At 40.0% G+C, this 214,874-nt stretch overlaps 2 protein-coding genes across 5 annotated transcripts; one reads left to right on the plus strand and one right to left on the minus strand.

Moving 5' to 3' along the window:
- Positions 1–242: 242 nt before the first annotated feature.
- Positions 243–46,038, plus strand: pcp4b (Purkinje cell protein 4b). The gene is made up of 3 exons (XM_061720265.1): positions 243–397; positions 30,158–30,209; positions 45,347–46,038. Exons 1-3 carry the CDS (start codon positions 389–391, stop codon positions 45,478–45,480), a joined length of 195 nt encoding a protein of 64 aa, XP_061576249.1. The 5' UTR covers positions 243–388; the 3' UTR covers positions 45,481–46,038.
- A 13,924-nt stretch (positions 46,039–59,962) lies between these two features.
- On the minus strand, positions 59,963–198,704 carry dscamb (Down syndrome cell adhesion molecule b). Of its 4 annotated transcripts, none has more exons than XM_061719102.1 (33): positions 197,973–198,704; positions 170,811–171,128; positions 169,444–169,590; positions 110,397–110,543; positions 109,378–109,656; positions 108,770–109,045; positions 107,673–107,969; positions 106,466–106,738; positions 102,476–102,754; positions 102,151–102,270; positions 99,456–99,635; positions 86,771–86,967; positions 86,326–86,422; positions 86,072–86,200; positions 85,734–85,901; positions 84,671–84,741; positions 84,097–84,340; positions 82,864–83,010; positions 81,496–81,651; positions 81,270–81,403; positions 80,944–81,097; positions 79,826–79,943; positions 79,578–79,744; positions 78,959–79,057; positions 77,174–77,362; positions 76,070–76,360; positions 73,462–73,638; positions 73,096–73,126; positions 72,776–72,891; positions 72,543–72,692; positions 70,246–70,446; positions 69,458–69,760; positions 59,963–62,583 (listed from the first exon to the last, which is right to left on the minus strand). In XM_061719102.1, exons 1-33 carry the CDS (start codon positions 198,013–198,015, stop codon positions 62,051–62,053), a joined length of 6,231 nt encoding a protein of 2,076 aa, XP_061575086.1. In that variant the 5' UTR covers positions 198,016–198,704; the 3' UTR covers positions 59,963–62,050. The 4 variants fall into 4 exon arrangements, with proteins under 4 accessions (XP_061575086.1, XP_061575084.1, XP_061575085.1 ...); XM_061719100.1 differs by having other exon boundaries at positions 72,528–72,692; XM_061719101.1 differs by having other exon boundaries at positions 81,264–81,403.
- Between the last annotated feature and the right edge of the window lie 16,170 nt (positions 198,705–214,874).

Here is a 214,874-nt window from a genome sequence, read left to right on the forward strand (position 1 = left end):
TGACGCCACTGATTAAACGTAGTTCTGATTCTGATCCTGATGACTTCTATTGATGCCACGAGGAGTGGCGCGTTCAATCCCCCCAGCTGTCATATTAGTGAGTGGGTGTTCATCAGCTGGAGAGCTGCTCTGCTTGGCTCGTCATCTTGAAAAAAAAAAAGCTTACACAGCAGCGTATGAACGCTTGAAGAAGTTGGGTGGCGACTTTGGAGACACATTTGCCCACGGCGTTCCTATTGGTTTACGAGTGACGTGATGGCACGGAGGAGTTGGGCTTAACACGTTATAAAGCTCCTCTGTCCGCGGCGAGCCACTCTTTTAAAGACGGCTGTGGCTGAAACTTCTCCTCCTGGAAGCAAACTAGAAAACCTCAACATTGCTGTGCACCATGAGCGAGGTAGGATTATTTTTATGTTTTAAAAACAAAGACGCGTCGGATTCAACCCAATTACGCGCGTTCCCAAATGCGCGCAGAGAGAAGCATCACTTATGAGAGGGTCGAGGGCAGCGAGAGCCGCCCTTTATGTCGGATAGCTGTTAAATTGCGATGCTTCTGCTCATTTCGTGTTGCATCGCGGATATAATTCGTTGCTGAGAGTCAGCACAGCTGCACACTGTCAAATGCTGGCGAGCAGCAGCGCTGGAGGGAGCAGCAGGGCGCACCACTGTTGGTGACCCCCCTGAAGAGGCAGTGGAAGGACCACAGATAATTGGCTCTCACTTGTCTTGTGTACTTTACAGTGTACTGTGACTACAATTAATGGGGATGTGGCAAAAACTGATCTTAGTTTTGACTTTGACATTATTTGATCACATATTGGGATGCAGTGAGCCACATAAAATCTAATTTAGTTTAAAGCTATGTTAATGCAAGTGGACTTTGATTGTACCAGGTATACCGTAGGTTTGTGTCTCAGTGCAGCAGCAGTCCTGAGTAGAGAGGTCACACATCACAGGGGGGATTCATCTGCTGGCAGCAGAAACCCGCTGCTGGGTTTTTGCACAAGGCGCTCTCCAAATCCAGTAGGCTATGAAATATTTCAGCCCATTTGAAAGTGGGAACGAGGAAGAGAAACCCTCAGTGGGTTTTTATTCTCCACAAGGTGTTACTGATGACTTAGCTTTATTCTCATTTAAAGGGATTTTGACATTATATTTTACATAAATATTTGTGTAGTAAAAAGAGCGGACATTTTCACCCGAGTGACACTATCGAAAGAAACTACTCCTGTTCTTTAAGATCCTCCAACACATTGGCAGATTGAGGTAAAATCAACACCACTCAGCTGACACCTCAGATCCTTAGGGAAAAGGCAGAGGTGACTCATAGCTTTTTTGCCAGTCAGTAAAAGCAATGTAGTACCATTAATAAAAATCTCTGACTTACTGCATATTAACAAGAAATCTTGTTGCTGTAATTGTCTATATGTTGGAAGGGAGACTGAGCGTGAAGTCTGTTCTGGTCCGAAGTTCTGAAACATTAATTGAAATACTTTTAAGATGGCATGTTTTATTGTGTATTATTTGATTCCCATTGTATTTATTAGTATCTTAAAAGCCAAATTAGAAATTTGTGTTTTACCCTGAAATGTGTTGAAATTCGGGAAAACGCAAATGCAGATACTTCAATAAAGGATAGGTTGGATCTGTGAGTTGTTCTGCCTCACACTGCAAGAGTGTGTGGGTTTAAACAAAAAGTAAAAGTCCAAACACACCGACACATGCCTTCAAGTCTAGAAGCCAGTTGTTCCTTTTCCAGCTCGGTTTTGCAGTCTAGTGGGTACGCAGTTTGTCGTTCCCTCAAATGGCTCAGTGACGGGCATCGCTTTACTTCTCTGCAAACTGCTTACAACAAGTCATTCACTGGCTGCCTCAATAAAAGATGAAATCGGTGCGCACACACACGCACACACACACACAGCAAACACAATGCCAGCTTTCGCCGCTTTTGAATAATTGTATCTGTCACTGGCAGCAAAATCACTGCAGTTTTTTGTTTGGTAATAATGTGCAGAATAAAGAATAGCTGTTGACTAAAAGATGAAAACAAACAGATATTTGTCCTTAGTTTGTGTTTTTGTGAAGTCTTGAGCAAAAAGGGAAGTTGCTGTCAGTAAAATGAAAGGTGTGCTGAGTCTCTTAAGTTGATTTAACCAAAGCACAGCAGTCCAGCGTGTTCTGGATGGATGAATCTCACAGCGGTCGGAACTGCAGTGCTCCCCCCCTCAACCCCATCTCCAACTCCGCCTTTCTTCCCCCATCTGCACGCACATGCCCAGAGGTATACTATTTAGAAACAACTTAATGGTTTTCCCCATCTTACTTGTACCTATTGCCACTTTACTCCTTTTTTTCTTTGTGAATGAACCAAACATTGTAGAGGAGGAAAGAACAAGCACATATGAGAGACTGAGGCAATAATACTCATCTTTAGGATACTCCTGAAATTATGAACTATATGTCGATTTGTCCTCAGGTTTTCTTTTTTGAGTGTTCAGTGCTTTAATTGAAGCAGTTTGTTGTGACAAGAAATCTAAATGCATCACTCATACCTGAAGTAATTGTACTCTGTGAAAGATGCACATCTGATATTTAGTAGACACGTTGTAGAGTAATTTCAATCAATTCAGTGACATTTGAAAAAAACAAAAAACAACAACTTTTATCGACCCTTTCAAACGATTTTAATCGGTGATATTTAAGCCTTGGCACTGGAACAAATAAATTATGCATTTATTAACACCAATTCACTTTCTTTCTCTGAAGCAATAAACATCTTCATTGTCATTATGGGTAACTGGAGTGACATCACACAAACTACATTTGAATAATATACTGTGTAATACAAAAGCTATTGCTGGGTCATAAGAGCTAATGATTATACACTGCATTTAAAATTATTAAGTCATCGTTACACGTATCACTGAGTGAATAAACAATCATCATGGTAATTGTTCAACAACTCATGTGACAACAACTACTGAACTAATTTAGAAAGTGTATTGCACCTTACCATGATGAAATTTGGTATTTACTGTTAATTTCAAGAGCTACTGATATCAGTTATGTTAACTGGCCTGGCAAACGCTTATGTGCTACAGTGTTCCTCCAGAAAGTGTTGCACTTTGAATATTGTCCTCCAGTTTCAGAATTACAAATGAATAAAATGAACTATTTTAGGGTACGGCATAGCGTAGTGTGGAGTTTCAGGATCAGATTGATATGGACGGCCCGGGGACCTCTGTTAGTGCAGCAGTACAGACAACCTGTCCAGGGTGTACCCCGCTTCACGCCCGGTGAAGCGGGGATAGGCTACAGCCCTGACCCCGACTGGGATGGAAGCAGGTATGGAAAATGTAATAAATGAACACGTTTTTACTCAAGTATAGCAAGGTGACATTACTTGCAATCAAAGAAGGTTAAAGAAGCAAATAAATTAAGTAAGCAAATATTTTGGGGGCCAATTCGGTTATGTTTAAAGGAGCTTGAGGCTCCTTTTAAGAAATGAGACTCTCTAGCGCCACCCTTCACCACGACGGCCGTCGGGGGTACTGCAGCCAAAAGTGAAGCCGGCACGGGAGAACGGGGAGAACGTGCATGCAGCGTCATGTGACGTCACATCCGCAGCCCGGCGCGGGAAATTTGGGCCCGAATTGCAGCACATTTTGCAGCACACAGCCTGTTCAAGGCAAAGGAGAGATACGCTAGAGGGCTCATTCTTTTGGGTTTGGAACGCTTCATCTGACATTATTACTAGAAAACTTAAAACGTATACAAATTTTTTTCATAAATTCTGCCTCAATCCGGCCTCAAGCTCCTTTAACTACAGAGATCAAGTCACCCACACACACAAACACACAAAAAAGTCTACATCATCTGTGTATTTATCGTCTCAGAAAAATTCTTTAGCTAGCAAAGTAGAAATAGCCTCGACGTTTATGGTTATCCTCCTCCTTCTGGTTTTACCTGTTATGAGTGCACTGTACTGTCACTCCATGGTGGTACTTCTCAGTGTGGGATTACATGGATGGAGAGTAACTGTTGGTCTTCACAACCACATGCCACCTACTGCATATACAGTAGTGTGCAGTAAGTGCTGCATACTGATAAAGTAGTCATCGTTACTACGTAGCATACCACTGTTAAAATGTCAGAACCGGAAGACAGCCATGTGACTGCTGTGAACAGCGCGCTGTAGTGGCTCATTGATTTATAGGATACAGATCAAGGTAAATTGGTCAGATGCATACTGGGAATTTTTCTGGTGGTAGCACACCATGCAGGTATTTCTCACATATTTAAAGGGGACCTATTATGGCATCTAATACCTATTTTAAACAGGCCTTGAATGTCTTAAAAACAAGCTTTTGATTGTTTTTGCTAAATAAATTAGAAATTCAGCCTCTGAGCCATGTCTTTATCTTCCCATTCTCTAACCTCATTATCTATGAGGGATTCTGAGTGGGCGGGGCTATGATAATGAGGCTCTGTGCTGATTGGCTGCCTGACGCAATGACGCGATACACCGCTACGAAAAAATGGCGGAAACTCCGGCCGGCGGAGTTAGTTGTGGCCGTGGTTTCACGCATCGGAGGCCAACCGATGTAAATCGCTCCTGTCATTACATAACGACAGGAGCAGAATCTGAATGGCTCGTAGAAGCCACATCACACTGGATGGCTCATCCGGGCGGCTGTACAGACACTGCAGAATTTGGTTGCTTTCCTCCTTCTCTGAGTTGGCAGGCTGAGGGGAGACCACTTTATATACAGTATGTTAAAGCAAGAGAAAACATGTTTTTCATAATAGGTCCCCTTTAAGGTTGTACAGTTCTTATAATGTGTACCACATTTGACCATACTTGTTGTATGATGTCCGTTTCCATTAGCAGACTTCTGGGGTGGTTTTACCAAACTTAAATCATTGAAATACACCTGGATTATCAGGATTGGCCCTGGTTTAAAAATTTTGGTGAACACTTTTGGAGCCAAATCATCATCTGTCGTGGATTAGATACTCAGAGTGGCCCTGAAGAACTGCCGGATGGGGGTGGTTGTGCTGAATGGATGCTGACTGGACATGCCACAGGCAGGAGATGTTCAGCTGTCTCATTGCTCTCTTTAAGCTTGAGTCGTCGCGTCTCATCCATAGCCACCACTGCAGCGTATGCAGACAGCCAACACTAACGCAGCAACTTTTTTTTTTTTTTTTTGCCATCGTCTTTTTCAAATTTTTCTGGTTGGTCGGCAAACAGTAAAAGGGTGCACTTCCCCCACCAGGTGACATGTAGACAGTTTGCTAAGACAGTGGATCTTGTCGGCTCCGTCATTGTAAACAGAGACAAGATGGTGGAAAGGAGCTGCGGAGGAGAACAAATATAGCCTCTTGGTTTTAATCAGGATCCCCTGCTGATGGAAACGCTGCTGTAGTGTACTATATCAAATACAGCTACAGGCAGCACCTGTGCAGTCATATACTGTAAATCAAACTGTATATCAGAAGAATAAACATTACTTTTGGTACCCTGTATACACATTACATGATGATATTTCCTATCTGCGCTGCAGCATTTTAATAACCATGGAAAATGTAACACATGGGTCCAGATGAAATTGTTCCTCAAAGATGGATTAGTGTCTGGCTGAATTGTAGACTGGGCGATGCGAGCATTTCAGAATAAAATTGCAAACCTAACAAAACGCCATCAAATGTTTTCTTTCAAGTGATTATTCTGTGGTATAACTGGGAACTGGCCATATACACTCCCTGGTCACATCAGGTATATTGGGTATTACATAATGAAGTAGCTGATGAGTTTATAAATGAAATGACATTTTGAACTTTAATTCATGACATCCGTAAAAGAGAATAACATCTCTTCCTCTGTTGATATCTGAGCAGCTGTGTTCTGTGTTGTAGCTGTTGATAAGGCTGGATGTGCTTGTTAGTGGATGTCAGTTCAACTCATGCAATCTGGAGCAGGTGAACTTCTAGTTTTTCATCCCCAAATAAACCGTAGTCTGGCGTTAAAAAGGATTTTCTGAAGGGAGTGGTAAAAACCAGGGTCAAGCTGCAGAGTTGGTTTCAGTTTTTGTTTTTTGTGCTTTAGTGTGAATCTTGAGTGCAACAGCGTGAGGTTTCTTAAATCTGTATATTTCATTATTTAAACCAGATAGTTGAAGGAATAGCAGATAGTAGAATTCTTAATTAAAAAAATGATGCATTCAAGGTTAAATTGTATTGTGTACAATCTAAATGATGATTATCGTCACAGAGGGCTGAAACACAAACATGTTAGGAACAACTTCAGCTTGTCTAAAACATTGTCTAAAACCTTCAAAAACTTTAAAAAACCATTAATATTATAAATATTACTGCATTCACTAGGTTAATTTAAGAGCCAAACAACAAGAAAGGCATAAACTTATTATGTTGCTGCCACCAATACATATATGCTGTCTTCAAACAGAAATTCTTGGAAGGATATAAAGAAAGCGACAATACTGTACTGATGGTAATAGGAGGGCTTCATGAGTATTTGGAGGATAGAGTATAAGCAGTAAAAAATGTTAACCAACATCATTCAGAACAGACTTGTCCATGTGTTTGCTTTCATCAGAAAAATACTTCTTTTAAGATGTGTCAAAGGAAAAGATGTGTTTATTTCTTGCCCCTTTCATATTTTCTTATCTCCTCCCAACTTGTCATGTTCAAGATGCACGAACCCTTTGATCGCGCCCGTGCCTCTTCTGTCATGTCAACTGTTCCTGCTTTCAAATTCACATTTTATCCAGCCATATCATATGTTGTTTAAAACAGTAAAGACCAATGTTCAGGTGTTCAAAAATTATTATGTTCTCTTACATGGTTGTCTGTGGGGTGGTGTTTTTTGTTGAAAGCTTCACCGTTCATGTCAGTGTATGCTTAAACGCATGCGCAGTCTCACAGGTATTTTTCACTAAATGGTCCTGTACTGTTGCATTCTTGATCTGACTCACAGCTAAGCAATCTTCAAGCTGAAGCTTTTCATCCAGCGGTAGGTCATGTAGGTCCCTCAGCTTCCTATAAAAGTAAAAATTTCTGTCATACTAGCTCTGTCAGTGTTGCTGAGGGCAGAAGAAGCTGCGCTCAGTTTTGACTTTGAAGATTCTTTCTGAACTAAATCAAAGATCTTCTAATATTAGATTATATTGATCTCACTTTGACTCCACCTATTCTTATTCTCTTGAGTTTAACATCAAAGATGCACTGCTACATACTCTTGCACAGATGTGGTGGGTGCGATCATAAGAATGCACTGAATATATGTAAGTATGTGTTATGGGACTGCTAAGCATTTGCTCATATGCACAATACATTTTTGTTGCTTGGTTAATTTTTGAAAAAGTTGTTTGCTCGAGTAGATATTTGCATAAACCTACCCTAGGTTGACTGCCAGATCATTACCCTAAGTACTTCTTTGGAGGTTTTGAGTTTGAGCTGCTTATGTGAATGATTGTGGGGAGAAATTGCCCTCGGTATTTGGGCTATGCTGAATTAGCACTGCCTTACTTTGGACTTGGACGGGAAACATAAATGTGACAGAGAAAGCTGTTTAATCCACTTTAAGCAGAGATTGAAATTTCTTTCATACTTAGGCTGGGATAACCCAGACCAGGGATGCAACAATGATGTCATCATGTTAATAACCAGCACAAATCCGGGGTTTCTCAATAGCTGCATAATTTCAGGGGATGTCAGACTCGCAGCATATTTCCCTGAAGCTTTGCTGCTCGTGATCTGAATTTCTCCCAACATAATACTGTTTCATTTTCAGCGTTGAAGGTAACTGTAATTGTATTGGACAATCAGATGATAATCTGCAATGTTTTATTGAGGCGGCAAACCTGGATCTTGCATCTATTGTACTTCAGTCATTGATGATGTCTTCAGATTGGATTGTTTTATTTTATTCAAAAAGGTACAGTACGAAGCTTAATGCAATTAATCAATTATTTTAATGTCATCAGACAAAATGTAATACATTTTGCAGAGCAGTGTGATGTTTAATGTTTATTAAAACAGTGGCAGTAATCCACTGGTTTTCAATTTTGGTCATTACCAGGGATAGGTGTGAGGAATCAATCTGGATCTGAATTTCCCCTCTCCCCATTTATTATCTTTTAACATTACATCATCACCTCAAAGTTAAACAATTGCTTTCCATCCAATAAAAAAAAAAAGAAAATCAGGGAGGTGGGTTTACCATGTGGTGGCTTGAAATGCACTGTAACTGAGGATGGAAGTATCCACCATGCTGGTCGACCAGCAACTGGGACTGGGATGTCCCTGTATTCAAATATTAAGCAGCTTTAGAGCATGTACTGCTGGATTAGGAGACTTTGGGGGATTGTGTAGATCTATTGTCTCGCTGCCTTCAGACAATATTTTCGTATGATGTTCAGTTGTGAAATTGACATTGAAATATATTGGAAATAACTGACATTGTGGTATTTTATTTTTCTGGTATATGTTGTATTTTGCAGTACAAATAAATACACGTTATAAAAGATCTGTATTGAAAGAAATAATTATCTGTGTTACATGGGGCATGTGGAAGACCCAAATGCAAGAGACAATGGAGGAAGGAGTAACCCATACAAGTTCTTTCTACTAAAAAAGACAAACAAAACCACTGTCTGGGCAGGATAACCAAAAATCAACAACAAACACCAAAATCCCTGAATCACAACAACTGGAGTGAGCTTTGCTGCATATCGTTTCACTGAGTTTGTTCACGAAAAGCTATATCGCTCACCAAACTAGTTGTTTCCAGGTGAGTCCACAAGATTCTCATCATGAGACTTGTGGCCCGTGTGCTCTTATGTATTTCCCATTTAAATAACTTCATAATAACTTCTCTCTTCATCACTGAAATGCAAGTCATTAAATTCTCATTTATTCTGGAAGAGCAAACTATATGAATCCGTATCACTCAGTCAGTCATCTGCAAGTATGTGTTCATATTTTTATACTATCATTCTTCTTAAGCTTTATTTAAAACACCTTGTAATGCTTGTATATATCAAGTTGGCTACACTCATAAATTTGCTGTGAATTTGCAGTAGCTCGAAGAAAAAGCTTTAAAAGCATCATCTTGTTTTTGTTCAGTATGTAATTATTTATTTCCATTGTCATGTAAACACGCTAATCGTCTGTTTGTTATCCATGTGTTGATTGATATGAGGTGCAGTTTGCCTCATGAGTGTAATCAGCAAACAGTTTATCAACAAACACAATCATTGTCAACAGCAAAGAAGATATGAATAGCAATTTACTCAACAGCAACATCATAAATCACTGGGATCGGTGCAATGTGCAGTGAGGCTATTACACACTGGGAGCGACTGGGATAAAAAACTGTTTCTGCGATGCAGATATAGCTGTAGTAAGATAAGTATGTGGCCGTAAATTCACCAGCCGAGTGCACAGGGCTGATGGGCGTTTGTTCCTCACTTCCATCGACTTCATTTTGCGCGGCTGATACAAAGTAAAGTGAGTCGATAAAATAAATTGACATCTTTATTAAGCCTGTTGCTGTGGAAAGTGTTTACAGATGCTATTTTATCCCGTGGCTGATGGATAACTTACTGTTAGACTAAACTGCGTGCATGCAAAATAAAAATAACATTAATAAAAAAAATGCTTTTGGCCTGAAAATGTCATAAAAAAACTCTGGTGTATTATTTAACAAAGGTTGTGAAAGTTTAACAGTTTTCAGTATTTAAATGGTAGAATAATAGACTGTAATGTGATTTTGACAACCTTGAATAGTATTTCTGTACTCCAACTGAAATGATTGCTGTGTAAAAAAGGCTGAAGACATCGTTGCATCTAAGTTGTGTAAACCATAGATTTCGGCATTCTCAGCAGCATTGCAGCATGTGTGTATATATTTTAGACATTTATGAGCTCAGCGGGTGGGAAAAGCTAAATTAGCAGAGCGCAATTACTGCTGCAAACTGCAAATTTACCTCCCACAAAATCATTAAGGTATTGCACTCCAAAGATTTTAGGCTGAGGGACAGACTGCAGGGACCAAAGGGGTCTGAAAGCCAATCTAATAAGTATGCCTAAAAAATAGATTTGTAACAGCAGGGCCTTAACTTAGATACCTGGACAAATACTGACTGTGTTTATGTTCAGCTCCAACTGTTAGCCACACATTTTACTTTATTGTCCCCAAGGAGAAAAGGAAAAATAAAATAAGAAAGGAAAAAAAAACAGACTTCCCACTATAGTCTGTAACAGATGTGCCAGTCCACATTAAGGGACTTTATTCACAACAGCAGAGGGTTCATTTGGCTTCTGATCAGCTGTTCAGAAGAATCCAACAGATTGCTTTGTTTAATTGATAAACAATAGTGATGTTCAAACTTTCTCCTACTGCGCAATGATAATAAGCGGTGACGCCAAGAAGTTTTTCTCTGAATGAACAAGAGTTTAAGTTTCTTCTGACCATCTGAACATTTGTAAATATCGTATAGCCCTCATCCACCAGTATTTGTGTAGCGCAATGGTCTCTGCTTGATATGTTGATACTGATATTTATAGCAAAGCTGTAACTCTTCATCTAACTTACTGGGCCACTTACACTTTTGGATTTTGTGTGGCTAACTTTGCTTAATTTAACATAAAACAATCTAAATTGCAGAAGTTTGAGTTTAACCCACAGCTGCACCTGAAGTTGAGTATCTTTGCTGTGTCAAAACTGCAAACACAACCTGGCTGGAAACCAGGAGTGCTCCACGATGTCAACATTAACACAGCAGTCAGTACAGCATACATGAAATCAGTTGTTTTATGTATAAATTTGATTCAACATACACCAAAATATTTGTTTACTATAACACTTCAAGCACATCTACTGAATTAAATAGTAGAAAATAAATAAATAAGGGATATCGACTGAATTAGATGCTGAGTACAGAACTCCTCTGTTGAGGAGAGTCCAGGAAGCATCCTAGCCAGATGCTCAAACCACCTCGGCTTGCTCTTATCGATGTGGAGGAGCAGCGACTCTGCTCATGTCAGCTGTTGCTATCAGAGTACTCATTCATTATCGCAGATCAGATCTTTGGCCACAGTTTGTGACCACAGGTGAGGATAGAAAGCTAGGTCAGCTGGTATTGGCAGAGTGTGCAGAATCTGCATCACTGCAGCTGCTGCACTGGTCCATCTTCCGCTCCATTCTTCCCTCACTGGTGGGCAAAACCCCAGGATACTTTATCTTCTCCACTTGAGGCAGAAACTTCTAACCAGGAGAAGGTATCCCACCTTTTTACCATTGGAAAGCATGGTTTGAGATTTGGAGGTGCTGGTTCTCACACTCAGCACACTCAGCGTTTGCTCGGGCCTTAATAAGGGTAAACACAAGTGGTGCCCCGGTTTAAAAGTGCCATGGAAATCCCTTTTAGCTGAGGTATTACCATATTACCATTACAAGACTCAACTCCAAGCAAAATAGAACCCACTTTCCTCGTTATTTGTTGTTGGCGAGAGTCCACACATTTCTGCTATGTCAGCAAAAGAGGAACGAATCAATGCGTGCGTGAAGTATATATCGTTCAACTGTCAATTTTCTGACCACTTTGAGTGCACCATCTGGGTACTCACAGCGTACTTCGCAAACATAGATCGTCAAACTGAATGCATTTACCCACTTAAGTGTAAGTGCACAAAATCACGATTTAGAACATAGCCATAGAAACCTGTCCCTGCTGGTCTCATCCTTATCTAGTAAACGTTGCAAAACCCCTGTACACTTATCATGCGGTGATAAATTGTCATGAAGAAAAACAATGACGTGAGAAGACTTTGTTATTAAACCTCACTTGATTTACCATCCAAATTTCTAGCAAATTGCACCGTGGCTCTATCCCTCACTTACATAGGCATCTCTGATTGAAACAGAGTGGTACATTACAGGAAGAGTGATGAATTTCTGAATGATGGAACATCGTTGCGTTAACAGCTTCATTGAGCCATCAATGTTACGCATCTCATATCTGAAAAGGGTTTATATGAGGGTTTCTAGAAACGGCAGGAACAGTCTGCATTACTTTGCATCAGATAGTTTGGTGCTTTTCTGCAGCTTTTTGTTGTGTATGTTCTTCCCTCTTCCCTCTCAAACTGAAGAAGTTTTTAATCTTCTCTGATCTCTCAGGCCTACAGCTAACTCGTCTGAAAGAAGTAGCAGTTTGACTGCTTGAGCTGTATGTGGCCTACTTTTACTTTTTTAAATTCTTAATGTCCGCTGCGTGTGGAAGGGAACACTTGCACAGAACAAATTGCCAAGTCTCAAAATACCATCAGAGACAAAAAGCAGTCTATTTTCATTATGTTGGCAATTTCCCACCCCTCACTTTTATCCACCAGTTTGCTCTGGCTGTAATAACTAAGATACACACTTCAGAATGTGCAAAGCTAAGTTAAATCATTTGAGCCCATTCCTCACACTATTATCACATCAAATTATTTCCTTGGGAGATTATCCGGGGGATGTTTCTATCCAATGGCGTCTGGTGGGATAGCAAAAGCAGAGGACAGATTCATCATTTGACATAATTAGAGGTTTAATTTTAATTTGAACACCTTGCTCTTTTGAGTTCATTTGGAAAGCTACTCTCCTGCTGCCTGGCCCACAAAGGCCCGCTGGAGCGCTATCTGGGTCGCCTGGCTACATGGCGTTGCCACGTGGACCCCTCCCCTTCCAGCTGATTGACTCTTGGCTCTGATCGGAACGACGGAGTTGCCTGCCAACACATTGGTCCGCCTCTAAACAAGCCATTCTCTTAAGGTCTTAGATCCTCATCCCGGAAGGGTGATTGTTGTCAAGCCAGACGAAGTAGCTGAAGCCAAAACCTCAATTATACGCATGCCATGCTTATCATCCGTTAAAGAGCAAAGAAGCTTCTGGGATTCACACAGACTTTTTTTCTCATTGTCAATTAATCTGCCACAAATATAGAGATGCTTCATCTTCTACAAAACAAACAAGAGTGTGACGTGTGATTAAAATTTGTTAGAATTTCTTTTTCTTTTTCTATAGTGTCAACATTGATGATACACAACAAAGATCAAGGAGTAGTACTTAGTTCAGGGTGCCATAATATAATCTTGAAGAAAATTCATGATTCAGTTGGTGTATGATTTAGAAAAAGCAAATATAGCCTTGATATGAATCAATAAATATAATGGTGGTGCAGCAATTTAAACATCACATTACGTGGAGACGGAAAGTCAAGAAAAATGAATTACTTATATGCAGAGAAAAGTTTGGAGACTATGAAAACAACTCAGGCATGGTGAGCTACAAAGAACAAATCCCTGCAAACCGCCACCAAACATACCTTTAATGCCAGCGTTCACAGGTGCAGTGAGTCGAGAAAATGAAAACACTGACGCCAGAGCACTACATGAAGAATGTCACTGAAAGACCGTTGGGGACACGGAAGAGCTGAATGCCTCTGCCCACTTCACAAACAACGATCTCAAACAAACAAACACACACAAGAGTCTCCTCCAAAACTCCAGTTCCCTTCGTGCTTCAGATATTATTCTCTGAATTTCTGAAGTCATGTTTAGCTTCCATTTTCTGAGGAACTAAATCCTCTCACCACATACTTGACAAGGACTTTCACACTGAGGGATATATGTAATTGTGGATACCTCAAAGTTTCTATGTGGAACACACAGAATACACATATGATCATCTCAAAATATAAAACAACACGTTACACGAGCTGCTGGAAATTCAGACTTGCCAAGCACAGGTCCCAGACGCCCCACTGTCAATATACAGCATAATACTGTAACATAAGTATATCACTGATTTAACTTAGTAAGCAGCTTTCAACTTTTCATACTCTGTTTAAATGCATAATATTCCAACTAATCCTGACTACACTTAAGGGGTAAACCTGACTAGAGGCTGTTTTAAATGATAAATTCATAAGCGGGCAACGAGGGAAACAGTCCACAGCTCCCGCCAATGGCAATCCCGACGATATGATCAAAGCAGAAATGTTACACACATGATTTAGTGGAAAAGCAGCAGCACCCAAACTAAGAGCTAACAGAGTTTGCTCAGTGACCGCTTTAGGCTGACCACAACCCTCCTCTACGAGGGGAAAAAATCAACAAAAAGAAATGGTCTCAAAGAGTCACGCTGGTGTCTCTGTAGCGACAACTATTCTAACCTGCCTTTGTTCACGGTCACTGTTTCACTAGTCATTTGACATTTTTCAGGTGGGGGTCGGGACCCAGGCCATCTGGTACATTGAGAGAATGGTTAAATGGGTCAGCTCTGTCTTCACTGTTAGGGCACTAATGGCCCTTTTTGACTAGTACCTACTCAGCGCGCCCTGACTCGGGACAGCTCGTCATGCCTCGTACCGCCTCCGCCTGTTACGTTCCCATGGGCATAAGGAAATGAGGGGAGTAACACAGGTGGGAACCGAAGGATAAAATAGGAGGAGACCAATGTTTCACAAAGCCGTGGCGTATTTATTATGAACTAACAAACAAACAAAACGAAAACAACATAAAGCGGGCTCCCCCCCACGCAGGGAGCCGATCAGCCGGTCTGCGACCACGGCAGCCTGGAGAAACCTGCCACACATTAGGCTTCGTCACACACAAAGGCCCACACAGAGCCGGGAAATGCAGCTCTCCCCAGGTTTTTGTAGCTGGCCACGCCCAATCATGGCTGCTTGGCTGCAGGTGTGATCAATGAGTGGCAAGGCAGGGGGCAGGACCTGGGAAGAGGCAGAGCAGAGCAGAGCAACACAAACAGACACAGAGGCCACAGGGCCGTAACACACCCGCTTTGTCCTCGTTTGTTTTTCCACACCCAGGTGAGAAGTGGGCGAGTTGGGGTGAAGCTGCTGTGACGTACTCGATTGCGCAACGCTTTTGTTTGTGTCGGCGCTGATGAGAAAATCAGCTGGAGCCATGAGCGGCTGAGAGTAAAACAGAGCGCCTGGTAAATCTGTTCGTTCCTTATCGCCCGTTTACATCCTGTGGCAGGGTGGAGGAGCTGCAGCCACTCAGGCTGATTAGGGCACAGGTGGGCCCAATCAGCCTCTCCACTCTGCCAGCCTTCATAAGGCAGAGCTAGACTGGAGCTGCTGGTCGGAGGAGCTGCTGGTATGCTGCTGAGGAGCTGGGTGCTGCACGTGTGTTCTGTGTGTTGGGTGTTTGGCGAATAAAAGGGTCTGCACAAAACTCTGTGTCTCTCCATCCTGTCGGTCGGGCCCCCGTAGCACTCGCACTGCTACACTGGCGCCCAACGTGGGGCCTGACGGGCGGAGAGGCATGGAGCGGGCCCTGGACGCGCTCGCCCAGGCCATAGCGGACCTGGCCGCCCTGCGCCGGGACCAGGGCGGGCATCAGCTTGCGAGGCTGGAAGCGCTTGTGGCCGCGGAGCCGCGACCGACACCTGCGCCACGCCTGAGGCTCGCCCCAGCAGCGCGGGAGGGGCTGGCGGCGCCGCAGCTGAAAGGCCGGGAGGCAGAAGCTGCGGGCCGCCAAGCGACGGCTCCCGAGACGGTGGGACCCGCGGAGCAACCCACCCCGGCACCACGCCTGAGGTTCACCGCGGCAGCGCTGGCGGGGCTGCAGTCGACCGGCCGGGAGGCAGTGGCTGCAGGTCGCCAGGCGACGGCTCCTGGGACAGAGTCCGAGGTGGAGTCCGAGGTGGAGTCCGAGGTGGAGTCCGAGGTGGAGTCCGAGGTGGAGCAGGGCTGCGTCAAGGAGGAGGCGGTCCTGGACGCACCAGTTTCGGAGCGGGGCCGCGTCACGGAGGACGCCGTCCTGGAGGCGGACCAGCGGCCGGGGCGGGGCCACATCACGGAGGAGGGGGTGGTCCTGGACGCACCGTCTGGCCATGGGCCACCATCGGCCCGGTCCCGAGAGCGGCGTTCTCGGCGGTCGGCCCGGCGCCGAGGACGACCCCCCGACCGTTCCCGCTGGTCGGCCGGACGCCGAGGTCGGCCTCCCGAAGGGTCCGGGCCTGGAAGGCCCGGGGCGCAGTCGGCGGTTCCGGGCTTCCTCTCCCGCTCCGAGGGGGCGGGGGGGGGGAGTAGGCTCGGCCGGACGGACCCCGGCTCGAGTTTGGCGTTGGGGGTGTGTGGCAGGGTGGAGGAGCTGCAGCCACTCAGGCTGATTAGGGCACAGGTGGGCCCAATCAGCCTCTCCACTCTGCCAGCCTTCATAAGGCAGAGCTAGACTGGAGCTGCTGGTCGGAGGAGCTGCTGGTATGCTGCTGAGGAGCTGGGTGCTGCACGTGTGTTCTGTGTGTTGGGTGTTTGGCGAATAAAAGGGTCTGCACAAAACTCTGTGTCTCTCCATCCTGTCGGTCGGGCCCCCGTAGCACTCGCACTGCTACACATCCCTTTTTAATTCTCTCGTCAGCCACCAGGTTTATGAACATCTGCACCTCAGAGTTGGATCACCAAACAGACGTTTGTGCTGTATAATAAAATCGCCGCGAGTCGTTCTCGCTCTGACTCCCGCTTCCTGATTCAAACGTCTGACGGCCCCGCCCCCCGACCAATCGGTGGCGTGGAGGGTGATGACGTCAGATCCAGGGCCGACTCAGCACGCTCAGAACCTCGGCAGAATACTTACAGAAAAAGTATCTACTCTGCACGCCTCTACCCGTCTCGGCCCGTAGTGAAAAAGCGCAAGACGGGGGCGTGGCGATTGGAAGCGCGCAGAGTAGGTACTAGTGGAAAAGGGCCATTTGAGGCCGTTTTCCCTGTCAGCTGTAAATAAGATACTAACATATTTGACCTCTTCAGGAGTGTCTGTTTAAGCTTATTCCTGCAGAGTAAGAGTTTTGAAAGGATGTCAAACCAAAGCTGTGAATTGATAAAAATCATATGCTCATTTAGACCTTCAAATCACACGGCTTTCATGCGAACACAAGCGTTACTTTTATTATTGTTTAAGTGGAAAATAGATAATGAAAATTAGCATGTTCCATTAAAGTTTTGGGACATAATATAATATAACACAAACCTGTTATTGAACTCAGGGATCTCCTTTTCGGCTTAGCTTAGTCCTGCTTTAATCATTGCAAAGCACATGTCTCAGGAAATCTTTTAATGGATCATTAAATTGTACAGCAGATAGGATCATGAAAATATAATTTAAGGGCTATGTTGTAATGTCTATTATGTCCTTATCCTTAGTGGAGTTACAATGCAGCTGCTGCATTAAGGCATAAAATGTCTTCAACATAAAACGCCTACTTTAACCTACCGGACTATTAGCTATTGCTGCTACTCTCTAAGGAGGTCACTTTGGAAAGAGTGCAGTTTATATTTCTTTCTTTGTACTAAAAAGCAGCCAACCTTCTGATTATATGGCCAATGCAGGTAAAGAATGGTTTTATTAAAACCACATTAGTATGAATGTAACCCTAAAGAACAACACTTTCTACCCATGAGTGAGTCTCTCTATACTGTATATCCTGAAGGCCTCACTAGAACGGGGCCCTCCGGATTTACTGTCATTCCAACACCCAATATTGGTGCAAGAGATATTGTACTGAAAACTAATTTCCTTAAACTAACAGTAGGTAATAACACAATTGACTGGGGAAAATACATGATTTTAATATTCTAAATGTCATTGAATAGACTCACGAGGAAAATCCAACTAGACGATTGGTTCCACCACAAAATAATTGCTGTGATCATTCAGTGTCAGACGCTAGTTTTTAATGTAAATGTCAAGTGCATCTCTGGGCTGGTAGATGGAACACAATTCAAGCCTAATAGATTCTTCTTTGTTACTCACAAATGTTTTTCTTTATGTTGTAATTTCTATGGTCAAACTTCTGTATTTCCAGCCAAAATGAGTCCTTTGGAAACTAAAATTTTCATGGTTATGACTGTACTGATCCCAGCGCTGCACAGCACGAGTTAGAACCCACCCACTACCTCTTCACTCTCAACTAGAGATCCGCTGGCTGCCCAACAAAGGAAAGAAAATCTAAAAAATCCGCAGTGGGGAGTTATTGACCCTGCACTGATCTGGCGCTGCTTCAGTATGCCCTATAGCCCTTATGACAGTACGGTTTATGTAACTGCCAGTGGAGTTTATACAGATGAGTGGTCTGCAACATACAACCCTGCAAACTCACTCTCACACATGATATTCATAGTAAAGAGTACACGCAGACTCCCACTCCCACTGCCTGCAGAGTGAGGATGAAGATAGGCAGAAGGAGAGGAGGGGAAACAGCAGAGCAGCATCCTCCGTATACTTAAAATACTCTTCAAGATGCGCTTCACACGTAACATGACTGTTTCACTGTCCTGAAAAATAGGCATCACTGCATGCTGCTCCAAACCAGTGCGCTAAGTCAGTGTTGATATGTTTACATGCAAACAGATATTTGATTAGCATAGTTACTTTGTACTTTGTACATATGTGTCTAAATACAAAATTAACTGTATTTAAAGAGAAAATGTTAAAAAAAAGACAATAAAACAACATCCATTGACACTGTTCAATATGGTCCATCCAGACACCAGACTGTTTTGATTTACAGATAATGGATACAGATAATGGATTTGTATGACTATTTTTATCAAATTAAATTTTTGTCCGTAAGATTTCTTAAAATAGTTGCATATTGCTTAAAGGAAATTAAATTGTTACGTATTTCAAGTGTAGTTGTCTAAGTGTTTAGAGAGGGTGTTTGTTTCTTTTGGTTTTGTGCTTTTGTTTGTCTGCATCTGGCCCTGCAGTGACGGTCAGGCAACCTGTCCAGGATGTACTCCTGCCTTTTGCCTGAAGAGACCTGGCTCTAGGCTCTAGTGGACCCGTGTGACCCTGAACAGGAAGAAGCAGGCATAGATAATAGCTAGATGGGTGAATGGATGGTTTGAAGCTATTGTGATCACCCTCTTCCATCGTCACTATGTTCCAAGTGGACCTATCTGTGAGGAAACCCAAACACAGTTTTCTTAAATCTGCAGTGTGCAAATGAGTGCTGACCCAATTTAAAACTGCTGTTTTGCTCTTATGGGAAATTAACAAACTTTCCTCTTTGGCTGTTTCACCTTGGTTACCACCAAGATTTGACTTTTTGTTGATCATAAATTTCAAACAAAATTAACCCAATTTCCCTTACCATGTGTCTAATCTCTCCCCTTTTTATGAGATGAAAATTGTGCCATTAGTATCATTGACTGACCACCTTCCTTATTTGACGGAAAACGTAAAAGTGTCCCACTTCTGCTACATTAACAAGATGAAGGCAGCTGAGGGTGTGAAGTTTTCAGCATTCCACTCTCCATTTTCTGATGTTTTAAGTGTTTAATCTGGCTACTTGTAGTATACTGTGCAACGGCTTTTCACTGTGAATCCACTTTGGTCTCAAAATATGAAGCATAAGAGCACAGGTGTGCAATGTGGTTTTGGCTTATGACACAATTAAAGTAAAGAGTCATAACGTTGTTACACAGACCTTTGTTACCGTTGAATTGAGCCAGACTGGTTTCCAGTACCTACGTTAATGAAAAATGAAGATTTATTCGCACCTTTAAATGTCAAACTCCCACGTATGAACGCAAACTGTAGTATAAACTCATTGACTTACATCTACTTTCCTTCAAATGTGGCACAGTTTCAGCTTGAAAAATTATTCTTATTTTGTTCTTTAATGAATATGAAGTGGGTGGTGGGATGGTTAGCACGGTTGCCTTGACAGCCAAAAGTTTCCCCGTTCAAATCTCAGCTGGGGTCTTTTTGTGGTTAGTTTCCATGTACCCCCCTGGCTGTGAGGGCTTTCCTTTGGTTGACTATTCTGGTTGACAGAATAGTTGGAATGGCGATACATCCAGGAAGTACCCCGCCTCTTGCCTGAAACTCTCAGCAAATATGGAAGATGAATGGATGAGTGAACAGGAAGTTTGACATCCAAAAAATCGGAAGTTTAAGTAGTTTTCTTTCAGAAGATTGCAAAAAAAGTCGGGTGCTAGTGTCTGATTGCCTGCAGGGCACATAGACTCTGGCCCAGAATGAAGAAAGTAAAGACTAAGTCTCAGCAGAAAGAAAAAAGGGGATGGTGTTTGTTGGATTCTCTCTGAAAACCTTGCTTTCTTCAGTCTGTACGCCGATGAACGCTTCATCACAGATGGAACATATTTGCATTTCTCTGATGTGTAATGTCTTTTCAGTGAAGTGCACACTGGATCTTCTGTTACTCCGGTTGACTCAGCCTGTGTTTGAAAGGACTGTGTGTCTTTATTCTCATCTGTGCCGTTTTCCCCTTATCGTACAGCTAATTGAAAGCCTAGATGAAAAAAGAAAAAATCTGTTGCAGTCACTGTGGAGTTTTTTCTGTACTCTTCACTTAGGAGTGCGTTGTTAACCCAAAGGCAAAAAACTCATCAAAACAATGTTTGCTGACCTTGTGTATATCTGGCCCTGCTAACGATTAATGAGAAGCTCTACATGTATTTATCTGCTCTTCATCTCTCTCTTCAGCATCACACAATTAAATGGCTTTTTTTCTCGGCTTGATTGATTGAGTCTACTTGTTTGTCTTCCTCGCAGTCTGGGACCCGGTGTGTCTGTGCATATGATGTGATGTGTCTACAGGTGCTCGCTAGAGTGACCATAGGTAGGTTGATCTGCAGAGTGAGGATAGCCCCTCACCCCCTTAGTAATCTCACTCATCAAGCCACTGTTATTGCAACTTGGCTCCGATCCAGAGCTGCTCAGCCGGAACGGTTCGTCTGCTCTCCTCTGCCCTCGGGAGGGTGATAGCTCCTCATCACCTCCGTGCTGAGCTGAGCTCACTCGCCATGAACCAAAGGACCTCAAGGCCCATCTTGACTCTTAGCCAAGTTGTATCCTGTTTAACCCACATTGAGAGCATAACATAGTTATTTTTGGGGGCATCTGTGCTCCAGAGGCTAAAGAGACAGCTGGAACCCAAAGGTTGTTAGTTTGTAGGCCAGTGCAGTCAAAACCTTGTGACAGGAAATTTGACCGTCTTTGGCTATGCCTAAAAGAGTGAATATGCGACTGTTTTATAAACCAGTTCAAATATATGTTACTGAGCAACTTGTGGACATTGGATTCTTTAATAATGAACAGAGTTCTGACTTATTGATCATAATGACTGACTCAGTGAGACCAGATGACTGACAATACCTCAGCTGTAAAATCCACTATGACGCCTGTCTGAAAGCTTACTGGCAGACTGCAAAGATCAAACAGACAGATTTGAACAAGATGTTAGGAGCGGTGGAGGAAGCAGAGTGGCTACACCCTAAGAGAAGATGAACGGGCAGGGAGAGTGGAGAGGAGGGAGTCTGAGGAAGATCTGAGTGTGCGAGATGGCGCGTAAGATAGCAAAAGGTATGAACGAAGGAGCTAGATAGTGGAGGCCTTTGAAGGCAAGTAGCGGAATTTTGAAATCCAACCAGAAGCCAATGAAACTGCTTGAGGATGAGTGTGATGCGTTCGGAAGCAGAAGTTCTGGAGCGATACAAGCAGCTCAAATCTGAGAGAGCTATAACTTATGTAGGGACTTGTGTGGTAAACCAACAGGAAGAGAAATACAGCAATCAATGCAGGATGAGACTTGGGCACTCTTTCACTCTTTCTGGTGGGACACCCTTTGGTTTTAAGAAAATCTGCCCCCCCTCACAAAAAAAAGAAAAACAACAAAAAACAGACACACATATTTTGTTTTCAAACTCCATTACAGTTTATTTCACATCTCACCAACTTCTTTTAAACAATTGAACAATTGAAATTAAAATCCTCTAAACCACAGGTTGCAATAAAATAAACTACAACTTATTTTAAACAACAAAACATACCATACTTACCATGTAATTATAGCAAGTGTAAATGTTTTATTTACTGTGAAACAGTACTCTTTGCTGTCAGTGTAAATATGTTCAGTGTAACAGGTTTCTTCTTTTTTTTTTTTTTTTTACTGTGTAACAATGTTTCATTCCTATCATACATTGTTCAAAAAATGTGTCTTTGCAAAATGTGCTTAAAAACAAGAACGACTCTCCGTCAAACAAGCCTCGTCAAAAACCTGTCCTTTATGCTCAGAAAGGGATTCGAGCGTCTCTTGGGGCCCTGAGCAAAAATTCACAGGGGGCCCCTCCAACTAATTAATCAACCTCATACAGTAAATAATCTCACACTAATGAAAAATATGAAAAATGTAACATTTCCTAAAAATAGTGTACATGTGTATTATTTCAAAATAAGATATAACCACCACTGGCACACAACGCTCATTATTTCCATCCATGCACCAAAATCTCTTGCCAATTACTTCTATAACTTAGCTTCTTAGCTTGACAGTTCAGTTTAATTGGACACATACAGTATTTGATTTGATAGCTGTAGAATGAGATTTGTCCAAGATAGTTATTTCATTTTCAGCCTGCTAGATGAGTAAACAAGTTGATTGCACTGATCTTTAATGTGACACTCAACATTAGCAGGACAGGCTCTGAGCTAAATTAGCTTATGTATTATCTGCACCACTCACTACTCTTGACGCTTTTTTGATCCTCCTGTTTTTTTACTTTTATTTCTCAATACCAGATGGATAGCTTCTCTTCATTTTGATAAACCCGCTCTCACCAGGTTTGTTTACATGAGACGCAGCAGGAGCCGAGGTACAAGAAGGGCCTCTTTAGGGAGTTTTCTGCAGGTCATTAAAAATTCTCCTCAGTGTCACTGCCCTGTTGCGATTCAATGGTGGTTAGCCCTTAAAGACCCCCTTCTGACTCATGGTCCCAAGCATTTGCCTGGTATACCTGAAGACCGGTTTTGAAGCCCGTTTTCCTACGTACGGAACGCAGCCATCTTCATTGGGAACCTCACCCACTGCATGTCAATCAAAGTTAGCTTATCTCCCAAATCCTTTAGCCAAACCCTGGCGACATATCGGCAGAGCTGCCATCAGTCATGTACAGCAGGATATACTATTTAACATTTTGACTTTAAATCAAATATGACCATTGCGTGAACAAGTGATCATTATGGACCAGGAAGTGATAGCTGCTAGCAATTTGCTGAGGCCACTGCCAATCAATCATCTTAGAAATACATTTATTGCTTGATATAAACTCTCTTCGTGTGGTTCACCCCTCTCTGATTTTTCATGGGTGTGAAATCAAATGACTGAGACCAAAACGGTTTGATTGAACCAGGCTGTAAATATGTTTATTTGTGCTCTAATTTTAATAAAACTCAATGTGGAAGTAGGATGGGGAGCACTTCACCCCCCCGCAGTGGCTCTGCACCCTCCACTTTGGGAACCACTGGACTAGGGCATGAACAAGAACTGCAGTGCTGTTGGGTGTGAGTGATGAACGGAGGCGGCTGATGTTTCGTAGGTGGAAGTATTCAGATCGTGTAACATTATTAATGTGAGAAGTGAAAGACAGAGTGCTGTCAAGGATGTCTCCTAGACTGTTAACATGAGGGGAGGGAAGGATTAAAGAGAGTGGATTTTAGAAGAATTTCTGTCTCAACACTGTTCAATTTGAAAAAGTTGATTGATAAAGTTGATTATTGATGTATGTAGATCATTTCCATATATGTGCAGAGAACCCAAGGTCTCCTTCTCAGAGGAAATACATTGTTTTCATGCTTGTTCTTATCATGTTAGCCTGCTTGCAAGTGCAGACATTTGCGAATGGTTGGGGGGCAAAAGAGAAAGAAGAAGCTCAACTTGCATATAAAATAGTTTTATTTTTATCAAGCACTTTCAAATTAAAGTGGAAGCTAACGATGCTTGCTGCTAGACTTTTGAGATCTGATATTCTCTTTTAATTTTTTTGAATTTTTTGGTTAAGCTGACGTTGTCATGCATTTTAACTTTTTCATGCCAGTTAATCAAATTATAGGCTGAGAGGAAATGTTTCACTGATATAAAAGCAATTGCAATTGGTCATGTTTGAACAAATCTGCAACATTACATCAACATTAAAGCTCCAGAAGCATACACCAATGCAAATGAGGTGGATGCAGTTTCATCATGCAGAAAGTTACTGTTGTGCATTACGCACTGTAGAGGTGTGACGGCAAACTTTTAGGAGTCACGATGTGAAGGAGCAGCTAGAGATAGTCTGTCATGGCAAAATGCTGCTGGAAAGACTTGGATACTGTCTTTGAACTGGGATTAGTGGCAGGGAAAAACAAAGCAATGCACTTATCTGGTTGTGATATTCCATTGGAGCTGCAGGCAGGCTGGAGGAGAACTCAACTCTGCGACTATAATGTGAAATAACACACAGCAAAGTGATAAGTTGTCTCCTTTCATGGTTTTCCTAACAGACAAATGAAGAGATTGAACAAGTATTGTTCTGATGACATGACATGTAAACATCACCTACTGTGTCTCATGTATCTCAAACACTTCAAGTAAGGAGTTTTCTTAACTCCTTTTTTTTTCTGTCAGAGATTTTTTCCCCCCAAAAGGCACAGTTGTCGTGTTCTGAGTTAGCGGGGATGCTTCAAGCCCCTCTCCTCACACATGCCTCTCCGCAGCATCAAAGCGCCGCTCACACTGTTTGAAATTCATTGAAAGCATCAGATTAATAATGCAGAGAAGAGCTCAGAAAAGAGGACACATAACATGATGCCTGCTCGACTCCTCAGCTATTAAAAGCATGGAAACCTTTTCTGACATGACCAAATGGGAAACCTTTGAACAGGCGAGGGAATAGCTGTGAAAAGGCTGCAATGAAAGTAACTGGAGCTAAATCCCCCAGGTAGTAGACAAATATACAGTACCTAAATGAAAGAATTTCCTCACACTCGTGTTCCCTTTGAGAAGTAGCTGGAACAAGCAATATGTAATAGTTGTTGAAAAACAGTGCTGTAATAAGTCAATACAACGTTAGTATTTGCATCGTTCTCTTTGCTGACATTTTTTTCAGCTGTTGCGGTGTGTACCAAACCACAAATGGACACTTTATCAGCACATGATGCAGATCTAGTAATTAGGCAGGTTTAGTAATTAGGGCCTGAGCACTGACAATGCGAAGGCCCTATTGTATCTGTAGAAATCTTTCTCATTTTCCTTGTTTTTTTTTGTTGTTTTTTTTTCTCTCGACGAAATGAGGGTCTTTTTGCCCCCCTAAACGTGTCCCAAAAGTCACCAAATTTTGCACGCAAGCCAGGCCTGGCGAAAAATTTGATATTTAATGGTTTGCATTAATGAGCGTGGCCTAATGGCTCAACAGCGCCCCCTAGAAAACTTTGTGCCTCAAGCCCCACAATACGGTTTGACGTACATGCACGGAAATCGGTACACACCTGTATCATGTCGCAACTTAAAGAAAAGTCTCTTGGCACCATGGCCGAAACCAAACAGGAAGGATGGGTGGTGTCATCGGACTTCGTTTTGAGTCCTTGACCTTTATTGGTGGAAATTGCACGCGCGAGGGCCCATTCATCGCTGCTTGCAGCTTTAATTAGGACCCAAGCACTTACAGTGCGAAGGCCCTATTGTATCTTTAGGAATTTTTTTTTCCTCGTTTTTATTTATTTTTTTCTCGTTTTTATTTTTCAGACGAAATGAGGGCCTTTTTGCCCCCTTAAACGTGCCCCAAAAGTCACCAAATTTTGCACGCAAGCCAAGCCTGGCGAAAAATTTGATATTTAATGGTTTGCATTAATGAGCGTGGCCTAATGGCTCAACAGCGCCCCCTAGAAAACTTTGTGCCTCAAGCCCCACAATACGGTTTAATGTGCACAAAAATCGGTACACACCTGTATCATGTCGCAACTTAAAGAAAAGTCTCTTGGCGCCACGGCCAAAACAAAATAAGAAGTCGGCCATTTTCAATTAATCGTGTAATTTTGCTGCAATTTATGCCATTTCTTCGGTCGCTTCTTCGCACGAACCGTAACTTGCACCCAGGTGTGTTATACATCAAAATGTGCGTCTCGATCCTGCGACAACGTGCATTACTTTTCTCAGTTAAAAGCGTTACCGTGGCGATGATAGACGCCAAAAAGCGCGCCCCCCCCTTCATCTGATTGGTCCATATTTGATAGTTCCTACTTTCTGCCATAACCTTTGAATGGTTTGACATAAAGACTCGTGGGTGGTGTCATCCACTAAATGTCCAGGCCTGAAGACATCTACATGCAAGTCATACAAGCGCTTCCACTGCAGCACGCCTGAACATGCACAAGAGTGCGGGGGCCCGTTCATCGCACAATTAATTTTGTAATTTTAAGGAAATGGCCAGTTAAGTAAATTATGTAACTATTTCTTTACAGCCTAAAGGCATTTTAAGGTCTGATGATGTATGGCTCCTGTTGTTACAAATCCAACAGAAGAAATGCAAGTCTGGAAATATTCCTGCTTTTTAATCATGGTAGTAGTCGTGTTGTTGATCTGATCACATGTCACGACATGAAAACTTGCTCAGGGTTCTTGTCCAGAACGTCACAAAAGCTACCCTTTATCCCTTTTACATCCCTTTTCAACACACAGTGTTGACATTCTGACATTATTTTAATACTAACTAAACAGTTTCTAGCATTCAAACCTAACGCAGTGACAAGTGAGATGGAGTCCTACAGCAAAAAATAAAAAATCTCTTCCCACAATGCAGACATTCAATCTTGTTACCACAGTGTTTGCTCTGGTGGCAAAACTTTGAAGAAGAAAAAACTAAATCCTAACTGCAACAGAGAAACATTTTTGTATATTATCGACAGAAAATTTGTTTCATTACCCTGGTGTTATAGAAAATCAGACACAAGCTTCACTACAAGCCCCATCTGAGACATAATGGTCTCTGACTTTGCATTTACTGTTTGCCATTTTCCATGTTGATTTCATTGTATCTCCTCCACCAGCTACTACGAACAATATATTTCCAGCAGCAGCCGTGACTCTTGACATCGTTGGTTTTTATTGGTTTGGTCTATGAGGCTGCAGCATACATTAGAAGGCAGCCACACTGACCAGATGTACAGTATTTGCAGCCTAAACCTCCCACCCAGCACTGTTCTCCCTCCCCCACCAGCCCAGAAGAGGCGGTCAAACACTTGCTTCTGGTCGTTCATCTTCCTTGTGCCAATATAACACATCTTCACTGCAGAGGGTATATATTGATCCTGCTCTGCTGTCTTCATCCTCCTCCTCCCCCTCCTCTTCCTCCTCCTCCTCCTCATTTTCCTTACTACACAGGGAAAAACCAACATCATAGCTTCTCCCCAGACTATATGGAGACATTAGCAGAGATGTTATCCGCCCGCATGTTCACGATAAGGTTGCTTGTAATTCATGCATTCATTTTAAAGGAGATTGGTTTGGCCAAGCTCAAACTGACTCATTCTGATCGCACCGGGTATCTGAGGTTTCAGATGGAAATTACATAGGAAATCACACAGCAATATTCATTTTTAATTAAAGCATTTGGCCAGTTTCTGGGGGTTTTTGGTTGGGGGCATTTCCTCCACAGTTTGTACTTTATAAAATAAATGGGTATTTTTTGGAGCAGTGAATGTTATAACTTCAAAGGTCTCTGCACTAATTTGATTGTGATTGTGCAGATAAATGGGCCACCGAAGCACTCCCAAACAGTGGCTTAGGATAGGAACTGAAATAGATAATATTGAATTAATTAGCTTGGGCTGATATGGATGAACAGCAACAAGAGGATCATTTGATACCATCGCTGCATTGATTTTATAGACAATGGTGAATGTTGTCCATGCTAAATATTGTATTTTCTTCAATACTCAAATTGGTCTAGTGTTTCTGCTCTAGATTGGTTGAGATGTTCTACCCTTAAAGTGCCATATACTATATATACTACAGGATTTTTAAAAATCGATCCGGATAGCCTAAAAAGCTCTCAAAAGTATCCTCATTCAACAGCCTTTCATTAAAAATCTTCACACTTTTGTTCACGAGGAATGTTTGTCATGAAATCGACTTAATCTAACCAGCGTGATGTTGGTTCTAGAGGAAATAACTACTGCACACAAGCAGACCTCAAGTACAAACCTTGGTTACTGCCTGCTGTGTGGAGTTGGCATGTTTGGTTGTTTGGTGAGTCCTAAAATGCTCTGTGCCCTTGTCTGTTTGCCCTCCATTGGGGAACTTCTGTGGGCTAGAAACCTGTCCAGTGTGTGCCCTGTGTCTTGCTTGACTGGGCTCCGTTGTCCTGCAGCACTGAATGGGGGCAAAGCAGATTTAGCGATAGGTGAATGGATAAATCGATACTGGGGCTCTAAAGAGAGATTGTGCAGTTTGGCATTTTGGTGAATATACTTGTTCTTATACTCTTATACACAAAGCCTGAGTGGATGAAACTATCTCTTTCAACTCAAACATAAACAGAATGTTAAATAACTCTTCATGACAACTCTCCCCAGTGCTTCTTAGATACTGTGGTTTCAAAGATAATTGTGTAACTCATCAAGTCAATACTTTCACTTTACTTTTTTTCCTCAGTCATTTTATATTCCTCCCTCCTTTTGGCTCTGCTGCATATTTAAAGTTGTACTGTAGTATTGTGCGTTTCTGTACTCCCTCTTCATGCCCGTACGGCTCTGGGCACCTGTCTAAATACTAACAACTTTACCAAACAGATGTATAATAGTTTTCTTTTCTCCTCAAACAAACTTTTATATTTATGCATCAAAAGTATCACTGGAAAATTATTTTTTCCAGTAGAGGTAAGAAAGTAATTTAAACCATAAATTCAGCTTATTCATATTTCACCAGAAATGTAAGCTTACACATACACCAAATTGTATGTCACAACAAACGATATTGGGAACAACCTACATTAAAACAATAAAACAGCCAGCCCAGGTTTTTATTTCTCTGGAGATCAGCTTCCCATTTGCAGTTTAATAAGAGGAAAGCGAGTGTGGTTGGAATGCAGCAATAATAAATGGCTGTGGGACAACCAGAGCTGACATTTAGATAAATGTTGCTGCATTAAAATGCAAAGGTACAATGATTATGTTTGAGTCTGTTAAGAGTGGCCGTATACCATTATGCAGCACCACACCTGCAAAGTCATTTGTTGTACAGCAGAGTAAACACACCACCTGCCTGGGTCCTCCAGACAGCAGAGCCAACAAGTTTGTTCCTTTTGTACAGTCATGCAGTTTTCTTGATTACAACCTTCCGTCCATCCATTTTAACACCTCATTATCTTGTAATGGGAAGGGAATTGAAACGAGTGTAATTAATATTATCTGACAAGGTAAAAACAGCATTTATATTCATTTATATTCAGTACAAGTGCACATACGGTTTTAAATGCGCCTCCTCATGCATTAGAAATGAGTAAGAATGATGTATGTCTGCAATAAATGGTTTTAATAGCATAAAATGTTATGCCACAGTGAATTGTCAATTAAATATCATAAATGAAAAAAGGTGTTTTCATGGGACCTCAGTAACTGCTTTAATTTGCTTAATATTTATTTAGAAAAATCGGAAACATACAAACATACAACCGTGAATAATGTTTGAAAACATTTAACTTTTTTTATAAATACTCAGTTACTCTATGCAAACGTCAGTTAAATCTATGCAAACGTCAGTTACTCTATGCAAACATCAGCTACGTCTATGCAGCGCCCACAGCGTCCCCGGCAGGAATTGAACCCAGGACCTTCCAACTGTGAGACTTCTTGCTGTGAGACGGGTGTACTACACTTTTTTATTATGTAACATCTTAACCATTTTATAAGAATAAAAAAATATCTGTACATACAGTAGAAGAAGAAACAGATCATTTGCTCTGGTTCATGTCAGTCCTGGCGTGTCTGGAAACAGCGATACCTCAGGTACTGTGTCACTCCAGATCATGCTTTATGTTTATGGAGACATTTTTACTGTCATGGGACCTTCAGCCTGCAGCCTGAGTGGTATGTGGAGGCTAAAGTGACCATGCTAGCGCAGACTCCTGTAGATGTCAGGGCATTATTACTGAAGCGCACAAAAGCAGTGGCATTTGAATTACTGATGACAAACTCCTGAGTTGTTGTACAAAAATCATGTGATTTTAGTAGTTATTTGAACAAGAAAATATGCAAATTCTTCTGTTTTGTTTTTGCATTGTAGAGACAAGGATCTGGAGCAACTGCTGGCAACAACAAGACCTCTGCGGAACAAGGTAAAAACGGTAGTCACGTGTAACATTTATTTCTAATATTTTCATTTTCTCCCTCTTCTACAACACTGAGAAAGATTTTTATGGGTAATCTTTGGGGGGACAGAGTGAAGAGAATGAATGAAACAAGGGTTAAGTATATCAGTTTACCATACACAACATCTGATGTGTGTGTGTGAAGAGTTTTAAGAAACAAGTTAAATTAGTAGGTTTGAAGTACACATATCCAAGCCCCAAGTCACAACCTTCAAGAGTCTGAAGTCGTATCTTTGTCTAAGGCCCCATTCTCCCGGGATTAAAATGATCTGGGGACCTGCGATAATTTGTAATAATCACGAGGAGATATGGGATTTTAATCCTGTCTGAATGTGCCATGTCTGTGATTTGTAATGTATAAATTACGATCCAGATCACCTACCCTATTTCAGCAAACACAGAGATCATTTTAATCTCGTCCAAATGCACATGTCAGTTATTTCCCGCCATAATTTTGGCAATTGCGATCCATAGAGTGATAGTATATTACAACTTCAACCTGTATCAGTCTATATTGTGTGATGATCTGATATTTTTAGATGATAAACCAAATCAACAATGTAAGCTTCACACAGAGACTTTTGAAAAAAGGGCAGTTTTTCAAAACGCGTGTACTTGTGTTCCTGGGAACGGAGAAACGACGATGAGATGAAGATGCGTGAAGACACGCTGCATCACTCAGTAAAAATGTCTTATCTTTCATCAATCTCAAGGCCTCCTTGACAGCTCAAAACCTTTAGGGCTTTTCGAAAGCTCTGGTAATGCTTACCGTTAATACTGTTCCCATGGCAGCTTGAAATATAGGCCAATACACCATTCTCCAATTTTGTCACTTCTCAAAATTTGACATGTAGTCACTGAAATCTAATTATTGACTGTCTGAATATGCTTTAAAATCAACATTCAAATAACAGCAGGACATCACAGGTAGGGTCTTTATTTGCAAGATGAGTAACTGGGGAGACAAGGAGATCCACAAGCTCCTCAGTCTTGGAGCTGAGGATGCCATAAACCGCAACCACCAAAGACACTCATCCCGATGTTCATCCATCTTCATTTTCAAAATTACACCTGTCTGACGGCGCATTTCATCCTGCAGATGTTGGGATAATACATCATTCTACACGCCTGCACAGGTGATGTTTTGTTCTGCGGATATAAAGCTTTATTGTGAGAGAAAAAATCTTTTTATCTTTTTTATCTCGTGGAAAATGCTTCCAGACTCACCTTCCCTCCCCTCAACTTACCTTCAGACCTGAGGTGACAAATAACACACCTTGCGTGTTAAACACGCACTCATCATCCAGCGATCCCGGGATTCAATCTAAAAACGCCTTATGTCTGTAAATTATGGTAAAACAGAGTGTTATGTGCAACAAAGGGAGTTATTGTTCAGTTATTAAAGAGTTATTAATAATTGTCTTATGATAGATAATGCCCGACGAGGTGTACATTATCAGAAATATATGGACGACGCGGGGGTGTGCCTCTGCGAAGAGCATTATCCCGCTTATACCACGGTCACTTACCAAAAAACATAAATATTAAATCAGTTATTCATGCTTTAATGTGTTTTCAGTTGAAATCATTAGTTTTATAACAAGCCACAGTGGAGCGGCTGAGCGGACTATTTTATCTCTCGTCCGCAGCCGTTGGAACCTTGTATTTTTTAACAGTAGCACCTGAGGGTCTGACTAATACCTGGAACAATCACTACCATCCCATAAGGTCCTTATGCAATGGACACAGTGTTGACTTCTCCAGTAACTAGGACGGACCAGAGATACGACTTAGCAACAGGAGATCAGTAACAAACAGTAAATAGCCTATATTTGTTTCAAAGAATCAAAGTCCACAGATAGTTTCCTAAATCGTTTTATTAAGCTACAAATATTATCAATCATTCAAATAAATAAACGTAACAAGACGGTCGGCTATCCCAAAGTAGAAACTACTTAAAATTAAATGCTACATTTCCATTAATTGTGAAATTGGAAAGAGATACTGGCATGTCCATCATCGTTGCATTTGATGGAGGAATATTTAATGTCTGTGGGTGGCGATCCTCGCCGCAGCTTCCCGGAGCATTGTACTGTCCTGTACTGATGGAGCCCAGTAAGCCTGCAGGCTGCTCTCACAGCGATGACCCGTCACCGACATGATCTAGCCAGTTTACAGTTTACAAAATCACTCATGTCGCCGTCCTGTGGTTGCCACCTGGCAGTTGATCCAGCGCAATGATATTAAAGTTATCAGGCAATTTGACCGAACTTATTTTCTAGGTGTCGGTTATAACTTATAACCTCCACCTGCCAGCCAATCAGGTTCGAGTATTCACACAGACCGTGGTATAATAATAATGAATGAGTTGAAAACACCTTCTCTAAGGTATATTCCGTCAGTTTAAGAAAAAGACCTGAAGTAATGTCATCATCATTACCTGCTGCATCATGTCTCAAAGTTTCTGCAGTCATGGAGCCCCAACTACTTTACATAGAGCAACCTTATAGCACTACCAATACTCCTGCGACAGTAACGTTTTTTTTTCAAGTTGTGCTTCATCAACCCAACATTGAATCGACAGTCCACAGTGATTGCGGAATTATTCTATTCGGATTTAAAATCTGAATAAACCAGCCACTTACTTCGGAATTAAGTCTAATTCAGAATGGCCCTTTTCATTCAGAAATAGGTGTTTACATGGTAATTTTAACTCATTTTAAATCGGATTTAATTTTAATTCTGAATTAAAGCTGCAAGCAGCGATGAACGGGCCCTCGCACCCTTGTGCACGTTCAGGCGTGCTGCAGTGGAAGCGCTTGTATGACTTGCATGTAGATGTCTTCAGACCTGGACATTTAGCGGATGACACCACCCAGGATTCTCTATGTCAAACCATTCAAAAGTTATGGCAGAAAGTAGGAACTATCAGATATCGAGCAATCAGATGAAGGGGCGGGGCTAATTTTCACCAATTAAGGTGAAGGAGTCAAAACCGAGTCCGATGACACCACCCACGACTCTTTATGTCATACCATTCAAAAGTTATGCCAGAAAATAGGGACTATCAAATATGGACCAATCAGAAGAAGGGGGGGCGCGCTTTTTGGCGCCTATCGTCGCCACGGTAACGCTTTTGACTGAGAAAACTAATGCCCGTCATCGCAGGATCGAGACGCACATTTTCATTCAAGATTCAAGACAACTTTATTTATCCCTTGAAGGGCAATTTGATTAGGCAGCTCGCGCCCAAACACACACATAACAAACACATAACACATTCAATAGAAACACAGAGAAAGTTGGCAGCTGTGTGCAAAATCTGCAATTTGTTGCATTAAAAAGTACTGATACCAATAAATTAAAAACAGTCTATACAAACACCGGATGATATAATTCCTAGAAGGTACACAGTATCTAAATGCACATACCAAACAAATTCATAAGGTTAAATTTGATAGCCGGACAGCAGAGGGGATAAAAGACTTGGAAAAGCGATTACCCTATCCTGATGTATAACACACCTGGCTGCACGTTTATGGTTTGGGCGAAGAAGCGGCCGAAGAAATGGCATAAATTGCGCCAAAATTACACAATTAATTCAAAATGGCCAACTTCCTGTTCGGTTTCGGCCATGGCGCCAAGAGACTTTTCTTTAAGTTGCGACATGATACAGGTGTGTACCGATTTTCGTGCATGTACGTCAAACCGTATTGTGGGGCTTGAGGCACAAAGTTTTCTAGGGGGCGCTGTTGAGCCATTAGGCCATGCCCATTAATGCAAACCATTAAATATCACATTTTTCGCCAGGCCTGGCTTGCGTGCAAAATTTGGTGACTTTTGGGGCACGTTTAGGGGGGCAAAAAGGACCTCATTTCGTCGGGAGAAAAATAAAAAAGAGAAAAAAAAAATTCCTACAGATACAATAGGGCCTTCGCACTGTCAGTGCTCGAGCCCTAATTAAAGAGGAATTAAACTTGCCATGTAAACGCAGTCACTGACTGGATGTTTACCTCGAGGGAGGGGGAATGGAGGATGTCGGCTGAGTGCTGTGTGAGCCTGCACACAAACAAAGAAGAGATGAAGCCCATCATCTCAATTCTGCCTTTTACATCAGATTGTTTTAGCTACTGTTGTAAATCTTGTCTATATTCAGGTTGTAGGTTATCTGTTATTCTCTTTCTCAACTTCTAAAAGCTTGATTTAAGGTTGCATTGCCCCCTCTCTTCCCAGTGTACAGCCGGCCAATTTGCCATCAGTATAATTGTTTGTCAGTTGTTTTGGTGTGTGATGTAACAAGTATTGGTCCAACAACTAATAGTCCAGCACTAACAGTCATGGAGGGGGATATTGCCACCTCTAGGAGCAATTTGCCCTGTAACCTCTAGCAGTCTGACAGTTTTTGCTCAATAAATCAATTCTCCTCCTGTGCTTGTGTGCTGGGACAACGGCAGCAACTTCATGGCCCGGTTGAGCTTTTGGTAGCTTGACTTCACTGCACATTAATGCAGTGAGTAAATTTAATTTATAACATTTTTAAAAATCGAGTTAACTCAACTAAATAATATGGCTTAGTGAGTTTTAGTCTTCTAAAAAAAGTTCTCTTTTAAATCACTTGATGAAGCTGGACTCGGCTCTGCCTCAGCTGGATGAAACGATACACCTGGAGAGAAAACTGACAGGACCACCAGGTTCTGTGAAGGCATCTCTCTGATGATTGCATCCCTCAGCAGACAGACTACCTGTATCTATTCAGTCTTGGGGGAAATAAAGATCAGCTCCATGTGCCAAGTGCGTTACAAATCACTTTTATTGTTGAGTTTCTGTCATTAAACCGATCACAGCAAAGCAAATAAAGACTTCAACAAGAAAACTAATATCCTCCCTGGTTCCACCTCCTCTAAATCATGGCAGTGATTTGATGTGTCACGCTGACTCAGCACCAGATTACTGTTATAGATTGAAGCAAGAAGTTATTTTTAGATTTTAAAACAGATCTCAGTGTTGTAGTTGGTAAATTAGTGGATGATTACCAGTACAGAGAAAGGACAACTTGGCAGTGGTGATAGCCAAAATCATTTCAGACCTCTAGAGATGTACAACATTTTACTTAAATTATATTAATTTGAAAAGATCAGGGGGAAATAGAGTGATTAGTAGTTTAAAGTGCCACAAATAGTATACCTTAGTTGGAAAATAACTGTTTGCTTTATTTTTTTTGCTTCATTTGACTGTATAATAGCAACACTACATCCGTTGAACTCAACAGTGAACTAGCCCTTTCATCTGGGACTGAAAATAATATTATAACTTAATGAATTAGTTGTCAATAAAGTGAAATACAAAAGAAAGTTCTATTCAAGAGATTTTCCTTTTTATTCAGTGTGTTACATCATTATTTTGTGCCTGTAAAATGCCTGCAATTTTATAAAACCTACAGTCCCACGCAGGTCATTACTCCACGTGCCTCACTTGTGTCTGACATTTAAAAATAAGAATGCATTTTGGCATTTGCAAGCAGAAAAACTGGAGTGTTTATTTGCATATAGAGCTGGAAGGTCAGAGCCAATCACTCAAGATGCATTTGGATGCATTTAAGTTATATACACTGAGGTCTTGCAATAACTGAAAATGCCAGGAGTAGTTTGGTGATTTTAGTTAAACATCTAACATATAATGTTAAAAGTAATTTATAACCTCAGATAAACACCTGAAGAACCTGCTTGCCTTAGAATAATGTTGCTAAGAAATCTCCTTTAAACTTAAAACATGTAGACTCTTTTTAGATCAGGGATGACATTGCAAATTTAGAAACACATTAATGGTTTTAAGAGATCAAAAATACTAACAATGAAAGCTGTGGTGACATTTAAAATAAAGACAAGGAAGATGAAAAATAGCAATAACAGAGTCATAGGGTTGCAAAAGAGTTAAAGCAACGTAGACCAACCTTAAAAACTAGCAGCAGTTCTGGAGTAGATGTACATATGAGTTAAATGGAAATCTGGCATGAAAAACTGTTGGAAATGAAATAAAATGAAATAACAAGACCCCGCAGAAACTGAACCCGTCAGAATCAAGGTCATTCAGCAACAATATGTGCCAACTGCAATTAATGGGATTCAGATTGTGTCAAGTAGACATTAGGATTTTTGTCATTTCATAAAGTTTATGCTTATTTTTTTCTAATTTATTAAAAGAGAAACTACATAGATTGTAATATACAGACACAAAGTACTGCTTGGTTGTTTGACCTTGAAAATCAATTTTGGAGCCTGTAAAAACTGCTTTCTCTGAATCTCTTTTAATACAATGTGTCATAACCAGTGTGTGCTCTGAAAGTGGGAGAAATGGAGAAACGTGGCCGTTGACTGTCATCCACTCTGCAAAAGCGACCTCTCGCACCCTCAAGGGCAGCCATGATCAGATTATTTCACAGCCATAAGAAATCCTTGTGAACTTGTGACATATAAGCACATGAAACTGTGACCTTCAGTGATGCAGCAAAGCCTGTTTACCTGATGACAGGCTGTTGTAAATATAATAAAATTATTTTTTTTAGTATTAAACAAGTGGATCTGATTAAAACAGGTGATTTAAACAGGAAATGCTTAGCGTTACGGGAACAAAGTCAGGTCTGGATGAAAAGATGACAGCACACTAAAACATCTAAAAAAATAAGTGAATTGAGAAATAATACATTTAATAAATACTATGCATAAAAACTAAAATCAGATTGCAATAATTAACTATCCAAATGTCCCACATTCAGATATACTGTTTAGAAAAGTGAACACATCGTTAACTTGTGTGTAGACAAAATGCATTCAGTGGAAACCAAAATAATCTTTCAATGACCTTCGTCTGATTGATATGTAGTGTACCTTTACATTTCCTGAGGGGTCATCATAAACATTTTCTTAAAATATTATCTTTTCAAATGTTCCAAATATCATGGAAGAAAATATGGGATATATTTGGAATATATTTGACCACCTTATGGATATATACCATATTATAGCTTGTCTTTGTGCTCATTTTCACCTCAGAGGACCGTCACTTGAGGATGGAGTTGATGATGCCAGGAAGATTTACAGTACAAGAATGTAATGAATTTTGAAAGTATTCCCAAAAAAACCCCCCAAAAAACAACAAACAGACAAATAAAAAACTCATAACATATAATACACACTTGGATAGCCAGAAAACACACAAAATAACCAAAAATAAGTATGAAGGTGATGATATTGTTAAACTGTAGCTAATAAACACCACCAGACTCAGTGGCAGATAATGCAGATTATTCAATTCATGAATAAAATGCAGCACACCATACACATGAAAAAACAAACAACAAAAAAAACCCAAAACCGTTCATTTTTAACTATAGAAACATTATTTCCACCTAAACATAAGACACCAACACAATGAAACTCACAAGAGTTACATTTAAAATTGATGAACACATTTATTGACATATTTGTCAAATAAAACCAGTTACATCATTTGTAACAAAAAAGGATCCCCCCAAAACCTCTCTAATAGCTCTGCACAGAAACATTCCTGCACTTGGATCCCACGTGGTCTCTGCCCTCCTCCCATGAAATCACTACTTGGCGAGACCCACTCACCGAAGAAAGAGAAAGACTGTATGGCAATATGTTGGAGCGTATTGTTTTTGTCTGTATGTACAATTGATTAATTTCTGTATTTGTTTCCAAAAGAAGACATATGCCTTTGAGTTGACAAAAGAATAACACTAAATTAGATGAAAAAAGTGTTTCAGCGGCATGTGCAGGATATACACACATGAAATACTCAGCTCTTTATTCAGACAGTTGTGCTTTGTCGTTACCTGTCGTTTCTGTTTTTCTAGCAAACCATTTATTTGTCATTGTTTTACATTCACTGCTCTGCTTAATGTGAATGTTTTTTTTTAAGTAAGCAAAAATTGTTTCTGAATCCAAGATGATTGTTAAGCAAAGATTGTTACCTGCTAATTGCTCACACTGTTAGCAGCTAATTTGTCCCTATTTCAATCATGGATGTATTATAAAACTGGATCGGACGTCAAAAATGGCCGCCCATTCATTTCAATGCATTCTGCTCAGCCAGCGCATAAGCCGAAAAAATCTCTGACTTCCGGGTTTACTTCCGCATACAGCGGCCCATGGAGCATGCGCAGTTGAGTCACCTCCCATGATGCTCTGGGGCCTCCCATCATGCCCCGGGGCAATGAGAACGAGTATTAATATAATATGTATTAAAATAATATATTAATTCATGTATATTATTACATGTATAGCATCACATATATGATTAATGTATTCATATAATATAATTACATAATATATATTAATATAAAACATCTGTGGAGTGCACGGACACGGCTGTGACGTCAGCCGTGACGTCACGCCCAGAAAGAGACTTTTCTTTGACTTTTCTGGCCGTTATAAAACATTTTTGACAGATATAAAGTCCATGACTTAAAAATATAGAATACAAAGGTTAGTAATAGCCGGTGATTACAGCTGGAGGTGTCCTGTGAACAGTTTTAGAGGCTTCTCTTTTACTATTGCGGTCTATGGGAAAAAAGCTTTCTGGGCCGCATGGGATTTTTGGTTGCAGTACCGCGGCTGGCCACTGGAAAAAATCGGCGCGCCTTCTGAGTGGGAGACCCGGGGGCTGATTTCAATGCTCATCATACTGAAGCATCATGCTGAGCTGTTACTGTGGAAGTTCTGAAGGCGGACCAACATCACTTTCCAGATCACATTTGGCGTCCAAAACGTACGGCTCTATAACTGTAAAATCAAACTGGAGCATTGCGACACTTGACGGTGGGTGTATCGCATGTCACTTTGTCTTACCAATAAACAGGGAATCAAATTTCATGCCACCAGGTATACAACAAAGCTGTGTGCTTTGACATAGTCCCACCCCCATGTATGATTTACCTGCCTACCACTAGGCATTGTGTATCTGCAATTGGATTGGCATGCACTTCCTGTAAAGTTTCCTCAACTTCTGATTAGGCTGACAATTCCGGTGCGGACCTACAGTCAGTTCAGCAACACTTGATGCCAGCTTATTCAAAGTCAATGCTGTTGATGTCTCCAACAGGTACACGACAGTGACGAGTATCCATCTTTCTGAACAACTATGCGTCCCAGGCAGTCCTGCTGTATTTTACATTTAACTGGTTCAGACAATGAGACCAATAACAGGAGATTCAGTGGTGAGGCAGTAAAAGTAAAGAAAAGACACCCTGACCTATAACACCATAGCTTGTTTGACTCATGGTTTGCGTTCAAAGAGTTAAATAAAGCACTTCATTAGTTGACTTCAAAATAACATCAAATGGGACCTTAGAATATTTTGTGTTGATGTTTTTTCATAAATCCACGCTCCAGCTGGTTCAAATACAGGTTTATAATTTGATGAATCAAAAAGAAAATTGAAAAGAATCAGTACAACTGTTGAAAACTATGTTGAAAATGGAAACTCACTGCAAGATGCCAGTGTACAGTCAGTTAAATCTGAAGAGTGAAACCTGTGAGCATGTTTTTCTCCTGTAGTTCAGGAGTTTAGTACCCTTATGTACTTAAATACTCCATTAAACCATGCATTTTGTCATGTAAGATGATAATTTTACTCAATAAGAACTCTAAGCTGACATATCTTAGCTACAGAAGAAGAAATATTTCCCTTTGAACTGAAGTGTTGAAGATTGAATTATTTTATGTTAGTAAAAACCTTTAAGTCGTCTTCCGTGATATTGGCTGACATGGTCAGGGTCCAGATGTTGTGTATTTGTGCCATTTCACCACAGACCATGGTAGGATACAGATATTTCCTCTTAGCAACAGCTCTTATAACAGCTTTCAATCATACTGGATGTCTTACTGGATGTTCTGTGAATGAGTGTTTCCTAATCTGGGATGTCACAGATGAAAACTTTTCAGTTTATTTGTGTAATATTGAACTTTCTCGCCATCTTTGAAGAACAACATGATGGAGGCAAAATCAACAGAAACTTCCCCTTAATTTCAAACAGGCAAAATTCAAAGGGGCTTACCTTTGAGATCAGAGTCATCCTCTTTTAATTAGCTTTGGACAAGCAATCAAAGTGAGGGTGACCCATTTTACACACAGGTTTTAATTAGCTTTGCCGTACTAAATCCTTGCAGTGATGAATTCTTCTTAATCTGTCTGAACTTCTTCATAAATACACACCTCATCGCTGTGTCACTGAATAGCTGGAAAGAGCTGAAACCAAATCTTTCATCTTCACGTCTTTGAAGATCCCACATTTTTCCTTTTTGTCAAGTCTGCTGTATCTGCTTCATCAAATTAGGCAATGCATGTGCTTTTTTATCAAAGCAAAATAAAAGTTGACCCACAATTAAAAAAACAAACTCTCAATACACTACCAGCCCCTCGTGTGTTTTTCTGTGTTGATTTTTGTGGTCTCGCTCACACTTCGCTACACCTGTGGCGTTTCAAGGCCTCAGGGTTGTTGAAATTTACTTTCAACTACAGTATCAGCACAAAAATACTCCCACATACATTCCTATTTGCTTATAGATATACACATACCACACGCTCAGATTATTAACAGTAGCATTAGCTTGCATAGTCTCAGGCTGTCTGATTTGTTATTCCATCTTCCAGATAGTCAATGTATTGCATGTCATTACATGTTAACATTGAAAATGTATATTCATAGTAAAAACAGTTTTGTAAAAATATTCTTTGGATGCAACTCAGCTTTCTTTCTCCTCCAAACACAACAAAGTTGTGTTTCCACCAAAAAGTTCTATTTTGGTTTCATCTGACCATATAACATTCTCCCAGTCCTCTTCTGGGATTTTTACTCACCGTTCTTGTGATCATTTTTACCCCATGGGTAAGTCAAGAATTTGATAGCAGGAAGACACTAAAAAACGAGAGAGAAGGAGAGAAAAGTTTCGAGAGACGCATGATTGCCTTTGACTACCGACAGCCTTTAATTAAACCTTTTAAGAGACTGTGAAAGGTCAATTAATAAGCTGAATAACAGTGCAGGGTTATCATCATCTCACTCTCTTCTTCATACCCATTTTCAACGGGAGACAGATTTGGACTCCTGGATGGCAGCCAAGAACACACACACACCGTGTTCATGATACACCATGTCTTTCAGATTAAGCCCTCCGATTGTCCTGCTGACGTCAAATATAAACCTCTGGAAAAGACACGGCCTTATATACCATGTACTCCTCTGCATGAGTTTTACCTTGAGACATGTGGAAGTTATCAATGAAGATGACCCAGTGTTCATCATCATCTCTGTTGAAAATGTGCAGCACATGAAGTAGAAGTTTCAAATCCAACACACTGCAACATTTCAGTCTGAAAAAAAGAAATTCCTTATTGCATAAAGCCCTGAAACATGTAATTACTCTCTCTTGTCTCAATTTATCTCAGTCCTGTCCTCTGCTCACACAATTCCCTCTCATTGATCAGCAGATAAAACCAATAAGACATCCCAGCTTTCACTGGGCTTCAGAGCTATTAGACAGCCCACCAAGGGTGGTCTTATCATGGAATCCTTTCCATCTTAAATATGGCACAAACAACATGACATTAAGTCATATTAGGAATAAACCTGAATCGCCTGAGGAGCAGAGTAGCAGCAGCCAGTACACACCACAATGCATTTTTCTTCTTCGGTCAAGATGATCCACACTGCAGCAGACATGACACACTCATTTGGTGAAGACAGGGACACTAAAAGCGCTGCCAGAGGTAATATCCTTGATAATCCATCGTGCGTGTGTACATGTGTGTTTAGGGGACAAATCCTCCGACTGAGGACCATCCATCATTGTCCCATTTGGCCATTGCCCTCAATCCCGTGAAATTTGATGACAATCTAACTCAGCGAGACAATGGTATGGCTATTTGATGCCTAACTCCTCAGAAAAGGGACTTTTTATAGTCTGTAGTGGCAACAGAAATACATGACTGAGTAAATTTTCATTCATTGTAAAATAGCTACATTTTAAAAGAATAGACATGTGCATGTGGACGGAGCAGATCATTAGGAAAGTAAGGAAGCTCCAGGGGAGTCTGGTGGATAGATGGGCAAAATCAGTGACTACTCATCCAGATTCACAAGCCAAAGGACTATTAACTGGCTGCTGATAGCGATAGTCTGGCATAGGGCTGTTTGATTAATCGATTTTAAATCGTAATCACGATTATGTAATTAGAACGATGTTAAAATGTGAAAATCGTAAAATCGATTTTTCACTTTTTTTTTTTTTTATTCTTTTTTTTTTTTTAACCTTGTCTGCACACATATTAATGATTGATACCATATTAATGATTGATGGAAATACCTCTCAATACCTGCGACAAGTGCCCCATGGGAGAGGCTCTTTAGTGTAGGAGGGGGCGTTGTAACATGCCACCGGGCATCCCTCAAGCCAGATGCGGTAGACCGGCTCGTGTTCCTTGCAAAAAACTTGCAAATGTGAATAGCAAATGTAATGACTGACATTACACACCTCTACCTCCTTCATGGGTTGCATTATTATTTAGCATGCAAAGACCCAGTTTAGTTTAATTAGAAAATGTCTTGTTTTATTTAATTGGAAATATAACTTACTGTATGTTTGCAAGTGCTGATTTGCTGATTTTATTTTCAGAGATAAAACTTTATATTTTATTATATTTTTTAAAACTTTTTTTCAACTTATTTTACAGAGTTTTGCACTTTATTCATTCATTTTTGGTTTAATAAGAGCAAATTTTGCACTTAAAGCCCAATGGGGCAAATGTTCAATAAAAAAACAGAAGTTATTTAGTTAGTTAAAATTATTTCTTTGCCTTTTGTCAATTCACAAAATAATCGTAATCGAAAATCGGATTTTGAGAGAAAAAAATTGAGATTTTATTTTTGGGCAAAATCGAACAGCCCTAGTCTGGCATTAGTTAAGACAGCATAAATATAATAACCTGAGCCATCCACTCATCCCTTAATTTCCAGATTTCCCTCTTAAATTGCTTGAGCAGCAGCCTGAGCGGAGAGGCTCTCTTCAGCAGCTTCCACTGGCTTGTACAGCGAAACACCAAGGCGTTCCCAAGCCAGCGGAGAGACAGCTCCAGCATGTCCTGGGTTTGCCCTGGGGTACTCCACCTGGGGAGACACTGTCACTGAGACAGCAGTTCCTTAGGAAGCGTCCAGAAGGCATTCTAACCAGATGAACCAGTTCAGCTGGCTGCTCTTGATGTGGAGGAGCAGCGACTTGGAGTCCCTCCCAAACGGTTGTACTTGTTATCTCTAAGGGACAGTTAAGGCACAACCGCAGAGGAAGATCATTTCAGCTGCTTTGTGACTTTGGGTGAGCGTAGGGATGCAGAACGACAAGTAAACAAAGAGCCCCCAAAGAGCTCGGCTCTCTTTCCACCACCACGCGCTGGATTACCGCAATGGCACACCAATCCACCTGTTGATCTCCATTCTTTGCTCCCTTGTGAACAAGTCCTCAAGATGCTTAAAAACTTCTATGAGGCAGTGTTTACTGGCAACACAAAGAGGACAGCCCACACGCTTCAGGCTGAGAAAAACGCTCTCAGATTCAGAGTTGCCGACTCTCAACCCACTTTTTGTCAGTTCTTTAGTGTTGTTGAAGGTGACATCGGCAACATTTAATGTTTATGCATCCTAATATGAAATGAATTGCTTCTGAAATAATTTGTACCTGGGGCAGCACTTTGTAGTTAGCGCTGTTGCCTCACGGCTGAGGATCCTGGTTTGACTCCCAGCAGGAGTCTTTGTGGAGTGTGCATGTTCTTCCTGTGCTTGTGTGGGTTTTCTCCAGGTATTCTGGCTTCCTCGCACATTTTAAAAACATGTATGTCAAGTTAATTTGTGACTCTAAATTTGCTGTAGGGGTGTGTCTAGTTGTTTGTCTCTATGTGGCCCTGTGATGGCCTGGCTTGTGATGGCCTGGCTTGGACCGAGAGACTTCTGTGTTTATAACACTTTTTACAAACAAAAATGTGTATACTGCTGAGCATTTTAACAGTCGCATGGTTACCACTTCACCGTATTACCATTCCCTGTAAAGACTCCTCGACGCACACAGTTGTCTCTGTCTCTGAGAACCTTGCCTCTTGTATTATTTTATTATTTTGCTGAACTTTACATTTTTTAATATTCCTTCGACGCTTCCTTCCTCTGCATTCGCTCTCAACTCTGACAAGCTTGACAGTTTAAAAAAAAAAACAAATAAAAACTCCAGCCTAACCCTGCTTGTAGAGCATAGATTATGAACACGTCTTGGTTTGACACAGCAGACAGCAGAGGGCACGGCTCAGTAGCTGATGCTGCTGGGATGGAAACAGCAGGAATTAGAGGGATGGAAAATCCAATATCAACAAATGCAGGACTCAAAGCTCTGCTCTGCTTGACACAGCAGTTAGTGTTTCCTCCTTGAGCAGCCAGAGAGAGGTACTCAAGCTCAGCCCCAAGGGAATCCGAGGATTATCAGCACAGTCAATACATGAGTCGCCCCTCTGCTTCTCTGCAGATCAAACGCACTTCATCCTGGGAAACAACTACCCTCTAGGACCTCTCTGCTGCGTCAAGGAGGAATGTGACTTATGAGGAACAAAAGTGAACAATTTACAGTATAACAATACATTATGCAACCTTTTTACCAGGCACAAGTTGCGTCCGGTACAAAAAGTTCGACACCGAACTAACTATCGCTTATGATGTTCAGAAATTTGATAGCATATGTGTGCCGTTCCCTTTCAAAAATTTCAAGAGTCATAAATTATCATATTTATTTGAATAGAGTATATCCATAAATACAAGACAAATCAATCATTAACAATAAAAGCAGAAGGGTTGGCTCAGATTTTTCTTTTTTTCATTCCTAGTGTTTTCAGATGTTGAGAAATAAAAGGTTTACTTTGGTATTTATCTCCGGTCTTATTCCCACACAAACATGCCTCAAACATGTGAAGATAATCAAAAGTGTGACTTTACTTTGCTGTTGTTGCTGGAGGTATTGTGACTCATACCTGCCTTTTGCTTTTGTCCCAAGATGCTTCCAAGACGGACGTCCCGGAGGATTTTGACATCGACATGGATGCCCCAGAGACCGAGAAGGCAGCGGTCACCATCCAGTCCCAGTTCAGGAAGTTCCAGAAGAAGAAGCGAGATGATGACAAGTCCTAGTGAGCGCTTCGTTGCTCCGTCACTGTGCGCAGGGATGGCAGGTGGAAGCGAAGGCACAGTGGCAACGGTGTGAAATTTGCATGTAAACAAATTCATACCTGTGGAAACTCCCGGGGGTTGTGACATGGTTTTGGGGGAGGGGGTGCTGTTAGTCACATGATATGTCTGCGAATTCTCATTATCCTGTTATTATAATGACAGTTATTTATTATTTTGACTGATGTATTAATACCTAATAGAGGGAGTAACAAATATCTGGTTTATATCCTGCCATATATGTTTCATATATCATAAAGTCTAGCTTGTGTTTGTGTTAGAATATGTTTTTGTACTTGTCCTCATACCTTCACAATCCCTTTCTGTACGGCTTAGGACAATGTTTCCTGAAAAGCACTTGTACTTTGCGAGTTAATGGAGCGAGAGCTGATGTTAGAGTTAAGGTGTTTTTTTAGAAGACTTAGCCTGGACCATTTCATTGACCCAGAGGCATTTTTCTTACCTGCATGGTACTATCAAAACTGTCTATCATTGTACATTGAATAAATAAAAACTATGTGTGGAAAACTGTGTACAGTGCATGAAAATACCCACATCTGGCAAAGATCTCGAGGCGCATGTCCCTGCTGAATAGGTGCAGTATGCATGCAGAGGGACTCACTATACTCTAGTGGCAAAACTATTAATAGAAATTGAAAGAGCTTGGCTGAATCTATTCCCTTCTCAGCTTGATGACCTTCTCCATGTGGAGCCAGGCTGACTGAGTGACTGATTCCCACTGAGCACTGAGCTTTAGACACCCAGCATCATACAGCCAATTAAATATTTTATTCAGTTCAGGACTGTTCAGTGATATTTAGCTATAGAGAGCAGTGTAATTGAAAAAAACAACAACAATTTTTACTTCTGGTAAGCCTGAAATAGAAGTTTGTCTAAATGAGAGGGGGAAAAAAGACTGTGAGACTGTGAAAGAGCCATCCATCTGCTGCTCCATACTTCATTTAACTCTTTTTTTTAGTTCTGTGCAAGTGATTAAGCAGCTAAGATTTCAGCCGCAGGCTTCTTCTACAAACAAGCCTGCCCTTTTTGTGTGACATAGCTATGTGGTCTCACTTTATCAGAGTAATAAAAAAAACAACATAAACCTGAACTGGCAAAGAAAAACAATGGGAATATGTATGAAGTGAAGTGTATGAAGTTGCTTCAAAAGAAAAAAGGAAAAAAAAGGCAGACTATAATGCACAAAGGCCACATTTCGAGCCAGTAAGCTTTAATTTCACATTAAGATTTAACATCCTGAACCTCAGGCACACATTATACTGCCGCTGCATGAGCAGCAATACCATCAAGTTTGTTCCCCACTTTGTCACTTTGTTCCAATCTGAACACTCGAACAAGCACCAAAGAGTTCAACGATTTTTAACAGACTTTCATGGCAATATTTACATGGTGGACACTGCAAAATGTTAGTATGTTAGATTTCTATTATTACATACTATGATGTTGATATGTTAGAGGCCTACAGTAATTAGTCTTTTATATATATTTTTTGACTTATTTGCAGTGTTATGATGAATTATTATTTCAGATGTGACCAAAGCCTAATAAATAAAGGAGATAAATGTATGTTTTAGTATCCCCAAGTTCAAAATACTGTTTATAATATCTCCAAAGAATTGTGTTTGGCTGGGAGGGATAATTGGCTACCCATGACTCAGATGCAACTTTTTTTATTTGTTTGTTTGGGCCAGCAAATGGTATTAAGGCATTTTCTTTTTTCTTTTTTTTTATGCAACACATGCCTGAGGACTGTTTAATTAAAAAAGGCTCTGTATCCTGCTGGCTGTGCAGAAAGACTAAAGCTGAGAGTTAATGCTGTTCCAGAGCTAGAAGCTGGTGAGTTGGAACTGCAAGTCGCAACTAACCTGTCCATGCTGTGTTGACAACCAGCGTATGTGTCATGTGTTCAGTGGAGAGCACCCAAATGCAGCAGATGTGGCGGCAGGACTTTTTAAATTAAAAAACAACTTTATTTAACAAAAAGCACTGCTCAGGAAGGAATGCAAAAAATGAGCACAAAAAAACAACCTCTTAACAAGAAACAGAGGAAATCTAAAAGATCACCCAAACAAATGTAAAGTGGCCAGACAGATGGGAATGAAAAACAAAAGGACAAGCAGGGAAGACTGGAAAGACAAAGCAAGACATTAGTTCGATTTTGCATTACCACAGGATTTGTGCAAAACCTAAATATGAAAAAAAAATTATAATTTGAAAAAACTCCCAAATATCACAAAAACCTTTTTACGCCTTCACAAAGTGGCTTTTCAGGCGATTCCATAATCCAGTTCGTCGCAAAAGTGCAATGGAAACACTTTTTGCACATTTCCATGTCTCTGACATGCAGATGTGACATAGCTGGTCAATCAGGAAACAAAATCTAGTTTCCAGTGGTTTGTGGCCTCATTAATACGATGTAGTTGTACTATAACACTACTTAATTATTATGTATTACATAAGGGCTTTGTCTCTGAATAATCATTTATTTTTGTCCATCTTCTTCAAAGTCAAGATTTTCTTATTCGTTGTTTTGACGAACGACAGGATGACGGAGAGTTATGTCACGCTTATTTGAAAAAAACTCACTCGGGCTAACAAGACACAGGTGCAAACAATCAGGACAGATGGGAACAAAGGAAGTCAAACACATAACACAAGGACACAGACTTTCAAAATAAAACAGGAAACATGTCACAAACAAGATCAAAACTAAAGAACCAAGAAAACACAACAAATGAAAGTCCCTACCCTACAGAACACCCAAACCATGACAGTATGTGCATACTAACACAAACAGTGTTGCTACGGTAACCATAGATGCTGAGTCTGACACTTTTGGGCCCTGTTGCTTGCTAGCAATAAAAACAAAATCAAGAACTATGAGTTTCACTGACTGTCAAGACTCAAAAGTAGCATATTGGCAACACTATAAATAACTCTTCTGTTTCTTGGCTGCAGACATTTTCTGATTAATTCTGCATTTAATCAAATTTTTCACCAAACGGGCATATGCAGAAACACACAAATAAACATGGTAACTGAAACATGATTTTAGTTGCTACAGAACAGAAGGTAAGAGGTGCATGGTTTGCCAAATAGAGACATCGTCATGTACTCTTTGTCGGTATGGTTTGTACAGTTGTCAACTTTAACATTCAGAAGCTGATCCCAGCTCAGATGTGTGTGGAGGGATTAGAGGGGCTGAAGTCATCTACAGGAAATGTTAAAAAGGTTGTGTGTATCATGTGGTCTTATGTTCAAAATGTGTGTCTGACCAACAACAGGAAATGTGTATGTTCATCCATCCATCCATCCATCCATCCATCCATGTTCTATACCCGTTTAATCCTATGCAGGGGTCTACCCTACCGCAGCCTATCCCAGCTCATTAAAGGCGAGAGGCAGGGCCCGGGGTCCACCCTGGACAGGTCGCCAGTCCATCACAGGGAAATGTACATGTTCATGAGAACATTAGCTCTGCCCATTGATGAGCCTAAACCAGACAAAACTGGCGATCGTTGGTCTTTATCGTTTTGAATTAAGCTTTTGAGTTATGCTGGGTGCACGGCCGCTCTAGAGGTATATTCTAGAGGTATATTGAAATTAGACAACTGAATATGAAAGTAATAGTCAGTTTAAGCACCATTTTGCCTCTAATGTCTATTTCATCTCAGTGTTACAACAAATGTGTGATAGCTATGTTGACCCACAACACAAATTATACTGTAGCTGTTTGCAACCTTTTTTTACAGGCTAATCTTCCCACCCTGGCAGCCTAGAATGTTTGGAAAATTTACCTATCATGTGGCTAATGCTGTGAAAGTATTTGAACCCAACACATGATTATTTCCTAAACCAGTCTAAAAGGTCTAAAGGCCAAGGTCAGGCATGAAAGGGATTACTCCTACAATAAGCCTTATGACTTATGACAGTGGAGGGAGACTGAGCTGTGTTATATAAAGGTAGGGGTGACCTTTGTGCCTAAGGGAATTGATCTTGCAGATAAGCTTAATAAGCCTGAGAAGACTAAACTGCTGACACCGTGCACTCAGTTTCTTGATATCAGCAGCCAGATGATTTGCTGTGAAAGAGGAATAGTATAAAAAAGTCAAACCATTATATTTATACATCTAACTTTCCATTAAAAAAGCTGTCAAATGTCTCAGTGACATTAACAGGTCTTATCACATGGTGTTTGCTCCCATAAAAGCGACAGACCAGTGACATTTGGATTTTTACTGAAGGTCTTGTGGAAGTGGCACCCTCACTGCAGTATCTTGCTTGTTTGCTTACTTCTTTTATTTTCCACCCTGATGATTATTGAGTAAGGTTTCTGCCAAGTGTAAAAGGTCCACAGAGAAGAGCGGCGCTCCTCAGGGCATGCCAGACTGCTTTTGTGTTTCTACGTGAGCGCCCTCTGACAGACTTTAAATACATTTAACATATTCACATTCTGTTGTAGTTGTACATCATGATGAGCTCCCTCTCCTCTCCAGTCTCTCCTCTCCTCTCCTCTCCCAGCAGGAAGAGAGGATGACAGTGAAGTTTATCTTTATTTCTGGAGTACGGATGGAGGGCGTGTTTCTTTCGCCAAGAAACTGAAGACAGATTAAAGCCCAGCTGTCCCTTCATATAGTCTCTTGACTGTTGTGAACTGGGTAGAGCCTACCTTAGTTGTCATCAGGGGAAAGGGAGGATATGCTGTGGAAATAATTCCAGTCCACCGCAATAATACACCCAGACAAACAACCACTGAGGTTGTGAGGCAACACAGTTGAAATTTGCACGATTGGGGTTTTGGAAACTCCAACTACTTAGAGTCCCTTTCCAAGAGGAATACACACAACAGATAGAGCAAGGTTTGTTTTTAAAGGAACAATCAGTGTTGTTGCAGCAGCAGCCGTAGCATCTGGTGTCCCCCTGGTCTCAGCGTGCTACGGCACAAATAAAAAGACAGACGACTGATCTAGCTGGTTCAGTCTTTACTGCCACTGTTCCTTGAACCATACCCCACCACTACATGGGGTTTCTGCTTGTAAAACACATCAGAAATACACTGTAGGGGTTTTGTGCGGAATAGTAGCAATAATGATATGGCGATACGTTCACTGTAACTGTCCACACTATACTATAACGTTCCACTTGCATTCATAACAAGACTGAAATTCACTGTAAGCCATCTGTGCTCCCTGTAGGGACAAATATCCCTCCTGCAGATGGCAGAATGAATCTTTAATATTCTGAGGTACTGGGTGGAGCAATATATATGATGGAGATTAATTTTAGCTATACTGTACAGTCCAGCAAATCATTTTGCTTTCCTTATCTGATTACTGTTTGGAGCAGAAGCGGATTTAGACTATTTTACATGGGGAGGCAAAGGGATGGCAGGAGGTCTAGACAGGGTCTCAGTGCAGTATGAGGAAATTCCAATGTGCATTTAAACTTGTTTTTGCTGCTCCTTGGAGGGTTATGGGGAACGTCTTTGAATTAGGTGGCACTGGTGCGTCCCTACGGAAGAGTATCGGGGCTGCTGAAGAAAAAAAAATACAATTCTGAGAAAAAACGTCAGAATTCAGACTTTTTCTCAGAATTTTATTTTTTTTTTCAGTGGCCTGATACTCTTCCATACACCCCCTTTGGCTTTTGAGGTCTTAAAAAAAGAGGGAAAAAAGTGATAAATAAAACGCTGCTGACACCATTTTGCTAACACAGGATGTGGTTAATTGCAATTAGAAATAAAAGATGAATAAAAAATAAGGCTTTACACATCTAACATTAAAAGGGGATTTTGCTTAAAGCAGGTTATTTTATTGAGTATCATCTTATGTTGCTACACTGGAATTTTGAATGGATTATAGAATAAAAAAAAAGAAATCTCATGCATCTGCCACTTGTGTACAGTAAGCCCATGTAAAAATAAAGTACAAAAATATACAAAGAAGTACATTACTCAGCCACAGCATTATGTAGTATTATTATAACTTTTCAACCGACATATTTCAACTCGTTGAAATATGTGTGTGAACCCTGCGATACACCAACAATTCAGACATAACAACCCGTTTTGACAAGCGATTAACAGACGGACTGAAAAGTCGCCTTTGGCAGTTGGTTCCTGGTTGAAATTTAACTTGGTTGATAAATGTAACTTGACTTGAACTTAAAAAAATAAATGAAAGTATCACCTGTGGGCTGTGGAAGCTTATTTCACTCAGCTCGCTCTCTCCACTGCTGCCACGTCGTCTCATCCACACAGCAGGGCCGTCATGAGGTCCGTCACACAGACTCACAGCACGTGCCGGGGCATAACTCATTTGAGGGGGCAAATCTTTTTAAAAACATTTAAATTAGGGGGGCAACAGGGTCTTAAATGGGGGGAAGCTGCCCCCCCCTTATCCCCCTGTAGCTCCACCCCTGGTTTGGAGGGAGAAGGTGATTTTGAGCGATTATGACACATTACTGCTTTATTTGCTTGTGTTTTGACAGCTGCAGAAATCAATTTCACACTACATGGTTACAGATAATAATTAATCATCCATGCTCATGTAAAACCTGACATTTTGATGATTGGGTGTCACACTGCTGCACACACTATGGTGTACATGCATGTTCTTGAAAATAAAGCACTCATCCATTCTTATTGGTTCCTTTAACTTCTATGAGGTGCATGTCTTTTTCAATCTACCTGCATAATTTGATGCGTATCTATGGTGCTGAAGTCCAACGGTCCCAGCAGATCCTGGGGTGGATGTTTCATTCATTAATCTTACATTAGTCTTTCGTACTCTGTCAAACTGCTAAGTAACATGATTTTCTTTTTTAATCACAAGTGTGTGTGCCTGTGAGGGTGGTGTGAAGGATTTCACTGTCACAAGTAGCAGGCTACTGTGTGTCCATGACTGATGCTATGACTGGAATCGGTGTAATTTGAACTATCGCTCTTATACAGCACATGATGGGATTCATCAGTGCACCGTATCAGGATACTTCTGCCCCTCTGTTGAGAATGTTTCTTTCTTTTGAGTGTCCACCAACATATTTGTAGTGGTGAGCGGACAGGTACATCAGCGTTGATGGACAAAAAAAAAAAAAATACTGCCATAATGCAACAAGCCTGTTAAAATTTTTATTTTTTTAATTTAAATCTGTATATTTGCAGTCTGGAGGACTCTTGAGTGATTTAACAAGAAATACACTTATGTGCTGTTCTACAGTATCCGTTTTAATCAGTCTTGCTATGTTTAGATCTAAAGCTTGAAAAAAAGAATAAGGGAAGTCTGATCTTTGCAGCATTTTTCATTTTCAAATGCTGTTTATAACAGCAATGACAAATTCCTTTTCTGAAATACATAGTGGATTTATGACATTTTGCTCAGTTTCTTTTAAATGTAAAAAATAAACAATTTGTTTTTGTCTCCATATCTGTCTTACATCTCTTAAACGCACAGTTAAACGTAAACATACTTCTCCAGACCAAATCATCTGCATGATCAAGTCATCAGCGTTAATCATTTTTACTGATGAGGTCAAACCAAACCCAGTATTCCACCTGGACAGGTTTTGTTGAGGTAGGTTTTTTTTTTTTTCTGGATTAGCAGGATATATGTCAACCAGTTGTTCATCTGCTTTAGTCCCGTTCCGTCCAGCCGTAAACAATATGGGCTCAGAAATCAAAGTCCCCAAAAAGAAACCACAGGCTGTGTTGTTTATTCATCTTGAATATAGAAAAATTAATAGGTTAAAAAGATCAAAGAGAAGTTTATGAAACCTCTGTTGGAGCACATGGTTATTATGTTTTATTCATCTCATCTAAATGTACAGCAAAACAGTGACAACAGCGTCAACGGTTCCACACGTGACGGCTGAGCAGTGCGAGATCTCTGACACCAGGACACCTGACACAGAGGAGAATATAAAACTCTTTACCAGTTTGAACACCCTGAATTGACCTATCAGATGTGTCATATCAACCCCTATCAACACTTGATTTACAATAAAATAATCTAAGTTCCCATGCTGAGAACACATCAGGGATGATTTGAACCATTTTGCTTGCTTTCTGCCATCTCACGTTCTGTCTCCACGCATGCACAAGTGGGTTTTTTTTCATCTCATTCTCAAATTTGAGCAATGTCCTAGAAAGCTTCTCCCCCGGCAGAACTCTTGCTCCACTGACCTTGTGATTGTGAAGCAACCCCAGAAACTAGGTGCTAATTATACCTGAATTTCTTTTTCACTAATAAGACTTCCAGAGGAAGGTTTGTATAGTAGAAGAGTGCTCACGAGGATAGAGGACACGGTCGAAGTGAGAAAAAGTATTCACTATGTGCTGTACTTTGTCCAACACTATAATCTCAACCCTCAGATTTCCAGTTTGCTGTTACTTTGGGCTTCGTAATGCCTAAAAACGGTGAAAAGATTTCCCATCATCCATTGTTACAATATTTCACAAGAAAGCGTTTAACTTAACCTCACAGTAGTATCTAACCATAGTCATGTATCTTTTTTTTTTACAACAAACATTATAGAGAGCGAGCAACATGTAGCTACTCTCTATCAAACAAGTAGCTGCCCACATGTGGATTTCCCAAGAATGCAATGCGACCTGATGATATAATTGCAAACTCCACTCATGGAAACCAAAATAACATAATTTGCACGTTTCAGTGTTTGTGAACACTGCTGATGAGTGGACTCATCTCTTCACGGCCCTGATCTGTCTTTTTATACCCATGGAGTCTAAGCATACCCCAAATAAAGTCCTTGTGCAAAAACATTGCAAAAAATGTGTGACACTGTGAGTCACTATGGACTTAATTACCAATAGAGTACATTCCTGCACATTACTGAAAAACATATGTCGTCAAGGATGATACGCTTTCCACACGAATGTATTCACCATAACATAACGACTAACAGATGATTGATGATTAATGTCAAGCACAATCACTGTTACAGTATGTTAAAAAATTCTAACCTTAATTGAAATTCCATCTTAAATGAGGAAGTCAGCAGACATGTGACATGAATAACACTAATAATATAACTGTGATCTCACAGTTTGTACATTGATTAGTGATTACAATCGTTTTGATATCGTTTTATATGGTTCCAGTCAGTCTTTGGTTGTTTATTTTGATTGTTGCTTTTTGTTTTCATAGTTATTCTGTCACGTTTTTATGAATACTGAGACAAATCTTTCTTTTAAAGAACAGCCAACTGGTGTCATCTTCCTTCATACTGATCCCTGACTTCAGCAGATTAGGCTCCCTCCAGAGACCCAAACAGCAGATCACTGAGCAGGCTGCCTGCTTCTCTTGCAATCCAGCAATGTTGAATGATGAAATATGAAGCAATACTATAGGAAATGTATCGTTATTTGGTTTGTCAGGGTTACAATCTTGCAGAGAAGGCCAATAATACTACCTTTGAGATGCAAGCAGCGGAGAATTAATCGCTGATGAGTCCATATGTTGACAGCTGGAGTTCAAATTGGATCCGGGATGTGACTGCCATATAAATTAAGGAATTTGGTGGAAGCATATTTGAGGGAAATTACCATCATATGAGCAAACATGGCAGCTGCAGTAGGAATTATGCCACTGACAGAGTGTTTTAGAGTTAACTCATTATCACCATACTCTAATAGATCATCTGTTTGTGGTACAATGTATTCAAACAGACGCCTGGCCTGTCTCCAGTCGATTATGACCAATTAAGGCTATAATCGAATTTTACACAGTTTCTGACCCTTCTTAATCTGATTATGGACATTTAATAACAGTCAATAATACAAGTTCTCCATAGTGATTAATATTGCCCAAACACACGAGCATGAGGCTCCTTTTAAATAATGATACTCTCTAGCGCCACCCTTCGCCACGACGGCCGTTGGGGGTACTGCAGCCAACAGTGAAGCCGGCACGGGAGAACGGGAGAGACGTGCATGCAGCTTCATGTGACGTCACGTCCGCAGGACAGCGCGGGAAATTCCGGGCACAATTGCAGCACATTTTGCAGCACACAGCCTGTTCAAGGCAATGGAGAGATACGCTAGAGGGCTCATTCTTTTGGGTTTGGAACGCTTCATCTGACATTATTACTAGAAAAGTTAAAACGTATACAAATTTTTTTCATAAATCCTGCCTCAAGCTCCTTTAACATGTAATTTGTAATGTTTCAGGGTTAAGTAACTGTGATTCAGTTGAACCTATCCAAGTCCTCAGTGTTCATCCTTGACAAAGTAAGGTGTGGTGTTGTAGACTTCTCGCGGCTGCAAGCACACCAGTTTGTTTGGTCTGGCAAAGGAAGCTCATGGGAAACCATCTTCCTGTCACAAAGATGCAATCTTGTCAGGTGTCTTCTCTGACGGTAAGGGCGGACAAGCTACATGAGTGATCTGAGACAGAGAGTGAGTGAGTTCGGAACAGAGAAGACAAATAATAGGCCTGAAAGGGAGCTGAGCATGGCGAGGGTGATGTCAGGGAAACAAAGTAGAAGAGTTCTCAGGAGACCCACAGATTGAAGTGAGGGTGTGATTGATTCAGGAAGTGCTGTGCGAACTCAGGGGGAAAGTCCTTCCTTTTCATGCTCTGCAAATTGCCCCCCTGCCTCCTACCTACTCTTCAGGCACCTCATTACGAAAGCCAGTCGGGAGGGCAGTTGGTCTATTGCTCACCACGCTATCATATCCTCAGCAGACGGTTAGAAGAAAAATCTGAGGGGCCTTCTCCTAGAGATTAGCAATAATATACGTCAGGAATACCCCAAGGCAGACCTCGGCAGTACTCGGAAATATGGACAGATAGAGAAGTTAATGAAATAGTTCAACTATCTAGAGCCACACAAAAATAAAAACCATCTTTCTGGAGACTATATCATATCAGTCGTAGCACATAGCACAGCTAAAGAAAACTGCATAAAGTTATGATAAATAGCTAAATGTAAACAGACTACTAACAATATTGTAATGAATTTTGGACAAAACATCATGCCAGAACTTATAATACATCTGTCATCAGTCATTTTGCTATAAAGGCTATGAAAATGCAAGCTGGTGGCACTTTAAATAGTGTTGTGTAGCTTTTATTTGTTGTGAGGGGAATGCTCAATCAGGGATATTTAAGTCTCTAAACATTTTAATAGCTTCATAGAATCCACTACAAGTGACAGCAAAATTAAAAAGTGGAAGAAGCTTCAGAAATCTTTTTTCTGTGATAGTTGAGCTCCTTTGCGTGACTATTCAGATTAATGCCCCTAGCAATGCTGCTGGAAGATAATAGCATTACTTAAGGCAGTTAGAAATAGAAATAAACACTACAAAGGCTGAATTCAGGACATTTAAAGATAGAAAATAAATAGTTTATAATATAATATCATATAATTCTTTATAAATAGCTTTAAAATGATTAAAATAAGTATAGTATTGGGCCATACGGTAATTAATGCCCAAATACTTTGAGTAGTCGAATGCTCTCTTTGAAGCCATCATATGATATTGATTTTAGGATGACTTGATCTAACAGACTGGGCGTGCATTTATTATTAAAAAAAACAATAATAGAAGAGACAAAGATTGCGGAACATTGCTGTAGACGTTTAGCCGGGATCTCAGTTCCTCTCTCTGGCTGCCGAGCGCGCTGGGTGGTATGATAATGGCCTGCAGTCTGGAGGCAAGTCACACATTAACGCTCCAATCCGGCCTCTTCCTGATGTATAAGGCCAAGTGAACAGCCATAAAATATTCTTAATGTGCAGGTAAGCAATCTATCATCATTATACCACCACCACTCATAGGAGAGGAGAGTCCACAGGCTTCAAAATAAACTGTGTTCATTGTTGTCTATGGTACATATCAGTTTTACTGCCACCATGTTTCTTGGAATCATTTATAATAAATGCATTAAGTTTTCCTGGTGGATTAGCACACTGACAACTATATTTATTTCTTTTTTTTTGTCTTGTGTTGCTGTGCATGCAAACCTATTCCAGAGCTGAATAAAACACGTGATTTGTAATCATGAGTTTCTGCCAAGGATGAGAAAACTTAATGCATCATCAATGTTAGTGATTTCCCTAAGGATGGGCCATAGTCGTAGTTTAGTTTTTTGTGCATCTGCCTTTATGTGCACGCAATATTTTCCCGGTCTCTGCTGTCTCATTCAAACTCTCTGGTACTGTGTGGATCAGCGTGACAGTGTAAACCTGATCTCGGTCCCAGTGTCAACTCTGGCATGAATAATTCACTGTGCCCAGGGTGATGCGCGACTGCAAATGGCAGGCACATGCCGGAGTAGACTGCTGGGTTTGCCCTTGATGTTTCTCTGTCGGTTGTCACAAATAATTTTAGCGTTGAACCATTTCTTTCCAACTCCTAAAAAGTCCATGCGTTCTTGGCTGGACCTGATTCAGTGACTGCACAGTGCCATCTGTTGATCAAAACCAAGACACACCATCAAAAGTGAAGTGAGGTCCGTATTATGCGAAAGTTGCCCTTCACCTTTACAGTGACCTGCTGATGTGTGAAAGGAGAGAACTGCCTTTTTTTGCCTCCAATCTTCCATCCGTACAGTTTCTACACCGGCTTCATCCTATTTAGGGTCATCACAGCAGTCTCTGGGTGAAAGGTAGCTGTGCACCTGGATGGCTCGATGTTCTGTTTCTGTCACCCTCTTGACATTTAGAGAACGACTGGAGCAGATACTTCAAAGATAATAGATTCAAACATCCCATCATAAAAGATACTTTTTTCAAGTCACTTTTGTTACTATAAAATAGAACTTCAATGAAAGTTCATGTTAAAATTATACTGCATATTTGGACTAAATCCTACCTTAAATTCTGCCCAATGTGCTCTAAACATAATGTCCATATCTAGCTTGACAGCACGTGTATTATGGTTGTAATGTCTGGACTGAAATGCTTTGCAACAACAGTGGAGGTGGGTGGGCGACATCGACTACATTTCTTCTCAATTTTTCTTTTACTCTATAAGGAGGTTTTATATACCGTTTTAGTGGTTTCAAAGTATCCAACAATGCAGAGTAAAAGGGAGTTTGAAATCAATTACCTTCATTCCAGCAATATACCATCAGTGATCTTCAATCCAGGTCCTCAGAAGCTACTTCCCTGCTTTTTATAGACTTTTTCCCTGCTCCAACAAACCTGGCTCAAATGAGTGGGTCCCTAATGACCAGCTGATTGTGATCCATTCATCTTAGAGTTGTGCCCAAGCCAGATTCAAAACATGCAGGACGGCTGGTCTCGAGGACCTGAATTGAAGAACACTATAATGTGCTGCACTAAATGAAAGATGATTCATGATCAAGTAGATCCACCCTAGAACCAAAGAAAAAAATGATATGAATGCAAGTTATGCTCAAGGATATTTTTAAGTTTGTGGTTGCCATTCTATTGCTGTTAGTTATGTGGTTGTCAGTGTTTTTAGGAGGCCTAAAACTATTTGAATTTGATGATAACAGGAGTGAGAGTCCTGTGGCCCTCAGTCAGGAAATCAGGAAAATGATCATACATTCATTTATTAATTTTGACTAAATTGCTAATTTTAGTGTTCTTAGGATGACACTTATATGTTTTTTTACCTGACAGAAAGAAATATTTAAAACATTTTTTTTTTTTACTTCAATTCGATCTTGTTGAAACTAGTTGTATTAATTCCCTATGTAAAAAACAAACTTGAATTATCATGTTACGAAACACTGAATGATGCAATTCTGATACTGTCACTTATATTTCAAGGCCTGTTTTAGAAACCAGACTGTTTTAAATTTTCAGGCTAAAATCCAGGCTGGACAGGAAGTCCAGTCTGGATTTGTTGGTACTCTGTGACTACAGTCACAAATCTGGAACACAAAGGACGGTACTGCTGAAAGCAACTCAGAAAAAGCCAAATTGCAGTTTGTCAAAATGTATATTGATGAACCACAAATGTTCTGGGAGCGTTTTTTTTGGACAAATGAAACAAAAATGGAGATTTTAGCAAGTCACATTAGCTCCATGTTCACAGACACTAAACTAAAGCATTCAAAGTGAAGAGGACTGTGGATAGCTATGAAGCCTGGAGGAGGCTCAGTTATGTTCTGGAGCTGCATCTGGTACAGGCCGTCTTAAATCTGTGCACATACGAGATCTCAGGACTATCAAGACATTCTGGAGAAGAAACCCTTTAACTTGAGACAGCTTGAGCAGTTTGGCTCATGAGGAGTGGAGCAGGATACCAGTCCACAGGAGAAGTCTCACGAAGAGCCACACAAATCACTTAAATCCATCGATTGCCGCAAAAGGCTGTGCAACAAAATATTATTTTTTCCAGATCATTTTTTTAATTTTATTTTTTTCAAATGATTCTATTGAACCATAATTCACAAGCAATGTCCGTTTTCAGGAAATTATTTTCTATCTTTGTGTGTGTCAAGTTATTTCAGTGACCGTTGTGACTTTTTCTTTTATACTTGAAGGGCACCAACACATTTTATCCATGTGTAACCATTATTTGTATGCAGACTGAATCCCACAGATGCTCAGGAAAGGCACACCTGAGGTCGCAGGTGATGGTGTAAGTCTGAGAATCACTAAGAGGTCAAAAGTATTTTTCTGTAGCTGTGAAATGGGGGTTGTTGAAAGGAGAAGACTTCCAATGGAGAGGTGTGCAAGGCTTTAAGATCTGCTGCCATATTTAAACACAATATCCTTCTTTTTATTTCCAATAAATGAACAAAACAAAACTGAACTAAAACTGACTTGTCATTGTTGAGCTTCGTATATTCAAATTATGAAAAAACTTTGACTTGAATATTCAATATTAAAGGAAAAGTGTAACTACCAAATACTGAAGAAGCGAGAATAGAAATTAATTGTGAGTCTAACTTACATAATTTGGTAAGATTCAAAAAGTTTCTGACTTTGTCCAGAAGACTGCTGTCCCAAAATAAGGCAAGATACTACCTGAATCCCTCAAAGTCCCAGGACTTAACAAATGGGCCGGAGTCTGACGAAGATGCACAGTGTATACATTTGTTGCATTGGTACCTTTCTTTCTTGCCTTTTTAAGGGACATGAGCCAAAAAAACAGACACATTACATAGTAGAATAAGATTTACAATTATTAGATTGTAGTTCTGAGATCTTCCTTCCTGGCAAATAACTCAGATAATTATCAGGACCCCTTGAAATACTGGAAATCACACCTACTGCTTTTCAGTGAATGTCAGGTCTCAACAGAAAGCGAAGGATAAAATACACACTCCATGAAATGTTGAGCACAGTGCACGGGCATAGATTTTCTGTAAAACAGAAGTCAAGGAGGCTCCTTCCCTCTTCATAAAGCACTTCCTACTGTGATTGGTCACCTCTGGTAACCTGATAAGGCAAACCATTTCCTCAAATTTGAGATTAAAAAATTGGCATTCATTGGATACCAAGGTGCAGGATTCTTGTAATTGCTGGACCTTATATCGATGTTTAAGAGACAAATAGTGCAGGACAGGTGATCAAATGATACACAAACATTAAATCTTCAAATACTTAAAGGAAAAGCTGATAAAAGATGATAGAAAAGAAAGAACAGGACATGAAAAAACGACAATAAAAGAGAGGGATGTTGGTCTCTGTGAAACTATAAAAGTCAAAACTCAGATGTGTGCAAACATGACTAAGGACTTTATTAACCAAATCAATTTCCCCATAATATCCACAAATAAAAGTGATCTCTTTATATATATTCACATTGTATAATTTCTTAGTGTGACAAAAAAATTCTCTTTTTTTTTTTTTTTTGGATTTCCAGCCATTTCTATTGTCATCTGATCAGTCGCCATGCAGTTGTCAGAAAGGTTGAACAACATTACGATTGGTCAGCACTGGCGGTTGCGTCCGGCGTCAGTCTTCATTTCACTCTTCTGTTGGCCCTTCGTTGTGTTAAAATCTCCCTCTGTTTCCCAATCACAGATTTCATCACACGGCGACAACAAAATCAAAATAAATTAAGAAAGCAATATTCTCCCTCAGAGTGGTCCAGAGTCCTCCCCACTCGCCCGTCTTATTTTTTAGATATTTTCTGTTTTTATACAATAATAATAGTAATTATAATGACTATAATTGTCCTTGATATAAATTCAATAGTATTTTGTCTCTTTCTCTAATTTTAAATAAATCATTTTGGCAATCCTCATAGTTGTCACTTTAGAATAAAAGAATACTCAAGTAGAAAATAAAAACTGTGAGAGAAAATTCATCAGAAGAGGAGCGAGGTGTGAGAGAATGAAAAGCAACAGAGAAGAGCGAGAGAGAAAAGAAAGAAAAGACTAAAAGAAAGAAAGACAGACTCAAAGAAAAGCATCCACTTCAGACGCATGTCAGAAACGGCTCTATATACAACAATTTCTGTTGTGGAAAACTATCCATCCTGTGCCTGTTGTCTGTCTCCTGTCCCGCCTCTTCCCTTGTGTCTGCAGTAGTCCTGTAGTCTGAAACAGTCCGGTGTGTCCCAGTGTTATACCAGAGTGTAAGACTTGGCATAAGGGTTGTTGCTCTGTTTCAGGTGTCCTCTGGAGTCCAGCAGGGACTCCTGGGAGGTGCTGAGCTTGGCAGCCTGTGCTTGGGCTAGATCTCCCGAGGCCTCTCCCCGGACCTCTCCCCGGGCCTCCCCCCGGGCCTCTCCCCTCTCCCGGACATCTCTGTGAGGGAGGGTGGAGGCAGTTCCTGGCTGCCACTGCTGCACCTCCCTGGGAGAGGGCACTTCCATGGGGGTGGGCTCCATGGGAGGTGGCCTCTTCAGCGTACGGCTTCTCTGGGGTTCAAGGCAGGCCTGGCCCATGGCTCCTCCACCTCCTCTTGTTTCTCCTGTAGCACCTCCACCTCCTCCTCCACCTCCACCACCTCCACCTGCTGCTGCAGCTCCTGCACCTCCGCTGCTGCTGCTGCCACTACTACTGCTGACCCCGCCTGATCGGGCTGGCAGAGGCACGCCGCGGTTCAAGAGGAAGTCCATACGGAGGTAGGGTGGCAGGTGGACCAACTCTCCTCCTGGGTTAGGAAGAAGGACAGAACCGGATGGAAAGTTAGAAACCAGTTCATTTACAATTAGGGGTGTGCAAACAAGGGTACCTCACGATTCGATTTTGATTATTGGAGCTTCGATTCTTCGATTATAACGATTGTCGATTCGATTATTGGTGCCACGATTCTTCGATTATTGTGATTTTTAATGCTTTTTTCCATACAAGATTGATTTTGTCTTCATCTGTGGCTACATTTGTAAATAAATAGCCAATCAATTAACTCAGTTCCTCTAACAACACTCATTAAGTAAATAACAAGGTTTTTTGAACATTTGACATGTATTTTTCAAAGACACAAAATAATTTATTTTATGACTATGTAAACATTTTCTCTTTGACTTATTTAACTTTGACCAGGGAAAGCTGCACTTGCATGAGAGCGCCCTCTATTGGCAGAAAACACTGAAAACGGTCAAGCCCTGGATTTAATGAGTTCATTAATTCAAGTAAACTAGATATGTACTTCCATCAAATGTATTTAGTGTAAACATATCTGCCATATTTCAAGTGAACAATAAGAAATGTGCATTCTTGAAAATGAATTGATTCCGCTGCTTATTCAGTCTGGAATCTGGATAGAATAACTACATTTTTTTTTTTTTACTGGACCATAATCGATTACAAATCGTCACGTGACGCATCGCGATGCATCGACACATCGATGAATTGCACCCACCTCTATTTACAATGTGTTTCCAGTCAAACTGATGCGACATGTTGAACAACGACGACAAAACGTTGACTCAAGATTAATCAGTTTTCTTTTTTTTTGTTCTTTGGGAGACAGCTTAAACGCCAAACCGATTCTTTTTGTTGACTTTTAAGGAGTTAGGGCATTAACTTGATGTACTTTGATACAGTATGGATGAGAAATGACAGTTTATTTCCGTCTAAGTCAGTAAGAGGCAGCTTTTGTTACTGCAAGGCAAAAAAGAAGTCAATTTGTATAGAAGTCATCTGGAAAACATCTCATGTAATTTGCGACCTCAGTAAACTCTTTTTAATGAGTTCATGTTCTTAACTGGTTGTTTCGCATCTTATTAAATAGTAGATGATGTTCATTTTGTGAATGATAGTCTCATTAAGAATATAATAGATGTCAGTTTGGGGCATACTTTAGGGCAGAGCCATGCAGAAAATTAGTTTCTACAGCTCTCACTCGGCTCCACAGCTCTCTCCTAACCTCTGATAACGACAGACAAAGAGAGCAAAAGACAGAATGATGAACTTGAGGCTTATGGTCACGTGGGTTATATATATATATTCTTTTAGTGTTTATGCATTTATTTAACATGCAAAAATAGCTGACAGCAAAGAGACAAAACACCAGCAGTTAAGAAACATGTCATAAACTAAATGAATGAGGCAAAAGACATTTGAAAAGCTCTGTAGAGCTGCAGAAACAGTTAGGTCCTTGGGCTTATTACTATAAGTGCCATTTCTGATATGAGTATACTGACTGAGCAACTTTGATTTTAACTGAGTCTGCATAAACACATCTTAAATTACCGGTACCTTCTTCAATCTTAAGCATCAGAACCTGTGAAAACTGCAATGTTATCCATCTAATCCCAGAATATTGAACGTATTCCTTTCAGACAGTCTTTTTTTTTTAATGCATCCCATTTAGTATCGATTTTAACTTCATGAGATACTAAGACTGATAGCAAACATGATCTGGTCAGTGTTGATGTTCAGGAGACTTCCTGCTTATTCACCGACAGAGTTGCAGATCTTTGTGATCCTCACCGCGTGAACATAATCTGCTCTCAATGAATCCTGATTTATCTCCACATCATTTTCAATATCCCTTTCTCTGAGTTTAAATGAATTGCAAAGAAAGCTGTAAATCCATTTTTAATTCATATTTCTGCAGTGACACTCCCCCCAGGCCTTTGTTTGAGAATGATTGACCTGATCTTTCTCAGTTCTTTCTAACCTCAATCTATCTACAGAGGACAAATATGCAGAGCTTAATGTAATAGGAAGCAAAAAAAATGATAATGCTGTCTTTCTTATTCTTTTCTTATTCTATTCTTATTCTTATTTCTTATTATTGCCTGAGACTGATGCAGTGGTTAGAATTACAGTATATGTTTATTTATCTGATGAAACCGCATATAGACTCTTTCTCAGCCACTCGCCAGCACGTACGCGTGACTCAGACGCTGGGTTACTGCTCTTTGACGACCCCCGTTGCTCAGAGACATGTCGGCAGTGAATCACCGTTGACCTCCTGGATGCCTTTGCGGTTTACATACAAACAGCTCACCAGACTGTACTGAAGGCACACGAGTCGCACCGTAAATGCCCAGTGTGAAAAGAGCTTGATTCTGCTTCGTCTTTGTTAAAACTCGTGTCTGACACTTTGCTGACGGTGTAGTTGTACTTTCATACACAGAGAGAAAGAAAGCACATTAAAAACGGTCTTGGACTGCAGCAAAATAACCCAGGTTTGTCTGAGTGATACAGCATGGCTTAATGTGGTTTCTACAGCTGCTCAGTAATTATCTGTCCGATGTCAGATGAGCAGGAGGGAATGAACTGCAGAGCTGCTCTCACCCCAGAGATTGTGCTCCTACTACATCCCCCCCCATTGAGTGGATTACTTTTCCTGCAGTGAAAATGAGCTTATCACTGGGTTTCCAGATCGGGTGGACTGAACGCTACTCCACACCTGGTAACAGATCTGTATTGTAATGAAAAGTCCATCTTTCTCAAGTGCGGAGATCAACACGTCTTTACACTAAAATCCACCTTTAACGCTCGCCCACACATGCTGACACACTCATATATGCAGCCCACACATGCACAAATACAAACACGGTATACTATATCTGCACAGCTGCATTCATGACCAGACGAGGTTGCCTCTTCAGATTCGGTCCAATATACGACCTCAGGTAATGGATTTCAGGGTGCAAAGGAAGAATGAGTAATCTATTGTGTTGTATAGATCGTTCTGTTAGTACCAGCAAACATGATGAATGGCTAGGAGTGTTGATTGAATTGAATATAGATTTAAGTGTTTCCATGGGAGCTCATTAAAAATGCACTTTGGAAATTCATCAGATAGTAAATTGCAGATGCTCTGGTAAAAATAAACTGCGTGTATCCTAAATATAAATCATAAATGATGCCATCAGCTCAGTCCTCTGTGTTTATATATCTGTACATGTCGTATCACATAAGAGGACTGCTGCCACTGTTGTGACGTGTTTAAAGAACTGGAATGAAGCGGAGGGTTTGTGAATTTTCCACTGAATCTGCTGCACGTCCGTCTTTGACCTTTCAGGAGCCAAGTGGAGTTGGCTCAGGTCACTCAGATGTAACAGAGACGAAGACGGAGCTGAAGATTCATTCACTCACTGTCAGGAACACCAGCCTCCCCGCTGGGTCTGAGTTTCAGCACTGTAATACAGCTGACTTGGAATTTACACGTGTGGAGAGAATATCTTTAAATGAACAGTTGAAGATTTTTTGACAAAAGGTTGGTGAAAATCTTCTCTTCCATGTGCCACCTTATTCTATGACATTTTTTTAATAAAAACCCAGAGTAGGGCAGATATTTTCTATAGCAGACACATTGGCTAATATCACACGTGTAATTCATTACTACTATAAATACAGCTGGACTGGGCTACTTGAAGGATTTGTACTGTGAAGTGTTGCTGCAGTGTCACGGCTCACTGGGACTCTTAACAGAATTCATTAACCACTAGCAAAATTCTCTTCACATCTGCATTTCCTGTAATGAGTCAAAACATCTGCCGGAAAGGTGTATTGAGAGACAGAGAGGGAGTGCGTTTGACAAATGATGAAACAGGGCAATCTCCAAAGATTCCAGATAGGCTCTATATTACTGGAAATGATGGATTTTCAACAACAGATTTGCCTGGATGGATTGGACCAAAACAGAACGCTTGGTTTCAATGAATAGTGTTGTGTTTTTAGACAAGACAAAATCTAAATCATTTTAACGTGTCTGTGAAAGCGGTAGTATCGTAGTTAGGGCTTGTTTTGCTGCAACTAAACCACGTTCGCTGGTTGACCAGACATTTATCTCTGAACTACAAAACAACAGAAAAAGAGTTATGTCGGAGGACAGTGAGTACACAAGCTGCTCTACCAACAATTACTTGAAGAGGAAAAAAATGTCTGTTTCGTAATAGCCTCATCAAAGTAATGACGTTAATCCTACGGAAGTGATGCAGGAAGATTTAAAGCAGTTGGTGTTACGAAGCCACTAACATCCCAAAGGAAGAGCTGTTCTGTTACCTAATGTCTAATGATGTACAGGATTTATCAGCCAGACAAATGTAGTTCCAGTTTTCGCTGTGTAACAAGGTTACATTCATACGCAAAAGCAAAAGTCACATTACTTAATACTGTAGATAGATGGCCATAGATCTATAGGGGTAATAGTTGACTTGACTTGTTAGGAAATCTGCTGATGTTTATGATCATATACATGTGTACATTTACAAAAATGAATTATTGTAAAGTTTGTTTCCTACCTATAAACACTTTCTTTCTTTGTTTTCTAATTAAAAAAGTCTAAATCTGTCTGCCATGTTTTACCGTCCAGTAACTGCAGAGTGAGCTGACACGCATACGGCTGGACAGAGCTTTATATAGCTGACGATTTAAGAAATCAACAAATCCTGCACCTTCCTCATCACACATAATCGACAACCCGCAATAAAACTGTGCAGACGACCCCACCTGAGTTTTTTTGCCCAGATTGTGTAAGCAAGGTAACTGACACCAAGGTATTTGCCCGCGGCGCTGCCACACACGCCCGTCTAAGAGTCTGAGTGGCTGACATTACGCTCAAAGGCCTCTACAGTGGCAGTAAAGTGCTATATTGTACTGAGTGACAAAGCCTTCAGATCGGGTTGTCAGATAGCCCTTAGGTGCCCTCTTTCCCTGACAGATGGGTGATACAAGTCTGCAAAACATAATGAGTGTGAAACTTAAGAAGCAGATCTGATGGCCTCAATTCCTGTCTGGTGAAACCGGGGTGGTGTGCACTCATGGACCCACGTTCCTGCTCCTCAGACAGGACACCTCCAACATTGCTAATTATCAGTGGCCCCAGACACTGGATAACATGACAGCAGAAGGGTTGATGGATTGGGTTGGTACATGTGTCAGGGAGAAAGTTGACTGTCTGTTTGAATGTCTCTACATTGTGTGTGGTCGGCAGCCGGTCGGCTTGCTCCGCCAGATCTGGTAACTGATCTGCTGTTAGCCGGAGGAGCAGAGGGTCAAGTAAGGTAAGACTACGGCATGAAAACAGGGTTACAGTAAATAGGAATAAAGGAGAAATGACTTCATCTATTTCTTACAATAAAGCATGTCCCTGAGGCGCAGTAGGAAAAGTGTACCCCATAACCCCTAATTCATAGTGTGTCAAAGGCTTATTCTGTTAAAGTCTGAAATTGCAAATCAACATGGAGCTACTCTGGAAGAAGCTTAGTAAACACGTGAGATTAGGGCTGGGCGATATATCGAGATTTTAATATGTATCGATATATTTTCAAATGTGATATGGTATGAGACAATATCGTTTTTATCGATTTAAAAAAAAAAAAAAAAAAAAATTTGATTTTGATATAGCTTATTTTGTGACAAATTGACTTGAATGTTTTATTTGAGATTTGCACAAATGTTTTGTTATTTGCACAACTTTCAACCTCAGTGGAAAAGTCTGCCTGTTACTGTCTACATTGTATTAATTGCACAGTGTATTTTAATGTAATTGTTATGCAGGAAAGGGATATTTGTTTTATTTTATTCAAGAAGCATTTTTTATTCTATATATGCAGGCAGTTTATTTTTATTTAATTTGTTTTATACATTTTGGTATTGTGCAGACCTCTGTTAATAAAGGTACCTGTGTGACATTTGGCACGAGGCTTTGTATTAAAACTGACTCAGAAAGAAATGAAGCTAACAGAGGTGCTATGCTATAATGCTTTGGGGGAAACCCCAATTATGGCACAGAAAAAATATCGATATATATAGAGTATCGCCATTCAGCTAGAAAATATCGAGATATGACTTTTGGTCCATATCGCCCAGCCCTACGTGAGATCCACCTGAAAATACTTCATGTTTGATAAGTTTGAAGAATAATGGGATGCACCGCAGGATAGGAAGTTTAACATGGTTACATTTAAATCTTGGACCTCCACTACTCTACTGTGCCATGAAAAATAAAAAGGTTTTGGAGGAATCAGCTCCAATAGATCTGATATCAAGTCTGAGTCAGGTGTCTAGTGTCTTAAAAAAAAGACAATTACACGTGATAATTGAATACTGTTCTGCCAAGAGATATGTGGCCTAAAATAAACCAGCGGTAAATAGTTTAAATCAAAGACTGCGTCAAAAATTAGAAAACAGGTTAAGGAAGTCTCTTCTAGTTCAAGTCCTCCATTGTCAGTTTAAATCTTTTATTTTTCCATGTGACTTGCGACCTTTTGGATTTAAAACTCAGCTGTTGGCCAAAGCAATCACAAAAGAATGGTCATCTGTGTAAAGACCGCCACTGGTCACCGTCTGTTAAAATATGCACATTTAACTCCTCGAGTCATGACGACATGTGGTATGAAGCCTTATCGTTGTTAAACCGTACAATAAAATATTCTGGTTTACTAAGAAAATGCATCTCATCACCTGAAAGCCTTAACTGAATGAAATCTTTTCAAGTGGAAAATGAATGGACGGTTTTAATGCTCCAGCGTTTGAAGAAAGGGCCGGGACTGACCCCGTCGTGGGTGAAGCTAGTAAGTGAGTCGGGTGTGTGCTTCATGTGGCAGATTCCACTCGCTCACCAGGTCTGTGCGCCTTGGGCGCGGCCATGTTCATGACCCTGCTGACATCCTGAGGTTTGGGAGGGGAAGCAGTGAAGCGGCAGATGCCCGACTCGGACGGCGTGCTGGAGGTCAGGCTGTCGGTGTAGTCGTTGGTCCCTGCGGTCATCTGTTCAGACGAGGTGTCGGAGATGAAGCACTCTGTGATGGTGAACTTGGCGTGGCGAAGCTGCTCCTCCATCTTGGCGTGCTCGTACGCTCGGGCCAGCTCCTCGTAGGTGGAAGATGCGCTCTCTGTAGACACCATGCTGCTCCGCGCACGATCTGATCATTTCAAAGCACACATTACACGGGTTTTGTTAATAAAGTTTGACATACAGTACTTTTCTTCTTGGTTTTTTTTTTGCATTTGTTGTAGGATGTTGTATCATTTCCTGTAGCGCAGCTCCATCAGGTAGATACGTAACTCAACCCCAGCCACTATAGTACGGTATTTTACCATATATATTTAGGGTGCCTTATAATGCGGTGCGCCTTATATATGGAAATAGTTTTAAAATGCGTCATTCGTTGAAGGTGCGCCTTAAAATGCGGTGCGCCTTATAGTGCGGAAAATACGGTATGAGAAATTTAAAAGAAATAAAGTAAAGGTGTAGGTTAAATCTATATTCAATCACTGGAAAACTCACAACATAACATTTTTTCGGTCTCTTTCCCCCAGATATTAAAAAGTATAAACAAAATGTAAATCCATGTTGTTGGTGGATAGCCCAGGTCGTCGTAGTCACCTCCACCTCGCTCTGCTCTACCTGTATCCTGTGAGGGGCTGACGCTGTAGCTGTCGCTCTCTTTGTCCACAGATCCCGTGGCGCGGGGGGTGGGGAGTCTCCAGTCGGTGGTGAGGGTGTGTGAGGAGCTGGTGGGATGCGGCCGGTTCAGAGTCCACTGGCTGGCGTAGCGGCTCCGTGCTGCGGCAGGACCAGCTTTGGCAGTGCGTCTGGCAGTGGGATCTAATAAGTTCAGAGGAGGGAAAATGCTCTCATTTTTTTCTGTTAAGGCAAGTTCATATTTTCTCAGCGAGTGATAATTACTATATTATTACTATTTTTTCAAGGTCTGTTATTAGGTCCTTGAGTTTCCTAACTCAGAGATATTTAACAATTTCGTACAAGTTCAGCACTTATACAGGACATGTTACGCTTAGCAAAACACCACAAAGACAGAAAATACTTTGACACGTTGCAGCTGAAAATTGAACGAGAACCTCAGTATTAGTGGACGGCCTACTTACTACCCGAGCCACCGTTGTTTCAGATATACCACACATACATGATTTGCTTCCTCCTGAGCTGTGGTGCTTATGTGCCTCCTGCGTGGGCATCACTACTAATGACAAAACTTAAACATAGATCATTGATATCACATTTAGCCTGAACCAGACAGGCTAATGTTGCTCTGTGCACTGCTGAACCAAACCACAACAAGACCTTTCAGAAAAGGCCTGGTCGGGATCTGAGCACGCAAGATTGGCGCTGGTTATTATAGTAGGTCATTCAGTCATTCAACCAGTCATTCAAAAATTGGAGGATAAAATGAGGAACATCGTTGACCAATGACAGGAGATGAAAAGGGCTGAATCAGCAAACTGAGCTCACACACGGGCGATCAGGTTAAACGAATCAGCCAATGATCCATTACTTGTGTGCTAATGCACTTGTGTCAGCCTATGATGAATGTGTTAGTATAATTCAAAAGTATTTAATAATAATAATAATACAATTTTTTATTTAAATGCGCCTTACAGGGCACTCAGGGTCACCTTATGTAGGACAAAATATAGAAAAAATGTCAAGATATTAAAAGAACAGTAAAACATAATAGTAAAAATAGTAAAAGCAAATAAGCACACGATTTAAGTCATTCCAGTCCCAGAATGAAATAGAAAGATGCGTTTTAAGGTGGAATTTAAACGAGGCGACAGTGTCAGAATGATATGAAATCAAGACAGGATAAAACCAGGGAGAGGACCAAAACAGCTGAGTAGAGAGTGAGAGATGGGTTCAGACATGAGGTATTAGGTAGATGGAAGTAGGCTGAGTGAGTGCAATCGTTAATGTGGGACTGGAATGACAGAGTGCTGCCGAGGACGACGCCTAGACTCTCAACCTGAGGAGATGGAGAATTTAAACAGTTAGGACAGATATATATATCTGTCCTAACTGTTTATATATATATATATATATATATATATATATATATATATATATATATATACACACATACATATATACACACACACATATATATATATATATATATATATATATATATATATATATATATATATATATATATATATATATATACATACATACACATACATATATACACACATATATATGTATGTATATGTTTGGAGACACGTTGTCATTCAAACAAATGGGGAAGGTTGTCCAAACCTTTGGTCTGTACTGTATATATATATACAGTATATATACAGAATTTAGCAATTTAAATGTAACATGAAGCCAAAAAAGTTATAATTTCAGCTATTTAAGTCATACTAATTGAGACTGAGTCTTTCAGAGCTAAATATATTCTAAAATGTTCAATAAATACTACTATCTGAATGTATATTAATGAGGTGTGTGTGTGTCCAAGTCCATCAGTTGTTATCAGATGAGAGCATGACAAGCAGAGGCAGGGAGATCAGTACTCTTCATCAGTTCAGCTTCAGTGGAGCTTAAACAGCAGAAAGCCTGCAGCAGCGCTGCAGCTCGTCTGCTCCGTCTTTGTAATCTCACCCCTGAAAGGCGGTTCGCATACCGCCGTTTATAGTTAAAAGACAGCAGAGTCAAAAAGCTCTTCGCCTCGATTCAGATGAATGAAATATCATCACCAGCGTGTGTGCTTTTTGCTGCCGAGGCAAGTTTGTCTTAAAGAAAAATCTACGTAACAGTAAATATGTTGAATTCACAGCTGCACCAAAAGAAACATAATCATCCACATGTTGGTTATGTTGTTGTTAGTAACACAGATTTGTCAATATCATCATTGTTAGTAGTAAAGGAAATAAATATTGAGCACTGACGGTGGTGGGACTCACTGGTTCCGGGTCTGGCGTCAGACACGTCCACCAGTGGGCCCGTGGCCTGGGACAGAGACTGGTAGTGGACTGTGTGCGTCACTGTGGAAGACTTCTGCTTATTGGTCTCTCCAAAGTCATTGTCTGTCAACAGCACAGTGGATCTGTCATCTAAGAAAGGGGGAGCATGAAGAAAGCTGTTAAGTATCACGTGTATGAGCTCCGAAAAACACAACCCACTCTGCACGTCTTACCGATTGTCTCCATGGTGTCCCTCTCCTCGATCAGGAGCTGCGCTCTGGGGATGTCGATGTGCATTCTTAACGTCTGCTGCTGCTTGTTCACTGTGTCTGGCGTCCGTGTGTTCTTACTGGGAAGATAAATGAGAAAAAAAAGTCTTTTCAACTGCGTTACCTTGCATTTTATCTCAGAAATGGTAATTCAGCCCCACATAAATGGGTAGGTAGCTGTATGGAGGCAAAAAGGGATGGTTGTGTAACTCTAAGCCACTTTCTGATTTATGTTCTGACTAAAGGGAAATGACCATACACAAATTTAAATAAAGAGTACATACCTCATCAGCATTTCTGCCAGGCTTTTGGCATCTGTAAAGTCAGCAAAGAGTAGGTAGTTAATACCATAATGTTCCCATCCCAGTTCATAAGCCACAGCAGTGGAAATACTCCACAAGCAGTGACAATTTCACTTAAAAAAGCAACTTATCTGTGTCAGAGTTATAGAACATGAAGAGAAAACTATGAATTGTATGTATTTTCATGGGTCTGTTCAAGCAATTTTGTACACTGAATATTTCTTTCAACAAAATACAAATATTCCTAAGAGATGAAGAAAAACATGGTCCTCTTTTTAGTTGTGAGCAACTGATTTCACACCAAACATTACAATGATGATAATAATAATAGTTTCGTTTGAAGCCCACCTCTGAGTCTTTTGAGCCTCTGCTCTCTCCGTCTCCTCTTAAGCACCATTAGCATAATGAAAACCAGCACAGCTACCACGAGAATGGAGGTGATGGTCACCACCATCTTCAGACCGCTGCTGCCGATCTTGTCGTCCGTGATGGGATCACCGGTTTTCAGCAAGGGAGGGATGGTACCTGAGAAGAAAACAGAACTTTAGCCGTCGTCTGAGCAATTAATGCTCAAGCAACACCCTCATCTGAAAATTCAACTGGGAAGTTGTTACTTCTCTTCAGGTTATTTATTAGATGCTTATCGGCATCCCGTTTTTTTAATGGTAATTTTTGTTGCTGCTTATGCAAATAATTTTCAAACCGCACCAACATTTTGTTGTGACACCAAATAGTATAATCCTGAATGCTGAAATGCTAGTTGTGGATGTTTTCCTGCAAGCAAAGGCTAGAAGAGGATTATATTTTACGCTACAATCAAAAGCCCCTTTCACACAGCGGTTCCACCTTATCAGCGCAAAAAAAGGCATCCACGTTAAGCCACCGCTGTCCCCGTTTGGTAATTCAGGAGACAAAACAGAGGGAGCCCAGCGCCCAATTGGTGTGTGCCTACACACAACAATCCAGTGACAGCAGCGCCACATGTAACAGTGGTGAGTTCTGCTCCGTGTGAAAGCATACGTGTCCTGCACTAAACTGTATGGGATTTGTGGAAAAGCCTGAGGATTATTAGGATGAAAAGAGATCAAATAACAAAACTTGGGCAACTTATTGTCCATATGCATTCTTTCTATAAGTGCTACAAAGACAAGCGTCCCCAGAATTTTAACTAACATACTTCCATTATTTAGCTCTAATTTGTGCTCTGTACACACACTATCATTTTCATTGATTTGTAATATTAACCACAGATCCAAATATTCCTCTAAACAGGGTTGCAGTAGATCCTATTAGACAACACAGTGGGTTGATCAATGGAAGTTGCCAACAAGCAGCAAATGAAGTGAAACACTTCCACCTTTATAAACAGCTTTAAACTCACAAGTTTCCAGCTCTTGATGAACTGTGACTTTTTGGAGGATAACTGAAATAAACCCTTTACATTGACAGTGTTTTGTTGTTATTCACAGTAGAGGTATGTCTAAATGCCCTAAAACTGGTGAAGGATTCTTAATGCCTGCTCACTTTTTAATTTGAGCGTTTAACTAGAAAAGCTAAAAAAAAGTCTGTTGTTCATATAGGTAAAAGTATGGGCACCAGGTTTGCAGCACCAGGTATCTCTTCTCACAGATTACCTGTGTGTGGCCCACAGACACCGCCGTCCTTAAGGCAAGTGATGGAACAGAGAAACTGAAAGTCCCTTTCTTGGGGGGACTCAGCTGAGCCTGAATCAGCTAAATATCTGTCAGTGAGTTAAAGGACTGCTCTTGGCAGGAGTGCTGAATGGGGTGCCACGCACCAACACTAATGTCGTTAGTAGCACCAGAGTGAACAGCACAACCTCTCACACTTTACCAAACAGACCACTCCAGTCAGCTCCTTTGAATATTATCTTCCAAAGTCAGGGTTAAAAATGATTGGCTGCTGGAGAGCCTTACACTTGATGTCCTTGTTGACACTCTAAACACCATTTCAAATCTCACTTTTAGTGAATAACTGTTTGTACCAAAAAATATCATTCATCATGAACTGTTTCAATCAAGGATCTTTTTTGTTTATAATTGATGTAGTGCTTATAGTGCAACAAAACTAATCATAGAACCCCATATATATATATATATATATATATATATATATATATATATATATATATATATATATATATATATATAAACTAGACCTATAACCAATATATAACTTGAAAAATGTGTATTTTGATAAGCGATGTTATGACTTGAAAGTAGGCAGAACAACTGAAATGTACAAAAACAATATTACATTTCGTATCACACTGGCAAAGGGACCATTGTAACTACTAATGTCAGCAGGTGGTAAAGTTGTATCAACTTTATGGATTTATTACAAACATCAGTTATGAAACCCTTTCCTACCTTTGCCATAGTGAAGCTGATTATATTACCGCTGCAATTCTTCCATCCTTCCGATTAATTTTTTTTTTGTAGCCTTCCACCTGCCATCTGCTCTCATCTAATTATGCTCTGATTAGTGTCACAACCTCAGGGATCCTGTCATTATGGCCTACCTTTATCTCAGACTGCTAACAATGTGAAGAGGCTTTTCATGCCTACATTTTGTATTGGGAAAAAAAACTCTCCTTATTGAATTATTCTTTATTCTGTTTATGTGTACATTTCCAGATACTTTTCCTTTTGCTTAAAAAAAGCTGCTGCCAAAGACATAGTTCTTATAACTTGGTTGAATAAAATCTCTTGTAATTATACTACGCAGGTTTCATAAGAGCATAAACTTGACTAGTTCAGATATTAAGGAACAAAAGGAGAAGACTCCACCAAATCCTGTCATCTGCTACACTATAATAACATCAGCTGCACCTGTTTGCCACATTTTTATGTTTAAAAGTATTTAACTGATGACTTGTATTGCGTCTCCCTCCCAGGATACTTGGTATCAGGACAGCTTTTTACTCCCTACTCACTTCCGTCTCCGTTGAGCGTAGCAAAGGTGACCTTCTTTTCTGCTGATCCGGCGCTGTTTGTGACCTTCATCTGCAGTTCGTACCAGGTTGCCTCTTGCAAATCATACAGGATGTAGCTCTTGGTAAGAGACGTGCGCTGGGCTGTGGTCCAGGTGGCTGAGTCCACCGCCCGGTACTCCAGTATGAAGGAGGTGATGGGGCAGCCGCCGTTGTTCCAGCCAGCCAGGTTGAGCCGGGCTCTCGTGGAGTTGATGCTGGTGAAGAGTTCATGTTCTTTGGCAAATTGGGGTTCTGAGAAGAGGATAGATTATTATCAGACACAGACCAAGATTAAATCTGGCATCAACAAGATAAATCAAATGTTATTATTCAATGACTTTGATTCAGAATGCTTCACTTTTAATTAGATGTATTCATCATTTTGGGTTAAGAGTTTTTTTCTTTAAATTCTCTTTTTATTTAGAACAGCAGGATTCCATCTTACATGTTTTTACATTCAATCTTTACCTTAAATGATTTTGTCCCTACTGTCCTCCAGGCGTTTTTCATGAACAGTAATTAGAAACAATAACAGAAAAATAAAAAAACGAACCAGGGAGCGCACCCATGTTTACAATCATTACATCACATGAAATCAGATGTGATTGGTTTCACATACTCAGTCCATTTGGACCAGATCTTATAAAAGTTTTCTTTCTAAACCTTGAGGGAGGAAGAGATCTTCTCCATAACATACAGTAGATCTCGTAGATGATCCCAATCAAATCGTCGACAGTGGGGGGTTTTACTTTTAACCATTTCCTTTTAACACATTTCTTACTGGCTGCCAACATTATAGTCAGCAGTTTTTTGTCTTTTACCTTTTTCCATGTTACGAACATTACGTCTCCCAAAAATAACGTTTCACAATTCAATGGCATGGTCACAATAAATATATTTTCAACATGCTTCTGTATCTCTTTCCAAAGGGTTATGAGGTTTTTAAAAAAAAAAAATCTGAATAAAGTATCCTTTGATATAAGTTCATGCATCCACCACAATCAGTCATAACCACATGAGGATTGTGAGGCTGGAGACTGATGCCTCCAGTGATCTACGCCATACCTTTCCCATGAGTCTTGGCTTCGATGATCTCACTGATGCGTCCTGGTCCCACTGCATTTTGGGCCGTCAGGGTGAACTTGTACCATGTGCCACACTTGAGATTCTCCAGGCGGTATGAACGCTCACTGGGGCTGATGGGAAAACTGCCCCACTGCTCACTGTTGTCCTCGGAGTACTGCAGGATGTAACCTGTGAGCAGGCAGATCAGTGAGGTGAGAATGAAGCAGGAAATTACGGAGGATGGTAAAAGTTGAAGATAAGTCAGGTAATCATAAATCACAAAACTTCTCTGATACAAGCGGGTACCTCTGCAGAAATATGTGGAAAGACTGAGGGGAGAAAAGCACGACTAAATATCTATGGATAGGTAGGAGTCTTTAGTTTATTGGTACAAATAACAAAAAATAGGGGATGCCTTTAGTTTTGAGACAAAGAATAAGAAGAAATTATCTTGAATGATTGTAAAATATAATTCCATTTATAATACTGTAACTCCATATAATGTAATATCAAAACTCTGAGGAGCCAGGATTGAAAAACAAAACAAAATAGAAGCATAAACATGAATGTTTATTTTCTCCTGCACCAACTTTGTTAGTCAAACAACTGAGATTAAAGCATAAATAATTCATTTAGAAGTGTTTCCTAGCAAGTCTGAGGACCAGCATACCAGCCAAGATTACTTGCCTTCCCTTAAACTGGCTGCAAATAAAGCTACTAACACTGCGGAGCAAAGGTGTGTGCACTTTAGTGATGGATGATGGTGTGAGCCAAGAAGCAAAAACAAATATCACTGGGAAGGCGTCTCCGACAGCCACTGTAGTGAGTGCAGCGCTGAAGACGGGAGCCGCTTGATTAGGAGCAATGATAAATCACCACAAACAGCCTCACTGTGATTGTGCGCTCTTTAAGATGGAACACTTTAATCTTACACTTAAACAGACCTAATCTTCCCTGCTGGTTTTCTAATCTAGCCTTTAGGACTCGAGTATTGTGCTGTGCCAGCAGATAACGAGTCACAAGCACAACAAAGGCAGCATGAGACCAGAGTGAGGGAGAAAATGACATTCGTTTTCACAAAACACAGACATGAGAAGATTTTTTTTTAAAATAGTGACATAGATGTCGCTTATGTTTAATTGTGTGCATCGCTTTCTTGTATTTCCAACAGAAATCAACAAAATGCCTAATTGATTTTATCGTTCACTTACATTTATGTCCGTGTCAGCTGTTGTGAGGCTCCTTGTTCACTCTGCTACACACCCGACACACTGCAGTCAGGTCGTCATCTGCCACATCTAATTAGCTGCTGCTAAATTGACGCATGGTCCAGTTGTGGTCTTTCTAGCAATGCACTGAATCAAAGCCTCTTCTCCGTACACGATACTCAAAGCAGATGGGGAGCAACGTCCGAAAAAGCTGGCTAAGTGCAGTAGCATAACCCTACAAAAGTGCTCCCTGCAACTCTTTTTGTTTTCTGTGCATTAACATGTAAAGTAATTGTGTTTTGCATGTGTGTGAGCAAAAGAGATTGGGAGGGAGGCGTGAAGGGCTGAATCAAAGCTCTACATGTATTAGTAGATGTCACTGCTCTGTTGAGTAGACAAAGTAAAAATATGTGAAAGGGTTTTCACATATATCTGGGGGCCGTTAACACACCAGGACGGCCCATCCGAGTTTAAACGCTGCGTGGGAAGCAGTGCATGTGAACAAACTGTCCATTTTGATGTGAAATTTCTTCTGTGCTGAGTTTGTGCAGTCGGTGTAAAAGTGTGACTCCCTCACCTCTGATGGAGCTCCCTCCGTTATCTCCAGGTATCCATGACAATGTGATTGATGTGGTGGTAGTCTTGGTAACTGTGAGTCGTGGCTGGTCAGGCGGGACTGTGGAGGACAGATACACAAAAAGGTCTTTACAAAATAACACTTGTGTTATACTGTTCCACGTTTTCTTGCTTTTTTTAATTAACAAATTAATTTTTAATATTTGTCATCGGTAAAACACAGGGAGCAGAAACTTCCAAACCCAAGTGTGGAGTCCATATTACTGTAACCATGATTTTCATATGCTGTGACAACACTTTCATCAATAATCTGAACTTTGTGGAAGAACTCCCAACGTAAACGTAACACGCATGCAAGATACATCTAAAGAGTGGCGTCCTTTGGTTTGGCAAGGTTATTGATCCCAAGCAGTTTCTGAAAAAACGGCTGCTTAGCACTGGCATTTAGCTTCTCCGGGTTAAGCCCCTTTGGTCAGGTCGTCTCATTCTCCATGGAGCCCCTTCCTGCTCTCTGACACGTCTCACCTGCCAAACCTCTCTTGTAGTTGTGGATTCAGGAAACAACCCCCCCCCCCAAACACACACACACAATCTCCGTATCTTGCCGTACGACTACTTGCCTTGGACCTGCAGGTTGAGTGTGATCTCATCTGCCCCCCAGTTGTTGCTTGCCACACAGCTGTAATTCCCAGAATCCTCTGCTTTCACTGTACGTATGATGAAGCTGCCGTTACCATGGACACTACGACGACCATCCACTGCAACTGGTGTAGGTGTTCCATTGGTGCTGAAGACCGAGAGGAAAACTCATGTTCCTGGAGTTTTCATTAATTACTGCAAATGTACCACACAACTGTACGTGACTTACTTTCCCTTGAGCCACTTGATGGTGGGAGGAGGGTCGCCAACAGCTTTGCATGGTAAAACAATGTCCTTCATCCAAGGAGTGGTGACGGTCCCATTGAATGTCAGGATCCTAGCTGGTGCTGCACAAACACACAAACAAGCAATTTGTAGGGGATCTAAAAGTATTCATCACAAGCCATCAGAGATAATGTTCAAAACCAAGAAATAATACACTGCCTGAAAACATTCAAAAAATGTTTCAAGCTAAAGAAGGACAATATAGTCTAAGAGGAAAATTACATTTTAAACAACCATGTGTACGCACTACTCTTAAAACCATGTGCATATCAGTCTGTGGGGTAACTTTGTGGAATGGTCTAGATGATGAAATCAAACATAGCACTAACTCTATACAGTTTAAAAACACATACAAGAAAGCAATTCTTGACAAGTATAAAAATGGGGACCTCTAAAGAAAGTAATTTACTTTACATATGTATTTCTTTTATTATGATTTTGTTCATTGTGGATGGATTATATACGATACAAATATAACTGCCGGCATTCAAGGCTGTTCGTGGATCATTGTAGAGGTGACTGATTGAGATTGGACTCTTGAATTTAGGATATTGTAGGAGACCAGTTCAATTATGATTATAATTACTGATATTGCGTATTGGTTGTTTGTGTTGTATTTATTTATTTTTTGTTATTTTGTCTTTTTCCTTTTTTTTCTTTTCTTTCTTTTCTTTAATTTTATTTAATTTTTATAGGTTATATATGATATGATATTGTGAGGAAGGGACAGGACTAAATAAGCGTTCTGCTTCCTCCGGTTCCCTCTCGAACACATTGTTTTGCTGTGTTTTATTTTTGAATGAGACTGTTAAATTGTTTTTGCTTTTTTTTAATATTTTGATGCTTTTAATTTGATTGGGTTTTGTTGTGTTCGAGACAAAGCCAATAAAACAAAAAAGATCACCACCAACGTTCATAACATCCTGAAATTGATGCCCTTCAAGATACATATTTATGTGATTTTTAAGCATTAGGATTAATGCATTCAAGCCCACTGAAAACAACCCAGCAACACCAAAGGTTCGAGGAGTTTATCAAGCCAACTTGGTTTGGATGTTGTACCTTTGGCCAGAGGCTCCACCGTGATCTTTTCGCTGTTGTTGCCGTGACCTGCAGCCGTCACAGCCACCACCCAGATACTGTACTGTCTGTTTCGAGCCAGGTTTGGGATCCTGTAGAAATATGCATCTGGAGACGCCTCGAACTCGCTCATCACCTGTAAACGCGAGAGACAGAAAAGATCAATGTACCACGGGGCAGCAGCGGTGTCAACTAGTGCAGAAATGTGGCCGCATTACTTTTTGAGTAATATAGTTACGATAGCTGAAATGGCTTTGGGAGGAAAGGATAGAGATGATGGAAATCTTGTGGTATACAAATACTATTACCATGGGGTGCAGGTTAGAGCAGAAGACGATGTATTTCCTGATGATGCCATTGAGCTTCAGTGGAGGGAGCCAGGAGACGAACACAGCAGAGCTGCTGGAGGCCGCGGCCTTCACTCCTGCTGGGGGACCAGGGACTGTGGAAGAGATAGCGCCACACATGTCTAACACATCTTCTAGTGGTGACTGAACTGTGGGGATTTGTGTTACGTGAGAATGTTTCTCATACCATCCTCTTTAGTGCGAACGTAGATCTGTTCGCTGCGGACGCCATCTCCAGCATTTGTGAAGGCTAAGACCTGAATGCTGTAGTTGGTGTACTTCTCCAAACCATCCAGCTCCAGAGATGGCTGGATGGTTGTCACATTTCTAATTTCACCCAGTTCTGAAACAGAGGATAAGATATGCCAATGAAGTCTGGGTATCACTTTAGTTCATACTTTGCCACTAACTCTCAAATTCATTCCTACTCAACTCGGCAGGCCCTAGCCCTACATCCGCCTAAATGTCTGTAATCAAGAAGCCAATTTTTGTTTAGATTTAGAGGAGTCAAAGTCTGGAATAGTTGGTACCATATTGCAAAACATTGTAGGTCCCTATCCATGTTCAAAAGTCGCTCAAGAGAGCATTTAATTCAAAAATGTAGTCAAGAAAGCTCTTAATGTTCTTTTGCACTTCATATTCTGTGTTGCCATTTGTTCAGCTTAATAAGCTTGCTCGCTCCTCCCTGCACAGTTTCTTTTAACTGAACTTACTTGTGTAATGTTCTTTTTTATGTTATGTGCTAAATAAACTAAAAAAACTAAATCAAAACATGCAGTGGTGTGATTCCTCTTTGTGAGTATTAACAGTGAGTCTACAGAGGGAACTGAAAGACAATGTGTAGATAACACAGTGGGAGAAATTCTGAATGATTAAGTATTTTAACCCCACAATCAAATAGTAGTTTATGGCATTTTACATTCCTCTTTTGTTCCTCTGATCCTGTATGTCCACTGGCTGGAGCCATGGGAGTGGCAGAATTTATTGCATTTTGAATTATTGATGAAGACGAGCTACACTGCAGTACTGGATACCAGCTGTGCTGCTATTCAAAGAAAGAAAAAGACCAAAAATATATGCCTCTATTTCCACTGTTGATCAGCTATAGAGAGCAGTCATCTCATAATACATGATGGCAAACACTGCTTAAAAAACTTATTTTAATGATCAAATTCATGGATATATTACCTAAATTATTATTGCATATGCAAGTAAGTGCTAGAAAGTATATTTAAATGGTGCCTCATTCTGTACACAGACAAGCCATGCATATGGTGCACTGAGTCGTGAATGAGCCATAAATGGAAATAACTGTGTCATAATTCCCTCCCTTTCCAAGAAAAACAATCACACAAACAAGGCTGTGCTTCTCAGTGCACACCAGTGTATAACAATATGATACATCTACAGCTTCCCCTAGTGGACGGATGAGAAAGCAACAGTAACTCAGCTAGGATTATAATCAGGGAACTACACGCATTGACAGAAATGGCTTCCTGACAATCACATCACATTCATCGACATATTATATATGTTTGTGTGCACATATTTATACCTCCATCAGGTAGGTTGGCCCAGTAGATGACTCTGTAGCCCTGTAAGTTTCCATTGAGAGCCTCTCTGGGCAGGGGCATCCAAGACAGTGAAATGACCTCTGGTGATTTGGCCACTGCCAGGACATTTTCAGGGGGCCGAGATGGCACTACAGGAAACAAGGGAGTGGGAAAAGCTTTCTGAGAAGCGGTTTCAGCCACTGACATGACAAATACTGTTATGTAGGCAATTCACAGAGTAATGTCTAAAATGAAGAAATGAAAACAAAGAAAAGGCAGGAGTCTTAGTTTGAACATGGCTTATACGATTGTCTGAGACTGACGGCCTCGTCTCAGACATGTCACTCACCACCACCTGCTTAGCTTTGCTGAAATCCTGGATGGCCGTTTGAATATGGATGTTATTTGATCTACTAGGGCATTTATCAATCATCAGTGGGAAAGGGTAAAGACCAGTACAACTCCCTAGCAGGGTCAGAAACCATCCATTGAATCATCCTGCAAACATCAAGGCTTTTTATCGCGATCTACTCTTGTTGTGTGGTGATATCATAACGCATATACTCTGGATGTCTTCAATTCAATGAACCCAACATCCTCTGGAGCTGTCTGGAGTCCCTTGGGAAGGCCAGCCACAACTTTGAAAGACAACGTTTCTGTAAAAACCTTATTCATTAATACAAGAAACCTTTTTTGACTGCAAAGATCTTAAAAACAAGTTATATCCATTTCCTTAATTGCAAGATTACAAAAACAGTTTGCTCTTAAGCAAATGTTTTACTGTAAAAATAAAGGAACACCTTGTTTACTTATTATTTGTATTTATCACTGGTGAGAATCCTTCATAAGCCCACCTTGGGTTTCTTTTTTCTCACCTGCACTGCACTAATTATTGTATTGTCACTATTTTTGTATTGTTTTTAATATGTGCGAACAAATAAACTAAACTAAAGGAACAAAGAAAAAAAGAAAGGAAAAAGAGGGAAGCAAAGCCTTACTCTATATCAAATCTGTGTGGTGATCCATCTTAAGCAGGATACTATCATTTAAAGTATACATGGAGCTGTAGTTACAAAAATATCCAGTAGATGGAGTCCTGTACACAAGAATATATTTGAGCTTTGCTGAACCTCTCAGCATTTGGGAGGACTGAACTGAAGTGGGTTGGATTCATCCAGTTTTTTTATTTTACCACATTTATTTATTCTAACCTGCCACCCACGTGGCCAGCTTACCATCCTCCAGGGTCTTGGTGACCACCTGCTGTGACGAAGGCCCAGTTCCAGCTCTGTTTGCAGCCTGAACCACCACGCTGTACTGGGTGAACTTCTTCAGGTTGTCCAAAACGATGCTCTCCGTGGTGTCTCCCGTTGTATCCACGCTGATGATGGTGAACTGATGGCTTCCACCAGGGCTGTACTCCCTGAAGCCCACCTGGTAACCACGGATTACGCCGTTCTGCAGGTGCTTCAGGGGAGGCTGCAGAATGAGGATGACGGGAGGAAACATGCTCAGTGGACTTTCACTTATGAGTTGCAGGATGGTTTAATTTAACTATAAGGTGTAAAACTTTATAGTTGCTTGACAACCTATCATTAATATTTGCATTTAAAATACTATGAGTCTTTAACTTTTATCAGTTTCGTGCATTTGCATAAGACTACAATTACATAACTGACTGTCCAACTGACATATGTTAAAAAAAAAAAAAAAAAAATATATATATATATATATATATATATATATATATATATATATATATATCAGTTCCTCTGCTGATAGTATGAGATATGAAACTTTTGATTCCACCTTCCAGGAAACTTTGATGCTTTGTGGGGAAGTGGGCTCCAGAAGGACATCTTGTGGAGGGCCGTCGGGAGCTGTAAATGAGACATCATCCATCATCACTTCATGTCTGGTTTTTATGTTTACAATCAGGATTTTATTTTCTACTTTCGCTAGATGGCGCCGGTGAGCTGAGAACGTCTCTTCCTGATTGGTCTACCTCATTCATGCGTCTCAAGAGCCCTCACCTCAACTTACTATTAATTAAAAAGAAACTCTGAACATCATCAAATTTCAGCTTAAATAATGTGAGAAATGATACAAGTTTATGACCGTACTTTAGCAATAAATTTGATAGAACGTGCAATTTCAATTTGCTAAAATGCCTCAGGGGGATCATTATAGGCATCAGAGGAAAATTGAACGCTGATGGAGATAACTTAAAGCAATAGTAATCTGATTTGTTTTCCGATTTTTAATAGATGATAGCCTCACTTTACGACAACTATAAAATGATTATGTGCAAGATAATCCAATATTCTTTTTTAATGCTTTTCTCCAGCCATTTGAAAAGTGTCAACTTCTTGATGAGAAAAGTTCAGCTATTTAGACATCTTATGATGGTAATTAGAAGTTAATAAGGACCACATCAAAACCTCTAAAAGCTTTGAAATGGATTCAGTGGGGATTAATTTATGTCCACCAAATATAATTTCTTCCACTAGAATTTCATTTTCTTCAGTATTAAAATCAATATGAGTCAATGCTGTTGTTAGTTTTGCGTTGTGAATAGAAAGAAACCTGAATATTAAAAGGTCTTTAAATAACTTGGAGAATTATTAAGAGACTATGTTTAAAGGATAGAAGGTGAAGCCAGGGAGTAATATTAAACAAACCTGACTGGATTTTTTTGGGCTTAATAACTACTTAATTATATTTTTCTACCAACACACTGATATGATGGGGTAAAATGCAAAAACGTTATCGTGACTAATGCAAAGAAATTCCCTCCTGAGTAGATTACTGGTTTATATTGTGTTTTAGAGCGCGTCTATGGGAGTATCATTCCCACAGGACGCTCACTCACCTGCTTCATCAGTAGTGATAGTGAGCTCATTGCTGGGATTGCTGTTGCCAATAATGTTCTTGGCAACCATGCGAATGTTGTAGGTGGAGGAAGGGTGGAGGTCAATAATAGTGGCCTGGTTCAGTTGTGGTGACACATCTTTGGTTACCTGGGCTGATAACCATGAAGCTGGAGGAAACATCATGGCAAAAGGTGAACAGACAGCTCACATTGGATACATTGTCTTTTTTTCCATTCCAACATTTCTGAATTTCTTGTTTCTTGTGTAAGATTTAAACACTTTGTCTCATATATAGCGTAGTTAGTATAAACTGCAACTCCTTCTCTACGGTTTCTACCTGATTTGTTCTTGCACTCTATATCATAGCCTGTGATGGGACTGTTTCCATCAAAACCCATGGTCCAGCGGAGAGCTATGGTTCGATCTTTCACCTCACGGATCTCCACCTCTGGAGGATCGGGCGGTTCTGAGGAGATGTGAACAGAACAGTAAATTCGACTGGGACCTGTGTGTTTGTTAAAAACAACTGAAACTTTTATTCAATATCTACTAAAACTATTGATTTTGAGAGAGAGAGGAGGCGTAGCTAACCTTGCACTGTCAGCTGTATGATGCCCCTGTCCTCCCCAAAGGAGTTGATGGCGTGACAGGAGAAGAATCCTGAATCCTCACGAACAGTTGGCATAATCTACAGAGAAATACACCACACTCTGTGATTTCTGGTTGGCAAATGTAAAAAAATGGTTTCATCCCATGTGATTTTTCAAAATAGAGGATGTAATAGCTGAGCAACGACAAATCCTTCCTAAATCACTTAATCCCCTCAATCATTGCCGGACACATATTCCTTGAATAGACATTATTACATTTCATAGTTTTACACGGGTTAAATGTGAGGACCTTCAGGACCACCTGGCCTGCCTGCCTTTATTTTTACATCTTTGAGTTTCAACTGTCAAAGCAGATAAAAAAGATGGATGGCAAACTGTCCACAGATTCATTGTGTGTTTGATTTCCAGTGAAACTAAATACTCACCACAAGGGTGGAGATGACTTCATCAGCCACCTCTTTGACAGTGACCACATATCGGCTGGTCTCAGGGTTGATTATGCGCTCCTCTTTCTCCCAGCGCACCATGATGGGCTTCTCCCCATGAGCTATGCAGCTCATCCTCTTTTCCTCGCCCTGCGTGGCCAGAGTGGTGTTTGGGTATGAGGTGATCATGGCCGGGACTGCAGGGGCACGGAGGGTGAGAGAAAAGGAAAACCATCTTAGTTGATAGACTATCACAAGGGCTGTGTACCATTGAAAAATGTAGAATCACTCAGGAAATTGCTTATTTTATTCTGAGAAAACAGTTATTTTATTATTCTTCTGTGACCATCTTCCCAGATTATGACGAGGAACGGAGAAACAAAATCAGTGACTCCGGTATGAACCCCCATCAGTGTGAGGTTGGGGCCGTCTGGCTCCACGTCGTACCCGAGCTTCAGGCTCATTAGGCAGTACATTTAGCTCTTTTACAAGTGTTTCATTCAGGAGAATGTTGTGAACACCTCTCAAAATCACACTATGCTCATCTACACCACGCCCTACATTTACTTTGTTTTTCTTTACTCTTGACTTGTATAAAACTTGTTCCATGATGGTAACACTCTGGGACTTTCAGCTGTTCGTCACAGTAAAATGACGTCTTAAATGAGAAGGTCCTGAACTGGATTACATTACATTACCTCAACACGCTTCAGCAAACCGAATGAATATGAGATTCCTCAACAATGTTTACCCCAGTTCAGTTATTAATCAGTTATTATAAGATACCTGCCACGAATGTCAAACAACTGAAATTATGTGTTGCCAGTTGAAGCACGCTGGCATTTATCAGACAAATGGATCGTGGGAATCTTTCACAGATCCACAGAGAGAGAAAGAAAAAAGTTATTCACTCACTCATTGAATATCGGTAAATTCAGACTGTCAGAAAGACAGAACAGAACTGACTTCTATCATCTATTTTTCAGGATGGACGAATTACAATTTAATTTTGGGCAGGTTAGTGAAAAGAAAGAGAAAAAGAAACTAAATACATGTAATCCAACTGCTCGTCTCTGTCACATTTGTGTTGAGGAACCTCACTCAGATAAACTTTCTGTAAGTCGGATGAATGGAGGAGCCCACTGTTCTTCTTAAAAACTAAATTATTTTGAATCGGAGTGATTTGTTTTCGTGACTGGTCAACTAATAACACTGCTTTATTTTGTCCACTTCTTTGCATTGGCACATTCTGGGACCAGTTATGTTGTTCAAAGTTCTAACAAAAGAGATGATAAATGCGTAATTTTAATAATGTCCGACTCGATCAAATGTTACTGTGAACAGAACAATGTTTGCCTCATTAAATTCACTGATCTATGAGGAACACATTTACTTCTTCAGTTGTGAAAGTGGCGTCCATAAAAATGTTTATAGAGTTAGTAGTAAAATCAGTCAGACAATGTTCTGCGGCAACACTCAGCCTGGTCAGTCTCATGATTTTAAATGTTAAATTGACCGGAGTGGAAGAAATATTCAGATGCTTCACTGATGTATAAATACTACACCAGCATTGTAGGAATAGTCCTTCAAATGTTCTATAATCAAATTGGTCCCCATAACGCTGTACATTTACATCATTACATTGCACATGTACTGATGTAAATGCATGCGCACCAAGGCATTCTCTAAAATCCTTAATAATTATCGTCATAATCTACTTTTAGCCTTGCATTTGAATATCTACTGTTGGGGGAGCATGTACCTGAACTAGGGCTGTTCGATTTTGCCCAAAAATAAAATCTCGATTTTTTTCTCTCAAAATCCGATTTTCGATTACGATTACGATTGTTTTGTGAATTGACAAAAGGCAAAGAAATTATTTCAAATATGCTGTTTTTTTATTGAACATTTGCCCCATTGGGCTTTAAGTGCAAACTTTGCTCTTATTAAACCAAAAATGAATGAATAAAGTGCAAAACTCTGTAAAATAAGTTGAAAAAAAGTTTTAAAAAATATAATAAAATATAAATGTGTCCCAATTAAATAAAACAAGACATTTTCTAATTAAACTAAACTGGGTCTTTGCATGCTAAATAATAATGCAACCCATGAAGGAGGTAGAGGTGTGTAATGTCAGTCATTACATTTGCTGTTCACATTTGCACGTTTTTTGCAAGGAACACGAGCCGGTCTACCGCATCTGGCTTGAGGGATGCCCGGTGTTACAACGCCCCCTCCTACACTAAAGAGCCTCTCCCATGGGGCACTTGTCGCAGGTATTGAGAGGTATTTCCATCAATCATTAATATGGTATCAATCATTAATATGTGTGCAGACAAGGTAAAAAAAAAAAAAAAATTTAAAAAGGTGAAAAATCGATTTTACGATTTTCACGTTTTAACATCGTTCTAATTACATAATCGCGATTACGATTTAAAATCGATTAATTGAACAGCCCTAACCTGAACACCTCTAGGTTTTAAGATTCATAATTTTACATGTCATATTCTTCTCCATCCAAGGCTATAACGACAGACTAGTCACAAAGGACAGTTACTAGTTTTATCTAATTCATCATGATCAGATGTGTATGATGCTGTTCAAAGTGGATACTGACCCACCAAAGTGTCTGAACTACTGTATTATTAGCACTAAAAGAAGCTTCTCTGCATTTCTTGCTGAAGGCCCTGACATGCATAGATTATAACAGTAAAAACAAACAAAACAAAACAAACAAAACAAAAAAATATGTCAAACAGTTTGGTGTTTGGTGGCTCTGATGAAGAGCAGATACAGATTTTTTGGTGCTATGTTGACCTTTTTGTTGCTCTGACTGGTCGCAGGCCTATACTTTGATCTGCACCTGTTGATAAGGCCCTTTGGAAAATGAAAATATACTAAAGTGGTCTAAAATTATTCATGTTTTCAAATTTTTCTGGCAATTTACCTTTCTTTTGTTTTGTCCTATGATTTCTCGCAGATTATGGGATAAAAGTTCCACCATTAGGCTGATGTGCTCTGTATGTTGCCAATGAATTTGTCTTCCTGGTGTTTAATAGGCCCCAATAGTGCATTTTTAATTAAAACCACGAGCTGAAACATGGTATTCAGCTCAAGAAATCATAACTGTGTTTGATTCTTCTCTGTAGATGTGCCACTGTTGAAGGACTGACTTCCATCATGTTATAGATATTTGGGCCATTGTTATTTAAAATAATTGACTAGAGCTCAGACAGTTAATCATCTTATTGTTGTCTTTCAAAAGTCAAACTAATAAATCAGATTTACACCGTACAAATGATGTTATTTTGGACACAGTATTGATCATGAGGTTTCTGTCATCTGGAGGAGAAGTATGCTGCAGAAAACACTGTGTCTCTGAACAGAAGAGTAATGGCAGCTACATGTGGTAGTGGTTCAGGATGTACTCCTGAGAAGGTAGGCAGTATGTGTCTGAGTCAGTGTCTGAGTGTCCGTACTCTCCTGAATAACATATCAGGAGACTTTTACTGCGTATGCTTATGTATGAGTGTGTGCGTGCGTTGTCTGGGGGAGCTAAGTGGGCGAGCAAAGAAAGCAGAAAAGACTTGTGCTCATGACACATCTCCGCCACAGTACATGGTGGAGGAGGGGGGGGGTACCATGTACCCCTGCAGCGCTAACTATGATCCCTCTCTCTCTCCTCTATCTCACTCCTCAGGCTCCCACCCGGACACCCATGATTTAATGATGAGAGAGACCACTTTGATTATTCACGCACAGCAGACAAGTCCGCTGGCCGTATTGTTGTCTCACACGGGCAAACGCGTTTTCAAACATGCAGTATACGGACAGGCTAGTATAACAGACCCAGACATCCATCGTCATTCAGAAACACACAAATATAGATAAATACAGAGACGCCTTATAATATCCATCTGTACACACTGATTAAAATATGTTAGGAATGCATGCACAGCAAATAAAAGCTAGAACAGGAAACACAGCTTAGACACAGACACACTTCTCCGCACATGGACACTATTCCAGTGAGTTGTCTTTGGCTTTGCACTGGTTTGTTACTATTTGATTATACGAGGAGCGTCAGAATGGTAGATAATCGCAAGTCAATCACAGTACTTTTGATTGTAATTGTAATTAAACAATTATTATCCTGTACTTGTGTGAACAGGAACTTCCTTGATGGTGTTTGATTTGACGTTATGAAAGAGCCTGCAGATTATATCAGTTGTGAATGTGGATGGAACATTCTTCAGTGTATATTTCAACAGAAATATAAGTCTGCTAATGATATTGATTGTATTCATTTGTGCTGTTATGCCTGGGTGTTTGGGCCTGAAGCTGCAACAGATTTCTGAACAGCCTCCAAACTCAACATAGACTATATTTTTTTTTCAAACACCAATATCTACAGCAATCAGTCTTTGACTCACCAGAATGAAGAATATGATAATACAACAAGTTAGCTGGAAAATGGAAAAAGACTATATATTTTTTATTTTGTTGTTTATTGCAGAAGTATCTGAGTATCTGAGAAGTATTTAAGATTAGCATGCACACCAACAGAGAGACAACGAGTGCCTACCAGACTGGCAATTGCTGATATAAATGGGAGCTCATATTATAAATAACTGAGATCTTTTAACAGGTACAATGGATAAATACGTGAGAAAAAGAAAGAATTCAGGAAGTCAGTAGAAATGTGGGGAATTAAAACCCATAATTGGATTCATATAACCTCTGGGCCAGCCAGTAGCAAGAAACCGTCCTTCCACAGTTATCAATATCGACCTCAGAGACACACATGGAAATTCAACCTGTAACTCTATTAAGCAAGAAGGAATCCATGTATCAACTTGAAATTGATACATGGATTCTGAAATAGAGAGGGAGAAAGTTCCCTGATATCCTGTGGTCAGATGAACCCCCAAAAATGTTTCAAACTACTCTTGAATATTAGGGATGGGGAGCTCTAAACACGGAAGGTGTCAAAAATCAGCCAGGCTGTTATCCTGGAAAGATACGAACGCCGGCGTCTGATATAGAGGTGCAACATTTCCTATCACGTGATTGAGTTCATTTGTGTAAAGGTTGGAGAGGTGTATATTGGAATTTTGAAGGGCCATTCGCTACCAACAAGGTGACATATTTTCCCTGTAGATCTGCCTTTATTTGAGTGTTTGAGCAGGATAACACCAGAGGTCACAACAGCACGTTTTTAAATGCACAAAGACTGTGTACTCGACTGCTCTGCTTACGGTGCAGATCTGTCTCCAACTAAGAAATGTTCAGCGCATCATGAAGAAGTAGATCACATGATATTTAGCAGCTGACATTGAGCAGCTGGAATCATGTGTTCAACCGGGATGAGAAAGATTCTTCTGTCAAAACTACTTCAAGTATTATCGTCAGTCGTAACAATTTGCAGCTTTAAATTTCGGGTTAGGCTTTCTACTTCAGGCCTGCAGACTATGGTTGATCAGCTCTGCGATATTCCTGCGTTGTTTTATTGGGCTACAGCATTTCTTGGCCATTGGTGTGAGTTTCTGCTCTCTACAACCCTCTACAGGATGAAGCACGGTCAGTACAGACTAAGGCCCTTGGCATCTGTGATCAGGTAAAAAAAAGGTAAAAAGATTGTCAGCCAGGACACCGTATGAGTTGCTCTCCACTTCATGTGCTATAAATTAAAATCAAAAGCATGAAGCAGCTCTGATTTTTACAACTGAAAATTATTATAACTCTTAATTTTTGCATGCTAAGAGGACATAGCTTATCTAATACAGTTGTAAAAATGTAAAATATCATACCACAATATCAAAAAATATGAATAAAACATACATATTATATTTTCATGAATCAAAATGATATAATATGACCAGATCCTGATTGATAACTATTATTGACAATATCACCCCTGTGTTATAATTTGTACAAATAGAGACAGTTTTAGGATTTTTCCATACTGATGGACACAAACAAGTGGCTTTTGTCTGATGCACAATAATCCTTGATAGAAAATTATTCACACTGACTCCTTCAACATGTTTCTTTGTCTTCTTTCCTCCACACAGAATATATTTCTGTAAATCAGTCAAAAATCAAGATTTTTGCTGCTTGTGTGGCTTAAAGTGTGCACGTGTGGTTTTGTGTCTGACAGACTAAGGAAAGGAAATGTTTAAACATCATCTCTTATTCACTCGGAGCCCCGCCCTCACCCTCGCTCCCAGAACGTTCATCCCCCTAACCCACGGCCGCCCCGCAGGAAACCGCTGATTTATTTTGCATAGCAACTATGAATTTTAATTGAGTCCTATTAAGGGAATCTCCTCAGCTCCTTCCTTAAATGTTATTGCTACGTCTGAGGGGCAATTTCTCCCATCTAAATCTGAGGCCTTGGTCATTTCAGATAACACCAAGGCAGATTGCATTTGGGAAGTTAAAGAACTGAAGATAATTATTTGGGGCTAATTTTTAAACAAGATAATATTTTCTTTTTAATTGAGAGCAAGATACCAGTCTTAGATTATTTTCATTTAAAACTGTGCTCTCAAATTCATGTTTGTATAAAATGTTATGCTCTGCTGGATCTCACAACTGTGTCTCTGCAGTCTGCACTCAAATACGCCGCTGCTTGTGACGTATTGTATGAACTTTGTTCAATATAATACTGGCGTTACTTCCTACAGGTGGGTGAGCTTGTTTTACTTCACAGCATCGCTTCCAGAGGAGTAATGGTCAATCACTTGGATTAATGATATATTTTGGCAGATCACTTGCCAACATGGATCTCAAATGAACACAAGTGTGACCGTAGTTGTGCTGCTTGGAGGCAAAACTGTAGGCTTTTTTATTTTTCTTGGGGCGGTGGTTAATGGCTGCTCTCTTTAATTAACACTGTCTTCAGGATTAGCCTGAACAGGATCTGAACCAATTCTGTAGGAATTATAGTAATTAAATATCAGTTCATAATTTATGTCTTAAAAACATCTTGCAAATGAAAAATGCAACAAGGTCAGAAAAAAAATCTTAAATTTTCAAATTTCAATGGCTGTATTTTCATTTAACCTGTTTCTGTTCCAGACTTGTAGATTTGTAGTACTACAGATTTGTAGTATTCGTATTTGATTTGAGCTTCATTTGTGAGCTCCACAGAGATATTTTTTTTCTACTATTATTCAAGCAGACTTATATTACTATTTTACTGCCTGGGATTTTTGGATGGGGCTATTTCACAGAAGAAAAAAAAAAGACCAAGAATTTAAAAAGACTAAATAAAAGGAGTACACAGAACAATATTCACCCTTTATTTTTGTACTTACGAATATATGCCAAACTGCTTAGATGTGTGTACTGTATATTCTGGCACATACAGTATACATACACTATGTGTCCACTAAGTGACTGATTGCAGTGTTTATAAGCACATGTGAATGATATATGTGAAGAAGAATGCAGTGCTTCAATTTATGTCAATCTTCACCGATTTTGGTTGTTTTTAAGCACATCATGCAAAGGTGAGGCTTCCTCATATCCTCATCTCATCTCATTCCTTGCATCCGACATGCAGCACTTGCAGGGCCTCAGGCTAAACCTATTCTTTTTGATAGCCTGTAATTGCTCAGTTGATGTATATTTTTTAATATCAAGCAATATTACAGGAGCCTGGCAATAAAACACAGATGGGTAGAGGGAGTGTGAGTGGGAGATCAGGGGAGAAGAAGCCAAAGGGGTGTAAATATGAAGGAAAGAAAGGGAACAAAGGCAGCAGGAAGCAGAGACTAAAAGAGAGACATGGGGGGGGGGGGGGGGGGGGCACAAGAAGCTAAGTAAAAAGAGGTGGGGCCTTTGATATCGTGTGACCACATAGTCATGCTGCCCTCGTAGTCCTGACCCTCCTTCATGCTGGATGATAAAATTCAGGTGTACAGGGTGATCAAAGCCTGGGCATCAAATATGTAAGACTGGAGCACCTCTTCACTTAGACTTTGTGATGAATGTACAGTATCTGTGACTGGCTACAAATAGGAAATTTGAAACAATAAATTAGACATAACAAGAAGAATAAACTATAAAGTAAAAGATATTTGGTAATTGTATTATCGTCAATAATTCGAGTGATGTTACAGAACAAATACCAGGATTCTTGGTGCTTAGTATATACTTGTCAAGCCTTTATAATGTTGCAATTTTTAATTACTTAGGAAAATATATGAGAAAGAAATAAAGTCACATGAAATGAAGATAAACACCAGCTGATAGGGTATTGGATAGTAGGAAGTGCAGCAGAGATATACTGGAAGTGTGGTTGAACTCTCGTCAGATCATAATGAATACTAGCTTTTTGAATACTGAAGTGTGTTGTTTGAATATTGGCAGGAACTGAGCTAAGGATGTCGAAAGCAGCATCAGCAGATAACAGCTGAACTCTCAGACAGCATGACGGAAACTTACAGGCAACAGTTCAACGTCTGGGGTGCAGGAACGCTCCTTCAAAGTGACCTGTCCAGAATTATACGATCTGCTGCTAACAAATACCTAACACCTAATTCTGTCTGCATGTATCTTTCTAAATCTGTGTAGAAACATGCTGGAGTCCAGAACATGCTCCTGCCGCCATTAAGACAATATCCCTGCACTATCATCGTCACTCCTGCGAGCTCATTAACTTTACCTTCCTGGGATCTCACAATCCCCACAATATTAGAGGGTTAAAATGGTTAAATCCCTCATACTACCCCAACATGTAAACAACTTTTCATTGTCATGGCTACTCAGATATGATATGAAAAAGATATGAAAAAGTGGCAGAATTACCAGCAGACAAACTTTATTAATCTGGAATAAATGACAAATGTATCATACAAAAAGCTCTATGGTAAAGATGCCTGCAGATTCAATGTTCTGTCATGCAAATATATGAAGCTTTTTGCAGAAAAAATATGCTGTTGTGCCTTTTGAAGAGGGAAAAAAACAGATATAAAGAGGGAATAAATAATCCATTAATTTAAAAATCAACTGTTTTGAAAATGTTGTATACACCATGGGGTTTAGACCCCGGCTGTCAATTATTTAAAACTTTAATCGAACTTCATGGTTTTTTATTTAAACCTATAATTTTAGTGTTGCATAAACACTGATAATTGACATTGTCAGACTACCTCACTGTCAACCTGAACCCTACTTGAGTTAATAAATTGTTTGTACACCAGTTAGAATGAGAAACCACTGAAAAAAGAGCTTGCAAACAAAACTAAATTCTTGAGCTTTCTAATGTGCACAACTGAAACTTCATACTGTTCAGTAAGCTGACGTGGTTTAGACACAGAGGGGTTTTTTTGCTAATAATTTTGAACCATGATGAAGATATCAAATCTTACACAGATTCGTAATATTATTAGCGGCGTGATGCAGAAAAGGTAAATAAATGTGTGCTTTGCAATAGGAGATTCATACATTTGGATGATGCAAACAGCTGCTATCACATGAACAAGTCTTTAAATCAAAAGAAATTATATGTGATTTTATCTTCCTCTTTTTGTTTTATGTGTAAGAAACAAAGAGACTGAAAGTGCAAATAAAGCAGAAAACATGCAGACTGTTCTTCCCTTGATCCCAGCGTTGGCTCCTAATTGAGGTATTGACTGATTTAAATGAGGCAGAAAAACTCTTAAGAGTTTTAACGTCTCATAACACACATGTGAGATCGTATAATTGCACACACTGCATGCAGGCAGAATGCACATCATGCACCATGCATGGCTACAAAAACGTATGCTCGTATTTTTAAAAAAATGTGTCAAGAATAAGCTAATCTATGCTTACAATTTGCCCAAATGTGCAATTACACACGCAAACAGACAAACACAGTCAATGAACCCTAGTAACCCGAGTAATGGAATCTATTTTTTTAAACTACTCATGCAGGTAACTACTCTTCATTGAAAGCATCTTGAATGCATGAGTACTTTTGTGAAATGTGATCTGCTCATGGGTAAACAGCATCTGGCTGAGCCAGCATGTCATCACTAAGCAACCAACAGCAGCTGGGGGAGAAACAGCAAAATAACCATTTATTACAGTCCCACCAACAAAACAGTTAACTCGTATACTCCATTACCTGATTTTAACTGACAGCCATATATGATAAGTATGATAAATGACAAGGGACAGTAGTGCAGGAATGTGGTTAAAATGATTTGTCTCTGTTAAATAGTTTCAGTATTTAAGCATGGGTACTAGACGCTGTTGTAATTAGTATAAATCAAACACACAGTAGATACAAAACACTTAAATAAATATTATGTTACCAAGTGTAAAAAAATAAATATACAGAAATAGCGAGAATACTATATGTTGATATAATAATCACTGGAGTAAATTACTACCGTAAAAACACACCTCAGTAATTGAAAACCAGACGCTAAATGAATATGTTAACATACGGCAATCAGCACCAAGTCAAAGCAACTAAAAGCAGGTACCTACATTGAAATATATGACTAAAACGTTGCTCATGTTGAGGAACGAGTCAAAATGACGAGCCACCATTGGCTAACAAAGATTTAAGTTGTGTTCCTGCAGACTTCATGTTGGGACTCTGCAGGTCAGAGGAGGAGGCTGTGTGGAGGATTAACGGATCAAGAGTTTCAGAGCAAAAGTTAATTCATGATGCTTTTTCCAGCTGCAAAAATGACAAATAAATAAAACTATTGAAACCATATGTTAAAAGATATAATTGAATATCAATAACTTACTTAATGACTATTTATGCCACTTTCTATGTGTTCATAATCATGTTCCACTTAAGGCATGAACAAAAGCCAATTTTAATGAAAAGTGACGGCTTATAAATCATTTCGATAAAATTCCACAAAGGAACTGCACAATAATACACAGCAGTGTTTTTATATGAGCTATGAAAAGTCCAAGCCTAAATGACTTAAATTAACATTAATATAAGGGTGCAGGAGTCAGTGACGTCGTCAATACTCCCGTTAATGGAGCTCAGTACAACATAAAGCTGGAGCCCGGAGCAACGGCACAATGCATTTGATGGGTCAATTGCCTTGTTCACGCATCCACACTGCTGTGGTAGATGATAAAAGTGACTATACAGATCAGTGAAACTGAACCATTTTGAATGCAACATTTGTTTACCCCTCTTACCCTCTCATTTCTTACATCACTTCACAATGCATAACAATAAAAGGCGGGGAAAAATCTGCCATATCTTAATGGCATTTATTGTTTAGCGTTTATTTTGTCAAAACACGCATGCACGCACACACACACACACACACACACACACACCCCGTGTTCAATGGTAAAGGGGTCTCAGCGCAGAGTTGATTTCAGAGCAATGGAGCAGGGTGACAAATCTAAACTTCTATACGCAGCTCCTCTGCAGGAGAGTAAGCTGCATCTGCACCATCTGAAAGCCAAAAAAAACACACCACTGGCTGGATAAGCTCCTGTGTCATCCATGTAAAAATATATAGCTGATGAGGGAACATGCTGTATTAAGTCTGTTATGTTCTTAAGAGTATTATAGACACAGCATGAGAAAATTATGAAAAAATGTAAATCCAATATTTTATCTGCATTTTTAATCAGGTAAATGTTCAATTTCGTTTATGTTCTCTTAAGCTGTGTTCGGGGTTTGACAGGATATCAAATACTATAGGATATCGAGTTCACTGTAGCCAAAGCTGCAGTGTTTGCTCTCTCCGCGGTAGGGAAAGGAAGAAAAAACAAGGTTAGTACAGCCACAGGTCAACTTGCTGCATAGCAACTGGGTGCCACAGTCAGAAAACGGACCTATGAAAACACAGTATATTTGTCTCGGAGCGTGCTGCACCCATACTGACAGCTTCTCAGCCTTATATGCTGCAAGGCTCAATTACAGTGACACTTAAATACCTATGGCATGCCAACAAATAGGAATTATTTTTTTTAATACTTATTTACCCAAAAGAAGAGCTCTACACAAATGATGTTCTTTCCCAGGATGGTCATAGGTCAGACAGAGAGCATATTGAGCACATGAAGCCACTCCCACCATGCTTTTTTTTTTAAGTTCTTATGAAAATATATGTACATTTTCCATATATCAGACTCTGAGCTCATGATGCGAGATAGACGAAGAGACAGAGAGCAGGAGGAGACAGATACAGAGAGAGGGCTGCCCATCAGTGGGGAGCCTCGTGCTCCAGTTTGATAACTGAAGGGAAAAATAAGCCCCACTCACATCTGAGCGCCATGAAAATAAGGAGTCATTCCTAACGCTGCAGGGGAGCTACATGCTAATGCTTAGTGGATGCAGAAGACCAGCAGTCTGTGACATTAACATACCAACTGCCATGAAGAGCAGTGAGATGCACATGAAGAAAAACTGGAACACACTCAGGATGGGTCAAGTTTGAAGGAGCAATGCCATTACATGGGCACATATAGATTCATAGAGAAAAATATCTGTATGGCTCCTGGTGCTTTACTGTTTGTGTTTAGTTTATCCACTAATATGTTTGAAATTAATAGTTACTATCACTGCATGTCCGAATGGACATGCTGTGTCAAACCTGCAGCATCTTAAGTGTTTATCTCAGAGGAGCTAGCAGAAATGTGATGTTCATTGGTTATCAGCCGCTACTTATCTGTGCTTTAATCAATCTCAGGCTCTTACTTTTGACGGTGAGGTACATGGACTTGCTGACGTCCGCTCCAACGTCGTTGCTGACCTTACACAGGTAGAAGCCGTTGTCGTCCTCCAACACGTGCTTGATAAGCAGCGAGCCGTTGCTCAGCAGCTGGACGCGAGAGCCGCTGTTCAGAGGGATGGGCTGAAACTGGGGGACGCCCGCACCTGATGCAAGCACACGAAGAGATGTTGTTGAAGGTTGGAGAAACAAAAAATACACTTAGATCTACATAGGTCATGAAAACAACATGCAGTGCCTATAATGAATATGTGAGTGAGTGTGTGTGTGTGTGTGTGTGTGTGTGTGTGTGTGTGTGTGTGTGTGTGTGTGTGTGTGTGTGTGTGTGTGTGTGTGTGTGTGTGTGTGCGCGTGTGTGTGTGTTAATTTGACCGTGCCACTGTGTTTACAGATTTGATGACAACGCCTGTCAGATTTAGGCAGGATTGTAAGCATGTTTCTCAACACAAGGCCTAAATCCTTAAATCGCCAAACAGCTGCTGAGCAGAATAACACCGAGCACAGAGCTGGTGGGGTGATGCAATCAGAGCAGACATAATTCTCATGTATAACATGACAGCAGATTGGTCCAGGGGGAAACGGCAGGCTGAAGGGGAGCAGAGAGGCCTGACTCTGAGGCCGTCCTGAAACAATACGCCCGACTGGTGAAGTTCTGAGATGTCTACCGACGTTAACTCGTGGGATTTCTCTTGGCTTTTCATCCATCTGTGTCAAACTCTGGATGCATAATTTGTATGAATGGTTGCTAAATAGACACAATACCTGTTATTCAACTCACTTGTGTGCAATTTGATGAGTTTAGTCCTTGACTGAATGTAATTAATCTCTGCTCTAACACAAACAATTAAAATTGTACTTCTACAAATATTGAAGCCTAGTTTCACATTTGCATTGGATCTTAACACTCAAATAGGTGGAGCTTCACTGAAGCTTTTTTTAATTTCAGTAAATCCTATTGAGAAGAGTGCATTTACATTCACATCCAGCATCCTCGAAAACAAATCCTGCTACCAGGGTCTTTCTTCTGATTGCATAGCATTTGTTCTTTTATTGTATCTTTTTCTTGAATTTCTCATAACTATTAAAGAAGGTGGGTGCCTGAAAAAAAAGAAAATCAAGGAAAAGGCACTTAATCTATGACAATGTATATGAGCTGTACTTAAAATATGCCATCAAATACATAAATCCTGTTTGTGACTGTCAATGTTGTTGGTGATTGTCGCGCTTTTATCACCATACTAGCTGCAAGCCTCTTACGAGTTCATGTCACGGGAGTGAGTGCAGTTTCATATCGTCATCCTGTAGTGACGTGCACGTCTGCCAAAAAAAAAAAAAAAAACAATAAAATCAAATAGTTTGGTTTACAGCAAAGTGGTGTGGGCTCTTTAGTATTAAACATGCGTGAACTTTGCCCGATGTTGCGTTAGCTTTTGTTACAGTAAGCATGTTCATACGCTTCGTAGGGAGCTGTAAGTTTCTGCTTCTGAATTAAAATGGACTCAAAGGTCAATTGTTGACTTATTTCTAGACCCCCTGTCTCTTACAAAAGCGTATGTAGATGTGTTCCTCCTTGAATTTGGTTCTTCCGTGAATTATGGATGCTGCATATCCAAATAGTGCTGGATGTTATGCTAATAACAGTTGACCTTTACTAACTGCTTCATATCTCCCAGAGACATCCACATGCCTCTGAGCTACCGCTGCTGCAAGAGAAATACAAGATAGACATCTACTAACAGGAAAAATGGAGCTATGGCTAAAAACAAATGAGATATTAGCGTCCAAAGCAGCAGCATTTTTCATTTCTCCTTTTTCCTGACTTATTGTTGCACCAGTAAAGTACCGAACAACTTAATGGGTGGAAATCTGAGTAAAAAGGATAAGAAAAACATCAAACATCCGTAAACTAACTTGAACAGCAGTCTGGTTAACTAAACCTTTGAGGAGTTGCAGGCTCAGTAAGGCTTGTTTCAAAGATTACCAGTGAACACACACACACACACACACACACACACTGATTTCTCCATACATACTGATCAGGACTGGTCAGACAAAGAGAATCAGGCATGAGGCCTGCTTGTCTGACATGCACATTCACAGAGACACGCTCGCACACAAATCCCATCAAAGGGTGGAAAACACATCTGATTCTCTCATTGCTTTGATCATGGGGCCTAGGACACACACACACACGCACACACACACACACACACGCACGCGTGCAAACACACCCAACTGTGCATTGGTTGTTGTCTTTCTGTGGGTGAAAGCTTTCATCCCTGGTTATATGGATGATGAAGCAGCACCCAGGGCTCCTCTTCATCTGTCCTGCTCAAGTGATTGAACTCACCTGCCACCCTCCTTGTCTGTCTGTCTGTCTGTCTGTCTCTCTATCCGCCTGTCCGTCTGTCAGCGTCAGTCACTATCTGTGCCTCCTAGATGACTTTCTAACAATGCAGGTGGAGACCTTGCAAGCCCACAGCCCAAAAATGTGTTTGCAACACATTTTAGCTCTCTGTGAAGCAAACGGCACCCTCCGCAAATTAAATCTCCTTGTTCACAGAACATTTTCAGATTATATTCCATATAGACTTTCCATAAACAGATTATCAATAGATATATATGGAAAGTTTTTTTTATTTTTTTGGTAAATAAACGTACCTTTGGAGTGTTCCCAGACAATGGTGGGTGGTGGATAACCTTCAGCAGAGCAGTTGAGAGTCACAGTTTTGCCATAAATCCCATCTTGATCCTCGGGCTGAACCACAAACTGAGGAGGAACTGTATGTGGATGCAAACACAAGTAGACAACAGTTGACTGGGATGCATAACGTTTTGGAGTTTATTAAAACTGATTGCACGTCTTCTCACAACATTAGATTACTTTACTGCAGACAAAAGCACTGTCCAGTATGATAAATATGAAAACCGGCGCCGATATTACTGCAGACCACAAGGTGCCATCAGCATGTTTGTGCTTTCCCACCTCTAACAATGAGCTGACTCTGGTGCTCCACAGCAGCAGCTTCATTACGGGCAATGCAGGTGTAGTTGCCGTTGTGGTCAGGTGTCAGGTTGTTGATTCTCAGTGAGCTGGTGAAGTCAATGTTGTCAACAGTCACACCCAGGCTGGCAGGGATAGGCCGTCCATCTTTCTGCCATGTGATGTCCAGCGGCCGGTCTCCTGACATCACCACGCAGGGTATGAAGACCCTCTGACCGATGGTGAAACGCTGAAACTCAAAGGGCTGAATGTAGGGCGGGACTGCAGACAGAAGAAAGCAATAAAAACAAATGTAATTTCAGCCTTAAGCAGTAAAGACCACCCATATTATCTGGATTCTGAGGCAAATACTGATTTTAAGTAGAATCCCACAATCACTGAGCTATCTTTCTTTACAGAGGTCCGTGGAAGAGTATAAAAGACCTAAACAGCAAAACCAAAAACTATGATTCACCATCACTCTTAAACTAGAACATTTTGTCCGTTCTGCATAGAAAGCTGATTCAGCACACAGACACAGGACTAAAAAAAATTTAAATAAATAAAAAACTTTGAAGTGACTCATTCAGGTTGTTGCACAACCTGGGAACCTGAACTCTTTCTATTCAGTGCTCTCTCTCTCTATACATATAGACATACATACACACATATATATATATATATATATATATATATATATATATATATATATATATATATATATATATATATATATATATATATATATATATATATATATATATATATATAGACACACACACACACACACACACACATATACTTACACTTATTTAATCTTATATTTATATGAAATTGAATTAAGAGGATACATTTTTTCCTCAGCTATTTATCATTTAAATTATTTTAAAATCAGTATACTTTGTTTATTTGTCTTTCAGTGTTCAATTCATATTATTTAAGTTCAAAAAGTGATTTTCAGCAGACCTTTGGTTTTAACCTCAGCCTCAGACATTGTTTCAGTATCTTATTAAATATGCAATTATGTCTTTAAACGTGGTTGAAATGTGGGCCATGTAAAGCCAAGAAAAAGCCTGTTGTACTGTATGTCAGAGCTACGGTATAGATGTGATAAACTGAATAAAATGACTCTCTTGTCCAGTGGTTTAACTCCAGAAACAATCTGGAGTGAATCTGGCGGCACACTGTTATCACTGAGCTACAAATTAATATCTATTCAAATCACTTGTGCTATACTCTCTGGGAACGCTCCAGCCATCACACAAATCATCTGTGCAAGTGTCCAGTGAGTTCAAACAACACTGAAATAAGCAGCACTTTAGCAGCTTATCTAATTCAAAACAAAGTGGAGATAATGGACTCCAGGGATCCCCTAAAACATCACGCATTTTAAGCATGAGCAGAGTAAATTAACAAATGCACTCACTCGCTACGGCACCACTGGGAAGTGTTACTTTATATCACCACCCCCTCCTTCACTATCACTCTCTCTTGCCCTCTGTTTCCCTCGCTCCATGGGAAAGTGTATCACTGTGACAAAAGGCTAACACTCTGATCAGAGGGAAGGAAATGGAGATATAATGGGGAAGCCCGTTTTAGTATTACCTCTTACAGTTGTAAGATCTCTGTGGAGATGAGCCACTCAGCCCTGTAATATCATACAGCAATCATACAGTCTTAATAACCCACACTTATGCCCTTGGGAATACTATCTAGCAGATTAATTTACAAGTCTTATGCCATCTATTTACTGTATATTGCTTTTTTATGTGTGGATAGGATTAAAAGAAAACTATGTAGTTACTGAACCACCCTTATTTTCCTAAATATGCAATGCTCAGGTGACTTTAAGATCAAGAATAACTGCTAATAAAGTTAAGTATTTTCAAAGAAATTATAAAAAATATTAAAAGAAAACAAATTGAGTGAGAGACACTGAAATTTATATTTCTCCAACAAAGCCCAACAAGCCAAAAAGGGTTCATAACACCAATCATAAATAGTTGGAAAAAAGGTGTTATTATTAAACATGAGTCCTATTTTATATCTTTTAGAGTCTAGTTCCTATTACTAGCTCAGCTCTTAAGGAGCAAGTTGTATATACATACACACACACACACACACATATTATATATATATATATATATATATATATATATATATATATATATATATATATATATATATATATATATATATATATATATATATATATATATATATACATATATATACACTGTATATATACATACTGTATATATATATATATGTGTGTGTGTGTAATATATACATATACATAATACATGGATGGATGTTTCCTTTAAAATGAAATGGAGACATTTTTTTAAGAAAAAAAAGAATTTCAAAATGAATTCCTACAGAAAGAAATCAATATGATAATGTGGGTGTTATGAAAAAGACGATGCAACATTGGCAGCGCATGGTGAGATGGTGGGGGGAGATATTACATGGTAGTCTTCAGGCTCTGGATAGATGGATGGATGAGATTCGATGAGTTAAAGACATATTTGAGCATTCAAGGAAGAAAAAAAAAGTACTTTCTTGACAATTTGTTAAAGCAGCACAATGTACCTTTTCCACCTTAATATCATATTTCCAGAGTCATTGTGATGGTACATTAACTTCCAATAGGTTTAATGACACCTCTGTCATGGTCTGAGGGGGTCTGTATCGCCTTCACTGGCACTATGTAACTTTGAGGAGCATGGTAGGAATCCTTACACACTAAAAAAACTACACATTTTTACGGCTTTGACAGCTTTACGACATACGTCACTTCTCCCTCCTTCCCGATTCGTAGTCGAGACGAAAATGGGCGGGGCTTGGAGCGCAGAGCTCAGCAGAAGCTGGTGTTGAGCTAAACGCGGAGCTGGTATCATGGCCGAAGCAGCGAAAAATCAGAAGAAAATAAGGCCGCGTTCAGACTGCAGGCAAATATCCGATTTTTAGCCCATCCAGATTGAAACTGGATGACTCTTTTGAAGTCTGAACAGTCCCAAACCGCATGATATCCGATTTTTGCAAACCAGATCGAAACCACCTCCAGGAGGTAGTTTCATATCCGATCCATATCTCATTTGGGCAGATGCTTCGCAGTCTGAACAGCTCCTAAAAGTTTTATCGGAGGAGGCGGTAGAAACAACCTTTCATTAACTGTATTTGGCCTTCAATCAATTTTTAGGAGGTAAAAAGGCCCATTTTCAGAAGAGAAACAGATTCTGGCAGGCAATCACTTTTTGGAACAAGACCGGCATTCACTCGCTGGCATGAGCTGAAAGATGAGGAGGGATGTCCGACCGATGGAGATTTATGGGGATAAAACAAGACAAAGAATTGTTATGATACAAATGTAAATGTAGAGTTCTATGTTCAATAAGAATAATAATTAGAATGTTTTCACATTCGTCTTTGGTTTTGGTAATTCTAAAATTACTGACAATATCAACAACAGACACAGAATAATAATAGTGATCATAAAATCGTGTAATTGGCAATGAGGAAGCTTTATAAAATAATAATACAATTGAATAGAATTACAGCACTAGAGGAAAGAATGCAATGCAAAGAAAATGTATACAACATTTCTAGTATTTTTCCTGAGAACTGTAAAATTGTGCAGGGCTGATCTGCAAAACATTCAGTTATTCACAGGTTATAAAGTATTTTTTTTATTTTGTTAGTAAGTATGTTGGACTACTAATTTATGACGAAGTCCCTCTAAAAAACGTGACAGGAAAAAGGTGCCGTAGAGCAAAACCAGAGCGTATTATCAAATGCACGCGACGGGGACGGGAGTTTTCCAGCAGTACGCGCTGGTGCTCATGGGAAATGTAGTGTTCTTTCTGGTAAAGCACTACCGCTTTTGTCCAAAGGAGCCGCCAAACTCAACAAAAGCTGAAAGTTACATTGTGCTGCTTTAACGTCTCATGGTTTTGCATCGCATTCATCTTAACCAACCTTTTTTGGACTCACCTCTTACACGAACGTGGACACTCTGAGAGTCCATCTTGTTGGGCTGCACCATCACCTTGCAGTTGTACTCGCCGGCATCCACCTGCTGCACGTTGCTCAGCTTCAGTGTACCATTGTTCTCAAACGCTCGCTGCCTGTGGTTGAACGGTAGCAGCGCCGAGTTCTTGTACCACTTTATGGAGTAGTAGGGGTAGCCAATCACACGACAGTGAACGAAGGCATCTCTTCCAGCAATGGCCGTGATGTTTTTCATTGGACGGATGCTGGCGCGGCCTGAAAACGGACCAAGCTTGAGGACAAATTCTTTGCAAAGTCACTGGAATTATAACAGTAGTGACAGCAAATCATGAGAGTTGTGTAGTTTGCTACGTTGGGTGTATTTGTGGATAAATTCACTATTTTCTAACTATGCTTAGGATTTGGTGGCGCCTACCGCCAAATATGCAAGAAATGTGCTTCTTAAAGCTTTTGCATGCCGTAGCACACATCCTTGTGTGCAACTCTAAGTAAACGGCTGTGAAATGACAAGCACATTAAAGTGTGCTAACCATCTGAAGGAAAACATAACATTTAAACGAGACTGTACTAGCGCTACTTATAACTCGGCTGTAATGCCTTCTGCATCTCATAACACATTCAGAGCCTTGCTCTGTGTCTATAGAATTGAAACAGAGTAATCACTTTAACATCTGATTGTGAAGAGTGGAATTGGCTGCTTGAGTAAATACATGCAGACGCAGACACACATGGATAGGCACTCGCACACACAACCACAGTGCAGATGAATGTGTTCAGACAGAGGAAATATATTTTTCTTCTGGCTATTTACAAAACACATCCTGATATGCTTTTGAGCAGGAATGCAGGATAATTAATTTTGACCTAAAAATACAGGCTTGATTGTAAAGGAACAGTATTAATTTGGGGCCGGTTGGGGGGGCTATAACAGAAATACATAAAAAGGAACAATCAAAACAAGGTAACATCAATCACTGGAGGAAAGCCTAATCTCAGAAGCAAGCAAATCTTCTGAAGAGCCCGCTTGAAAGTAAAGGACTGCGACAAAATCCAGAGGAAAATTCAATGCAACTGACAATTCGGTCCCAAACAACACCTGTCACTCAATTACTGTAAAGACACAGCGACAGACAGAAAGACAGACGGGTATGTGTATTGTTGTTCTTGGAGGAGCTGATTTGACAAGCACCTCTTACGTTTATTCGAGCCTGGTGGTACACGACCCCGGCCGAGTTGCTGCACGTGCACCGATACACCCCGCCGTCCTGCACCTGGGTGTGTGTGACGTTGAGCTGGCTGACCACGTGGCCCTCGTGGGTCTCGTAGTGGCCCAGGTGGTGGTGGCTGTCCTTGATGACGGGGTCGTCGTCCAGCGACCAGGTGCACCTGGGAGGCGGCGTGCCCTTGACGTTACACACCAGGAAGACGGGCTCGTTGGGGTTCACCACTTTCTCGCTGAAGGAGGACAGGATCTTCGGAGTACCATCTGCATGTGGGCACAAGGTGGAACACGGTGGTTAATGAAACATGAGCTAAAACTGGGGGGACTTTTAGATGCGTTATCAATCTAACACACTGACAAAGTGCAGGTGGGCACGGCGAGAAAATAAGAATCTAAATGAGGGCCGTCCTGTAAATGTGAAGTGGCAGCTTGGTATCAGTGAGATGATTGCAGTAGCTTCCTGTCTGTTCCTGCCGGTATCAAACAGCAGCTTAAAGAAACTTCTCTTGCCTGTTCCTTTTCCCCTTTTCTTTTTCTCTCTCTTTTCTCTTTCTGTTTCATTTTATATAAATGTTTATTTAAATGTATTTCAACATATTTTTTTTAAACCAAAGCAGAAGGAAAGGAGAGCAATCCTGACTTATTTTAATCATGACTTCACCATTCGATGCGTTTCATCTTGAGCAATCTTCTAGGAGCTTTCCTTCCAGACACAAAGAGTGTGGACGGCTTTTGAAGTGTCTCCAACTGCCTGCTGCTTCTCTCTGATAATCTAGGTCTATTCCACATAATTATAGATTATCAATATCTTTTCCTTTCTGGTTCCCTGTCAACAGGAGACAGTTTCCTCAGCAACCCTGCCAAGGTAAGGTATTGGAAATAAAGGGCATATGTATATGGTGTTTTTGTGTTTGTCAGGTCTAAGATAATCATACCAGCGGCGGTAGTAGTCACAGCTGCTCAAAGCCTGTATTGATCCGCTGAGGCACTGATTATGCTCAGGATAGATGCTAGACTGTGGGGTTAGGTCAGTAGCTGTCTGCACAGATAATGTGGTATTTTACCTTCAAGGATAACCTGCACAAAGTCCTGTGCAGACATCTTGCCCTTCCTGGCGAAGCACTGGTAGGCTCCACCGTCGCTTTTGGACATTCCCTCCATGATGAGGTTCTCCCGGTTAAGCCCAGTGAAGCGGACATTGTTGCCAGGATAGATGATCTCTCCGTTGCGATACCACGAGAGCTCGTACTCATCGGAGCCGCTCACGCTACACGACAGGGACACCTTGCTACCCACGCTGCCCTTCACCTTTCGAGGGCTGACCACCACTTTTAAGGGCTCTATAGACACAGAAAACACAGAAATACTCTTTTACAAATATAGTCGTGAAAAATATAGCATGACAAATTTTGGAAGATTAGAGAAAGTTCATATGAGATTTACATAAAATTTCAGAGGAAGAGGTTATAATCACTTCCTCTGGGCTCGAGCTGAAATTATTAAAGGTTTAGTCATGTTCTCTTTATCCATATAAAATTGTTTCATCCAATTACTGCTTAACGCTGTCACTAGTAATAAAGGACTGTTAGGACGTTCAGCTGTTGCCTCCTGGAGAACAGCAGCTTTCTGCTGCAGATAAAAGTGGAGCTCCTCCTTCCAATGAAAGACTTACGTTTGACATACAGGCGTCCCATGACCTCGGCATTGCCATAATTGTTCCACACTTCGCAGACATACGTTCCCGAGTCGATGGGCTGTGCAGTCTCTATCAGCAAGCCCGAGATGGTCTGGCGGAAGCGACTGTCCGGCTCCAGAGGGCTGTTGTCCTTCAGCCAGCGGTATTTGGGCGTTGGGTAGCCCGATGCCTTGCAGGGCAGCTCCACCCGGTGATTAATCATCACCTCCCTGCGGTCGAAGCCATCTAAGATGGCTGGCTCAGCATTGGTGGGGTCTGGGTGGAGCAAAGAATTTAGTGTTAATTAGCACCTGACAATACACTGCATCGATTCTTTGGGTCAACATTCAGTATCATGAACTGAACAATTTATTAGGTGAGGGAGACGAGAGACCTTTATTGGGCATATTATGAGAAAAATTCTGTGTCTGGACCATATTCTCGATGACCATCAGTGAGATAAATCTTACATAACCCAAATTTGTCCTCAAATTCTCAAAAACCCCAAATTCTGTCGAAATGTCCGATATTCCAGATGCAGATGAGTGTAAAGTTATCAAGCTTCTTCAACCGTTTCTCATTCTAAAGTCACGTCTTGCCACATTCGGCGTATGTTGCAAACGTTAAAACCTATTCACAAATAAAAGATGGAATGAAAAGAAGTTGAGATGTTGACTTTTGTCAACAGAAGTGTCAAGACCTGGTTTAAAAAAGGGACTTTAGTGTTTCTATTCCTCTGGTATCTTGACCAAAACATGTCACAGACATTCCACTGAGCTATCAAAAAAATCGTGCTGAGTTTTGGAAAAAAAAAAGGACATAATATTTCTCTTTTGTATCAGGAACTGCTTCTTTTTAACATATTTTTCTGCTGCATGCTAAATTCCTTTTTATCAACTTACAATCACTATGACAGATTATACACAACACAAAATGTACATGTGTATTTGTAAATCTTGATCCAAATCAGTCAAGTATTTGCAGTTAAACTGATGCCTTGTGAGAGCAGAACTGACCTGACACGATGAGACGTGCACTGTTACTCTGGCGAGTCTCCCCGGTGTAGCGATGACGAGTTGTGCAGCGATAGTTATTCAGGCCATCCTCAGGAAGGACGTCCAAAATATACAAGGCTCCCGTGGATGTGATGAGATATCTTTGTCCTGGAGCAGATAAGAAGAACAAATGGAAACACAGAGAGGGCAGAAGTTGAGAGCATGTTGTCAAGAATCAAAACAAGATAAAACATTAATGCACGCTGGCATAACTGAAAGACTGCTCTTCCTTCAGGGTGATGATGAATCAAATATTTGAAAAAAGAAAAAAAAAAATGTTAGAAGGGAAAAAGTTATTGCCTGTAAATAAACCACCACATGCAATAGTGTATTTGTTGTTAAGTGAAACTTTTGTGGCAGTAGAAAAACAAAAAGACAAACTGCATCGCGGTGACTTCAGACCTGAATACCCTATCAAGCTCTGACCTTTAACATTATTCATTGTCTTTATGCTGTTGCTACAACCTCTTTGGCAAAAGCATTTCATGCATATAACCAATTCCTCCTTTGCTGTCATGGCCTGTTCTGTAAATGTGGTAAAATGATGTTAATTCTGCAAATCAAACCAGCTGAGTTGAATTGTCAACATTCATAAAGGAAGGAAACCTTCTTCTTCACCGTCACATGGCCTCCCACATTCCCAGGGGAGGAGACTGATGTCACAACTGATTGAAGAGGCAATTTACATGAGACTGCATTATCCGTGGCGTGTTGGGGATGTAAAGACAGAGACAGCAAAGGTGATATTTCCATGGTCAAGAACAAGAATACTGTAGAGCGACATCATTGCATCTCAAATGAAAGCGTTGTTGTGCACATTAGACTTAGTCCTCTGTTTTTGGTTATCTTCTATTTCTTCTCCTTTTTTTTTATTTCTGGCTAAAAAAATATATATACTGATGGAAAACACAGAGAGTAAGACTATACACAAGCTTTTGGGCACATTTAGCCAGTAAACTCTTAGCTTTTATTTGTGTTGTTAACTAAAGAGCTATGTGGTGAAGAAAATCCTTTTTTTTTTTACAGGGAACAAGATTCTCTTCGGGGTATCAGTGTTTGTTGTGTTTCCTTTTTTAGCGATCAAAGCATTTCATGGCCAAAAACTCAAACAGTTCTGCCTGACATGCAAAGTGCCGGCTAAGGTCTCAAAAACGAAAGCAGAGGAACACAGAATTGTGGCATAAAGCTCCACTCTATGTGCTGATGAAACAAGAAAATAGCCTCTATCAAAATCCTTTTAATCTAGATTTAAAACACGAACCCCTCACGCTTTAAACAACAATGCCGGATTTGTCCAACATGGTAGTGCGTCTGCATCCCCGGCCAGTGACATTTGCACAACATTTAGATTATTTACAATTTTTTTTGGATAATTTTCATAAAAACTGAATAAGCCAAAGCACTCACTGTACCCCATATAAGTCGACTTTTAAACAGATTTTCTTCCATTTACATTACTGACTCACTATGTGAAACAAATGTCAGCAACAACAAGGCTGATGGGAAGAGTGGCATGTTTCATGTGGGATTATTACTGGAATAAAAGCTTAGATTTCTTCCTCTATGCACCTTTTGATTGACGGTAAGCATGTATGTGCACGTATGAAAAACTGCAATCAAAGACTATGACTGAGATGGCTGAAACTGCACATCAAACTGCTCTGGCTACCCCAAGACAGCAGATTATTAAAATAAATGAATAAACATCCTGGTATAGACCTGGATTGCTCTGGTTCAGTTTGCATGTTTTGAATTACTGTACGATCTTTTTAGTGTTTAGACGAGCAGAAAATCTCCTTTCATATCTGCAGGGAGCCCCATGTGTCTGACAGAAGTCATATCAGCAACTTAAACAAAAAAAAAAGAACACTGAGCCTGTGTGGGTGCAGGTAAAAGAGATTAGTGATGGGTAATCTATTCAAGATGAAATGAAGACATTTTTCGTGTATCTATTTCTAGAACAGATAAACATAAATGTGCCAAAGGCAAACAAGATGATTCAAAGATTCAGATGCGATTAATCCTAACATTTATATGTGTGCTTTTGGTCAACAGTTTCTGTATCGCATTAAAAATGCATGTGCACGCATGCATTTGTGTGGGTTAACAGATTAGATGCAACCTCCTTTAGGTCACAAAACATCATCCCCCTGTAGAGCCAAGGAAAAAAAAAGATTAAAAGTACTGTATGTCATATTTTAATTGCAGACTTGAGTTTAATGCTACAGAGATACACAACGTAAATGTTGAGCAAATACACACCAATTAGCTGTGATGAAAAGAAGGAACCAGAATGCTATAATAGATTATGCACTAATGGTAATATCAAACCACAACATGTTTTAATATTCCACCAGAGACAGATAAAAGAAGCACGGGGTACTTAATATCATAACATTCGATTTGCATCTCTTATGTTCACACATGCAGAGAAAAATCAACCTTGTGGGGTTAAGCAAACAGGAATATACAGAGAGGCGGAAGAAGCGAAGCAAAACTCCACAGCTACTGTAAGCACTGACCTAGATAGAAGCGACAACAGAGTCCATGGATTTAATGTCCTGGAGGGGTTTCACGGGTTTGCATACAGGACTGTTAGATGGGCAACCAGCAAGTGGAATCTATAAAGAGAGGGAGGGTAGGTGTCTGTGTGCATGTGTGAGTGTGTGTGTGTGTGAGTGTGTGTGTATACAGATGCTGGAAGCCATGTGTGCATGCCAGTAAGCCAGACAATTGTTAAGAAATCCTCTCAGAGGTTGAAAAGGCCGGAAGCTAAAAGGTTTTCATTTACTTCTGTGCACATCTTTACATAAAGATGTTGTTTTTATTCACGCATTTATTCCATTAATGTTCTTTTTATCGTACACAGTTAACATTTTGTCAGGGGTCGCGTATATTCATGATCAATAAGAGGCAAAAAAAACGTTACACCAATGCGTAAACGGTGACAACCCTTAAAACGATACAACACCAAATCACTGCAAAAACTAAATCCAGATCACTCCTAACATTGTACCTTTTTTTTTTTCCCTCTCCTCCCATCTAGCTTCTCCATTTTGATTCTGAACTGGTCCTCTGAAATCTCACTGTGGAATCCATCTTGAGTGAAACAAAATGGTATTTCACTCCAGCCACTGTGAGCTGCTGCAATTTTCTCTTCAAGCACCTCTATGCTCCTGCAGCACCTTTTAAGACGCCACAGCTCAGTTATTGTGTTATGGCAGAATGAAGAGCAGGCTGAGGGTTCAATACAGCGGGGTGGCGTTCAAAACGAGTGCTATTTTGTTGAAATGCATTGTGTGTGTGTGTGTGTGTGTGTGTGTGTGTGTGTGTGTGTGTGTGTGTGTGTGTGTGTGTGTGTGTGTGTGTGTGTGTGTGTGTGTGTGTGTGTGACCTGCTCATCTTTAATTCTTTTGCTTTGTCTTTAACTCACTTCACTGCATCAGTTTTCCGGAGTCAGATTTGTGCACAGTGCCACAAGGTGAGGAATATCGTTTAAACACTCAACTGCAAAAATGGTCAAATTGCAGTGTAATGCAGTGCAGTACATAAAATACTACAGATTAACTAAAGCACTTATGGAGCTCTTCGGGTCCAGAAACAATAAAAAAAATCTTCTGAACAGACATTTCTGTATTATTGTCGGAAAGAAGAGTTCCTCTCTCCATTCATACACAGACACTGCTTCAGTAAAGTGAAAAAGTGATCCACTCCGCCAGACACACTTTATCTAATCATCTCCACTTTGCCGGAGACAGAATCTAATACGAACAGCGGACTTTCGCTCTCAGCAGGCCAAATAAGCCCAGACGTTCAGATGAACTACTGTCACAGCATCCTCACCGCCAGCGGACGCTCTGAAGTCGCTGTAATTCAGATGAATGTCACGCTGCTCTGATCTTAGCTGACAATCTAAATTTTAGATATGAATTAGTGAGTAACCAAGTTTGATGCCAATTTGGGGGGCGATAACCCTCTGCAGCCCCGTCCAATTGGAGGTAATTCATATGTTTGGCGTATTACCCTTAATAAACACATCTTTAGGTCTGAAGCTGCCTGAAAGGAACAGCTCAATGGGGGTGCAGAAAAACATCATTTAGCAACATAAATAAAACTCACACATCAAATATCTGAGTCTGTATTTATCCCACTAGGCAGTAATCAGAGGTGTCAAAAGTATTCACATTCATTACTCAGGTAGAAGTATAGATACTAGAGTTTAAAAATACTCCTGTAGAAGTTGAAATATCAACTCAAGTTTTTTACTCAAGTAAAAGTATAAAGTACTGGTTTCAAAACTACTTAAAGTATAAAAGTAAAAGTAATGTAAAGGGGAAAAAAAGCCATTAAGGACAAAAGCCATTGAAAATAAATGTATCTTAGTATAATGCAAATATATTAAAGAACCATATATGTGTACTATTGAGCATTAACATGTGTTTCAGAGAGCAGGAGATATGATGACTAGTTGCCTATAAGTATTGTAATGGTGCAAAAAGTCAAACTTCAGAGGCATGTTATCATTTATCCTAACCTTTATTGGAATGTACATCCAAGTTTAGTTGCAGGAATCTGAGGGCAACGGATGTAAGAACAAAACTGGACAAGAACATCTGAAACAACCACAACCAAATTCACTCTATCCGAATGGAGCAATTTAACTGGATAGTTTTTGTTTAAAGGCCAAAATGAAATAGAGTAACGAGGCTGTTTTTAAAATGTAAGGAGTAAAAAGTACAGATAATTGCGTGAAAATGTAAGGAGTAAAAGTAAAAAGTCTGAAAAATAATTACTCCAGTGAAGTATAGATAACCAAAATTTCTACTTAAGTAAGGTAACAAAGTATTTGTACTTCGTTACTTGACACCTCTGGTAGTAATAGGCTGAATATGTTTAGCGGAGGGTATTTACTTCTGTTAAGAGCAAAGAGTGGAGTTGGTGAGTTTTAGATGAATGTCATTGTCTAAAGGGGAAGGTGGGTGTGGCTTTCAGGAACAAGTGAGTCAGAAACAGTAAGAAGGGGCCCATTTAGAGACACAGGGATGATAAACGGTCTAAGACTGTTCTAGATCTCTCACATATGACTTTGGACAATAAAGTTAGGTACAGCTCAGACTCTTCCCCACATGTTCAGAAACATGATGTATATAAAAATGTTTAAAAGTGAAGATTAGTGGGTGGGGGTTAATTTGCACTTTTGAGATCTTGCAAAATCACACCACCTTTTGCCTTGTTTTTCCACTACAGAAGCAGTTTTACCATTATATAGTACTGCATAATAACAGGAAGGATATGCTGCATTGAGTCCTGCAGTGGTTGTGGAATAGGCCCTGCTTTCTCTGACTAATTTATACCCTTTTAGAGCAGTGGGTACATGAGCTTGTGAAAAAGGCCACAGGTGGCCAGACGTCGGACCACAGCTTTAATCTGAGTTGATTGAGGTCAGATTGTTGGACTGAACTCTCCACCGCAGAGCTCCTCCGGCTGCATGGCTACATGCAGAGAAACTGAAATCAGTGCTATGACTATTCTGTAGGAAAAAGCTGTAAACATCTATCCTTCATTTTCTTCTCTGACTTCCTGGTTATCTCAATATCTGCGTTAAATTCTACACAACACTGAAGAAATTACACAATCCTGAAAGCTCCCTGAAATAAGCCCAAAAATAACAATATCAATCCATGCATGGATGCATAGATGGATGATCATTATCTCTTATGTGCTTTCAGGATAAATACAGAGGTAGTTTATGGTTTACCTGCCAGCATATATGACACAAAATTATTATGAGTTAGTACATTTTATAATACATTCATAAATAAAGCAAACCACTTCGGACACACTGAGAATGTATCACTCTTATTTTGATGTTTGCCTTATTCACCACTGAAGGCATTACAAAAAAATAACCCATTGTGAGAATTAATTTATTCAATGGATTTTTACAGAAAATAGTAAGTGTTTAGAAAATAATTACAGAAAGAGTCTGAGCTGATTTGAGACAATAAATCTTAAGACAATCACTGTCACTGTCAGCTGTTTGGGGATGGCACGTAAAAAATACAATAGGAATCACAGTATAATCAAAGAAAAATAAAGTATGCAAATTTGATTGCAAATTGTGAATTTAGGGTAAAATCAGGGCAAATCTTCACCTATCAAAATCCCTTTTTATCAACGCACCTGGGGTGTGAATAGATTTGAAGAAAACAGGCAAATGACAGAGCTGCCATTGAAGTGCCGATGAAGAAGGCGTCCCTTATTCAGGGAACGTTTTGGCATCAGAGCTCAAATGCAAAGAGACGCTGTCTCTTCTTCAGCCTCAAAAACCTCTGTGTTCCTGTTTGGCTCATTCTACTTCCTCCTCTGCTTCTTCGCTCTCCTGGGCTTGGTCTCTCTCCTTCTCCCCTTCTCTATCTTACCTTCTGTGTCCTGAATGCTAAAACAGTGGCTGGCTTTGTCAGAGGACTGCAACGAAAGCACATGGAGAAAGCATCTTCCTTTACCGAGAAACCCAGCTCAGTGTAAAGATGCGTGCAAGATGTAGCTGATATTATCAGCCAAAAAGCAAATACATTGAATTTGCATTTACTATTCCAATAACAACAGTTCAATAACAATCAGTTGGAATTTCAACTAATTATTTCACCCAACATTGTGGAGCATGTCACACATGATTCACTGGTGCAGATGTACTTACATGCTAATGTTTTGTTTTTTTTTCTTCTTAAATTGGCTCAACTTCCTGGGGTTGCAGCTACAACAAAACATAATTTTGCAGCTATGAATTTGGATCCATCGCTCACACAAAGTTACTTAGTTAATTAGTTAATTAAAATGACATTCAAATGCCATCCTGATAGGTACTGAACTCGTGATCTCTATTTCCAACAAGGAAGCTGTCAGAAGAAAAATTCAGAGTGAAATGCAGTGACTGGAAATGTTGGTGGTAGCTGTAGACCACAATACGTATGAATTAAACATGGGTTTTTAAGTTATCAATAATTTGTGCATTTTAATTCATGCAAAAACTGTCCAACTGCCATGAGATGAACAATTCATATTTAATTAACAACCAAGCATGTGAAGGATGTCATTTTAATAAATCATGCCCTGTACTCCCCGATTTCAGAGGATGCTCCCGTTACTGGTCAGATTGCGGCTGGGAGTCAGTGGTTTCATTACCAAGTTCTCCAGTCCTCATGTTAAAGATTCCTTGTACAAAATACAGAGGCGGTGTGTGTTTGATACACCAATGTTCAGAATTCAGAGTAGGGTGCTCTCACACTAAGGAATCTGTATCGTACCCACGCATGACTGACCTCTGGCGTCTGGCTTGTTTGGCTAGTGTGAGAGCTCCATTTCCTGCGTGAGCAAGACAAGATCCCTGGTCTCCTGGAAGTGCGTGCGTGGACATTGTACGGTTGCGCATGTACACGTTTTTTGAACGGTGTGTAATACCTGCTGCATGATGAAGAGAAATTTGTCACCTTTATTAATCCACTAATTGTAATCATTTGGGTTTTTCATGCTGCAGTGACATAAGTGGCAGCTATGCTCAAGCGTGACTGAGACTGGAGTAAAGCGAGCTCAGGCCAGCGGGAGAATCTGGAGGAGGGTAAGATTGCGCCTGGGCATAGCACAGTGAACCTCGGTATGAAAACACTCTTAAAGAGCTACAGTACGTGAATGGCTTAACCCTCAAATGCTTTGAAGCTGGACTGGACTTTCGTTTCTTGGTTCATGAAGACAAATCAACTTATATACATTTAAGCACATATATGTGTACATACATATTTTACATTCGTAATATATAGATACCTATACTAATGTGTTAACCATGAATTGTGATACAGCAAAACACACAATACGTAATACCTATACAGGTGATGCAAGTAGGACGATTAGACATGTTTGCACATAAGTCGTTATTGAAAATTCCCTTTTTATTTCTCCCATAGTTAATATGTGCATGTACCAGTTGACTGCATGTAGACAACTTTATATTGGTATACTTATGAGCGGTTAAAGATACTTATATGTATATTATGTTTATGTCATTTTCATGTAATTTGCATATATTAAAACTGCCCCTCCCCCCAGTGTTGACACAGACACTTAAATATGCACACAGGCGACTAAACTACTGTAAAAGGAATAGTCCTCCCCTTCTCTGTCGTCTTGTGTTGCAAATACATGGTTGTCCTATGTCTTCTTTTAGTCCAACACAACACGTTATACACTCATTCACATACACTACAACACATCACACAGACACCAAACTGCACCCATCACTGTCTCCACCACTTCCCCTTTGTTTGTTTTTCTTTTACTTCTAGAGATCAATACGATATGGGGAAAAAAGGTATTGGAGTCCCATGCAAATTACTGATCCTTCCATCAATGTAAGCCATTTATCTGGTTTTGGTCACATGGCGCAAATGGTTGTGTAACTGCCTGGTTAGGAGATTCAGGAACACATTGTAGTTTGACAGGTAAAACCTGAGGCATTGGCATCTGTTTAATGTTGATGTTTCTCATTTGATGTAGACGGTATCTTTTGTAATTCTTTATCCTTCAAACCATCTCTTCTCTGTCCACTATTGTCCTCAAAAGGATGTCCCTTATATCCGAGATGCAGATGAATGGCTGACTCTTGACCTGTCGAGCTGCTCTTTTGTTTTAGGACATGCGCATGTGGAGTTGTTGAGTTTCACCAATATAAATGTCCGTGCACTCCGGACTGCACTGGACTGCTTATATTACACTTCCCGGTTTGGATGTTTTGCCTGATGAACCAGATATGGTCTAAGTAAGGTCTGAGGGTGGTGTTGGGTTTAAAGTGGACTGGGATATCAGGTTTGGAAAGGATCCTTACACTCTTCCTGCATATGAACAGCAATTTTGCACATCTTTTCATTTCTCGCCATTTGGTGGTTTTCTGTCCAGATTTTTTGGCTGACTTGACAAAGGCTCATTTTGGATGTCAGCTTGTTTGAAGAGCTGTCTTGAAGCATTTGTGCTCCTTTTCTTTTTCTTTTGTCTTGGTAAAAATATCCCTGTAAAGTCTTGATGAGGAACAGTTTGTGCTCCAAAGGGTGGTGTGAATCAAAAAGCACATATTGGTTTCTGTGTGCAGGTTTCCGGGAGACTTTGGTGTTTAGACTTCCGTCCTCCTCCACGCACACAGCACAGTCCAAAAATTGGAAGCTGGTTGCACCTTCCCTGGTGAGCTTGGTGTTGCCGCCCACTGAGCTGGTGTGTTCAATGAACTCACCAGCTCTTGGGTTTCAATTTCAGTGGAAAGGAGTTTAGTGATCTGCTTTTCGCTTCCTCCATGTAAATGCTGGCAACGATGGGTGACACTGGAGAACAGCACATCTGTTTTTCTGCCTGTAAAAATGTCGATTTTAACTGATCATGTCTTTTGGATAGCAGTTGTAAAGTCCTCCAGAACAAAGTTGCTTTGGTTCGAGCCTTTGAGGACTTATTTAACCTGGATGACTGAGAGTCTGCACCAGTGAATGGCTTAATTATTCTCATACTACAAATTATCATCAGTGGTATGCAAGACTAAAGTATGGCACTTCTGTTTAGTTTGTTCATATAGACTGGCAGTAATAATACACACTAATCTAATACAGATATACAAATACACTGTAAATGATTCAAGTATGTCATCATGCCATTAATGCCTTTGATAATGATGTGGGTGTCAGTGAAAGCATGAAGTTATGAAGTATGTATAAGATGGTTTGGTACAGAAATTGCTCTATATGAGCGAGAGGATTCCTAATCACACATTGTTTGGGATAGGGTGGGCACTGTCACAAATACTTTTGCAATCAGTTGTCGATCATTGTTTTTCACTGGTCAACTTCAAACCATCAAACCACTAAAGTGGAACTAAAACAGTCTGGAAATAAGAAGGCATTTTACCAGCCAAGGAAATCCTATATTGCTTTTTTGCATTTAATGAGTTTAAGATGAACACATATCTATAGAGCTACAAAACCAGACCCAAGCCAGGAGAAGGGAATTCTGATTATCCCGGCATTCCCAGACCTTTATCCAAAATAGGAAAATCAGCAATCCAAACAATTTCACAATCAACAACACACTTTATACCTGACACACCTCAGTGGTTGTCAATAAACCCAAAGATCACACACAGATGTGTTCACACTCATAGGCGGACACACAGAGGCTCCCTCATTTATTAGTTAGATACTTTCATAGACCTGTAGTGGTGTTCTCCTGTTTCAGGGACATGAAACAACAGTATAATACAACAATACAGCCAAAGAAAACCAGCCCAAGTGAAGAGAATTTTTAGGAGATAGGAGGGCACCTTTGTACAAGGCCACATGGAGAAATGCTTAATTTAACATGAATGTATAGGAGCTTGCTGAGCTAGGCTGTAGGTATTCTAACACTAATTCACACACACACTCACACACACACATACATCACAAGAAGTGCTGAAAAAGAGAGTCAGGTCTCCAAGGTTAAAGAGTCTGGGGGGTGCTGATGTCTTTGATGAGGTTAGCAATCCCGTAATCTCTGCTGAAGCCCAGAGCCATTAAGCAGCATGTTGATAAGCGGGTCTGTGAATCGAAGGATGTCAGGACGGCAGCATCAAAATAGAAACAAAACTTTAGAGACTTTTTTCAGCCAGGTTGGAGGATAGACTTAATTGGATGCTATCAGGTCGTGAGACAATAACAAGCAGAGCAGAGTAGATATTTCCGTGCTTCTACCTAAACCACACACTGGCGATGGGGTTTTCGTTCAATATAATTGCTCATTTAAAACAATTATGTAGACCACCATCCAACCAGTTAAGTAAGAAAAAATTCAAGAAACCAAGACTATGGGCTGAGACAGCTGTACGTGTTGGCTTCAAGTTGGGATTGGTTAATTATAATATGTTAATTTAACACAAAAATGCCATACACTGATTTAGTAATATTTTGTTTGGCGAAACAATTATGAAAAAAGGAGACACTGGTTGTGTTATATCGCCATAGTTTTTACTCTTGTTGTACGTTGCTCCTATAATTTATTCTAGTGCATGTTGGTAGTTGCAGTTTTTTGAAATACAGAGTTTGGCTACAAAACAGCCAACAACAAGGTCAGTAGTAGTCGTCGATCCAACAACCGCATGGTTTAAACAGTTGCTCTCGCAGCTGTGTGTTATTCTCTGTTAACGGTCACGAAGGTACAGGACCACAAGTCATGACACAATTGTATGCAACTACCTGTATGTCATTGTTTTCAAATTTCTTTAAATTGTATCAATCCATTTTACTCTGCAACATCTGCATTTACAAGCTAAACTAAAGGGTTGAACTGGTGGGGATGTTACCTAGTGTAGGGTTGTCACGATACCAAATTTCTGTTTCGATACCGATACCAATATGTATTTCGATACTTTTCGATACTTTTCGATACTTTTTGTAAAAAGGTGGAACACTCTCAAATGTCAATATTTTCCTTTTATTTTAAAGCAGACTTTGGGAACAATAACAACAATGAATAAAATAAATAATTGGCATGGGATATTAAAATGTTCAAACCTTTAGAACAGTGTGAACAAGTAAAATAAAGCAATGCCATTGAAATTAAAGTCACCATGTTAAATAAAATACTGTAGCAGCAAAAACTCCTGCTTCTGAGTGGGTGGTGTCACCCTCTCTGAGCCAGGAGCACTAGTCTTCTGTAATTGGGGGAGGGAGGGGGTACAGTATTTTAATTAACATGGTCATTTTAATTTAAATGCCATTGCTTTATTTTACTTGTTCTCATTGTTCAAAAGGTTTGTGTTTTGAAACTATAGGCCACATGAAACATTAAATGGGCATAACTAGAAAAATAAATTGAGGCTCATTCTATCATCTACAGGACTGTCTCAGAAAATTAGAATATTGTGATTTTCTGTAATGCAATTACAAAAACAAAAATGTCATACATACTGGATTCATTACAAATCAACTGAATAATGCAAGCCTTTTATTATTTTAATATTGCTGATCATGGCTTACACTTTAAGAAAACTCAAATATCCTATCTCAAAAAATTAGAATATTCTGGGAATCTTAATCTTAAACTGTAAGCCATAATCATCAATATTAAAATAATAAAAGGTTTGCAATATTTCAGTTGATTTGTAATAAATCCAGAATGTATGACATTTTTGTTTTTTTAAATTGCATTACAGAAAATAAAGAACTTCATCACAATATTCTAATTTTCTGAGACAGTCCTTTAGGATAGGATTAGATATTGTAGGCTAATGGAATGTTTTACAAAAGTGTGTTTTAATATATAATATTAATTAATATAATTCATTGCCTTAATGGTTTATAATATATATGAAACATTAAATAATATTAAAATATAAAAAATATATTAAAGTTATATTATAGTCTGTGGAATTTATTTAAATATTTTAAGATTGTAATTTATTTTTTTAAATATTTAAAAAATTGCATTTATTAACCATGGACATGTTTTAACTCTCTGTATAGGCTAAGGCTACTGTAGGTTTACTACGGGCTGGGAGAGGCTCTGTAGTAATTGACATGACAGTGCAGTGAACTGGTGAACAAAGTTATCAGCTGTCGTTCTTGACTGAAGTCGTGGAACAAGTCTGCGTGGTTGTCCTTTAAATGTTTGGACAAGTTTGAAGTGTTGCCTCCTTTTGCGAGACACACTTGTAGCAGCGCTTGCACTGCGGTTTGAACCCGAAATATTTCCACCGTATTTCGGGCCCCCATTTTGTCCACAAGTACGGGCTTTTCTGCAGCTGCCATCTCTATTTATTTCAACTTTATTTCAACCCGCTCTGTCTGTCTAACACGCGACTTCTCGTTTCTCTCTTTTCCTCCGTCTAAACATGCGAGTGGGAGGGGGAGGCGGCTCTGCTTCTGCAACTACGTCACACTCGCTGAGCTTGCCGTGCTTAAAGAGACAGGCTCCAATTTACCAATTCGTTTGCATAGAAAAATATATAAAAGTACCGTTTGTTTTTAAATGCTGGTATAGTACCGTTTTCAAAACTCTAGTACCGCGGTACTATACTGGTACCGGTATACCGTGCAACCCTAACCTAGTGTTGAGTGTGAAAAGTTGTTGTTGAAAAGCTCTTATTACGCCGGTCTTTATCCTTTGGCCTCTTTGCTTTGTCTCTTTATTTCACTTATTGGGTAACTATTCCACAGAAAGATGACTAGCAATTTTCAAAGTGGAACTACATGACAGTTTTTTGCAATTATAGAGCAAACGTATAGCAGTGTATAGCAAAATGTAATGAAGAACTATAACCTCGCTAAGTCGCAGTAGATACAATGTCAGCTGTTGCACTCATTGACTTTGTGTCTGGAAAGTTATACACACAGATTGTAAACTGAGTAATTAAATCCAGCTTTCCGTTTCCAACATACTGGAGAGAGAACATCAGCTTTGGGCTGCTCGGTAGCGTGTGCATGCGTAAGCAAGTGTATGTGCCCGTGTGCATGTGTTTGTGCATGCGCATGCAACACGTGTAGAAGTCTGCCATCATAACCTAATTATTGCAGCAGCTTAACAACAGCAATTAGCACATTTCCATCAGACGACACTAATTTGTGAATTTCATTCCAGCGCCATTCAGGGCCAACGCATTGAGAGGGAGAGAGACCTAATACACTGTTGAGCTACAGGCAATGCTAAATCCATATCTATAGAGCTGTGAAAATTGCTTATGGTAATTGCAGTTATTGTAAAACTAGGCCGAGGCTTTAATGAAATTTCAAATTTTAATCATTTGTTGTTTTTTTTTTGTACAGTCCCCATAGTTTATACCTTGAGGGAACCTGTGTTTCCTCATCCCATGTCTCTGTCCCGACATCTCTCTTAGATGAATTAGATTGTTCAATCAAAGAACAATTACCTTTCCAAAGGAATAAAGGATCCCATTTCAGCAATATTTATACCCTTCAGTAAACTCTCTTCTAATGCATGTTCTGATACTGGATCAATAGAAAAAGTATAGATATTGATAATCTGAGCAAAACTTGCTACAATAAAGCTGTAAACACAATAGTGAATTATACCTTCCTTTGAGACAGTTTTCTCTATTTGGCCTATTTTAGATTCCTATAAGCTCTATTTTTGGTTTCTGCCATCCCAAAATTTTACATTTTCATTGGTTTTTCATCAACTAAAGCTACCAGCGGGAGGTAAAACTGATAAGTATTAACAGTAAACCAAAGCGTTAAAAATACACAAAACCACTATGTAATTGATATGTATGTGTGTCTGTGCATGTGGACCCGCGCGCATGCGTGTAAATATATATTATATATATATATATACACACACACACACATACAGACCAAAAGTTGGACACACTTCCCCATTTGTTTGAATGAGAAGGTGTGTCGAAACCTTTGGTCTGTACTGTATGTGTATATATATATATATATATATATATATATACACACCGTATTTTCTGGACTATAAGCCGCTACTTTTTTCATGTGTTTTGAACCATGCGGCTTATACAAAGGTGCGGCTATTCTGTGGATTTTTCTTCCACCGCTAGGGGGAGTGCTAACCGGAATTAGAATAAAAACTAAGACAAAATAAATGCAAAGAATACGCTACTTCTTCTTTAGCAGATAAAAGTAGGTAGAAGCAGATTTCAAACAGATAAATAGATAAATAAATACCGTTATTTTCTCTTGGTTCTGTCCCGTTTTAATCAGCAAAGTTGCTGCCGTGTTAAAATACACTGTTAGGAAAGGATCTATTTAGGTACAAACATGTACATCCTTTACAGTTCAAAATGGTTCTGTACATGTAGTAAATATCTCATCTAACAACATAAATATCTGCAGCTTTTTTTTTAAACAGAGCGGATGCGGCTTATATACAGGTGCGGCTTATAGTCCAGAAAATACGGTATATATATATATATATATATATATATATATATATATATATATATATATATATATATATGTAGAGAGAGAGAGAGAGAGAGAGAGAGAGAGAGAGAGAGAGAGAGAGAGAGAGAGAGAGAGAAATATATAAACATATGTATATAAAATCAGCACAGTGAGCTTTCTTTACAAAGTTTTGTTGAGGATGCATCCCCATCAGTCAAAAAAGGTGAACAGCTCTGTCAGCCTTTGTGCATTCAACTGCTTCATAATATAATCCCCCTCCCTCCCTTCTTATCCCCGTTATTTCCCCCCCTCCCTGTGTTCCTCCACCCCTGCACCCCTTCCCTTACTTCCTACGCAGAGATGCATGTTGACTGATAGGCCTGTGGATGAGTCTGGACAGTGTGTCTGAGGCCCTGGTTTTTAATAGGCTTCTGTTCCCAGTAATTATGCTGACACAATTTGATCAGCGCGGGGCTAAGTATCTTCATCTGAGGGAGATCGGGGGGAATTAACGCTGATGTAATAAGTACAATTTGTCACCATTAAGATGGAGGTGTTGACAGGCACCGTTGTTGTCAGGGCAACTGATGGCGCTCCCTCGCTACAGTCTGCATTTTACTGCATCCGCTGAGCAGAGCTGTCGGCCCCCCTCAGTAATCGATTCCTGAGGTTGCTTTGCACAGGCGAAAGGCAAAAAGCACACAAAATGTGACATACTGAATACGCACATACATTGAACAAAGACAGACTGCACCTGGATGTGAAGCAATGTTAAACAATGACATGGAGAAGTAAAGTTAAAACACCCGGGGCACAAACAGTGTATACAAAACAACTACACCAGCAAAAATCTGCAACAAAGCACAGGGGAAAACATTTCTGTTTTACCAAAGAGATCGAGAAAACCAGTCTCAAATCTGAGAATATTTTTCCAGCTCTAGCACTGAGAGGGTGGACACGTATTGTACAGACCTCAGACTCACAACGGAAGTTCTCAGCATCATTACATCAAGTCCGCAAGCGTGCAGAGTAGAAGGGAGAAAAAAGTACTAATGACACAAGAGTTCAGAACTCCACCACTGCCGAGGAGATAACCAATGCCAGGATTTTGGCCCAGAAGTCCATCTCCTGAAGCCTTTTGCTAAAAGGAATCCACATTAATGGTCTGCTGAAGTAACCTGTACTGTTTCAGTGTGGTTTCAGCTTCTATCTAGCCAATATTGTATCGTACTGAAACACCCTAAATACGTTTAAAACCCTAAACTTCATACCCCATTTTCTCTGAATGCCCTTTTTCCTCAGAATTTACAAGCATAGGCCTTTATATTCATAATAGCAGTACCAAAACAAAACACAATGAAAGTAATGTCTTATGACGTCAGTTGTAGAGGCGCAAAAATACTGCAGATCCAAACGCTTGGCCTGAAATGACATGTTATTACCACCATGCTCTTTTTGATATGTACATAACTAGGGGTGGGCAAAAATATCGATATGGCAATATATCGCAATACTTTTCCAGCCGATTCAATATCGATATTCAAAATTTGAATATCGATTTTTTTATTTATTTATTATTTTTTTTCATCCCCAATCTTTTTCCCATTATATCACCCAGTGCTCCTACCTAAGTGACAGTCCTGGGCATTGCCACTCTCTACCAACCCTGGGAGGGCCCTTTAATTTATTTTTTATATAACACAATTGCCTGTCCTTAAAAAATGAAAAATAATGGACAGAGGTTTATTTATTTATGGATTTATATCTATACTGACTGATCACTGTGCCTGTCCTTGGTTTTAGTACCCATCTTTCTTGTGTTTATTATCATTTGCCACCTAATTAAAGCAACCTCATATTAAATTTAATGTTAATTTCATATGATGTAAATAATATGAAAAACATATACAAATATGTTGTAACTTTAGCTTGTATAGTGATAATAAAACATTGTTTTGACTCAGTTTGTCCCATGAATTGCCACTATAATCTGATGAACGTGCAACTCGGATTTTAAGATCCATCACTATCATCTGATGTACATATATACAACTTGGATTTTAAGATGTGTAATGCATTTTTAAATTTTTCGGTGAACTATGTAGAATATAATAATCGGGATATCGCATAATCGGGATATCGCAATGTGTATCGTATCGTGGCTCAAGTATCGTGATGCGTATCGTATCGTGAGGTCCTTCCCAATACCCACCCCTATACATAACGGTACACGTTTGGGAAGATATTGACAATACAATAACTGAAATAGCTTACTGGTGAGGACAAGGCAAAACAGCACCTGACTAAAACTCAAGAGAATACGCTATGTGTTAGCCTCCGTGCACAAAAAGGTAAACTGGATAGCTATTTGGTGGATTCACCCTCCATCACATCTTTGCTTACATACTGTAAAGTGCCCTATAAAGAACAGGATATCAATCTGTTTATTGATTGTTTCACTGAGAAAAGGCATGTCAAACATATTGACTGCATTTGTCATAAATTAAACTGAGATTGGAAAATATATTATTATTGACTGCGAACCTTTTAAAAGCCTTTGGAAAAGCTCAGCAGGTACGCATTGTTCAGACCACACTAGCTCATTTACAACACAGGCCAACACCCATCTACATGTAATCATACAGCTGAGTCAAAGCTTTTAACTAAGATATCCAAACACAGAGGTTCCAAGTCTAGTCTCCACTTTTAGCACAATAACCAGAAATACATGTCTCCTTTTTGCCGGAAGCAATAATTGATATATAAAGAGCAATGCTGCAAAATTACAAAAATATTGATTATGAAATAACCAACATAACTGGATATTACAAGTCTGACAGATGTGGCCTTCAACAGCCTTGTCACGCTTGTGAAACTGGACCGCAGGAGCTACAATGATGTGAATTCGAGACACCAAGGGCTCTCATTTATCTGAAAGCTCCGGTCACAGAGATGTAAGGAACAGGGAGCAATGGCAGGAGTGTGTGTACACACAGTCGCTAATAAAAGTCAAGATTTGCAGAGAATAGATGACAAGAGAGAAATGTAAGTCAGAAGAAATAAAGAAAAAGAGAGGGGCAGAAGTATCAGAGTTCTGATAAGCAGCACACATGGCCGCCTGAGGCATGCTTTTGTCTCATGACCTCTGATGCTTTTCATAAACGTACACAGTACGCAGAAGATATTTGGAGCTGAGCAAAAGTAAGCATGATACCTCTCTCATGCAAATGCGTGTAACGAAACTAAAACGAAGGTCACGCAGTTGTCAGTCAAACTCCAAGATTGTACACACCCACACAGGCCTGAGACGAGATGTACTCCGACAGATGAAAAACACCTGTGTGGGTGGACAAAAGGCGTGCATGCTTTTTGATTTGAGTGCATGATGAAGCTCCCTGCCTTCAACCTGTGTTCACTGCTGTTAACTTATAGCAGTGTCACGCATGTTTAGATCTTGTTTTTTCTTCTTGCTTCTGTTCAGAGGATGTTTGTTCTTCCTTTCTGTTCAAGTAAATACTAAAGGGGGCATATAAAGTACACAAACCTAGATAGATCATAGAGAATTGCAAAGACGGCAACTTAAGACTTTCTCTCATTGCACGCACTCGTGTCATAACAAGCAACTTGAGAAATTGCCTAATTTTGAATGCTACTGGGAAATACAACTTTGAAAGTTAATGCTGAAAAATCTGTCTGGTGGACACAGGCTTCTTTATAGAAGAAAAACCAAAACATTTGAGGGGCTCACAGTTTATTTAGGTGAAATGGAAAGGAGTGAAATATCCCTAAAAACCTCCCCGTGTTCTGTCAATGTGCTCGATCAGACCTCCAGGTTCACACACACACACACACACACACACACACACACACACACACACACACACACACACTCGTAAAAACACAGAGGACCAGAGCATAACTTCTGTGCTTCCATTAAAATCATTCATAAGTATAATTAAAGCTGAAATATCCTTGATGAGGCCAAGCATTCCTCTCTGAAGGAGACGCACTTCAGACAAATATTCCGGTAAAGTCACGTAATTGTCACGGTGTGAAAAAAAAAAGTCTGTGACTTGCGACGTTAATCAAAGATTGCATGTAGACTTCCTCCACAGCAGGAATGGCTCTGACCCTCAAAGCCACATATGATCATCCAATCATGCAGACGTGGGGGTGCGCTAAGCAGGAAGTGATACTCTCTGAGTCATGTGGCGCTGCTCCTCCATCGGACGCCGTTGCGATCTAATCGCCTTTGGAAATCTAGATAGCAGGCACTCGTGATGTGAAAAAATGTTAGGTTGTTGGTTATTTGACCAGGAGCTTGTTAGCAGATAGAAACACGTGCACGACTAGGAATTTGACAATGGAAAAAATGATTTAAACTGTTGTTGATGGAGAGCGATGGCACGGTTAGAGATTGTGCTGTCAGTGGATGGGATCTAGTGGGGCATCTGTTATTTTGCACACACAAACATGTGCACATTTTCTTATTATGCTGTGATGTACAATATTCAGGCATTGTCTTGGCAGGCATTTTCTCTGTGTGTGTGTGTGTGTGTGTGTGTGTGTGTGTGTGTGTGTGTGTGTGTGTGTGTGTGTGTGTGTGTGTGTGTGTGTGTGTGTGTGTGTGTGTCTAAGGCTCAGTCAGCACTTCCGTCCAGCTGACGTCAGGAGGGCAAGAGCTACTGTACCAAACAGCCAGGCAACCCCCCTCCACAGCCCTATAACAGCTTTCTATGTATACGTCAATATATTCCTCTTTTTCTGATTTGTGTCCCTTATTAGAATTATTGGTGATATTAGCTGTTTCCATCTATCTATTTGTCCATGTCACCCACTCTCCCTTCCCTCCTTCTTTAACTGCTGTTGCTGTGTTTACTTTCTATCCTCCATTCTTACAGTTTGTACTCGTGACTATTTCTATACTTCCCTCTCATCATTCTCTCCTTACTTCTTCCTCTTTCACTCTGCCTCTCCTCATCTGTCTCCATCCCTCACGCCCTTCTCCACGAGCATCCCTTCCTCTCTCCTTCCTCCCGTTTTCAAAGTGAACACTGCCTCCCCTTGTCAACAGTCAAAGACTCTCCTCTGTCTTCTGTGCACCGTTTTGGAGAGCCACTGCAGGCCCGCCACTCAGTATGCACAGTGGCCACGTGGCCCGACAATGGCTCATTTCAACCTCAATTTCCCCCGAAATGAATGAGAGCACACCCCGGTGCACGCGGCATGCCTTTTAATTGGCTAAAGTTAGATTCAAACCATTAAGCCACTGATGTCGACACATCTTTGCTGCACCCACTGAACCCCCCCTCCCCCTCCAGCACCATTCACACACTCTTTCCCTCTTCTGGCTGCCAGAACATAAGAGTCTTATCTCTTGGCCCCAACTGAGCACAGACAACATGAATATTCAGCAGTTTCCATCTCCGTTTCGGGCAGACAACAGTAGGCGCATGCACGCATTCGCCAGCATATACACATGTGAAGAAAAATCACATAAATACATAAACTGACAAACACAATCACATGTATGTAGACAGGACTTTTCTCCAACACCCACTCTCTCAATACTGGCATTGTTTATGCTTTGCTGAGTTGAGCCCATTTGCCTATTTCCCCCTCATTTGCTACAGTATGGTCAGACTATATCTGAAAACAATTGATTAAAAGCTGAGGAAAAACCATAATTCAGTTCTCGTGATACATGGTACATGTGCATATATTATCTGGTTCTGTAGAGACCAAACAACTTTTGTTCCTTTTGGAATACGAACAAACCTTACCTGCAAACAGGTCTCAGAAAATGTCTCAGAAAATTAGAATATTGGTATAAAGTTCTTTGTTTTCTGTAACGCAATTAAAAAAACAAAAATGTCATGCAGTATGGATTCATTACAAATCAACTGAAATATTGCAAGCTTTTTATTATTTTAATATTGCTGATTATGGCTTACAGTTTAAGATTAAGATTCCCAGAATATTCAAATTTTTTGAGATAGGATATTTGAGTTTTCTTTAGCTGTAAGCCATAATCAGCAATATTAAAATAATAAAAGGCTTGCAATATTTCAGTTGATTTGTAATGAATCCAGAATGTATGACATTTTTGCATTACAGAAAATAAAGGACTTTATCACAATATTCTAATTTTCTGAGACAGTCCTGTATAGAGAAATGGATTAAACAAACACTGCGACGGAGAGGTTAGTTCTGTATTTGCACTGCAGGACTTGAAACGCTTGAAGAATATCATCTGGAACTAACATAAAGGAGTTAAAGACAGAGCAGATAAATGAGTGAATGTCCATGGCTTGAGGGACAACCTCTCATCCAGTCAGAGGAAAACCTGGGAAGCAGGTGTGTTTCATCTCACAGCCCAGACCCAGCAATGCAGCCCAGCCCCAGCTCTGTACTCCAGCACCCCTTTGAAATATTTCTCTCCAAATTCACAATAGCCCAATCCTCCCATGGATGTTGTCAGAGATGAAAGAGGTAGCGCGCAGTGGTGCTCTGTCCGCACTGCTCTCTCTTTCTCTCTCTGCTCATTCTCTCTGGAATAGAGAGAAAAAAGAAAGTGAATACTCAAGTAGCTCCTGCACTCTTCAACCATTTTACACCACCTGCTTTGATCTCCTTACAGCATGCTGCCGTCATAGTAACAGATCAAAATCTTAGGGCCTTTGTATTAGTACTTTTCTCCCTCTTTTGCCTTAATTTGACTCACAAACATTTATTTGCTTGTCTAAACCATCCCTCGTCTCTACCCCCCCCTATGTGTCTCTGTACTTCTCTAACCCTCCAGTTGCTAGGAGGTTTTCCTCCTCGTTTAGCTTGTTAGTGTGTAGCAGTAGCCGGCAGGAACAATTACAGGGGAATGTGAGCTTGTGTCTCGGTATCATTACCCAGCAAAAACTATATTAGTTCAGTCTGAGGGGAACACATGGGCAGAAGACGGTCTGATTATTATACCAGCCTGCCAGCCAGCAAGCTACTGTTCCTGTTCTTTTGCAGCATCTGCAACTAATCTCCAGCCAGGACTGAACTCGCTCGCTCCTCCGTTATTCTCTGACCAACTGAGGATACAACGTTCACTTTGATCAGAATCAGAAATCTCCTCAGCTGACAGTAAACGTAGAGACATTTTTTCTTGTGACAGGCTGTAGAATACCAATCATTAACAGAAGAAAGAGGTACTTTTATCAGTCCATCAAATAACTAATACAGATGAACACGCACAGTCCAAGTCTGGAATCAACCTAAAACACATCTCTGAACTGAAAGAGATTAAACCTCATAATTGCATCATGAGGTTTAATCTCTTTATCTGCTATTTATACTTATCATACCTATCTCAGACTCTTCCTCCATATCAGTAACTTAAATCTACTTTCCTTGCCTTCTCCAGTCTTCATCCCTCTACGTCTCTGCATCCATTTAAGTTTGTATTTCTATTCATTTCTCTTTCTCTGCTGCTTTTCTTCTACCAATCGTCTATCCCTCACAGAACTGACTTTAGGGAGTAATCCAGCTTTCTCAGACAGCTGCACATCACCAGCTGTCTGAAAAAGCAGCACAAACTCTCCCCTTCTCCTCTGTCTGTGTTTCTTCCTTCTTCTTTGACTGCAGTCTCTCTGTCTTTCCTGGCTCATTTGAATGTACGGAGTGGGCTCAGTCTGATACAACCTGTCACTGATGTCGATTGTGACACAAATTACCTCTATGCGATAGGAGGTATTTAGTGTCAACCATTGATACAAGACTAGAGACAAATAGAGCTGCTTTCTTTACCCATGCACAAAGTTTTTGCAACAATGCCACAATAATGTGTTTTCAAAAAGCTAGCTTGAATTTAATGTCGCAAAGATTCTTTTTAACAGCTTGGAGAGCACTTTTTGGGACTCCTTAATGTCTGCCTGCCCTGTGAAGCTGCAGCCTTGCTGTGAGCTGTTTGTGTGAGCTAACGTTTCCAGAGTTATTGAACAAGTACAGCTGAAATCCAGACAGAAATGTTGTCAAAGATGATTTCATAAGACTGTACATTCAGAATAACAGAAAGCCAAAAATAAAAAAAAAACAAAAAAAGGTATTAGGTTAATTTTTATTTTTATTTTTATAAAATAGGAAACACACAACGGGCACACAAGGTTCTTAGTCATATTAAGATACAGCAGACTGAAAGCACATCTCTCATTACGCCGTAGCAAAACTGACTATTGTAATAGTTATCTTTTTTCACTTTTTATTTTAGTTTTCTTGATGTATTTAAAGAGGTTGATTAAAAAAGACGAGTAAGCTGAAGTTTTATTCAAATTGGACTCTATGTCTGGCTGTCTGACTGGAGAACAGAAATTCGGCTGACCTCCTGCTGAGTTTTGAGCAGCTGGCCTCTTAATACATTAAATTAAATGTTTGGGATCAATTGGGGTACAAGTGAACAATGGCTGGTTGGTGAAACAATGTTTCATGGGAAGAGATTATAGAGGACGACATGCCCAGAAAATCAGAAAACAGGAGCTTATACAAATGAAAATCTCCCTATTAATGTATAACAAGGGTCAGATTAGAGCAGCATACATGATGTGTACATTTACAAATCTTTGTAATAAATACTTTTGTCCCATTTAAGCAAGACAAAATGAATTTCATTCAAACTGCAGTAAATACTTGCGATCTTTGGATTTTTGTTGTTGTTATTCAAATTCTAGGCCTTCTTTATTAAGATTTTTATTTTTGTCTGACTATAGTGGCCCTTATTTTGAAAGTGGCTAGACAGGAAATGGGTGTAGAGAGAAGGAGAAAGAGACATAGTAAAGAGAAACAGGCCAGGATCCAAACCTGCGATGTTCAACCCACTCAGCTTTCTGGGGCCCCCAATTTCCAGGTCTTCTTATTTGTGACATTTTACCTGCATATAATAGTCTAATTCACATAGTCAAGGCATTTGTGGCTCAGATGTCGAGTCCAAGACACATTTCCCCAAGTGGGAGAATAAAGTATATGGAATTGAAATTGAATTAAATTGAATAATTAATCCACATTGTGCGTGTGCGTTTTAATATAAAAGAAAAAAAAAAAGGTAGCTGTCATAATTTAAAAGAGAACTTACACAGAAAGCCCTGCATTTGTCATGAATCATTTGAGGACACAGTACATGGCAAGGATGATAGCAAGGAATACAACATCAGAGTGAGTGTCTTTTTCAAATTTACTTTTATCCTTTCCCATCTGCTTTGTAAGACTCTGAACGTTCTCTGCTGGTAATACATGGTTTATGCATTTCTCCTGCGCGTGGAGAGGGAACAGAAGACCGAGGTGTGGAGACAGTGACTCATACGAAAATAAGACCTTGGCTGGAATTTTAATGAGGAAGTGGATGGGACACCATGGACAGGAGTGGTGGGAGGACTTGACTCGGAACAAGGTCACAGCATTTAGTTTGTGTTTAAGAAACTTGAATCGCAGACTGCTCTCTGGGGTGGACAACCTAAAACAAAGGGCATGTTGCATTTGCTTGCATCTACTATTTTCACTTTTGGTTGGAAACACTATAACTTAAAAAAAAGTAAAATTAATTAAAATAGTAATGAAAAACAATAGGCTCCCGGTTCTTTGACAACAAACCTTCATTTGATAAAACTCAAATACACGGGGTAGGGTAATGGGACTAAAATCTGTAGTTAATTCATGAAAATGTGTGTTTTGATCTTTTTTATTTTATTTTTTTTTTTATCCTCGATTTTTTACCAATTTTATCACCCAGTGCCCATCCCTAAGTGACAGTCCTGGGCATTGCTGTTTTGATCATTTTAACTGGGGAAAAATAATATATGGTTTAAAATAAATGGAAAAAGTTCATTGCTATTTAAAGTCACACTTAAGAATGTCCTTATATGATTAATAAATCATATATGATTGTTGTAAACCCACCAAGAAATTCCCAAAGAGCCCCCATAAACTCTAAGGAACATTTTAAGGTATTTCAGATTTTTTGAAGGAATATTTGCTTACTTTTAGGAAGTGTCTTCTCACTCTTGCGATCTTCCATTCCTACTATCAGCAAAACCACCAAAAATCAATAGCTTTGGACTCCTGTTCCGCTCATCTCCTGGGAACGCAGCGCATCGCTTCATGGCACCGAGTGACACATCAACGGCGACAATGCTAGCTCACGGAGCTAGATCAAACGTCATGGCAGAGGTTAAAAGACTCAAGAAAGCAATTAAAGAAGAGAAAATGAGAGCGTGACCAAAAGACCAAAGAAAAGAAAAGTTGGACACTGTCCTGAAAGCGACTTGAAACCAGACGTCTATAGGGGCCATTTGACCTACTAAGCTAAAAATTGCAAAAGTTCCTTTGTGCTACTTATCCCATTACATGGTTCAGCAAAATCAGAGTTGGTAATTCCTGAGTACTAAGCAATGATGTTCAGTAGCAGGAGGCTAATGCTAGATGAATTCCTTTTTAGAGAAATTAACGATAGGTTACTTACTTAAGACAACAATAATTGTTGAAAATATACAGGTGGGAATCCTGGCACAAACATGACAGGAATGTTTATTTTACACTAATAGAAATAACATTTTTAACATGAGAGGCTAAAATACCATAAACACACACACACACACACGTGCAAACACCCACACAGGGGGGATTAGTCACTTCTCACTGGGAACTTGGACAGTGAACCACTTAACCAGCGTAATAGGGGTGATTTCCAGTGTAAGATAACATTTAGCAACTGATGACAGGCCTCATGTGTCCTTCCCAACAGAAATAGCGCGATAGAGACATTGTTGCAACAAAGACCTGGAACAAGACACGCATTTGCATTGGAGCTTAATTTGATGTACTTGAGATTGCAACCTCCATCCACTTGATGTAATTAAGCAGAGAGATGTGACTAATTAAGCCGACGGTGAGAAACGAGAGCGCGGCAAATGCATCTGATGTAAGGGCAGAGGCAGACGATGGTAAATATTGACAAGGCAAGTTGATTGGGAGTGAACGGTATGAAAGGATGGAGACAGGAAGAGCAGGAGCGATGTCAGGAGGGTGGGCTTTTGCCACTGACAATGAAGATGTATATGCTTCGTCTAATGTGTAGCATCTGTTTACTGTAGAACACAAAAGACTGAAACTCAGGAACGTGATTATTGATGACATCAATATAACTATCATGTGCAAAACTACATCAACATAAGATTTGCAAAGTTTTAATTACCATTTAAAATGTCTTGGATCATTCATGCAAAATCAAACAAAACAGAAATATGGAAACTAGATCATTTAAGTAAAAAGAAAACCTTTCAAGTGCATAGTTTGTTTCTCATGATACCTCTGTCCCTGAGACTAATTTAGCTGTTCCCATCTCCATAGCAAACTCTGGTGATACACACATTTAAAAAAGAGATTTCCAAGAGAGTAGACGTGATGGCACTCAGTATTACAGTATGGAAATCTTAAAAATACAAGGCCTCTCCGGTACAAGAGATAACCTAATTTAACCACTGTTGGCAACTAAACAGTAGAAGATTGAGTTTTGTGGTAAATTAAACCCTTTCAGAACTTTTATTTTGCAAATAGTCTCTCCTCCATCATCCAAACAAATGATTGTTAGTGGCCTTGGTTGAACTTAAAAACAAGATTGCAACCACACACAAACTAAAGGTGGTCACTGGAGCTGTGATGGACCACGGATGATCTGATTCTGTCCACAGCTCACTCAACAGTCCACAGCTCACTTGACATGCCGTGTAGGGTTTTTTCTGAAAAGGACAGTGAAAATGAAAGGAAAGAGTTTGCTGAAGTAGGACTGTGAGGGCTTCGATGGAGAGTCGTAATGGCAAACGTAGAGCAAGTGGAACCTGAAAAACCTCTTGCATCATCTTATGTGTTTTATGTTTTACTGAAGAGTGAAAGACAAAACAGTTGTGGCAGGTATACTAGCATTTCCACGCGAGGAAGCCATTTGAACATGGCAGAGAGTTGAGCTTGCAGCACACGTTAGAACATTATTTAACTGTGTCACTGAATTGAGGAAAAAGTATAATAAATGTACTCTGTAAATGTGCTTTGTTGAAGACAGATTTTTTTTTCTCAAATTAATGTTTTAATCCAAGAAAAGACATTTTTTGTTTGTAATTTTTCGAATTTAATCAGGTATCATCCCTGATGTGTTGGATCTTGTTCAGTGTTTTAGGCGTTTCCTTATTAGTGGAAAATAGAGTTGGAGTTTTTTTCTCAGATAAATTAAACATTTTGTTTGTATCATTGTGTTTATTTGTTTGCTAATTAGTGTGGTCCAGTCTTTGAAATTAGTTTCTTCACATCTCTTGTACGCATCTGGTAGAGGTTTTCCCAAGAAAAAACAGATATAGAAACAGTTAAATCTGAAGGTCTGCTGAAATGCTGAGACACGTAACAGCCAGCATGTGCCAAAGCCAGAAGCTTTGTTTACTTTATTTGGGGCTCTTGCAGGAACACAACAGATGGTGAGACTTAAAAATTACATAAAGAAGCAGATGCTCAGATCATATGTGAGCGCTCAGATGGTCTGCTGTCTTTTTTCCTTGCATCTGCTGGGTATCCGTCTGCTGATCGCATCCGTTTATCCACTTTGTTGTGGCTGTGATTGCATTCATAAATAGTAATATAATCATGTTCTAATAACCACAATTTTGTTCTAATGCAGCTTCCATCAAATAGAAGAACATTTTCAGCCGTACTACAGAGTTGTGCATTAGATATAATCACTGAATGTGATTCATTAGGTTTAATAGGAGCCACTCAGCAAAGCAGAGCTGGCAGCGCCAACACACACTTTTACCTTTAATTGAATTTTAATCTCAGTTTGCGGTCACAAATCATGCAGTGCGGGGTAATTATCTATTAACGATAATGTTATTGGATTTATATGGAAATGCCCAGGCAGCAAACTGGGGTGTGATCCTCAGCAGACAGTGTAATCAGCAGATGTGGCGGGCAGGGCAGTGGCTTTTGTTTCTAGAAGGATCCTGGCCAGCTGACAGAGAGAGCAGCGAGTGTGCAAAGAGCAGATACAAGAAAGTAGCAATTCTGCCTCATTGTTGTCTGTCTTCCCTGTGATATATCTGTGCCTTTCCCTGTGTCTGCATCTCTCTTCCACCCCCTTGCTTCTCTCTCTGTCCTCCAGTGGTCTCATTAGGGCGGGACTGTGAAGGGAAGGTGAGATGGTTACTGTGACAACAGCAGAGAATGATGGCCAGAATGGCAGAAAGCAGTGTGTTTCTGTTTGTGTGTGCGGATGTGAATGTAAGATTACAGGAAGCTTTTCAATCGTGCTTATATTTTACATTGTGTGTTTGGGAAGCTTACTGCCGCTCAGTATCACTTATTCTGTTTTTAAAAAAAACAACAAAATAAACATGGAAGCGCTTATGTGCTTGAGGAAAAGACAGAACCAGGAGGGTACATCATGGAGCACCATAAGAAGACAAGAAGAAGCAACAAAACGACAAATCACCATTTCTTAAATGAGTGGACCATCCATTAAAGTCCTTATCTATTTCAGGGGAATTGGGCACACTGAGTCTGCTCGGTGCTCCACCGTGCCAGGAAATCATGGGCAGCACTGAGGGGCAAAGCTAAGATTAGACCTGAGTGATTGACAAGTTGATAGAGCCAACTGGAAACCTGCCATTCCTCCCTTAAGATAGTCTCCTTACAGTAATAAAGTAGAGTGCGCTAGCTCTACATGAGGGCATAGACAGCCAAGGAGATAATGAGGAAGTCCGTTTGACTTTGTGCTTATAGTTTAAAAAAAAAAAAGGAAGAAAAAAAACAAGATGAAATGTAAACTGACAATAATGCCAACCTTTGACCTCTACTGAGTTTTTTCATCCAAAATAAATAATAATAATAATAATATAATAATAAAAGAACAACTTCAAAAACAGGGTAGCTAGAGGCCTGTGAAATGAAACAACAAAATGCAAAAAGTGCTGTCTAGATCCTGCAACGAGTCTCTGTCTGCCACCTCCTGTGGTGTGGATAACCTTTCAAATGCCATGCAGCTCTGCAAGACTCTGATAAGACCAGCTGGGAGGTGACAAAATGCCCTTGTGGTGGGCACAATGCCCACAGTAGAGCCTCACACGGGGGTAAAACACACACAGGGGTTTTCAAGTGGCCTCGAAATATAGTTTGACTTAGGTCACACCTGACAGCAGGGCAGGAGCTAGCTTTAATCTAGGATGCCCTGCAGCAATGCTGAGGTGATATGGAGAAAGGTGCTGCATCCCATACTGCTGATCAATTTATACAACAGGATTTCCTGAACTAGAAAAGAAAGTATGTGCAATTAGTGTTGTATTTAAAGTAAAGTCATCTCCAGCTGCTGGTGCAAGCAGATTATATTAACTCTGCCAAGTATTAAAATATCATGTGTGCTCATGAAGATTAAATCCACATATATAAACATACTAGTTAAAAAAATTGGCTGGACAGAACTGTTTAAAAAAAAGTAAAATTAATTGAAAATTAGAGTCACGGTACGATAACATGGCCCCGAGGGAAAGACAAAACGCATTTGGAGAACTTTGCAAGAAAAAAGTGGTCTTTTCATCATTAATTAGCTTTAGAGCGACTTCAACCAGAGTTGGAGAGTAAGAGGAGGAATGCAAAAAATGAAAGATGAAAAGAAAAGATGTGAGAACGGGTGTGACTGCAATAAATGGAGCAGAATATGTAAAAGCACAGACTGTGTGACACACTGACACGCTGTGCTTGTTTTAAGCTCTGCTGCTCCGAATCAGAACCAACCTGCAGCCACAAACATGGTCCACACATGCATGCAAACACCAGAGCAGGCACATGGGCGGACACACTGTATAAGAGGAGACTTATTGAAAATACAAAGGAGGTAACAGGATCAGACCGAATGAATGTGTTCTGGCCACATATGCTTTCAGACATACCACACAAACCAACCCAAACCGAAGCAGTGGTAATCTAATTATCCTGCAGCTGTCACAGATGGCCTTCATTGGCATGTTTTATAACTGATTACACACACAGTTACAGACACAGACAGGGTATCCTAAGAATACTCACACCTTCTCCTTCAGCTCAGGTAAAACTAGTCTACATTTGCAAAGTAAAGATGACATTAGCAGGGTATGTATGAACATCTTCCCAGAAATCCACCGTCTGAATCTGCAAAGTCGTCTTTTAAAAAATAAAATATATAAAATAAAAATACTATAGCAACTATATTATTACGAAGACACAGTGCGGGAAATTAAATCTGTGGGTCAAATAAAGTTCAAATGGACCATAAAATATCGATTTTACCTTTCAAACACCTAATTTTTGCCCTTTTATATGAATGACACTGTACTGTCAACAAGTATTGTTAGTGAATGTGAGGCACTGATACTGAGGTTTCCTGTGAATGTCCATACACAGCTTTTTGGCTTTGATTTCACATGAAACGGAAGATAATTGCATTTGTTAACATATTAGACATATTCAATATGAAACCAACAAGAATCAAGTGCATGTTATATATAATGTTACAGTGCTCACCGCAAACCGGTTATTGTAACTGCAATAACACCAGCTAAGCGTGCTAGTAGCTAGCCGCTCGTTTAGACGGCCAAACTGCTGATTTAGCAGATGATTGAATTTAAGAGATGATGTTGCAATAACACTTCCAGCATCCAGCTGATTTTTCATGGCTTTTGTGCCTTCATAGTAGGCAAGGTTACAACAGCACGTTTCACAGATTGACTTTGTCTCGTCTCACAGATTTTGTTCGTAGCAGCCACATTTGGTGCAAAAACTTTATTTATTTATTTATTTTTTTAATTGAATATGATGAATATATTTTGTAGTATGGGTGAAAAAAAGACAATTAGATCCATACATCCAAAGACCACGTTTGAACATCTGATGTGCACTTAACAAATTAATATCAGAATGCGCTATTCATAAATAATCATAAATAATTATGCAAATATATATACACACCTTGTTGGAATGCCTGTATCGGAACAACTTTGGACCAAGCAAATGATGCAAGGTTAAAATTCAGACCACTTAATATTTATACCCTTGATGTCCATTGGACAAGGACGACAAAGGAGAGATGAAACTCTTTTTAAAAAAAGATATTGAGCATTTGCGAGGCACTGAATGTGCAAATCTGGACACAGTTCAATATCAGTAACTTGTTCCAAATCCTGTCTACACTGATTGCATATAACAAACAAATGCAACTGAACAAGATATAACTTCATCGATAAGGATGAGACGGACTGGAGGGGTCGTATTTCTCATTTGAACAAACACACACACGCATGCACACACAAACAGGCAGAGACAGCAATTTATTTCTTCCCAGGCTCTTTCTATATCTCATCATTTCTTCACGTTTCTTTTCATATCAGCCTTAATAGGAAAAAATGGAAATGTGCCTGTCAGTCAGACAGCCAGGCTGGCACCAGGAATGAGGCTTCCCTTGTACTGCAACGGTAATGAAAGCACATCCAGCGACAGATGAATCAGGGCGACAGTCAACTGGTCAGTAAATCAGTTAGTCAGAGAAGGAGCAGGAATATAGTGGGTCAGTCAGTTAATTAATGAGTCAGTAAACCCGCCATGTGGCTGTGTCACTTATTAAGCAGGTCAGCCAGTCAGTAAGTCTTCGCTTTAGTCAGTCATTTAGATGATCAGCCGGAGAGTCAGTTAAGAGTCGATTTGTTAACTAGTGACGGATGTCAGTCAGCCAGTCGGCGTGATGATGATGAACCAGCGACTCAACAAGGGGAATGACAGCAGTATCTCACGGCCAGATGTTTGGTTTTTTTCATTGCTTGATTTACAATGTGACAGCATGAGAATAGATCCAGCCACACTAAAAAGATCAACTTGGAGTAAAGCTGGAAGGCCTGGTGGAGAAATAATCCTCTCTTCTTTATCTAAACAATAACGGAGATTTGCGTCATAGAGAAAAAAATTAGGATTGACCCTAAATGTCACCATTTAGCTGGAAGACACCTGCTGGCCAGACAAACAGATCAAGAATTAGCAAGCAGCTTGAAGTGTTTGCTGTTGTTTCAGGTAAGTGTTTTCTGTTACAGGGGGTAGACTGCGTGATGCTGAGAGAGAGAAAGTGAGAAGCAACATGAGGCCTCTCTGATCACATCCTCGCTGCATATCAAAAAAAGAAATCACAGGCAAAAAATGTTCACTTTCATCATCTGAGAGCCGTTTGCTGGGGAGAATTGCAGTTTGTCGTTGTCTTTGAGCGCGACTGGAAAGTTGTGACTGTGGCGCGCACGCATACGAGTCTTTGTAAATGTAGGTGTGTGTGTCAGCGCCGGGGCATATGCGTATTTAAGACGACACAGGAGGAGGCCGTCCTTACAAACAGAGAGGCATATGGTGCCTTGCTTTTTGGCAATCACGAGTGACAAGTGAGCAGGGGAATCAACAGTGAGAGCAGGGTATGTTGCTGGGTTGGGGGTAGCAATGGGAGGGCTGTGCTTAACAATCTCATCTGTGAATGTGTATTTGTGTGTGTGTCTTTTACCCACCCCGAGGCAATACAGTGCTGCGTTATGTAGATGAATGTGGAACAGGTCTCGCCATTTAGCAGTGTTATATAAATACATTATAACAATACTGAGCAGCAGCTCAGCACAGAGCAGCTCTGAATGCAATGTCAACAGCTGCCTCAGGGCATATTTTTCTTCCTTACTGCATCCAGGATGCTAGATGAGAATGTTTCACAAAGTCCCTCCACCCCTCACCCTCTCCACAACTCCAGTGCCAACCTTTCCAATATCGTTCTTCTCGCGCTCCTGGAATTTGCACTAATTGCAAAAGTCCCACAAGGCAACAGGATGTCGGGGCACTGGGAGGTTTTATCCAATTCGTTGGCTGATGGAGTAATTTCGCTTGGAAGGAGGTTCACTAACAAGCATTGTGCCCCATCCAGCTAGTTGTCTCAATTTGTTTGTCATTTGAGGCCTTCACAGGTTTGTCGACACAATTCTAGTGATAATGGAAACTCACTAAGTGTAGCACTGGACTCTGCCCCATAGGTCCAGTTTCTCCTTTCTGCTTTGCCTCCTGGGGGTTGCGCGTGCCGTCCCCCTCAAGGGGCGGCGGACGGGGGTTGGAGCTGGCGGCTGGTAGCCCTCCCTCTCCACCCACGTGCCGTCTCTTCGGTGCTGCAGGCGAGTGGCAGCCCGGCTCGGCGGATATTGGGCTGTTTCTGCTTTTCACCATTCTGGGAGTGGGGGGCCCATCGCCTACACTTACCGGTATCCGTGGGGAGGGTTGGCCAGCTAGATGGTTCCTGATGGGCGGGAGAGTGAATCAAGTGCACTGGGGGAGGTCTGCTGCATGGCACTAACCAAACACACCAGTAGGAATGGGCGATATTTTTACCGTTCACGATATACCGTCAAAAAAATTCCTCACGATAAGAATTTGTCATCTCGCGGTAAAAACGATAAAAGGAAGGAAGGAAGGAAGGAAGGAAGGAAACAAGGAAAGGAGGAAGGAAGGGAGAAAAGAGGAAGGGAAGAAGGAAGGAGAGAGCAGGAGGAAGGAAGGGGAAAAAAGGAAGGAAGGAAGGAAAGGGGAGAAGGAAGGAAGGAAACAAGGAAAGGAGGAAGGAAGGGAGAAAAGAGGAAGGGAAGGAGGAAGGAGAGAGCAGGAGGAAAGAAGGAAGGAAGGAAGGAAGGAAGGAAGGAAGGAAGGAAGGAAGGAAGGAAGGAAGGAAGGAAGGAAGGAAGGAAGGAAGGAAGGAAGGAAGGAAGGAGAGAGCGGAAGGAAGGAAGGAGAGAGCAGGAGGAAGGAAGGAAGGAAGGAAGGGAAAAAAAGGAAGGAATGAAGGAACGAAGGAAGGAAGGAAAGGGGAGAAGGAAGGAAGGAAACAAGGAAAGGAGGAAGGAAGGGAGAAAAGAGGAAGGGAAGAAGGAAGGAGAGAGCAGGAGGAAAGAAGGAAGGAAGGAAGGAAGGAAGGAAGGAAGGAAGGAAGGAAGGAAGGAAGGAAGGAAGGAAGGAAGGAAGGAAGGAAGGAAGGAAGGAGAGAGCAGGAGGAAGGAAGGAAGGAAGGGGGAGAAGGAAGGAAGGAAAGGAGGAAGGAAGGGAGAAAAGAGGAAGGGAAGAACGAAGGAGAGAGCAGGAGGAAAGAAGGAAGGAAGGGAAGAAAGGAAGGAAGGAATTGAGCCAGAAAGAAAGAAAGAAAGATAAATTCCCGTTGATTACGTTTTTGTGTAACAAACATGGCGGATCTGAGAGCGAGATAGATTTATAGTTGAAAAGGTGGAGATGAATTGGTATTTTTTTTATCGTCATTTGTATCGTTATCGGGATAAATGCCAGAAATTATCGTGATACATTTTTTAGTCCATACCGCCCATCCCTACACACCAGTACCAAATAGGATTCAGGCTAAAGTTTGAGTTGAGATGAACTTGTGTTGGAGGTCAGCATCACCGCGTTATTTGTCTCTTCAGCTCTGTTTCAGCTCTTGCACAAATCGAGAGGTTACATTCAACATAACCACAGAACATCATAGTCTCATTTACACACATCAGACCATGGTACACACAGAGTAATGCATTATCAATAACACACAATCCATCCCTTTGACACAATCCATCTTCGGTCCTAATAAAGTTTGTGATATATACATATCTATATATATATATATATATATATATATATATATATATATATATATAAGCACAGTTGTAAAAGAAAAAAAGTGTAGCAAGGTGTGGTTACCACTTGCTGTGCATGACAAAGGGTAATGTTTCATCTCTCCAAGGAGAGCTGTCGTTCATGTAGATCAACAAGTGACGGCAGGCAGCTAGACAATTATCTCTCTGTGCTGTGATTACTGTAATTACTCCTGGTACAGTAGAATATCTCGTGCTTGCTGCTACCTCTTGATGAAAGGCACAGTGAGCACTGAACACATTTAAAGCATCCCTCTGATAAGACAAGAATAAAGGGACAAAAGCAATGCTACAAACTAAGGGGTTTTCAGCTATACTTCTACATCTTCCAACCTAAGAGAAGTGCATTAACTAGCGAAAACACATACAGATCTTTAATTTAGCCTGGAATATAACTCTGTTAAGTCGGGGCTCTGAGTAATGCAAAGAAAATGACATCGGCTAGCTTTAGCAGAATGACAGCTATTGTGAATCTTGATGTGCATGGCTGCCATGCTGATTGCTGCCTCACTATACATGGCCTAGGCCTCTAGGATAATAAGAGACTATTTTTAGAACTGAACGGGAGATGGGGGGGGCTGGGAGAAGATAGGGGTGAAACAGAAAGGGAGAACAGGAGGTGAGAGAGAAAGGGAGATTGCTCTGACGATCATGCAACACTGAAGTAGCACAGGGAAGACAGGAAAATGTTATGGGCAACCAAGCAACTAATAAGCTTGAACCTCAGCACTCTGCATAATGCAACAGCTCATTACCGCCCAATTAGGCATTACAATGCCTTGCTTACTGAGGTTTATTGATGCAAATCAACTAGAAAAAGATATCCTGGTGCCAAAGAAAACAGGAGGTGGAATTGGATGAGAATTTGTCGAAAGTACAGGCTCTGTGGCAGTTCAATCAATTTACAAAGTCTCTGTGGGGAGCGTTATCTAAATTAGTACGTGATCCTGACAATATGGAGCTCATTTTTTCATCATCTTGTTATCAAGTGGTTGAGGTTCCCTGTGATGATTTTATGATGACCCTTGATGTGGCATGGAGTCACAGGCTCTATATCCACTTATGTCATTAATTACACCATCTGTCATGTGCTCCTTTACTGGGCATCTAACATCCTGCGTTAGTCTAACCTCAGTCTGCATCGCACACAATCTTTTAGATGAGCATACAAAAAATGTACTGATTTGCAAATCATATTTCTTTTCTTACAAATAATCATAGATGCATTTAACACACTCAGACGCACATGTCTCCTCCTCTAGACAGATATCAGGACATTTCAATTTCTTTATTTTCATCTGGACTTTTAATTCCCCTCCTCCCATATGCTGCCTACATGGATTATTACGTGCCGCTAAACTCCGTCTGGATCCGGCCTTAGGTAATTACTTTAAATACATAATACTGTGTGTGTGTGTGTGTGTGTGTGTGTGTGTGTGTGTGTGTGTGTGTGTGTGTGTGTGGCCGATTTATCAATAAACAAAACAATTCCAAACAATTCCTCATCATAACATGACAAATGCATATAATAATAGAAAACAAATAAACAAAAAACACAAAAGTAGAATAAAGAAATCCTGCATGTCTGAGAAAGCAGGGCTTATCATATCCTACTGAGTTCATCCTAGCTTAGTCCACTGCACGAACACCAAGCCAGGATGAGAAGGGGCCGACATGTCAAGCCAGGTGTAACCGCGTGTAATCCTGGTACGTGCACATTTACGGCTTTACGGCAGACCGTGCGGCTCGGTCACAGATTTACTGATTAAGAAGCGGAGAGGCCACATGCCGCATATTTTTCATCGGGCGAGCAACAGCCTATAATACAAAGGTATGAGGAGGGTAAACAACAAATATGATTAAAAAACCAATAAAATAAAAAATAAAAAATCAATACTGGTATTGATAATAAAGTTGGAGCATAAACTCTAGAACAATAGCGGACAGACTACATGTGTGTCGTCTGCCTTTACAGCCTTTATGTCTTGCAGGCTGCCCTTGAGAGAAATATTTAAAATCCATCATGATTGCTGAGAATATTTTCAGCGAAAAAGTATAAGTGAAATCTGGATTCCGAATGTACATCTCTTCTCTTTTGGACTGATATGATTACATTTTTTCCTCTAAATAATAAAAAACAATATGATGTCTCATGACAGCCATATATGTATTGTTTGGTTTAGAGAAATGTGACAAACGTGTGTGAAAATTTGGAAATGCTGTATATTGCAAATTTTTTCTCATTATTCACAGGAAATCCCATATCCATATCTCACTGAGCTGTTAGCTTCCTTTAACATTTACATTAAAAAACCTGAAACTTCTTAAGTGATCCAAATGGTATTAATTATTGAAAAACTACCTCAAGGCTTCCCATCCGAGAGCCCTTCTAAGAACGAGCGGGTCCTCGTCCAAAACATCATTCAAAATCTGATTGAGCCTTGTGAAGGACATACACATGACATGAAGGGACTTTATATGGCCCATCCTGCCACCCTCATCACTAACTTTATATTAATAATAATAATACATTTGCAACCTCAACCATTTGTAATCATCCCAATAAGTATAATAATATTGAATAAAAATATATGTGGGCTACTGATCAAACATCTGATCGCAAAATAAATATCAGCCTTCATGAAGTCCTTCACCTTTATAATTATAGCCTGAGTGAACTATGTGCTGCATAATGATGATTATAATTCTGAATTACGATTTGTCTGTAAAATGTTGATGCAGGAAGATAAAAAATTCTAAAAAAAAAAAAAAAATGTGTATAAATGGTCTCAACCATGCTAGCTGCAGGGGATCCATCTCCATGGCAACTTGTCCAATATTCTGCAACACATTTCCCCATGGCTGACAAAATATTGGAGTATCACTGATCAATATATTGGAGTATCACTGATCAATATATTGGAGTATCACTGATCAATATATTGCTATATCACAGTTGTACGTCTAATAAAGTGATTAGTGTTTGCCACTTTTTTCAAAAATGTGTCTTCCTTTATAAAGTAGTTATAATTGTCTTTGAACCCCCCTTCTAAAAAAAAGAGAAACAAAAAAGAAAAAATGAATGTTTAAGAAAAATAAACAGCATCAACATTGCTGGGAGAGGACATTTCCGACTGACAAACAATTTTAGTATACTCGCTGATAAAACTAACCCAAAAAAACCCAAGTACAGCATTGGCGTAATTGAGTGTTCAATAAAATAAATGTATCTCTAACAGTTGTGTAATTATGACCAAAAACTGAATACTATCATGTTATTTCATGTATTTTTTCACCTAAACATATAGTTCTACACTCAATATGTTTAGTTTAGAAACTTGTTTAGAACACAGCTCAATTTGCATAATAAATAAATAAATAAATAAATAAAAGAAAACAATGTTAATCACATTCAAAATTTTCAAGAAAATAAGATAAACAAAAAAGGTTAGGACTACAGTACACCCTCTCTACAGCTCATATACTACACATCTTGGTTTTCTAATCCAGTGTGTACTGTGCCAGCTATTAATAACTAGTCAGTATTTTTTTTTCTTATGAGCCTTTTTATACAATAAAAACATTTTTATTATGGTTGGTTTGACCATGCTATACGCCGCCGATGTGTGGCCCAAAACCAGTAGCAAATGTTTGCATTTCAATCATTTAGGAGGCAATTATGGCAGCCGTACAGTTTATCTGGGAGTGTTATACACCCGTTGAAAATTGACTCATTCCTAGCTAGTCCTGCAGGGACTTCTTTGCCACACCATTTGCTACATCATTTTTGAGCAGAGGGAGACAAAAACAAGAAAGACAAAAAAAAAGTGTCCATTTTGTTTCCCTCCCAAGGACAGGGAGGAGGGTAGACACTTGCACAGAATTTTCTCTCCATACATGTCCAATCCAATCAGAGATTGTGACAGCTACTCACACGCACAAACACACCCCGCATACAGGCTGTAATAAACAAAGATATCTACGCTACACAGAGAAAAAAAAGAGCAAACACACAGCAAGCACACCCTCAGCTTGAATTGGGCTGATATTCACGCGTGTCGGGAGGAACAGCTCACTCGTGCTGAGAGCACAGGGGTTTGTGTGTGGACACGGGTCCTCTCTGGTTGCTTTTAATGGGCCATTGGTGCAGTCCAATAAAGGGCAGTCATCTATCTGCACCCACCCAGTCAACTCTGACACTGTTTCCAAGGAAACGCCACCCGTGGGAGCCAGAAGGGGAGGATAGGACCTTGAGGGAGCATATTCTCCTGTGCTGTCAGAGCGCCAGGAGGAAGGAGACTAGAGACTGTGCGACAGAAGGATACATGAGTGGAGGGAGAGAGCAAGGAGAGACAAAAGAGGGAGGAGGGATTTGGGGGGGGGTTGTACACCAGTCGCCTCACAGGGGTAAACTTTAATCAGACATGACACACACCCCAGGAAAAAAAAAGAGTGACAAATGCAAGCAGAATCACATGCTTTCATAGATTCAGTTGCACAGTAGGCTGTCACACATACACTGTATGCTAAAGTGACATGCGCCAGACACACTGCATGTGTATGCATATGTCCGCTCAGACACCATTTTCCTGCTGATGTGCAACATGGGACCCTTTGCAAAGAGCGCAGTACAAATATTAATGAAAAAAAAAAAAAAGAAATGTCATCTTTTATTTCAAAATCGTCTTCTTACACCTCTCGACAGACTGTGACAGAGACGGAGAAGATCAAGAGCTGAGATGATGATGCTGTTCCCATAGCAAGCATCATCCACAAAACGCTGTCATCTTCAATAATGTCATTCATTAACAACTTTATCTTTCATCATATGGCTTATGTCAGGTATTTGCTCAGCTTGATTCATTCATTTTGCAGTACGCTGCCCCTGACACTTTGTGTGTGAGTGTGTCGGTGCGTCTATGCATGTGCTGTATGAAACAAAAAGGCTGCGGTAAAGAATCAATCAATAAATTGTCAATAAATTGTCAATATCAATATATAGCCAGTTTAATCAGTTCATAGATCATGTAAGTAATTCTATAATAAGGATTTACAGTATAGATATACCAAATATGTGAGACAGTTTAATTCACCTTCACTTACATAATAGGTACAGAAGAGAACCGAAAAGTTTTATTTTCTTTTTTGTTCCCAAAATACATATTATGCCTAAATGCTTCAAAAATGTATAAACAAACACTATTTTTATTGGTGTTAATACAGTTCTAGATGAATCCAAACCAGATATACTTTCATCCTGACAACCAGTATCAGCCCCTCCATGTTTTATTTCCCCAAAATCTGTATGTACATTTGATGTATTCAGTTAGGTGGGTAAGTTCAAACGAGTGTAGTCTTTCTATGTAGCCTCGCCTGACTACATGTAGTCCACATCCTTTCGTTCACTTCACTGACACATTAAACACAGAGCGTTCCTTTAATTATGACTACAAATCCACAATACATGAAAACCTGTCTACGCAGCACTAAACTGCAGTGAACCACTCCGTCCCACAGCCACTAGCACCAATTAGAAGGTGTAATCTTTGCACATCTATCTGCCAGGAGCCCTGAGCACAAATGCTGAGCAAAGAGAGAGCAGGAGGGGAGAAGAGGAGAAAATAACCATAATTATTAGCAGGCACCACTGTCTGTACTGGAACCCTGATCAACTTCTTTACACAAGCTCCGTTTTCTTTTTTTTCCTTTTGGTCTTTCTGCAATCACTTGACACACAGAACTCCGATCTTGTCTTATAATTTTGACTTCATACAGACAGCTATGAGCAGCACTTTTCGTGCTGCTCAGTCTGGAGCCATACTGTAATTGGGAAGTTGTAAAACCAAAGGATTTCTCATCCATCTATGCCTTAATGCTGTCATCCTCCTTCTGCTTGGCAGCTGATTACAGTCTGTGTACTGTCTAGCTGTGTAACACTGACTTAATTTTATTTTGGTTGAGCAGAGCCATTGCAGCGACCCAGATGTCCATATACAATAATCTAATCTAAGATGATTCTGGCTCTGGATTGGCTAATCCAACAACACTCTCTCTAATCTGATGTCTAATAGATGGCATCTGGACAAGATGGCATAAAAAACACGGCCAGGAGACGATCTGATTGACTTGTTTGGGAACAATAATCTTGTCTGTACAGTAACGTCATTTATGTAGGCATTAGTATATCTGCATGTTACCCGCAAAATACCACAAACGACTTTTCCCCGAGACGGTGTTCACAAGCAGCCGTGATGGTCTGAGTTCACTAAAACCTCGTAAATGTGAATTTGAAGCAGTTTTATTACAAACTAACACAAAATCGCCATCTAAAAAAGGTACATATTTCTCATTGGAAAATTCAATTTAACTTGTAAATAATGAAATGCTTAATAAATAAATTAACACCGTCTTCATATGCACGTCTTCTTTTGCCAGACAGCATGTGTCTCACTGCATTCACACCTCTGCCTAAAAAGAAATGAATAAGTCCACAGTCTATTTCTGTGGGTGTCAACACCTCCCTCTAATGGTCTAATGGATCAAATCATCAATAATCAATTCAATCTGTCATCATTTAGAGACAGCGCCCCTCATTTTGACTGCTCTCTTTTTGTTCTGTCCACCTTGGAAGTGTGACATGAACCCTAAGTGGATGTTTTCTGTCTTTCTGAAGCTGCAGAAGTCCTTCTCAAAGAGCATAGCAACAGACCTGTCTCCCCTGTAAAAATAGGATTGGCTTCTGTGAAGTCGACTCAACGCCACCGATACAACACACACTACACTTCATTGATTATGCGCCCGAGCCCCTGGGAGCCCGGCTTTACAAGTGATGTCTTCCCCTCTTTGACTTGCTCACTCTGCTCATGGCTTCCATCTTCATCCTCACGCTCAGATTTTCAGTCATTTACCTGCTACTGCATCAATATTTTAGCCCCCTGGATGTGGAGAATTTGATTTTATATATATATATATATATATATATATATATATAATTCCATTGTTTCCCATGGAAAATGCAATGTTAATAATACATGGGCATGAGAGACATGCTGTAAACAACCATGGCAGCCATTCTGCAAATGCCAAGCAAGCTCCGTATTTGGGCAAATCCTTCCTTGCAGTAAAAACATCAAGTCTTCAGAGATGCTAGCCATGTTTTTTTTTTAATGTTTTTCAAAACAGAAAGACAATGACTTTTACTGTAAATATTTGACTTAAAGCTGGTATGAGTCTTCAGTTTTTAATGTGCCGTCAATAAGTGACTTGCTCTTCTTATAAGACGGACTTTATTGTTTTTCATCTAATCCTTCATATACTGTTCTGCTTCTGTGAGAAAGTATTTTTGCAACATGAAAACAGTCCACAACAACTACTATCTTCACTGTTGCCCATAAAAATGGAATACCATTTATTTTATTTACCTCTTCTCTTGAAATGGTTATACTGTAAATAAAAAAAAATAATAAAGAGGAGTGTTACTAAAAATGAAATTACAGGGGTCTCGGACTCCAGTCCTCGAGGGCGGCAGTCCTGCATGTTTTAGATGTTTCCCTCCTTCAGCACACCGTGATACAAGGAGCTGTGTCACCAACAGAGCTGTCCAGACCTTGATGACAAGCTGGTGACGACTGTTAATTTGAATCAGGTGTGTTGATGCAAGGAGACATCTAGAAAATGCAGGACTGCAGCCCTCGAGGATCGGAGTCAGAGACCCTGAGCTAAAGAGTAGTTTTGCCACGTCTCCAGTTTTGAAATTAATGTAAATATCATTATTAGTAAAAATAAATGGGTTTAAAATAACTGTAAACCTGTATGTAGGTAGTTGTTAACTCTTTATGCATGACATATAAAGTAATATATATATATATATATATATATATATATATATATATATATATATATATATATATATATATATATATATATATATATAAGTATTAAGTGAACATTCCCAATTGAGTTTAACATTTTATTTTTTGTCACAATATGAATACATTTGGGAATTTAATTCTAAAACATTTTTAATTGTATAAAACCTTTTCATTTTTTTATTGATTATTGTGCTCAGAGGTCTCAGAAATTCCCGTATCAAATACAACACATCCAGCATTAAAGGGTTAAGAAATCTTAAAATTTAATTTAGCAGAGATATTCTTTTGCTTTCTTGTTCCAGATATGATGTTATTTGTTATCTAAGGCCAAAAGAGTTGCATTCAGTCTAAAAGACAGTAAACACTGTTCACAAACCACACCAATAAAGAGGGGGAAAAAAATCACCTTATGCTAGCTAGGATTATCATATCCCATGTCCTTTAGACATGAGAGCTCTGTACATCAGACAACGTGGGATTCATGTACTATATCCCAGACGCTGCACCGTACAGCTATTTCATGTTAGCTTTCAGCAGTTGTCTATTACTGGCCATGCGCACATCGTGAAAGGTATAAAAAAGTGGGTGCCTCTGCTGTCACCAGAGTAATCTAAAGAAACAAATACCCCAAGAGGCAGTGGACAATAAATATAGATTGAAATTGAAACCTAGATTGAAAGCTGCAGAGGGATGTGTTTTAGCTTTTTTTTTTATTACTGGCTGAAGTACAAGGAAAGAAGATGCAACACAGAAACAGGGTGAGATCTTTCAGCAAGAATAAAATACCTTCGCTCCTTTCATATTGATTTTATTCTCGCCATGTTTACCAAACAACTGCTGAGTGCACTGCACATGCAAGAGCAACACACAAAGTATGGCCATGAGGATACATTCAGTACGTTTTTCACCTCAGGCTTCTCTCTTGGATTCATCATTTGTCAACTGTGCAGCATATCTCTAAACAAAACAACTCAACTGATCTCTGATTTGAGAGTAGCTGTAATGCTCAGATTATTTTTAGACAGGTTGATTTCCCCAAACAGTACGTTCCCCATTACTGGTTTCTCATCACATCTACTTGGCCGTGATTTTAAAGAACTCAGATTACGAGTTATCCTAGATTATGCAAAGGACCCTGAGCACAAACACTTATCAGTTTCATTTCTTTGTCCTACCAATGATTTTCGTGCCAAATCCCACAGTGTCGTATCTTTGCTCACAGCTGGCAAGTGTAACTAATGGATTATGCAAGCAGCTTCTACAAGCAAATAGATTTCCCCCTACTTCAGAGGAAACTACTAGTTATGCAGTGCCTATCTGTCCGCCAGGCATGCACAGAAACATGTCTCCCTTTTTCATTTTTTTTTTTCACTTGTTTTAACTTTGCATTTCAGAGAGGAATGGGAAGGAAGGAGAGGAGTAAACCAGAGATAAAACAAAAACATGCACCAACCCAGAAAGGCCTGCCTACTTTATGTAAGGGAATTGCCAGTCTGCATCTTGTAGCTAATTGCACAGGAAACCATAAATGTGTGCAGTTTTAGATTTAGGTGTTGCATGTTTTAATGAAAAATGGCTAAAAGAAGATGGTGTCTGAACTTCATATGACCTGGATTAGCATTAAGCACATGATTAGGCAGGGTGCTGGCACCACTTAAAAAACCAATTAAGGTCCGGTGTGCTGCTAAATAAACACCATTTGTCCAATCAGCTCTGCAGACTGAACCTTAACTTATGACTAATGTACTCTGGGAAACATCTCACAGAGGACTCCAAGTGCCCACCGTGAGGTTATATTTTGGATGCTTTAATAGTCCCATACATGGTCCAGATCAACTTCAGCCTATGATGGCAATTTCTGATTCTCTGCATGGCCTCTCCCTGCCATCCCTGAGGGAGATGTGTATTAATTAGCATTGATCTGGAACAAGAAAACACAGAGCAGATTGGGGCAGGTCCAAGGCTATCACAGATACAAGCGCTCACTTTAAATACAGATTGCATCTTAGACTTTATGCAGTACAATGACATCACTATAAACAGCAATATACAATCATTACAGCTGAGCGTTAATGTCCAGATGAAGCCACTAAAATTGCATGCAGTGTCTTGCTGGCCCGATGCTGATCTACACTCTTTCACCAGACTCCTTATGATCATATTTATTCTAGGATGTCCTAAAAGGCATAATGTAAATGGTCTTAGATGGGTGGTGCCATCATACAAGGCCCTTTTTAACTAAGAGCCTTCAAACAGAACGCCTTCTTTTGCACACTTGACATCAGTGTTTCATTGGAGAAATATTAAATTTGGATTTTTAACAACCAGAATTTGAAAAAACAAACAAACAAAAAACAGACACCTTTTTACAAACGTGTAAAGTTCCTAACATTTAAGATGTATCACAATGAGGACATTAATTAATCTGGATGAAAGTGACAGAAGACAACTGAGAGACTGCAGACTACATAAATGATAGAATACAGTTATTAATTGTATAGCCTATATGCTGTGGAAATACAATAAAAAAACAGATGAAGAAGCAGGGAGAGGAGTAGAATTACGTTATAAAAACGAATGATAAGAAATAAAAAACTGACCAAACTCTGTTTCATACCAGCTAAACACATGGACATTTTTGGGGGAATTAAAGAAAATAAAGAAAGAAAAACTGAAATAACTTCAAAGTGATTAAAGTAAAAATTAATCACATTTAATTATAATTATCTTACTATCTTACTATCACAATAAATATTAAACAAAGTGGCCAGAGCAAAAATTATGACACCCTTACTACTTAATGTTTTGTTGCACAGCCTTTTCAGGTAATCGATTCATGTAACTCTCATTGAGACTCCTGCACCTGTAGAAAGGTATTTTGGTCTGTTCCTCATGTGTAAACTACTCTAATTGTTTCAGGTTTGAAGAGTTTCTTCTCCATGCTGCATGTTTCAGCTCTTTCCACAGATGTTTAATAGGATTTAGGTCAGGACTCATAAAAATACACTTCAGAATAGTCCCATGTTTGGTTCTTAACTATTATTGGGCATTTTTAGTTGTCTGTTTTGGGTCATTATCCTGTTGGGGGACCCATGACCATGAACCATGGCAACTGAAACAAAGGTTTCTGACTCTCTGCAGCACATTTGTCTCCAGAATGTCTTAATAATGTTGACATTTTATTGTGCCAGCGCAGATTTAAGACGCCCGGTACCAGACGCAGCAAAGCAACTGCAGAACAGAACCAAGCCTCCTCCATGTTTCACTGTAGATACAGCCTTCTTTTTATTTGAATGGTTAATAATAATCTGTGATCAAAGAGCTGCTGTGACTTGTCGAAAAGCTCTAGTTTTTTCTCATCTCTCCAAAAGACGTTCTCCCTGAAGCTTTATGACTGACCAATTGGCATTTTGACAAACTCTAGTCTGTCTTTGATTTGCTTTCAACAGTGAAGTTCTCCTCGATCGCCCACTTTGGCTCTGATCGGTGGTGCAACCTGACACTGAAATACCTTGACCTTGGAGTTCACCTTGCATCTCTTTAGAAGTTGTTATGGGCTCTGCCACATCCAGGGAGGTTGGTTACAGCCATGTGAACCCTAAACTTCTGAAAGAAATTTAAACCGTAGTCACATAAACATCAAGGTGCCTGGAGATGTTCAAGTCTTTACCTTTAACATCCTTGTCCAGAATTTACTTCCTGACCTCCTCCGGCAACTCTCTCCTTTGTTTTTTTTCTGGTCCAAGTTCAGTGTGGTGAACCCCATGTTTCAGTAACCGGAATATTAGCAATAACCCGAATTTTGACTGCATGTAAACATAGTCATTTTCATTTTTATTTTTGATGGTTCGTTGAATCACAATTCAAAAACAATGTCTTATTTTTATTAGTCATTATTTAGTAAATCATTACTTATTATTACTTTTGTGAGTTTCAAGTTATTTCAGTGACCAACATGGGTTTTTCATTCTTTAATTTGCTCTTGTAAGTCCATAAAATTCTGTGTTATTTCATATTACAGCAAAAATAGGTTGGAGTTGTTCTAAAAGCAATTTTAAGCAGTGTGACTGTGCATTATTCCTTTATAAATACCAGTCTGTGTGCATCTGGACCCTGAAAGACATTTAGGTTCACTTCAGATATGTTGATATTTTGGAAAAACAATTGCAATCAGGAAAGACATTAGACATTTTCACTCTGACCTAACTTCTGCAACGTGAAGGCCCTCCGGTTTCACCAGCTGTTGGGGAACTTTCAGCTGTACTGTGAGCTCCCGTCACAAACTATTAAACAAACAACTAAACCAGCACTCTACATGCAAATTTCAGCCCATTCAAAGGACTTGGTGAGTAAAGCTAGGCAAGAAACGTTGACATATGATTCATAGACTTTGGTTTTAATATTTATGCAGTGCTGAGCTGAGTCACTCACACTGGTGCAGAGTTTTTATATTAAAGACAGCTTTGTGAGTTCACAAATAAAATGATAAATCTGATTACTTTGACTGTATTTATAACTAAATAAGTCATTTGAATTGTTCTTCCATCATAGTTTTATGATTAGCATTAGCATTTTATGCACATAGCCTTTTATGTATATATTTTTAGGGTGTCTGTTCACCACAATAAACATGACTATAAAGCTTTCAGAGAGCTCAATCAGACCCTCCTACCACTTGGCGATAGGGCTCGGCTTGCTGCCGGCTCCAGACATCATGAAAAACCATAAACTGTGTAAAGAAATTGGATGTTGCCTTCAGATGAAGAAAAAACTTCAGCCAATTAGAAATATTTTTACACTGCATCCTCCTGAACGACATAAGGAAGACTAACACTTCTACTTCAAAACCATATCTTTTATCCATATCAGTTGGATAACATAAGCTTTATACTAGCATACAAATAGCAAATAGCTCCTTTCCAAGGAACAAATACTGAAAAAGCCAAGTGGAATCTCATCTTCACCGTGTTTCAGGGAAGGGAAGGAGAGAAATGGGAAAGAAAAAAAGGAAAGAAAAAAATGGGGAGTTTGGCAGGAAGAAATAGACAACAATTACACTTGCCCTAGGAGGCCGAGGGAACCTGACCGCGTTGCTATGGAAACCCAAGTATAGCAGAAAGTAACACAAAAATCAATTCAGACTGAGCTTATCTCTCCCTCTTTCACTTTCTCCTCTCATTACACAAGGCCTACACGGTAAGCTTCCACTCCGAATCACATCTGAATCCGAATTTGTGCAGCATTAATGAAAAAAAATCTAATATTTTCTTTGTTTTAATATCTAATGATGAATGCAAGTCAAAGTATATAGGACAAAGAAGGCTTTAAATGCTATTTTCTTTAATATAATTCTAAGAAATTACATAAAAGAAAGATGTGGGCAAGAATGCGCAACGGCATAACACAAATCACCCTGTGTCTCAGGAGCACAATTCATTCTTGCTCTCTTTCTTTCCTTTCTCTCCATCCTATTCACTCGCTTGCTCAGAGGGGCAGCAGCAGCTGTATGCAGGTGATAAGCGTGTGCAGCGATGGGTGCTCAGCTCTGATTGGCTGGCTCAACTCCTACGCTGATGTGAAGATTGCAGGCTGCGTCTGTCAAAAGGCCACTCCATTCATGGTTGTCACCTCGTGACATTACTGCCGCAAATGATAGTTTGACTGGCCACAATCAGAGAGAGGAGTCTGAAATTTACATTATTCCACCATTAATGTTTCTGTGCAACACATTGTCTTAGATTTAAGAGGCTATTATAGAAAAAGCGCTGAGAAGTTCTTTATATTATAAAACCATTGTAATAACGGGATAAAAGAAGAATTAGAAAAGTCTCAAAGAGCCTCGGTTTCTTTTAAAGAAACAGAGACACACAGTCTGATTATCTAAGAGACAGTGAAGATGCAGCAGAAACTGAATCTCTACAGCCCATGCAGCCCCTTGTTTTCACCACACCCACTTAGCAGCAGTCAGCAGGGAATTTGGGCGTTTGGATCTAGTCGTTGGCTGTGCAATGGGAAGGTGAGGTCAAAGACAAGCTGCAAGTACACTCAGTGTGTATATGTGCGTCTGAGTGCTTTCTCACACCAGAGAGGAGGCAAGAGGAGAGAAGACGAGCCTTGAAGAAAAATAATGATGCTTCATGCCTCATACATCAAGAAAAAGATGGAGGGTCACCTTGTGTTGAAGTCAGCTGGTCATTTGCCGCTGAAGGATTCTATATGAAAACAATTTGCCGTAAAAGCAAAAGACATAAGCTGGAATTGATACAACAAGCATGTCATTTTAGGTATTGATACATTTTGTGCATCAAATACCGAAAGACATGTTTTGAGAAGCAAGAGTGACTTATTTCAAGTCATTTTTATACAGATGGACATTAATAAAGATTAATAAAGTATAGCATGTAACAGTCTACATTGCTTCCATTAAGGGAAACGGTTTATACATTTAATTCTGTTGTTGTTCTCATATAGGCTATATATATATATATATATATATATATATATATATACACACACACACACACACACACACACACACACACACACACACACACACACACACACACACACACACACACACATATATACACATACATATATATATATACACGCTGTGATACTTTTTGTTTCAAATGGGCTTCTTTTAGAGATAACGTGTACTGAAAAAGATGTAAAAATGCAAAGATAAACAAATAGTTTTGGAGTAAAAGACACAGCTTTATCTCTTGTCCTGATTGGTGTCCAGCAGGTGCTCTAAGACCACGATCGTGTCTAATCAGTGTTACATATGCCCAGCATGAGACCACAGACTCAACGGCTCTGTGTGAAAGTTTAAAGAGGCTCAATGTGATTTACTGTATTTTTAAAGATTTACCACCCTGGGAGCAGAATAAGAGCGTGTATTAATCCTTGATTAGATGGAAGACGAGTGGGGGGGGGTAGAGTAAGAAATCCCTATTAGGGTCAGCGGGGTGATTTGAGTTATTAAGTGCCTTTTTTACTCTAATCAGTCACTTTTAAGATGGGATCAGACACTGCCGTATTATGGGACGTGACTGAGCTCCCCAGTTTGCCTTCATTTATCCAAGTTCTTCTGCTGGGAACATATGGACAGGAGCTCCACCACCTGTCACAAAAATGCACACCCAGTAGAGTTTATTATACGGCTTGTCCTGGCTGTAATTAGCTCACACCATGCTTATTACTAATCTGTGTTTTGGCCTGATTCCAGGCTGGTTCTGGCCTGGTTCCAGTCAAGTAGAGCATTGCTCTATAGCAATCTATAATATTCAGGAAGATGAACCCCTTACCTTTACCTGAGCCTCTCCCATATATAAATACATACTTCCAGCTTTCATCAGTGCTAGAAATTACCTCCTGTTATGTCTGTATTTTTAAGTTTCTCTAATGGTTTAGTTCTAATTCCCAAACTGATGTGAAATGAGCTTATTCTATGTAACAGATCTTAATAAAATAAATTCAGTTAAAATGTATATAGTCTTGATATTCACTTAGTGGATCTCAGCGGCCCGCATCATACAAATTTACAACATTACCATAAACCAGATTACTGCAGTGTACTGACTGCACACTCTTCCAAATCAGTGCTCATTTAAGCTTCTGTCTTCAGTCCAAGTCAAAAACAAAGAGGCATCCCCCACAGCCAAATTGCCTATTAAAGATGAGAGCATGTTCAGTCTCCCATTGCGCCCAGCCATCACCACCCTAATCATTCCCTGCCTAAACAGCCTAATGGCTGCCATATTGCTACTGTTTATTAGTAAACAGTGATGCAAGGAAGCCTATCTCAACAGTTGTTGATTTTGTCTGTCCGTATGGAGTATCAGCTGGGAATCACAGCCACCTCGCCAAAATGGGATCTGCTTTTCAGCCTCCTGTCACTAAACAGATTGCTTTATTGTTTTATGAGCATAGTAATTGTGAGTAATGGCTTGATCTAGTACATAAAGCTTAAATAAAACATTAGACAGAGCTTATATTAACATCTCGCAAAATCTGAGAGATGACAATATGGTTTCGTCTTGGATTTACAATTGAATACATTGTTTTGCAAGAATTGGAAAGGAGAGAATTAAAATGTGCTTTGCTTCCAATTAAATTTACAATTCTGCAGCACTGCAGCAGAGCTAAAATGAGCTCCAAAGATCACCTTAGGTTTAAGATGCGTTTGGGAAGCCCAGTCCAAGATCGATTTCCCTCCATCTGAGTCTCGGTAACCCTCCAATCGATCCTTATCAAATATGTATCACGTCCTCAAGCCCTCAGCACGGCTAAAATGGAGACTTCAAACAGCAGCGGCTCAAAGAGAAAGTCAGAGGAGATTATGTTTGTTTTTTTTCTTTCCAAATGGAAAACCTCATTACTGAGCAACGGTATGAAAGCAAGTGATAATGAAAAAGACATAAAAATCTGAACTATACCATAGAGAAACCATGACATGTTGCAAAAGCTGCAGAATGAAAAGTAATCCCAACTAATTCAAAATCTGTAATATCAAAGCCTTCAAAATAATGGCTGACACACAGTGAACACAATGCATGTACACACGAAAACAAAGAAAACACACACACACACACACACACACACACGCACACACACACACTCAGCAATCTCTGCTCTAATGTCACCTCTTGCTAAAAGGGTCTTCTCGCCCTCTTCCAATTCCCCAAACTCTCCTTCAGACAGCACTCATATGCTACAAATGTACAAACTGCATCCTTCTGCTCACATTCCCATAATTCTCTCTGGCAGCAGCAGCGTGATTAATGCACAAAACTATTGATTTTTTTTTCTTTGCTCTTTTTCTCAAATCTCTCTCTCTTTTTTTTTTGCTCCTTCCCCTTCACCCCAAAACACTTCCTACTTGACACACATTTACAGACGGTGATTATGCAGCTGAATATATCATAATAGCCGTTCTGTAAAACATAAATAAATAACGGCAATAATCACTGTAGCTCTTTTGGTTTCCGGGAGGCTGTGCGTGAGCGTGCCGGGGAGAAGGGTGCAGTGAAAGACAACGGTCAGCATTTCACTAACTGCTGATCTGTGTGGTGGTGGCGGGGAGATGGGGGGACAAAATGATATGCTGGGTTATTTTCAAACCATTTGGGTGCAGGATGGGTGCAGCATTGTGAGAAAAACTAAATATCTGTTCAATATCATGTACATCAGAATCAGAATCAGAAAAGGGTTTATTGCCAAGTTTGTTAAACACACACGAGGAATTTGTTTTAGTGATTGGTGCAATACAATACAAATATAAAAGCAAATATATAAGAGATAAAGTGTATAAACAGAAATGTACAATATGAGGTTTTTAAAGTGCCGGATATGAGTCTCTACAAAAGTGACTTAGGATGTGCGTTAATGTAGGGCTGGGCGATATATCGAGATTTTAATATATATCGATATATTTTCAAACACGATATGGTACGAGACAATATCGTTTATATCGATTTACATTTTTTTTTTAATGATGATTTTGATATAGCTTATTTTGTGACAAATTGACTTGAATGTTTTATTTGAGATTTGCACAAATGTTTTGTTATTTGCATAAAAAGTCTGCCTGTTACTGTCTACATTGTATTAATTGCACAGTGTATTTTAATTTAATTGTTATGCAGGAAAGGGATATTTGTTTTATTTTATTCAAGAAGCATTTTTATTCTATATATGCAGGCAGTTTATTTTTATTTCATTTGTTTTATACATTTTGATATTGTGCAGACCTCTGTTAATAAAGGTTCCTGTGTGATATTTGGCACGAGGCTTTGTATTAAAACTGACTGTTTTTTAAGGGTTTGCCTCAGAAAAAAATGAAGCTAACAGAGATGCTATGCTATAATGCTTTGGGGGAAACCCCAATTAAGGCACAGAAAAAAATATCGAGATATATATCGAGTATCGCCATTTAGCTAGAAAATATCGAGATATGACTTTTGGTCCATATCGCCCAGCCCTACGTTAATGTAACGTATAGTGGGATGGGGGGGCAGTCCGTGGTGGACGGGGGAGAGGGGGGACATACATACATACACTAAGGCTCCTATAGTGAATGCACACTTTCACACCAACATTTGCCTGCCAATTGATATGTGGTCACATGCAGCGTTCACAAACTCCTGCTTGAGCCATGACCCATTTTCCAGCCTAAAAAACAAGATCAACAAACTATGTTGGAGCAAGAAAGAGAAACATAAATCTGTAAGAGATTGAGGGCGTATGAAGGGAGACTGAACAGAGAAAGGAGAAGAAAAAACAGCAGTCAAAGTCACTCAGAGCTAAGTTAACAGACAACATAAACAGCACTCTGTTGTTTACCAAAGAAGAATTTTAAATACTTCTGTCTTCTCTGTTTTTCCTCTAATCTGCCTTCACTACGTTTCATTGCATCTTCTTTCCTCACAAGCTCATTTCTACCACTGTGCCCTCGTCAAGGTTGGGCCGACTTTGGGTGTGTTGAATTTATAGCCCTATCTCTGCCTGCCTCTCAGTGCCCTCACTGTCAATCTCAGTAAAAAAAATGGAGGCGGTGGCACATCACTGGCATGATAAATTTCTTCACCAGCAGTGATGCGGAAAGCCAAACACCTACAGTAGCCCCGTTGAAGACATCCTTAACGTTGCAGTGACTGGGCTGGCGGCTGAGACTCTGATTCTATTAGCAAGAAAAAATGTTTAATTAGCTTGTATAAACAGAGACAAGAAGCCACAACGGAGTGAGCAGGATGTGAGAGTGAGGCACTACAGTCAGCTTGAATGTCACTGACAATCTGAACTTTGTTTTTTTTTTTTAACTGATCCAGTCAGTAGAAGATTTATTTAACTGCAAAAAATTAAATAACTACAAAAAAAACTAAACATTTTCTGTATAGCAGGAGTTGGCTGGAGTACCGTACCAAGCAGGTTATGTAATGAAATGAGAGGAAAATAGAGGACCTCCAATGTTCAAGGCCAGCGGAGGAGGATGGAGAGAGGAGAAGAAAAGAAAAAACAAATGAAGCAAAAAACGCAGATGCAAAAAGAAAACAGTTTTTTGTTCCAAAGCAAGTCAGTGGCCACATCTGATATCTTCATTAGGCGCATATATGCATGAGGTAATACTGGTATAGACCTATACAGAAACCCTTTCTTCAGTCTGTGTGCAGGGTTAGCTGTGGTTGTTGACACGGACACGACCCAGCAGAAATGGTGAGGCCTCTGAGGTGGAGCCTCCAAGGAAAGGTCATGTTTTACTGGGATATAGGGATTTTAGAGGCAGAAGCAAAACTATCAGCTTGTGTCTTTTGCCCTTTTTCAATAGTATCGGTGTGAAAGGAAGACTGCAGTAAAGGAACGCTGTTGCCAAGAATGAACATAATAGCCCTTTTCAACACGTTGTTTGTCTGATAGGTCTAGATCCAGCTTGAAACTCCTGAGTGTTAGGACCTTAGAAAACCGGCATGTTTTTCTATGTCCAAAAAGCAACAGAGTCCAATGGTTTTATGGATTTAAGGTTTCTTCCATCATGTCTCTTGAACCTCCCCCCAGAATATGGTTTATTTAGACAGACCAGTCCTTGTGTTGTTTTCTCAGCAAACCACCATCTTAACATTACCTGCAAGCATTTTTAAAAGACTGACTATATATTTTTAAATAGTACTAAAAATTGTCTTTATACTTTTCTTTCTAGCAATATCCATAAAAGAAAGGTAGTGATGGGAGAACTTGATTGTGAGGAATGTAAAAAGGGGACTTTATTTTCATGTATTGACCCTGGATTTCTTTTTTTAAAATGCTGGATTCCTGAACATAACTTTCATAAAACTGTGATCAAACACAATTAAGATGAGAAAATGACAAGATGGTGGTATATCTAGGGAAGAAGAAAGTTTTACCAACTCGCACTTTTCCCTTCAACACATTCACAGCCTGCGCCTTAACAAAAAATAAAGCAGTCTTTCCTCCATCTCTATCTGAATCTCCAGCTTGTAAAGTTAGATACATAAATAAATAAATATGTACTGTACAAAAGTATGTGGGCACTGTGGTTCGAACACAGCTGCAGGTCTTTAGGAAGGAGTCTTTTACACTTCTATTATCTATGAAGTAATCCCTGAAAACTTTCTTTACTTTCTTTTGGGTTTTTTTTTTACAAGAAGCTGAATCCAAAAAGCAGAAGCACGTGACAATGCATTGGTATCTTTACTGTTTTTACTGCTTACTGCCAGTAAAACCTGTAATAAATTGCTTTATTCTTACTAAAAGACTAAATGAAGAATACATTTTATATTTCAACAATATATTTTAGTAGGAGAGGGCAATTAGGATATATTACAATCTTGTGGTCTTTTTTAGAGTAATTATTAGGGCCCGAGCACCTTCAGTGCGAAGGCCCTATTGTATCTGTAGGATTTTTTTTTTTTTTTCCTTTCTTTCTTCTGACAAAAGGGGGGCCTTTTTGCCCCCCTAAACGTGCCCAAAAAGTCACCAAATTTTGCACGCAAGACCGGCCTGGCGAAAAATTTGATATTTAATGGTATGCATTAATGGGCGTGGTGAAATGGCTCAACAGCGCGCCCTAGAAAACTTTGTGCCTCAAGCCCCACAATACGGTTTGATGTACATGCACAAAAATCGGTACACACCTGTATCATGTCGCAACTTAAAGAAAAGTCTCTTGGCGCCATGGCCGAAACCGAACAAGAAGTCACCCATTTTGAATTTGTATCATGGTGCAATGAAGCAGGGAAACATCTCAAACCTGCAGGGACACCGGCCCTCGAGGACCAGGATTGGTGACCCCTGACATAGAGAGTCGTGGGTGGTGTCATTTCTGATATGCTTATGGGGGACGGTGGCCATGAGTGCGAGGGCCCGTTCATCGCTGCTTGCAGCTTTAATTCTGTTTGTTTTTCTTTTGTCTGTCTTGCACATCTTCATGCTTTCTGGATTAGTAAAAGGATGGAGGTAAACATGCCTTCTTCTCTCAGGATAATCTTGTGAAGTCAAGCACATCATCATATGATCATCTATTTCCAGTATTCTGCTAATGATGTCTGCAGCCCATTTCAGCACTAACCATAATAGCCCATGTATTATAGGAGTATTACACGGTATTCTACTGTATCTTACATTATATAGTAGACCATTATCGACTAAAGCTATAAAGTGTCCTTGAGTACCTTGAAAGGCGCTGTTAAATAAAATGCATCATTATTATCATTAAGTAGTTCACATACTGTTTCTTGTAAAGAGATAAAAAAAAACTGCAGTCAGTAATGTAACATTGAGATTACAATCATTACATTGTAAGTATTATGACAATGTATACTGAAACTGTATTACGGATTGTTGTTTCTTTTTTTGTATGTTGTGTCTTCCTTACAGGAACCATTGTGTCTGCTGTTTCTGTTAACCCCTAAAGAAAAGCCAGTTTAGTTACATAATCGAAGCAGTAAAGTTGACAGATGAGACGTTTGTTGCAGACATTATGTTGACTTCACAAAGATGCTCTCTCTGTAGCTATATGTGTAGGGGTATATGGATCTATGTAAACAGAGTACACACAGATGCAGGGGAAAATGCAGAGGAGCTGATAGATTTCAGATAATGTTGCACGTCAGGAAGACTCGAGATTCCATGTAACAACAAACACTGTGCTTGAACTGCACAGCATAAAACTACATTTATTTAAATGAGAGTAAAAGGTTTCTAAAACAACTTAATGTTTGCAGCTTCTTTCATACGTGAGCATTCGTTCTGCTGATGCTCGTGTCTGCAACCAAGGCCAACAAGCTCATTACACTGCTGCGTACCATGAATGAGGAGAGACAAAAGGAAGGTAGATGGCAAATACAAAAACACACGCCATCCCAGCACTTCCCCTTTACAAAACCATGTCTACTAGACATGCACACACACAAGGTCATGCACAGGAAAAATACAACAAAAAACAGCTGCATAGACATGTGCGTTTGCACACTGATTCACATGAAGTGCAAGTGAAAACAGCAACATGCATGCATTTAAATTAAGGTCCACCATATAAATCCTCACAGGAACACAGTAGGACACAGCTCAACTCCTCCTCTCTGCTCTACTTTCTTTGTTTTAATTAATTAATTCATTTATTTATGTTGTCTCTTTCATCTCTCTCTCTCTTAGCGTTGTCAATTGTTTATCAAAAGCAGTGAAGAGGCAACCGGAGCCGGGCATTTAAAAGCTCCTGCTGGAATATGCATTTTCAAATTTATGAGAGGCTAATAGTATGTTAGTGGCAACATTAGGACCCGGTGAGCCTGCATCGCTCCTATTCACATTAAAAGTAGCCCGCTTCAAATGACTACTAAGCAGTCCTCATTCTGAAAGGTAATTCATATTGTAATTAACTTTTCAATCACAGATGATTAATTAAGACAGGCCCTAGTCTGTAATTATGCATCTATTTTTGACCCTAATGCAAATCAGTGAATAGTCAAAGATTTCAGCAGCTGCGGTTTGAGCCGGTTTATTCTTTACGGGGTGGTAGGTTACCGGTTTTAAAGAACACATTTACATGTCACATTATTAAACAGGTAGCCTATAGTTGACAGTGGTGAACAAAGATTAAGCTCTTTTAAAGAGTCTTCTTTGACATTTGCTCAATAAGAAACTGACATTGTCTGCCTTTACGCCGACATCCATTTGGGTCTCTAGGAAGAGTAATTTCTCTAGACCCGTCTTTTGTTCTCATTTTGATGTACGGCGAGGGTAGAGAAGTGCATTTGATGTTACCATTCCCCAACTAAAAAAACTTAAATTAATAATTCAGTGCAGCTGTTTTAGGTAGCTTTATTTTGTGTCCAGCGAGACTGAATTTTCTTTTATGAAAAGAAGAAAGGGGCTGCAGAAAAAAAAAAAAGTTAGAAAACTAGGCTGGGTCAAACAGCATCCAGCTGCCATTGTCATGCCCTGTTTGGTATCTTTATGGTTTCTCTCTCTCACCCTTGTGTTTTCCTCACACACAAGCATGAACACACACACATACAGACACACACAGACACACACACATACTAACCCCCACTTCTTGAGTAAACATACCCTCTCCATAACAGTGTGAGGTGAATCCGCTCATGCATCAGAATCTACCATCAAATATTTATCACTGAGCAGCAGTGATTTTGACCGTGTGCTCATGCTTTTGACAGCACACGCCTGCTGCAATACTTATTGGAGTAAACACGGACAATCCAATATTGTTGTTCTTTTGAAAGAAATATCAGAGAGAATACAGTAAGAGCCATTAAAACTTAGATGAATATTCCACAAGCTGCCAGACATGCTGGTAAAAAGAGTTGATGTGATTGGCAACAATAGATTTTCAGTAGGAAGAAACGGCGCATATAGAAGATTCTCACAGTCATGCATGAACAGATGTTTCTGATAAACTGCAGAATTCATACGAGGACACTTTTGTTTTAATATATTATGGGGAAGAGATCGATTAAAGCTCATGAGGCGCACCTTTCGTCAGTCACAGGTAAGATAAACATAAAGATGAGTAAATCTTGAGATGACAGAACGGCGACATATCTACACGATTGCATGCTGCGCAGTCTCTTGCTCTCTCTCTCTGTCTGTATCAGGCGATGTCTTCAACCTGCTGCTCGCAGCAAGTAACTAGAGTAACCTCCAGTAAATAAGTCAGTGGCATGGATCAGAAGACACATCTTCATGCTTGAGCAGACACATTTAAAATGCCACCAAAACACCGTCCTAGATTCTGCCCCCAGTCAAATGACATCAAGTGCTCACTTACAGGTCCCTGAATGCCCGACTATGAAGCAGAATCCAGCCAGCAGGCAGTACATGGAGCAATCAAAGAGCCAAGCATTTAACTTGAGTAAAAATTCACCCTGCAGTACATTCCTGGTGTCTTGTGTTATCATGCTAGATTCAAACAAGGAGGGGTAACTAGGTCAGTGCTGTGGGAAAACTGCATAAGCTCTGTCCCTTTAACCCTTGTCGGACTCGAAATAGAGCTACCTGAGGATGAGTAAGTAGAGGAGAGAAAACCCGTGATTCAAAGGGACGGATCATCACCATCCTCTGCCTAGTGAGCTGCACAATCTGCAGAGCCCCGGTAATGGCAGACTACAACAGTAAACAGGTAAGATGACTCACATACACATGGACAAACAGTACAGAGCAGAGCAGGGGGAGGAGCTGGGGAAAACAGCCATAAAAGGCAACACAGCCATTCCTGTCAAACATTTAATATCGCAAATTCAGCCTCGGTTTTTGCTCAGTCATAACTAAAATGCCTTGCAAAGGTCATTTCATCACTTTAGCTGTCTTTTTTTTTTACCCACCGGTATTACACAATAAGTTCCATACTTATCTTTCTCTGACCACGGATGCTTTGACTGCTAAAATCTATGTATTGATGTCTGTGTGCAAGCGTTGAAGAATTGTGCCATACCTGAGCTGAGTGAAACGGTGTCTTTCTCCCATGATACAACTGAAACGTAGGCCTCCACAGAAGCAGGAATAATGCACTTGAAGACAGCTACACTGCCTCTCATAGCCTTCTGGTCGGCCACTCTGACTGTGTAGGGTTCACGTGAAACTGTTCAAGAAGAAAAAAGTACATGTTAGTGTCGTTCACAGGAGATTATTACAATAAAGTATGGTTTGCTGTACAGGTTGAGTTTCCAGGCTCACAATTAAAAACTCATCTAAGAAAAGCACAAGCGTAGGAGAACTGACACATAATAACAAAACAAAGCATTGGTTATTATTTGCTTTTGCATGCATTCTCATGCAAGATGTAGTTTGAGTAAAGAAACCTTTTTGTGAGTCTCAAGTCTATTTGTCCACATATAAACCTTTCTGGCAGGAAAATATTTTATGATAGTTTTTATGGGGAGGGGGGTTGTGAGCCGCTAAATGAAATTTATGAGGTTTGAGTTTTAGATGGTGAATGCTGATCCTGAGTAGCTACTTCTCAGAATTTCTCCTTGATTCCCCAGACGGAGCTGTGACCACTGTTTGAGGCATCAAAGACACGAAAGACAAAACAACAAAACACAATAACAAGAACATGAGCAGTTGGTGAGGTTTAGGAACAGGCTCTGGTTTGGGTTAAAATACTTCAACTGTGAGGCATGTAATGTTGCATGTGGGAAAAGATTGATGCAAATGATCATGAAAATTATCTGATTAATTTAATAGTCCAAAGAAGAAGGGAATCTTTTCATTTTTGATTTAAAATCTTGAATTTTGGTGCATTTTTATTTGGTGTTGTTCTGGGCTCGATTATGAAATTAAATATTATGATATAGACAACAAAATGTGATGATGTGTATGTGGAATACAGGTATGCCAGGTCTTAGGAGGGTATTATACGATATCAAATAGAGGACCATACGTAAAACAAAGTTATATGGATTCTTTTTTAGATTTATGGCTATGATATTCTTTACAAGAGTACTAAACTAAAAACTTTTTCTTTTTTGTTTATTTTTAAAGTTTTTAAATACATGCTGAAACAAAGACAAGTTGATCTTTGTGACCATTTATCTTAGTCATATCCCCATTCAAACTAAAATATTTCATTTGCTGAATTATTGCTGCAAATCCTTTGACCTGTTTCTCTTTAGCTCGGGTGCATGACAGGATTCACCAGCTAGACACATTACAAGAATTCATCATAATTTCACAAAGTATCATTATTAGTTGCTGCACAGTCACAAGTTCATTCGTATCGTTCATGTCTTCTAGTGCAGATCATGCCAGTTTCCATTTGAAAGGTCTGCCTCTGCACCCGGCCCTCAGCTGCAGACTCACCAGCTTTGATGTGGACATCCTGACTCCTGATCTTGCCAGAAGGGTTCTCGGCAGTGCAGTAGTATGTGTTATCGTGGATCAGCTTGCTGAAGCTGGATGGCAGGAAGTTGAAGATTTGGAGGGTTCCATTTGGGTGGACGTGCCGGATGCCCGGGACATCGTAGATCTCCTCGCCGGTAGCCAAATACCACCGCAGCGAAGCCGGCAGCGCGCCACCAGCAGGACAGGGAACCGAGGTCCCTGTGGTGCTGGCAAATACTACCTCTTGCAGAGATGCATTGACAAAGTATAGACTGGAATGTAGATCTTCACTGAAAACTGAAAAGAGAAAAAGACAAGATATTTGTTTGTTACAACCATGTATTACAGTTTCTACTGTAGCACTTTCTGTTTCCATGTGATGAATTTCTTTACTGATATTTTATTTCATATAGTGTAGATCAGTTGTTCACATCCTTTTTGGGGTCCTGGACCTCCTGCAAATTTGTGACTCTTAGGACCTCACCCCCCTGCAAATTCAAGTTAGGGAAATGAAGGGCGTATGCCCACTGAAACGCTAGAGGGCTCATAATTTGAAAAGGATTATGTGTTATATTTGTATCAGTGTCCTGCAGTGATGTCAACAATGCAAACGGGTGCAAGATTTCTTATTAAAATACAACAATATACACTTCCAAAGAGTAAAAAAGGTCATGTTACCCTCTATAGTTTAGGTAGAAAAAGGTATCTGTCACATTTGAGTAAAATAATAATCTATTTCTAAAAATTTCAGAGGATCTTTATAAAATATATATATTTTATTATCGCGGACTCCTTGCAATTGCACCACGGACCACTAGGGGTCCGCGGATTCCCGGTTCCAAATCATTGCTGAAATCCTTTCATTAAAGGGGACCTATTATGAAAAACATGTTTTTTCTTGCTTTAACATATATAAAGTGGTCTCCCCTCGGCCTGCCAACTCAGAGAAGGAGGAAAGAAACCAAATTCTGCAGTGTCTGTACAGCCGCCCGCATGAGCCGTCCAGTGTGATGTGGATCTACGAGCCGTTCAGATTCTGCTCCCTTTCGTTACGTAACAAAAATGCGATTTAGATAGGTTGGCCTCCGATGCGTTAAAACACGCCCACAACTAACTCCGCCGGCCGGAGCTTCCGCCATTTTTTCGTAGCGGTGTATCGCGTCATTCAGGCAACCAATCAGCACAGAGCCTCATTATCATAGCCCCGCCCACTCAGAACCCCGCATAGATAATGAGGTTAGAAAATGGGAAGATAAAGACATGGCTCAGAGGCTGAATTTCTAATTTATTTAGCAAAAACAATCAAAAGCTTGTTTTAAAGACATTCAAGGCCTGTTTAAAATAGGTATTAGATGCCATAATAGGTCTCCTTTAAGTAAAATGTGTATGTAAGATGTCGATGCCCTAAATGAAGAAGATACAGATGTTGATATAATATTTTGCCAAAGATGTTAATTTTGTACTTCTATTTAGTTATTTTCTTCTTAGTTAGTTTTCTATTTGAAATTTTTTTAACTATTTAGTTAAAAATGGAATCCAAATGAGTTTTCTTCAAAAGTTCCTCTCTGTGTGTCTATTCATATATCACCGTCAGTCATTTTGGAGTCATTAGTGAATGTCCGTCCCCCTTTGGATCTTGGGAACATTAAATTACCACAAACTGAAATGAATTATGAAATAAGGTCAGTTGCCTTGATCATGTTCAAGCTTCAGTTTAAGCCAGCAACACAGTAAAGAGAATAACATTAAATTCACTTTGAGAGGAGCGTTCCCTGGTGGAAAGCACGGTAATAAATGTCAATGTTGTACCAATTAGCTCTTTAGAAATCTCCAGCTGTTTGAGTTCAGAGCGAGCAAGCCAGCACAGCACAGCAGATGTGAGGGACAGAGTTTGTTTGCATTTCATGCAAAAGCGCAGTGTTTGTGTGTATCGCGCTTCCTATCTCAGCCCGGTGATGAGGCTCTGCACTAAACAGCTCACAGAGGCACTGGCAGCTGGCTAGGACGCTCTCTAGGGAGAAAGCATTTTAGCACTTCATAAATTCCTAACAAGGTTTCAAATTGCCAACGTTTCCATCCTTTTCTCTGCTCCAGCAGCTCTAAACCAGCAATGAGACACTCCACTGACCTACTCATGTACTCAGGCACGTACACGCAACACTCATTAGTTGTTACAGACTATGAATGCTCATTTAAATGTATTTGCAAGCTGTTGATCAACACTTTTTTCTTGTAAAAAAAAGTTATTGGACTTCCAGACATCTGCGCAATATCTGAATGTGTTTATTAATTCAATAGTATACCTTTTGCAATAATTTGTATAAACTGATGACATTTTTGTCCAAAGGAAAGCTCATTTTAGCACAGGGAACAACACCATTAAATGAGTGCCACCCTTCCTTCTGGTGTCTTCTCAAAGTTTGACCATTTAAATTAATTTTTCCATCTCTTTTAAGACACAGACAGAAACTTGGGTCTCTTAAACCTTAATAAAATGGAATCGTACTTAACATAATTGCAAACATCTGAATGAGACACGCTCCTTTAAAAGAGTTGAATCTCGGTTTGATTTTAAGAGAGATCACAATACTTTTTTCTGAATATCGTTTGGTTTTATTTTAAGTACATTCATATTTTTTGTATTTCAATAAATGCTGACATTTATCAGTAAATAAGAATGTAATTAAAACAAAACAAAAATGGCCTATACATAGTATTGTAAAATATTTTAATAGTGTTTTGGAGGGGGGCAGCAGTCTCACAGCAAGAAGGTCCTGGGTTCAATTCCCGCCAGGGACGCTATGGGCGCTGAAGTGCGTGTTAAGTTCCCCCATGACTTCAGTGCCCACACCCTGGGTGAGGTTGGCAAAAGGGCTTTTCTGTGTGGAGTTTGGATGTTCCCTAACATGCAACAGTCTGGGCTACACATGCCCCCTCTGGCCAGCCGGGGACAGATGGGGTGGGGAGGATCTGGCCGGAATAACGTGATCCTTCCACGCGCTGCGTCCGGCCAGAGAAGCCCCACCCTGTCTGGTGAAAAGCAGACCTGAGCTCAGTGTAGGGCCTTCCCAGGGTTGGCAGAGGATGGCCGTGGGTGGGTGGTAGCAATGGGAAAAAATCGGGGATAAAAAATATAAAAAAAAAAAAAAAAAGGGGTTTTCGAGGCGTTTAATGGAAAGATTATTTGTACAGCAATTCAATAAGAAAATTGTGTATCATTGCACTGTATAATAGTCGTTATATACATATATATTGTATTGTATTCTCAATTATTTCACTCAATCTAATTTGTTTGTTTAAAATTGTACACTAATCAGCATAACAAACAGTTTATTAATAGTGTCAGCACAACAGTAGTTTTTAGCTCCATTGAGGAAAGCTCACCTAAACTTGGTCCATCGTCAAGCTATCTATAATGAGGTCAGTAAATAATGGGATGTTAATATCAATTTGTCAAAACAAAAACAAAAAAAAAGGTGAGAGAGGCTTTTCAGATGAGGAAGGAGGTCCACTGAGTTTGGGTAGAGCTGAGGAGAAATTCAGGTACTATTGGAGATGTCATCAAGCAGTGAAAGGAATACTTCAAGGATTTTCTACATCCCACCAAAAGGTCTTCCCCAGAAGAGGCTGAATCTCTGGACCCTGAGGTTGGTGCGCCCAGAACTAGACTGAAGTCACCAAGGTAGTTAAAAAGGTTCAAGGTAGGAAGGACCCTGGGATGGATGAGGTTCGCCCTGATTTCCTCAAGGCTCTGAATGTTCTGGGGCTGTCTTAGTTGACACCCCTGTGCAGCATTGTGCACTCATAAAAGGTTAGTGCCTCTGGACCAACCGACTGGGGTGTTGGTTCCTCCTCTTAAGAAGAGTGCCATGAGTGTTCCAATGTGGAATCAAGCTCGTTAGCCATCCTAGTAAAGTCAATGCAAGTATGCTGGAGAAGAGAGTCCGGTGGTCGAACCTCAGGCCCTGGAGAAACAATGCAGGTTTTGTCCTGGCCATGGAACACTGGAGCAGCTCTACAGACCACCTAGGGACCCTAGGAGAATTCTGTGGCAGGTTACTCCAGGGATATGGAATACTGGGCTCATTGCTATGGGCGGTCCAGTCCATAAACAAGAGTTTGGTCCAATTTGCTGGTAGTCACTTGGACACGGTCAAGGTTACCCTTTATCACCAGATCTATTCCAAAACACAAAGGCGGGCTGTTTTGATGTCCTTAGGACTCTACTGTATCTCTGCTTTTATCTTTTATTAGAAGATTGGGTCCTGCCGGCATCATCGAGCCAAGACCTTCAGCTCTTAAGCGGTTCACTGCTCAAAGTGAAGTGAAAATCAGCACCTCTAGATATGAGCAGTGTTGGGAATAACGGCGTTAGAAATAGCGGCGTTGCTAACACCGTTATTTTTCCCAGTAACAGGCAATCTAACTAATAACTATTTCAAACGTTACAACGCCGTTACCATTACTGAGTGAAATGTGGCGCGTTATGTTACACTGACATGATATTTAATTGCTGTTATCCGACCTGACTCACTCACAGTGTTGGGAATAACAGCGTTAAAAATAGTGGCGTTAACGTCATTATTTTTTCCCAGTAACTGGTAATCTAACTAATTACTATTTCAAACGTGTCTCATCTCAACCTGACTCACCCAACCTGACTCACTCAGAATAAGTCAGGTCAGATAGAGAACAACATTAAAACATAAGTAAGTAGTAACCTAAGTAGTTTATTGGTGCTTGTAAGTATTTTTCTTGAAAAAATTATTTAATTAATTAAGTACATATGAGGCTCTGCATTGTTACATCTTATATAAGTTTAAAAAACCGTAAAGGTTTTGATTGTCACTAGGGTTGTGTCTTTGCTGTTTGCAGATGATGTGACTCTTCTTCTAGAAGAGACTTCCAGCAGTCTTTGGGGCAGTTTGCAGCAGAGATTGTAAGGTGGCCTGCTGCAGTGTTCACAATTCTGTGGACTCTGTACGGATCAATCATGGTGAAGGCTAAGCAGAACCAAAAACCAAAGGTCTCAATTTTCCAGTCAATCTACGTTCCAACCCTCACCTTTGGTCATGTAATTAGTGACCAAAAGAATACATCATCTGGAAAGCGCACAGAGCAGACTCATTGCTCTTCCACAACAAAAGGAGCCAGATGAGGAGGTTTAGGTATCATGTATGGATTCCTGCCGGATGCTTTCTAGTATTTTGGACATGTCCCATTGCAAGGAGGCCTTGGGGCCGGCCCAGAACCAGCTGGAGAGACTGTAACACCTAATTCATGTGAGATCTGGGGACAGGGAGGTCCAGGGATCTGTGTTTGAGCTGTTGCTCCTACAACCCTGCTCCAGAAAAGCAGATAAAAATTGATGAATGGTTCAATTTTTTCAACATAATTCCTGCTGTTTGATGTTTTCATATAATTCATTTAAGGTAAGGTTTTGAGGGAAACATATGTCAGTATGTTTCATCCACATGGAATATGTTTAATTCTATAATTCTGTTTCATCAAAATTAAATTTGAATACCAGCAGTATATTCTATATACTCCCAGTGCTGGAGCTTTTGTATTCATCCCCGTCTTCAGTCTCTTACATCAAAAAAGTTTAAGCCAATTTTAATATTTTAAAAGGCAGCAGGATAGTGTGATGGGCTCTCGATTGGTCTGTGGCACCAGTCAAGATGAAAATAATACATCAAAGTCATATTAAATTCTGATTCATTCTCTTTTTCCAGCTGGCTCAGGCAGTATCAATCTTCTCCACACTCTGTTGATACAACAGGCCAGCGGTGTGAGGCGTGAGGGTCAACCCTCCACCTGTTCATAGATTGGCCTCAAGGTTAGAATCACTAATACTTTTAATTAACCAGGTTATCGATTTGCATACCGTAGATATATTTTTCACTTTGTACCTGAAATGCTGCTGCTAACTGCACAAAAAATTATTGGTAAATTATTTTTGGTGCTTAATAGTGTCAGGAGAACAGTGTGTTAGCACTTTGAAAACACTGGATGGACAAACAATCTGATTGAGCTTCAAACATCGTCATATTTTCTTATTTTAAAAATAGTTGAGATAAAACTGGAAGCCCTTTTGTAAAAAATAAAATAATAATAATAAAAAAAACCCAATCATTTTTTGGTAGTTCAGTTAATTGATTCTTTGTACATTATGATGTTAAAAAAGGAGGTGGTTTGATAGAAGCTAAGATCAAAGAACTGTGTGGTTACTCACAGGATCTTATTCTGTGTGTGCAATGAAGAAATTGGATGAGGATTAATGCCATTGCAGTTTCCATATTCTTTTATTTTGCAAGTGAAAATTATGCGAGAGCAACTCAATTCCAAAGTTGATTTAATTAAAAAGGAAATAGACTGGTACATAATACTGCACTGCTCCTAATTGTCTTAGCCCGGGAGCCAGACCACAAAGGGTGTGATGGTGCAGGTACATCACCTCATTTGACCTCACAAAGAGCACCAGGCCATGCCCGAACAAATGGCCTCAGGGCCCAACCACTTACTACGCCGCCCAAGAGAAAATCAGTAATTGGCATAATTTTTCATGAGCTCAACCATAAAGGTGAAATAAATGACACTGCTCAATAATGCATCATATGCATGTATAATTGACTGTGATTTTTTTTTTTTCCACCAGGATAACAGAAGGAATACAGCCGTTTCATCCAAACGTTGCCCGTCAGAAGAGCTAAGATACATTTCTTTTTCTTAATTTAAAATATTATCTACTTTTTCAAAGTTGGTGCAATCATGTTTTTTATTTATGTTTTAATATTTTTGTAAAGATCTATTGTTCTTATTTCTTTCTTTTTCATTTAAATTTTAAATCATGCTAGTGCTAAGAATATGACGTTTCCTTATGAAAGCAAATGAGTAACTGCCAAATACATTAATTATATGAAAAAGATCTGAAACAATTTGCACACATACAAAAACTAGATTTGCACTGTGACAACCACAATGTTAACACCTTATTAAAAAAAAAACAATATATATATATATATATACGTATATATATATAGTTTTTTTGCATGTGTATACAAAAATGAGCAATTAGTTATTGCGGGAGCATCTTGTTAAAGTGTGTGTCAACACAAAGAGGCACTTTACAGGATCAAAAGAATAACGTGGTTGTCTTCAACCCTGGACTCACTGCTTCATTATTTCTAACTTAAACGTGTTCGGCTCCCTTGTAGTTTGTGCGATGGTTGACTTTTCTCTGTGCTACAGTGCAAACTCTATCTTACATGTTGCTGCTGGTTTTTATGACAAACTCTCTCTGACATGGAACAAGAAAGAACAGCAGAAAACAAACAAGAGAATCTGAGATACAGCGGGATATATTACTCATATTTCAGTAGGCACAAGTGATGCATATGTATAGTGAGCAGATCCATTGTCTAAGTTGTCATCGCCACCACAGTAGGGGTACTCGGCAATACTTGCTAGCGTGGCACCAGGTGCCTCATGGTGACAACGTGACAGCAGGAACCCTGGGTAATTAAGGCAGTTCTCTGCTCTGGGCCCTGAGGAAAAGTCAGTCTGGGATGTGGAGATCATACCTGGCTCACTCACATTCAAGACTAACAAAGCCTGGGACCATTTTCAAACTGAATAAATTCCCGTCCCTTCCGTGCATTTTCGGGTAACAGCATTAGTGTGATATATGCAGTGCATGTGATCAATCTGCGTCCCCAGTAGCTAAATATAAGATTCTGACCTTTGTAATGGTCAAATTTCAAATAAAAGATATACTCGTACTGTGAGTCAATGAAATAAAAACAGATCATAATAATACAACTCCTTTTTAACCAAAGTCAGTGTTGCTGTGTATCAAAGTACATGAACCTGAACGTAAGATAGTTGTTAGAAGTTCTAATAAAGGCAGGCAATAACCAGTCGGGGCCACAGAGTTCAGTGTGAGTAAGCATTCCCACTGATCTAATCTGCCCAGAGGCGATACAACATGCACGCAAGTTAAATGACTGTCTACCAATTTGCTCTCATGAATATTAAGCAGAGCTGTGACAGAAGAAAGAGCTGGCTGTACGTAAGCTGCTGATCCACACCGACAGATCTGTCCTCTGATGTCTGGGAGAGGCGGGTAACAGTAAAACGTGGCCCCCACAGCAGATGATCCTTTTCCCCCTCCAACAGTCTATTTTCATGTCTTAAATGGGCCAGAGGAGCTGCTTGTCTCATCAAGAGGATGCCTTAGACCCTGGAATGTTCCTCCGTAATACTGAGCAATAAAGACGTTGATGTTGAATTTATGCTTCTGCTGATAATGATGATAAGTGGATCTGACAAGGTATTATAATGTGGAAAACTATAGCAGCTCCCTCTGCTGCTGCTGATGATGAATAAAAACCTCCACAACTAGAAATCTAAAAATGTTATGTGAACTAACAAGCACGCTCAAAGGTGAAGGAAAACCCCTCTTTTTTATAATGCAAATGATGCAAAGCTTACATTTATAGTGCCCCAATGATTCACTGTATATTTAAAGTATGCTGGATTCCATGTTGTAAACCTAGAAAATGCTGCTACTTTTGCAATTAAAAGGAATTTATTGAAGATCATTTATATTTTCAATACATTCAGTTGGTTGAAAAAAAATTCTAAATTTATCAAGAACTGGAGTGCAGCAATGCAATGATGCCTCTCTTCAACCTAATTAACAGGAATAAAAACTATTTATAGAAATAGTACTACTAATCCTTTGGGGAAATAGACATGGGTAAATATGCAGTCATGTGGAAAAGAAAGAAAAAATCCCTTTGATTTCTTAGTTTTTACATAACAGGATATGATCAAAATCATATTTATTCATACATATATTCATATGTACATATATATATATTTTTTTCCTTGAATGCTTCATTATTGCGTCTGTGAACATAGAGCTCATGTGAACAAAAAGCTCCAGTTTTTCTCATATATATATATATATATATATATATATATATATATATATACACACACACACACACACACACACACACACACACACACACACACACACACACACACACACACACACACACACACACACACACACACACACACACACACACACACACACACAGTATATATCTGGTGATGACTTGGACTTGTCTTGCAGCCACACAACCTGGGTGCCTCGTACTCATCGACTTGACTATTAACTCCTGTTCATAACACAGGGCTCTAGAGTCGAATGTGAGGCTGTTTAGTCCGACAGTTAACACTTGACTGAAAGTGGTTCATGCAGGACAATAATCCCACGCACACTAACTAATCAGTTCAGAAGCTAAAAAGTAAAGAATCAAGGGGTTGCAATGACCCAAAGTTCAGACATGAGTCTGACTGAAATGTCCTGTTTGGAATCCCATGCAAGGCTCAATAAACTGAACATTTTATAGAAATGTTTTGCCAAAATGTCTCCACAATAAAGTAAGCGACTGAAAGTGTCTTCTTAAAATAGATTACGCTACTCCAAGTTATTGCTGCTGAAAAGGTCTTACAAGGTCCTAATTTTTGGCATGTACTTGCTCTGTGCTTTTACACTGCATTTTTAAAGGTTTGATATGAATTGTGACACAGTATAACGTGATGTGTTGTCCACCTGCAGTTATACATGTTTTTTTTACAAAAATTATATTAGGGTTAATAACAATGGCAAAAAAGGTGCTTACATTCACACTGTGCTCAGCTAAGGCTCATAAAAGAAAATATTCCAATAATATCCCTCATGCACTTCAATCGGTGCTCTCCTGCTGACCCGGCTTAGCAAGACAGCTATGACCAGCAGTCTATCCTTTAAAACTCGGCTATTTAAGTTAATGATTGAGACTTGAGTGGATATAATTGAATAGCCTCAAAACTAATATAATGGTCAGCATACATGACCACCCCTTGATAATTTGATGAAGCAGCTACATCCTTGTTGAACAGATGTCTGTTGGCAGCGGTCCTACCTTAGTTAGACATGACACATACTGGACAACCAACCTTATTATGTCACCAAACATTAGGTTAAGGGCCTCCAGAGATGTTGCTGTTGTGGGTGTCTAAACACGACTGCTGTCCACCTGCATGCCAACTAAAGAAAGACAATCTCCAAGGAGGTTGCAGTGTTTATGGGGGTTTGAGTTTTAATGTGGAGAGGCTCCAGCAGAGAATGACCTGGCAGCGTTTGGGGTTCTCTTCAACTGCATTTTTTTCCCCAAGTCGTTTTAGGAAAAACTAAAATACAATTGAGTCAATAGCTGAATCAAGACCATTAAAATACTTTACATGTCAGAGCTAGTCACTTCAGCAAGGTCCCTAGAATTTTGTTTGGGGACCCCATGTTTTTTTTGTTTGTTTGCTGGCTTTTGTTGTTGTTTTTGCTGTTGTTGTTGTTTTGGGGGGCTTTTTGGGTGGGGGCTACCTATAACTACAAATGCATTGAAAGGAAAACCTGTTAATTATAAGATAGTTTGTTATATAGTAATTTTGATGCTTACAAAAATAACAATCCTGCGGAGAAGCTTCCCACATCAGAAGAACAACCACCTAACACCTTTTATGAAAAGGAAAACTCTTTTACAGGTTAACATCATAACAGGTACAGTATGTGTTTAGCTAAAAATAGTGATTGAAATTGCTCCAAATACTGTATAATAAACCGTCACAGGATTTGTCTCTTATAAGCAGGTGGATAAATGTGTTGGTATCCTTTAATCAAATAAATAAAATTCCACAGTGTTCACTGAAACAACCTGAAAATGACAGAAGTAATTATAAATCTAATAAATAAATAATTAATTAATTGACTTAAAAACATTGTTGTGGAATTGTGGGCCAACAGTAGATTAATAAAAAACAAATGAATAAAAGCAGCCCGGACAAATGAGCCGTAGGCTCATGTACAGTGACATGTTAAACTTAAGTGTGTCATCACTGGTGTCTTCAATCTTCAGTCAGTCAGTCTGTCTGAGTATTTAAAAGGTGAAAAGTCATCACTCTGCCGTTTGGAATCATGGTGTTCACCACACTGAACATGGATCAGAGAAAGCAAAAGAGAGCGATGTCTGAGGAGTTCAGAAAGACATTTCTAGACAAGCATGTTAAAGGTCAAGACTAGAAGACCACATCCAAGCAGCCTGATGTTCCTGTGACTACGGTTACAAATCTAATTCAGAAGTTTAGGATTCCTAGAACTGTAGCCAACCTCCCTGGACGTGAACAAGAGGAAAACCCATGACAAACTGAAGAGAAAGATATTACAAATGGTAACCAAAGAGCCCAGAACCACCTCCAAAGAGATTCAAAGTGAACTCCAAGGTCAAGGTACATCAATGTCAGATTACATTGTTATATAGGTTATGTTCTGAAGCTGCTTTGCTGCGTCTGGTATAGAGCATCTTAAATCTGGTACAATCCGGTACAATAAAATCTCAAGACTATCAGGACAAATGTGCTACCCAGTGTCAGAAAGCCTGGACTCAGTCACGTTTCATGAGTCAATGACCCAAAACATATCTAGAAAAAGCCAAGAATGACCGAAAACAAAGATTTGAACTATTCTGAAGTGTGTTTCTACGAGTCCTGATCTACAGTAAATACTGTTGAACATCTGTGCAAAGGGCTGAAACATGCAGCCTGGAGAAAACACAATTTTAATTAGTTATTGTTCAGTAAATCATTTCATATTATTACTTTTGTCAGTTTCAAGTCATTTCTGTGACCCCTGTGTTTTTTTTTGTTTGTTTGTTTTTTTTTTAAAGTTGACAGGTACCTACAAATTTGTCCAAGCTGTGCAACTCTAGATTCCTTCCTCTTTCTAATCTTACCATTTCATCGTCAGTGAAAGTCAATTAATCCTTATATTGTAAAATTTGACTGGCGTTTTTCCAAATGATTCTTCATTTTCATAAATGTATGATTAGATTGCATCATAAATAACAATAAAATCCTGACCCACCTCAGCAGCATAAGTCTCTCTCCTTCTGGTTTTGACTGGTCTGCGTGTGAATTTCAGCAATGTAGACTAATTTTTACTTTATTAGATATTACATAACAAGGGAGTCAAGCTAGTCTTTTTTCCTCTCGAGTTAACGCAAGGAAACAGATTTGACAAAAATATTTGTCAAATTGGGGGGTGTTTCTTCAAAAAATACAAGAGATCCTCCTGTTTGACTTACTTTTTTCTCTCGAACACGAGTTTACCTGTGGCGTCTCTGTGCAGCGCGGTGTTACAGCAGTCTTCAATATTTGTGCAGCGGAGTGAACGATGCAACGAAAGCGCGGACTGGATTACCATTCACATCGTCAACTCCCGGCGAATATTCGGACTGGAGTTGACGATGACGTCACCACAGTGTTACCAGTAGAACAAAAACATGGACTGGATTTCCATTCGTGCGTAGATTCTCTCATTAAAAAAGCGGACGGGAGCGGCGCTTATTTAGAGGGGCTTTGAAACATTTTTGGGCGACTGAAGTCCCCTCTAGAACAGGCCTAAAGACGTCCATGCTTCACTTTAAAGAAAATATACATGCAGTCCAAATATATTCAATGTTTTACATCCATTTATGAAAAAAGTTCACACGAGGTAATAACAACTGATTAGTGTTCATATGGCAAATGAAGCATTTCTGTCATTAAGTGCCAATTTTTTGAAAAGATTTCTTTATTAACCCCCCAAAGGGAAAGTGTATCATTGTATTGTTGCTGAAAATGTAGAAGAGAGAGAGAGGGCCAGAGAGGTTTGGTTGAAATCTCTGGAGACTGCCATAAATGCACTCGACTGTTGTTCTTTTTATTGGTTTAACTTTTTCTTTCTTCAAAGTTTCAGAAATTTGTTTTTTAACATCTCAGCATAGTTCTGGCCTGTTGGTATGTTGTAAAATCTTATATGAGTATATAAGTATAAAACCTTGTTTCTAGACAAACAGCTCAGTTTCTGGTGGATTTTATTATTCCACCAGGGGGTACCCCAGAAGATTCCGACTGTACAATATTTCTGGATTTGCAGGTTGTAAACAATGAAAAAGTTGAAAATAGTGGTATTTCATATTTGGTTGATGTCAAGATTGCCACCTAAGAAGCAGCAGCTGTTCTACCTTTGGTGGTATTGGTTGTGGGATTGTGAGGATATTCCACATTGCACTGTGGGACAAGGCATCATGTTGGTAGTTTTGCTCATCAGCAGTAGACAGTGGCTGCATGTTGCTCTGTCTGCTTATATTTTTTCGTATCATATGACTTTCCTGTGTTAATCTGACATGTTGTTATGGTTAGATGCTCCAAAGAGGCCAAGTGCAGAAGTGCTTCCAAGGCCATCATAGAATAGAAACTACCAATGAGATAACATTTTGCCTCTTATTGCCTAAAAATAATCATGTAAAACACCCATCACCTGCACTTCATACTGGATGATGCCATTTGTACCCTGGCATTGAGCGTTATTGTGCTACAAACATGCTTACTTGAAGCTCCTCTCTAAGCAACAATATTGTGATAAAAAGTACAGAAATACAGCTGTTTGTAATTCTGATTTCTGAATTATTTTTTCAAACTAAAATTTTGGTCATTTTTAAATTGATTATGCGCCTCAAGGCATCTGTAACTTCTAAAGCTCTTAGTTTTGTGAAGAGGATGATTTTTGGCGACGACCACAACCAACAATTCAAATTCCCCAAACAAATTCAAATTCTTGTGGTTGGGGACCACAGAAATGGAATCACTCAGGACATAATGGCAAACTGTGGCAATGCTACTCATTTTAGCCAGGAATTTTACCAAGCCCCTTTCAAAGTTGGTAAAACTTTGATCAGGCATTAGAGAAGAAACACAACTTATAATACAGATTGCTAGTACTGTTACAATCAACATCTTCTGACTTCTTAAGACACATTAAAGGAGACATAAAGACATGGTTTCAGCGATACACCTTCTTGAGGTCTTTATGAAAGGGTGTGATGGATTTGCTCAAAATAACACAGGAATATAGTCCAAAAGCACACTGTCCTAACCATGTCTTAATGACTCTGGTCTGTGCAGCTGGTTTTAGGGTGTGGAAACACTAAAACACAAAAATGTTCCTCAGTGTGTGCACCTCTTTTAAAATGGGTGGTAAACTTTACACTTGTTACTTCTGAGGCACAGCAAATGCTGAATGAGAGTTGGGTGGACGTACACATGGAGAAGCTGATAATTCTGGGTCTGTGTTTCAAAGTACCCTCCAACTGTGAACGGCTCACTGACAAATTTATTTCCAAACCTAGGCAGCCCCAGTCAGAGGAGGAGGATGATACGATTATGTTCTGTCTTATGGTTCAGCAAATAAAAGTTCTTAAACCACTTAAAAAAATACTTTGTTAATAATATGTCTCCCTTAATAAATAGAAAACGTTACTGAAATCATTGACCACGTAGCATAATGGCTTATTATTATTTTGTGTATGTAAAAATGTTTTTTACATGTATTAGTAACTAATTACTAAAACGAATTAGTATTAGTTATACTTGATGTTTTTATATGTTCACATGTTTTATTCTTGTTTTATTTTGTTGTATGTTATGTAAAGCACTTTGGTTCACCTTCAGGTTGATGTAAGGTGCTATACAAATAAAGTACATTTACATTTACATTTACATTTACATTTACATTAGTCTACATATAGTTGTGCTTTTTTCATAAATGGTATTTTAATGCCTATACTTAATCTTTTTGGTAGTTTGGTTTGTTAGCTAACTTCTTTCTCTTGTATCACTTATGTTTATGCCTTAATATTTTCAACTGTGCTACCTGTTCACAAATCTCTTTTCTTCAATCTGAGTGCTGGCTCCTTTCAACGTTTTTTTCTGCACTTTTGAATCGTTCTTAAAAGTGCTTATAACCGTTGTGGATGTTTCACAGGTAATAATAGCATTATGAGGCCGCAGTGGCCCTTTGAAGAAATACAACTCTCTGTGTTTTGTCCAAGAGATGTCTGTGACCAGCAGCTGGTGGTGTGTGTTAATGTTGATGTCCCAGCAGCTGGCTGCTCTCATCCTATTAGCTCTGCCTGCCATTATCACCCCCACCCTCTCCTCCTCCGTTGCTTCTGCAAACTGCTGCTGCGTGCCATGCTCATTTTAATACTCCAGACTCATTTGACCGTCTTTATGGACTTATCATATTAAACATTTATCGCAGCCATTTCCCTAAACCAAGCATGTTTATTCAACACTTAAGGGACCGCAGTACGGCTCCTTTTAGCAACCCCCCACCCCCCACGTTACACACACTTATTTTCTCCTTTTCCTCGTTTTTCCTCTCCTCCTTTCTCCCTTGGCCCCTGCTGCTTGCTTTATTTTAATCCCCCCCTTCTCCGTGTCCCACAGCCTGAATAAAAAGGAGAGGTGTTTTCGTACAATTTCTTCCCTCTGACTTCTGGTCATCTTTTCTCTCAGTTGCTTGGATTGGATTGGGGGACTTACACCATGTGAACCAGGCAGTGAAGCAGGCAAAAATGTATTCAGAATGTGTAGTAGTTTGGATGAATCAAATTTTAATTTAATCATCCAATCAAACACATATTAGCATAATCACTTGTGGGGATAAATGGTCTAAATAGAGAGACACAGAGGAGCTTATGAGAGACCTCGTGTGTTGTTAAGTGGCCTCAGAACACGTACATAATGCTACTTGCTTCAAGGGACCCATGGTGAATCTTCTCAAAAGGGAATTATTTGGTACAGAAAATACAGTCACATTTCTATTTTTATTTTATTTCATTATGTTCCAACAGCCCAGCCACTGCAAAATGATCTATTCACCGCTATACTATCCTGCAATCAAATGTACTGCTGCCAGGCCCTGTGCCCTCTTATTTGATCTTACACAAGATGGCTTACTGCAGCATCCACACCTTGCACTGAGCAGAGGAGGTCTGGGAATCTAGGAATACCACAAAGTGCTAAGATTATTGACAATGCACTCAGTCTCACACCGGGCCGGGGGATCGATGAGTGGCTGGAAGGACATAAATCAGACTCCTGCGGCTCCATTCCACGTCACACCCTAACCCACCCTCTCAGCTAACCAATTAAACCCTCACATATACTGGAGTGTATGCACAAGAACACACACCCTGCAAAACCTCTCGACAAACAGTATTGCGGTGCTTGGAAATGCACATAGACACTAGTAAATACACAAATAAAGCACCCAATTTGCACATCTCCAACACATGCACACACTACTATCTCACACCTTACAACAAGATGACAGCGCTTTAAAAATGGCCGGCTAAAAATAACCGTCACTAACTTGGTCTTAAATCTTAGCATCTGTGCCAGGTTTAAAAATAAGAAGCAGTGTCGAGAAACCAAGCTGGACCCATTTGTCTTTCTGTCACACTGTCTATCCAGCTTTGCCTCTTCCATTATCCCTTAGCCTACTTTAATATTCGGGAGGTGGGCATTCTTGATGGTGAAATAACTACAAGAAATGTAGCCTTGAAGAATGGTATTTAAAAAGCAGCAAAGATACAAAGGCAGGAAAACTGCAGACAGAATGAAGAAATATGTGGTGTGACTTTTTTCCCCTCCATATATATTGAGGATGTCCATAACATGTGATGGCAGAAAGCCAGGCTCATAGGCTGTCAGTGCACCACAATACATCAGGCACATGCATCATGCTCAGGTCAGAGTCGCAGGGATCAATTCAGCCTTGGGCTGCAGAGTTTGTCAAGTTCTGAGCCCAGCCCTGGTATGTGGAGGACTGGATTAAGAGGCAGTATTTATGAGCTGCAGCCTGAATGTTTGTCTGGCTGGGTGATAGATAGCAAACTCATCACACCTCCGCCACCTGTCTTCCACAATGAACAAAAGCTCTGGTGTGACACACTCTGAAAGGACTAGCAGTGTAGAGCACATCGAACAACGCAGCAGATGGCTGGCATGCACAGCTTATTTGTGCATATACACACACTCCTGAGCATTAACTCACCAGATAAACCAAGGGATGTCAGTATTATTTTGGCACCATTGGGCAAAAACTCCATAATAAGCTTTCAGCATATTGTAATTCAAGTGGCCAGAGAGGAAACTAGATTTCTGCGCCTTTTCTTGGCTCTGTCTCCAGGATTTATAAAAATCGATCCAGGAACAAGAGACTTTGGCCAAGTTTTCTGACTAGTTTTAGAGAGGCTATGTGCAGAGCAACCAAGTCCTAACAACAAGAGGAGTAAGATCCGGCTCCATATGATATTTCTTATATTTGATACTTTATTTAGGTGCATCTGAAAGGCATACATATGATATATGGCTGGTGGGAGGGGCTTAAGAAGGAGATATGTGAATAAGGATTACATTTTTCTATTTCTTCTGTTCTGCTTTTAGTTTTTTCCCACATTCTTTCTATCCCAACTTTGAAATACAGACTTAGATAGTTATTAAAAATAAAGTATAGGCAGAACATGCGCTAACGATTGGTTGTGGTTTCAGATTTGTTAGCTATTTTTCAGATTTTGTACCAAATTGAATGTACAAAGCAAAACTGTAACAATCAAGATCTTGTTGTATCAGATCCATTTAGTTTTATCTTATTTTAAAGTATTGTAAGGAAAATTTGGAGGACATTTTTAAAGTATTTTGAACTGGTTACCAGCTGTGAAGGAGCATATTTCTTGTGACATGTGTGTGACCCGAGACTTGACTGTAACTCTCCTATAATCTCGTCCTGTGCAACCTCTCTTCAAAATAAAGATAGTCGTCGATTTTGAAGAAGATGGATGGAAACATCTTTAGTTTTGGACAAATCACTGTGACTGCTGCTATCACTGTTGTGAAAAATGGTCAACAAAAGGCAAGGCAGCCGATGATCTTTCAAATGGTCAAGGTCTGGTCATATGAACGACTACCACCTTGACAGTTTTTTTTCGAATTCTAGGTGTTTCAATTACAGATTTTTCAGTATGATATTTAGGTTTTGTACAGTTTTAGTGGTAATGGAAACACTAACTGTGGCATAACTGACCTAATTATCAGATCGATGCCACTCACTTCACACCTAATGAAGACGTTGACTCTTCCTCAGTCTCTTCTGACCCCAGGTGCAACACGCCCAAGACTGCCTGCAGTTCGTCTCCCAGACAGGTGTTGGTGTGGAGGAGGCCAACCTCTACCTGCTACAGAGTACACTCTCATCTAGATAAGGGGGGAGGCACAGCAAGGATTCTCTTCTTGGAGTTCTTCAGTGCCTTTAACACAAATCACCCCCCTATGTTTCAAGGCAAACTGAACAGGATGTGAGTGGACCCCCACCTGGTAGACTGCATCTCCAGCTACCTCACTGACAGCCTACAGTACGTCAGGCTGAAGGACACCACGTCTGACACTGTGCACCACTGGAGACCCTCAGGGCACAGGGCTGGCCTTTCCTCTCTTCACCCTGTACACCTCGGACTTCTGTTATGGCCCTTTCGCATTAGTACCGCCTTAGCCCGGGTCGGCGCGGCGCGGGTCGGCGCGGCTCCACTCGTTTTGTCCCCGTTTGTTTTTCCACAGCCAGGTGAGAAGTGGGGGGGTTTGGGTGAAGCGGCTGTGACGTACTCGATTGCGCAACACCTTTGTTCGTGTCGGCGCAGATGAGAAATCAGCTGGAGCCGCGAGTGGCTGAGAAAAAAACAGCCCGTCTACATCCCTTTTTTAATTCTCTCGTCAGCCACCAGGTTTATGAACATCTGCACCTCAGAGTTGGATCACCAAACAGACGTTTGCGCTTTATAATAAAATCGCCGCGAGCCGCCAGTCGCCCTCCCGCTGACTCCCGCTTCCTGATTCAAACGTCTGCCGGCCCCCCGACCAACCAGAGGCGTGGAGGGTGGTGACGTCAGAAATAGTCCCGGCTCAGCCCGGATAGAACCTCGCCAGAATGGTTACAGAAAAAGTATTGGCTTGGAGCGGCTCTACCCGTCTCAGCCCCTAGTGCAAAAGCGCAAGACGGGGACGTGGCGGGTAGAAGCGAGCTGAGTAGATACTAGTGCGAAAGGGCCATTACAAATCAGAGCTGTGTCACCTACAGAAATATGCCGATGACACAGCCATCGTTGGATACATCAGGGACGACAGAGAGGAGGGGTATCGGAGTCTGGTGAGTGACTTTGCTGTTTGGTGCCGCACAAACTACCTTGAACTCAACACCTCTCAGACAAAGGAGCTGGTCATAGACTTTGGGAGGTCCAGACCGAAGATAAGACCAGTCCTGCTAGAGGGAGCTGAGGTGGAGGCTGTGGACTCATACAAATACTGTACATCGGGCTGTGGCTGGATAAGAAACTTGACTGGTCAACACACACCAGGCACCTGTATGGGAAGACACAAGGCAAGGTACTTCCTAGACTGTGGCCTTTCAATATTTGCAGCAAACTGCTGTGGATGTTTTACCAGTCTGTGGTTGCCAGTGTCCTCTTCCACACTGTTGTGTGCTGGGGGGGCAGCACATCCGAGAAGGACAGATCCAGACTAGATAAACTGATCAGGCGAGCAAGCCATGTGATTGCCATGAACCTGTATCCTCTGGTGACGGTGGCAGAGACAAGGACATTAAACAAACTGTTGGATATTATGGACAATGCCAACCACCCTCTGCACACCGTCATCAGCAACCAGAGGAGCCTGTTCAGTGAGAGACTGCTACTTCCCAAGTGCAGGACTAATAGACTAAAGAACTCCACTGTCCCTCAGGCCATGAGGCTGTACAACTCCTCACTTGGGGGGAGGGGGTATCCACCTCATCATAGTAAACAGTTGCTGTTTTTCCTTTTTATTCAAATGGTCGTCATACGTGCAATAATATGTCAACCCCAGTGGAATAACTTAACTTAATTTAATCTTACGAAATAACTGTTTACTTCTATATTCTTTAAGAATGTATATTTTGTTTTCCAATCTTGTGTTTTTTCTATTTATTTTATTTTTTACTCTATATGTGCTAACAATTGTTGTATAAACTGCTGGAGTTTGAATTTCCCAGACGGAGTCATCCCAAAAGGGATCAATAAAGTTGAGTCTAAGGCCCTGTCCCAATACACCCACTACCCCTACTTTTCAGCCCTACCCCTAAATTTTGCGCGTTCCCGTGAGGGTAGTGGTGTCCCAATTCCTCTTTGCATCTAGGGGGAGTGGGGATATCGAGGGCGAGTGGTTATCAATCTGGCCCTACACAGCTAGGGATTTCAGATGCACCGTAGTTGGCCGAGGTCTAGAAAAATTTCCCAGAATGCTTTTCGTCGTCATTTGCAGACTGAATAAAAAAAAACAACATGGCGGACATTTCTTATTTTTTAGTGAATAAAATCAATATTTTGAGTTAGTTTCTGCATAAAAATGCGTTTTGATTACATTTCTAGTGAGAAATATATATTTTACTTTCATAATATTCACTCAGTGAATGTATATAATCACTCGTTTGCCCGTTGTTGCGAAGTCTTTTTCAAACCTCGCCAGAATAAAAGCTGATTTATGGTTCTGCGTTACACCAACACAGAGCCTACGGCGTAGGTTACGCGGCGACGCGCGCCATACGCCGTACCCTACGCTGTAGGCTCTGCGTCGATTTAACGTGGAACCATAAATCAGCTCCCGAGCCGGCAGGCAGAAATCCAGAAAATTTCGGAGCAAATTTATTAACAGGCGTAGTTACAACTGTTATATTTCATCTATTAAACCAACATTTATCTTCCTAAATGATTTATTTCAGCCAGCTGTAATTCTCCACAGAGCTGCAGGTTTCTCCCCCGGGACGACGGCGCAGGTTGATCGGCGATCACGTCTGTACTCCGGCTGCTGCTGCTCCGGGCCGGCGGCTCTTATCATTGCCGAAAACATCAGATCAAATTTCATAACAGGCGTTATTTGGATAAACTGAGCCCAGGTTGGGGATCTTAACGGTTACTTTTACGCCTGAAAAAATATTAAAACTTAATAAAGTGGCATATTAACAGCGCTACAGCTGAAATTAGAACAGCTTTTAGCTCTCGGCTTCCTGATATGGTGTGACGTATGTGCAAACATAACTACGCAGTCGCTTATGTACCCAAGTAAACCACGCAGTGACGTAGCAAGCAAAATTTAGGGTTAGTGCTGAAAAGTAGGGGTAGGGGGTGTATTGGGACAGGGCCCTGGGAAGATTACAAGGGCCCTAAAAATTTGTGGCTTCTTTTTTAGGGGTAGTGGTAGTGAGGGAGGGCTAGTGGTAGAAAGTAGGGGGTGTATTGGGATTGGCCCCAAGTCTAATGGAGGAGGGGCATATCTGACCATAGAGTACCGAGAATTCAACACACTGGCACTATGAAGAAACAATGATTTTTTTTTTTGTTCAATTTTTAATCTGCCAAAATGCAATATACAGTAGCTAGGGTGTTTGAGGTGACTACCAGCTCAAAAACTCTCAAGACTTAAGCTTAAGACTGTTATTTTTTGGGGGAATAACTAAGTATAAAAACATGTAATTCAGGGAGCTGCTCAGATTTACAAAAGTATGTGACCAAGACCCAATTTAGAGTAGAATTAAGTCATATTTATACTTTTGCATCAAAGCTACACCATAGCTACGGCATAAGTGTGAACCCGACAGCGTAGGGTATGGTGTATTATTGTTTTTCGGCAAGATTACACCAAAAAAACCTACCTTGATGGCTTCCAAGACACTGGATGGAGAGGTGAAGCATATCCAACTAAAGACTTGGGTGAGGTGAGGATCTAGATCAGTTTTGCAATCATCATGAAAATTGCAAGATATTTCATTGGCATTAGTAGAGGATACATTTTCTTAGAGCAAAAAACTTTCAAAACTTTTGAATGTGCAACATACAATTGCTGGACACTAACACGTTTTGAGAGAGAAAGGCATTGTCTCAGAACAGAGTACAATACAAAATATGAAATTACATTTAATTCTTCTTGAATCTCTGAAAATGTATCACAAATTATTTCTGCACAGAATTCTTTATTATTTTTTACTTAGTCTATTGTGAAATGTCAAATAAGGGTTTTACAAGGGGTTCCCCTCTGCAGTACCTGTGCAGCGCAGCACAATAATATAACATGTCACTTTGACAGGTGCTGAGTGAATTAAAAACATCCTCTCCACTGATCACCCTGTCTGAGAGGGAAACCCACGGCAGATGTACTACAACCTCACTTTGCACGCATGATCAAACACCTACATCTGGGTACTGAGGGCTTTTCTGTTCATCCCCGCAGATGCTAAATAATATCGTTAACATTTTAATGCAGGAGACATTTACACGCGGGCTTGCACAATTACACCTCTGATTCACTGGAAACCAGACAGACACAGTGTGATCGGTAATTAGATTTTACATTGGGTGAAGCGCAGCAGACACACACACACACACACACACACACACACACACACACACACACACACACACACACACACACACACACACACACACACACACACACACACACACAGAGTCACCAAAGCTTGGTCCTAATTAGAGAGCTACACAGACTCGAGGAGGTACAGTACAGTAGAGTAGCCCTCATTATAGAGCTAAGATGTATGAATTGGGGGGTATCTATTGTAATCGCACATTGGGGCATCTGTTATCCAAGTTTAGCAGCTCTTTCAACTGGAATTACATACTGAGTTCAAAATGTAACCCAACAAACCGTCTCATAACGCACACAAGTGAGCTACAGTTAAGTGGGTTTGTTAACTTAATTTGCCACATTAAATATTCATATTGGACTGTGAGTCCACAATATGATCAATCACTTGACTGTACACTGCATGTTTTCATCACGTAATTTAATTTCATGAGCTATGATACTTCTTGTGCAGCCAAACCCTAATTGTTAATTAGTAAACAGACTAATGGCTGTGAGTGCAGCAATAAAGCTGCTCAGGTTTCACTCGATTTCTTTACACAACCTATGATCACTGGACATCTTTACGCACTTGACTTGAGAATCACCTCACACAGCTCCAACCATCGGAGCTCTCATCAGTGCGCTGCCTCCACTGGCTTCACGTAGATTTATTGCCATACAAACGCCAGTTCCCTCTTTCTACTTGCAGCCAAGTTCAATCTATCTGTCCACCCCAGCCCCTGTAGAATTTCCATCCAGAGTTTCAGGTTGCCAATAATGTGAGGTCATGTAAAATTGGCAAGCTAACTGAAGTTGGCAGCTATTTAGTGTACTGTAAGCAACACCAGACTGGATGCTCTGGAAGAGCTCCCTTATTTCTAAGTGGATGTGTGTGCAGAAAGGTCAGAGCTAAATGAGATCAAAATTTGATTGGATGATTTCATGACCTCTGTGTAAATGCTTATTTATTGAAGATGTGGGAGATAAGTCCTTTTTAAGCCACGAGCAGCAGGTTAAGCAGTGTGTGTGCGTCTACAAATCATCACAGCTTTTGTGGGTACTCTATGAGAAGCCCTGTCTTGTTATGTTTTTTCAATGAGAATTTGAATAAACTAGTTTATCCTGCTAGAAATTTTACCTAGAGGCATATTTCAGGCACATCGTCAATGTTTCCTCTCCTGTGCTGACGACTAAATTGATAGATCCCATTGATAGTTACAAGAGATGGTAAACACCAAGTCTTAAGTAGAAGAAACAATAATTGCCCCAGTTAGGTTTTTTTGGTGTGTGTACAGTACGTTTGTTCTGTTTTGGCCTTTCCACCTTGGGATCAATTAAGATTTGAACACTTTGAGTATCGTACAGGTGTCACTTTTCCTTTGTTGACTGTCCAGAAAGTCCAGAAAGTCCAGAAAAACTGAGAACTGAGGGACCAGTGAGAATTTTTATGAAGAGTTAGGCTTTCATTTGCTCACTTAATATACTGTACCTTAATATACACTGATGTAACAGGATGTGATAAGCTCTGGAGCAAATAGATCCGGCCCAACTATGTTAGCAATCTTACAGTTTCACAGCAGGAACTCACCCGTACATCGTGCCCGGTAGACTCTATTTTGCCCAGAAATGTGCCTGAGTGAAATGACCTGGAAGTATCTACGGTGACAGCCATGAGAAGATCCGGACGAGTTCTCTGAATGATAAGAACAGGAGCTTCCCTTATTACTTCCTTTAGCTAAGCGCGCACACTGGACTGTATCTTATGAGGAAAGGAGAAAATTACCTCCTTCAGGTGTCTGTGACTACAACATTCAAAGCATTGTTTGGGTTTTTTTCCATCCAGCCACACTTACGGGATCCATGTCAACAACTATGAGGAAAAGCAGTTTGATTGACAATATTTGAGTCTTTTTTGGCTTTATCGTTCCTTAATTTGAAGTGCTGACCTTGATAATGAAGTATTATTTTGGATCAACAGACACACATGAATAAATAAAACCTCTCTGAAACATGCAAGACAATGTGATAAGAATGTTTTAGACCACGGTGTCCCAGTCCGGGTCGTCAGGACCTACTGCCTGCCTGCATGTTTGGTTTTCCCTGCTGGTTCAAATCAACATCAGCTTGTCATCAAAGTCTGTACAAATGTGTTGATGACCCATTAATTTGAATTAAATGTGTTGAAGTGAGGAACCACGGAACAGGATGGGGAAACATTGCATTATGTAAAGTTTACTTTTCTTTTCTTATTTCTTTTTTCCTTTTTGCCATAACTGTGAATGATTTTGTTTATATTTTATTTTTTTTAACATCTTCAGTTTTCGATTCGCATCAGAAAAGAATATAAGTGTGATCAGATCCTCATCTTTTCCGGAACCACTACAAATTAATCCCACCACTATGAATTTTCCTTAACCTAATGACATTTTCAAATGAGGAAAAAAAATGTTTAGGTAAAAAAAACATGAAAGTTTGTGTTTTTTCTTTTTTCTATTTTTTTGACCACCTGACCATAGTCTACTTTTTCCTGTGTCTGCCATTTTGTATCGGTGTTCAGTGCGTAAGAAGGTCTTATTGACATCTTTAATATGACCCTACCATGCATGAGGACAGAGATAAGCAAGAAACGGTTACTATAGCCAACCAAATGGCTTTCTACCCCACACTGAAGACTGACTGAGGGAACGTTTTAGGACATACACCCTGATGGCCATTAAGGAGGTTACCATAGAGACAGGCCAGCAAGCAAGCCTATCTCTGAAACAACAAGAACTGTCTGGAATCCAATCTCTGCGCAGACTTCAATCTACAAGGTCATTCATTCATTCTGGCAATGACTGCTCAGCCGATGAACCTCTCATTTTCATGATAATCAACAAAACACCCAGCCACAGAGGACAAAGTATACCAAGGCTCCTAAATAGCGATGGAGAAATCAAGTAAGAGCAAGTGAACATGCAAACATTCACATTAAGACAATCTTTGAAAACATTAGCAGTTCAAATGATGAACACATAAAGTGCAATGTCTGCACTGAATGCTGTCTGCGGCTTAATCCCTATCAGTTATTTGCCACAGGCCTCCGCAATAATCCCTTATGCAATAAACGGACACAATCTTGCATGGCAGTTGATCTAATGTCAGACTCAGATGATTATGATTAATGAGGATTCCTTATTGTTCCTTTATGAGTTCCAGCACAAGCTGGGCCGAGGGAGATACCATTTTATATGGAGTCAATGTCAATAAAAGGAACCGATGGAGGGCTGCCTCAGCGCTGAAAAAGAGTCGACACAGAAATAAAAATCCATTTCAAAGCCTTATTTTATCATTCTGGCCAGAAGGGAAAATCCATTTTTGGGGACACACAATATCATACCCCAGACTCATGATGCGATTAAGCGTATTCATACCTGTAAATCCCCCACTTACCAAATTTTTGCTTCGGCTTTTTTTTTTTTTTGTGGTCGTTTTTGCTTTTTATACAACACAACCAACCTTGTTTTGTTTAAATGCACCCATCTTGTCACCTTTACGCGTTTTCTCCCAGACATGTTTCCATTTTCTTTCCTTCTCCCTCTCTTTCTTCCACTCTGCCTTCTCCTTTCCCCCATTTTCGTACACACCCAGTCAGCCATAATCCCTCCCTGTTGATGGGACTCTGGCCAATAAGTGAATGCAATAAACTGTATCAATTTTCCACTATTGATTATAAATATGGCATATGAGCGCACAAATATGTGGTGCATAATGCCAGATGTATGCATGTGTGCAGGGATGGATGCGCTGGCAAATACACACACATGCATCAAAACACCCAGAATACGCACAACCAAAGCTGGTTGTCACACACAGTATTTGAATAGAAAATGTCTGCTATGGCTGCTTGCGCGGAAGGAATTGTTCATGTCTTTTGTGTATATTTGTGAAATACTTGAACGTTACCTAAAAATGTGATTCCTGCGGAATTTGTCTCATCAAAAATACTATAAAATAACATTTTAAGACATTGCTTTTTCTAATTCTTTGTATTAATGACACTTTTTAAATGTTTACAACCTGCAAGAGAAGACACATAGCATCAAGCTCTACTCAGATTTTGGAGAAAATGTGTTGTGGGAGAGAATATAATTAAATGTATTCAATTAAAAATGTTCCAAGTGCAGATATAGATTGCCAGCTTTAATATATGAGAATAAAATGAATGAATTGCATTCATTGTGGTCCATTTGAGTTTGAAAAATAAGCTCACAGTGGGGGAAGGGGAAAGGGTTAAACCAAATGTCCATTATATCAAAGACGTCACTTATTACTAAGGGCCACAGTGGAGCAGGGGTGTGACAGAATAACTAGCACTGAACATAAAATACAAACAAAATGAATTTGGTGCTATTAGAATTATTAAACTAGAAAAGATCCAGTGATAACATTTAAAATATACATATACTGCACTCTCAAACAAATAAATGATCAATCAATTTGTTTTGTTAGGCTCAGATAAAGATGTGTATCTGAAGGCCAGAAATTTGTCTCAGGGTTTTTAGGAGAGCATTATGGATTTAAAACGCCTTTCATCCAAACTCATCTCTCTCCTTCTCTCAAGGGTGTCAGCCTTTTGACAACCATATAAAATCCATTCCATGTGGGTCACAGGTGACCTCCATCCACCCTCTTCATTCACTTAGCTGCCTGACACTGATTTGCCTTCTGCAGGAGGTAATGAGCACTAATAAGAATAGAGGAGCAGGTGAAACTTACCATTCAAGATGCTCTGGAAAGAGATAAAAGCCAATATCCACATGCCCTGCTCCGTTCAATCCCCCCAAGCTATGCTTTCTCTTCTTCCTCCGACCGGTGCCTCCCTGGGTTTCTCTTCTGTGCGCTTGGGATAAGGTTAAACATTTGCCTCTGTCTAAAAGCAATCCGGTCCGAGTCTCTACTTTGCAAATCTCCTTCCTACTTTTTTTTTCGCGACACTGATTTTCTTTTTCTTGCGCTTGGACAAACGAGCCTCTGTGATTGTCTTGGGGAGAGCTGCGCACTGACTCTCCTCCTGCTCCGCGTCTTTCTGCTTCTTCCTGTTCTTCAGAAGGATGCTGGAGGGGTGAAGCCCAGGTGTATGTGCTGCTGCTGAGTCAGAGCGGGGTGAAGGCGACTCGTGATGCTAAAAATAATTCCTTAAATTTGTTGCAAACTAAATCTTTTATTTCTTTATTTCTTTCCTGAAAGTCAAAATCTCCGATTTCCTATAATGGAACACTGACTGAGCGGGTCATTTCTTGAAGGTGGGAAAAAAAAAGAAGACAATTTTTTACAAAATTAAAATAACTAAAAGAGCAAAAAAATAAATAGTGAGAAGAGGATGGGAGAATGAAAAACTCGCTTTTTTCTCAGACTCCAAAGTCATATCATCTTCATCGCCTCTGTGCGTCCAGCAAGAGGCGAGCAAGCGCATCTTCCCCGCCGTCGCTCTCTAAACGCACCCCGCTGACTGAGTATTACACAGAATAACCCTCTTCCCTGCCCCTGCAGACGCTTTAATTCCTCATTGCCTTAAAGGAGCAGAGGCGGCTGCCGGGCGGCCGTGAGGGCAGGACACTGGCAGACGCGGGAGAGGGCGAGAGCACGCTCTGATTGGGGCATTTGCATTAAGGAAATGAGGCACCTGACGCACCGAGGTACCAGGGATCTTTACGCACGGAGCTCTATCGATTCCATGTGAAGGCGCTGTCTGGCTGAAGTGCAGGTGTACTCAAGCGTCACATCTAGGTGGGGATTTAGATAATAGGTTGTTTTTATTACAGATAAGAACAGAGGAGAGCCCCCCGTGGAGATGGAAATCTGCAAGGAATTCAAATGACTATATATTTTGTGTGCGGCAGTCAGTGGTCGAATATAGGGGCATTTGCTGTTTGTTTAATTCAATAACAGTTTCAATATTTCTATAACTGGCTAAATAACTGAAAGAAAACAGGAGGATATAACAACATTGTCTTATAAAATTGGGTTGTACTACGTCCTCCACCCCTGGGGTGTGCACACTCCAAATCCTCTCCCACACAGCCATAAACCACCAGCAGTCACCACCACCACCACCACCATCCCTCCATTTTGATGCCTGCCTTGGAGTCAAGGGTACAGGCGAGCTGTGGAAGCCTGTGGGCCTTTCTACAGATCCGGGTTACACTGAATGTGATGGAGAATCACCAGCAGCGCAGTCTGCAGCTCGTTCTCTATCCCACATGACAGAAAGCCACAGAGAGTGAAATCCGGTTGGATACCTCAGGGTATCCACAATACATAATTACATCTAAATATCTCAACTGAAAAAAATTATTTCTGAAATTCTGATTTCAATTTTTTATGCACATCGCTACCACATGACACATTTCTATATATGTAAAAGAGCTGTCAGTTTGATGCAAGTGGTGGATTGATTCTGTGGCTCTCTGAGTGCAGGCGTTTTGCTCGGTTTCATTTTCCTGTAGGCCAGGCTTCTTGTCTACAATATCTGCCCACTTGTCTGCCTGTCTCTCTTCACTCCAGTGCAGCAGACAAACAAGAACAGTGCTCTGCATTTGCTGAGGTCCCTACCAGAACACAGTGTTCCAGCTTGCCTCAAAATGGTCAAATTGGACCTCCCTTTTATTCGTATTCACTTCTTTTTGAATTTTTCTGCAACTGCTTAAATAAAACATCTCTTTAATCAACACTGTTTGATTTTCTTTTCTTTTTTTAGCTATTGTTCCAAATTGAATCCATAATTGAGCAAAAGCATGATGTTGCCTCCTTTTTATATTTAAACACAAACAAGTTAAAGTCTTTGTGGTGCTAAGGAGAAAACACGGGTGAATCAGGGCAGTGGGTCAGGGATCTGCCTATCAGTTAAGAGTGGATTAGCAGGACCATGTCGGTGTTTCAGCTTTAAATTCTTAGCATGGATAAGCAAGTATGTTCATTAGCTGCAGCAAATGTGACACAAGACCTCTTGCAGCACATTTTTACTTTATAAGAGCTTTGGTTTTTGTCTACTCAATATGTACATTCTCACTCTAAGTCGTGTCCTATAAGATTTACATATAATTCTGTCATTTAAGTAATGAGGATCATCTGCTTGCAGTGAACAATTTACAAATATCTTCCCATCCTTTCTAAATGTATTTGTGAAGGATCGCATAAGGCAATGATTCCTGACAGAGAAAAAGACTCTTCATGCCCTATAAGTATAATACAGATGAGAACTGCACAAATGTCCCATGCTTCAGTCTTTTCCAAATTTTAAAATAAATAAATCTGTTTTCACTTGTTCTAAAATGAAATTCACTGCAAGCAAAGGCAAGCAATCCCCCCACCAAAAAGGACAGTGGCTATAGGGATTGACAGGGGGATCCATGGCATTAGAGGGTCCCAGCCAACTTTTTCAAGGAAGTGAAGTATTGGTGTAGTCTGGCTCAGCACACACGATTTTACAAGAGGCCGTAATTATATCTAAAAGAAAAAATGGATGGTGAAATATAATAAATAATGGAATGCAAATGAAAAGGCTATATTTCTTTGCATGATGCCGGAAACTCAGGCAGGCCAGGTGAAACTTTGCAAGGGTTATGTATTGTGTGTACAGTATATACATCGTCACGCCACCGTACACACTCCCCATAAATGAGACTCCCCCAGTACATGCAGGGCCTCACAATGTGTTTGCCAGCAAACAAAGTAGTATAACATCAACACTAAATGACCTTACAATAAGCAAAAGAGAGCATGAGGTTTGCACATATAAAAAATGTGTGTCTCATTTTTTAATCTCTATGATCTCAATATTCACAGTATTATCTACTGTATAAACGGTGTTTGATCCCTCCATAGTATCTTTTATTAAGTCCCTCCAGGATAACTACCCTTTTACATTCAAAACCATAATTAGGAAACAATTACTTCCCCCTTGTTTCAAATAAGAGGGAAGTTTAAAACAAAGGGAAGCTACGTACATTGGGGAAGTTTTCAGTTTGATATGTAACATGATTCGCACTCTACATAAGAACAAACAGCAAAGGAGAACTCTGTCCGCCCAGTTTACAAACCTCTTTCATCCTGTTCAGGCCCATAGGGAGGCTGCACCCCATGCAGCTGGACCAGAAGTGGGAAAGACCTTGGAAAGTTTGCGTGCAAAGGAGAAATGTCATTTTTGTGATGGAGAGATCATTTTTGATCTGTGGAGCTTCGTGCAGATCAAATGTTTCTGTTGGTGACTCTTAAAAACAGGTGCTGGTGTTGATTTCTTACACGAGTCGAACAGCTGTACAGCCGAACAGGCTGTGTGTGACATGAAAGACAATACTTTGATATTCACCTCGATTACAAGAGACATGACCTTGGGCCCAGCAAGCTATGGTGTTCAGTGTTAAAGTCTAACAGGTGATATTTGTGACAGTGAAAGAGGCATCAAAATCCTTCTGTCTAATTGTAAAAGCAGAATACAGTACATCCTAAAACTGAAGCCCACAGTTAGTCAATGCATCAAATACGACATTCATCAGCTTGGTGGAATGGGAAGAATTTGTTGAGCACGTGTTATCCATGTTGCTCCTGGACAATATATTTGAATCATTTCACATATTTCTAAAGTAAACTATGATTTAAACCCATGATAACTCATCTATTTATTCGGATATCTACGATCAAGGGAACAAAAATATACATTTTCATGGATGTTTATACATAAGACAGTTAGGCTACTAAACATTCATATTTGTGAAAATATGGACTAGACTGGATTTACAAGATTCTAATAGCTACTTTAACTGAATTTGGGTTCTCGTCAGCTTTATTTTTGTCAGGGTTTGGGCACGAATAGGGGGGTAGAAATGTAGAGTAGTTCATCTCAACCACCCACCCCGACTCATTCCACCCCCAGCATGATGCCTAAACAGCAGTAAGTGAATGTGACAATGAGGCCCCTGGGCTGCTGCAGACAGTCTTGGCCTTGCTGTGTGGTCATGCATGCGTGTCTTCCTGTGGGTGTGTTTGCATGTGCCACCATATCTGTGTGCGGACAGACAGAAGGAAGACAGTAGAGCACATATGAAACACTTCATGAGGCCAAGGTTGTGACTCAGTGCCTGTAATACTGACACTAGCACGGGATGTTAATCTTGCTGCCAGCTTCACTGTGGATGGTAAAATTAGATTAAAGTTATTAATCAGAGTTGCGGTAGCAGTTATACCAGTGGCATTTGCATCATTATAATTAATTCCACATACCAGTGTAAGAACTATAATGTGTGTTGTCTCGCTTGTTAAATCATTCTTTATAAATGTTGCTGGTGTCTTAATGAACTCCTACAATTGTGTTTGCAAATTGCTGGGACAATGAATTACAGAAAGAGACCTGATCTTATTTCTAATTTAATTTAAAAACAGTTTGTAAAGCAGACAGGACGATGTGCAGAAATGACTGAGATATATTTTCATGCTATAAAACGCTGATTGTAGAGCAGGCTTAGCTCATTTTTCATTGCCACTGTAGTGTTGCATACACTAAGGGGGTGGGGGTTGGAATGTATTCATTTGATGCGATTAGATATTTGATATTAGATATTTTGTGTTTGTTTGCTATTTTATGTTATTTCTATTGAATTAAATTTCCCGTCTAAAGTTAAGCCTAAATTACACACTTATACCACTGTTTATTTTTCTTTTTGAAGCCAATTTCTTGTCAAGAGTTCTCAAAGACTCACAGACCATGACATGCACCAAAGTGAGAGCTCTAGATTTTTTATATTCATGTTCAGGGATTTTGACGGCCATAACTGACTTTTCAACTTAGCACCTCTCAGCTCATTTTAGATTTAGAGATGTATTCAAAAGCATAATCCTAATTTTGAAACAATGCCTAATCATGCCGTCAACATCAATATGTTGCTCGAAGACCAACTTATCGTCATTTATAATGCCACGATATTTATACCAATGTATGAATACATTGGTATAAATATATACCAATGTCATGAATCAACAGTCATTTCCAAGAGAATGATTGTTGATTAAAACAGGAAGATTGTTCCTAAAATCCATCTCTTTCATCTTGAACAGGTTTATTACAAATAAAAATTACTTTCACCAGTCTAGACCAGTACAGGGACATGATCAAAGTCTGCCCCACTCAGCAAGGTCACAATGATCAAGTCATCAGCTGATTGTCATGTTCTTTATATCCACGGCCAACTTCTTACGTTTTTGTTGATCTTCCAGACCCTCAGCTTGATGTCTACTGTGCCATTAAAAGGGTAATAGATACACAATAAACCGCGGACAGATCCACCAGAGAAGACGTTGCAATCTTAGAACCATTTTTCACATTTTGGAGAGCCTAAATGCATCGTCACAATACATCACCAACTGCCAGCATAATGTTTAAGAAGTCAGGAGTATTTAGAATGATGTAACGTTAGCGCTACCTGTCCTTTCATAACCACAACTACAACAGGTGTGTGAGACCTTTGTTATCTTCGGTGGACAAATTAAAAAAAATCTAAAAATCTAAAAAAAAAAGACATTTCTTAAATGGTCAAAATACCCCATTGTTCAGTCACTGACACTCAGCAAAGAAACAACAATCAAAGTGAAGGCCTGGTAAAGCATCTCCACACTTGAACTTCAGGAGTCATTCACTGAAAGGGGTTTTCATCCAAGTGTTAAAAAGTATGCTTGTATTTATAATCATGCCACTCTATCCAAATACTTTTGAGCTCATGGATTTGGAAATGCTTTTTCTGAAAATGGCTGTAATTACAAAATAGCAGATACAATATTTATGCAACAACATCATACGTTAAAGCTGAAAGTCTGTGCCTAGATTGCGTGGATTATGTTTTAGTAGCAGTTTACAAACGTAAATAATAAAAACATTGTAATTTCCCAAATATGTCAGGACCTAACTGTGTAATATGCAATATAAATAAGGGGCAAATTGAAAAATATGCTAACTACATTGAAGTGCTTCATGAGTATTAATGAAGTATTGCCAGACTGTTGATAGAAACGCAACACACAACTCTATTAATGTAACATCCGTTTGAAATGTTAACAAATCAAAATCAATCAATGCATGGTACACTTTAGTGGTAAAATGTGACCAGGTGTGACCATTATTTAAAAAGTCTAGATCGTATCTCCTGTGATTAAATGAAGCATATCCTAATCAAGCTGATATTTAATGTAATAAAAAACTATCAATAATCCAAATTGTTACCAGTGATTGGGTAAAACATCAAACTCTCCTTTAGCCAGCATCAAGCACCTTCCTCTCTGCAGGATACTCATACACCAGCACAAGTCCACACATACGCTACACGCACAACCCTGCCCATCCCTCTGGTCCACCCTGTCCCCGGCGCGTGTGCAGGCGGGCCGGGTAATCCCTCAGGATGGGGCCTCTTGTTTTGACAACTCCTGTGAACCCCAGTGTCTCTTACAACAAAACACAGACAGGTTATCGTCAGCAAAATATCAGCCCTGCGCCTCACTCCTTCATCACCCAAAGGAGGATCAGGTTGCTTTTACAATATGTGACCCATTAACTCAGAATAGAAACAATCTCAGCTGCACTAACGATCCCCTTTGTTTGCTAAGACAATGACACCGATAAGAGACAAGCAACACTCGTGGCTCCTGATTCCAGTGTGTATAAGGTTACATGTTACCATAGGCAGCATGATGTGACTCCTAAACACAGTTCAGTGTGGTATACTCTTACGCTCTAAAGGTCCCCAGGGATGAAAAGGACATCTGCAGGTCAATCAGCATTAGGACACGTGCACATTCTGTAAATCAAGACTGCTTTACTTTAGGAATGCACCAACTATGTCAAAGGTTTTGGGGTTTAAGAAGTCATCATGTCACATGGACTACTGCTAAAACACTGAACGTGACACGCATATCTGTTGGGTTTAATGTAAAAGAGCCCAGAAGTATTATTGCGTAATGCTGTAGATTAACATAAGAACAGCTATATCATAATTTTCCATAAGCTGGGCTGGTGACATCATGATGCCGGAGGCTGTTCTTCTCATGCACACACACTGCTCCTCTAGTCTAGACTTAAATCTGACCCATCAAGGCAACTCCCGTCCCCTCGTGACGTAGATAGTTGAAGTAAATACTTGCTACACCAACTTCATGAGAATTGCGTAACACAGCAACTATTTTTCACAGAAGTACAACTCTTTGTACATTTCGTTTTTTCAGCCTTTAAATGTGTTCCTCTGATACTTCAAATCATTTTTAAAAAAGCACGACAAAGTTAACCAGTCAAAAAAATATGACGGCAGATAATTGCTTTAAAAGAAAATGCCTGTTGTCACAGATTTTCGTGCTAAAAGTGGGGATCTGTTATTAAGTTAAGTGAGTCAGTAAAGCATATATGATTAGTAGGAGAATTATTCATGTTGGCTTGAAACTCAAAGAAAACCTGCTACTGTTGATATTCTAATATAAGTATAAGTTCAGTAATATCAAGTAATATCAATTGTGATTGAATTTGATTGTGAATTTTTTCCCTTGTTTCCCGGGCCTCCCGTTAAGAAATTAGATGACATAGACAACAAAACCTGTGATGTCCACATATGTGTGCGCCATGTTTTAGGAGGTTAACAAAAACAATTGTATAGAATCATATTATTATGAAAATGTCTCAAAATATACTTATTTGGTGTGAAATAACTTTTTCCAGAAGTAGTAGACAAACATATATGGATAGGACACTAAAAAGCTGTGAACATGCAGGGTTGGGTTTTTTTGTTAATATAGGTGCTATGGTGACTTATGAAGGTATTCAGGTTGACCGGGCCCATAAGAAAAAAAAAGGTTAGTTAGGCTTAGTGTTAAAAGCATTCTTTGCACATTTCTGCAGTTAACCCTGCACTGTACATAGGATTTCCTTTCTAGCCTGCTAAATGGACCTCAGCACCTGCATTACAGTAACCTTTCTCATCTTCTCAATTCATGATACGAACACCCCAGCCTGCTACAGCAAGCCCTGCCCGTTTCCCATTGGTTAGCCCCAAGGCACAGAGGAGCATATCTGTAGCCAACCTTGACGTGCTAAACTAGGACGCTGAAGGGGACAGAAATGGGAGGAGAGAGTGGGAGAGACAGGGGAGCCGGCGTACTGAGGAGGAAGAGGGGGAGAATAATGTAATGAAAAGCTGCTGGAGGAGTGGCAGAAATAAGGAGGTGAGGATGGAGAGCTGAGGGTGATAGAGGAGAAGGGACAGGGGGAAGAGGTGCGGAGGGGAAATAGAGTGAAGACGGAGAATGGAAGCCGAGGGAAGGAGAGAACAGGGTGGGTTTTGGTGATTTGTACTCTGGCTGCATATGCGCCTGGTCTCCATCTCCTCCATTCTCTGCTTGAAAACTGGAAAAATCAATACGCCCACAGTCTGGTGTAGCTCTACATGAACAGGATCATTAAAAATATATAATCAAACTCCCCATCACCATTTTTCATCACCATTATCATCATCACATATGATCACAGACGCAGATATCATTATATCACCAACATGGCTGTAACATAATAACCCAATCAATGACCTTCTAATTATTTCAGTGTCACAGTTAATTGTCCTGCTGAAGCAGTCCTTCAGCCGTTCCTCTCAGAATACACATGGAGGCAGGCTGCTTGTTAACAAATGCACACTGCACAACTGAAGCAGGGCTGTTGTAATAAGAATATCTGACTTCTCAGCTTCACAACTCAATCCAACTCAGGGTCGCAGTGTTGCCTAGTAACGATGGCACACTGCTGACCTTATCTATGTGGTCATAAAAATGTATGAAGAACCCCCCCCCCTTCCTCCCAAGCCCCCACATGCCTTCCAACCTCCTCCCTGCCTGCTTTCATGCACTCCTTCCTACAAATACACCACACACACCCACCAACGCCACCTTTCATGAGTTGCTTCCAGCCAGGGGGCAGCAACCCTCCACTCTCCCATTCTTGCTCTGTGGTGGGTTTCTCTGCCCAGAAGCTCCCTTCTCTTTTCATTTGAAGGGGGCTGGGTAGCATGCACACACCACTTGCAAAAACACAATGTGCTTGTGTCTGCAGCACATGAACACAGACCACAACAGATACAGCTCTGGTGGGCGGATAGTGGGAGGCTGGAGGGATGCAGATTGCATGCTATGAAACTGATAGATAGCTGTAAGAATGGAGGGACACAGTCAAGCGCAAAGGAGACTCAATACCTCACTGCAAGGTGAGCTGGTGCACCCGCACTCGGTATAATATTTTTTCAGAGTGGAATCTCTCTTCACCCCACTGTGAGAGGAAAGACGCACAGAAGAATGTGGAAAAATGTTATTTGTATGGGGAAACAGCAGAAGTAAAGTATGCTTCCCTCTACAAAGGACCTCACAATGATGGGATATTTGTGAAAACAATTTGCCAGTGAGAAATGAGGTGTATCTGATCTCTATCTACTCATGGTTCCTGTGAGCCCGGTTCAGCTCTTCTAATTGGGAAACCCTGGAGATTCCCCTCCTAATGAGGCAACAAACTCCAGGTGCCGTATCTGATGTAACCTCTGCAAGTCACATGGGGAATGTGACACATGCACCTGCTCCATCTGTCAGCTGTACAAAAAAAAAAGAAGCCATAATACACGGGAATTCTCACAGAAAAATCCACTCAGTCATCAGAAACACTCTCACTTCATGAAAAGCAATATTTGCTCGGGTGGATTCAGGCTAGTTTCCATTACAGGTTCCATGTGGGCCTGAAGAGTGAATGATTATAAGAACTACTTCATCAAACTGATCCCACTTCAAATTGGGCCCTATAGTATCTCAGTTATGAAGATCTCCACGGCCTGTCATCACTCTCCCACCCACAACTACAGCAACATCCGCTCAAAGCATCAGGTGGGATCCAGAGGTGGGTAGTAACGAGTTACATTTACTCCGTTACATTTACTTAAGTAAGTTTGGGGAAATGTTGTACTTTTAGGAGTAGTTTTGAATCACTATACTTTTTACTTTTACTTGAGTAGATTTGTGAAGAAGAAACTGTTACTCTTACTCCGCTACATTAGGCAACGTTGAGCTGTTACTTTTCTTTTATCCCTTTTATCCACGTACGCTTCAATCTCATGACATCACTGGGTGATTCTTTGGGAAAAATGTTTGTTTTTGCGTGTTTTGTCACATTTACACAGACTCAAACACACACAGTTTCTATAAGTTCATGGGCTTGTTCTAGTTCTGGTTAAAAGAGAAAAGTACAAAGGCTTGAAAATTTATTTTTTTATTCTGTTATTATTTTATTTATTTTATTATTTATTAAAGTACTTGAATTTACTTTAAGATTATTTTAATTTAAGCTATTTTTCATTAATTTTATTTTATTTATTTAATTTGCCTGAAGATGATTATTTTGTACTTTTGTCTGTTTGAATGGTTGTGTTAAAAAAATAAATCAGACGTTACTCAACAGTTACTCAGTACTTGAGTAGTTTTTTCACCAAGTACTTTTTTACTTTTACTCAAGTAATTATTTGGATGACTACTTTTTACTTCTACTTGAGTCATATTATTCTGAAGTAACAGTACTTTTACTTGAGTAAAATTTTTGGCTACTCTACCCAGCTCTGGTGGGATCTATGGTATTTGAGTAGACGCAGAAGGCACATGTATATGTGAGGGGTACAGTAACTAGGGAGACTGGTGCGGATATGAGTAGTGTCTGGAGAGGGTGAGCGGAGTTTCTGACTGACCACAGCCTGTTTGGGCACTAGCCTCTATGAGTCATATATGTAACACTAATGCTTTCCCTGTGAATGAATGCACGGATAGAGATACCCTGCAGAGAGGCAACACTACCACCACGGGGGAAAGCGTAAGTGTGAATAGCCTGTGAGACAAGGATGAGACACCTTTAGTCACACTCCTGCTAGTCTGAACAGTCAGAGTTGCCATACAGCAACAAGTAATGATCTAGAAAAAAAAAAGTTAAATCAAAACCATCTGTCCTTTTTGTGAGTGGAAACGCACAGTGTGGTATGAAAGAAAGAACAGTGATGTTTCCATGCACCTGTTGTCTGACTGGTCCCTCTTATCTTACCCAGACTCTCCTCATTTCACTTTCTATTTCTTGCAGAAGCAGATGCGAATACGTACACATTGTTAGGAGACTGACAGTTCTGGTGAAGGGAGAGCCAGACAAGAGCTTGTTATGAAGAGCTGGCTAACTATGTGTCAGTCTCCAATGCAGCGAGGATGCACAAAAAATGAACTTGGTATAGACATAAATTCATTTTTAAAATGCAAAAGAGTACACATCCCTGTTTTGCCACATTCTAAATTAATGACGAGTGTATTAAAGTATCAGTCTAAATATTTCAGTGTACTGGACTAAAAATTAATTGACCCCAGCCATTCTGCTAATAAAACAGTATGGTAGATTGGATACTAAAATGAGCTTTGCCTCAGAAACATGCGGACAATCTGCCCTCCTGTGATCCCCATTTACTGCTCATCCAGCTCTATCATGTCTGTGCTGTAATTACGCTGCATCCAAAATGCCAGCGGATTCAGCAAATCTCTTATTGGTATTACAGTCTTACAGTGGCTGGCCAGTGGGGTTGATTATCATCGTTCTCTGTGATGCTAAAACAGAGAGGGTGAGGGCTAGGGTGACTGCACAGAAAATACAGCCAATTTTATTCATAAATCAATGTTAATTCTTTAAGATAACCAGCCAAGCTTCTGTTTGATTATAGTTAAAGGTCTCCCTTAGTTCTAATACCATGCAGTTTAATGCGCATAGTTTGATATGCAGTGTACGTAACAGGAGAGACTTGTAACTCCAAGAGGTCAAACTACAAGAAGGCAATAAATTAGATGTTCAGAACAGGAGCAAATACTTTGGGATCAGACAAGCAAAAGGCAACCACAAGGTGGCTGCAACCACAGCCAAGAAGCTGAAAAGAATAAGGCAGGTCCTGAAGAGCCAGCCGAATGGGAAGAACAAACTTCAGGCCATTAACACATAAGTCTAGTTAGTAATCAGGTAAATCATGTTCTGGTCACAGGAAGAGATGGAGGACACTGGTGTCAAAGCAAGAAAAATCCTCTCAACACATAATGTATTTCATGCCAAGTCCAAAACCATGAGACCCTTAACAAAGTGGAAGGAGGGAGGCCAGGGATTAGTGAGCATCAAGGCCACCATCCAGAATGAAACAAGGCCTGGCATAAGAGCGATAGGGGCCAGGGTCTACGACACCAGACGAGACCCCTGCTGCAGACTGTGTAAAGATTTCACAGAGATTGTCTTGCACATTATAGTGGGATGCAGAATGCTGGCAGGAAAGGGTATATATTGAACATTACGATCAGGTAGTGTTGATAGTGTACAGAAACATCTGTGCTGAGTACGGGTTGGAAGTCCTAAAGTCAAGGTGGGAGATATCCCCAAGATCCCATGAGACTTACAAATCCGCCCTATAAGTTGGGGATGGTTAACCAATACTGACCAACATAGCCTATCTGAACGTACTGCTAGCAAAATTTAAATTTGCTTTGTGGGTATGCCTACCTAACATCCGGTGGAATCCATTAATTGTGCTCAAAAGTAATGGAGAGCCAACCAAATCAGTTTATCCTTGTATGGAGAATCTCTGGTTGGGCATAACACGATGACGACGTAATCTGAATGTAAACAGTATAGATGGCTGCAATTTAGGATTAACAGCCATTTGAATCAGTTTTGGCATGGACATTTAAAGATCTGACCTTTTCTTTGAAAATTGAACAGAAGATGGCACTCAAATCAAAAAATCGAATTTACTCTTCTACACAGCACACTGTCCCGTTGACTCATTTCCATCACTCTGAATATGTCACCTTGGTCTTTGCTGTAAAGCTGTAGCTCTAACCAACTGCGTGGAAAGGTAGTTTGTTAAGCAACTGTTGGTACTGCCCATTGGCTGGGGAGCCCCTATGGATTGTTTTCAGAACCTACATCTTTCTAGATGTGGGTCTGATCTATCGGGCTATAACCAACACTCAGGGGGTTGAAAAACTCTAGAAGAAAGCAGTAGCGATAGATGTGGTAATTCCAGTAACATCAAGAAGAAGGAACACAGGAAGCTGGAGAAATACCAAGGGTTGAAGGAAGAGAGAGAAAAGATGTGTAAGGTGAAGACAGCACTGGTGCCAGTGGTAGTTGGGACACTAGGAGCTGTGTCCTCCAAGCTGGGATATATATATATATATATATATATATATATATATATATATATATATATATATATATATATATATATATATATATATATATAATTTGTATATGTATATCTATATCCTAGGAAACATAGGTCCTAAAAGACATTGTAACATTCTCTTCACATTAGTTTTGTCTCTTTTTAAAAAGAACATTTACATCTGTTTATAAAACCTCAGAATGTGACAAATACTTCAGGGTCAAAATTAGCATACATTTCTTGAGCTCTTCCTTCTTTTTTTTTTAATCCATAATTGCAGTCATTAATGACCACAGAGCTAAATCCTAAAGGTCTGCACTGTTTTCAGAAGGAAAATGCAGAAGGGGGGTATGTCATGAGATAATGTTGCGCGTTCTCCTTCTCTCATCGGCCCCAGTGATCAGAGCTGTGAGGATTAAGTGGCGATGTCCCAGCAAAGAAGCTTTGCATTACTAAATGTAGGACCACAGGCTCCCCTCAGCAGCCTAATTTTTTCATCCACGGACGCTACAGTTCCTTCAGATTAGATCAGAGGCACAATAATGGTGTGGAGCGCCTCTCTGTGGTTAATAGTGGGACTGCAAAAGGAGGCTGCTGGTTCATTGTTTCTATTGGCAACGTGAGAAACAGTGAATCAGCAGATAAAAGACAGGCACATTATTAGAAATAACCATCAAAACTGGTACTATTTAAATTAAAGTAATGAGGGGCAGCTGGGACCTTATTCATATGTCTTAGACAAATCAGTTCGAGTCAACTTCAGACATTAACATGCTTTTTATTATTCTTCTTGTTATCTTAATCACAAATTGGAGACTGTATTAATTTCAGACTGGATTTTGCACTAAATATGACTGTTCTGACTGTTAATGAAGATATTCTATCAGTTGGATAACTTCCAATATATAAAAGCATTTGAAGTCAGATGAGCATAGGCCATAATCAACCTCATATGACAATAGGCCTCCAGTTCCTCAATTCATAGGAATTTAAAGTTATCTAAAAATGAGGTCACGAGCCAGAGAGAGTTTTGAAACCGTGTCACCCCAGGATGTATAACACACATGATCATTCACCAGATTCACAGTGCTTCCCCCTGTTTTTATACTCCGAGGCCATGGGACTAACTGAGTTGCAGGGATAAAGAAACAGGAATTGTCCTTAAATGGGTCATCCACAAGACCCAGTGCATGACAACAAATGCACTGGAAACATGCATTTTTGTCACATTTTTCCCTCACATTAGTCAAGTTATTCTAACAATAGTGATTAACTTCAATAGGGGAAGGAGGAAACATGTGACATGGTGTAACTGGGATATGGGTGGGAGACAGTGTTTTCTCTGTTTGATATGGGCACCATGGAGAAGACCTATGACATTGATCTTGCCCTACCACTTCCATCTTCTTGCTCTTTCTCTGAATCGTTGGTGTTTAAAATGAGACTGTCTTGGATGAAATAAAAGCTGTTCTAAATTAGAAAAGCGTATTTGGACCATTTTCTTTACACTGAATAATAGCTGAATTCCTTTTCTCCTTTGATTACAGTGTAGAATAAAATGAGTAAATACTGATGGAGACAGACAAAGTTAGAGAGACCACTCTTAAAGGAAATCAAAACGATTGATGAATTGTTCAATTCCTAACATGAAATGAAATAAAAATAAAGGCCTAATTGAAATATGACTCTGAGGGGTGTATGTAAAACATGTCTTTATACAGTAGTTTTTACGAGGTTTGTTGTAAATTAAAAACTGAGTATTTAGTTATAAGAATGCAGGTGTTGCTGCACAGATTAGAAGCAGATTTTGTCAGGTTTTTTCTTTTAAATAAAGTACAGTGCCAGAATCTTGTTGTTTTTTTTTTTTAATCAAGGTCTAAATGAGCATTCAAGTTTTTTTCTCAATCCCTTTACAAAGGTACAAACAGAAAATACAATGATAATGTTAGAGGCATACCAGTTACTTAGTTGCCCAATTAATCAATCGCTTTGTTAAATGTTGCCTTTTATTTCTTCTGCTTTTAAATAATCAGCATCGGCCATAGAAAAACTCATGTTAGTCGACCGGTAGTCCGTAGGTTTCCCCAAAGTGAACCCACACAATGCTCAGGCTGATCAGTCTTTAGTGTGACCTTCCTCAGAGCTGAGCACAGATTTAATGCTTTTAAAGAGATTCTCCTCCATGTTTGCAATCATACTAATGAGCATTCCATTCTATTTAGGTTTAAGAGAGTGTTTTTATTTAAAAGAGAACAGAAAAATAAATATGTACTTAAGGATGGAATTTTTGCACTGTGCAAAAAATAGAAATTAAAGAATGAATGATGTAATAAAGTAATATTCTTTCAAAGAAATGCAATGAGGCTGAAGAAGCATCAAACACTTTAATCTTTTGTAGCTTTTTCATGTAGAGGATGTAAAAAATATACATTAATGTCTTGCAACTAATGCAGCACAGAGTCAACCTTTTTTATTGTCTTTTTAGTGTAGTCACAGGCTGTAATGCTTCTCAAACACATGACTGCAGGCAAACCTGAACTAAATAGATTTATAGAAGACATGCATCATCTTGTTGTAAACTTTGGGAGACCTGAGCTTCCCTAAAACATAAGGTCCATGACAAGAAAACTAAATTTACACAGTGAAACATTATGCCAGTTTTGTTAAACTTGACGTTTGAAAGTATTGACAGAGACATCCAAGTGTCACCAGTCAGCCGGTTCCAGGTCTGATGACGTGCATGGCTGGATCAAATCAGGATCAAATCCATCACTGGGCGTGCAGGAAGTGGGGAAGACAGCGGTGTCAAGGCTGTAAAAATACCACCAACTGTTGGGTCCCTTTGCCCATAAAATAAATCATTATCATTATTGTTATTGTTATTATTTCCAGTTTTTTTTTACTATACATATATGTCTGCATTAACTGTACAAATCCAGTTTCCTTGTCTCGGTTTGAACTGGAAGTGAATGTCATCCGAGTTTTGCAGCAAGACTTTGTCTGTGGTCTAGAATGCAGACATCTGTTGAAGAGCAACATCTGTGCCAGCAGCTCATAGGAACTTACAAATAAATGAATACATGAAAAAAATAAAACCCCTTGGAGCTCATTGCCCAAAGGAGAATGATGCATGAGTGGCGAGACATAATGGCCAACCAACACTGTACATTCTCTACACAACACAGTGATTAAAGGTTAAAAGTGAAGGTGTTAGTTCCCTATGAAGCTCCCAGACCCCTGAGGTTCATCTGGATCTGGTTTGTTGTGGTTCCCAAGAACAAGAACCAAGCAAGGTGAGGCAGCGTTCAGTTATTCTGCTCCTCACCGGTGGAACAAACTTCCTGTAGACCTGAGGTCTGCTCCAACTGTCAGCTCCTTTAAATCAGAGCTAAAA

Source organism: Cololabis saira, chromosome 4 (genome assembly GCF_033807715.1).
Source record: "Cololabis saira isolate AMF1-May2022 chromosome 4, fColSai1.1, whole genome shotgun sequence".
Classification (NCBI taxonomy): domain Eukaryota; kingdom Metazoa; phylum Chordata; class Actinopteri; order Beloniformes; family Belonidae; genus Cololabis; species Cololabis saira.

Coding starts and splice junctions, on each gene's coding strand:
- pcp4b (XM_061720265.1), top strand. Junction 30,210..45,346: donor CAAGACCTCTGCGGAACAAG/GTAAAAACGGTA, acceptor TTTTGTCCCAAG/ATGCTTCCAAGACGGACGTC.
- dscamb (XM_061719099.1), bottom strand. CDS start 198,015: ATGTGGATATTGGCTTTTATCTCTTTCCAGAGCATCTTGAATG. Junction 83,011..84,096: donor CACCAAGACCCTGGAGGATG/GTAAGCTGGCCA, acceptor TGTTTCCTGTAG/TGCCATCTCGGCCCCCTGAA. Junction 73,639..76,069: donor TACGCTCAACGGAGACGGAA/GTGAGTAGGGAG, acceptor TTTTCTTCTCAG/GTACCATCCCTCCCTTGCTG.